The 284,645-nt window shown below is 50.5% G+C and overlaps 14 protein-coding genes and 5 pseudogenes across 19 annotated transcripts; 7 read left to right on the plus strand and 12 right to left on the minus strand.

The window, feature by feature from the left end:
- Nucleotides 1-6,761: 6,761 nt before the first annotated feature.
- LOC311216398 (olfactory receptor 14C36-like) lies at nucleotides 6,762-7,697 on the plus strand (annotated as a pseudogene). Its single transcript has one exon. The product of its transcript is annotated as an olfactory receptor 14C36-like (transcript).
- A 5,488-nt stretch (nucleotides 7,698-13,185) lies between these two features.
- On the minus strand, nucleotides 13,186-14,133 carry LOC311216573 (olfactory receptor 6E1-like; the record flags this gene model as incomplete). The annotated part of the gene is made up of 1 exon (XM_084298106.1): nucleotides 13,186-14,133. The coding sequence occupies one exon, from the start codon at nucleotides 14,131-14,133 to the stop codon at nucleotides 13,186-13,188; it is 948 nt and encodes a 315-aa protein (XP_084154232.1).
- A 10,140-nt stretch (nucleotides 14,134-24,273) lies between these two features.
- Nucleotides 24,274-25,230, minus strand: LOC311216400 (olfactory receptor 14A16-like; the record flags this gene model as incomplete). The annotated part of the gene is made up of 1 exon (XM_084297941.1): nucleotides 24,274-25,230. One exon carries the CDS (start codon nucleotides 25,228-25,230, stop codon nucleotides 24,274-24,276), a length of 957 nt encoding a protein of 318 aa, XP_084154067.1.
- A 28,759-nt stretch (nucleotides 25,231-53,989) lies between these two features.
- LOC311216401 (antigen WC1.1-like) lies at nucleotides 53,990-61,412 on the minus strand (the record flags this gene model as incomplete). The annotated part of the gene is made up of 12 exons (XM_084297942.1): nucleotides 53,990-54,177; nucleotides 54,840-54,935; nucleotides 55,596-55,736; nucleotides 56,405-56,760; nucleotides 57,283-57,640; nucleotides 57,766-58,080; nucleotides 58,161-58,487; nucleotides 58,596-58,910; nucleotides 59,312-59,449; nucleotides 60,153-60,399; nucleotides 60,900-61,089; nucleotides 61,405-61,412. 12 exons carry the CDS (start codon nucleotides 61,410-61,412, stop codon nucleotides 53,990-53,992), a joined length of 2,679 nt encoding a protein of 892 aa, XP_084154068.1.
- A 6,720-nt stretch (nucleotides 61,413-68,132) lies between these two features.
- Nucleotides 68,133-69,089, plus strand: LOC311216402 (olfactory receptor 14C36-like; the record flags this gene model as incomplete). Its single annotated transcript, XM_084297943.1, has 1 exon — nucleotides 68,133-69,089. One exon carries the CDS (start codon nucleotides 68,133-68,135, stop codon nucleotides 69,087-69,089), a length of 957 nt encoding a protein of 318 aa, XP_084154069.1.
- A 12,290-nt stretch (nucleotides 69,090-81,379) lies between these two features.
- On the minus strand, nucleotides 81,380-82,174 carry LOC311216403 (olfactory receptor 14J1-like; the record flags this gene model as incomplete). Its single annotated transcript, XM_084297944.1, has 1 exon — nucleotides 81,380-82,174. Exon 1 carries the CDS (start codon nucleotides 82,157-82,159, stop codon nucleotides 81,380-81,382), a length of 780 nt encoding a protein of 259 aa, XP_084154070.1. The 5' UTR covers nucleotides 82,160-82,174.
- An 11,986-nt stretch (nucleotides 82,175-94,160) lies between these two features.
- Nucleotides 94,161-95,105, minus strand: LOC311216404 (olfactory receptor 14C36-like; annotated as a pseudogene). The gene has a single exon. The product of its transcript is annotated as an olfactory receptor 14C36-like (transcript).
- A 6,912-nt stretch (nucleotides 95,106-102,017) lies between these two features.
- LOC311216405 (olfactory receptor 14A16-like) lies at nucleotides 102,018-187,589 on the plus strand (the record flags this gene model as incomplete). Its single annotated transcript, XM_084297945.1, has 2 exons — nucleotides 102,018-102,311; nucleotides 186,906-187,589. The coding sequence occupies 2 exons, from the start codon at nucleotides 102,018-102,020 to the stop codon at nucleotides 187,587-187,589; spliced, it is 978 nt and encodes a 325-aa protein (XP_084154071.1).
- On the plus strand, nucleotides 109,181-118,013 carry LOC311216617 (antigen WC1.1-like; the record flags this gene model as incomplete). The annotated part of the gene is made up of 10 exons (XM_084298149.1): nucleotides 109,181-109,574; nucleotides 110,991-111,296; nucleotides 111,405-111,731; nucleotides 111,812-112,126; nucleotides 112,252-112,566; nucleotides 113,849-113,884; nucleotides 114,153-114,293; nucleotides 114,956-115,051; nucleotides 115,755-115,907; nucleotides 117,835-118,013. The coding sequence occupies 10 exons, from the start codon at nucleotides 109,181-109,183 to the stop codon at nucleotides 118,011-118,013; spliced, it is 2,262 nt and encodes a 753-aa protein (XP_084154275.1).
- Nucleotides 118,544-119,502, minus strand: LOC311216619 (olfactory receptor 14A16-like; annotated as a pseudogene). Its single transcript has one exon. The product of its transcript is annotated as an olfactory receptor 14A16-like (transcript).
- Nucleotides 137,723-138,637, minus strand: LOC311216620 (olfactory receptor 14C36-like; the record flags this gene model as incomplete). The annotated part of the gene is made up of 1 exon (XM_084298154.1): nucleotides 137,723-138,637. One exon carries the CDS (start codon nucleotides 138,635-138,637, stop codon nucleotides 137,723-137,725), a length of 915 nt encoding a protein of 304 aa, XP_084154280.1.
- LOC311216621 (olfactory receptor 14A16-like) lies at nucleotides 151,730-152,695 on the minus strand (the record flags this gene model as incomplete). Its single annotated transcript, XM_084298155.1, has 1 exon — nucleotides 151,730-152,695. The coding sequence occupies one exon, from the start codon at nucleotides 152,693-152,695 to the stop codon at nucleotides 151,730-151,732; it is 966 nt and encodes a 321-aa protein (XP_084154281.1).
- LOC311216622 (olfactory receptor 14C36-like) lies at nucleotides 167,636-168,581 on the minus strand (annotated as a pseudogene). Its single transcript has one exon. The product of its transcript is annotated as an olfactory receptor 14C36-like (transcript).
- A 15,192-nt stretch (nucleotides 187,590-202,781) lies between the features above and the next one.
- LOC311216406 (olfactory receptor 6E1-like) lies at nucleotides 202,782-203,729 on the plus strand (the record flags this gene model as incomplete). The annotated part of the gene is made up of 1 exon (XM_084297946.1): nucleotides 202,782-203,729. The coding sequence occupies one exon, from the start codon at nucleotides 202,782-202,784 to the stop codon at nucleotides 203,727-203,729; it is 948 nt and encodes a 315-aa protein (XP_084154072.1).
- Nucleotides 203,730-224,640: 20,911 nt separating this feature from the next.
- On the plus strand, nucleotides 224,641-225,591 carry LOC311216407 (olfactory receptor 14A16-like; the record flags this gene model as incomplete). The annotated part of the gene is made up of 1 exon (XM_084297947.1): nucleotides 224,641-225,591. The coding sequence occupies one exon, from the start codon at nucleotides 224,641-224,643 to the stop codon at nucleotides 225,589-225,591; it is 951 nt and encodes a 316-aa protein (XP_084154073.1).
- Nucleotides 225,592-233,201: 7,610 nt separating this feature from the next.
- On the plus strand, nucleotides 233,202-246,942 carry LOC311216408 (scavenger receptor cysteine-rich type 1 protein M130-like; the record flags this gene model as incomplete). Its single annotated transcript, XM_084297948.1, has 16 exons — nucleotides 233,202-233,595; nucleotides 234,465-234,602; nucleotides 234,994-235,308; nucleotides 235,417-235,743; nucleotides 235,824-236,138; nucleotides 236,264-236,578; nucleotides 238,483-238,620; nucleotides 239,022-239,336; nucleotides 239,451-239,771; nucleotides 239,852-240,166; nucleotides 240,293-240,650; nucleotides 241,170-241,525; nucleotides 242,194-242,334; nucleotides 242,989-243,084; nucleotides 243,745-243,938; nucleotides 246,829-246,942. 16 exons carry the CDS (start codon nucleotides 233,202-233,204, stop codon nucleotides 246,940-246,942), a joined length of 4,152 nt encoding a protein of 1,383 aa, XP_084154074.1.
- Nucleotides 246,943-254,746: 7,804 nt separating this feature from the next.
- LOC311216409 (olfactory receptor 14C36-like) lies at nucleotides 254,747-255,675 on the minus strand (annotated as a pseudogene). The gene has a single exon. The product of its transcript is annotated as an olfactory receptor 14C36-like (transcript).
- Nucleotides 255,676-270,875: 15,200 nt separating this feature from the next.
- On the minus strand, nucleotides 270,876-271,790 carry LOC311216411 (olfactory receptor 14C36-like; the record flags this gene model as incomplete). The annotated part of the gene is made up of 1 exon (XM_084297950.1): nucleotides 270,876-271,790. The coding sequence occupies one exon, from the start codon at nucleotides 271,788-271,790 to the stop codon at nucleotides 270,876-270,878; it is 915 nt and encodes a 304-aa protein (XP_084154076.1).
- Nucleotides 271,791-281,107: 9,317 nt separating this feature from the next.
- On the minus strand, nucleotides 281,108-282,073 carry LOC311216412 (olfactory receptor 14A16-like; the record flags this gene model as incomplete). Its single annotated transcript, XM_084297951.1, has 1 exon — nucleotides 281,108-282,073. The coding sequence occupies one exon, from the start codon at nucleotides 282,071-282,073 to the stop codon at nucleotides 281,108-281,110; it is 966 nt and encodes a 321-aa protein (XP_084154077.1).
- Between the last annotated feature and the right edge of the window lie 2,572 nt (nucleotides 282,074-284,645).

A 284,645-nucleotide genomic window follows, 5' to 3' on the forward strand; every position in this document is an offset into this window, starting at 1 on the left:
CCATTCCCACATGTGATCCATAGGTGATGTCCTTTAGGAGGGGAATCTGGAGCTGCCTGCAGAGCCCAGGATACCTCCAGGGACACGGGAGCCTGGTGTGGGCAGTGACTGCAGCCCCTCTGAAAGTGAGAGATCTCCCACTGTGAGCTCAGCCACAGTGAAAGAACTAAAGCCAGGTATTTCAGGGAACCTGTGACTCCGCAATCTCAGGGAAGAGAGTGGGCATCCAGCAGGCAGAGGAGAGGGAAGCTGTGGAGTGATTCATTTCCCCCTTCATAAAGTACCTCTGTCTGGTACAGAACCACAGCCTGGTTGTTGTGCGCAGCAGCAGCAGCAGCTTGGGGACCACATGTGGGGAGTGTGGGGATGGCCATTCCCCACTACCCAAGGGGAGCTGATCTTTGAATTTTGACCAGCTCCATCTTCCTGCTGGCATCAGCGTCTGTAATGGTGGAACAGCTACTGTGGATCAGCACTGGGTCATGGGCTCAGACATTTCAATACCCAGCTGCAGAAAGCACTGACTAACCTGATCTACCGTAAAGCTATAACTGCTCAGAGAAGATTATGGTAGTGAACACCTCCAGAGGTTCCTTCTGACTCAGGGAAGAAAGGGCTAGACTGTGGAGTTAGAGTGCATGACAATGCTGTGTTTTGAGGCCTCGCCACTGTTTGTAATCCCTGCTCCTCAAGGTTACACAGTGAGTGGTATCATTCTCAGAATGAGTCTCTGCCCTTGGGAACCTGGAGTACAGCTGGTGCAATGATACTACAGAAAAGTTCTCAGAGACATTGCAAGACATTCCAGAATGACTGAATCACAAATTGGTTGGAGTTGGAAAAAGTCGCTCCCCATGTTACTTGTAAATTCCCTTTAAGTACTGGAAGGCAAGAAGAAGGTTCCCCCCAGAGTCTTCTCTTCTCTAGTCTCAACGAACCCAGCTGACTCAGCCTGTCTTCACAGGAGAGGTGTTCCACTCCACTGATTATTCCTGTGGCTCTGCTCTGGTCCCACTCTCTAAGTCCTATGTCCAAAATCTTATGTGTCTGTTGTGCTGGGGCCCCGGAGCTGGATGCAGAACTCCAGGTGGGGTCTCACAAGAGCAGAGAAGAGAGGAAGAATCACCTCCCTCAACCTGCTGGTCACTCTGCTTTAGATGCAGCCCAGGATACTGTAGGCTTTTGGGGCTGCAAGTGGACATTCCTGACTCATGTTGAGCTTCTCTTCAACCAGCACCCTCAGGTCCTTCTCATCAGGGCTACTCTCAATCCATTCTTTCTGGCCTGTGTTTGTGCTTGGGATTGCCCTAACCATTATGTGGGGAACAGACTGGTGTGTCTAACCCAGCTCCAACCCCCTGCCACAGGTCTTTCCTTTTCCATCAATAGAGAGGTGACGTTTTCTGTAAGGGCACCTCAGGCTTTGGGGGAAGACTCTTCTTCCCTTGTCGTTGCCACGTTCCATCCTCTGGCGATATTGGCCCCCCTCCCTTCTGTGAGTGCAGCGAGGGAGTTTTGGGTTATTTGGCTGTGGGCTGTGGGTGCCCTGCAGACTGCAGGATCCAGCCTTCCAACTCTTCATCAGCCTCCTTGCTGCTATGCAGCCTTCTCCCTGCCTCCTGCAGCTCGGCCCCCTGCTGCAGGAGGTCCTCCAACTGGGTGCACCTTTGGCAGGCAGTTCTGCTGCCTGCCCCTGCCCCAGGGGAAAGGCCTGGGCACTTCCAGCAGCCTGAGGTCTGCACGGCAGCCTCACTCCTCGGCAGCTCTGTCTGGGTGGAGGCATCAGCCACCGCTGGGGCAGGTGGTGCTGGTGGCCCAGCTGGAGCTGCAGCCTCTGCCCAGAGATGAGTGGCTACTGTTCTGCCTTGAGGATCATGCCCTCAGGCTGTGCAGGCCTGGGTGTGGGGTGCAGGTGTATCTGGTGCCTCCCACCCTTTGCTGGATGGCCCTCCCTCACTGGGTGCCCTCCGTGCACCTCCTGGGCCAATGGCTGCACCAACAACAGCACCAACCAGACCCACTCCGTTTCCCCACATTGTTGGCCATGCTCCTGGTCATTGGCACTCATGAGGGTGGGGGGTGGTCGCCATCAATGCCCATGCTTTGTCAGCCACTCTGGTGAGAGCTGCAAGCTCTAGGCAGGTCTCTGCACTCCCCTGGAACTGTCCTTGCTCAGGAAACCCTTGTAGGCTGTGATCTGCCACTGCTCTGGAGAAAGTGACTGCCTGGAGCTGATCACCTCAGATGATTACAGAGTAATGCTGGACACAGGTCCAGCACAGACTGGGAGACAAGTGGCTAGAGAGCAGCTCAGCAGAAAGGGCTCTCAAGCTGCTGCTTGACAGCAGGCTCAACATCAGCCAGCAGGGTGCCCTGGCAGACAAGAGGGCAAAAACCATCTTGGGATGCATTAAGCACAGCACAGACAGATGGTCAAAAGAGGTGAGTTTTCAGCTATATTGAGCATTGGTGCAGCCTCCCCTTAAATCATGTATGCAATTCTGGTGTTCACAATAGAAGAAAGATGTGGAGCTGAAAGCATCCAGAGGAGGACAGCAAAGGTGGGCTGGAAGGCATGTCCTGTGAGGAGAGCCTGAGGACACTTGGGTTGTCTAGTCTGGAGAAAAGAAGGCTGAGGGGTGACCTCATTACTCTTGACAACTTCCAGAGAAGGAGAAGTGGAGAGGGAGGTGACAATCTTTTCTCCCTGGTAACTGACAGGATGTGTGGGAATGACAACAAAGCTACACAAGGAGAGGTTCACACTGGAGATAAGAAACCTTTCACTTCTGTGAGAGTGGTCAAACACAGGAACAGGCTTCCTAGAGACCTGGTTGATGCCTCAGGCCTGTCAGTGTCAGAGAGGCATTTAGACAATGCTCTCATATACAGTCTCTGACTTCCGGGTTAGCCCTCAAGAGATTGGTCACTTGTACCAGATACCCTTTGAAGGTCTCTTCAAACTGAACTATTCTGTTCCATTTGGTTCAATTTGTTTTGATCCACTTAAATTCTATTCTATAAATCTAGACAGCCCCTAGCCTGTGTCACAGTAGGGCAGTTGTCCACCTCAGAAGCAGAAATGGGGTTTTGTCCTTGTTGGACATCATGGCGTTTCAATTGGCCTATCCCTCCAACACTGTTATTATTGGAAAAGGGAATACTGTGGGGGATTGTATTGAATCCAGGTAAATGAGACCCACTCCTCTCCTTTCACTCAGAGATGTGGTCATTTCATCCTAGGAAATATTGCAGGTGGTCAGGTATGGTCTACCCTCACTTTCAGTCACTTTCTTATCAATACTCCAAGCAATGAGATCCAAGAGGACATGCTCTGGAAAAGACTCCTCAACCAAAGTAATACTAAGCAAGCTTTAGCTCCCCAGCTCATCTCGTGGACCTTCTTGAAATCTGCATGCAACTTTTGCAGAGGAATGTTTTATGGCAATGAGCTTTTCTGCCTTTCAGGGCTACTGACAATGAGATCTCCACTAACAGCCTCCTGAACAGGCCCAGAAATGCTGCTTTGAGATCTGGCACCTAAGTCCTCTATCTCCTTCCTTATGTCCCTCAGCTCTGACATCAGGCCAAGATGTTTCTTTTCCTTTGGGAAGCCTGGTAGCAAATTTCCAAAACTCCACGTGTGCAAAGACTTTAAAGCCAGAGACATGCTGGAGTGGACAGCAGTTGGGAACGTACAGTTGAAATGGGACGTCAACAGAGAGAGAAAACCCTGCTGTCCCCAAGGACAGAGAGAATCAGAGCTGGGATGCCCTGGACAGGCCTGGCAGGAAACAGATTTGCTGCCAGGTGTGTCTCTGCAGCCCCTGAAGGCCTCTGGCAGAGGTGAAGCTGATCTCCAGGAACAACCAGGTGCTGCTGACAGGCACTCTGTGAAAACTGTTGGCTTGTTCAATGACATCAAGAGGCTGAGTAAAAGTGGAGGGAGGGAGCAAACTATCTGCAATTGCTGCCTTGGTTTTCTGCCATGCGTTTGCTCTGGATGGTGATGGCTTTCCTTCCCAGGACCAGTGCTGGCCCTTCCAGCCACAGGTAGTTTTGTGTGAGAGTCTTGACACTCATGTGTCAAGACTCATGTGTAGCGCTACACATGTAGCGCTACAGGCCCGGTATTTGGCCATAACAAAATAAAGAACTTTCCCTGAATTGGCTTAGGCAATGTGGAGATGTCCATGAGGCCACTGCCATTATGGTCAGTAATGGAGATATTGTAAATATGGTTGATGGAGAAGACAGAAAGTTAGCTCTCCCTGTGCTACATGACTCCATATCGTCAAGTGAAAGCAGTGCAGGTTGCTCAGAGAATACTAATGGACACTAAAAAGATTCAGTGGTGCTAAATGTAGGCATCTGCTCTCATTTCTGTTAGCCCAAGAAAATCTCCCTGCACTTAAAAATGATGCTTCTGGATGCTCCCTGGCTCCCACAATTAATCCATCAGAGCATGCAGTTACCTGCATCTGTCTCTGGCCACCTCTGGAAAATCAGCTCCCTCCTGGCCTCTGTCTCCATTCAATGTGCTGGGAGCTGAGGCAAGCAGATTACATGCAGATGCCTGGTTTGTGCCCAGGCAAGAGGAATCCTGTGGACTTGTGTAAGGCACGGGAGGGAGCTGAACCCCCTTCTAGCTTCTGGACTGCAAAGAATGAGATGTCTTGGTTGACTAAGCTGAAACCCTTTCCTCACCAGGGGGAAGAAAAATCTCTCCAGGTCCTTGCATGGATGACCTGCCTGAAACCAGGACATAGAAAGGTGATTCTGTGTCATTCCCCATATTGTTCATCTGACAATGCACAATGACAGTGCTGGAAATGAGTTTCCTTGCCCAGTGGGGGGAAGGAACATCAGGGATTGCTTCACTTTCAAAGTCAATTCCCTTGGAGGTCCAGGGACACCTCCAGGGAGGCTGAAGGGGTAGAGACAGGGAGGCCTTGGGATGGAGCTGTGCTGCTGAGCTGGGCCAGGCTCGGGGGCCAAAGGGGATCTGCTGGCAATTAGGCAGCGCTGCAGAGAGACAGCTCTGCCCAGGAGCAGCTCCTCTGCATAGCACAGCAGGGCTGGGGGCACTGCCTGCAGGGGGCAAGGGCGTCTGAGAGAAGGGAGGGAGATATTAATGGCAGTGTGGAGGCACTGTAAAAAAAAAAAAAAAAAAAAAAAAAAAAAGCAGTGTAAAGGCAGTGCTGAGAGCTCACTGTGGGAGAAATCTTCACAGCTCTAACATGGTAAGTTTCTGTGTGAGGGCAGGTAATGCAATATCCTACAGGGTTCTTCTATAGCTGCCACTTCCCATGCAGGCTTCTCTAGCACTGCTGGCTTCTCTAGTACAGAGGGCAGGGATATTCCCTCAAATACTGATTACCTGACAAAGCTGTCAGAAGGACAGGACATGAGGCTTCCTAATCACCAGGCAGGCTACAGGCTGTGCAGCCAGGCTGCAGGCAGGGGTGGCCAGGGCTGTGGTGCAGAGCAGTGTCCCTGCTGTGCCCCAGGGGCTGTGTGCCAGGGCAGGGCCTCTGCCGCCTGCCAGGCTCAGCACTCAGCCTGCCCAGGGAGCTGCCCAGGGTGTTGCAGGGAGAAGCTGTGGGTGGAAGGAGCCCCCACAGCAGGGCAGGGCAGAGCAGGGACAGGATGCTCACAGCACCACAGCACCCCCAGACCATATCAGAGGGGACTCTTCAGACAGAAGATCAAGTCTGTGGCTGCCTGATGTGGTCTGGGCTTTCCTAATGCTGTGCTTTCAGGTTTCTTTGGTTCATCAGGATAGGAATGGAAACAGAGCTGTACAGAGTACAGAAGATTTGGAGTTTCTGTCACCTCAATTTTTATGAGAAACCTCAAAAAGTGCCTTCAGCACCCTCAGACCTTCATAATGCAGCAGCATCACCTTCCCAGTTTCATCAGGGCTTGTGTGACCTGCTCTTCAGCACCTGCACACACTGAGAGGGTTCGGGACAGAGCTGAGCAGACAGCAGATGGGATGGGGTGTGTGAGCACTGGCAGGGCACAGACATGGGGACAGAAAAGGAGCTCCTGGAAGGGACTCCTGCAGGCAGCAGAAATGGGCAGGGAGAAAGGGAATTGAAAAAGGAAACCCTGCTGCAGTGAATACAAGGGCACCTCCCTGCTATCCCCTGCAGTGCAGGTTCTGTCCCTGAGCAACCCCCCTCAGCTCTCCTCTCCCACTGAGCAGAGCCTCTGCCCTCTGGGCTGGGGGATTCTGGGCAGGAGCTGCCTGTTGGATAAACAGAGCCCCAGAATAAAGAAGGTCTGCCTCTCCTGTCATGTGCCCTATCCCACTGCCTGGCAAAGGGCTGAGAGCCACTGTTCTGCCCTGGTGCTGCCTGGCAGGCAGCAGGCACGGCTGGGCAGAGTGACCCCTTCCTGCTTGCTCATCTCTCCCTCCCCTCTCTCGGTCATGCTTCTTTTCCGTCCACCTCTCTGTATTGTTTGTTCTCTTGCACTGGAGGTCGTGCATATGTAAGTAATTTGGGACAGCAGGCTGGGGGTCAGCAGAGGAGCAGATGCTGGCACTCAGGCAGAGAATTGTGTTCCTTACAGTGCACTCACCCAGCACAGGGCAGAGTGCCAGCTGGGGAGAGGGAAATATGCTATCCTGAGAAGGGAAGAATGGAAGTTAGTGCGCAGGAGCTCCATGAGAAACAGACTGGATTTTGCTCAGATACCCTGTCCTGATTGTGCGTTTTCCTCCATGGACAGGCAACCATGCCCTGAGGCATTTGATGTCCAACAGCACCTTCCCCACTGAGTTCCTTCTCCTGGCATTCGCAGACACACGCGAGCTGCAGCTCCTGCACTTCGCGCTCTTCCTGGGCATCTACCTGGCTGCCCTCCTGGGCAACGGCCTCATCCTCACAGCCGTAGCCTGCGACCACCACCTCCACACACCCATGTACTTCTTCCTCCTCAACCTCGCCCTCCTTAACCTGGGCTCCATTTCTACCACTGTTCCCAAAGCCATGGCCAATTCCCTGTGGGACACCAGGAACATCTCCTACTCAGGATGTATTGCCCGGGTCTTTTTCTTTCTGTTCATGATTGGAGGAGAGTATTGTCTTCTCACCCTCATGGCCTATGACCGCTACATTGCCATCTGCAAACCCCTGCACTACGGGACAATAATGGACGGCAGAACTTGTGTCAACATGGCAGCAGCTGCCTGGGGCAGTGGCTTTCTCAATGCCATGCTGCACACTGCCAGTACGTTTTCCCTCCCCCTCTGCCAAGGCAATGCCCTGGACTAGTTCTTCTGTGAAATCCCCCAGATCCTCAAGCTCTCCTGCTCAGATATCTACCTCAGGGAAGTTGGGCTTGTTCTGATTAGTCTCTCTTTAGCTTCAGGGTGTTTTATTTTTATTCTTTTCTCCTACGTGCAGATCATCAGATCAGTGCTGAGGATACCATCCAAGCAGGGACAGCACAAAGCTTTTTCCACGTGCTTCCCTCACCTGGATGTGGTCTCCATCTTTTCCAGCACTGCCTTATTTGCCTACCTGAAGCCCCCTTCCATCTCCTCCCCATCCCTGAACCTGGGTGTGACAGTGCTGTACTCAGTGGTGCCTCCAGCAGTGAACCCCACCATCTACAGCATGAGGAACCAGGAGCTCAAGGATGCACTGAAGAAGCTGAGTCAATCAGTAGTCCTTCAGCAGCAGTAAGCTGCACATGTCTCTTCACAAGGGATTTCCAATTCATCTCAGGAAACTGCTGGTCTTTGTGCTTTTTTTCTGTGATAATCTTTTTGTGTGATAATTGTCTGCCTTCACTCCACTTCTGCAGAGTGGCCTAAACCCACTCTTTTTGACCCAGAGGCCCTTGTATCTGTATTTATTGTTAAGGTATAGCTGGCTACCCCTGTCAAGTCTCTTTAATAAAAGGGTGTTTCCTCAGTGCTGGTGCCTGGACGTTGGGTTCTTCTTCCAATGTTGTGGTCAGGAACAGGTTGAAGAAATTGTTTTATTATCAGGTGGAGGTCATTGCTCTATGAAATTGCTATTCATGGCTCTATGTCCAGGTGGAGGCCAGTGAGGAGTAGTGTCCTTCAGGGTCTGTCTTGGGACCAGCACTGTTTAATATTTTTATCAGAAGACGTAGACAGTGGGATCAAGTGCACCCTCAGCAACTTTGCCAATGACACCAATCTGAGTGGTGCTGTTGATACAAGAAAAGGAAGGGATGATATCTGTTTGGACCTGAGCAAGTTTGAGAAGTGGGCCCATGTGAATCTAAACAGGTACAACAAGTCCAAGTGCAAGGCACTGCACCTGGGCCAGGGCAATCCCAGACATGAGGACAGACTGGGAGAAGAACTCCTTGAGAGCAGCCCTGCTGAGAAGGACTTGGGGGTTCTGGTGGAGAAAAAGTTTGACATGAGCCAGCAGTGCGTACTTGCAGCCCAGAAGCCAACTGCACCCCAGGCTCCATCAACAGAGGAGTGTCCAGCAGGATGAGGGAGGTGATTGTGTCCCTCTGCTCTGCCCTTGTGAGGCCTCATTTGGAGTGTAGGGTCCCCAACACGAAAAGGAAGTTGATCTGTTAGAGTGGGTCCAGAGGAGGTTCACATAGCTGATTAGAGGACTGGAGCACATCTCCAGTGAAGAAAGGCTGAGAGAGCTGGGGCTGTTCAGCCTGAAGAAAAGAAGGGTCCTGGGAGACCTCAATGCAGCTTTTCAGTGCTTAAAAGAGTCTTATTGTGGTGGTTTTATCGTGCTGGGCAGCTAAACCCCACAACCGCTCTCTCACTCCCCCTCCTTTAGATGAGGAGGGGGAGAAGTAAAGCAAAGAACAACTCACGGGTTGAGATAAGGATAATTTAATTAAAGGGAAATAACAATAACAATTAAATAAAGACTACCATGAACTAAACAATTTAACTAAAGAGAAATAAAAAGGGAAAGGGGAAAAGGGAGGGGAAAAGGAAAAATAAAAAGAAGGGAGGAAAACAAACAAACAAAATAAATGAAGGCTATTTGGAAGTGCAGAGGAAAGAAATTACTCTCTACTTCCCACAAAAGAGCGATGCTTGACCAAGTCCTTGAAGCAAGGCCTCAACACACGCAGACGGTGTTCGAGAGGAGGACCGACGTTTTCCCAACGACTGCCCACCCCCTCCCCTCTTCTCCCTTTTTCCACCTTTTATTGCTGAGTGTGACATCACATGGTATGGAATATCCCTTTGGTTGGTTTAGGTCAGCTGCCCTAGTGATGTTTCTCTCCTCACTTTTTGCCCACCCCCTAGGAGGGTTAGAGAAAGGCCCAATGCTGTGCCACTGCTGCTCAGCAGTAGACACAACACTGGTGTGATAACACTGCTGTTCCAGCTACAAGTGCAGAGTACGGCACTGTATGGGCTGCTGCAGGGAAAGTTAACATTCCAGCCAGACCCAGTACACTTATAAATAAGATAAAGAGTAACTTTTTGTTGGGCCAATAATGACAGGACAAGAGAGAATGGCTTTAAACCAGGCCCATTACTCTCCAGAGCATCACCACCAGCTCTGGGCACTTCATGGAGCACAGGGAGGGAACAGGAGTGGCAGTTCCTGTCCTGCCAAAGGAAAACTCAGATATTGTCTGAGTTGTGTGGCCATGCTGGGTGAGGACTCACGGCAGGGCATTTGTGGTGCAGAGCCAGAGCTCGTGGACAGGAGTAACATGCAAGTGCAGGAGGCAGGTGGCCACTCTGGGCCAGTGGTGGAATGATTAGCATGGGAAGGTGGCCCAGGACATTCGTCATCCCCAGCCTCTAGCAATGGCTGTTCCTAGTACTGGCTGCTCACTCAGATTTATGGCTGGGGTTTGCTGCCAGGCCACCCCCATCCTCACCTTCAGCTCCCTGCCTGTGTGGGGGAATGGCCAACCCTGTCCAATGTCTTCCCTGGACCAGACACCTTCAGACCCCAGAGCAGGGATGTCTGTGAAACCTCCCGTGGGACATGGTCAGGGCAAGACAGGCATCAGGTGCAGGGGGAAGGGGAGAGCTATAGAGAAAGGGAAGCAAGGGCTGCCATGGGGTTCATGCTTGGGGACCATTACCCACCCTGACCACACCCTTCCCTGTGCTGTGCCTGAACAGTGGGGCCATGGAACCATGTGTGGGACAGAAGGGACAGGCTCGTGCAGGGATAGAGCCCAAGTTAGGGAGAAGTGTCTATCTGCCAGAGGGTATGAAGGCCCCTGAGAGTGACCTGGACAGGATGGATCAAAGGGCAGAGGCCAATGGGATGAGGTTCAACTTGGCTAAGTGCATCCTCATGCAACGCTAGAGGCTTGTGGCAGAGTGTCTGGAAAGCTGTGCAGAGGAAAAAGATCTGGGGGTGTTTGTTGATGCTCACTTGACCATGAGCCAGCAGTCTTCCCAGGTGGCCAAGAAGGCCAATGGCATCCTGCCTTGTGTCAGGAATAGTGCAGCCAGCAGGACCAGGGAGGTGATCATCCCCCTGTACTCTGCTCTACTGAGGCTGCACCTTGAGTACTGTGTTCAGTTTGGGGCGCCTTACTACAAGAAGGACATTGAGGCCCTGCAACATATCCAGAGAAGAGCTACAAAGCTGGTGAAGGGCCTGGAACATAAGTGCCTTGAGGAGCAGCTGAGGGAACTGGGGTTGTTTAGTCTGCAGAAGAGGAGGTTCAGGGGAGACCTAATTGCTCTCTCTAGCTACCAAAAGGAAGTTGTGGGGAGCTGGGGGTCAGCCTCTTCTTGCAGATAGCTACTGATAGGATTAGAGGGAATGGCCTCAGGTTGCTCCAGGGAGGTTTAGTTTGGAAATTAGAAGAAATTAGAATTTTCTTCTCAGAAAGAGTAGTCAGGCATTGGAATGGGTTGCCTAGGGAAGCGGTGGTGTCACCGTCCCTGGGGGGGGTTTTAAGGAGAGGTTGGACCTGGCACTTAGTGACATGATTTAGTGGGTGACATTGGTAGTATTGGCATCTTTGGACCAGATGACCTTGGAGGTCTATCCAACCTTAATTATTCTATGATTCTATTCTGCCCAGTTGCTGTACATGTATGAGCTTCAGGGAGTTAAAAAACTGCCCCATCTCCCAGAACTCTCATGAACTCCTTTACAGTATTTTTCTTTCTATGGTCTGTTTTTCTAAGACTTTTCCTGTGCAGATAGCCCTTAGATGCAGCATGGTCATGGCAGGCATTTCTTCTGCACTATGGGCCTGTGTCTTGGTTGTAAAGAAACTTTCCCAAGAGGTCCACCAACTCAAAGAGCATATACTTTCCTCGCTCTACATGTATGAACCAGTACCTCAGCTGTTAGGAGTAAGCATGCCTCTGCTCAAGAAAGGGGTATGGTGGGTCCACACAACATACCACTCTGTGGTTTTACCCACGTGACAATGGAGGGGACATGAGAAAATGGGCTGGGAAATCTACCTCAACCCTAGAGGCATGGGTATATAAGTTACAAGGAAAAACAATTGCAAAAGGGGGTGGAGGGGGGGGGGGGGGGGGGACGGGGGACGGGGAATGGCCCTTCCAGGAAAATTGCTGCTCCAATTTCCATGAATACTCTGACCAGAACTAGAGGTGCTCTGCCTCCAATCGGGTGGAGGGACAACTGAGGTTATTGGACTGTGTGGCTTCGATGGCCTGACACATCAGACCAACAGAAGTTTAAGGCTCTTGTGGACACCAGCGCACAGTGTACTGTAATGCCATCCAGCTCTAAAGGGGCAGAACTCATTTTTATTTCTGGATTGACAGGGAAATCCTGACAGTTAACTGTATTGGAGGCTGAAGCAGAGTTACATTAAGATGATGACATTAAACAGCTGTTTGCCTTGCCCGGCCTCTTGGAGAACCCTTCTGTTGTGGGGTTGCTGAGGGTCAAAGAGCAGCAGATGCTGATCACTACCCCAGTGATGCACAGGGAGCAATATTGCACTGAGACTCCCTGATTCACATTCGTGAGTTGGTTTATTGACTGGAGAGACAAGAAGTGATTAGCAAGACTTGCTCACCCTTTAATAGTCCCATATGGCTAGTGTGAATTCTTGACAAAAAGTGGAGACTAACAGTGGACTATCGTGGCCTGAATGAAATCATGCCACTACTGAGTGCTGCAGTGCTGGATGTGGTAGAACTCCAATATGAACTAGAATCAAAGCCAGACAAGAGTTATGCCATGACTGATATCACTAATGTGTTTTTCTCAATCCCTTTAGCAGCAGAGTGCAGTCCACAATGACACAGGACACGGGTGAATGCAGGCAGGCACACTCAGCATTCACACAACCACAAACAGCACCAGCAGCATTATCCTGATTACCTCTCTGGCTGAGCAAGATGGAGGCCCATTAGTGGGAAATGCAAAGTGCTTGTGTGCGCAAATGCATGTGCATGTGCATGTGTGCAAGGTAGATCCCTCCAGCAGCTGGGATCAGATACTCAGCCTGCCTGTGACAAGTTCCTGTCTCCCAGTCTGCCCAGCTGAAGACAGTTGGACATATGAGCCCCCGTAGGTGCGGCCCCACTGTAGCTGCTGGCACACACCACCCCAATCTAACACACACTCACAAGGACACAGGCACACACACATTAAGTCCACACACTCCCATCTCTCCTGTTGCTGACTACAATGACACATGGGCCCTCTGATGCCCTGGTTCTAGTCCAGCTGCTGCACTTACTCCTATATACAACCATCAGGTGACCTACAGCCCTTGGCAGCAATCCCATTACTCCAAATGGTGATGTGGAGAGCTGCTGCCAGTGATACATCTGGATGGGTTTCTGCCTGGACACTGGGGTGACAGCCTTCCCAAGGCAGTCCTGGAAGGAGCTGGGACAAGATGTTGGTTCCACAGGAGCCAGTGACTTGGATTCCCACCTGCCATTGTGCTTTGTGCTCCTCTGGGCTCATGGAGATGGGCTTTTGTTGAGCTGAGGACTCTTCTGTGACGGGCCTGGAAGCAGCCAGGGCAGGGCATGAACTGAATTATTCATCCTGACATCATTTCCTTGGGCCTTTATTTTGTTTTCAGATGTGCTTCTTATCACACAGCCTAACATAATCCAGCAAGAACATAATCCTCTGGAGGCATCTGCATGTGGAGGTCATATATGTATGATTGTGGTATTACATAAGATATGACAGCAGAGAACTCAAACTGCTCTTCAGAAATGCATCACGGTTAGGGGAAAAGCTGTGCTGTTGCATGGGCCATGGCTTCCTTCAGGGCCAGCATCACGGCCTTGTTTCTAAGACTGTAGATGAATGGGTTTAAGAATGGGTACAGGACAGTGTTCAGCAAAGCTACAATGCTGTTGGTCTCCAAAGAAACATGTCCTGATGAGGGTGCGTAGAGAGCAATGCAGCTTCCATAGACAATGGCCAAGGTGGTGAGGTGGGAAGAGCATGTAGCAAAAGCTTTTCTCCTCACAGATGCTGCTGGCATTTGTAGAATACAGAAAAAGATACACGTGTAAGATGCCACAGTTAAACACAAGGAAGACAGCACAATAAACAATATGAAAACCGCATCTGTTTTCCAAAGCAGGGTGACATCAGAGCAGGACAGTTGGAATAAGGGGGTGTTGTCACAAAAAAAATGCTGGATCTTGTTCAAACCACAGAAAGTGAGCTGGGAGAGCAGCACCAGGCGGTAAATCAAGAATATGAAGCCCGTGACCCAAACAGCAGCAACCAGGTGGATACAGAGCTGATGCTTCATGATGGCAACATAGCGCAAAGGCTGGCAGATGGCAACATAACGGTCAAAGGACATGACAACAAGGAGAACAAACTCTGCAGCACCCAGGGCAAAATAGAAGGAGGACTGGGCAAAGCAGCTGCCTACTGAGGTTGTTTTCCTGCCAAAGCTCAGAATCACCAACAGTTTGGTGCTTGTGGAGGACGTAAACCAGATTTCCAGGAATGCCAGATTGCCAATGAAATAGTACATGGGGGTTTGCAGGCGGCTATCCACACACACCAGGAAAACGATGGCTGCATTCCCCATCACTGTTGTCAGGTACATGAGTAGAAGGACCAGGCAGAGAAATAACTGTAGCCTTTGATCAAGCCCTGAGAAACCTGTGAGGATGAATTCAGAAACAACAGTTCCATTGCCTGTTCCCATGCCCAATTTCCATTCATCCTGCTGAGGCAGGAACATGGCAAAAGTACAGGTACAATAATTTCATGGTCTGGACAGGAGGCTATCTCCTTCCTTCTCTCTTTCCTTGCTTGCAGGCTTCCAATACAACAGAGAGAGGGACTTTTGTGTTTCACATATAAAGAAGAGCCCTCAGGGAATTTCTTGTTTTCTTTCCACCTTTGTCCATCAGCCACAAATGATTCTTTCTCAAGAAAAATGGACCAATAAGGGGTTGTTAGCGATTGCACCCTGTTCCTGGGAAAGTCCACATTCACTCAGAACAATTGCAAACATCCATCATAACAATATTTTAAAAGGAAATCTCATGTCCTGAACTAATACATAGGTGCTAAACCATCAGTTCAAATACGTACATTGAAAGTTATTCTCTCTCCTCTTCAGTACTTGCCTTTTTGGACTAGCAGCAGCTGAGGATCCCTTGATTTCAAACTGAGAAAACTTCAAGTACCTCTTTTGTAATGCCCTGCTTTCTTCTACATCATCTTCCTTTGCTTCTTTAGGAAAGAGGGAATACCAGTAGTTAGCGTAGTTTGCCTTTTTCAGAACTGTAAATTAAGGCCAGAATTCATTATGGTCCCACCAGATCAGTGGAAACGGATCTGTCACACAATCTCATCTGACCTCATTCTGTGTGGAAATGCAGTTGTTTCCAAACAGTTGCTCTTCTCTCTTACTATCAAACGTAAACCTAAATGCCTTATGTTTCCAAGAGGTGTAAAAATCTTGTCATCTTTAAAAGTTTAAGGACAGTCTTGTTGTACGAGGAGGAAGCGCCTAAAAACAAATAAATAAAAAAATAATTAAAAAAAAAAGCAAAGTGCCAAGTACTACTGTGTAGGTTTATATTTCAGTTGTCTAAAAGTCACATCCTTCAGGTTGAACAATTTAACTTACCCCCGTCCTGTTAATGCTGAGAGAGAGAAGAGCATCTGAAAGAGATTCCTCACCTTTATTTGTCATGACAGTTCTAGGCTGGGACGACCCAGCCACGAGCACTTTCTCTTGTCTGCATTGACTGTTGGGGGAGCCTCGGGAGAACAAGTTATTACAGGCACCAGGAATGAAGTAGGTGAAACTCATTACTGAAGTCTCAAGTCTCTGATGATTTTAGTAAATTATTCTCTTCTGTAAATCAAAGTACTCCTCAAACAGGAAAAAACAAACAAACAAACAAAAACTTATTGAAGAAAGACAGACATTTTCTCCTTCACCTTTCCCTGTGTGTTTAGAAATAGAAAGGATCAGAGCAGATGACTACAAAAGGAGAACACCTCAAAATGCAAGGGTGTAGGAGGAGGAGATGATGGATTTGAGGCAGAAAAGTAGTTTCTCAGTGGGCTGTATTGTCCCCTCAGGACCTGTCCCAGGGCAGAATGGGTGCACTTAGACAGGAAAATGGAAAGCTCAGAAGTGGGGAGTACAACCATGTTTGCATGGACATTTCAGCCTGGGGTTTGGGCTGCTCTTAGACCCCAGATAACCTGCCTTGCTCTTTGCCTCTTGACTGGCAAAGGGGAATCTGTGCACTGGCTTCATCTGGAAAACTTCTTCAGATTAAACCATTGTCTGTAATTGTTTTAGCTGAAGATTGGCCCGGTCACCAACAGCAATATGTTGTGGTTTAGACCTGACAGGCAGCTAAGCACTGAGGGGATCTGGTCAAGGACCTTTTCCCGTACAAAAAGGGTAAATAAGCATGGGAGGTAGTGATGGGAAACAAGTCTGGTCAGCCACATTAATCATAAGATCACAAAAACATAGAAAGATTTGGTCTCAAAGGTACCTAAAACATCATACAGTTCCAACAGCCCTGCAGTAGGCAGGGGTACATTGCATCAGACCAGGTTGATCAAACCCCATTAAACCTGGCCTTGATGAATTCCAGGAATGGGGCACCCACAACTTCTCTGGTCAACCAGTTACAGTACCTCACTGCCCCCAGAGAAATCAATTTCTTCTGAATATCCAGTCTAAAACTACCCTCTTTTAGTTTAAAAGCTACCTCTGTCTTCAATGAAAATGCAGGACAGGAAGACCCACTTGGCACAGTTGTTTGTGCTGCTGCTACTAAGGACAAGAGATATGCATCCCAGTCTGTCTCAGGAGCCTCACACTGAAATGTAGGTGCACAGGGTTCATGTGCAAGCCTGATACATGAACTCCTCATTCTGGTGGAGATAGTCGAGGAAGAGGAACACTCTTTTGTAAGCACCCAGGAAAGAAGTGCACAGCATCTGTCCCAGTCCATGTCTTTTCTACCTCGTGCAGCTACTGAAACGGGGGACAGTCACCTTAAAGGTCCATGTCATGCTTTTCTGATCCATGCAGATTTATCAGATACCCAAAGGTATCAGAAATGACCCCAGAAACCAATGTTTGGGTTATCTCATCTATTTTTATTCACAGGCCCTCATCTGCATGGTACCTCTCCTCCAGCTGGATCCCTTCCTTCACATCTAATTCTTTTGCCCCCAGTGGGCTGCATCACTTCAGTACTTTGGCAACTTGGTTGGCCATGTTGCACCTGGGCTATTGCTCATGGTGGGGGTTAAGAGAATCTCCTTTCCTCTTCGTGTCTCACACCTGGCTTTCTCGTCTGGAAGAAATCTCAGCTGATGAGCTACAGACTTCAGAAAAATTACGTCTCTCTGTGAAACTCCAGAGAAATATCCTCATCAATCAAAGTGTTCATCAAGCAAAGATCAGTGTGGGTTGTGTTTGCTGAAAGTTGAGAAGCAGACAGTCCTGGAATTGTGATCACTGTTGGGCTAAAGCAGCCCTGTGTTTCAATTCTCTTCTGTGCTGAGGAAGGATGCTGCCAGCTGACACTGAGCAAACCAGAACCTTGGTAAGAAAGCCTCTGAGACATGGGTAGAGAAAGGAGTAAAAGTTTTATTTATTCACCCCTGAATTTTGATAGAGGGAACTTGATTTGATTAAGGTACTCATTAAAGGTGTTGTTTATATTTTTTGTGTGTGAAGGTATTGTGTGATGTTACAAGAAAGATGCATGATATTGTTCAATATACAAGAAAAACATGGTAATATATATATATGGTAATATACATAGGCTAAATGTAGTAATATATGTATCATGTATAGTTCTTTAAGTTATAGGATGTTCTAAGGAAAGTAGGAGGGATCTGGGACAAGGGAACTACAAGGGGCAACTGCAGACTTGAGTGGAGAAGTCTGATGTCAGGAGAAGTGATGCAAGTCCTAGGGGATCAATGAGAAAAATGGTGCAACCTGGGGAGGTAAGGAGCAAGGTTGTCTCTACAGGGTCAAACTTCTCCTACCTGTCCAGACCTCCTTAAGAGACCTCTAGACCTTTCTGTGTCTTAATAAGCCCCAAAGTGTAGTTGATGCTAAGTCTATCAACTTCAGCTCCTGAGAGCAGACTGATGAAATCTCTCAGAAATTCAAAGTCAGAAGCCAAACCCCAGAGTTCTTCAAAGCATTGATTGGTCGCAATGAGGGCCATTTCTGAAAAAGCCCCATGGACACCTTAGAGCACTGTGGTGGCAATTGGAGGCCATGATCAGAGGTAGGCCAAGGCCCTGTGCAGGTGGCTCTGAGGCTGAGAAAATGCTGGCATCCTTCACACAGGCATCCACACCCATCAGCTTTCATGGGGCCTGTCAGATGACCAGACACAAGGAACCTCACCATGATCTTCCAGGCTATGCGACCTTCCTGATGGACTTTCAGCTCCTCAGATAGACACAACCAAGCCACACGACTGTCTCTCTCCAGTCATGTATTCAGGCACAAGACATTTGACAACCCACTGCCAAGGCTGCTTCTGAATGGGTCTTTCAGGTACTTGGGCAGAGGACATCACAGAAGCACCAGGTGCCTTCTGCTGGCCTGTGAGAGACACTGGGAGATGTGAGCCTAAAAGTCCATCTGGCAGCCCAGAGGTGAGGGTTGACCTGGCAGCTACTTCAGAAAGACAGGACCTCCCAGTGCCTTGCCCAGCCATGCTCCTGATGCTGGCCTCTCAACTCCAGAGGCAGAAGTGAGCTCACAGTCCCCACCAAAACCAATTGCTTCCTGCTGGAGTCAGAGTTTCTAAGGCACAATTGACACCCTATAACATCCAAACCCGGCACCCTCCTTGACACCTGGCACCTAGCAAGATAAAGGCAAGGTCATTTTCATCTTCCAAGGCCATGCACCTCCTGATGGCCTTTCTGCTTCTCTGATGGACAGAAGACCCCTGTGTGCAAGCTCTGTTAGGTACTCGGTCAGGACTGACCTTGAAATAAATATTTACACTAGCTTCATGTCAGCGTCTCCTCAGTTACTTATGACAGCTAAAATGATAAAAGTATACACCAGCCATATTGCTGAAGGTGGCACATGATATCCTCAGTCAGAAGTGCCCTGACACCCACCTGCACGGCCATGGGCCTCCTGCTGCCTCTGGAGATCCCTAGGCACAGCTGACCTGAGCAGTTCATCCCCACCAGTCTCTGGTTAGGGTTTTATTATGTGCTTTGTTATGGCACAAGGGTAGGTGTTAAGGCTGGCAATTTAATGCTAGCGATTAAGGGCTAGGGATGAGTGCGATCAATTGGATAAGACTAACGGTAATGGGTTAAAAACTGGCTGGATAGCCAGGCCCAAGGAGTCATGGTGAATGGAGTTAAATCTAGTTGGAGGCCGGTCACTAGTGGAGTCCCCCAGGGCTCAGTACTAAGGCCAGTTCTCTTCAGTATCTTTATTGAAGATCTGGATGAGGGGATCGAGTGAACCCTCAGTAAGTTTGCAGATGACACCAAGTTAGGTGCGGGTGTCAATCTGCTCGAGGGTAGGAAGGCTCTGCAGGAGGATCTGGATAGGCTGCACCAATGGGCTGAGGCCAACTGCATGAAGTTCCATAAGGCCAAGTGCCGGGTCCTGCACCTGGGGCACAATAACCCCAAGCAGAGCTACAGGCTGGGAGATGAGTGGTTGGAAAGCTCATCCAGGAGAAGGACCTGGGAGTATTGCTGGATAGTCGGCTGAATACGAGCCAGCAGTGTGCTCAGGTGGCCAAGAAGGCCAACAGCATCCTGGCTGGAATAAGAAGCAGTGTGGCCAGCAGGGCTAGGGAAGTGATTGTCCACCTGTACTCGGCTCTGGTGAGGCCGCACCTTGAGTATTGTGTTCAGTTTTTGGCCCTTTGCTACAAGAAGGACATCGAGGTGTTCAAGTGACTCCAGAGAAGGGCAATGAAGCTGGTGACGTGTCAGGAGAACAAGTCCTATGAGGAGTGGCTGAGGGAGCTGGGATTGTTCAGTCTGGAGAAGAGGAGGCTCAGGGGCGACCATATCTCTCTCTATAGGTACCTGAAAGGAGGCTGTAGAAAGGTGGGCATTGGTCTATTCTCCCACGTGTCCTTTTATAGCACAAGGGGAAATAGGCTAAAGTTGCGCCAGAGGAGATTTAGGTTGGATATTGGCAAAAACTTCTTTACGGGGAAGGCAGGAGGAGCCTGGCCAGGAGAGATGTGAAATTTGGGGGAGGAAAGAGGAGCTTGGATAGCAGAAGCTAACTATTTTGAAGAGGTAAGAATATTCAGGAAATGTTGATCCTACCATAAAGCTGACTTAAAGCAGCCATGTAATAGGGCCTTACCCTATTTTAACCTCTTACATTAATACCTAAATCTAAATGCCACTCCACACCCTGATAGAAATCCACCACTCTAATTTTTTACCACAATATCCCTTGAAGCCAAAATTAGTCCATAACCTCTTTCCATTACCTTTCCTCTATTGCTTATCCTGATCCCTGCATTTCACTATAGCATTAAAATGCTCTATTTAACCCTGGTCTTCTTGCAGACCTAAACAAAACCCTCAAACAAACAGCTTGCCCATACCCTAACCACAGACCTGACACCACAAGCAGAACACCAAACCCTTCCACTAAACAGCTGCTTGATCTCTCACCCAGAAACGTTTACCACAGTCTCTAATGCCATACATGAACAACTAACTTCCAAAGCCTGTCTTCCTGTGCATTAAACTTCTCACCTTTAACCCTTTTCCTAACCCTTAACTTTAGGTTCTTGTTCCCTTGGGGCAGGGCAGGAACCGTGAGATTGCTATGCAGTCACATGGCATTCAAAATGAATGTGAGGGGCCATGGATTTGATCAGCTTGTAGGCCACAAGGAGGAGATGTGTGGGAATACTCTGATGAGCTCAGTTCTGCCTCAGGATCTCCTGAACCAGCAGGAGGAATTGGCCTATGAAAGGGACTGTGAAGTCACTTCTGTCTCTGCAGTTGATAGGACAGCAGCAGGAAGATGTCACAGTAAGGGACTGTGAGGTCATTTCCGTCTGAAGCAGCTGACAGGTCACACTTCTACCTGGGATCTGTACTTTTCAGCTGACATCTGCCAGTGGTCCTGGTAGACCAGCAGAAGACACTGGGTTGGCATGCTGACTGTGGGATCCCCTCTGCCTCCACACCCAGGAGGACCCAGACAGAAAGAAGGCCCACATATGGGTTGTCCTGTCCCTTCTGTTTGAGTCCATAACCGGACAGCAGGAGGCACAAGGCTTGGGTTTGTCTACACAAGAAGCTGCAAGGCCAGTAGCAGGCCTTTTGGTTTGGAAGATGCTGGTGAGGTGACTTGGGTCTGGTTGGCTGACAGGCTGAAGAAGGCCAATGGGTAGGGAAGCCTACTTCGGGACTGATTTCCACCCAGATGGAACTTTCTTTGGTAGTAGGAAAGAGTAGGAGAGAAAAACCTGCCAGACAATGCACCTTCGAAGGTTGGCACTGGCCATGAAGAGGAAGAAATGTCCCTCAAAGAGTTGTGCTGTGGTGCTAGAGGTCACCCAAAGAATGTCTTTGATCAGACACTTTGATCAGCTTTGTGTTTCAAGGAACAGCTTGTGAGGGTTGACAAGACTTTGGTGAAACCACGGAAATGCCAGCATGAGAGCAAGGTGAAGAACAGAGATGGGTGTCTGTAGGTTTCCAGGAAATAGGGCAAAGTGTGGGGCAGCATAGGAAAGTCTGGAGAGGACAAAGAGGTGGGTGCTGTCAAGAAGAGAAGGCCACAGCAGCCCTGACTTTTTTGTCCCCTTGGATAGAGCTTCTGAGGAGATGAAATACCATCATTGCAAGGGGGCTCATTGTTTTCTTGAGACCCTGTGCAGAGGCAGGAAGGTGTCATACCACTGTTCTTCTTATGGCATCACACTGCCCACCACGCCCCACAAACCCCCAGCAGGAGCCCAGAGCCAGACATGGGAAAGCAGGAAATTCCCTTCTAGTGGCTGGAGTCAGGACCTGGCCCTTTTACTTCAGCACAACAAACCCAGACTTTTCTCAGCACAGTGCTTTGCCTATCTGTAATCATGGCCTCCAATTATCTGCCCTAACAAGTCCCTGAGGAGAACCTCTTGGTAACGGCCCTCAGTGGGGCCCATTAATACTCCAAGTCACTTCAACTTTTCCTTCTGACTTTACTTGCTCAAGCAATTGCATCATTCTCCTCTCAGTACCTGATGTTCACATACTGAGCACCAGAATCCACCATGGAACTCATTACAATGCAGAAACTCCTAAGCAAACATATGTCTTCCATAGTGTTATTCAAGTCTTCAAGACTTGGACAAATAATTGGAGAGCTTTCATGGTGTAGTTAAGGAGGAAGATTTCAAAAAGCACCTAATAAATATCTCTTCTAATTTTAAAGGATGAATTTTGTTCCATTTCAGTTTTGAGCATCTTTCTTCAATTGATATTAATCCAGGGCTTCTCCTATGGAGACATCCATAGTGAGGAAAAGCAGACACTTGAGGTTTGACAGTGCATGGGCAACCTTGCTCCTCAGCACCCCAACCCTGACATTTCTCTCATTGGCCACCTGGCGCTTGCATCACTTTCCCTTACACCACACTTCTGCATTGAAGTCTGCAGCTGGATGTTACAGCCCCCTTGCACCACCTCCCACCTGCTTTCCTTAGTTGAAGCTTAGTTCAGCTTCATTGCCCTTCTCTGGACTCTCTTGAGCCCCTCGATGTCCTTCTTGTAGCGAGGGGCCCAAAACTGAACACAGTACTTGAGGTGCGGCCTCACCAGAGCCGAGTACAGGGGTTCAATCATTTCCCTAGCCCTGCTGGCCACATTGCTTCTTATATAAGCCAGGATGTTGATGGCTTTCTTGGCCACCTGAGCACACTGTTGGCTCATATTCAGCCGACTATCCACCAATACTCCCAGGTCCTTCTCCTGGATGAGCTTTCCAACCACTCATCTCCCAGCCTGTAGCTCTGCTTGGGGTTATTGTGCTCCAGGTGCAGGACCCAGCACTTGGCCTTGTTGAACTTCATACAGCTGGACTCAGCCCATTGGTGCAGCCTATCCAGATCCTCCTGCAGAGCCTTCCTACCCTCGAGCAGATTGACACCCGCACCTAACTTGGTGTCACCTTCAAACTTAATGAGGGTGCACTTGATCCCCTCATCCAGATCTTCAATAAAGATACTGAAGAGAACTGGCCTTAGTACTGAGCCCTGGAGGACTCCACTAGTGACCGGCCTCCAACTAGATTTAACTCCATTCACCATGACTCCTTGGGCCTGGCTATCCAGCCAGTTTTTAACCCAGAGAAGCATATGCCAGTCCAAGCCATGTGTAGCTTGTTCCTTCATAAGAATGCTGTAGGAAACAGTGTTGAAAGCCTTATTGAAATCAAGGTAGACCACATCCACAGCCCTTCCCTAATTTGCTAAGCAAGTCTCTTTGCCATAGAAAGTGACCTTTCTGTTAGTGACCTAAAGAACCTTGCCATTCTCAAACCTTTAAGTCACTGTTTCTATTGTTGCAGAATCTCTTGGAATCTTCTGTTACATCGGTTGATGATTAAAACACAGGATTGTCACCCATTCTGACAGTAGAGTCCAACACCTTCTTCCCTGAGTCAGAAGGGACCTCTGGAGATGTCCACTACCATCATTTTCTCTGAGTAGTGATAGCTCTACAGGTAGATTGTGTTAGTCAGTGCTTTCTGCAACTGGGTTTTGAAAATCTGTGTGCCCATGACCCAGTGATGATCTACTGTCTTGATGGCTGTTCCCCCAGTATAGACACTGATGTCAGCAGAACGATGGAGCTGGTCAAATTTCAAAGATCATCTCCCTTTGGGCAGTGGGGAATGGCCATTCCCGTGCTCCCCACAAGTGTTTGCCAAGCTGTTGGTGCTGCTGTGCAGAGCAAATGGGTTGTGGTGCTGTGGAATGAGTTTGCGTGGCCATGATGGTCAGGGTGGGAAGCAGACTCAGCCAGGTCCGGATCACTGGGCTGGACCAGACAGAGGTACTTCACGAAGGGGGAAATGAATCACTGACCAGCTTCCCTCCTCTCTGCCTGCTGAGACTCTCTTCTCTGAGACTGCAGAGTCACAGGTTCCCAGTGAATACCAGGCTTTAGTTCTTTCCCTGTGGCTGAGCCCGCAGTGGGAGATCTCTCACTTTCTGAAGGGCTGCAGTCACAGGCTCCGCTTTCCCTGGAGGTACCCTGGTCTCTGCAGGCAGCTCCAGATTCCCCTCCTGAAGTTCATCACCTACGGGTCACACATGGGAACAGCCCTGGCTATGTAATGCAGTAACCATTCGCTGCCTCTGCTGTCAGTAGAGACCCATGGATGAGTGTTAAATCTAGGCCTTGGTCTCTGACAGGTCACAATGCAAAAATGAGCCATTATCTCCAGAACTGAAACAGGAACAGATCCTTGTGGTGAACAATCATTTGGGCCTGTTCTTGGCAGTGGTTTGGGAAGGAAAGCCCAGACTTCAGGCATTGCACTGGGGTAATTCTGTTTTATTACAGAGATGTCATGAGAGAGTCTTCACTGACTCACAATGTTAGATGCACATTTATACAGCCTCCATATGAGACAGAATAGGTTCATTCATTTACAGTGGGGGGTGGAGTGGAAGGAGGGATGGGAGAAATGCAAACACATGTAGGAATGCAAGGCGCACAAGAACTCATAGTGATGATGATGATGATGACGGTGATGATAACAATAAGAAGAATAAGAATAAGAAAAACCAAAACACAGTCCTGGAAGGGGATGTACTGGTGCTCATTACTGAAGAGTGAAGGGGTCTTTATGAGTACTGAAAAAAATCCAGATCATCATTTTCCAAACTGCATCCTTCATTTCCTGGTTCCTCATGCTGTAGATGAGGGGGTTCACTGCTGGAGGCACTACTGAGTACAGAACTGCCAACAAAAGATTTTGGGATGAGGAAAAGATGGAGGGAGGCTTCAGGTAGGCAAATGTGACAGTAATAAGAAACAGGGAGACGACAGCCAGGTGAGGGAGACACATGGAAAAGGCTTTGTGCTGGCCCTGCTCAGATGGGATCCTCAGCACTGCTCTGAAGATCTGCACATAGGACAGCACAAGGAAAATAAAACACACAAAAAATAAACAGGCACATACCACAAGAAGCTGAACTTCTCTTAGGTAGGTGTCTGAGCAGGAGAACTTGAGGATCTGGGGAATTTCACAGAAGAACTGGTCCAGGGCATTGCCTTGGCAGAATGATAGGGAAAAGGTATTAGCAGTATGCAGGACAGCATTGAGAAAGCCACTGCCCCAGACAGCTGCTATCATGTTGACACAAGTTCTGCTGTCCATTATTGTCCTGTAGTGCAGGGGTTTGCAGATGGCAATGTAGCGGTCATAGGCCATGATGATGAGAAGAGAAAACTCTGCTGTGACAAAGACAACAAACATAAAGACCTGGGTGGAACAACCTGCATAGGAAATGATCCTGGTGTCCCAGAGGTAGTTGGCCATGGCTTTGGGAACAGTGGTGGAGATAGAGCCCAGGTCGAGGAGGGCAAGGTGGAGGAGGAAGAAGTACATGGGGGTGTGGAGGTGGTGGTTGCAGGCTATGGCTGTGAGGATGAGGCCGTTGCCCAGGAGGGCAGCCAGGTAGATGCCCAGGAAGAGCCCGAAGTGCAGGAGCTGCAGCTCACGTGTGTCTGCGAATGGCAGGAGGAGGAACTCTGTGGGGACGGTGCTGTTGGACATTTGCTGTCTCTGGGACAAAAAAAAAAAACACAAACAAACAAAACAAAACAAAATAAAAACCAAGCAAACAAAAACCAAACCAAACCAAAACAAAAACAAACAAACAAAAACAAGCAAACAAACAAAGAAAAACAGAGACGAGTTACCGAAACTTCTCTGAAAAAAATCCCCTGCTTCTTTCACAGAAATCACCATTCTCTGAGCTTGCATTTCAGCTATGGAAGTGACACTGCAGGGCAGGTACTCTTAGCCTCATCATGGTGTATCACCTTGCAAGACACAGGCTCCTCTCTTCTTCTGGAGGTCCAGTTGAAGAGGAGGTGGCTCATGCCCTAAAGCCCCTGAGGGCAGAGGCTGTGCTGGGTGGCAGAGGAGAGCAGGGGGTTGTGCAGAGAAGGTGCCTGCACTGCAGGCCTGGCAGGGAGTACCTGAATCCCCCCTCCCTTGGTGTTTCAGGCAGCAGCTCCCTCTCGCTCCCTGCCCAGGTCTCTGCTACCTGGAGCTGTCCCTGCTGGCATCTCCTTCCCTGTCCCCACATCTCCTCCCTGCCATTGCTAACAGACCCCGTCCCACCCACTGTGTGCTCAGCTCTGCCTGCAGACACCTGCAGGCAGATTTTCAGGGACAACTCCCTGTGTTTACTGGGAGTTTTTCTATTGTAAAAAGAGGTAACAAAAACTGGGGTCTCAGTGCCTTCATAGTAATGTAGAAATAAACTCCCATTTCCCAAGGCCACCCAGCAAAGCAAGAGGAGAAATATCAAAGCACACAATGCTTCTCTTCAAGAATACCTTGCTCTGATTTTTCTCTCATGGAGTCTACTCTGAAGTGCCCTGGAAGTGCTGTGGTGCCGTGAGCAGGCTGCCCCAGGCAGCAGCCTCCAGCCAGCAGCAGGATCCTGTCCTGCCAGGGGGCTCCTTCCACACACAGCTTCTCCCCACAGCACCCTGGGCAGGCTGAGTGCTGAGCCTGGCAGGCAGCAGAGGCCCTGCCTCAGTGCACAGCCCCTGGGGCACAGCAGGGACCCTGCTCTGCACCACAGCCCTGGACACCCCTGCCTGCATCCTTGCTGCACAGCCTGCAGCCAGCCCTTTAAGAACGAACCCTCATGTCCTGTCCCTCTGAGAGCTGTGGCAGGGAATCCCTGCTTTGGACCTTGTTATTCTCATCTATTTCAAAGAAGCTCTGAGAGTCGCCCTGAAAGCTCCACAGGCTGTGGGATTTGCCATGAAATCTGGAGATGGCACCAGGAACAACAGTTGTGCTGCCCTGCAGCCACAGACTTACCCTGTTCAGGGCTCTGAAGATTTCTCCCGCAGTGAGCTCTCAGCATCCCCCCTCCACACTGCCTTTAACATCTCCCTCCCTTCTCTCAGCTGCCCTTGTCCCCTGCAGGCAGTGCCCCCAGCCCTGCTGCGTTGTGCAGAGGAGCTGCTCCTGGGCAGAGCTGTCTCTCTGCAGTGCTTCCCGCTTGCCAGGAGCTTCCTTTGGGCCCAGGAGCCTGGCCCAGCTCAGCAGCACAGGAAGCTCTTGAGAAGTCCCTGGGCCTCCAGGGGAATCCAGCCTGAAACAGACTGAAACATTCACTAATATTTTTTCCCTCCACTGAGGAAGGAAACTCTTTTCCAGCACTATCGTACCTCATATCTGAAAAAGTATTAGTTCTGTGAGTGACCTTTCTCTGCAGAGCTGCTCTCAATGATTTCTTCTCCCAGTCTGTACTCATGGCTGAGATTGCCCTGGTCCAGGTGCAGAATCTTGCATTTGGACTTGTTGAACATCATTATGTTAACATTGGGCCCACTTCTCAAGCTTGTCCAGGTCCCTTTGAGTGGCTTCTCTTCCTTCTGTTCAATCAGCTGCACTCTCAGCTTGATGTCATCTGCAAACTTGCTGATGGTGCACTCAATTCCACTGTCCATTTCATTGATAAAGATTTTCAATAGTCCCAGTCCCTGGAGAGACCCCCGAGGTAAACCTCTCTTCACCTGCCTCCAACTTGGAGATGGAGTTAAATGACCACCACTCTCTTGGTGTGACCTTCAAGCCAATTCCTTACCCACTGAGCGGTCCAACGCTCAAGCAATTCAAGAAACTCCTAGAGCATGTTGAGGATAAGTTTCTGGTCCAGACATTTGGACCGATTTGGAGACCAGGATGTCATGTGGGACCATGTCAAATGCCTTACAGAAGTCCATGGCATCAGTCAGTCTTCTTTTGTCAACTGATGCAGTCAGTTCATTATAGAAAATCAGCAGATTGGTCAGGCACAATTTACCTTTAGTGAAGCCATTCTGGTTGTCTTGGATCACGCCTTTGTTTCTCTTTTTCTTGCACCTGCCTTGATATTGCTTCCAGGAGGATCTTTCCCAAGATCTTGTCAGGCACAGAGGTGGGGCTCATCAGTCTGTAGTTCCCAGTGTATTTTTTCTACCATTTTTAAAAATGGGAATGATGTTTCCCTTTTTCCAGTCACCTGACTGCCAGACCTTTTTAAATATGATGGAAAGAATCTTGGCAACTGCATCAGCCAGTTCCTTCAGGACCCTGGGGTGCAAGTCATCAGGCCCCATAGACTTGTATGTCTTTACTTTCATCAGGTGGTCTCAAACTTGCTCTTCACTTACAGCAGGTGAGACTTGACTCCCTCAGCCTCCATTTACAGGTTCAAGGAAACAAAAGTTCAGACTCGGGAAGCCTGACTGGCAGTGAAGACCAAGGCAAAGATATTGTTGAGTACCTTAACCTTCTCCATATCTGCTGTTACAAGTTCACCCTTCTCATCCGTCAGAAGGGACACACTCTCCTTCGCCTTTCTTTTCTGGCCAATGTACCTCTAGAATCCCTTCCTGTTATTCTTTGCATCCCTTGCCAAGCTCAGTTCTGTCTGTGTCTTGGCTTTCCTGATCCCATCCCTGTATATCCGGACTGCATCCCTGTACTCTTCCCTGGCCAGGTGTCTCCATTTCCACTGCCTGTGCATTTCCTTCTTGTGCCTCAGTTTGACCATCGGGTCCTTGCTCAGATGCCCCAGTTGTCTGCCCTCCCTGCCCACTTTCTTATGCAGGAGGATGGAGAGTTTCTATGCTCTAAGGAGAACATTCTTAAAGAGTTGCCAGCTCTGTTCAGCTTCTTTGTCCCTAAGGACAGTATTCCAGGGGATCTCGTCCACAAGGTCTTTAAGTAGCTTGAAGTTGGCTCTTCAGAAGTTCAAGGTCCTGACTTTGTTCTTCGCCAGGCCCACATTCCTTGAGATCACAAACTTAACTAGGACATTGTCACTGCAGCCCAGACTGCCTCCAATCTTAACCTCTTTCATGAGTTTGTCAGCACTAGTGAGCACCAGTGCCAGTAACACTTCTCTAGTTGCTCTGTATACCTGGACTGGGAACTTGTCCTCAACACTCTCTACGTGTCTCCTGAATTGCTTGCAGTATGTTTTGTAGCTTTTCCATCGGACACCCGAGTAGCTGAATTCTCCCATCAGGATGAGAGCATGTGAGCATGGCACTTCTTGTAGTTGAAGCATGAAGGCCTCATCCACAAGCTCTTCTTGATCAGGTAACCTGGAGAAGACCCCAATCACAAGGTGTCCTTTATTGGTGCGGTCTTTAACTTTTGCCTACAAGCTCTCGACCTGTCCATGGTTGTTTCTCAGAGGCATCTCTTTGCAATCAATCCTTTCCCTAACATACAGGGCAATACTCCCTCCCCTTCTTCGCTGTCTATCTCTTCTGAAGAGCTTGTAACCCTCAGTGCTTCCACTTGTGTGAACCGTCCCACCACGTTTCCATGAGAGCAGTTAGGTCATATTTGTCTAATTGCATCATGGTTTCCTTCAGCGACCATGAGATGGTGGAGCTGATTCAGAGGGGAGGGTAGTATAGCTCACAAATAGCAAGATCAAAATCTTGGCCGTCAGGAGAGCCGTCTTTGGCCTCTTCACCTATCTGCATGGAAGAATCCTGTGAGTTTAGGAAAGCTATAACCTACCTGTAATTGAACTTGGCCAAGGATTTCAAAGGCAGTAAGAAGGGCTTCTGAAAGTATATAGGTGGCAAAAGGAAGGCTCCAGAAAATGTGGACCCACTGCTGAATGAGGCCCAATACCAGTTGAAATGAGACAGGGAAAAAGTTGAGGTACTGAATTCCTTCTTCACCTCAGTCATTACTGGCAAGACTGACCTTCAGGAATCCCAGGTCACAGAGAACGTAGGAAGGTCTGGGGCATGGGCACTTGGAGGGAGTGGATCAGGTCAGGGCATACTTGACAAAATGGGATATATACAAGTCTATGGATTGCCTGACAAATCTGTGATATCTGACAAATCATCTGGACTTCTACAAAAGGGTTACAGAACTGGCGAATAGAGGAAGGACTAACATCATCTACCTGGAACTGTGGAAATCATTTGATGCTGTCCGCCATGATATCCTTGTCTCTAAATTGGACAATGATTTGACGAGTGGACCACTCAGTGGGTAAGGCATTAGCTGGATAGTTGCATTCAAAGAGTTGCAGTCAATGACTCAATGTCCAAGTGGAGATCAGTAACGAGTGGTGTTCCTCACAGGTCAGTATTGGACTGGCACTGTTTAACATCTTTGTTGGTGACATGGCCAGTGGGATCAAATGCACCTTCAGCAAGTTTGTTCATGACAGCAAGCTATGTGGAGAAGTCAACATGCTGGAGGGTAGGGAAGCCATCCAGAAGGACTTTGACAGACTTGAGAGGTGGACCTGTGTGAACCTCATGAAGTTCAGCCAGGCCAAGTGCAAGGTCCTGAATCTGGACTGGGGCAATCCCAAACATATTTACAGGCTGGGTAGAGAATGGATCAAAAGTAGCCCTGAGGAGAAGGACATGGGGGTGCTGGCGGATGAGAAGCTCAACATGAGCCAGCAATGTGTGCCTGCAGCACAGAAAAACAACATTATCCTGGGCTACATCAAAGAAAGTGTGAGGAATGTTTTAACAATTCGTGTCCATAAAGAACAATTCTGTTTGAATCCTGTCTGCCTCTGGGCCCTGCACTGGCAATTTAATTCTTGAACCACAGATGCAGTGTGTCCCAGTCTCCCCCTCATTCTAGTCAATTTATCACTTCTTAAATTTATGAACCTGTTTGCTTTTGTTATTCCGGACTTCTATTTCTAACACTGCTATAGATGTGTCTGTGAATGGCTGGGGAAGAATGTTTTAATTACTCGTGTGTCTGGGAGTTTCAGAACAACTGATAACAACTAGTGACTGTTATGGGATACTATGTGGATCTTTGGTATCTGGTTAGGGGGGGCCGAGAGATAAAGAGGAAGGAGAAAGAAGCTGAAGGACGGCTGGGAGACAAGACTTGAAGAGGATGTTCTATAAACTTGGTATGGTGCCCAGTAAGTACAAAGGGGGAGAGGAAGACTACGAGCCTTCAGCATGAAAGACCCCTAGAGACCCCCAGAAGAGACCCCAGAGGAGACTGCGCATGCTCCAGTAGGAGGGACTGCACCCCGGAAGCTAATTTTAATAATCTATTTTCTTTAGAAGTAGTAATGAATATGTATTAGTCTAGGAGCATAAAAATCATCTGCTTGATGTAACTGGTGTGCGTCCTGGTGGAGCGGAGACTGCCGGTGCACCCAGTGCTGTTTGCTTACCTCTATTCCTTTATATTCTTTCAATAAATCCTATTTTTTTATTTAATCCTAATTTGAATCCTGAGCCATTTATAACAAAAGCATGGCCAGCAGGTGAAGGAAGGTGATTCTCCCCCTCTGCTCTGCTTTTGTGAGAACTCACTTGGGGTCCTGCATTCATCTCTGGGGTCCCCAGCACAAGAAGAACATGGAAGTATTAGAATGAGTGCAGAGGAGGGACACAAAGATGATTAAGGGTCTCAAGAACCTCTCCTATTGGAGAGGAGAGCTGGGAGGGAGTTGGGGTTGTTCAGCCTGGAGGAGAGAGGGCTCCAGGGTGATTGTATAGCAGCCCTCCAATACCTAAAGGAAGCCTACAAAAAGCTGGGAAGGGACTCCTTGTCATGGAGTATAGTGATAGGAGAAGGACTAATGGTTTTAACCTAAAGAAAGGGAGTATTCAATTAGATTTAAGGAGGAAATGTTTTGCTCTGAGGAGGGTGAAGCAGTGGAACAGATTGCCCAGAGAAGTTGTGGATGCCTCATCCCTGGAATTGGTCAAGACCAGATTGGATGGGGCTTTGAGCAACCTGATCTAGTGGAAGGTGTCCCTACCCATGGCAGGGGGGTTGTAATTGGATGATGTATAAGGTCCCTTCCAAGCCAAACCATTCTAAGATTCTATGATTCTATTGGACCTGATGGGATTCACCCATGAGAGTGGAAGGAGCTGGCTGACGTCCTTGCAAGGCCACCCTTGGTCATCTTGGATCAATGCTGGTGACTAGCAGAAGTGCCCCAAAACTGGAGGAAAGCAAACGTCCATCTTTGCTGCAAGAATGGCAAGGAGGAGGGCTCAGGGAAGTGCAGGCTGCTTAGGCTCCACTCCATCCCAGGAAAGGTGATGGAGCAGCTCATCCTGGAACCCTATTCCAGGCACAGGAGCAACAATAATATCATCACGAGCAGTTGGGATATCTTCATGTAGGGGAAGTCACTCTTGACCAACTGGGACATGAAATGCCCCTGATGAAATGGCCTGGCAGAAGAGGGCAGAGCAGTGGATATCGATACACTTTGATTCAGTAAAGTTTTGTGGTGGATTAAACCTGGTAGGCAGCTAAGCACCACAGGGCTACGAGCTCATTCCTCCTACCTAGTGGGGTGTTTTGAAAAGAACTGAAGGTAAAAGTGAAAAAAAAAAAAAAAAAAAATGTGGGCTGGAATAAAGACAGTTTAACAGCTAGATGTGCACACAAGCAACGACAACAACAACAACAACAAAACAACCAACCAACAAACAAACAAAAAACAGAACTTATTATTTTATTATTCACCATTTGCCATTGACTTGCAGATGTTTAGCCATTTGCAATGTTCCTCACACCACCAATAAAAGACAAAAACAGATTTTGCTAGTGTTGCTTAAATAGTTATATAAATGCCTATCTTTTTATTCATGTCTCAGCTCACCTCAGTAGACACATGGACTTAGTAGAGCAGGACCAGAGGAGGACCACAAAAATGATCTAGAGCACATCTGCTAAGAGAGGAGACTGGGAGAACTATGATGAAGACGACAATGATGATGATGACTATCATTATCATTATCATTATCATTTACTGGAAAAGAGAAGGCTTTGGGGAGACCTTACAGCAACCTTCCTGTACATAAAGGGAGCCTACAGGAAAATTGGGGAAGGACTCATTACCAGGGAATGTAGTGATAGGACAAGGGGCAATGGCTTTCAAGTAAAAAAGGGTAGATTTAGATTAAATATTAGGTACTCACATATCGATGAACCATGTCTGCACAGCATCAAGGGTTTCCGTTTCTCATCCTGCCCCCAATGACATGTAGGTTGGGGGTGTGCAAAACATCATGAAGTTTGCATCCTGGGCTGCATCAAAAGAGGAATGGCCAGAAGACCAAGTAAGGTGATTGTCCCCTTCTACTCTGCCCTCGTGAGGTCCCGCCTGGAGTACTCCATTCAGGTTTGGGGACCCCAGCACAAGAAAGATGTGGACCTGTTAGAGCAAGTTCAGAGGAGGGCCACAAAGATGATCAGAGGGTTGGAGGTCCTCTCCTATGAAAAAAGGCTGAGAGAGCTGGGGATGTTCAGTCTGGAGAAGAGAAGGCTCTGAGGAGACCTCATTGTGTCCTTTCAGTTCTTAAAGGGCTCTTAAAAAAGGATGGAGATGGACTCTTTACTCAAGTTGATAATGATAGGACAAGGGGAAAGGTCTTCAAGTAACTGAGGATAGATTTAGACTAGACGTTAGGAGGAAATTCTTGACTGCATGGATAGTGAGTCACTGGAAGAGGTTGTGCAAAGAAACTATGGATCCCCCATCCCTGGAGGTGTTCAAGGCCAAACTGGAGAAGGCCCTGGGCAACCTGATCTAGTAGGTGGCATGCCTGCTTAAGGCACATACATCGGAAAAGAAGATCTTTTAGGTTCCATTCAACCTAAGCCATTTTATGATTCTTTGGCACTGCAAGGACAACTAACTGAAGGACTCCCTGCAGCCCACTACACCTCTAACAAAAGTATGCCATGCACAAGAAGGGCACCTCCAGTGAAGACAGCCTGAGAAAGTTGGGATTGCTTAGCCTTGAGAAGACTCCAGTAGACATTATTGTGGCCTTCCAATACACAAATGGGGCTTAGCCAAGTCTGTAGTGATTAGAACAGAATAGTTCAGTTGGAAGGGACCTTCAAAGGTCATCTAGTCCAACTTCCTGACCTCTTAAGGGTTAAACAAAAATTAGAGACTATGTATGAGGGTATTGTCCAAATGCCTCTTGAGCACTGACAGACACGGGGCATGAATCAGGTCTCTAGGAAGCCTGTTCCAGTGTTTGACCACCCTCACAGTACAGAAAATTTTCCTAATGCCCCATCTGAACGTCCCCTGGTGCATCTATGTGCCATTCCCACATGTTGTGTGATCAGTTACAAGAGAGAAGAGATCATCCCCTCCTTCAACACTTCCCCTCCTTCAGGAAGTTGTTGAGAGCAATGGGGTTACTCCTCAGCCTTCTTTTCTCCAGACTAGATGGCCAAAGGGTCCTCAGGCTGTCCTCCTAGGACATGTACTTTTACCAGCATTTCCCATTTTCCCTTGGTTTCCCAACTGACAAGGTCCCTGATCAGATAACCTGACCGCAAGAAGTGTTTTCTCTCTCTCCCATGTTCTCACCAGCCAGTGTGACTGACTATGCTTGGTTCCCTTCACTGCCTTCTTTATCACTTGTTGGTCATGTTTGTGTCTCTGGATGTGTTGTGCTTTATCCCCAGGAGGTAACCAAGCTCCCCACAGCCACTCTCGCCCTCACCCTCCTTAGCAGAACAGATGGAGAAAAATAGCAGAGAGCTGGAAAGACCCTTTTTCAGGGAGAGTAGTGCTAGGACAACAAGTTTTAAATTAAAAGAGAATAGATTTAGATCAGATCTAAGGAAGAAATTATTCACACAAAGGGTGGTAAGACACTGGAAAAGATTACACAAAGAGGTTGTAGATGCCCCCTCCCTGGTAGTGTTCAACATAAAGTTGGATGAGAGCTTGAAAAACCCGATCTCATGGGATTAGCCCCTGCCCATGGAAAGGGGGCTGGAACTAGATGGTCTTTAATGTCCTGTCTAATGCAAAGCATTCTATGATTCTTAGATCCTGGAAGCCTACAATTCATAGAATCATAGAACCATTAAGGTTGGAAAAGACCTCCAAATCAACCATCACCCAACCATCGATATTACGCTCTAAACAGTGTCCCAGGCATGAAGCTTTCCTTAAACATCCCCACAGAAGGTGACTTCACCACGTCCCTGAACAACCTGTTCCAAAGCCTAACCAAACTGGCCAAAGATCAGGGTGGATGGAACCTGGCCTAGGAGAAGTTGCCCTGCCCATGGCACGGGGGTTGAGACTAGGTGGTCTTTAAGGTCCATTCAGACCCAAAGGCTTCTAGGATACAATGATCCTGCAGGCCAGCAATTGGTTGTGTAGCTTATGTACACAGAGGGATTTCAGTTTCTGTCAAAAAGTTTCTCCCGCTTAATATCAACAAACATTTGGAAGAGATAGGATGCAGCCTCCCTGTCACTTTGTGGGTGTATGGTCTCATAATGGGACAAGAAAAGAGTACTCTCATGCCAAACCCTTCCTTTGACTTAGGGGAAAACACACTACTGGAAATAAGTGATCATCCCCAGCTGAGAGAAAAAAATCAGTGATTGCATCAGCCTGTTCCAAAGTTGATTCCTCTGGAGGTCCAAGGACTTGTCAAGAGCTCCCTGTGCTGCTGAGCTGGGCCAGGCTCCTGGGCCCAAGGGGAGCTCCTGGCAAGCGGGAAGCACTGCAGAGAGACAGCTCTGCCCAGGAGCAGCTCCTCTGCACAACGCAGCAGGGCTGGGGGCACTGCCTGCAGGGGACAAGGGCAGCTGAGAGAAGGGAGGGAGATGTTAAAGGCAGTGTGGAGGGGGGATGCTGAGAGCTCACTGCAGGAGAAATCTTCACAGTCCCTGAACAGGGTAAGTCTGTGGCTGCAGGGCAGCACAGCTGTTGTTCCTGATGCCATCTCCAGATTTCATGGCAAATCCCACAATCTATGGGATTTTTCAAGAGGACTCTTCTATCTCTACTGTATGAATGACATACTCCAGAGCAGGGTTAACCAGACACAGCTGTACAGGACATGGGGGTTCATTCATATGGGGCCAGCTGCAGGCGGTGCAGCTGGGATGCAGAGTGCTAGCTGGGGAGCTGGAAGTGTGCAATCCTGATCAGGAGAGAATGGAAGAGAGTGTGCAATGGGTCAGTGAGAAACATAGTGGATTCTGCTCAGAGACCCTGTCCTGACTGTCTCTGTCTTTTCCTCCATGGGCTGGCAACCATGCCTAGAGGCCGCAAATGTCCAACAGGAGCTTCCCCACTGAGTTCCTCCTCCTGCCATTCGCAGACACACGTGAGCTGCAGCTGCTGCACTTCGCGCTCTTCCTGGGCATCTATCTGGCTGCCCTCCTGGGCAACGGCCTCATCCTCACAGCCATAGCCTGCGACCACCACCTCCACACCCCCATGTACTTCTTCCTCCTCAATCTCTCCCTCCTTGACCTGGGCTGCATCTCCACCACTGTTCCCAAAGCCATGGCCAATTTCCTCTGGGACACCACGGCCATTTCCTTCTTTGGTTGTGCTATGCAGTTCTTTATGTTTGTTGTCCTTGTCACAGCAGAGTTCTATCTCCTAATCATCATGGCCTATGACCGCTACATTGCCATCTGCAAACCCCTGCACTATGGGACAATAATGGACAGCAGAACTTGTGTCAACATGATAGCAGCTGTCTGGGGCAGTGGCTTTCTCAATGCTGTCCTGCATACTGCTAATACCTTTTCCCTATCATTCTGCCAAGGCAATGCCCTGGACCAGTTCTTCTGTGAAATTCCCCACATCCTCAAGCTCTCCTGTTCAGATGCCTACCTCAGAGAGGTTGGACTTCTTGTGATTAGTGCCTGTTTAGCATCTGGTTGTTTTGTTTTCCTTGTGGTGTCTTATGTGCAGATTTTCAGGGCTGTGCTGAGGATCCCCTCGATGCAGGGCCAGCACAAAGCCTTTTCCACATGCCTCCCTCACCTGGCCGTGGTCTCCCTGTTCATTAGCACTGGTACATTTGCCTACTTGAGACCCCCCTCCATGTCCTCCTCCTCCCTCAATCTTTTGCTGGCAGTTCTGTACTCGCTGGTGCCTCCAGCACTGAACCCTCTCATCTACAGCATGAGGAACCAGCAGCTGAAGAATTCAGTGTGGAAAGTGATGATTGCATGCTTTTCAGAAGCAATAAACTGCCTATCTTTTGCATAACACACATAATATAACTCGTTACAGGCCCATTTGATACTTCTATATATGTTTCTTGTATATATATATGTGATTATTCTAGCTCTCTGTGTATTTAAATTAATGAAAGGAGCCTTCAGTGACTTGCTCTCCCTAGATCCTTCCACACGATGTTGTGGAGCTGCAGAGTCACTTGGCTGTGCACAGAAGTGGGGGAAAAATAGTCCTGGCACAGCAGCAGTGTCAGGGCAGGGACAGGCCAGGGGCACTTCTCTAACACTTTTCTAACATGTAGGAAAACATCCATGTCAAGCCCTCGCAATATTTCTAAGCAGTAACAGTAAGCCCTACCCTAACACCTAAATGCTATCCCTCTCTCTGCAAGGAATCCACTACTCTTACTCCTAACCCCAAATCTCATCTGGCGTGGGTTAGCCAAGTCACAAATCCATAAGGCCTTACCGTACACTCTTAGCTCATTTCTCACCCTATTCCTCAGCCTTTCATCCCTAGCATTGAATTCCAGCCTTAACATGATTCCTCAACAGAGCCCTGACAAAAATCCCAACAGATAGCATCGTCTCCACCCTAGACACAGACTAGAAGCCAACGCAGTAAACACAGGCCTCCCTCTAATACTCTGCCCAACCACTAACCCTGGAAGGCAAGATCTAATCCCTAAACCCTAGCCTGAACACCTAATCCCCAAATCCTGCATTCCTGTGGTCTAGTCACCTAGCTGAAGCAGTTTGGCCTCATGAAGCTGAGCAGGGCATGAGAGGTCCTACAGCAATCCCTTGGTCTTGGAGGAGGCAGGTGAGGTGACATGGTTGTGGTCATGTCACAGGACTCAAGGAGGAGATGGGTGGGGATGCTCTGCTGAGGTTAGCTGTGCCTCAGGCTCTCAGGAGGCAGCAGGAAGCCCATGGCTGTGCAGGTGGGTGTTGGGGCACATTCTCAAAGCTTGTTTGACTATTACTTGAACTCCACAGGCTGGAAATACTGCACTTTGGGGAGCTTTCCAGCTCAGAGTAGGGTTAGCACATGCCCTGAGCCAAGCTGGAATATCTGTGAGGAGTCCCCCTGGTTCTGGAATCACCAGCGTGTGTGTCACCCAATGTGTCCTGTCAGGAAATGCATGGGTGCAGAGCTGGGCCATGATAGTGTGGTCCCTGTTGCTCTGGGATGTGTGCGTGCGTTGGGTCTGGTGCAAACACCTGGGCTTGTTTCTAATCTCCCACCTAAGCACAAGTGTGGAATAGCTCACCCCCTGCCAAAACCCTCCTTGTTTTATCTCATCCATGGAGGGAAGAGCCAAAAAAAATGCTCTGAGCAATTTTCCCAGGGTATTCATCTGCTAGCAGCCCCAAAGCAGCAGCAGTGTCTTGCCATTGCTGGCTCATAGGTCTTCTGGTGCTCGTCTGGGCTCTGCTTTTACCTTGCAGGTGGGAGGTTGTATTGGGCTTACATGGAATTGGTAGGGCACAGTGATAAGTGTTTTCAGATTCTGAAGGGGGTTAGGCAAAATTCTCTGAAATTGTCTTTCTCACAGGGGAGATGCTGTCTGTTTCTCTAACTGGAAAGCTCTTCAAGACTTGAAGGAGGATGTACAGCTGCTGGGGTAGGTTTCAACCTCCCTCAATTTACTTATGTTTAGTTATAAACACCTAATCCCCACTCACTCCCAGGGAGCCACTCAGCCTGTCTATTTTCCAGGACAATCCCGCTATATTATTAAGCTGGAACAGAGCTTCCCTTTGCAGCTCTCTGTGGAGCCTCCATGTGCCTGACATTACTGGCATGGTGGCTCAGCTTGAGCTGGAGGACTGAAGCATGCTTTTTTCCCTTGTTCAAATTCAAGTGCTTGTGAGGAACGCTTTACATGTGGTTGATGCTTGAGTACAGCCTTGGGCTCCTGTCTCCTGGTAGGACGGTCACATGGAAGTGGGCAGGATCTTTAATTCTCTTACAGATGGATTTTTTTGTAGGCCTTGCAATGGGACATGGTTGGAATAGAGGTGTCTCTTTGCTTTTACTTAGCCAGCTTAGATAGATGAAAGAAAGGAACATTTTCACAGCCTACTTTGGGTATGAGAGCCTAGGAAACATTTAGATGAAGTAGGAAGTACTTCAAGTAGTGTAAGCAGGCCTAGAAAGTGACCTATTGACTGGACTAGCTATGTGCAGCTTATGAGTGTTGTAGCTGTTTACATGCCAGCTTCAATCAGGCTCATGAGGCTTCATCTATTTTAACATTTCTTTGTGCACACCAGAGCCTCATCTGAACTGGGAACCAAAATACCATCCTCCCTCCTCCTCTTTTCTAAACACTAGCCCATTTCGTAATGAGGATATATATTTTTTTCCTTTCTTTTTCCTCCTGTTCATGTATATTTATGAAACAAACAAACAAAACAAAGCTATCCCTTACCAAATCATTTAACAAAACAAAATATATTTTTATCCTTCAGTTCTGATCTGCTCAAGCTGGTACTATTATTATATTATATGCCCTCTCTTCCTTATGGGGAGGCAGCAGGCCCTCCAGGCAGTGTTCCATCATCCCTATTCCAACTGCCTGCTTTATTCTAACCTCATTCTCTGCAAGACAATTGGGCTGAAGTTCACAATGGCCTGATGTGCTCATGCAGCAATATGGAAGCTGCTCTGCAAGCTCTGTGCATTGACTTATGGTCAACTGAAGCCAAATGCCAATTTGTCCTTGTAAGTGTCCACCAAAGGTCACTGCTGTCTGTCGCTGGGGCTGGGGACCCACTGCATGGGGAACTGCACTGGCTTCAGAAGAGCACTCCTGCACGATGTCAGGCAGAATTCTGACCCAAAACTGGACTGATTTCAGTCACACCGAGACTAAAGGTCAGACTGATCTTAACGATGTCCTTCAGAGTTTTCTTTAGGAGTGTCTTTTCTGTTAAGGGCAGTGTCCCTGCAAATGATGTATAAAATGGACACCACTTTAGCTGTTTTTATTTTTAGTAGAGTTTTGGGCTTTCTTAGCTTTTCCTGAACTTTACTCTTTAGCTGAAAAAAAGTTCATTTCAATGAACTCATTTTGCCTTTGCTGAGTAGCTGCTCTTGCAATTGCTGCTACAGCTACTTGATTCCCCTCCCCAGAATCAGAACCCGTGGCTTTGGGATTTTCAGTGCTTATTATTTGTTTAGTTCTTCCTTTGTGCTTCCATGGTGGGCAGGAATAGGCTTGTCACCCTGTGCGGCGATGGGGGGCAGGCAGGGGTCTCCCCTCTGCTTGCCTGTCCTCTTTCAGCCGCATGCACAGGCAGTGACAGGACTGAACTGGGGCATGCTCCTGGCCTCTTCCCCTGAGCATGGAGCTCTCAGAGCTCTGCAGGGCAGGCAGCACAGCCCCACCAGCCCCCAGCATGCTCCCACAGCCTGCTGCCCTGCAATTAATGCCCTGCCCATTTCACAGCAGGCAGGGGGTGCCCCATGTCACAAAGCTTTGGGGACGGCCATGGCTGCGGAATGCTGCCCCAACGGCGGTTGGGCGGTTGGGCAGGTCTGTAATGGCTGCCCATGCTGACGGGGAGGCTGCTCAGCTGCCTGCTCCTCCCGCTCAAGTGTCCGCTCCAGACACAAACTCAACCACAGGAAGTCAGCTTCTTTTTCGTCTCTAACTGCAAGCAGGATGGTGACACGATTGGGTCAGGATGTGAGTGACCACTGCATGAGGATGAGGGGACAGGGACGGCCTCCGTGAGTCACTGGAGACCCTTGGGCACTCAGGCAATTACTGCCCATGGTTACAGAGGGGAAGCTGCTCTGTTTGGTGCTTTTCCTCTTTCAGACAGAAACACACCTAGTGATGAGACCGGACCATTGTTGGCCTCTCTCGCTTTGGGAACTCAGCCAGAAAAGATGCCAACGCTCTACAGGACGGTTAAGACAGCCCAAAACCATTCCCCACCACGGCTTCACCACGCTAAGTGGGAATGTGACACATTTAAGCTACAACGAACATCTCCTGGACATCAGGAAGATGGGAGATGGACAGCCTTGGTGTGAGGCTGGGAGAGCCTCGTGCAAGGAGGAAGGAATAGCTTCCAGTGCTGAGAGGGGGTGGCTGCTCGGTTTGTCGCCTCCTCTATTACAGCTGGAGACACTGACAGTGCTGGAATGAAGCCATGGCACACTCCTGGACTCTCTCGCATTGAGAAATCAGCTGGAAAAGGTGTCAACAATCTCCAGGACAGGTAATTTAGCCCCAAACCACACCCAACAATGGTCTCATTGCAAGCAGGACAGTGACACGCTTGGGCCAGGATGGGAGTGACCGCTCCATCAGAATGATGGGAGATGGATTGACATGGTGAGATGCTCGAGTCCATCGGGCACAGAGGCAGGGTCAGCCCCTGATCACACGGGGATGCTGCTCTGTTTTTTCTTTCTCTTATTAAATCCAGACTCACACAGCGATGGGGAGCAGACGACGGCACAATCCTGGCGACTATCCTTTTGAGAAGACATCTGGAAGGAACATCCAGCACTCTCCAGGACAAGTAACATCACCCCAAACCTCATCCACCACTGTCCACAGAAATCAGGAAGGTGAAACGATCAGACTAGGACAGCAGTGACTGCTCCATGGAGACGATGGAACACGGAAAGCCACGGTGAGTAGCTGGAGACCCTCAGGCAAAGAAGTAGGGGCAGCCTTGTGTCTCAGGGAGGTGCTGCTCTGTTTGGTGATTCTCCTTTTGCAGCCAGAATCACACAGCGATGAGACCAAACCACAGCACACTCCTGGCCACTCTCCCCTTGAGAAAGCAGCTGGAAGGAAGAGCTGCCAATGTTCTCCAGGACAGGTAAGATCGCCCCAACCTACACCCCCAGTGGTCCACAGCAAGCAGGAAGCTGACAGAATGGGGGCAGGACGGGAGTGATCGCTGCATCAGGATGACGGAACAATGACAGTATCGGCGAGTTGCTTGATACTCTTGAGCAGAGAAGCAGGGGCTGCCCATGGTCAGAGGGAGGTGCTGCTTTGTTTTGTGCTTTGTCTCTTTCAGTCAGATACACACAGCGATTAGACCAGACCACAGCAAACTCCTAGCCTCTCTGCCCTCGACCACTGAACTGGAAGGAAGAGCTGCCAACGCTTTCCAGGACAGGTAGGATCGCCCCAACCCACACCCGCAAGGCTCTAACTGCAAGCAGGACGGTTACATGATCAGGGTAGGACAGCAGTGACTGCTCCATCAGGACGATGGGACAGGGACAGCCTCGGTGAGTCCTGGTAGACCCTCGGGCACAGAGGCAGGGTCTGCCTGTGGTCACAGAGGGATGCTGCTCCGTGTGTTCTGTCTGTTATTAAAGCCAGACACACACAACAATTGGATGAGCCCACGGCACAATCCTGGCCTCTCTCCCATTGAGAAGTCAGGTGGAAGGAAGTTCCAGCGCTCTCCAGGACAGGTAAGATCTCCCCAACCCACACCCACCAGGCACTAACAGCAAGCAGGAAGGTGACACGCTTGGGCCAGGAGGGCAGTGACCGCTCCATGAGGACAATGGGACAGGGACAGCTTTGGTGAGTTGCTAGAGACCCTCGGGCACAGAGGCAGGGGCTGCCCATGTTAACAGAGGGATGCTGCTCTGTCTCGTGGTGCTTCTCTTTCAGCCAGAAACGCACAGCGATGGAATCAGACAACGGTATAATCCTGGCCGCTCTCCCCTTGAGAAGTCAGCTGTAAGGAAGAGCTCCCAACGCTCTCCATGACAGGTAAGAATGCCCCAACCCACACCCACCAGGTTCCATTAGCAAGCAGGACAGTGACATGATCGGGGTAGGACGGGAGTGACCGTTCCATCAGGATGACGGAAAATTGACAGCTTCAGTGAGTAGCTGGAGACCCTCGGGCAGAGAGGCAGGGGATGTCCATACTCACAGAGGGATGCTGCTCCATTTGGTGCTTCTATTTTACATACAGCCAGAATCACACAGCGATGACAACAAACCGCAGCACACTCCTGGCCACTCTCCCCTTGAGAAATCAGCTGGAATCAGAGCTGCCAACGCTCTCCATGACAGGTAAGATTGCCCCAACCCACACCCACCACTGTCCACAGGAAGCAGGAAGGTGACACAATCAGGCTAGGACGGGAGTGAGCGCTCCATGAGGACGACAGGACACGGACAGTCTCGATGAGTAGCTGGAGACCCTCAGGCACAGAGGCAGGGGCTGCCCATGTTCACAGACAGATGCTGCTCTGTCTCTTGGTGCTTCTGTTTCAGCCTGAAATGCACAGCAATGGAACCAGACCACAGCACAATTCTGGCCGCTCTCCCCTTGAGAAGTCAGCTGTAAGGAAGAGCTGCCAACACTCTCCAGGACAGGTAAGATTGCCCCAATCCACACCCACCAGATTCTAACAGCAAGGAGGAAGGTTACATGATCGGGGTAGGATGGGAGTGGTCGCTGCATGAGGATGACCGAACAATGACAGCCTTGGTGAGTCACTGGAGACCCTCAGGCACAGAAGTAGGGGCTGCCCGTGCTCACAGAGGGATGCTGTTCCGTTTGGTGCTTCTCCTTTTGCAGCCAGATTCACACAACGATGGGACCAAACCACAGCACACTCCTGACCACTCTCCCCTTGAAAACTCAGCTGGAAGGAAGAACTTCCAATGCTCTTTGGAGTGGTAAGATCACCCCAAACCACACTCACCAAGGCCACAGCAAACAGGAAGGTGATTCAATTGGTCCAGGATGGCAGTGAGCACTCCAACAGGATGATGGGAGGTGGTCAGACTTGGTGAGATGCTCAAGAAGCTCAGGCACAGAGGCAGGGTCATCCTGTGGTCACACAGGGGTGCTGCTCCGTTTGCTCTGTCTGTTATTAAAGCCAGACACACACAGCAATGGGATGAGACCACGGCACAATCCTGGCCTCTCTCCCCTTGAGAAGACTTCTGGGAGGAAGAGCTGCCAACGCTCTCCAGGACAGGCAAGATTACCCCAACCCACACCCACCAGGCTCTAACTGCAAGCAGGACGGTGACACGATTGGGTCAGGATGGGAGTGACCGCTGCATGAGGATGACGGGACAGGGACAGCCTCGGTGAGTCGCTGGAGACCCTTGGGCACTCAGGCAAGCGCTGCCCATGGTTACAGGGGGATGCTGCTCTGTTTGGTGCTTTTCCTTTTTCAGCCAGAAACGGCACAATCCTGGCCTCTCTGCCCTCAAGCACTCAGCTGCACGGAAGAGCTGCCAATGCTCTCCAGGACAGGTAAGATCTCCCCAACCCACACCCACCAGCCTCTATCAGCAAGCAGGACGGTGACACGCTCGGGCCAGGAGGGCAGTGAGTGCTCCATGAGGATGATGGGACAAGGACGGCCTTGGTGAGTTGCTGGAGACCCTCGGGCACAGTGACTGGGGCTGCCCGTGTTGACAGAGGGATGCTGCTCCATTTGGTGCTTCTTTCAGCCAGAATCAAACGGCGATTGGACCAGACCACAGCACAATCCTGGCTGCTCTCACCTTAAGAAGTCAGTTGGAATAAGAGCTGTCAATGCTCTCTAGGACAGGTAAGTTTGCCACAACCAATAGCCACCACTGTCCACAGTAAGCAGGAAGGTGACACGATCAGGCCAGGACGGGAGTGACCGCTCCATGAGGACGACGGGACATGGACAGCCTCAGTGATTTGCTAGATACACGTGAGCAGAAAGGCAGGGGGTGCCCATTGTAATACACCATAAATGCTTGTTCATTGTCTTTTAGATTATAAAAACAAGGAGTTCTGTTTGAGGAGCGTGAGTTGCAAAAGCTCCCTGCTGAAGTAAGAAGCTGTATAATGCTTGGCTAGACACTATGAAAATTCTTTTGCTCAATGTAACAAAAAAATAGAACCCCCTCCCCTTCTCTCTTTCTGCATCTCAGTTGCCTCTTTTGTTCAAAGACACTGTTGTAACCATCATGTAACCATCTCCTGATAAGTTGTTAAACTAGTGTCTCAACATCCTGCCTTCCTGTCTCATGCTGGGCCAACATGACCAAATAAAAAAAGAAGTTGAACCACAACGCTGAGGAAGACTACGGCCTTCATTTTCACGACCACCAGAGGGACAGAGATGACCCCCTAGCAACAGTGTGCGCAGTCGCAGAACATACCAGGATGTGCTGCGTAATCCCGGAATAACCAAGATATAAAAAGGGACCCTGGCGGGGGTGAGGTGCGCGCCGTTGTCAGAGCCGAGAATCCCTGGCCGCCCAAGGCTGTTTTGCTTGCTATGGCTTACTCAATAAATTCCTTTCTATGATTAATACAATGCTCTCTGACAATTAATTAAGGGGGCAACTTAACTGGGCAACTAAGAGCCCCAGCCCTGGGGTTGCTGGGGAGGCCCAGAGCCACCTTTGTCCCAGCAGCTGTGGTGCCTTGTGAGAGGCTGCAGCTGTGGTGGCCATGCCCAGAGCCCTGCAGCAGCCTGTGGTGGGCACTGCCCTGGGGCCAGCCCAGCCTGGGCTGTTGGGCTGGGATGGGCAGGACTGGGCTGCACTGGGCTGCGGAGAGGGCATCGAAATAGGGAGAGGTGGGCAGGTGCTGGGCTGGGCTGGGCAGTGCCTGGCACAGGGCAACAGCAGCATGAGGGAGTGGTGGCAGCATTTAGGGGAGCGCTCCCAGCAGGGCTTGGTGCTGCAGAGCCAGGGCTTGCATGAAGGGAGCCCAAAGCTGCAGGGGCAGGGGAGAGGAGGCCGTTCTGGGCCCTTGCTGGCCTGGGCAGAGCAGGAAGAGGGCCCAGGGCCCTCACTCGTCCCCTCACCGCAGCCTGCCAGGACCTGCAAGGCAGTCATGGAGAGTCCAGGGTCAGGCTCTGCAGTGTGGTCACACGCCCTGCGTGCCCTCCTCCTGCCATGCTCCATGCGGTAGCTGTAGCAGAGGGGACCCCCAGACAGCCCTTTCATGGGACAGTGACAACCACATCACCCCAGCCCTCTCCAGTGTCCTCTTTGTGGCTCTCTGATGCACAACAGGACCTCCCATTGTGTGCCGGCCAGCACATCTGCTGAGGGCCAGTGCGGCTGCTGCAGGGGCAGGGAACTCAGCATGGCCCCTGCAGCCCCCTGCCCTGGGCCTGCCTCTCCCCTTGGCCTCAGCCCCGGCCTTGTCTCTGCTGGCAGAAGCACTCTTGGCATGTGCTCCCTGGACTCCCCTCGCCTCCACAGAGCTGCTGTCCACTCAGGCTGCTGCCACAAACGTGTCCTCACAAGCAGCACCACCCCTTGGGCTGCTTCTCCTGGCCTCCCCCACCCCACTGCCTGGACTCCTTGTCTCTGCTGGGTCCCCTCTTTGTCACCCAAATATGTCCCTTGGCTGACAGCTCCCTCTACCTTGACCCACAGGATGGTAAAGATGGAGTGGGACATATTACCATGATGTGAGGAAGTATTTTTGTAATCTGCATTGGTGATGGCACAAAAAGACACTTCCTTCAGCAGTGATCTACATCCTTCTTCAGGTAAATTTTCAGGATCTCTATTCATCACAGGAGAAGAAATACTGAAGGTCACTTGTACTTGCATTGTCATCTCTTTGTCCATCATGGTGTACTGTCTCATCTTCCAGGCACTTCCACCCATCTTGAATAAACTATCTATATTGAATGTCCCCTTTCCAGATGCCTGTCATGACCTATGCACTTCCCATGGTTCTCCTGCTTCTTCCTCCCCTTACTCTTTGATCATTCAGATTTCTCTCACTGACCCAGTTTCTGCTTTGAGCTTCATTGAGTTCAAGCTTGCCCATCGATTAGCAGTCTGTCTAATTGTTTCTGTAGCAAGCTCCTCATCATTTATCATTGAATTAAAATCTTATGGAATAATAGTAATCTTAATACCCATACTTTCCTATTAATTAGTATAAAACACTAAATTTACTTAATTTTAAAACCAGTGAGGTAAGCCTGACTGGAGACATACAAGATGAGGAGCTTGCAATGCTGTTTGGAAAATTGCTGCATGTTTTCCTGTTGATTGTTTTAAAATAAGGAAAAACCCTTCTGTGCCTGTGTGCAGCGAGGTCTCTAAGGAAAGCAGGTGGGAGCTGGTGCAAGGGGGCTGTAACAGCCAGCTGCAGACTTCAGTGCAGATGTCTGGTGTAAGGGAAAGGGATGCAAGAGCCAGGTGGGCAGTGAGAGAAGTGTCAGGGTTGGGGTTGTGAGGAGCAAGGTTGTCTATGCACTGTCAAACCTCAAGTGTCTGCTTTTCCACCTTTTTTTCACAGGAGAAGCCCTGGATTAATATCAATTGAAGAAAGGTGCTCAAAACTGAAATGCAACAAAAATCATCCTTTAAAATTAGAAGAGATGTTTATTAGGTGTTTTTTGAAATCTTCCTCCTTAACTACACCATGAAATCTCTCCAATTAGTTCTCCAAGTCTTGAAGACTTGGATAACACTATGGAAGACATATGTCTGCTTAGGAGTTTCTGCACTGTAATGAGTTCCATGGTGGATTTTGGTGCTCAGTCTGTGAAACTCAAGTACTGAGAGGAGAATGATGCAATTGCTTGAGCAAGTAAAGTCAGAAGGAAAAGTTGAAGTGACTTGGAGTATTAATGGGTCCCACTGAGGGCCGTTACCAAAAGATTCTCCTCAGGGACTCATTAGGGCAGATAATTGGAGGCCATGATTACAGATAGGCAAAGCACTGTGCTGAGAAAAGTCTGGGTTTGTTGTGCTGAAGTAAAAGGGCCAGGTCCTGACTCCAGCCACTGGAAGGGAATGTCCTGCACTCCCGTGTCTGGCTCTGGTCTGTTTCTGGGGGTTTGTGGGGTGTGGTGGGCAGTGTGATGCCATAAGAAGAACAATGGTATGACACCTTCCTGCCTCTGCACAGGGTCTCAAGAAAACAATGAGCCCCCTTGCAATGATGGTATTTCATCTCCTCAGAAGCTCTATCCAAGGGGACAAAAAAGTCAGGGCTGCTGTGGCCTTCTCTTCTTGCCAGTGCCCACCTCTTTGTCCTCTCCAGACTTTCCTATGCTGCCCCACACTTTGCCCTATTTCCTTCAAATCTGCAGACACCCATCTCTGTTCTTCACCTTGTTCTCATGCTGGCATTTCCGTGGTTTCACCAATGTCTCGTCAACCCTCACCAGCCGTTCCTTCAAACACAAACCCATGGTCTGATCAAAGACACTCTTTGGGTGACCTCTAGCACCACAGCACAACTCTTTGAGGGACATTTTGTCTTCTTCATGGCCAGTGCCAACCTTCCAAGGTGCACTTTCTGGCAGGTTTTTCTCTCCTGCTCTTTCCTACTACCAAAGAAAGCTCCATCAGGGTGGAAACCAATCCTAAAGTAGGCATCCCAACCCAACGGCCTTCTTGTGGCCTGTCAACTAACCAGACAGAAGTCACCTCACCAGGATCTTCCAAGCCATGGTCTGGCTGCTGACCTTACAGACTTTTCTGCAGACACACCCAAGCCTTGTGCTCCCTGCTGTCCAGTCATGGACTCAAGAAGAAGAGACAGGACAACCCATATCTGAGACTTTTTCTGTCTGGGTCCTCCTGGGAATGTAGGCAGAGGGGATCCCACAGTCAGCATGCCAACCCAGTGTCTTCTGCTGGTCTACCAGGACCACTGGCAGATGTCAGCTGAAAAGTACAGATCCCAGGTAGAAGTGTGACCTGTCAGCTGCTTCAGACAGAAGTGACCTCACAGTCCCTTTCTGTGACACGTTCCTGCTGCTGCCCTATCAACTGCAGAGACAGAACTGACCTCACAGTCCCTTTCACAGGCCAATTCCTCCTGCTGGTTTGGGAGATCCTGAGATAGAGCTGAGCTCATCAGAGCATTCCCACACATCTCCTCCTTGTGGCCTACAAGCTGATCAAATCCATGGCCCCTCACATTCATCTTTGAATGCCATGTGACTGCACAGCAATCTCACGGTTCCTGCCCTGCCCCAAGGGAACAAGAACCTATGTTTAGGGTTAGGAAAAGGGTTAAAGGTGAGAAGGTTAATGCACAGGAAGATAGGCTTTGGATGATACTTATTCATTTATGGCATTAGGGACTATGGCAAACCTTTCTGGGTGAGAGATTAAGCAGATGTTTAGTGGGAGGGTTTGGTGTTCTGCTTGTGGTGTCAGGTCTGTGGTTAGGGTATGGGCAAGCTCTTTGAGGGTTTTGTTTAGATGGGCAAGAAGACTAGGGATAAATAGAGCATTTCAATGGTATTGTTAAGGGCAGGGATGAGGATGAGCAAGAGAGGAAAGGTAATGGAAAGGGGTTATGGACTAATTTTGGCTTCAAGGGATATCATGGTCAAAAATTAGAGTGGTGGATTACTGTCAGGGTGTGGAGTGGCATTTAGATTTAGGTATTAATGTAAGAGGTTAAAATAGGGTAATGGCCTCACATGACTGCTTCAAGTCAGCTTTATGGTGGGATCAACATTACCTGAATATTCTTACCTCTTCAAAATAGTTAGCTTCTGCTATCCAAGCTCCTCTTTCCTCCCCCAGATCTCACATCTCTCCTGGCCAGGCTCCTCTTCCCTTCGTTCTAAAGAAGTTTTTGCCAATATCCAACCTAAACCTCCTCTGGCACAACTTTAGCCTATTCTCCCTTGTCCTATAAAAGGGCATGTTGGAGAATAGACCAATGCCCACCTCGCTACAGGAGGATGAGGGGTGGGATGCCTCAGGTGGATCCCATCCAGCCCTACTGACTTGTGTACATCTAAGTGCTGTAGCAGGTCTCCAACCATGTCCTCATGGATTATGAGGGCCACATTCTGCTCCCCATCCCCTTCCACCAGATCAGGGGGATGGGTACCCCGAGAACTACTGGTCTTGCCGCTAAAGACTGAGGCAAAGAAGGCATTAAGCAACTCAGCCTTTTCCTCATCTCTTGTCACTAAGTTTCCCCCCACATCCAGTAAAGGATAGAGATTCTCCTTAGTCCTCCTTTTTGTGTTTCTGTATTTATAAAAACATTTTCTGTTATCTTTAACAGCAGCAGTGAGAGTGAGCTCCAGATGAGCTTTGGCCTTTCTAATTTTGTCCCTGGAGATCCTCACAAGGTCCTTATAGTCCTCCTGAGTGGCCTGCCCTCTTTTCCAAAGGTCCTAAACCCTCTTTTTCTTCCTAAGCTCTAGCCACAACTTTCTGTTCAGCCAAGCCAGTCTTCTTCCATGCTGGCTCATCTTTGGGTACATGGGTGTCCTGGTTTCAGTTAGAACAGAATTTTCTTCCTAGTAGCTGGTGGAATGCTGTGTTTTGGCTTAGGATGAGAAGAGTGCTGATAACACCCCGATGTTTTAATTGTTGCAGAGCAGTGCTTACACCAAGCCAAGGACATCTCAGCCTTTTGCTCTGTCTTGCCAACGGGCAGGCTGGGGGTGCAGTAAGAGCTGGGAGGGGACAGACCCAGGACAGGTGACACAAACTAGCCAAAGGGGTATTCAATACCATCTGACGTCATGCTAAACAATATATAGGGGTGGCTAGCTGGGTGGAGGGGGCAGGACTACTCGGGGTTAGGCTGGGCATCGGTCAGCGGGTGGTGAGCAATTGCATTGTGCATCACTTGTTTGTACATATTATTAGTAGTAGTGCTATTATCACCATTGTATTATTATTATTATTATTATTATTATTGTTGTTGTTATTATTATTATTATTATTATTATTATTATTATTATTATTATTATTATTATTATTGTCATTATTTTCCTGTCTTATTGAACTGTCTTTATCTCAACTCACGGGCTTCACTTTCCATTTCTCTCCCCCGTCCCAGAGAGGGAGGGGGAGGGTGAGCGAACGGCTGCGTGGTGTTTAGCTGCTGGCCGGGTTAAACCACGACAGTGGGGATGGACAGACTGCTCCTGAGCCTTGAAGATTTCCTTCTTGAAGAGTGCTCAACCTTTCTGGACTCCTCTGTCCTTCAGAACTGCCTCCCAAGGCACTCTGCCAACCAGTGTCCTGACCAGCTCAAAGTCTGCTTGTAGAATGCCTCATCTGTCTCCTCATCCTGGTTTGGCGGTCAACAAGATATCCCCACCAGGATGCCTGCCTTGTTGGCCTTCCCTCTGACCCTCACCTATAGGGACTCAATATTATCATTCCCAGATTCGAGTTCTGCAATGTCAAAACACTCCCTAATATAAAGAGCCACACCACCACCCCTTCTGTTCTGTCTGTCTCTTCTGAAGAGCCCATAACCAGTCATTGCAGCACTCCAGTCATGGGAGTGGTCCCACCACGTTCCAGTGATGGCAACTAGGTCACAGCATGCCTTTTATTTCTTTTATTTCTTTGCTATTGAGCAATGGCTACAGTTATATTATATTGTACATGCAATAATAAAATCTCTGTTTATGGCCCAGAGGAATTTGGCACTTCAAATGTCACTCAGATGTCACTCTGCCATCTCCAATATCACCTGGTGTCTGCCTCTGAACAGCTCCCTTTTGGCCTCTGTCTCCATTCAAAGTGCTGAAAGCTGAGACAAGCAGCTTACATAGAGCTGCCTGGTTTGTGCCCACCTGAACCAAGGAAGAGGAATCCCAACTCCAGTGGGATTCTGTGAGGCACGGGGAGGCAGCTAAGCCCCTTTCTAGGGGAATGACACAAAGGATGACACAAAGCCTTTTCCACATGCCTCCCTCACCTGGCTGTGGTCTCCCTGTTTCTCAGTACTGCCTTTTTTGCCTACCTGAAGCCCCCGTCTATGTCCTCTTCCTCCCTTAATCTTTTGCTGACAGTTCTGGACTCGGTGGTGCCTCCAGCAGTGAACCCCCTCATCTACAGCATGAGGAATCAGGAGCTCAAGGATGTAGTATGGAAAGTGATGACTGGAGATTTTTCAGAAGGAATAAACTGTCTGTGTTCTTAATGTTAACTGTATACATACCCAGAAATCTTTCTGTTTGTTTATTTTTTTTTTCCTTTTTTACTTTGCTTTACTTCTCATAGTGTTTCCCACAAAGAAATACCATTGTTCATACCTTCCTACACTGTATGTATCTGTCTCATGTGACTCCAAGTTTTTGTATAAATGGTGGGTCAGGCTTTCTGAGTATTTTAACAAAAGAAAGGACCATGCATTGAATTACTTGCCTGATACCCTTCCTTGTAGACCTGTGGTGGAGCTTCAGGGGCATGTGGCAGATTGCAGAGGTGGAGGGGAGAAGGGTCCTGCCACAGCAGCATTGCCAGGGTGCAGCATTGCCAGGCTGAACCTGTGATTGTTCCCCGTTCTTGGACAGCACCCACAGAGATGGTGAATTCACCTGCCTCTGTACACAGTGGATGAGAGGGATGATGGCAGACAGGCTTCTTTCAGGAGGAAAGAGGGAGCTGCCAGGAGAGCCCAAGCACTCGGCAGGGACAGTGTGTGCCAGGGAGTCAATAGCACGTGGAGCCCATAGAGCACGGGCACGTCCCAGGTGGAGCCACCCTGAGGTGCTAAATCTGGGTGGGAAAAGGAAAAGCAGAGCTCTGCAACAACAGGGAACACAGCAAGCATAGAGAAAGCTCTCTGTTGAATTGGTTGTTATACCTCTGGTGAAATTTCATAGATTGAATACAGTGAATCACCCCAAAACATCTAATGACATTGGAAATAAATTGGATGCAATGATCCTTGTGGGTCCCTTCCAGCTCGGACTATTCCATGAGTCTCTGACTCTGAAGAAGTCTGGCTATCTGTGCCGGCTATCCATGGCCAAGGAACCACTTGTGTGGGAGGCACTCAGTGGCAGTGCCCCACACCAGCTGGCTCTGCCTCCCCAGCCTGGCTAGCACGGCCCTGCAGAGTGTCCCCACGGCCCTGTGCACCACAGCCTCCTTGCTTTGCAGAGCAGCACCACCAGCTGGGGGGTTGTGGGCAGCATGGGCAGGGGCTGCAGGAATGGCTGCTCAGGCCATAGTCTGCAAACTTACTGAGGGTACACTCAATCCCATCATCTAGGTCATTAATAAAGGTATTAAACAAGATAGGCCCCAGTACCAACCCCTGGGTGATGCCACTTGTAAAGGGACACCAACTGGACTTAACTCCATTAACCACAACCCTCTGGGCATGGCCTTCCAGCCAGTTCTTCACCCAGAGAAGACTATACACAGCCATGAGAGATGACCCAAAGGGATTAAATAGATGCTCCAATAGGTGTTCCAGCCCACCATCCCACTACCAAAAACACCTCCCAGCCTGCAGCAGAGGAGCCTGCTGGGGAAGAGCTGGAAGGCTGTGGGGACCCACTAGCAGGAGCTGGTGCCAAGTCCTGCCCAAGGGTCCAAGACATCTCCCTGTTCAGCTCTTTTACCTGTTCTTTCCCTGCCTGTGGGTGCTGGGCAGGCATCCTTAGGCTCCATGGGGGCCCAAGGCAGCAGAGGGTGGGCACTGCTAGTGAGTGTCTTCTGGGGCTTCCCAAAGACCCACTTTGTCTGGAAACTGTCTGTGGCTGGCAGGACAGAAATGTCTCTGTCAGTAGGAATAGTGTCCAGAGACCAGGGGCTCTGTCAGCCCCAAAGCCAGACCCTGATCCTGCTGGCTCTAAGATGTGCCCCTTCCCAACCGCTGCATCTTTGAGCTCTTCTCCCCTCCATCAGCCTCAGGGAGACACCCTGACACCTGGGCAGGGAAGCACTGGACCTGGGGCAAAGCCCCCAGAGGGTTTTAATATGAGGAAATACCAACACACAGCATAAAAACAGGGGAATACCAAGAGGGCAAATACCCATGTGCGTCTGCTGACTGCTGGAAAAGGGACACCATTCCCTGATGCTCACGGCTCTCCTAGTGGCACTGAGCTCTCCTTCCTCCCGGCTGCACCCAGCTGCTCAGCAGGGCTGGGCTCTGCTGGCCTGGGGCTCTGGAACTCTTGTGCATGGGGCTCTGGTGTCACATCCTGGGTGTCCTCATGGGGACATGCCAGAGACACCGCTTCAACATCGTCATAGCCCGTGGTCCCCAGGAAAGGTGACAAGGTGTCTCCCTCAGCTCCAGGGTCCCCAGCACTTCTCCGGGAGCACAGGCTTCCCCCTGTAAACATCAAGGCAGGCTGTTGTGGTGGGGCCTGTGGGGTGCCCCTCGGGGCTGTTTATCACCTTCCTCGTCCTCACCAGCCTGAGACACTCGGCCCATTCTCCAAGCCCCCACAAAATATCCCAGGACAGGTTCTCCATGGATGGTCAGGCTTTCAATATGGCATGGATTCTCCTAGGCCTGGGGTTGGCACCTAGGAAGTGGCAGTGCTGCATTGCCCTCTCACCTGTGACTACATCCCTGTGCCCAGCTCCTTCCTCTGGTGTCCTGGGCACTTCCCAGTCCCCCTGCCCAGGCACAGGATCCTCTCCAGGGTCAGAAACCTCCCCAGAATCATCATAGCCATCTGCTGGGTCACCTCCGGGCAGGACAGGGACATCTGAAAGGAGAGGGAAGGTGGTGGCAATGAGAAGAGATGTCCTGCAGAGCAGAGGATGGGAGGGTGTGTGGGACACAGGGCTGACATGCTGCTGGTGTCAGGGTCACAGCAGAGCCTTCATGCTTCCAGCTCTGTTGATAATACTCGGTGGCACTGCTGTTCATCTGGTCTGTCTGCAGGGAGGAGAAATGGAGCCCTTCCTCCCCTCACCACCTCTTATACCTGGATCTGGCCACAGACCATCCTCCTCCTCATGTGGCTGGGGTAGGGCTGCAGCTGGGTCAGGGGCCCATCTGAAAAGGAGCCTGCAGAGAGCTGCAGTGGGTGCTGTGGGATGAGCCCTGCTGCCCTGACTGGTGGTCAGCACTGCTTGGGATGGGCAACCACAGAGCTGGGGGTGCATGAGGAGGAGACCAGTTCCTTGGAAAGAGACAATTCTCAGAGGGACTCCAACAGCTGCCCTGGGAAAGCCCTTCACTTAGTCCTTGGTTCAGGGCCAGGCAGAGAGGAGCTATCCCCTCTGGGATGGGCAGAGCTGGTGTGGAGGAAGCTCCTCTTTGGGGCTCAGCACCTGGATGCTCTCCCAAAATCCCCACAGCCCAGCGATTTTGGGGACCATGGGCAGGAGCTGCAGGACACAGCCCTGGTCTGGGGCAGGGAGAAAGGGCCCCGCAGATGTGCCACCACAGGGACCTGCACCCACCTGAGAGACTGAACCTCGGCTGCTTCTCCCACACCAGGCTGTAAGCGATCTCCTCGTACACGGCCTCAGGGAAGGGCTCCCCAGCTCTCCCGGAGCCTGGGGACAGAGGAAGGGCTGGTCTGGGAATGGGCAGAGAGGGACAGGACCCCACTGGGTTCCCTCAGCCCCATTCCCTAGGCCAGCACAGGGCTGTCCCCACAGCACAGCCCCACTGTGTTGTATTGGCACTGCAACCACATCCCCAGGGAGGGCAGCATCCCCATGGAGATGGTCTGGGGCAGCCTCACACCATCCCTTTGGAGACAGCCCTTGTGCCCCTTTGGTCCCTGGCTCACATCCCAGTGCAGACCCTGCACCAGTTCCCTCATTCCTCCTCCCCATGGAGCTGCTCCATCTCTGCCCCACACGTCAATAGCACAGCCCGTGTCCTGTTGGGGGGTGGCTGACACCACAGTGATGGACCCCGCTGCCCCATGCTCCTCCTGCCAGTGCTGCCCAGAGCACTGCCAGCAGTGCATCCTCCCTGTCTCACCCAGCCCAGCTCTCACATTTCTCTTCTCACCCCAGAACTGATGCCTCAGGCTCTGGACTCTCTCCACCCCTTGATGTTGGTACCCCATGGTCTGTCAGTCAGTGGGGCAGCACATGGGGCAGGAGGCAGCACACAGCTCTGCCTGTACCCATCTCCAACACCCTCAGCACGCCCAGCCCTGCCAGGAGGCATCTCACCTCCAGGACCACTGGGGAAGGACTCACCTCTGCGCCGAGCCCTGGCGCTTCGCACCTGCCCAGCCAGGAGGGCCAGGAGCAGGCAGAGGAGGGCCCCCAGGATGATGCAGATAACAACAGGCACCGAGAGTGTCTCGCTGATGGTGGTCGGACGACCCCGTGGGGGATCTGCATGAACAGGAACATGGCAGGGGCAGCATCAGACAAGGGAGAGGTTGGGGGCAGGACATGCCACTCCTGACCAAACAAGGCAACAGGGTCTTGGGGGGACAGGGCTGGGTGATGGGGCAGCTCCCACCCTGTTGGGTCCATCACAGACTTCTCCCAGCTCCTTCGACCTCCTGGGAGTCTCACAGCCCAGCAAGGATCCCCTTCCCTTGGCTGTGGGTCACAGCTTGTCCATGGACAGACCCAGCCCCAGGGGAAGGACAGCTTACCTGCTTGTGGGGGGGATGTTGTTGTCCTGGGTGCAGCTGCAGGAGAGGAGAAGGAGAGCTGGGCTGAGAGGCTGGGGCTGTGGCACCAGGCAGCCTCCCTGGCAAATGACCCCAGCATGTGCCCCCTGAATTGTCCCTCCTTTGGGGCTGGGCAGGTTGGCAAGTACAGGGCCCAGCACCTCTGCTCTGGGCTGCTCACAGGGCAGTGCAGGCAGCCCAGGGGATGTGCTGGCACATCCAGCCCCACAGAGGCTGCTCCCCACCCAACACCAGCCCCCCACCCTACAGAAACACCCTTGCTCAGGCCAGCAGTGGGGCCATGCCAGGATCCAGCAGGGCAGACGCCCAAGCCAGCTCCTTGCCAAGCCCCCAGCGATGTCTCCCAGCCCCACTGCTCACCTGAGCAATGCACAGCTGCATCTGCCTTATGCTGGCAGGCACTGCTGTCCCCTGGCTGGGCCCAGCAGTCCTGCAGAGACAGCTCCGTCCCCCTGCACTCCATCAGCCACATGGGGCCCATCCCCTCTCCAGCAGCAGCCTGGCCCAGGGCATAGACCGCGGGGCCACAGCCCAGCTGCCTGCATGCCACCTCGGCATCCCGCATGTCCCAGGCATTGTCACACAGCGTCCCCCAGGTGCCGCGGTGCCAGATCTCCACTCTGCCCGAGCAGCCATCCTTGCCTCCCACAGCACGGATCTTCTCCCTGTCTGGGGAGGCAGCGATGTCCCATGGCACCAGGACATCTGGGAGAGCCCTGCCAGGTGAGGAGGGCACGTGCAGGGGCAGCTCCCTACCTGTGCAGCTGGTGGAGTTGGGGCATGCAGCCACCTCTGGCCTTTCTGTCCATGTCCCAAAGGAAAGAGAAGTTGGGCTGAAAAGGGCTGCTCTGGGGGTCATGCAGAAGAAAGCAGGGCTGACCTCTGCTTGCACATCCCCATGCTGGGTCAGGGCAGCAGCAGAACCCTGTTCACTCAGGGGACACACACGGCACTGCAGGGGGGACCCAAGTGCTCGGCCCTACAGGGTCCCTGGTTCACAGAGCAGCAGGAGGCTGTCCCAGGAGGGGGGACTCCTGAAAGCCCTGCATGGTCTCCTCTCAGACCTTGCCTGCAGTTGCCTCTGCATCCCCCAGGGAGCTGCTGGCAGCCCGGCTGTTTGCTGCTGGTGGACATGGGTGGCTCCAAGAGCTGAAGTCACCTTTGTGCCACTCGCAGCAACAGGGTCTAATGCAGGAAGTCAAAGCCCCTCTGGGTTCCTTCTCTGCATTTCACCATACCCAGTGGGGAACAGGACCTGGTGCCTTGATGGCTCAGATTTACCATTGCAGGTGATGTGGGTCTCTTCTCGGAGGTCATCACACGACTGCGGATTCCAGGGATGAGAGGGACACTGCCAGAAGGAGCTGTTGCTCTTCCCACACTCCACGTGATCCAGCCATGCGGTGCCAGACAGCTTGGCATAATTTAAGAATATTTTCCGGTCCCCTTCATTCCCGCAACCCAGCTCCTTGCACACCAGTGACACCGTCTCAGTGGTCATGGAGTTGGAGCAAACGCTGCCCCATGTCCCGTTATAGAAAACCTGCAGGCGCCCGGAGCAGCCATCGCTGTTCTCCAGCCTCAGGGCCATGAACTCTGGAAGGAGGAAAGGCCCCAGGGATGGCCTTGGATGTCAGCCACTGAAGGCCTTGGCCCTACCTGGGTCTACCCTCGCGCCGGCCTCACTGGCCCCAGCTCCCAGCCCCGCTCCCAGCACAGACCTGAGCAGATGACTCCCGCGTCCTCCTTGTGCCTGCAGTCGTGCTGCCCCCAGGCTTCGGCAGGGCAGTCCCAGATAGCAGCTTCAGCCCCGGAGCAGTTGACGCCATCCAGCCAGATCTGCCCGGAGCCCTCCCCAAACCGAGCAGAGCCGGCTGCCTCCAGGGCCCCTCCGCAGCCCAGCTGGCGGCAAACGATGGCGGCGTCGGCCAGGTCCCAGGCGTCGTCACAGACGGTGCCCCAGCGCCCCTGGTAGTAGATCTCCACTCTCCCGGCACAGCGCCCGGCCCCGTCTGCCAGCCGCAACCGCTGGCTCCCTGCAGCGGTGAGGACCCCAGCCGTCAGGGGCTGGCTGCCCTCCCAGCCTGACACCTGGGGGATGTGCAGCACCACTCACCCCGGCACACGACCCCCACGTCCTCCATGATCCCTGCTGCTGGTGTGCTCTCAGGCAGGGAGGTGTTGCAGAGGCTCAGGTCAGCCTCGTGCCCTGCACACCGCACCCCACGCAGCCCCACGGGGCCCAGCCCTCGCTCGGCCCTCACGGGGGTGTAGGCTGCCTCTGCCTCTCCGCACTGCAGCTGCCGGCACACCACGCTGGCCTCCTGCATGTCCCACTGCTCATCCAGGACTCTGCCCCACGTCCCGTGCTGGAAGACCTCCATGCGCCCATTGCACCGGCTCCCTCCGCCCACCAACCGTACAGACATGTGGTGAATTGGGACTGGTGAGAGCAGAAATTGAGCTTGGTGCTGCAGTGGGGTCCCCAGCTGTGGGTGGCCATGTCACACACCAGGGGCAAATGGACTTTGCAGTACTGCCCAGCACTCACCTGAGCAAATGACAGCAGCAGCGTTCTCCTGGGAGCACGGCGAGGCCCCCAGGGCAGTCACCGGGCACTGCCCCAGGTGGGCTTCAGTCCCGTCACAGTGGAACGAGTCTCTCCAGACGGGGCCGGTTCCTCTCCCAAAATGCCCTCCTCCAGGAATGGACTCAGCAAAGCCACAGCCGAGGTGCCGACAGAGAACGTGGGCGTCCGAGAGGTCCCAGCGGGAGGCACAGAGGGTGCCCCATGTCCCCAGCACCTCCACCTCCACCCTGCCCTCACACGCTGTGCTGCCGTTCACCAGCCTGAACCCTGTGTACTCTGGGGACAAAGGAGGGTGAGAGAGGCCACATTTGTGCTCTTGGTCCCACAGGATCTGCAGGAGAGGCCAAAGGGACAGCGTGCCTTTCTCCTCCTGCAGCACTCTAATTTTAGGGCTGCAGACCACCACCTCACCCTACCTGTCCCCCACCCAGCACAGCCCAGTTCCCACCCTGCTCTCCTGCCCCCACCACAACCCCAGTGGCCATCATTCCACTCCAAGTCCTTACGTGTGCAGGTGACATGTGTGCCATTGCTGTGGGTGCAGGCCTTGTCCTTGGGGGCCCTCATGGGGCAGAAGGAGAGGATGGATTCATTCCCCACACACTGCAGCTCTCTGTCCCAGACAGGACCGGCCCCTTCTCCCAGCTGAGCTGCCCCATGGACAGACAGGGCTGTGCCACACTGCAGCTCCCTGCACACCACCTCGGCAGCTTTGTCATCAAAGTGGGAGTGACAGACAGCTTTCCACTGGTCCCTGTCGTAGATCTCCACACTTCCTGAGCAGCGGCTGTCCCCTCCGACCAGCCGCACAAATCCTGGAGCAACCAAGGAGACCTGTGAGTTCCCAGAGCCCTCTGGCACTTCCGTGCCCACCTCCCACCTCATCCCTAAGGCAGCCACATGCAGAGCCCCACAGCCAGCCCAGCAGCTCTCAGGGGGTGCTGATGGCACAAACACGTCAGGGCCCCCCTGCTGATCCTCAGAAACCAGCCCAGCACCCATGGGCTGCCCTCTTTCCCAGCCCCCAGCCACAGGCACCGCTCAGACAAACTGCTGCTGCCCGGAGCCCCTGGGCTGCCTGGCCCCAAACCAAGCACAGCAACACCCGCAGCACGTGGGCCCAGGGAAACAGGCTTAGGAACTCGGGGCTACTTCAGCCTGCTGTGCCCCACAAGGTTCAAGCCAGTTACAAGAAATTCTTGGATCTGCCAAAAAGCCCCCATTTCCTATGGAATGCTGGGGTTCTTGGGGAGCTCCTGTTAGATGGGGCACTTCAGGGGATCCTCCGCAAAGGGGGGTCCTCCAGCAGGGACAGTGTGGTGGTGGGCATGCACGTCCCCAGCCACCTACCATGCATGGGTCAGGAAAGCAGGCAGAGAGCAACCCTGGGTTGACACGAGCTCCCGGTGCAAATGCAGGCACCGAGGAGAGCCAGGAGGTGCTGACACAGCCCCTGGGCCACAGGGTAGGCAGGAGAGGCTGGGCAGCGGGTCAGCATGGCCTGGAGGGGCCATGTACCTTGTGGCTGGTTCTCATGGGGTGAGCCCAGGACATGAACAGGGTGCTGTTTGCCACCCTGCTCCTCTGCCCAAGCCCAGTGCTCCTGCCCTCTGAGCAGTCCCTCTGCTTTGGCCGAGGTTCTCTTGGCTGCTGGGGGTACAACCCAAAAGTCCTGGGCCATTGCACACCCTTCCCTGAGGCTGCTGGTGGCTGGGGGAGCTGCTCTGGATTCCCCTGGCATAGGGACCAGCCTGTCAGACAGGGCCTGGGCAAATGGGAGAAGAAAAATGGGAACCAGGCAACACAGTGGGGAAAGGTGGGGGCTTTCCTCTCTGAGCACCAGGAACCTCCCCAGGGCTGGCTGCTCCAACTGCAGGACCGAGCTGGTTCTGGTCAGCTGGGCTGGGCTCTCACTGGGCTTTCACCAGGGAGAGGGAACACCAGCAGTGACAGGGCCAGCTCTGCAATGCGAATGGCCATATTCTGGCATTCACTTGTTGCATGCTGAAGACATAGCCAGGTCCCTCCTCCTGCACAATACCCAAAAGGTGGGGAAGTAACTGAGCCCTTACCTGAACATATCACTCCAGCATCCACGTTGTGTGAACAGATGGATTCAGACTATCTTTCATGTGTGCATTCAGAAAGGGCATATTCATTGCCAGAACAGAAAACATCTATCATCGAAAGCGGGCCAGATCCTGGTCCAAAGTATGAATACTGAGGAGCTTCAAGGGCAACACCACAGCCCAGCTGCCTACAAACCACTGCAGCATCATTCTTGTCCCACGAATGACCACACACGATCCCCCACTCGTCATGGAGTTTCACCTCCACTCTCCCAGCACAGCGACTGCCGCCATCTGCCAGCCTCACCTCCGCAGCCCCTTCAAAGAGCAACACAGGAAGGGTCAGGAGAGCTTTGAGCCCCAGACTGGGGGTCTGTGAGTGCCTCCTGCCCAGGCATAATCACAGGCCCCAGGGTGGGAGCCCTGTCCCCATGGGCTCTCCCTGGGGTGGTGGTGGGGTCCTTCCTCTCCCCATGGGCTGTGCTGGGTTGGAGGTGCCCAGCTCCAGCACTCCAGGGCTATTTGCTGCCCCACAGTTTTTATAACCCCCTCCTGCTATCCTGGTGGCAATCTGCCCCTGCCTGTAACTTCTGCCTCTCATTTCAGTGGTGCCTGAAAACAACCCCACTCCCAGAGGGATCCCAATGACCCTGTTGCTGCCTACTGGTCCCAGGCTGTTGAAGAAAGCAGCTGCCACTTACCTCTGCATGGATGCACCCAGAGGAGCAGCCACAGCACCCAAGGGGACAGGAGTCCCTCTGTCCCCATCCTGAGGCTCCTGTCCTGACAGCACGGCCCTGCTGCTGGAGCTCCTGGGGACCCACGGGGCAATGGCAATGATGGGAGGGCAATATATCTGTGCAGATGCTGTCCCAGCTGCAGGAGGAGCCAATCGAAGCAGCAGGCACATTTTTAGAAGTTATCGGCACTTATCTCCCCTCCGACGCAGCCCAGCTCTCCAATGAACTTCTCCAGCGCTCTTCATGACCATATATGAGGGACGGCTCCGCTGCGGGTCTCACGTCACTGCGGTGGGAGATGATCGTGGGGTAGGGCTGGGTGTGGGGGCAGCTGGCTCTGACACCCCTTGCAGCCTGCTGTGGGAGCACGGAGCATCTCCTAAGCTGTAGCATCCAAGAGCCCAAGGTGCGATTGTCCAGCCATCCTTGCGCCATTGAATCCTCAGGTCTGTGCTTGCAGCAGGGCTGTGTGAGGCTGGGAAGGGACCAGCCCCTGCCCCTGCTACAGCCCCCACTGTGCTGGCAGCAGCAGCTGGGAAAGGCCCTTGGGCAGGGCCAGAGCCCCATTATGGGGGTGCTGCCTGTCCCGTCCCTCCCCAGGGAGCCTCCTGTGGGGTCCCGGCAGCAGCCAGAGCTGGTCCAGGGCCTGTCCTGGCATCCAAGCTGCAGCCCAGAGCCTCAGGCGTCTCCCTGGCTCTCAGCGTGTCACCCAGGGGCCGTTATTCCCCGCGGCGGGTCGGGAGCTGGAGCCTGCCTGCCACTGCAGGTGCACAAACCGCAGCCCACGTGACATGGCGCCCGGGCAGGAAGACGGTGGTTTCCTCCTGGCCCCATGCCCAGGCATGGCCCTGTGGTGCCTCCCAGCCTCCCCACAGATCCAAGCCTGGCAGGGTTCAAGAAGTGTTGGGACAATGCTCTCAGACATATGATTTATTTTATCTCTCTCTCTATATATATACACACACATATATATACATTTTATGTTGTAAATAAAATACAAATTTTTATAAACATATACAAAATATATATTTTGCTTATACATTATTATATTATTTTATTATATATTTCATTAGATTACATATTAATATTATATATTATATATTTTATATATTGCATATTATACATTATATTATGTATATTGCCAATATTATAGATTATATTATATTATATTATATTATATTATTATTATTTTATATATCTTTATTTTACATATAGTATTCTAGTATATTATATCATATTATGTTATACAGTATATTATATAATATTTATTTTATTTTATTTTATTTTATTACATTAATTTGATATATATTATATATATAGTTTATTATATATATTATATTTTCATATATTTTTAATATATATTTATATTTTTTATAGTTTTTTAGATAAATAAATAAGATATTTTTTTGTCCCGTGGCTGGAGTTGGACTCACTGATCTTTGATTCTTTCCAACGTGGGATCACAGAATCACAGAATCACAGAATTTCTAGGTTGGAAGAGACCTCAAGATCATCGAGTCCAACCTCTGACCTAACGCTAGCAGTCCCTACTAAACCATATCCCTAAGCTCTACATCTAAACGTCTTTTGAAGACTTCCAGGGATGGTGACTCCACCACTTCCCTGGGCAGCCTGTTCCAATGCCTAACAACCCTTTCAGTAAAGAAGTTCTTCCAAACATCTAACCTAAAACTCCCCTGGGGCAACTTAAGCCCATTTCCCCTCGTCCTGTCACCAGGCACATGGGAGAACAGGCCAACCCCCACCTCGCTACAGCCTCCCTTGAGGTACTGATAGAGAGCGATAAGGTCGCCCCTGAGCCTCCTCTTCTCCAGGCTGAACAAGCCCAGCTCCCTCAGCCGCTCCTCGTAGGACTTGTTCTCCAGACCCCTCACTAGCTTCGTTGCCCTTCTCTGCACCCGCTCAAGCACCTCGATGTCCTTCTTGTAGCGAGGGGCCCAAAACTGAACACAGTACTCAAGGTGCGGCCTCACCAGAGCTGAGTACAGGGGGACGATCACCTCCCTAGCCCTGCTGGTCACACTGTTCCTGATACAAGCCAGGATGCCGCTGGCCTTCTTGGCCACCTGAGCACACTGCTGGCTCATATTCAGCCGACTATCCACCATCACTCCCAGGTCCTTCTCTGCCTGGCAGCTCTCCAACCGCTCATCTCCCAGCCTGTAGCTCTGCTTGGGGTTATTGCGCCCCAGGTGCAGGACCCAGCACTTTGCCTTGTTAAACTTCATGCAGTTGACCTCAGCCCATCGGTGCAGCCTATTCAGATCCTCCTGCAGAGCTTTCCTACCCTCGAGCAGATCGACACATGCGCATAGCTTGGTGTCATCTGCAAACTTACTGAGGGTGCACTCGATGCCCTCGTCCAGATCATCGATGAAGATATTAAAGAGGACCGGCCCCAGCACCAAGCCCTGGGGGACGCCACTAGTGACTGGCCTCCAACTGGACTTGACTCCATTTACCACGACTCTTTGGGCCCGGCTATCCAGCCAGTTTCTAACCCAACGAAGCGTGTGACAGTCCAAGCCAAGAGCAGCCAGTTTCTTGAGGAGAATGCTGTGGGAGATGGTGTCAAAAGCCTTGCTGAAGTCAAGGTAGACCACATCCACAGCCTTTCCCTCATCCACCCAGCGCGTCACTTTGTCGTAGAAGGAGATCAGGTTTGTCAAGCAGGACCTGCCTTTCATAAAGCCATGCTGACTGGGCGTGATCGCCTGATTGCCCTGCAAGTGCTGCATGATGACTCTCAGGAAGATCTGCTCCATGAGCTTCCCTGGCACTGAGGTCAAACTGACAGGCCTGTAGTTTCCCGGGTCTGCCCTCCGGCCCTTCTTGTAGATGGGCGTCACGTTTGCTAGCCGCCAGTCAACTGGGACCTCCCCCGATCACCAGGACTGCTGATAAATGATGGTAAGCGGCTTGGCCAGCTCCTCTGCCAGTTCTCTCAGTGCCCTTGGGTGGATCCCATCCGGCCCCATCGACTTGTGCACATCCAAGTGCCGTACCAAGTCACCAACCAGTTCTTCATGGATAGTGAGGGCCACATCCTGCTCCCTATCCCCCTCCACCAGCTCAGGGTACTAGGTATCCAGAGAACAACCGGTATTGCCGCTAAATACTGAGGCTTAGAAGGCATAAAGCACCTCCGCCTTTTCCTCATCTCTTGTAACTAAGTTTCCCCCTGCATCCAGTAACAGATGAAGATTCTCCTTAGTCCTCCTTTTTGTGTTGATGTATTTATAAAAACGGTTGCAGCTCACAGATGTGGTGGCACAAGCAGTGATCCACTTCGAGAAGCACCAGGCCTCTGTGTAGGATCTGGGGTTTGGTTTTTGAAAAGCTATGGTGTTATGCTATTGGATACCCCATAAAATTTGTCTGTGTCATAAACAGGGATGATAGGAGGAAACTGCTAGCAGCTGTAGCCATTGCTTCAGAGCACAGAAGGAAAGGCAGGATCCATCCAAACTCCCAGGACTTTATTGCTCCCAGATCCATTTATATATGGAATGTAAGTGTGAAATATGCCAATACAAACATGTAATTGGAACAGTTTCTCCATTCAAAGTGTTGGGAGGAAATGCATTTTTCGAAATGTCAGGGTAAATTTATATTCGCATAAAGGGAAAGTGTCATCATTTGCTAATACGTCTCCACAGTCTATGAAAGAAGTCATGAGAATGGTTTTGTAGACAACCTTCAAAATTGTGAAGAGGAAGACTTCTTACACACTAATCACAACAATGTCCTTTCTTATTCCATATTATTCCATATGGTTCAACTTTTGCCTAACATCATGCAGGGGTTGATTCAGTTATCTAAACAGAGAGGGCCACGGCTTCCCAGATGTGCTGTTACTGAACAGCCAACTTTTTGGCATACATTTGGCATACTTGATTCAGTTGCCAAACTTGAATGAATTTGCCATACTTGATTCAGAGAGAGACTCTGCCCTCTTGGGGCAGCTGAAGCCCTCCAGTGGGGCTGGGGAATGTGATCTTGCACCTCCAGGAACCTTTCTGAAAGTTGAAGGTGGTGCAGAAGCAGGTTAGTCCAAGGCATCTGAGTTGGCACATCTGATTTCTCTCCTTTGACTAGAAAGAGAAGTCTGGGCAACGGAATGAAAGTTGTTTCATGTTAGAAAAGATCACGATCATCCCTTCTGGTATCAGGAGGTATTTTGAAGGTCTTGGGATCTGCTTTGAATGAGAAAGATAAACAAATATAATTTCCATAGGTTGAAAGCTTTCCACTTTGAAGTGGACATCAGTGAAGGCAGAATTACTGTCATGCTCTGCAGAGGAATGTCATGTCTTTTATATTGAATTATGCCTACCTTTGTTTTAGGTTGTTGGTGTGTGTGTTTTGGCTGGAATAGAGTTAATTTACTTCACAGAGGTTCTTAAGATTCTATGATTTGGATTTGTGATGGAAATAGACGTGATAACACACCAATGTTTAGGTTATTACTGAGCAGTGCTTACATTAATTATGGGGTTTTCTGCTTGTTGAGCTTCCTTGAGGTGTGTCTGGACCTGGCAGGCAGATAAGCACCACAGATGTTCATTTACCTCCCCACCTCATGTGAGGAGGATGGAGGAGAGAACTGTGTATATATATATATATATATATAAAACATATATATATAAGGACTAGTTAGTTGAGATAAGGAAAATAAAGAAAGGAAGTGGGAAAGAAAATAAATGATGCAGTTGGTATAGACAGGAGGATTTCACTTGTTGTGAAATGATTTCACTTGCTGTGAAAATGTTTCATTCCCCTTGCATATTGACCAATGCCTGGAAGAGGTGGGATGCACCTGCCTGGCAATTTGTGGGGGTTACCACGAATCAAAATCAAAAATATGATTCCCATAATAAACTCCTCCTTTGAACTAGGAGAAAAGATAAAACTGTAAGTAGGTGCCTCTCTAGCTGACAGAAGGACCATCAGTGATTGCATCAATCAGTTTCAGAGTCGCTTCCCCTGGAGGCCCAGGGGAAGATATCCCTGTGCTGCTGAACTGGGCCGGGCTCCTGGGCCCAACGGGAGCTCCTGGAAAGCGGGCAGCACTGCAGAGAGACAGCTCTGCCCAGGAGCAGCTCCTCTGCACAGCACAGCAGCAGGGCTGGGGGCACTGCCAGCAGGGGACAAGGGCAGCTGAGAGAAGGGAGGGAGATGTTAAAGGCAGTGTGGAGGGGGGATGCTGAGAGCTCACTGCGGGATAAATCTTCAGAGCCCTGAACAGGGTAAGTCTCTGGCTGCAGGGCAATACAGCTGTTGTTCCTGGTGCCATCTCCAGATTTGCTGACAAATCCCACAGCCTATGGGAGCTTTCAGGGGGACTCTCAGAGTTTCTTTGGATAAGAGGAGAATGACAAGCTCCAGGGCAGGGACTACCTGCCAAAGCTGTCAGAGGGACAGGACATGAGGGTTCCTCCTTCAGGGTTCAGCTGCTGGCTGCACAGGCAGGGTGCAGGCAGGGGTGGCCAGGGCTGTGGTGCAGAGCAGGGTCCCTGCTGTGTCCCAGGGGCTGTGTGCTGGGGCAGGGCCTCTGCTGCCTGCCAGGCTCAGCACTCAGCCTGCCTGGGGAACTGCCCAGGACACTGCGGAGAGAAGCTGTGGGTGGAAGGAGCTCCCACAGCAGGGAAGGGCAGGGCAGCATCCTGCTGGTGCTCAGAAGCTGCCTGGGCAGGCTGGGTACAGCTCCACAACATCCCCAGGGAATCTTTCAGGGAGATTCTTGAAATGGAAGAGAAATGCCTGCACTAGAAGTAGGGAAAACACTCTCCTGGGTCTCTACTTTCAATTTCCTGCCCTGAAGGACTTGCAGGACAGGTCAGAGCTGCTGTATATCTGCTGAACATGAAGAGATATCCCTGGACAGTTCTCTGGGACAGGAGGTGTCAGTTGGGATAGGGTCTGTGAGTAATGGCAGGGAGGAGATGTGGGAACAGGGAAGGAGCTGCCAGCAGGGACAGCTCCAGGCAGCAGAGACCTGGGCAGGGAGCGAGAGGGAGCTGCTGCCTGAAACACCAAGGGAGGGGGGATTCAGGTACTCCCTGCCAGGCCTGCAGTGCAGGCCCCTTCTCTGCAGCAACCCCCTGCTCTCCTCTGACACCCAGCACAGCCTCTGCCCTCAGGGGCTTTAGGAATGAGCCAGCTCCTCCTCAGGTAGACCTCCAGACCTCACACTGTGTCCTGCAGTGTGATAAACAATGTTGAGGCTAAGAATGCCTTCCCTGCAGTGTCACTTCCATAGGTGGCATGCAAGCTTGGTAAGGTGAAGGCTTCCCTGCATGCTCACCTTCCTTTCTCTGTGTCAGTGGGTTGGAGCATTTTGGTATTATTTCTTATTTCTCCACCTGTGTGTGGTCCTCCTACTCTCTTTGTCTGGGGTACAGGGGGGTGTAATCTTCTCTTCTGACAAGGACTGCTAGGCGCTGCCCTCAGGGTGTCTTCCTGGGAACAAGGTGCCCAAGCTTCATTTTAAACTGTCAGGCATGGTGTCATTGGGTTGACAGAGCTGGAGAATAAGCAGACTCATACAGCTCAGGGAAGGGTGATTTTTCTGAGATAAGGCATGAATTTTGAACTTTGACAGAAGTCTATCTAACATGTCTCTGTCTTTTCCTCCATGGACAGGCAACCATGCCCAGAGTCAGCAAATGTCCAACAGCACTTTACCCACCGAGTTCCTCCTCCTGCCATTTGCAGCCACACGTGAGCTGCAGCTCCTGCACTTCGGGCTCTTCCTGGGCATCTACCTGGCTGCCCTCCTGGGCAACGGCCTCATCCTCACCGCTGTAGCCTGCAACCACCACCTCCACACCCCCATGTACTTCTTCCTCCTCAACCTCACCCTCCTTGACCTGGGATCCATCTCCACCACTGTTCCCAAAGCCATGACCAACTCCCTGTGGGACACCAAGACCATTTCCTATGCAGGTTGTGCTGCTCAGTTTTTTTTCTTTGTCGTCTTTGTCGCAGCAGAGTTTTATCTTCTCAACATCATGGCTTATGACCGTTACATTGCCATCTGCAAACCCCTGCATTACGGGACAATAATGACCAGCAGAGCTTGTGTCAACATGGCAGCAGCTGCCTGGGGCAGTACTTTTCTCTATGCTGTGCTGCACACTGCCAATAACTTTTCCCTTCCTCTCTGCCAAGGCAATGCCCTGGACCAGTTCTTCTGCGAAATCCCCCAGATCCTCAAGCTCTTCTGCTCAGATGCCTACCTCAGAGAAGTTGGGCTTCTTGCGGGTAGTGCCTGGGTTTTTTTGGGGTGTTTTGTTTTCCTTGTGGTGTCCTATGTGCAGATCTTCAGGGCTGTGCTGAGGATCCCCTCACAGCAAGGACGACTCAAAGCCTTTTCCACATGCCTCCCTCACCTGGCTGTGGTCTCCCTGTTTCTTAGTACTGCCACATTTGCCTACCTGAAGACCCCGTCCATCTCTTCCTCATCCCTCAACCTTTTGCTGGCAGTTCTGTACTCGGTGGTACCTGCAGCAGTGAACCCCCTCATCTACAGCATGAGGAACCAGGAGCTCAAGGATGCAGTTAGGAAACTGATTTCATGGATGTTTTTCAATACTCATAAAGATTCCTTCACTTTCCCATAATGAATCCCAGTACAACCCCTTCTAGGCTTGTGTTTTGGTTGTTCTCATTATTTTTAATATTCCTTTTTGGTGGTGGTGATGGTGGTGTTTTTGTTTTTCTTGTTGTTCTTGTTTTTCTTGTCATTATGAATGCTTGTACTCCTTGCATTTCTACGTAAATGTTTGGATTCTCTTCCCCTCCTCCCCCCACTATGAACCTCTTCTGTCCCATATGGAGGCTATATAATTGTGCGTCTAGCACTGTGAAGACTCAGTGAAGACTCCCGCGTAACATCTCCATAATAAAACAGAATCACCAGAGTGTACTGACTGAAGGCTAGGATTTCCTTCTCAAACCAATGTCAATAATAGGTCCAAAAAATTGCTCCCCACAAGGATCTGTTCCTGTTTCAGTTCAGGAAGGAGTGGCTCATTGTCATATTTGCTACCTGTCAGAGGGCTAGATTTAAACTCTCCCATGGACCTCTGCTGACAGCAGAGGCAACAAATTATTATATTACATAGCCAGGGCTGTTCCCACATGTGATCCATAGGTGATGTCCTTCAGAAGGGGAATCTGGATCTGCCTGCAGAGCCCAGGATACCTCCATGGACAGCAGAGCCTGGGGTGGGCAGTGACTGCAGCCCCTCTGAAAGTGAGAGATCTCCCACCATGGGCTCAGCCACAGGGAAAGAACTAAAGCCAGGTATTCACAGGGAACCTGTGACTCTGCAGTCTCAGAAGGAGAGTGGCAGCCAGCGGGCAGAGGGAAGGGAAATTTAGGAGTGATTCATTTCCCCCTTCGTGAAGTACCTCTGTCTGGTACAGAACCACAGCTCGTTTGTTCTGCACAGCAGTAGCAACAGCTTGGGGAAAACATGTGGGAAGCATGGAGACAGCCATTCCCCACTGCCCAAGGGGAGCTGACCTTTGAAATTTGACCAGCTCCATCTTTCTGTTGGCATCAGTGTCTATACTGGCAGAACAGCAACCGAGACGATGGATCAGCACTGGGTCATGGGCCCTGAGATTTTCAATACACAGCTGTAGAAAGCACTGACTAACCTGATCTACCTGTGAAGCTATCACTGATCAGAAAAGATGATGGTAGTGGACACCTCCAGAGGTCTCTTCTGACACAGGGGACAAGAGGCTGAACTGTGGAATTAGTGTGCATGAGCATCCTGTGTTTTGAGGCCTTTCTGGTGTTTGTAATCCCTGCTGCTCAAGGTTACCTGGTGAGTGAGGTAATTCCCAAAATGAGGATCTGACCCATGGGAACCTAGAGTAAAATGGGTGCAAGAAAACTACAGAAAAGTTCTCAGAAATATTGCAGGAAGTCTGAAGTCAGGAAGTCTGTGAGTTTTTAATCATGAAATCATAGAATCATAGAACCATAGAATATCCCGAGTTGGAAGGGACCCATAAGGACCATCAAGTCCAACTCCTGATCCTAATCAACCTTGCTTTCTACCTACATGTATATGCTCACTACTTCATCATCTTGTTTATATGGGTGTTATGAAAGTGACAGAAACTTTCCTAAGGTTAGGACAGACAACATCCTCTACTCTCCCTTCATCTACAGCCTCTACCACCTGATGACAGTGGAAGGCTGCATTCAGTGCATTTTCCTCTTAGTAAATTTCTGCTGACTGCTCCCAATCACATTCTTGTCCACCCTTGTCGGGAAATAGTTCCAAGACTATGGACTCAATCACTTTTTCTGTGACATAGATTCTCCTTCTTGTCTTCCTTTAAGGTCAGAATAAGATTTGCCTTCTTTTAGGCCTTAGGACACTCATTCGAGGCGCATAATCTTCCAAAATCATAGAATCATGGAGTGCTTTGAGTTGGAAGGGACCTCAGAGATAACCCAGTTCCAACTACCCTGCCATGAGCAGGGACACCTCCCTCTAGATCAGGTTGCTCGCAGCCCCATCCAACCTGGCCTTGAACACTTCCAGGGATGGGACATCCACCACTTCTCTGGGCAACCTGTTCCAGTGCCTCACTACCCTCAGAGTAAAGAAATCCTTTCTTATTTCTAATTTAAACCTCCCCTCCTTCAAGTGAAAACTATTACACTTTCTTCTATCACTGCACAACCTGGTAAAGAGTCTCCCCATGTTTCTTATAAGTACCCTTATTGGAAGGCTCGAAGAAGGTGTCCCCCAGAGTCTTCTCTTCTCTAGGCTAAACAAGCCTGACCCTCTCAGCTTGTCTTCATGGGAGAGGTGTTCCAGTCCTCTGATCATTTCTGGGGCCGTTCTCTGGACTCACACCAGAAGTCCTGTCCTAGGTCTAACTCATCTGTTGTGCTTGAGCCACAGAACTGGATGCAGTACTCCAGATGGGGTCTCTTGAGAGCAGAGTAGAGGGAGAGAATCACCCCCTCAACCTGTTGGTCACATTGCTTTTGATGCATCCCAGGATTTGGTTGGCTTTCTGGGCTGTAAGTGCACACTGATGGCTCATGTCAAGCTTCTCATCCACCAGCACTCTCAAATCCTTCTCTGCAGGGCTGCTCTCAATCTGCTCATTGTCCACTCAGTACTGATATTTGGGATTGCCCTGAGCCAGGAGCAGGACTTTGCACTTGGCCTTGATGAACTTCATGACATTTGCACAGGCCCACCTCTCAAGCCTGTTAAGTTCCCCCTGGATGGCATCCCTTCCCTCCAGCGTGTCAACGGCACCACACAGCTCGGTGTTGTCAACAGACTTGCTACATTTTCATTGCTGGGGAAGCTGGCTTTGCAAATGACCAAGGCAGGAAGGGTTGTTTCCTGCTGTCTTGGGACCAGCTGCTAACCTGTTGGAAAGGGATGTGCAGAGCAGGAGAGGACTGCAAAGTCTCCTGAAAGCAAGTCTTTGGGTGACTTTCTCTGCTCGGGCAAACTCCCAGGGGATGGAGTGCTGCTTGCAGAAGGAGCACTCCAGGCCTGTGCCCGAGGGGCTTTCTCTAGCTCCTGGGGGGGTGTCACAAATCAGACTTTACACAACTTGAATGCAGCAGACATTTATGATTTATTTTATACTTTGAGGGTAAATAGCAAAGTTAGATGGTAAGGTTTGTAAGTGCATTGAATCAACATGTAATCATCAACCAATGTAACAGAATGGTTCCAACAGAATCTGCGACAACAGAAACAGTGACTTAGTTAAAGGTTTGAGAATGACAAGGTTCTTTGGTCACTAATAGAAAGATCACTTTCTATGACAATGCGACGTGCCTAGTGGATGAGGGAAAGGCTGTGGATGTGGTCTACCTTGACTTCAGTAAGGCTTTCTACACTGTTTCCTGCAGAATTCTCCTCAAGAAACTTGCTGCTTATGGCTTGGACTGGTGTACTCTTCATTGGGTTAAAAACTGTCTGGGTAGCCAGGCCCAAAGACTTGTGATGAATGGAGTTAAAGCCAGTTGGAGGCTGGTCACTAGTGCCATCCCCCAGGGCTCAGTATTAGGGCCAGTTCTCTTTAATATCTTTATCAAAGATCTGGATGAGGGGATCGAGTGCACCCTCAGTAAGTTTGCAGATGACACCAAATTAGGTGCATGTGTTGATGATGATTCTGTGATTCTATGGTTCTGTGATAATGTCAGTTATTACAGGAATGGTCAGTATTCTCTGTGTGTGTATGTTTATTACAACTTTTTCTTATTTTTAATTCAGCTAATTTTGCACATTAAAATTGTATTATTCATCCCATTTCCATTTCAGTATCTACTTGTTGAGCATAGTTCAAAAACCCTGCACACAACGAGCCAGGCTCTCTGTGAATATAAACAAAAGAAAGGAGCTTGCACTGCCTTCTTTGACATCCTTCCTCTGAGACCTAGTCTGGATCTGCAGGGGCAGTGCCTGTGTGCAGGGGTGCTGAGGAAAAGAGCCCCGTCCCAGCAGCACGGCCAGGGAGCACAAGTGGTTGGTACATGCAGAGCTGCTCTCTTGCCACTGCTGCCCTCTCCTGCTGAGCCCTGCTGGTGGGGTCAGGCCCGGCTGCTCCTGGAGCTTGGTGCCAGTGCTGCTGTGGGGCTGTGCTGGGACTGCAGGCAGGGACAGGCATTTCCCTGTTAGTTGCTAGTGGCCATGCACCTGATGAATATTTCTATTTCCTAGACACTCAGGCTCCACGGAACATGATGGTGCTGATGGTACATGAGGGTTTTTTTTTTTCCCTTTTTTTTTAATTATTATTATTATTTTTTTTTTTTCCTGGAGGGAGCCAGGAGCTTCCAGGAGAGCCCAGGTGATGTGCACGGACAATATGAGCCTGGGAGACAACCGCAGAGCGTCAGCCTGTCCAAGGTGGACTGACTAGGGCTCAAGTGCTCAATCTGGTGTGAGCAGGCAGAGGAGAGCTCTGCAGCCCCCGGGCACACAGCAGCCCCACCAAAGGAGTCTGGCGAGTGATTTGTTGCAGCCCTGGGGCAATGGCAGTGACCCCCTGAGCTGGGTCTGCCTCCCAGACTGCCCAGCACGACCTTGCATAGTGCCCCCATACTCTGGGCACTACAGGCCCCTTGCTCTACAGAGCAGCACCCCCAGCTGTGGCTGGAGCTGGGGCTGGGGTTGGGAGGGCACTTCCCCTGAGTGTCTTCTAGGCCAGCTTCAGGCACATGGCTTCTGAATAATAACGTGATCTTCACTCTGCACAAGGAGCTGAGAGAGCACCAACAGACAGGGGGCTGGAACATTGCCTGCAAGCTCCCTCCTGCCCTAGCACCACACAGGAGTGGCATGGAACTGGATCCTGTGCGTCAGAGAGGCTGGGAGTCCAGCAGCAATGCCATGGGCTTGAAGGATCACAACCAGCTCACTTCAGCTTGGGCAGATTCTTGTCCAAGAACAGGCTGTTTTGTACGTGTGGCATTACGAGGGCACTGGTACCTCAGAAGCTCTAAGTTCAGTAGGCAGTGAATGGCTGTTAAACAGCCTCAGAGTTGACTTCTTTCTGAAGCAGCTGACAGGTCATCCCTTGACTTCTGGCTGGGATCTTTGCTCCCATCTGCTGGTCTCCAAGATAGGCCAGCAGATGCACCTGCTTTACAAATAGTCTGTGAGATCCTCTCTTCCTAAGTACCTGATAGGCCCCATAGAGGAAGAGGTCTTGAAGAGGTGTTGTCGTGTCAGAGGTTTCAGCTTTTGCCTAATTCATCCTTCAGGGCTGCTTTCAGTTTTTGACATAGAGGAGGCCACTGCCTCTGAGATGTCTGGGGGATCACAAAGCCTTCATGAGTGAAGGGAAAAAGTTACCCTGGGTCCATAGAAATCATTCTGGAACCAAAACATGTAGGCAGGAAGTGCATTTTTGTGGTGTTGCAGAGCTGTTGAGCACATTGTGCAGGGTGCTCTGACAGCCTTTGTGTCCTTCTCCATGCTGCCTTAGGAGCTGCTTCTTTCTCGGGAACAGAGTGGCCAACAGAGGTGAGACAGATACTCTGAGTTCATGAAAGCCATCAGAAAGCTGCCCCTAAGAAGATGACTGATATGGGGAAGGCAGGGGGAACCTGGCCAGGAGAGATGTGAGATTTGGGGGCAGAAAGAGGAGCTTGGAAAACAGAAGGTAACGATTTTGGAGAAGTAAGAATATTCAGGTAATGCTGATCCCACCATAAAGCTGACTTAAAGCAGTCATGTGAGACCATTACCCTTTTTTAATCTGTTATATTAATATTCAAATCTCAGTGCCACTCTACACCCTTACAGGAATCCACTGCTCTAATTTTTCCAAAATTAGCCAATATTAGTCCATAACCCCTTTCCATTACCTTTCCTCTCTTGCTCACCCTGATCCCTGCACTTCACTATAGCATTAAAATGCTCTATTTAACCCTGGTATTCTTGTAGACCTAAACAAAACCCTCAAACAAACAGCTTGCCCATACCCTAACCACAGACCTGACACCACAAGCAGAACACCAAACCCTCCCACCAAATGTCTGCTTGATCTCTCACCCAGAAAGGTTTACCACAGTCCCTAATGCCATTCATGAACAACTATTATCCAAAGCCTGTCTTCCTGTGCATTAATCTTCTCACCTTTAACCCTTTTCCTAACCCTTAAGTTTAGGTTCTCGTTCCCTTGTGGCAGGGCAGGAACCATGAGATTGCTGTGCAGTCACATGGCATTCAAAATGAATGTGAGGGGCCATGGATTTGATCAGCTTGTAGGCCACAAGGAGGAGATGGGTGGGAATGCTCTGATGAGCTCAGTTCTGCCTCAGGATCTCCTGAACCAGCAAGAGGAATTGGCCTGTGGCAGTGGCTGTGAAGTCACTTCTGTCTCTGCAGTTGATAGGGCAGCAACAAGAACATGTCACAGAAAGGGGCTCTGAGGTCACTTCTGTCTGAAGTAGCTGACAGGTCACACTTCTACCTGGGATCTGTACTTTTCAGCTGACATCTGCCAATGGTCCTGGTAGGCCAGCAGAAGGTACCTGGTTGGCATATTACTGTGGGATCCACTCTGCCCACATACCCAGGAGGACCCAGACAGAAAGAAGGCCTGAATGTGGGTTGTCCTGTCCCTTCTGTTTGAGTACACAACTGGGCAGCAGGAGGCACAAGGCTTGGATGTGTCTAAACAAGAAGCTGCAAGGCCAGCATCAGGCCCATGGCTTGGAAGATGCTGGTGAGGTGACTTCTTTCTGGTTGGCTGACAGGCCACAAGAAGGCCAATGGGTTGGGAAGCCTACTTTAGGAGTGGTTTCCACCAAGGTGGAACTTTCTTTGATAGTAGGAAAGAGCAGGAGAGAAAAACCTGCCAGAAAATGCACCTTGGAAGGTTGGCATTGGCCATGAAGAAGACAAAATGTCCCTCAAAGAGTTGTGCTGTGGTGCTAGAGGTCACCCAAAGAGTGTCTTTGATCAGACACTTTGATCAGTTTTGTGTTTCAAGGAACAGCTGGTGAGGGTTAATGAGACACTGGTGAAACCACGGAAATGCTAGGATGAGAGCAAGGTGGTTAACAGAGATGGGTGTCTGCAGATTTGAAGGAAATAGGGCAAAGTGTGGGGCAGCATAGGAAAGTCTGGAGAGGACAAAGAGGTGGGCACTGGCAAGAAGAGAAGGCCACAGCAGCCCTGACTTTTTTGTCCCCTTGGATAGAGCTTCTGAGGAGATGAAATACCATCATTGCAAGGGGGCTCATTGTTTTCTTGAGACCCTGTGCAGAGGCAGGAAGGTGTCATACCATTGTTCTTCTTATGGCATCACACTGCCCACCACACCCCACAAACCCCCAGAAACAGACCAGAGCCAGACACGGGAGTGCAGGACATTCCCTTCCAGTGGCTGGAGTCAGGACCTGGCCCTTTTACTTCAGCACAACAAACCCAGACTTTTTTCAGTGCTTTGCCTATCTGTAATCATGGCCTCCAATTATCTGTCCTAACAAGTCTCTGAGGAGAATCTCCTGGTAACAGTCCTCAGTGGGGCCCATTAATACTCCAAGTCACTTCAACTTTTCATTCTGACTTTATGTTCTCAAGTAGTTGCATCATTCTCCTCTCAGTACCTGATGTTCACAGACTGAGCACCAAAATCCACCATGGAACTAGTTAAAAGGCAGAAACACCTAAGCAAACATATGTCTTCCATAGTTTTATTCAAGTCTTCAAGACTTGGAGAACTAATTGGGGAGCTTTCATAGTGTAGTTGAGGAGGAAGATTTCAAAAAGCACCTAATCCAAATCTTTTCTCATTTTAAAGGGTGAATTTTATGGCATTTCAGTTTTGAGCATCTTTCTTCAATTGATATTAATCCAGCGCTTAACCTATGGAGATATCCATAAGGAGGGAAAGCAGACTATTGAGGCCTGACAGTGCATGGACAACCTTGCTCCTCACCACCCCAACCCTGACATTTCTCTCATTGGCCACCTGGCATTTTCATCACTTTTCCTTACACCACACTTCTGCACTGAAGTCTGCAGCTGGATGTTACAGCCCCTTTGCACCAGCTCCCACCTCCTTTCCTTAGAGACCTGTCTACACACAGAAGGGTTTTTCCTTATTTTAAAACAAACAACAAGAAAACATGCAGCAATTTTCCAAACAGCAAAGCAAGCACCTCATCTAATATGTCTCCAGTCAGATTTATAGGTATTAAGATAAGTATGATTCCATATGATCTTATTTCAATGATAAATGATGAGGAGCTTGCTACAGAAACCATTACGCTGACTGCTAATCGATGGGCAAGCTTGAACTCAATGAAGCTCAAAGCAGCAACTGGGTCAGTGAGAGCGGTCTGAATGATCAAAGAGTAAGGGGAGGACAAAGCAGGAGAACCATGGGAAGTGCATAGGTCCAGACAGGCATCTGGAAAGGGGACATTCAACAGGGATTGTTTATTCAAGATGGGTGGAAGTACCTGGAAGATGAGGGTGTACACCATGATGGAGAAAGCGATGACAATGCAAGTACAGGTGAACATCAATATTTCTTCTCCTGTGATGAATATAGATCTTGAAAATTCACCTGAAGGATGTAGATCCTTTGGGGCCAGCCATGGCTCTGGAAATGGAGGTCCATGAAGCTGTAGGATTCCTGGTCTCTTGCCTGGGAGATCCCCAGCACGGAGTGCCTGTGTCCCACAGGTCCAGCCCCAGTCCCCAGGCCAGCACAAGAGACCTGGCCCAGGCACAGGGCAGCTCCAGATTCCCCTCCAGGATACCATTTGCCATCAGTCCCAGCACATCTGGGACACTCCCAGGCCAGTGAAAGGCCAGCTACTATTTGCTAGGCTGTGTGCAACCAAGAAGACATCTCACAGTCTTTCAGTGATCTCTAGGGGACTCTGATCCATGGTGAAGCCCAGAAAAGGAACAGGCCTGTCCAGGGAAGGTGTCCTGGGTTGTATTTCTGACACTATCTTTGGAAGACGAGTGCAGAGATGTGGCAGAGATGCCACTGTGGAGACATCAGGACTGTCACCAAAGTACACGAGATCTGAGGGCTAAGAGAAATGCAAAGGAACAAGAGAACAAAGTGGAGGCCAAAAGAGAGCAGCAGGAAAACAGCCATTTCCTGCTGCTGGCCATGGCCATGGCTCCAGGGAAGCAGCAGCCCCGACCTGCAGGCAGCAGAGAGGCAGAGCCCAGTGGGCAGTGAGGGACAGCCCCAAAGGCCACTGGGGCTGCTCCTCCATGTGGCAGCTGGGCTCTTGGTCTCAGCTCTTCGTGAATGTTGGGGCTGCTCCCCCACGTGCAGAAGAGATGGGAGGAGATGGGACATGAGACCAGTAAAATTCTGCTCTCTTCTTTATTGTCATTATCTGCACAAGAAGCCCAGTTCTATAAGTACATTAGAGCATTGGGTCAAAACTTAAAAAAAAAAAAAAAACATAGCAGACACTAAGAATAAAAGTAAGTCAAATTCACCAGCTTTAGACGGTATTAATAAATAAATAAAATTAAAGACAATTGTCGTAACAGTTTATTTCAGAAAACATCAGTGTCCTGAAACGATTGTAGGCACATGATTAATGTAGAAGAAGAATGTCTGCAAAGACTTGCTTGAAGCATGTATTCAAAGAGTTTCCTCACTGCATCCCTGAGCTCCTGGTTCCTTATGAAGTAGATGAGGGAGGTCACTGCTGGAGGCACCACTGATAACTGAACCACCAGCAAAAGATTCAGGGATGAGTATAGAACTGCCACCAGCAGGTCCGTGGATGGGGTGGAGAATGAAGGGAACTTCAGGTAGGCAAACGAGCCAGTGCTCACAAACAGGGGGACCAGAGCAAGGTGAAGGAGGCATGTGGAAATGGACAGTGGCAGTGTCCACCCTGTTGGTCCTCCCAGTGTCTCCTAGGAGGCCAGCACATCCCAGACCCTCCCCAGCTCTCCACACCTGCCTCTAGTCTCCCCAGCTAAGCCCAGCCCAGCCTGGCCCAGCAGAGCAGCCTAGGCTGGGATGGCAACAAAGCAGCAAATGGAGAAGTGGGGGGTCAGTGCAGTGTCCCTGCTGCTGCCGTCTGCAGGAGATACCCCAGGACACTACTCACCAGGGAAGCCTGCAACCACCCAGGCCAGCCTTATTCCCCAGAACAGCACCACACTGCTGGCCCTGGGGTTCCTCAGGCACCACCACTGCACACACACAGAGCCCTGCTCTGCTCCCAGGACACCCCATGTCCCACACAGTCTTGTCCCAGGCCAGCACGTCTGGGCTGGCCTGAGCAGCCATTCCTGCAGCCCCTGCCCATGCTGCCCACATTCCCTGAGCTGGCGGTGCTGCTCTGCAGAGCGAGGGGGCTGTGGTGCACGGGGCCGTGGGGGCACTCTTCAGGGCCGTGCTGGTCATGCTGGGAAGGCAGAGCCAGCTGGTGGGGGGGGGGGGGCACTGCCACTGACTGCCTCCCACACAAGTGGTTCTTTGGCCATGGAGGGTGCGTACAGATAGCTGGCCTCCTTCAGAGTCAGAGACTCACGGAATAGCCAAGATGGAAGAGACCCACAAGGATCATTGCATCCAACTTATTTCCAATGTCATTAGATGTTTTGGGGTGATTCACTATATTCAGCCTACAAAATGTCAACTGAGGTATGACAATGCAGCAGACTGCTTTCCCTGTACCTGCTGTGTTCCCTGCAGTTGCAGAGCTCTTCTTTGCCTGTTCCCACCCAGATTTAGCACTATATCTATACTTCAAAAAGTTATCCTTACTTTGCAATATCCATGGGAGTAGATTTGGGAGAAGAGCTGAGCCTTCAGGCACTGTCCTCAGCAGATCCTTCTATGCTGCAGATGCTGGTACGGAGCCAGCTGTATTAGAGAAGTGCCCCTGGCCTGTCCCTGCCTGTGGACACAGAACTGCCCCAGAGCAGCACGGTGAGCAAGAGACAAGAGCAATGAGTCCTCGCAGCAACACAAGGGCTCTGTAGGAGAGTACTAGGTGAAAGGGAGAGCAGCTTGGGAAAGAAGAAGCTCTGGGGCTCCTTGGCAGTGCTGCTGTACCAGGACACTTCTTCCCTCCACCCCTGCACACAGCCAAGTGCCCCTGCAGCTTCACTGCAGGTCTCTGAGGGAGGATCGCGGGCAAGCATATCACTGCAGGGTCGTTTTTTTTATTTAAATACACAGAGAGCCTGCCTCCTTGTTTACACCAAGTCCGGGAGTCACATGGGACATGTAGATACTTAAATGAAAGAAGATGAACAAAGACATTTCTTTGTGGACAATAATTTCACAAGCAATATAAAGAAAAATATATACTCAAACAAAATAAAAAACAAACAAACCTGCATCTGGGCCTTTAATGAGTTACATTATGAATGATATGCAGAAAAAGAACTAGACAGTGGGTTGGAGAGCATCCTCTGCAAGTTTGCAGGTGACACTAAACTCAGTGGTGCAGTTGATGCAATAGAAGGGAGGGATGCCATCCAAAGGGTTCTGAACGAGCTTGTGAAGTGGGTCCATGAGAAACTGAAGATGTTCAGCAAGTCCAAGTGCAAGGCATTACACCTGTCTCAGGGCAATCGGAAATGAGGACAGACTGGAAGAAGAACGCATTGAGAGCAGCCCTGCAGAGAAGATTCTTGTTCTCGTGGACATGAACTGTTTAACATGAGCCATCAGTGCGAGCTTGCATCCCAGAAGGCCAACTGCATCCTGGCATTCATCAAAGGATGAGTGGCTAGAAGGTCGAGGGAGGTGATTGTTCCCCTCTACTCTGCTATTGTGAGGCCCCACTTGGAGTACTGAATCCAGGTTTGGCGCCCCAGCACAAGAAGGATGTTGATCTGTTAAAACAGGTCCAGAGGAGGGCCACAAAGATGATCAAGGAGCTGGAGCACCCCTCCTATGAAGGAAGGCTGAGAGAGTTGGGTTGGTTTAGCCTGCAGAAGAGAAGGCTTTAGGGTGAATTCATTGCCTACAAACCACCTGTCTGAGCTGGAGCAAAAGCCCAGTGCAGGGAACGGTGATTACGAGGGGCTGTCTGTGATGATTGCATCTTCTCAGTAATTAAAGGGGGCATAAGAAAAGATGGAGAAAAACTCTTTGCTCAATCAAATAATGACAGGACAAGGGGGAATGGTTTTAAACTAAAAGAGCAGAGATTTTGATTAGAGGTTAGAAGGAAATTCTTCACTCAGAGGGCGGTGAGGCACTGTAAGAGGTTGCCCACAGAACTTCTGGATGCCCCATCCTTGGAGGTCTACAAGGCCTGGGTGGATGGGGCCCTGACAAACTTGATCTAGTGGGTGACATAATTGCCCATGGCAGGGGGGGGTTGGAACTAGATGATCTTTGAGGTCTCTTCTAAACCAGGCAGTTCTATGTTTCTATGATTCTAAGACAGGCAGTTTATTCCTTCTGAAAAACACTCATTCATCACTTTCCACACCGCATCTTTCAGCTCCTGGTTCCTCATGCTGTAGATGAGGGGGTTCACTGTTGGACTCACCACCGAATACAGAACTGCCAGCAAAAGATTCAGGGAGGAGGAGGACATGGAGGGGAGCTTCAGGTAGGCGAATATGGCAGTGCTGGTGAAAAGGGAGACAACGGCCAGGTGAGGGAGGCATGTGGAAAAAGCTTTATGTCGGCCCTGCTGTGAGGGGATCCTCAGCACAGCTCTGAAGATCTGCACATAGGACAGCACAAGGAAGACAAAACACACAAATAATAAAGAGGCACTAACCACAATAAGCCTAGCCTCTTTGATATAGGCATCAGTGCAGGAGAGCTTGAGGATCTGGGGAATTTCACAGAAGAACTGGTCCAGGGCATTGCCTTGGCAGAGGGGAAGGGAAAAGGTATTGGCAGTGTGCAGCACAGCATAGAGAAAAGTACTACCCCAGGTAGCTGCTGCCATGTTGACACAAGCTCTGCTGTCCATTATTGTCCCATAGTGCAGGGGTTTGCAGATGGCAATGTACCTGTCATAAGCCATGATGGTGAGAATAGAAAACTCTGCTGTGACAAATGTGACAAACATAAAGACCTGGGTAGCACAACCAAAGAAGGAAATGGCCCTGGTGTCCCACAGGGAATTGGCCATAGCTTTGGGAACAGTGGTGGAGATGGATCCCAGGTCGATGAGGGCGAGGTTGAGGAGGAAGAAGTACATGGGGGTGTGGAGGCGGTGGTCGCAGGCTATGGCTGTGAGGATGAGGCCGTTGCCCAGGAGGGCAGCCAGGTAGATGCCCAGGAAGAGCCCAAAGTGCAGGAGCTGCAGCTCATGTGTGTCTGCAAATGGCAGGAGGAGGAACTCTGTGGGGAAGCTGCTGTTGGACATTTGCTGCTTCTGGGCATAGCAGCCTATTTATGGAGGAATTTAAAGAGGCAAGTTAGATAGTGTTTTCTGAGCAAAACCTAAGCCATATCTCATTGAAACATCCTCAACAAGACACACTTCCTTTCCAGGGAAGAATACATGCTTCTGCCTGGAGCTTTTGATTTGGTTGCCTAAGAATGCCTAAGAGATCAGGTTAGTCAACTTCGCTCTCTGGAAGGGTCAGTACTGCCCTGTAGGTACATGATAAAGACCACCGGGGACTGGTGGTGGTCTCTGAGACAGGTACCTGCTCCACGTAGCAGGCTCTGGGAAGCAGAAAGACTCCCCCCTACTCTTCTGGGTGGCCTCCTTCCTCCCACAGCTTCTCCCCGCAGTGTCCTGGGCAGCTCCCCAGGCAGGCTGAGTGCTGAGCCTGGCAGGCAGCAGAGGCCCTGCCCCAGCACACAGCCCCTGGGGCACAGCAGGGACCCTGCTCTGCACCACAGCCCTGGACACCCCGTCTAAACGCCCGGCTGCACAACTTGCAGCTGGCCCCACAAGAAGGAAACCTCATGTTTTATCCCTCTGACAGCTTTGGAAGGTAATCCCTGCTCTGGAATTTGTCATTTTCCTCTTATCCAAAAAAACTCCTCCTGAGTTCTGAGTCCTCCTGAAAGCTCCCATATGCTGTGGGTTTTTCCAGCAAATTTGGAGATGGCACCAGGAACAACAGCTGCATTGCCCTGTAGCCAGAGACTTCCCCTGTTCAGGGCTCTGAAGATTTCTCCCGCAGTGAGCTCTCAGCATCCCCCCTCCACACTGCCTTTAACATCTCCCTCCCTTCTCTCAGCCACCCTTGTCCCCTGCAGGCAGTGCCCCCAGCCCTGCTGTGCTGTGCAGAGGAGCTGCTCCTGGGCAGAGCTGTCTCTCTGCAGTGCTACCTGCTTGCCAGGAGCTCCCCTTGATCCCAGGAGCCTGTCCCAGCTCATCAGCACAGGGAGCTCTTGACAAGTCCCTGGGCCTCCAGGGGAATCAACTTTGAATCACACTCAAGCAGTCTTTTGGGATACAATCACTTCTCTAAAGTTTTGATCGGGACTTATTTCCAGTGCTGTCTTTGCTCCTAATCCCATAGAAGATGTTGTCAGGAGAATCATCTATTCTTGTTCCATTATGGGACCAGACACCCTCAACATGAAAGGCAGGGTGAATACCACCTCTTCCAAGCACTTGGAGATATTGGTGGGATGCTGTGGAGTGTGTGTGGGGGAAGAGATGACACGACTTTTCCACAGAAACTCAAATCTCTCTGTCTACATATGCTACAAAACCACTTGTCAGCCCACAGAGTCATAGAAACATACAATGCTTTGGGTTAAAGGGACCCCAAAGACCATCAAGTTCCAGTCCCCCCTGCCATGGGCAGGAACAAATCCTACTAGTGTTGCTCAAGGTCCCATCCATCCTGGCCCTGGACACTATCAGGGAGGGGGCATCCAACACTTCTCTCGGCAACCTGTTCCGGTCCCTCACCAACCTCCCAGTGAAGATTTTCTTCTTTAGATTTAATGTAAATGTACTGTATTGTAGTTTAAAAGGATTGCCCCTTTCCTAGAGCTACAATCCCTGATAAAGATTCTATCCCTACCTTTCTCCTATTTTTCTCCCCCGGTTCTGTTAAGGAGAGTCAGGAAGACAGTGGCTGCGTTGTGCTTCGCTAACAGCTGGGGATAAACCACAAAACATCTGAGGACACAAACCTGACTGACAATTGATAAAGGAGGCAGTGAGGGAACCAGACATGGTCAATCACACTGACTGAAGATAGCACGGGAGAGAGAGAAAATATTTATTCCAGTGAGATTATCTGATCGGGGACTTGTTGGTCTGGAAACCAATAGAAAAGGGGGAATGCTGGTTAAAGGGTATGAGAAGAGGCTGAAGACACTTGGGTTGTCTAGTCTGGAGAAAAGAAGGCTGAGGGGTGACCTCATTGTCCTCAACATCTTCCTGAGTGGGGGAAGTGGTGAGAGAGGTGATGATCTTTTCTCCTTGGTAACTGACCACAGAAGGTATGGGAATGGCACAAAGCTGCACAAGAGGACATTCAGATGGGACATCAGGAAAAAATTTTGTACTGTGAGGGTGGTTAAATGTGGAACAGGCTCCCTAGAGACCTGGCTGATGCCCCATGCCTGTCAGTGTTCAAGAGGCATTTGGAAATTGCCAGAAATTGATCAGGGATTATTTTTTTTCCTATATATATGCCCATAGCTATGTATATTTATATTCATAACTCTGAATATTACTATAGAATCATAGACTATCCAAAGTTAAAAGGGACACATAATGATCATTGAGCCCAACTCCTAGCTCCACATGGGTCTACCCAAATGTTTTTATAAACAATGTGGATGTAGGACTAGAAGGTGCTTTGAGCTAATTTGCTGATGATACTAAACTTGGAGGAGTTGTTGACTCCATTGAAGGTGGAAAAGCCTTGCAGAGATAGATTGGAGAGCTGGGCAATCACCAACTGCATGAAGTTTTAAAAGAGCAAGTGCTGGGTCCTGTAGCTGGGATGGGGCAACCCTGGCTATGCTTACAGACTGGGGGATGAGACGCCGGAGAGCAGCCGCACAGAGAGATATCTGGGGGTTGTGGTTGACAGAAAGCTGAATATGAGCCAGTAGTGTGTCCTTGCAGGCAGGAGAACCAACTGTATCCTGGGGTGCATCAAGCATGGCTTTGCTAGTTGGTTGAGGGAAGTGACTGTCCTGCTCTACTCTGTGCTGGTGTGGCCTTGCCTCGAGTACTGTGTGCAGTTCTGGGCACCACAGTACAAAAAGGACATGAAACTATAGAAGAGTGTCCAGAGGAGGGCAACGAAGATGGTGAAGGGCCTAGAGGGGAAGATGTATGAGGAGTGGAAGAGGTCACTTGGACTGTTCAGCCTGGGAAAGAAGAGGCTGACGAAAGACCCCATCGTAGTCTACAGCTTCCTCACGAGGGGGAGTGGAGGGGCAGGTGCTGATCTATTCTTTTTATGGACCAGCAGGACCCGGCACTTGGTCTTCTTAAACTTCATGCAGTTGGTGATCACCCATCTCTGTAATCTGTCCAGATCTCTCTGCAAGGCATTTTCACCCTCAACAGAGTCAACAACTCCTCCCAGTTTAGTATCATAATCAAATTAGCTATAAACACCTTCTAGTCCTACATCCAAATTGTTTATACAAACATTTAATTGAACTGGCCCTAAAACGAAGCCTTGAGGGACCCTACTGGTGACTGGCTGCCAACCTAATGTGGAGCTATTTACCACAACCCTTTGAGTGCTACCCGTCAGCCAGTTATTCACCCAAGGTATGATATTTTTGTCCAGCTATATGCTGGACATTTTGTCCAGTAGGATCATATGTGAAACTGTGACAAAAACTTTACTGAAATCCAAAAAGATCACATCAGCTGGTTTCCCTTGATCAATTAGATGGGTGATCTTATCATAAAAGGAAATCAATTTTGTCAAACAGGACCTACCTCTCGTGAACCCATGTTGACTGGGGCCAATGACTGCATTGTCCCCCAAGCACACTTCATTAGCTACCAGAACAATCTTCTCCATACTTTTACCAGGCACTGACATGAGACTAACAGGCCTGTAGTTACCAGGGTCTTCTTTCTTGTCCTTCTTGAAACTGGCACGACATTTGCCAACTGGGACCTCTCCACATTCCCACGACTCTTATAATAATTGAGAGAGGCCCTGTGATAATGTCAGCCAGCTCTCTGAGCACTCTGTGATGAATCCCATCCGGACCCATTGTCGTGGTTTAACCCGGCCAGCAGCTAAACACCACACAGCCATTCACTCACCCTCCCCCTTCCCTCTCTGGGATGGCGGAGAGAAACGGAAAGTGAAGCCCGTGGTTTGAGATAAAGACAGTTTAATAAGACAAGAAAAATAATAATAACAATAATAATAATAATAACAATGATGATAATAGTACTACTAATAATAATGTGTACAAACAAGTGATGCACAATGCACCTGCTCACCACCTGCTGACCAATGCCCAGCCTAACCCTGAGCAGTCCGGCCCCCTCCCCCGGCTAGCCACCCCTATATGTTTAGCATGACGTCAGATAGTATGGCATACCCCTTTGGCTAGTTTGGGTCAGCTGTCCTGGGTCTGTCCCCTCCCAGCTCTTGCTGCACCCCCAGCCTGCCCGTTGGCAGGACAGAGCAAGAAGCTGAGACGTCCTTGGCTTAGTATAAGCACTGCTCTGCAACAATTAAAACACCGGGGTGTTATCAGCACTCTTCTCATCCTAAGCCAAAACATAGCATTCTACCAGCTACTAGGAGGAAAATTAACTCTGTCTTAAATGAAACCAGGACACCCATGGACTTGAATGTATCCAGGTGTAGCAGCAAATCATACACACTTCGAGGGTCAGTTGGGCGTTTATCATTCCCACTGTCACGGTTCTCCAGCTCAGGGCACCCAGGGTCCTGAAGCCCATCCTCGGCATTGAAGACGGAGGCAAAGAAGGCATTAAACATCTTTGCTTTTCCTATGTCCTTGTCTGTGAGGTGACCTTCCCCATCAAGTAGAGGATCTATATTTTCTCTGGTCCTCCTTTTTCTATTCATATATTTAAAAGAAAACTTTTTATTGTCACTCACAGATGTGGCCAGCTTCAACTCTAATTGGGCTTTGGCCACAGGAATCTTCTCCCTACAAACGCAAACAGCATCCCTGCAGTCCTTCCACTTTGCCTGACCTTGCTTCCAACAGCCATACACTTTCTTTTCATCCCTCTTCTCCAGAATAAGATCCCTGGTCAGCCAAGCTGGCCTTCTTCCCCACCTTCTTGACTACCTGTGTTTTTAGGATGCAGTGTTTAAAGACTGACCAGCACTGATGGATGCCGACACCTTCAAAAGCAGTTTCCCAGGGGACCTTACTAACTAGTCCTCTGAGCAGCCTGAAGTCTGCTCTCCCCATATCCAGGGCTGAAGTTTTGGTAGCAGTTTTTCTCCTGTCACAAAAATTTTAAGCTCAACCACTTCATGGTCACTATGACCAAGACAGCCACCAATTTCCACAGCCCCCACAACACTCTCTGTATACTCCAGCAACAGATCTAGGAGGGCACCTTTCCTAGTTGTCTCCCTTAACACTTGCACCAAGAAGTTATCATCGCGGTGCTTTAGGAACCTCCTGGACCTGCCTGTGTCAGCCTTGTGATATTCCCACTTGACATCTGACAAGGTTTTGCACTCCATCACTTAGCTTATCACCGGCGGGCCTTATTTTATCCCTTTCCCCCTCCAACTCTAGTTTAAAGCCCTGTCTATCAGCCTCACTAACTCCTGAGCAAAAATCCTTCTCCTCCTCTGAGAGGGGCGCATCCCATCTGGTGCCAGTAGGCCCAGTGTCGCATAGACCTTCCCATGATCAACAAACACAAAGTTCTGCCAGTTGCACTGGTCCTGAAGCCACAAACTAATATGGTGAGTGTGTTTGTCAACACTGATCCCTCCTATAAGAAGGACAGAGGCAAACACAACCTGTGCCCCTGATTCTTTAACCGGTCACCCCAAAGTCCTAAAGTCCCTTTTGATTGCTCTTGGACTTCTCCTTGCTACTTATTACCAACCTGAAAAAACAGTAAAGGCTGGTAGTCAGAAAGCTGTACCAGGCGAGTGACTTTCCTGGCAATGCCTTTTACCCAAGCCACAGGGAGGCAGCAGACTTCCCAGTGGGCTGGGTCCAGTCGGCGTATCAGACCCTCTGTCTCTTTCAGAAGGAAGTCATATAATCATAGAATCATAGAATATCCTGAGTTGGAAGGATCATCAAGTCCCACTCCTTGCACCACACAGGTCTGCCCAGAAGTGTAGACCATGTGACTAAGTGCACAGTCCAATCGCTTTTTAAATTCAGACAGGCTTGGTGCAGTGACTACGTCCCTGGGGAGCCTGTTCCAGTGTGCAACCACCCTCTTGGTGAAGAACCTCTTCCTGCTGTCCTTTCTGGCTCCTGGTGGCTCCCGAGTGGCCTCAGTGCAGGAAAGAGCCTTGCCTGCCTCAATGCCCTCTCCACTACAGAACACATCTGCCCTGGAACCGATCTCCTTATTTGTGATCACAAGTTTGTGATTTCTTTATTCTGGAATGCCTGGTAGAGTTTCTGGGAAGTTTTCAGTAGTATTCTTGTACCAGCTGTACTCCAGGTTCCCTTGGGGAAGAACATTGTTTTGAGAATTACCCCACTCACTGGGTAACCTTGAGAAGCAGGGATTACAAACACCATAAAGGCCTCAAAACACAGGATTGTCATACACTCTGACTGCACAGTCCAGCCCCTTCTCCCCTGAGTCAGAAGGGACCTCTAGAGGTGTCCACTACCATCATCTTCTCTGAGCAGTGATAGCTTTACAGGTAGACGACATTAGCTCTCAGCATCCCCCCCTCCACGCTGCCTTTAACATCTCCCTTCCTTCTCTCAGCCACTCTTGTCCCTTGTTCCCTGCAGGCAGTACCCCCAGCCCTGCTGTGCTGTGCAGAGGAGCTGCTCCTGGGCAGAGCTGTCTCTCTGCAGTGCTGCCTGCTTGCCAGGAGCTCCCGTTGGGCCCAGGAGCCCGGCCCAGCTTAGCAGCATAGGGAGCTCTTGACACGAGGGAACTCCAGGGAAATGATTTTGAATCAGGCTGAAGCAATCCCTGATGTTCCCTCTCTGAGCTGGGGAGAGACACTTACTTCCAGCAGTGTCATTTCTCCTACTGGGAAAAGATTCATCAAAGAATCACCTTGTCTTCTTCCACTTTTAGGCAGGACAAACAGAATGTGACTGGCAGGGATCACATTTTCCCAAGCTGAGGGAAGTGATCACAGAGAGTCAATTGATGCATCTCATTCTGAGTTTGATGTCCTAGGCGTGTAATGGGGCCCAGACCCTTCCTTAACTCCCCTTGTCCTTATGGGGGACTTCAACTTGCCGGACGTTAACTGGGAGTGCCACACGGCTGACACAAGCAAGTCCAGGAGGTTCATGAAGCACCTAGATGATAACTTCTTGGTGCAGGTGCTAACGGAGCCAACTAGGAAAGGAGCCCTCCTAGACCTGTTGCTAGAAAACAGAGAGGGTCTGGTGGGAGATGTGGTGATTGGTGGCCGCCTCGGTCATAGTGACCATGAAGTGGTTGAGTTCAAAATTTTTGGTGACAGAAGGAAAAGTGCCACCAAAACCTCATCCCTAGATATGGGGAAAGCAGACTTCAGGCTGCTCAGGGAACTAGTCAGCAAGGTCCCCTGGGAAACTGCTCTTGAAGGCCTCGATGTCCACCAGTGCTGGTCATTCTTTAAGCGATGTCTTCTAGAAGCACAAGATCAGGCAATTCCTAAATATCGCAAGTCAGGCAGGCGGGGCAGGAGGCCAGCGTGGCTGACCAGGAACATTCTAATGGAGATTAGGCGGAAACAGAGAGTGTTTCGCTACTGGAAGGAGGGCCAGGTGTCATGGAAAGAATACAGAGATGCTGTTCGTGTTTGTAGGGAGAAAATTTGTGTGGCCAAAGCACACCTAGAGTTGAAGCTGGCTGTGTCTGTGAGAGAAAATAAAAAGGGTTTTTTTAGATATGTGAATGGATAAAAAGGAGAACTAAAGAATACATAGGGCCGCTCCTTGATAGGGAAGGTCTCCTCACAGACAATGACATAGGCAAAGCAGAGACGCTTAACGCCTTCTTTGCCTCTGTCTTCAATGCCGATGATGGGCTTCGGGACCCAGGGTGCCCTGAGCTGGAGGACCGGGACGGTGGGGATGACAAACTCCCAACCGACCCTGAACGTGTGCGGGATTTGCTACTCCACCTGGATGCCTACAAGTCCATGGGTCCGGATGGGATTCATCCCCGGGTGCTGAAAGAGCTGGCGGACGTCATCGCAGAACCTCTCTCAATTATTTTTCAACGATCCTGGGAATTTGGAGAGGTCCCGGTAGACTGGAAGCTGGCAAATGTTGTGCCGATTTTCAAGAAGGGTCAGAAAGAAGACCCTAGCAATTACAGGCCTGTCAGTCTCACGTCAGTGCCTGGTAAAATCATGGAGAAGATGGTACTCGAATTTATTGAGGCGCACCTGGGGGACAAAGCAGTCATTGGTCCCAGCCAGCATGGGTTTGTGAAGGGTAGGTCCTGCCTATCTAACCTGATTTCCTTTTATGATAAGATCACCCGTATGGTGGACCAAGGGAAACCAGCTGATGTGATTTTTTTGGACTTCAGCAAGGCTTTTGACACGGTTTCCCATAGGATCCTACTGGACAAAATGTCCACCATACAGCTAAATAAAAACATCATACGATGGGTGAGCAATTGGCTAACGGGCAGGGCCCAAAGGGTTATGGTAAATGGGGCTGCGTCAGGCTGGCGGGCGGTCACCAGTGGGGTCCCTCAAGGCTCCATTTTAGGGCCGGTACTTTTCAATATTTTTATAAACGATCTGGATGTAGGAATAGAAGGTATTTTGAGCAAGTTTGCTGATGACACCAAACTTGGAGGAGTTGTGGACTCGAATGAGGGTGGAAAGGCCTTACAGAGGGATCTGGATAGGTTGGAGAGCTGGGTGATCACCAACCGCATGAAGTTCAATAAGACCAAGTGCCAGGTCCTGCACCTGGGATGGGGAAACCCTGGCTGCACGTACAGACTGGGTGATGAGACGCTGGAGAGCAGCCTAGAAGAGAGGGATCTGGGGGTCGTGGTAGACAGCAAGTTGAATATGAGCCAGCAGTGTGCCCTGGCAGCCAGGAGGGCCAATTGTGTCCTGGGGTGCATCAAGCACGGCATCGCTAGTAGGTCAAGGGAGGTGATTGTCCCGCTCTACTCTGCGCTGGTGCGGCCTCACCTCGAGTACTGTGTGCAGTTCTGGGCACCACAGTATAAAAAGGACATGAAACTGTTGGAAAGTGTCCAGAGGAGGGCTACGAAGATGGTGAAAGGCCTGAAGGGGAAGACGTACAAGGAACGGCTGAGGTCACTGGGCCTGTTCAGCCTGGAGAAGAGGAGGCTGAGGGGAGACCTCATCACAGTCTACAACTTCCTCGTAAGGGGGTGTCGAGAGGCAGGAGACCTTTTCTCCATTAACTCCAGCGACAGGACCCGCGGGAATGGGGTTAAGCTGAGGCAGGGGAAATTTAGGCTTGACGTCAGGAGGGGGTTCTTCACAGAGAGGGTGGTTGCACACTGGAACAGGCTCCCCAGGGAAGTGGTCACTGCACCGAGCCTGTCTGAATTTAAGAAGAGATTGGACTGTGCACTTAGTCACATGGTCTGAACTTTTGGGTAGACCTGTGTGGTGTCAAGAGTTGGACTTGATGATCCTTAAGGGTCCCTTCCAACTCAGGATATTCTATGATTCTATGATTCTATATGTCACTGGTGAAGGAACTGTGTTTTTGTGCCATCACCAACGCGGATTACAAAAACACTTCCACATGTAATGGTAATACATCCCACCCCATATATACCTTCATGTGGGGAAACAGAGAGGGAGATGACAGCCAAGGGACACATTTCGGTTGGGAAGGTGCAGCCCAGCAGAGACAAGGAGTCAAGGCAGTGGGGTGGGGGAGGCCAGGAGAGGCAGCCCAAGGAGTGGTGCTGCTTGTGAGGACAAATTTGTGCCAGCAGCCTGAGTGGGCAGCAGCTGTCTGGAGGCGAGGGGAGGCCAGGAAGCGCATGTTAAGAGGTCTCCTGCCAGTAGAGACAAGGTCAGGGCCGAGGCCAAGAGGCGAGGCAGGCCCAGGGCAGGGGGCTGCAAGGGCCATGCTGAGCTCCCTGCCGGGCTGGGGTCAGCCACGGCTCAGGAAATGGAGGACCCTGAGTAGTGCTGCTGTGCAGAGCCAGGGGGCTGTGGTTCCTGAGGACCCCCAGAGGATTCTGCCCTGCCTGTTTTTCTCTGGGTGGTCAGCAGACCCAACTCCATGCTGCTCTCTGCTGCTGAGCCCCTTTCCATCTGCCCTAGTGTTTCAGCAGCACAGGGCAGTACTTGCAGCATTATGGGTTGTCTCTAAGGTCACAAAGGGCAGGCAAGTGCTGCACCAGATCTTGCCCATGAGTCTCCAAAGAGGGTGTCCTCAATTAATCTGCATCTTATGGGCCTTTGCCTGCTGGCAGTTCACTTCTTCTCATGACATTGCAGAGCCTCCATAGCCCATGGACTCCTCAGATTCAACTCTACCAGACCCTTCTTTTGATGGTCACTCAGATGCGGTTCTAGTCACTACACATGGAACACACTGTCCCTGAGTTCCCCTGACATCTCCTGGCAGCTCCAGATTCCTCTCCAGGCAGACATCAGCCATCGGCCCTACTGCAGGGGGCACAGTGCTATGTAGATGAGTCCAAAAACGGTTGTTGTCTAGTTGGGCAAATGCCACCATAAATGGTGCAGGACTTGGTTGCTGTCAGACCACCCTGGGACTTTAAGCCGGTGTCCTTCATTCCATGAACTTGCCCAGAAAACAAGGAGCAGGGAGCAACCCCTAGGCTCTGCTCCTAACAGCAGCACTGGAAGAGGTGTCCAGGTTTCTGGGTTTGCCTTCTGAAGCCCCTTTTTTTACTGTCATGCTAGCAGGGAGGCCAGCTCTGTCACTGGCACATTCCCTTCTGCTGCCTACAGTCACAGGACTGCCACAGGCAAAGGACTGTCACCAAGGTACACAAGGTCCATCTGTGGGATAATAGAAAGTGGCAAGGAAAAGGTGGAGACTGTGGAAGTGAAATGGCAGCAGCAGTGAAAAGGCCTCATTCTGCTGCAGTCATGGCTCCAGGGAAGTAGCAGCCCTGACCCAAAGGCAGCAGAGAGGCAGAGCCCAGCAGGCAGTGAGGGGCAGCCCAAGGGCCACCAGGGCTCACTCCTTGTCCTCGTTTCAATTAGGACAGAGTTAATTTTCCTCCTAGTAGCTGGTAGGGTGCTATGTTTTGGCTTAGGATGAGAAGAGTGCTGATACCATGCTGATGTTTGAATTGTTGCAGAGCAGTGCTTACACCAAGCCAAGGACTTTTCAGCTTCTCACTCTGTCCTGCCAGTGGGCAGGCTGGGGGTGCAGCAGGAGCTGGGAGGGGACAGCCCCTGGACAGCTGACCCAAACTAGCCAAAGGGGTATTCCATCCCATCTGACGTCATGCTAAACAATATATAGGGGTGGCTAGCGGGGGTGGGGGGTGGGCTGCTCGGGGTTAGGCTGGGCATCAATCAGCAGGTGGTGAGCAATTGCATTATGCATCACTTGGTTCGTACACATTACTAGTACTATTATTACTAGTACTATTACTAGTAGTAGCACTATTGTTATTACTATTATAATTATTATTTTCCTGTCTTAATAATCTATCTTTATCTCAACCCACAGGCTCCACTTTCCCATTTCGCCCCTCCTTCACAGAGAGGGAGGGGGAAGGGTGAGCGAAAGGCTGTGTGGTGTTTAGCTGCCGACAGGGTTAAACCACAACACTCCTCCATGTGGCAGCTGGGCTCTGGGCCCTGAGCCCCTCCTGCATGCTGGGGCTGATCCCCAGCTCCAGAGCAGGTGGAAACAAACAGGAGCTGAGACCAATGAAGTTCTCGTGGCTTCTTTTTTATCTGTATCTATAGAAGAGGCCCAAACATAGCTCCAGATGATGATTGTCTCAAAGTAAAGAACAAAATAACAGGTAGGAGGCTAAGAATAAGCTTCTCTAGATCAAAGCAAGAAATGGAAGAAAAACACAATAAGAGAAAATAAAGGAGTAATAGAGAAAACAAAGGATTTTCCTCAGTTTCTGAAATAAAGTAGGAACTTTAAAGCACATTATTGATTTGAAGAAGCATGTATTCCAAGAATTTCCAGAATGCATCCTTGAGCACCTTATTCCTCATGCTGTAGATGAGGGGGTTCACTGCTGGAGGCACCACTGAGTACAGAAATGACACCACGAGATTTAGAGTTGGGGAGGAGAGTGAGAGGGGTTTCAGGTAGGCAAACATGACAGTGCTGAGCAACAGGGAGACCACAGCCAGGTGAGGGAGGCATGTGGAAAAGGCTTTGTGCCGGCCCTGCTCAGAGGGCATCCTCAGCACAGCCCTGAAGATCTACACATAGGACACCACAGTGAAAACAAAACAAACTAATGCTAAGGAAATACTAAACAGAAGTGTCTGGACTTCCCTGAGATAGGCATCTGAGCAGGAGAGCTTGAGGATCTGGGGAATTTCACAGAAGAACTGGTCCAGGGCATTACCATGGCAGAGGGGCAGTGAAAATGTATTGGCTGTGTGCAGGACAGCATTGAGAAAGCCACTGCCCCAGGCAGCTGCTGCCATCTGGGCACAAGCTCTGCTGCTCAGGAGGCTCCCGTAGTGCAGGGGTTTGCAGATGGCAATGTAGCGGTCATAGGCCATGACAGTAAGAATGGAATACTCTGCTGTGAGAAAGAAGGCAAACAGTAAGACCTGTGCAGCACATCCTTGAGAGGAAATGGTCCTGGTGTCCCAGAGGGAGTCGGCCATGGCTTTGGGGACACTAGTAGAGATGGAGCCCAGGTCGAGGAAGGCGAGGTTGAGGAGGAAGAAGTACATGGGGGTGTGGAGGTGGTGGTCGCAGGCTACAGCGGTGAGGATGAGGCCGTTGCCCAGGAGGGCAGCCAGGTACATGCCCAGGAAGAGCGCGAAGTACAGGAGCTGCAGCTCGCGTGTGTCTGCGAATGGCAGGAGGAGGAACTCGCTCACAGAGCTGCTGTTGGGCATTCTCTGACTTTGACAAGGCTGTCTGTTGAAGAGGAGAAGGCAAAACAAAGTTAGAACAGAATTCTCTGAGGAAAACCTAATGCAAGTCTTATAGCACCCCCAAACTGAGCCTCTCCCTTAGCACGAGAACTGTTCTGCAGCTCTCTTGCTTGAGCTGCAGCAGGTGTTGGCTGAGGGAGGCACTGGGAGCAGGGGCTGCTTTGGGCACTAGAGTGCTTCCTACTGTGCAGCACGAGGGAAAAAGGAACATAGGGGTAACAGGTTCGGTCCACCTCTCAGATAATTGAGCTCTGCAGTACTGTTGCAAACATCTCCAACCACAGTGCAGAGCAAAGTAGGATTTTATTTGCTTTATTTTCTAGTAGTTACCCTTGTAATGATTAGGACTACCATCATGCTCAGGCGTTTCCCTGAGAAGAAACTGGAGGCAGCTGAGAGCAGAGAAGTCCCAGTCCAAATGCAGCTTGGCAGAATCCTCACCTTGTCTCTGGGTGCTGGACCACAAACTCAACCCTTCCCTCCTAGCTAGGGGTGCAGAGGCCTCACTCCAGGTGCCCACATACAGCCATCCAGCAGCACAGACATGACCTTAGCACGGAGGTGTCTTCTCCTTGGGGCACTTTGGTACAGGGTCAGAAGGAGCTTGGGAGTTTCTCCTCATCTGGGCTCTGCCTGCTGTGCTGGCGATGCCTGACCCACAGCCCATGGGATGCAGGGGAGAGAGGAGGCCAGGGAGGGGCTGCTCCAGGGGAAGGCGTCTGCACTGAAGGGCATGGCCGCGTGGTGCCCGAATCCCCCCTGCCATGGCATTTCTGGCAACAGCTCCTTCTGGCCGAATCCCCCTCTCTCTGCTGCCTGCAGCTGTCCCTGCCGGGAGCTGCTGCTCTGCACCCACCTCTTCTTTCCACCTGCCCGTGCTCACAGACCCCATCCCACACGGCTGTGCTCAGTGCTGCCCTGCATCACCCTGCCACCAACAGGGCCCTGCCAAGGGGCACCTCCATGGCTGCAGGAGACACGGGGCAGCTGACAGAGAGCCCGGCATGGCCAGCCAGGGCAGGGTGTTCTGGGCTGACCGGGGGCACCTGGCTTAGGGCACTCCAAGGGGCTTCTGCCAGACTTCCTCACCTCGCAGTACAACCCAGCAGCAATCTCAAAGCCTGCTGCATTGCCCACTGCCCTCCCAGAAACAAGACCCAGCAGGAGACCCTTCCAGGACCTGCAGCGTCATGGCCCTGCAGCTAGAGATTTACCTTGTCAAGGGCTGTGCAGATTTTTCCTGCAGGCAGCTCTCAGCATCTTCCCACTCCCATCTGCCTTCATCCCCTCTCTCCTTCTGTCCTCTCAGTGCGTCAACTGCAGTGAGAGTCCCCAGCCCTGCTGCACTGTGCAGAGGAGCTGCTCCTGGGCAGAGCAGTCTTTCTGTCCTCTACCAGGAGCTCTCTCTGTCCCAGGAGCCCAACCCAGCTCAGCAGCAGAGGCCCAGACCAAGGCAGTGGAATCACCCCTCTGGTGTCTTTGATGATGAGCTCATGAACCTCAGACACTGAGTGAAAAGTGAAGAACTCTCTCAAGAAGTCCAAGTCAGATGCAAGTTTTCTGGAGTTTCCCCCCGAGGGCCAGGACTGACATAGCCTCCCTTGGAGCTCATTAGAACCAAACATTGGAGGCAATGAGGCCAAGGAGACAAAGGCAATGTGAAATTGACAGTGATCTTTGGAAAAAAACTGAATATGTTTCACCAAGCAAAAAGGCTGAGCCTTGATCCCTGGCCTCTGGGAAGGGAGATCCTTTCTCTTTACACATTGCTCAGGGCTCTTTCCGGGACAGTAGGAGATGGGGATGTGCGTTGCCAAGTGCAGGACAGTGGTACGACCTCTGCCTGGTTCATGGCTGGGTGTCAGGAGGCAATGAGGCCCTGGCACTTTAGCGATAAGCTGTCTCCTCATAGGCCTCAGTGACACTGACAACAGCCATAGGCATGGACACAAAGAACTTGGTCCTCTTTGGATTTTCAGCCTTTCCACAGCCCTTGTTCCATTCCACACCATGCAGTCCTTGGGACTCTCACACCTCCACCTCTTCCCTGCTGGCTGTAGACCCTCTTCCATGCGTTGTCTCACTGGATCTGAGATGAGTCTGGTAACTGAGATTTTCTTGGTGGCTGTGCTCCTCGTAAGGCAGCTCTGTAGGAATCTGGCCTGGTTCATGGTGAGCAGGCACCACTGCTCGTATGGCATCCATGGTGGTGCCCAGGCCCTCCTCTTCCTCCTGGGCACTGCTCACTCAGCAGGGTCATGGTCTGCCCTGATGTGTGGGGCTCCTCTTCCACTGGTGCAGGACTAGACTCTTCTCCTTGTAAACGTCAAGAGATTTCTGTAGGCATATTCATGCAGTTTCTCACGGCTCTCCCACACTGACGCTCCATTCTGTCAGCTGTTAATGTCTGCAGGCAGATGGTTCAACCTTCCTGTGATTGTGCTATCTCTGACAGGAGAGCAGCATCAGGAGTTGTTGGCAAGTTTGGATAATACAGAGGTAACCAGCTGAATGGAATTGCAACACAGTCTCAGAAGGGTAAGGGACCGAAGGCTGCCAGGTTCCACCTTTTCTGTGCTTCCTTGTCATGCGTGTTGTCATTTTGTCCAGAGCTGTGTCCAAAATGTTATGATACAGAGCAGGGACGAAAATTAGAAGTGTCAAAGCCCAGCTGGAGCTCAATCCATCTTTTACTGTCAAAGACAATCAAAACTGTTTATAGAAATACTTTAAAGGAGGATTAAGGAAAATCTTCATCCTTTATTGTAGGTGGGATAAACATAGTGACAAGAGATGAGGTAAAGGCTGGGCTATTTAATGCTTTCTTTCCCTCTGTCTTTAGCAGCAGCACCAGTTGTTCTCCTGATACTCAGCCCCCAGAACTGGTAGACTGGGACATGGAGAGGACAAGAGGGGGACGCTTTTCCCCACTTGTTAACTCTCCCTGTCTCCTTCATCTCCCCCTTCTCCTCCAGGATATTCCGAATAGCTCTGCAGAGCTTTGAGTTTCCTTGGGACGGTCAAACTAGCATGTTCCTCTTGTTATGTCTCGTTAATGTGTTTCAGCTTTTGTTTAATGTCAGACAATTATTTAAGAATGCCATCCAGAGATCTGTCCAGAGGCAGGAGAGTTTGGAGTGGCAGGGATTGAGGGAGGATATGGGCAGGTACCTATAGCAGTGAACACTTCCAATGCTTTGGAAATTCACCCCTGAACAAGTGCAGAATCCAAAAAATCTAGAGAAACCCTTGAAAAAGTAATGTGATTACCACGGCCATTCCAAAGAGACACAAATCAACATGCTGGGAGTTGACCTCTGCTTACTGAGCCTCAATTAATGCCACTTCAACCCCTGTGTTATGCCCTGCAACCACTCCAACACATGCCAAAGGTCCTGCAGCCAACTACTGTGACAGTCCCGGCAGCCACTACAACTCCTCTGAAAGGCACTTCAGCCACAGCAACTCCTGCGATGGGTTCTGCAGGCACTGCAACACCTGCAACAGGCCCTGTAGCCACAACAACTCTTGTGACAGGCCCATCAGCGTCTCCAACCCTGTAACAAACCCTGCAGCCACTCTGGCTCCTGTGACACTCCATCTGTGACAGGCCCTGCAGCTAATCCAACCAATGTGATGGCCTCATGTCTGGGCCAGAGAACCAGCCTATGCCAGTATCAGTTGCTCCTCTAAACAAGAGAAACAATGCTGAAAGTCAGGTGAAACCTACGGTGGATGAATTGGCTAGTCAACTCCAGCAGTATGAAGAAAATCTCTCTTCTTTTCTATGGGCTTCTGTCTTGTCTGTGGAGAAACTTTCTCAAGGGGCTCACCAACTCCAAGGGAAGGCAAGGGAGAAACTTTTCCAAGAGGTCCTACATCATAAAGAGAACATATCTCCTTTCCCTTGTAGTATGCCACAATGGATATCACTAATGTATTTTTATCCATCCCTTTGAGAGCACTGTGAAGGCCACAGTTTGCTTTCACTTCAGGGGTGTCCAATACACCTGGAATCAACTGCCCCACGGGTGGAAACACAGTCCTGCCATTTTCCATGGACTGATACAGACTGCATTGGTAAAGATATTAAAGAGAACTGGCCCGAATACTGAGCCTCCTCCTGAGTGGCCTGTCCTCTTTTCCAAATGTCATAAACCTTCTTTTTCTCCCTGAGCTCTAGCCACAACTCTCTGTTCAGCCAAGCCAGTCTTCTTCCACACCGGCTTGTCTTTGGGCACGTGCTGAGAGACTGCTCCTGAGCCTTTAAGATTTCCTTCTTCAAGAGTGCCCAGCTTTCCTGGACTCCTCTACCCTTCAGAACTGCCTCCCAAGAGACTCTGCCAACCAGTGTCCTGAAGAGCTCAAGGTCTGCCCTCTGGAAGTCTAAGACTGGTTTTACGATCCCTCTCCTGACTTCACCAAGAATGGAGAACTCTCACATTTCGCGGTCACTCTGCCCAAGCCAGCTTCCACCTACAACATCTCCCACCAGTCCTTCTCTTGTTTGTGAAGAGAAGGTCTAGCAGGGCACCTCCCCTGGTAGGCTCACTAACCAGCTGCATCAGGAAGCTATCTTCCACACTCTCCAGAAACCTCCTGGACTTCTTCCTCTGAGCTGCACTGCATTTCCAGGATATGTCTGTGAAGTTGAAGTCCCCCATGAGAACAAGTGCTGATGATTTTGCAACTTTTGCCAGCTGCCTGTAGAATTCCTCATCTGTCACCTCATCATGGTTTGACAGTCTATAAAATATCCCCACCAGGATGCCTGCCTTGTTGGCCTTCTCACTGACCCTATCCCACAGGGACTCAACATTATCATTCTCAGCCTCGAGTTTCACAACATCAAAACACTTTCTAATATAGAGCTATGCCACCACTCCTTCTGTGCTGCCTGTCCCTTCTGAATACCCTATAGCCAGACATCGCAGTACTCCAGTCATGGGAGTGGTCCCAGCACCTTTCAGTGATGGCAACCAAGTCTTAGCTTGCCTTTTGTTTCTTTGCTATTGAACAGGGGCTATAGCTGTATTATAATGGACATGCATCAATAAAATCTCTGTTTATGGCCCAGAGGAATTTGGCACTTGAAACATCACTCAAATGTCACCCTGACATCTCCAATGTCACCTGGTGTCTGCATCTGAATAGCTCCCTCCTGGCCTCTGTCTCCATTCAATATGCTGGGAGCTCAGACAGGCAGCTGACATGCAGCAGCCTGGTTTATGCCCACCTGAACCAGGTCAAGAGGAATCCCAAATTGTGTGGGTTGTGTGTGGAATGGGAGAGGAAGCTGAGCCCCATTCTAGCCTCTGGACAGCAAATAAAGAAGTAGATGCCTTGTTTTACTCAGCTGAAACTCTTTTCTCAGCAGGGGGAAGGCAGGTCCCTCCCTGCCCTTGCCTGGGTGTTCTGCCTAAAACCAGGACATGGAAAAGTGATTCTTGGACCTCATAGTTTTTGTGTATGAGGAATAACAGTGCTGGAAAAGTTTCTTTCTGAAGTAGCGGGAGGAAATATCAGTGATTACTTCACTCTGTTTCAAAGTTGATTCCCCTGGAGGCCCAGGGACTTGTCAAGAGCTCCCTGTGCTGATGAGCTGGGCTGGGCTCCTGGGCACAAGGGGAGCTCCTGGCAAACGGGTAGCACTGCAGAAAGACAGCTCTGCCCAGGAGCAGATCCTCTGCACAGCACAGCAGCAGGGCTGGGGGCACCGCCTGCAGGGGACAAGGGCATCTGAGAGAAGGGAGGGAGATGTTAAAGGCAGAGTGGAGGGGGGATGCTGAGAGCTCACTGCGGGACAAATCCTCACAGCCCTGAACAGGGTAAGTCTCTGGCTGCAGGGCAGCACAGCTGTTGTTCCTGGTGCCATCTCCAGATTTGCTGGCAAATCCCTCAACCTATGGGAGCTTTCAGGAGGACTCTGAGTGTTTGGAAAAGAGGAGAACAATAAGCTCCAGAACAGTGATTATTTGCCATAAATAACTGAAGGACAGGACATGATGGTTCTTTCTCACAGGGTTGGCTGCAGCCAGGTTGCAGGCAGGGGTGTCCAGGGCTGTGGTGCAGAGCAGGGTCCCTGCTGTGCCCCAGGGGCTGTGTGCTGGGGCAGGGCCTCTGCTGCCTGCCAGGCTAAGCACTCAGCCTGCCTGGGGAGCTGCCCAGGGTGCTGCAGGGAGAAGCTGTGGGTGGAAGGAGCACCCCCTCCCCTGGCAGGGCAAGGCAGGGTCCTGCTGTTGCCCAGAGGCTGCTTCCTGGGGTAGGCAGCTCTCAGCTCTACAGCACCCCCAGGGCATCTCTGGGGGTGATTCTTGACAAGATGGACCAACTCCTGCACTACCTGCATGGAAGGCACTCTCTAGAGTCTCTGCTCTCATTTTCCTGCCCTGAAGAGCAGTCAGGAGAATGCTATTGGAGTTGTCTGGTTGTGTCAGTCACTGAAGCTGTTAGATTATTCCACTGAAAGAGATCTGTAGGTCTGTGAGGAATCTCACAGTTTTCCTCCACACTCTATAACCTATATACTTCAATGTTTTGTGACAGATTTTTGGATGTTGTACTCAGCACCTAAAATACTGAGATGCCTATGGCCACTGGGCACCTGAGATCCAACCCCAGCGGTTTTCAGCTGACGCTGTAGGGCAGTACTGACTCTGGCTGAGCCCACACAGGATCTGTCTGGTCCTTCTACACACTTAGGAAGTAAAACTGAGTGCTAGAGGCAGGAGCACATCTTCCTCAAAGGGAAGTAGTAGTCTGTCTTGCTGAGGAGCTTTTGATGAAACATAATCTATAGCTATAGGTATTGCAGAGAGAAATTTCTCTAACTTGTTCTGTGTCTGCCCAGCCATCCATGCTCTGAGGCAGCAAATGTCCAACAGCAGCTTCCCCAATGAGTTCCTCCTCCTGCCATTTGCAGACACACGCCAGCTGCAGCTCCTGCACTTCGTGCTCTTCCTGGGCATCTACCTGGCTGCCCTCCTGGGCAACGGCCTCATCCTCACAGCCGTAGCGTGTGACCACCACCTCCACACCCCCATGTACTTCTTCCCACTCAACCTCGCCCTCCTTGACCTGGGCACTATTACCACCACTGTCCCCAAAGCCATGGCCAATTCCCTGTGGGACGCCACGGCCATTTCCTACACAGGTTGTGCTGCTCAGGTACTTTTTTTTTCTTTTTCCTTTCAGCAGAATTTTACCTACTCACCATCATGGCCTATGACCGCTACGTTGCCATCTGCAAACCCCTGCACTATGGGACAGTAATGGCCAGCAGAACTTGTGCCAACATGGCAGCAGCTGCCTGGGGCAGTGGCTTTCTCTATGCTGTGCTGCGCACTGCCAATACATTTTCCCTCCCCCTCTGCCAAGGCAATGCCCTGGACCAGTTCTTCTGTGAGATTCCCCAGATCCTCAAGCTCTCCTGCACTGATGCCTACCTCCAGGAAATTGAGCTTCTTGTGGTTAGTGGTTTTTTATCATTTGGGTGTTTTGTTTTCCTTGTGCTGTCCTATGTGCAAATCTTCAGGTCAGTGCTGAGGATCCCCTCGCAGCAGGGCCAACACAAAGCCTTTTCCACATGCCTCCCTCACCTGGCTGTGTTCTCTCTGTTCATCAGCAGTGGCACATTTGCCTACCTGAAGCCTCCCTCTATGTCCTCCTCATCTCTGAATCTTTTGCTGGCAGTTCTGTACTCGGTGGTGCTTCCAGCAGTGAACCCCCTCATCTACAGCATGAAGAACAAGGAGCTCAAGGTTGCAGTCAGGAAACAAATATGTGGGATATTTTTCAATACTCATAAAGATCCCTTCACTCTCTAATAATGAATCCTAGTACATCCCCTTCCAGGCTTATGTTTATCCCTTCCCTTCCCTTCCCTTCCCTTCCCTTCCCTTCCCTTCCCTTCCCTTCCCTTCCCTTCCCTTCCCTTCCCTTCCCTTCCCTTCCCTTCCCTTCCCTTCCCTTCCCTTCCCTTCCCTTCCCTTCCCTTCCCTTCCCTTCCCTTCCCTTCCCTTCCCTTCCCTTCCCTTCCCTTCCCTTCCCTTCCCTTCCCTTCCCTTCCCTTCCCTTCCCTTCCCTTCCCTTCCCTTCTTTCCTTTTCATTGTCATTATGACTGTTTGTGTTCATTACATTCCTACATAAATATTTTAATTCCCCCCACTACTATGAATGAATGAAACTGTTCTGTCTCATATGGAGGCTGTATAAATGTGCAACAACACTTTAAGTGAGTCAGTGAAGACTTTCTCATAGCATCTGTGTAATAAAATGCAATCACACAAGTTCAATGCAAGGCCTCACGCACCACAGTCCCCTCGCTTTGCAGAGCAGCACTGCCAGCTCAGCGGCTATGGGCATCATGGGCAGGGGCTGCAGGAATGGCTGCTAAGGCCAGCCCAGATGTGCTGGGCTGGGGCAAGGCTGTGTGGGACATGGGATGTCCTGGGAGCAGAGCAGGGCATTGAGTGTGTGCAGTGGTGCTGCCTGAGGAGCTCCAGGGCCAAGTTGGGGTGGGGGTGGGGGGGAGTGTCAGAGCATCTCCTGCAGCAAGGACACTGCCACTGACCTCATCTGCTTCATGGGCTGGACTGGGAAGAGGCCTCCTGAGCACAACAGCTCCTTGTAGCACTGTGGATGCTGGCGGTGAGGTCACTTCTGTCCCAGCACATGGCTGGCCAACAGCAGGGAGGCAGAGCCTCTGAGGTCACAAAGGCCCTCAGAAAGCTGCCCCCAACAGGGTGATGTATCTTGTGAGGACAGGGGAAAGCTGGGTGAATAAAGGTGGGAAATCTGGTGGAGACAAGAGGGGCTTGGCTAACAGAAAGGAAAGATCTGGAAGAGGTGAGAGGGGTTCAGGTAAGGCTGTGCTGCTGCAACACTTACTAGGAAAACATCCGGGTCAAGCCCTGGCAATATTTCTAAGCAGTAACTGTAAGCCTTACTGCTACATCTAAATGCTATCCCTCTCTCTACAAGGAATCCACTACTCTTACTCCTAACCCCAAATCTCACCTGGCGTGGGTTAGCCAAGTCCCAAATCCATAAGGCCTTACCGTACACTCTTAGCTCAATTCTCACCCTATTCCTCAGCCTTTCATCCCTAGCATTGAATTCCAGCCTTAACATGATTCCTCAACAGAGCCCTGAAGAAAATCTCAACAGATAACAGCATCTCCACCCTAGACACAGACTAGAAGCCAACGCAGTAAACACAGGCCTCCCTCTAATACTCTGCCCAACCACTAACCCTGGAAGGCAAAATCTAATCCCTAAACCCTAACCTGAACACCTACTCCCCAAATCCTGCATTCCTGTGGTCTAGTCACCTAACTGAAGCAGTTTGGCCTCATGAAGCTGAGCAGGGCATGAAAGGTCCTGCAGCAATCCCTTGGTCTTGGAGGAGGCAGGTGAGGTGACATGGATGTGGTCAGGTCACAGGACTCAAAGAGGAGATGGGTGGGGATGTTCTTCTAACCTCCCACCTAAGCACAAATGAGGAATAGCTCAACCTCTGCCAAAACCCTCCTTGTTTGATCTCATCCATGGAGGGCAGAGCCAAAAAAACTCAGAGCAGTTCTCCCAGGGTTTGCCTCTGCTAGAAGGCCTTGATGTGCCTTGCCATTGCCAGCTCATGGGTCTGCTGCTGCTTGTCCGGGCTCTGATTTTACTTTGAGGGTGGGAGGTTGTATTGGACTTCCATGGAAAGGGTTTTGTAGCAGGGGGCAGCTGCAGGGCTGCTGTCTGTGAGGAGAGTCCAGAAGCTGCCCCTTCTTAGTGAAGAGCCACTTCCAGCTGGCTCCAAAAGGGACATGCTGCTGGCCAAACTCAGCCAATGAGTAATGCTGTTTGTACATCTGTGAGAGCTTTTCAAAGAAAGGGGTTGAAAATGACATGAGGGAATAGCTGGGAGAGAAGATGGAGAAACTGTGAGAGAAAACAACCCTGCAGACACCAAGGCCAGTGAAGAAAGAGGGTGAGGTGATGCTCCAGGTGTTGGAGAAGTTCTCCATGAGACCTGTGGTGCACCATGTTGGAGCAGATCTCCCCACTGCAGCTGATGGAAGACCCCATGTGGGAGCAGGTGGATGTGGCCTGAAGGAGGCTGCAGCCCTTGGAGAGCCCCTGCAAGAGAAGACTCTGTGTCAGAACTGTGGAGAGGAGCCCAGCTCTAGACAGCCCCTCATGACAGGGACTTTCTTCTGAGGAGAATATTATATCAGCCATTTGACAGATGTTGCATAGGCAAGGACACAATTCAGGATGGCATCACCCTTCAAGAAGGAATTACCTTTGGGATTCCCCCGAAGGATAGAATTCCTGTCTGTGTCACAGTTGAGTCACTGCACTATGAATGCTGACCGAGGCCCCACCATGACAGAAGCAACCTCATGCTTCCCCGCAGCCACTCCTCCAGTATTCCTAACTACCATTGACAATGCAAACTCAAGCAAACAGAGACAAAAGGGAATGCAAGAATGCCAGTGCTGTACAAACTCAACAACAATGATACATGCTAGCAAGTAACTGGAACATGAGCTGAGAACCAGCTCATCACAAGCACCAAATTCATGCTTAGTTGGTTTGAAAGGACTGAGCACAGGGCATCACAAAAAGCATAATAGAAGGAGCTACATCTTCTCAGTGTGAACTCAACAGCAGCAACCCTGCAGAATGACAACCCATCCGTCTGCTCATGGCTTGGACAGGTGTACAGTTTGCTGGCTGAAGAACTGTCTGGATGGCCATGCTCAAAGAGTCTGAGTGAAGAGAGATCAATCCAGTTGGTGGATGGTCGTGGGTGGCATTCCCCAGGCCTCTGTACTGGGTCCAGCTTTGTTTAGTATTTTGATGGATGATCTGACTGAGAGGATCAAGTACACCCTTAGTACATTTGCAGATGATAACAAGTTAGTTGGGACAGTTGATCTTGAGGTAGGAAAGATTTGCAGAGGGATCTGGAAAGGCTAGATTGATGGACTGAGTCCAATCACATGACATTCAACAATGCTTCTGCACTTGGGTCATAACAACCCCATGCAGTAGCATAGGCTTGGGGAAGAGTGGCTGGAAAGCTGTCCAGAAGAAAAGCATCTGGGGATGTTGGTCAACAGCCAGCTGAGCATGAGCACCCACCACCCATCATGGACAGGGACACTGACATCTTTCAATAGATCATCTGTGCTTACGAGGTCACTGTCAGCTGAAGATCTGATAGGCCATGAGCAGGCCCGTGGCAGGTGATTGTTCCTGTGATGCCAGTGGTGCCTGAGTAGCTGACAGGCCGAGAGCAAACATGGCCTGTGCTAGATGCTGGGAGGACCCCGGTGCCTGAGAAGCCAGGAGGCCAGGAATAAGCACATGGCTTATGTGGGTCTGTGGGGAGGTCACTGGTGATCAAGTAGCTGATAGGTCAGGGCAAGGCCCACGGATTGTACCAGTGAGGCCACTGGTGCCCGAGGAGCTGGCAGACCAAGAATTGTGTAGGTGTTTGTGGGGTCATTGCTGATTGAATACAGGCCAGGAACAGGCCCATGGCAAGTGAAGATGCTATGGCATCACCTGGACCTGGGTTGAATCGAATTTTGAAATATCCTGCACTGGAAATAATTGAAGATCGGTGAGTCCAACTTCAGCCATCAGAATAAAAATAAATTTTGTGTATCTAAAAAATATAAAATATTTATATCAAAAATATTAATATATAATGGATGTATATATTTATAAATATAAATACATTAAACATTATATGTGTAAGTATAAAAACTCATAACATAATATTTAATACAATATAACATATATTATTTAAATAAAATAAAAATATATAATATATAATATATAATATATAATATATAATATATAATATATAATATATAATATATAATATATACAATATGTAGTATAATATATAATATGCAATAAATATATGTCATATATCATATATCATATATCATATATCATATAATGTATAATAACATAGCACAACATAACTATAAATATAATGTATTATAATACAATATGATATGATTTAATATGATATGATATGATATGATACAATATAATATATAAGTGAAATATATATTTTTATATGTATTTATAATATATATTTATTTATTTAAAATTATATATACATATATATAAAACTGTATGTCTGAGAGCATTGTCCAACACTTCTTGGACTCTGCCAGGCTTGGAGCTGTGAGGAGGCTGGGAGGCACCGCAGGGCCATGCCTGGGCATGGGGCCAGGAGGAAACCACCGTCTTCCTGCCCGGGCGCCATGTCACGTGGGCTGCGGTTTGTGCACCTGCAGTGGCAGGCAGGCTCCAGCTCCCGACCCGCCGCGGGGAATAACGGCCCCTGGGTGACACGCTGAGAGCCAGGGAGACGCCTGAGGCTCTGGGCTGCAGCTTGGATGCCAGGACAGGCCCTGGACCAGCTCTGGCTGCTGCCGGGACCCCACAGGAGGCTCCCTGGGGAGGGACGGGACAGCCAGCACCCCCATAATGGGGCTCTGGCCCTGCCCAAGGGCCTTTCCCAGCTGCTGCGCCAGCACAGCGGGGGCTGTAGCAGGGGCAGGGGCTGGTCCCTTCCCAGCCTCACACAGCCCTGCTGCAGGCACAGACCTGAGGATCCCATGGCGCAAGGATGGCCGGACAATCGCACCTTGGGCTCTTGGATGCTACAGCTTAGGAGATGCTCCGTGCTCCCACAGCAGGCTGCAAGGGGTGTCAGAGCCATCTGCCCCCACATCCAGCCCTACCCCACGATGATCTCCCACCGCAGTGACGTGAGAGCCGCAGCGGAGCCGTCCCTCATATATGGTCATGAAGAGCGCTGGAGAAGTTCATTGGAGAGCTGGGCTGCGTCGGAGGGGAGATAAGTGCCGATAACGTCTAAAAAGGTGCCTGCTGCTTCGATTGGCTCCTCCTGCAGCTGGGACAGCATCTGCACAGATATATTGCCCTCCCATCATTGCCATTGCCCCGTGGGTCCCCAGGAGCTCCAGCAGCAGGGCCGTGCTGTCAGGACAGGAGCCTCAGGATGGGGACAGAGGGACTCCTTTTCCCTTGTGTGCTGTGGCTGTTCCTCTGGGTGCAGCCTTGCAGAGGTAAGTGCCAGCTTCTCTGTTCCATAGCCTGGGGCCAGTGGGCAGCAGTGGGTTCATTGGGATCCCTCTGGGAGTGGGGTTGCTTTGCAGGTACCACTGAAATGAGGGGTAGAATGTTCTGAGTCCCTCAGCCTGTTCCTGTCTGGATGGGAGAGTGTAATCCATTTCCACAGCTCCCATGTTTTTGGCAGCCCATGTCCAGTTGCATTTCTAGACACCTTGTCCTCAGGTACCCTTTTGGGACCCCTTGTTCCCCAGGACTTTACCTGTGGAGCTGGAGGGGGCCCAGGTGGTGGCAGTGGCCCTTAGTGATCTCCAGGGCACATCTATTGTCTGGGGTGCCCCAGCGGGGTTGTGTGCCACTCCCTGCCCCTGGGATCTGAGGACACCCTGACCCCAAGAGGACAGGTTGTAACCCATAGAGAGAAGTGGACTGGGACATGTGCATCCAGAGGTGACAGAGAGGTGTCCTTCCTGGTGCCCTGGCCAAGTGCAGAGGCTGGGATGAAAGCAGGCATGAGGAGGGGATGCAGACTCGGAGGAACAGTGTGTTTGACTCAGTGCCCCCTGGACAGACAGGAAACCCCAGAGGTTTTGGTGTGTTTTGGAAGTTCCTAGGGCAGCTGGTAGACAGATAGAAGTATGGGTCTAGGGCCATGTAGCCTTTCAAAGGGTGCTGCGCTGGGGAGGAGTGGGAGCCCTGTGCGGGACCGGGGGTGGTGTGTGGGTGGGTATGGGCAGGGGCAGGGAGCCACTGGGATGGGAGGAGGTGCTGAAGGCAGTGGGGCAATGAATGTCCCAGGAGGGATAGAGCTGTGCACTGTCAGTCCAGTTCTGCCACAAGGGAGAGGAGGGACATGCACCACCATATGGGATAGCCTGTAAGGACAGGGCTCCCACCCTGGGGCCTGTGACTCTGCCTGATGCAGCAGAGGGAGCACTCGCAGACCCACCTTGTGGGGCTCAAAGCTCTCCTGACCCTTCCTGTGTTGGTGTTTGAAGGAACTGCAGAGGTGAGGCTGGCGGATGGTGACAGGCGCTGTGCTGGGAGAGTGGAGGTGAAACACCGGGATCAGTGGGGGACCGTGTGTGATGACTACTGGGACATCTTCGATGCTGCAGTGGTTTGTAGGCAGCTGGGCTGTGGGGTTGCTCTTGAAGCTCTTCAGACAGCACAATTTGGGCCAGGATCTGGTTCCATTTGGATGGCTGATGTTGAATGTAATGGCAATGAATCTGCCCTGTCTGACTGCACACACAACGGACGGGGTCAAACAGAGTGCGATCACACTGAGGACGCTGGAGTGAAATGTTCAGGTAAGGACTGAACTTGTTCCCTACCTCTGGGATGAGGACACTTCTAAGGGACCTGGATGTGACCTCAGGAAGCAGCAAGTGCACACCAGAACATAGCTCTGTGTGTCAAGTTGCATTCTGAGCTGGGTCTGTCACTGCTGGTGTCCCTTGTCCCTGGGGAAAGCCCAGTGGGAACACACTGAGCCTGGCCCTGAAGCTGGAGCAGCCAAGCCTGGGGAGGTGCCCGGGGCTGGGAGAAGAGAGCCCCCACCCTTCCCCATTGTGCTGCCTGGATCCCATTTTTCTCCTCCATTCATCCAGGCCCTGTCTGGCAGGCTGGTCCCTATGCCAGGAGAATCTAGAGCAGCTCCCCCAGCCACCAGCAGCCTCAGGGAAGGGCGTGCAATGGCCCAGGACTTTTGGGTTGTACCCCCAGCAGCCAAGAGAACGTCGGCCAAAGCAGAGGGGCTGCTCAGAGGGCAGGAGCACTGGGCTTGAGCAGAAGAGCAGGGTGGCAGGCAGCACCTTGTTCCTGTCCCGGGGTCACCCCATGAGAGGTAACCTCTAGGGACACGGCCCCTCCAGGCAATGCTGACCCGCTGCCCAGCCTCTCCTGCCTACCCTGTGTGCCAGGGGCTGTGCCAGCACCTCCTGGCTCTCCTCGGTGCCTGCCCTCATACTGGGAGCTCATGTCAGCCCAGGGCTGCTCTCTGCCTGCTTTCATGAGCCATGCGTCAGGGGCCCTGACCTCTTTGTGCCATCAGCACCCACTGAGAGCTTCTGGGCTGGCTGTGGAGCTCTGAATCTGGCCACTTTAGGGATGAGGTGGGAGGTGGGCATGGAAGTGCCAGAGGGCTCTGGGAACTCACAGGTCTCCTTGGTTGCTCCAGGATTTGTGCGGCTGGTCGGAGGGGACAGCCCCTGCTCAGGAAGTGTGGAGGTCCACGACGGGGACCAGTGGAAAGCTGTCTGTCACTCCCACTTTGGTGCCAAAGCTGCCGAGGTGGTGTGCAGGGAGCTGCAGTGTGGCACAGCCCTGTCTGTCCATGGGGCAGCTCAGCTGGGAGAAGGGGCCGGTCCTGTCTGGGACAGAGAGCTGCAATGTGTGGCGAATGAATCCATCATCCTTTACTGCCCCTGGGGGGCCCCCAAGGACAAGGCCTGTACCCACAGCAATGGCATTCATGTCACCTGCACACGTAAGGACTTGGGGTGGTATGGTGCCCACGGGGCCTGTGGTGGGGGCAGAAGAGCAGGGTGGGCACTGGGCTGTGCTGGGTGGGGGACAGGTGGGGTGAGGTGGTGGTCTGCAGCCCTAAAATTAGAGTGCTGCAGGAGGAGAAAGGCACGCTGTCCCTTCGGCCTCTCCTGCAGCTCCTGTGGGACCAAGAGCACAAATGTGGCCTCTCTCACCCTCCTTTGTCCTTGAGTACACAGGGTTCAGGCTGGTGAACGGCAGCACAGCGTGTGAGGGCAGGGTGGAGGTGGAGGTGCTGGGGACGTGGGGGACCATGTGTGCCTCCCGCTGGGACCTCTCGGATGCCCACGTTCTGTGTCGGCACCTCGGCTGTGGCTTTGCTGAGTCCATTCCTGGAGGAGGGCATTTTGGGAGAGGAACCGGCCCCGTCTGGAGAGACTCGTTCCACTGTGACGGGACTGAAGCCCACCTGGGGCAGTGCCCGGTGACTGCCCTGGGGGCCTCGCCGTGCTCCCAGGAGAACGCTGCTGCTGTCATTTGCTCAGGTGAGTGCTGGGCAGTACTGCAAAGTCCATTTGCCCCTGGTGTGTGACATGGCCACCCACAGCTGGGGACCCCACTGCAGCACCAAGCTCAATTTCTGCTCTCACCAGTCCCAATTCACCACATGTCTGTACGGTTGGTGGGCGGAGGGAGCCGGTGCAATGGGCGCATGGAGGTCTTCCAGCACGGGACGTGGGGCAGAGTCCTGGATGAGCAGTGGGACATGCAGGAGGCCAGCGTGGTGTGCCGGCAGCTGCAGTGCGGAGAGGCAGAGGCAGCCTACACCCCCGTGAGGGCCGAGCGAGGGCTGGGCCCCGTGGGGCTGCGTGGGGTGCGGTGTGCAGGGCACGAGGCTGACCTGAGCCTCTGCAACACCTCCCTGCCTGAGAGCACACCAGCAGCAGGGATCATGGAGGACGTGGGGGTCGTGTGCCGGGGTGAGTGGTGCTGCACATCCCCCAGGTGTCAGGCTGGGAGGGCAGCCAGCCCCTGACGGCTGGGGTCCTCACCGCTGCAGGGAGCCAGCGGTTGCGGCTGGCAGACGGGGCCGGGCGCTGTGCCGGGAGAGTGGAGATCTACTACCAGGGGCGCTGGGGCACCGTCTGTGACGACGCCTGGGACCTGGCCGACGCCGCCATCGTTTGCCGCCAGCTGGGCTGCGGAGGGGCCCTGGAGGCAGCCGGCTCTGCTCGGTTTGGGGAGGGCTCCGGGCAGATCTGGCTGGATGGCGTCAACTGCTCCGGGGCTGAAGCTGCTCTCTGGGACTGCCCTGCCGAAGCCTGGGGGCAGCACGACTGCAGGCACAAGGAGGACGCGGGAGTCATCTGCTCAGGTCTGTGCTGGGAGTGGGGAGGGGAGCTGGGGCCAGTGAGGCCGGGGTGAGGGTAGAGCCCGTTAGAGCCAAGGCCATCAGTGGCTGACACCCAAGGACGTCCCTGGGGCCTTTCCTCCTTCCAGAGTTCATGGCCCTGAAGCTGGAGAACAGTGATGGCTGCTCCGGGCGCCTGCAGGTTTTCTACAACGGGACGTGGGGCAGCGTTTGCTCCAACTCCATGACCACTGAGACGGTGTCACTGGTGTGCAAGGAGCTGGGCTGCGGGAATGAAGGGGAATTGGAAACAGATTCTAACTATGCCAAGCTGTCTGGCACTGCGTGGCTTGATCATGTGGAGTGTGGGAAGAGCAACAGCTCCTTCTGGCAGTGTCCCTCTCATCCCTGGCATCCCCAGTCGTGTGATGACCGCCGAGAAGAGGCCAATATCACCTGCAATGGTAAATCTGAGCCATCAAGGCACCAGGTCCTGTTCCCCACTGGGCATGGTGAAATGCAGAGAAGGAACCCAGAGGGGCTTTGACTTCCTGCATTAGACCCTGTTGCTGCGAGTGGCACAAAGGTGACTTCAGCTCTTGGAGCCACGTATGCATACCAGCAGCTCTCAACAGCTGGGCTGCCATCTGCCTCTGGGAGAGGCAGAGCCATCTCCAGGAGAGGTGTCAGAGGAGGCTATGTGGGCATGGGCAGGAGTTTCCCCTCTATGGACAGCCTCCTGCTGCTCTGTGAATCAGGGACCATGTGGGGATGCACACTCAGTTCTATCCGTGTGTGTTCCATGAATGAACGGGGTTCTGCTGCTACCCTGACCCAGGCAGCAGGGGCACATGCAAGCAGAGGTCAGCCCTGCTCTCTTCTGCACAACCCCTAGAGCAGCCCTTTTCAGCCCAACTTCTCTTTCCTTTGGGACATGGACAGAAAGGACACAGGTAGCTGCATGCCCCAACTCCACGAGGTGTACAGGTAGGGAGCTACCCCTGCACGTGCCCCCCTCACCTGGCAGGGCTGTCCCAGTTGTCCCGGTGCCATGGGAGGTCGCTGCTTCCTCAGACAGGGAGAAGATCTGTGCTGTGGGAGGCAAGGATGGCTGCTCGGGCAGAGTGGAGATCTGGCACCGCGGCACCTGGGGGATGCTGTGTGACAATGCCTGGGACATGCGGGACGCTGAGGTGGCATGCAGGCAGCTGGGCTGTGGCCCCGCGGTCTATGCCCTGGGCCGGGCTGCTGCTGGAGAGGGGACGGGCCCCATGTGGCTGATGGAGTGCAGGGGGACGGAGCTGTCTCTGCAGGACTGCTGGGCCCAGCCAGGGGACAGAGGTGCCTGCCAGCATAAGGCAGATGCGGCTGTGCATTGCTCAGGTGAGCAGTGGGGCTGGGAGACATGGCTGGGGGCTTGGCAAGGAGCTGGCTTGGGCGTCTGCCCTGCTGGATCCTGGCATGGCCCCAGTGCTGGCCTGAGCAAGGGTGTTCCTGCAGAGTGGGGGGCTGGTGTTGGGTGGGGAGCAGCCTCTGTGTGGCTGGATGTGCCAGCACATCCCCTGGGCTGCCTGCACTGCCCTGTGAGCAGCCCAGAGCAGTGGTGCTGGGCCCTGTCCCTGCCACCCTGCCTAGCCCCAAAGGAGGGACAATTCAGGTGGCACATGCTGGGGTCATTTGCCAGGGAGGCTGCCTGGTGCCACAGCCCCAGCCTCTCAGCCCAGCTCTCCTTCTGCTCCCCTGTAGCTGTACCCAGGACAGCAACATCCTCCCCACAAGCAGGTAAGCTGTCCTTCCCCAGGGCTGGGTCTGCCCACAGAGAAGCTGTGACCTACAGCCAGGGGAAGGGGCTCCTTGCTGGGCTGTGAGACTCCCAGGAAATTGAGGGAGATGGGAGAAGTCTGTGATGGACCCAGCAGGGTGGGAGCTGCCCCATCACCCAGCCCTGTCCCCCCCAGCCCCTGCTGCCTTGTGTGGTCAGCAGTGGCTTATCCTGTCCCCAGCCTCTCCCTTGTCTGATGCTGCCCCTGCCATGTTCCTGCCCATGCAGATCCCCCATGGAGCCGTCCGACCACCAGCAGCGAGAGACTCTCGGTGCCTGTCATCATCTGCATCATCCTGGGGGCCCTCCTCTGCCTGCTCCTGGCCCTCCTGGCTGGGCAGGTGCGAAGCGCCAGGGCTCGGCGCAGAGGTGGTTCCTTCCCCAGTGGTCCTGGGGGGGAGATGCCTCCTGGCAGGGATGAGGGTGTTGGTGTCCTGGGGCACAGAAACAGAGCTGTGTGCTGCCTCCTGCCCCATGTGCTGCCCCACTGACTGACAGACCATGGGGCACCAACATCAAGGGGTAGAGAGAGCCCAGACCCTGGGGCATCAGTTCTGGGGTGAGGAGAGAAATGTGAGAGCTGGGCTGGGTGAGAAGGGGAAGATGCACTGCTGGCAGTCCTCTGAGCAGCTCTGGCAGGAGGAGCATGGGGCAGCGGGGTCCATCACTGTGGTGTCAGCCACCCCCCAACAGGACACGGGCTGTGCTATTGATGTGTGGGGCAGAGATAGAGCAGCTCCATGGGGAAGGGAAATGAGGGAACTGGTGCAGGGTCTGCACTGGGATGTGAGCCAGGGACCAAAGGGGCACAAGGGCTGTTTCCAAAGGGATGGTGCGAGGCTGATGCTGCCCCAGACCATCTCCATGGGGATGCTGCCCTCCCTGGGGATGTGGCCTCAGTGCCAACACAACACAGAGGGGCTGTGCTGTGGGGACAGCCCTGTGCTAGCCTAGGGAATGGGGCTGAGGGAACCCAGTGGGGTCCTGTCCCTCTCTGCCCATTCCCAGACCTGCCCTTCCTCTGTCCCCAGGCTCTGGGAGAGCTGGGGAGCCCTTCCCTGAGGCCGTGTACGAGGAGATCGCTTACAGCCTGGCGTGGGAGAAGCAGCCGAGGTTCAGTCTCTCAGGTGGGTGTATGTTCATGAAGGGGATCTTTCTCCCTGCCCCAGACCAGGGCTGTCCCCTGCAACTCCTGCCAATGGTCCCTGAAATGGTTGGACCATGGGATCTGTGGGAGAGATCCAGGTGTTGGCCCCCACAGAGGAGCTTCCTCCACACCAGCTCTGCCCATCCCAGAGGGGACAGCCCCTCTCTGCCTGGCCCTGCACCCTGGGGACATCCAAGGGCTGAGCGAAGGGGCTGTCCCAGGGCAGCTCTGGGAGCCCCTACGGGATGGGCTTATCCCAGGGTAGCAGGGGTGGTCTCCCCCCCACTCTGACCCAGTGCTGTGGTTGCCCATCCCCAGCAGTGCTGACCACAAGATGGGGCAGCAGGGCTCATCCCACAGCACCCACTGCAGCTCTCTGCAGCCTCCTTTTCAGAGGGGTCCCTGACCCAGCTGAAGCCCTACCCCAGGCACAGAGAGGAGGAGGATGGTCTGGGGCCAGCCCCAGGGATTGGAGGGGGAGGGAGAGGAAGGGCTCTATCTCTCCTCCCAGAAGACAGACAGACAGCAGTGCCACTGAGTGCCACCATCAGAGCTGGAAGGACGAGGGCTCTGCTTTGGCCCTGACACCAGCAGCATGTCAGCCCTGTGTCCCTGCATGCCCTCCCACCCTCTGCTCTGCAGAACGTCTCTTCTCACTGCCACCACCTCTCCTCTCCTTTCAGATGTCCCTGTCCTGCCTGGAGGTGACCCAGTGGATGGCTACGATGATGCTGAGGAGGTTTCTGACCCTGGGGAGCATCCTTTCCCTGGGCAGGGGGACTGGGAAGTGCCCAGGACACCAGAGGAAGGAGATGGGCCCAGGAATACAGCCACAGGTGAGAGGGCAATGCAGCACTGCCACTTCCTAGGTGCCAATCCCAGGGCCAGGAGAATCCATGAAATATTTAGAGCCTGATCTCCTGACATGGAGAACCTGGCCTGAGATATTTTGGGGGGCTGGGAGAATGGGCCAAGTGTCTCAGGCTGGTGCGGAGGGGGAAGGTGTTGTACAGCCCTGAGGAGCACCCCACAGGCCCAACCACAGCAGCCTGCCTTGATGCTTACAGAGGGAAGCCTGCGCTCCTGGAGACGTGCTGAGGACCCTGGAGCTGAGGGAGACATCTTGTCCCCTTTTCTGGTACACATGTGCTATGACGATGCTGAAGCGCTGTCTCTGGCATGTCCCCATGAGGACACCCAGGATGTGACACCAGAGCCACCTGCACAAGTGTCCCAGAGCTCCAGGCCAGCAGAGCCCAGCCCTGCCGAGCAGCTGGTTGCAACCAGGAGGGAGGAGAGCTCAGTGCCACTGGGAGAGCCGTGAGTGCCAGGGAACGGTCTCCCTTTTCCAGCAGTCTGCAGACACACATGGGTATTTCCCCTCTTGGTATTCCCTGTTTTTGTGCTTTGTGTTGGCAAATGTTTATATTAAAACATTCTGGGGGCTTTGCCCCAGGTCCAGTGTTTCCCTGCCCAGGTGTCGGGGTCTCTCTCTGAGGCTAACCAATTGGAGTAGAGCTCAAAGATGCAATAGTGGGGAATGGTCATTTCTTGGGACCCAGAGGGTTGGGATCAGGCTGGGGGGCTGCCACAACACCCAGTGCCTAGACACTATTCCTACTGACAGAGGCATTTCCATCCTGCCAGCCACAGGCAGTTTCCAGCAAAAGTGGCTCTATGTGATGTCCCATGATGCACTCGCTGGTAGCACCCATCTTCTACAGCCTTGGGCCCCCGTGGAACCCAGGGATGCCTGTCCAGAACCCACAGACAGAGTAACCTCTCCTGCAGGATCAGAGTGGTGAGAAGTGTTGGACCCCTGGGCAGGACTTAGTACCCATACTGCCCTCCCTGATCCTGCTGGTAGGTCCTCCCCAGCTTTTCCCCAGCAGGCGCCTCTGTTGCAGGCTGAGAGATGTTTTTGGTAGTAGGGTGGTGGGCTGCAGGGGGTGCTGGATGGTCTGGAACATCTGTTTGATCCATTTGTGTCAGCTGTCCTAGCTGTGTCAGGGACACTTTCCTCAAAATCAGGTTGCTCAAAGCCCCATCCAGCCTGGCCTTGAATGCTTCTAGGGATGGGACACCATCCAACAACCTTTCTGGGCAACCTCCTGCAGTGCCTCACCACCCTCAGAGTAAATGATTTCTTCTGAATATCTGATCTCAATCTACCTTCTTTGAGTTTAAAGCTATTTCCCCTTGTCCTATTACTACATCCTCTAATAAATTCTCTCTCTCCAGCTTTCCTTTATGCCCTCTGGAGCTACTGGAAGGTTGCTCTATGTTCTGCCTACGAAGGCCCAGGGCCTTCTGTTCTTAATTCCTCTCTTCTCCCTCTTCATAGGAGAGATGCTCCAGCCCTCTTAGCATTTTTGTGGCCCTCCTCTGGACTTGCTCCAACGGGTCCATGTTTTTCTCATGTTGGGGATCCCAGAGGTGAACACACTATGTTAAGTGGAGTCTCACAAGATAGGAAGAGAAAGTGAGAATCACCTCCCCTGACCTGCTGGCTATGTTTATTCTGATGCAGCCCAGGATTTTGCTTTCAGGGCTACAAATGCATATTGCCTATACACATTGAGTTTTTCAAGCACCAGCACTCCCAGGACCCTCTCCACAAGGCTGCTCTCACTCCCTTCTCCACCCAGCTTGTATTTATGCATAGGACTGCTTCAACCCATGTGTGGGACTTTACACTCAGCCTTGTTGAAGTTCATGAGTTTCACACAGGCCCGCCTCTCAAGCCTGTCATGGCCCCACTAGATGACACACCTTCCCTCCAGCACATCAACCTCACCACACTGCTTGCTGTCATCAGCAAACTCACTGAGGATGCACTTGATCCCACTGCCCATGTCACCAACAAAGATGTGAAATTGTGCCGGTCCCAGTACCAAGCCCTGAAGAACACCATTCGTAACAGATCTCCACTTGGACATTGATCTGTTGACTACAACCCTGTGAGTGCGACCATACAGACAATTCCTTATATCCACTGAGTGGTCCATCTGTCAGATCCATGTCTCTCCAATTTAGAGACAGGAATGCCACATGGGATGTGTCAAATACTTTGCACAAATCAGGTAGATGATGTCAGTTACTTTTCTCTTACCCACAAACACTGTAACACCATTGCAGTAGGCCTACAGATATGTTAGGCACGCTCTCCCTTAGCGAAGACATGTTGGCTGTCCATGAAGACATGTGCCCCTGCAGCTCCACCACAGGTCTCTGAGGAAGGATCTCAGGCAAGCAAATCACAGCAGGGTTCTTTCTTTTATTGAAATACACAGAGAGCCTGGCTTCTCGTTTACTCCATGTCTCAGAATCACACGGAGAGGTAGATACTGAAATGGAAGAGGATGAATAATGATATTTTCTGTGTTCAACACTATCACAAATAAATCAAAGATAAGATAATGATACACAACCACACACAAATTTCCAGCTTCTGAGCCTGTAATGAGCTACATTATAAGTGATATGCAGAGGAAGACCAGCAGTTTATTGGTTCTGAAAATATCCAGTTACCAATTCGCACACTGCATCCTTGAGCTCCTTGTTCCTCATGCTGTAGATGAGGGGGTTCACTGCTGGAGGCACCACTGAATACACTACTGCCAGCAAAAGATTCAGGGAGGAGGAGGATACAGAGGGGGGCTTCAGATAGTCAAATAATCCAGTGCTGATGAACAGGGAGACCACAGCCAGGTGAGGGAGGCATGTGGAAAAGGCTTTGTGCCGTCCCTGCTGTGAGGGGATCCTCAGCACTGCCCTGAAGATCTGCACATAGGACAGCACAATAAAAATAAAACACCCAAATGCTAAGCAGGCACTAACCACAAGAAGCCCAACTTCTCAGAGGTAGGCATCTGAGCAGGAGAGCTTGAGGATCTGGGGAACATCACAGAAGAACTGGTCTAGGGCATTGCCTTGGCAGAGGGGGAGGGAAAAGGTATTGGCAGTGTGCAGCACAGCATAGAGAAAGCCACTGCCCCAGGCAGCTGCTGCCATGTTGACACAAGTTTTGCTGGCCATTATGGTCCCGTAGTGCAGGGGTTTGCAGATGGCAATGTAGCGGTCATAAGCCATGATGGTGAGAAGAGAAAACTCTGCTGAAATGAAAAAGAAAAAAATCTGAGCAGCACATCCATAGGAGGAAATGGCCCTGGTGTCCCACAGGGAGTTGGCCATGGCTTTGGGAACAGTGGTGGAGGTGCAGCCCAGGTCGATGATGGCGAGGTTGAGGAGGAAGAAGTACATGGGGGTGTGGAGGCAGTGGTCGCAGGCTATGGCTGTGATGATGAGGCCGTTGCCCAGGAGGGCAGCCAGGTAGATGCCCAGGAAGAGCCCAAAGTGCAGGAGCTGCAGCTTGCGTGTGTCTGCGAATGGCAGGAGAAGGAACTCTGTTGGGAAGGTGCTGTTGGACATTTGCTGCCTCAGGGCATGGTTGCCTGTCCATGGAGGAATAGACAGTGACATGTTAGAGAGACTTTTCTAAGCAAAAACTAAACCTTATTTCAAAGAAAACATCCTTAACAAGGCTGTATCCTCACTGCATCTTCATCTGAAGAAGACTTGCTCCTGCCTGGAGCTCTGCATCTCTCTGCCTAAGGATGCCACAGAGACCATGAAGATCCTCTGTAATCTCAGCAGTAATCAGTGCTGCTGGTAAAGAACACCAGGGGTGCATCTCAGGTATCCACTGGCCAGAGGCATCTCCCTATTTACAAGTGATGAAAGGGACATCCAACAATCCCACAAAGAAACAAAGAAGGTTGTGTTGGTGCTGCCTGTAGGTTAAATGGCGTGGAGTGAATATATGAGTTTCCTCAAAGACCTACAAATCTCTTTTAACTGTAATGCTCTATGAGTTTAGGTCCCTTCTACAATCCTAACAACACCATTATCATCTCCGTGACTGCCGTCCAAAGCAGGAAGTTGAAAAATGAGACCTCAGAGAGTGCCATCCCTTCAGTTATGGCAGGTGTTGTTCTTCCCTTTCAAGAATCTCCCCCAGAAATGCCCTGGGGGTGCTGGGGAGATATGAGGAGCCTGGCCCATGTAGCAGCCCCCTGCCGGCAGAAGGACCCTGTCCGGCCCTGGCCTTCTGGTCCTTACAGCCACAGCTTCTCCCTGCAGTGTCCTGGGCAGCTCCCCAGGCAGGCTGAGTGCAGAGCCTCGCAGGTGGGAGAGGCTCTGCCCTGGAACAAAGCCCCTGGGGCTCAGCAGGGACCCTGCTCTGCACCACAGCCCTGGGCACCCTTGCTTGCTCCCTGCTTGCACAGCCTGCAGCTGGTCCTGTGAGAAGGAACCCTCATGTCCTGTCCCACTGATAGCTTTGGTAGGTAATCCCTGCTCTGGAGCTTGTCATTCTTCTGTTATCCAAAGAGAATTCTCCAAAGATAAATATCCAAAGAGTTTTCCTGAAAGATCCCATAGGCTGTGGGATTTGCCAGCAAATCTGGAGATGGCACAGGAACAACAGCTGCGTTACCCTGCAGCCACAGACTTATCCTGTTCAGGGCTCTGAAGATTTCTCCTGCAGTGAGCTCTCAGCATCCCCCCTCCACACTGCCTTTAATATCACCCTCCCTTCTCTCAGCCGCCTTTGTCCCCTGCAGGCAGTGCCCCCAGCCCTGCTGCACTGTGCAGAGGAGCAGCTTCTGGGCAGAGCTGTCTCTCTGCAGTGCTGCCTGCTTGCCAGGAGCTCCCCTTGGGCTGAGAAGCCCGGCCCAGTTCAGCAGCACAGCTCCAGCCTAATGCCTCTCTGTCTCTCCCGTCTCTCATGTCCCTTGAGATGTCCCTGGGCCTCCAGGGGAATCAGCTTTGAAACACACTGAAGTAATCACTGATGTTCCTTCCATCAGCTGCTGAAGGAATCTCATTTCCAGCACTGTCCTTCCTTATTCAGAAAATGGATGAGGTCCAAGGATCACCCTTTAATGCCCTGGTTTTAGGCAGAATGCTCCTGCAAGGACAGGGATGGATCTTCCTTCTCCCTGCTGAGGGAAAGGTTTCAACTGAGCCAACCAAGGCACCTCCTTCTTTGTTTGCTGTCCAGAGGCTAGGAGGATACCTTAATGTAATCCAGATGTATTACCCTGCTCTCTCCCATGCCTCACATTTGGAAACTGCCCTGGCTATGTTACGCAGTGACCATTCACTGCCTCTACTGTGAACAGCACTGGGAGCTCTTGGCAAGTCCCTGGTCCTCCAGGGGAATCAGCTCGGAATTAAACCAATGCAATCACTGTTCTTCCTTCTGTCAGCTAGGGAGAGACACCTATTTCCAGTGCTATCTTTTCTCTTAAATCAAAATAAATGTTTGATATGGGAATCGTCTTTTCTTGTCCTTTTATTAGTTAGGACACCCACAAATTTTATTCCATTTCTTTCAAGCACCTGTTAATATTCCGGAGAATGAATCTTTTTCACTGCAAATGAAATCCCTCTGTCTACACAGACTACACAACCCAGCAAGCTCATAGAATCATAGAATATTTGGGGTTGGAAAAAATCTTAAGGTCTAGTTCCAGTCCCTGTGAAATGGGCAGAGTCTCGTCCCACTAGACCAGTTTGCCCAAGGTCCCATCCAACCTGACCTTAGACATTACCAGCGATGAGGCACGCACCACTTCTCTGGGCAACCTGTTCTAGAGCCTCACCACCCGCTGCGTGAAGAATTTCTTCTTTAGATCTGACCTAAATCTGCTCTCTTTTAGCTTAAAAGCACTGCCCCTTGTCCTATTATTACACTCCCTGATACAGTCTCTCCAGATATTTATCCTATGTGTCTCCCCCTGTTCTCTTAAGAGTAGGGAGGGAGAGAGTGTCTGTGTGGTGCTTGGCTACCTCCTGGGGATAAAGCACAACACATCTGGGGACACAAACCTGACAAACAAGTGATAAAGGAGGCAGTGAGGGAGCCAGACCTGGTCAGTCACACTGACTGGTGAGCGTATGAGAGGATGTTTCTTCCAGCGAGTTTATCTGACCAGGTTTCTTGTCAGTTGAGAAACCAAGGGAAAACAGGGAATACTGGTAAAAGGGGATGTCCTATAAGGAGAGGCTGAGGACACTTGGGTTGTCTAGTCTGGAGAAAAGAAAGCTGAGGAGCAACCTCATTTTTCTCAGCCACTGTCTTAGGAGGGCAAGTGGAGAGGGAGGTGATGACCTCTTCTCACTGGTAAATGATCAGAGAAAGTATGCAATGGCACACAGATGCACCAGGGAGCTCCAGACTGGAGAGTGGGAAAGTTGTCTGTACTGTGAGGGTGGTCAGACACTGGAATAGGCTTCCTTGAGACCTGTTTTTTTTTTTTTTTTCCCAGCCTGTCAGTGTTCAAGAAGCATTTGGACATTGCCCTCATCGATATGCCGTAACTTTTGTTTAGCCCTGGAGAGATCAGGTAGTTGGACCAGACAACCTTTGAAGGTCTCTTCCAACTGAACTATTCTGTTCTAGTCTAGTCTTGTCTAGTCTAGTCACTACACACGTGCGTAGGCCCATTTGTGTATTGGAAGACCACAATAATGCTTCCTGGAGTCTTCTTTTCTTCAGGCTAATCCCAACTCTCTCAGTTGCTCTTCACAGGACATGTATTTGGTGTGCATGGCATGCTTTTGGTAGTCAGGTGGTAGGTTGCAGGGGGTGCTGGATGATGAGGAACATCAATTTGATCACTCTGAGTTAGCTCTCCTGGCTGTGTCCCATCGCAATGTCCTGCACACTTCCAAACTACATGTCATGAGGGGCAGTATTAGAATCAGAAACCCTTGATGCTGTGTAGACACACTCCATGACTGTTTCTAAACCTTCTCAAAGCCAGTTACCCCCTGCACTAAAACACCTCATCCCTGGAGAACCCTGTGCAACAGCTGTCTTGAAGACTGTTTGTTTTGTTTTCATCTTTCCTTTAACATGTGACCAAGTCTTGGAAGACAGCAGATGTTACAGAAGTCTTTGTTTGGAAGACAAAGTTGAGGCTGAGCTGAGAACTAAGTAAAAAATATCTGTTTATTTAGTTAATTAAACAACACTGAAAAAAAAAATTTTTTTCTTTTATTGATGGTGTGCAGAATGTTAGGAAATACCTTGACTTCAGCAAGGCTTTTGACACCGCCTCCCACAGCATTCTCCTCAAGAAACTGGCTGCTCTTGGCTTGGACTGGCGCACGCTTCATTGGGTTAGAAACTGGCTGGATAGCCGGGCCCAAAGAGTCGTGGTAAATGGAGTCAAGTCCAGTTGGAGGCCAGTCACTAGTGGTGTTCCCCAGGGCTTGGTGCTGGGGCCTGTCCTCTTTAATATCTTCATCGATGATCTGGACGAGGGCATCGAGTGCACCCTCAGTAAGTTTGCAGATGACACCAAGCTAGCGCGTGTGTCGATCTGCTTGAGGGTAGGAAGGCTCTGCAGGAGGATCTGGATAGGCTGCACCGATGGGCTGAGGTCAACTGCATGAAGTTCAACAAGGCAAAGTGCCAGGTCCTCCACCTGGGATGCAATAACCCCAAGCAGAGCTACAGGCTGGGAGAGGAATGGTTGGAGAGCTGCCAGGCAGAGAAGGACCTGGGAGTGATGGTTGATAGTCGGCTGAATATGAGCCAGCAGTGCGCTCAGGTGGCCAAGAAGGCCAACAGCATCCTGGCTTGTATCAGGAACAGTGTGGCCAGCAGGTCTAGGGAAGTGATCATCCCCCTGTACTTGGCTCTGGTGAGGCCGCACCTTGAGTACTGTGTTCAGTTTTGGGCCCCTCGCTACAAGAAGGACATCGAGGTGCTTGAGCGGGTGCAGAGAAGGGCGACGAAGCTGGTGAGGGGCCTGGAGAACAAGTCCTACAAGGAGTGGCTGAGGGAGCTGGGCTTGTTCAGCCTGGAGAAGAGGAGGGTCAGGGGCGACCTTATCGCTCTCTACAGGTACCTCAAGGGAGGCTGTAGATAGGTGGAGGTTGGTCTATTCTCCCACGTGCCTGGTGACAGGATGAGGGGGAATGGGCTTAAGTTGCGCCAGGGGAGTTTTAGGCTGGATCTTAGGAAGAACTTCTTTACCGAAAGGGTTGTTAGACACTTGTGTTAGGTCTGTCTGAGCTGGAGTCACCTTTTCCCTGCAGCAGCCCACACAGTGCTGTACTCTGCACTCGTAGCTGGAACAGCACTGATATCACTCCAGTGTTGTGTCTATTGCTGCGTAGTGCTGGCACAGCATCAGGACTCCTTCCAAGCCCCCAAGAGCCAGCAGGCTGGGGGTGGGCAAGTGATGGGGAGGGGACATTGCCAGGGCAGCTGACCTAAACCAACCAAAGGGATATTCCGTAACACCTGATGTCACACTCAGCAATAAAAAGGGGGGCTCTCGTGGGGGAGGGGGCTGTTCCTCCTGAACGACCACTACGCATTTGAGGCCCTGCTTCCCAGGACGTGGCCAAACACCGCTCGCTGATGGGAAGTAGAGAATAATTTTTTTCTCTCTCTCTGTGCTTCCGCGCGGACTGATTATTTCTTTTGTTTCTGTTTTTCCTCCCCATTCCCTTTCCCTTTAATTAAATCTTTCTCATCTCAAACCTCGAGTTCTCTGTGTTGTATTTTCTCCCCCTTCTTCTTTGAGGAGAGGGGGAGTGAGAGAGCGGTTGTGGTGGAGCTCGGCTGCCCACCTGAGTAAAACCACCACAGTCCTTTTAGTAAGGAGGGACGTTGCACCCCCATGCTGCGTCTCGAACCCGTGACCTCAGATTTCTCTTCACGTCGCCAGGTGAGGGTTATGCGAGCACCTCGAGCCAGTGAGCCAGGCTGCCTAGGGAAGTGGTGGAGTCACCATCCCTGGAAGTCTTTAAAAGACGTTTAGATGTAGAGCTTAGGGATACAGTTTAGTGGGGACTATTAGTGTTAGGTCAGAGGTTGGACTCGATGATCTTGAGGTCTCTTCCAACCTAGAAATTCTGTGATTCTATGCTTCTTATTGACTTCTGATATCCTGTGTGCAGTTCTGGGTTCCGCGGTACAAAAAAAAAGACAGGGATCTCCTGGAAAGAATCCAGCGGAGGGCCACAAAGATGATATGGGGCCTGAAGCATCTTCCCTATGAAGAAAGGGAGAAAACAAAGCAAGTTGAAGTCCTTTATAAGGACAAGGGCAGTCAATCTCAATGTATTTCTTAGTTCCTCAAAGAATAATTAGTGTTGTCATCCTGGCTGGGTTATCTGTAATAGACTCCCACAATGACATCCTCTTTGTTTTTCCCTTAATCCTAACCCAGAGGATCTCAACATCGCCATCATCAACTGCAAGCTCCATGCAGTCCAGCCTTTTCTTTACATACAGCACCACCCCACCACCTTGCCTGTCCTGCCTGTCCCTACTGAGGAGCCTGTAACCATCTATTGCAACACACCATTCACAGGACTCATCCCACCAGGTTTCGCTTATGCTGATGATATCATTGCTCCAGAATTGGGCCAAGAATTCTAGATCATCCAGTTTATTCCTCATATTGTGTGCATTTGTGTAGAAGCACTTCAAATGCACCTCATAGCATGCAGAACCTGGTGGAGAAGCCCGAAGGACCTCACTAGCACACATTCCTTCTAATTCTGGCACTCCATCCCTTATTTTATCACTGACATGCTTGGTTTTATCCCTTTCCCCTTTTGACTCTAGTTTAAAGCCCTGTCTATCAGCCCTAATAATTCCTGGGCAAAAATCCTTTTCCCCCTCTGAGAGAGGTGCATCCCGTCTCATGCCAGGAGGCTTGGTGTTGCATAGACCTTCCCGTGATGAACAAACCCAAAGTTCTGCTGGTGGCACCAGTCTCGGAGCCACGTATTGGTGAGCCGAGTCTGCCTGTCAACATATTTTCCTCCTATTGGAAGGAAGAGGCAAATATGACCTGTGCCCCATATCCTTTAACCAGTCTCTCCAAAGCCCTAAAGTCCCTTTGGATTGATCTCATACTTCTCCTTGCTACATCGTCATTACCAGCCTGAAAAAAAAGCAGTAGTGGGTAGTAGTCAGACAGCCATACCAGGTGAGTGACTTTCCTGGCAATACCTTTTACCTAAGCCACAGGGAGGCAGCAGACTTCCCTGTGGGTTGGGTCTGGATGGCATATCAGGCCCTCTGTCCCTTTCAGAAGGGAGTCCCCATGATGATAACCCTTCTTTCTTTCTTGACAGAAGACGTAGTCCTGCAAGGGGTAGGTTGCCTTCCCTTAGGCACCTGTCCTGGTTTTAGTTAGAACAGAATTAATTTTCTTCCTAGTAGCTGGTGGAATGCTGTGTTTTGGCTTAGGATGAGAAGAGTGCTGATAACACCCCGATGTTTTAATTGTTGCAGAGCAGTGCTTATACCAAGCCAAGGACATCTCAGCCTTTTGCTCTGTCCTGCCAACAGGCAGGCTGGGGGTGCAGTAAGAGCTGGGAGGGGACAGACCCAGGACAGGTGACCCAAACTAGCCAAAGGGGTATTCCATACCATCTGACGTCATGCTAAACAATATATAGGGGTGGCTAGCCGGGGGGAGGGGGCCGGACTGCTCGGAGTTAGGCTGGGCATCGGTCAGCGGGTGGTGAGCAATTGCATTGTGCATCACTTGTTTGTACATATTATTATTACTTTCCTATTATCATAATTGTAACATTATTGTTATTATTGTTATTATTATTTTGTTATTATTATTTTCCTGTCTTATTAAACTGTCTTTATCTCAACTCACGGGCTTCACTTTCCATTTCTCTCCCCCGTCCCAGAGAGGGAGGGGGGAGGGTGAGCGAACGGCTGCGTGGTATTTAGCTGCCAGCCGGGTTAAACCACGACAGTCTTTTTGGCGCCCAACGTGGGGCTCGAAAGGTTGAGATAACGGCAGATCTGACCACAGTGTGTTAAACTAAAATTGGTGTATTAGACCTGCTTAATAGTCACTTGTCATAATGCTGATTGCTTTAATCTCAACTTTGCTGCGCCTGTTTTCCAAATTGAGTATTATAGTACATTATTTTCCGTATTTGCTCTCTGTCATGTTGTTTATCCTCTCCGGGCCCTGGTTTCAGATCATTATGGACTGGCCAGAAGGCAAATACTTTGGGATATCACCCGAGGAGGAGGTGGGTCGTGCTGAAGAAGCCCCACTGTACAACCAGTTACCAGAGAATGAAAAGAAATATGCCCTGTTCACTGATGGGTCCTGTCGTATTGTGGGGAAGCATCGGAGATGGAAGGCTGCTGTATGGAGCCCTACACGACGAGTTGCAGAAGCTGCTGAGGGAGAAGGTGAATCGAGTCAGTTTGCAGAAGTGAAGGCCATTCAGCTGGCTTTAGACATTGCTGAACGAGAAAAATGGCCAGTTCTCTATCTCTACACCGATTCATGGATGGTAGCAAATGCCCTGTGGGGATGGTTACAGCAATGGAAGCAAAACAACTGGCAGCGTAGAGGCAAACCCATCTGGGCTGCTGCTTTGTGGCAAGACATTGCTGCTCGGGTAGAGAACTTGGCTGTGAAAGTACGTCACGTAGATGCTCATGTGCCCAAGAATCGGGCTACTGAAGAACATCAAAACAACCAGCAGGTGGATCAGGCTGCTAAGATTGAAGTAGCTCAGGTGGACCTGGATTGGCAGCATAAAGGTGAATTATTTATAGCCCGATGGGCCCATGACACCTCAGGCCATCAAGGTAGAGATGCAACATACAGATGGGCTCGTGATCGAGGGGTGGACCTGACCATGGACGCTATAGCACATGTTATTCATGACTGTGAAACATGTGCTGCAATCAAGCAAGCCAAATGGTCAAAGCCTCTTTGGTATGGAGGACGATGGCTGAAATATAAATATGGAGAGGCCTGGCAGATTGATTACATCACACTCCCTCAAACTCGCAATGGCAAGCGCCACGTACTTACAATGGTGGAAGCAACCACCGGATGGCTGGAAACATATCCTGTGCCTCATGCCACCGCCCGGAACACTATCCTGGGCCTTGAAAAGCAAGTCCTATGGCGACATGGTACCCCAGAAAGAATAGAGTCAGACAATGGAACTCATTTCCGAAACAACCTTATAGACACTTGGGCCAAAGAACATGGTATTGAGTGGGTGTATCACATCCCCTATCATGCACCAGCCTCCGGGAAAGTTGAACGATACAATGGACTGTTAAAGACTACATTAAAAGCAATGGGCGCTGGGACATTCAAAAATTGGGATACGCATTTGGCAAAGGCCACCTGGTTAGTCAATACTAGGGGATCTGCCAACCGAGCTGGACCTGCCCAATCAAACCTGTTATGTACTGTAGATGGGGATAAAGTTCCTGTAGTGCATGTAAGAAATATGCTGGGTAAAACAGTCTGGGCTACTCCTGCCTCAGGAAAAGGCAAACCTATTAGTGGAATTGTTTTCGCTCAGGGACCTGGATACACTTGGTGGGTGATGCAAAAGAACGGAGAGGTCCGGTGTGTACCTCAAGGAGATTTAATACTGGGTGAGAATAGCCCATGAACTGAATTGTACCATGTTAATTACTATATAATACTGTATGTTATCACTACTATGACTACTGTAGGTGACTAATTAGAATGTATGGAAAAGAGTGTAACCTGAGCATGACATAAATGGTATGGAATAAGGGGTGGATAGATGTCCTGGTTTTAGTTAGAACAGAATTAATTTTCTTCCTAGTAGCTGGTGGAATGCTGTGTTTTGGCTTAGGATGAGAAGAGTGCTGATAACACCCCGATGTTTTAATTGTTGCAGAGCAGTGCTTATACCAAGCCAAGGACATCTCAGCCTTTTGCTCTGTCCTGCCAACAGGCAGGCTGGGGGTGCAGTAAGAGCTGGGAGGGGACAGACCCAGGACAGGTGACCCAAACTAGCCAAAGGGGTATTCCATACCATCTGACGTCATGCTAAACAATATATAGGGGTGGCTAGCCGGGGGGAGGGGGCCGGACTGCTCGGAGTTAGGCTGGGCATCGGTCAGCGGGTGGTGAGCAATTGCATTGTGCATCACTTGTTTGTACATATTATTATTACTTTCCTATTATCATAATTGTAACATTATTGTTATTATTGTTATTATTATTTTGTTATTATTATTTTCCTGTCTTATTAAACTGTCTTTATCTCAACTCACGGGCTTCACTTTCCATTTCTCTCCCCCGTCCCAGAGAGGGAGGGGGGAGGGTGAGCGAACGGCTGCGTGGTATTTAGCTGCCAGCCGGGTTAAACCACGACAGCACCCCTTCCAACTGGGATGGGCTTTTGTCTACATCGTTGTTTTGACTGCCATGTTCTAGAGCTTCATAGCTGTTACAGAGATGTAGTCAGGAAGGAAAGGTGGGCAGGGAGAGGGCTCGCCTACCACCCCGAGCAGGAACCTGCTTCCATTCCCCCCCTTGGCCTAGGTCCCCTCCTTGCCTGGCAAGACGGGGGAACTTTTGTCTTTTGTGTGGTGGCTGCCTGGTGGGATAGAGGAACCTTTGTTACTTGTGTTGTGGTTGGCTCATCAGTCTGTCTCAAGGAAGGTAGAGTATGCTTCCACCAGTCAACTTCCCTCTCTGCCTCCCTGATGCTCCTCAGCCTGTTCACCTCCTCCCAAAGCTTCTCCACCGGGCTGAGCAATTCTTCAGCCTGTGCACACCTCCCACAGGCATACCCACCGCTGCTGCTGTCAGACACCAACAGAAGTGTTGCAGGAAGGATGGCCGAAGACATGACATACACCAATGTGGTGAAATCATATGGTTAAATCACTCAGACATACAACTACAAGAAAACAACCCCACCTGCAAGAAAACAACCCCCTTTGTGATTAGCAGTCATGTAGATCTTGTCCTTGAAGAAGTGCCAGCTGCTTGCAACAATTTTTTTAATTCCTCAATCGGGCGATAGAAGAACATCGTTATGGCAACTTCTCGTAGTTGTCCTGGTACCTTGGTTTGCTCAGCTGCAGCAAGTCACGGCCTCCTTGCTGTTTCAAAAATCCCTCAACAATTCCCCCTTTTTCTTTTTGAGCAATCCAAGCCTGATGTAACATTTTTGCAAGTAACCTTTTAACCACATTTACTACAATACAACACACAATGATGATTAACACCACAATAAACAGAAGCCTTAATCCCTGTGATTAATCCCTGTAACTATCTAGGTATCATCCCAAACAAATCAGTGAGCCATTGTTCGAAAGGACTAATATCGTGTTGAATCTTTCCCATGTGCTCCTTCAGGAAAGTAATGGATTTGTGAATTGACTCACTATGATCAGAAAGGTTCAAACAGCACATTCCCTCAAAGTCCTCACACCCATGTCCTTGATTTCTTTTAATTTCACTAAATGTTCCTTTAAAACCTGATGTGATTGTTTGACAATTGCTTGGCCCATGGGAGAATATGGAATACATGTGATATGCTTTGCTCCCCGCATTTTCATAAATTTTCTAACTTCTTCACTAACATACGCTGGACCATTGTCCGTTTTGACCTGCTGTGGCACTCCCATAATGGCAAAACATACCGTCAGATGTGTACACACATGGAGTGCTCTTTCTTCCCCCTGCGCAGTTGCCCTGCATGAATCTTGAAAAAGTATCAATACTCACATGCACATACCTTTTAGTACCAAATTCTATTACATGTGTTACATCCATTTGCCATACATTAGTGCCTTAACACCCCATGGATTAATACCCAAACCTAACCCTGGTCCATGGTGACTACAAGAAGGGCACGCTCTTACTATGCCTTTCACCTCTGTCCAGGTAAGTCCAAACAACCTCCGAAGACCCTTTGCATTCTGATGGAACATTTCGTGCAACACTCATGCACGTGCAAAATCACTCTCTGGCCCCACTGTGACCAGACTCACCAACTTACCTGCTTGTGCATTACCTTCCGCTAACCCAATCGAGAACTGATGACTATGTATACGGATAACATAATAAGGTGAAGTTCTCCCCTGAATGGCATCTCACAGCTGCAGAAATAATGACAACAATACGTCCCTCTTAGTTTGCCATATCAAGACATCCTCTGTCCGGCTTACCATGTTGACAACATACAGAGAGTTTGAGACGATATTGATCGGCTCATGCATCCAGCACCGACAAGCCCAAACAACTACTGACAATTCCAGTGTTTGTAATGAATCCCCTGTATGCCCTGAATTAAGTATTTTTCCCAACTCCCATTCTTGTACCACACACACGCAGCCTTTCTACTTGTTGCACCTGTATCAGTGTATACAGCGCGGCCCACCACTGGTCGGGATGAGAGTCGTGGTACTACCTGCCATTTATATGATCTTATAACTTGCCAGAGAGGCCCCTTTGAAGTTCAGGAATGCACCAATCCCAGATAACCTAACACAGCTTCTTGTAGCGGTATGGACTACTGTAAACACCATTCCAAAAGATCCCGAGTCATTGGCAGACTAATGTCTCCTGATTCCTGCCTGCTGATCTCAATACTCCGAGAACGACCCTTACGTACTAACTCTGCAATAGCTTCTGCCCATGTTTGAGCACTCGTTTTTGGCTGAATCAGCCGGAAAATCCACTCCAGGACTCAAAAATCCTGTCCTATCATTCCGCTCTTGCTATCTCCTGTTTCACTTATGCTATTCCTATTACCAGTGCTGTTAGTGTCAGTGGCAACCTCCTGATACTGTTTCTGTCTGTGTCGCAACTTACTCTCCCCCTTTTCTTTTTGCCACTGACCAAGACACATGATTGCTATCTAGTAAGGAGAGTGCAACTTATGCTATACATCTGTAAGCAGCGCCAGCTGCAACCTTAGCAACTATTTGTGAAAGAGCCTGCCCTTGCTCATTTGTTAGTTTAACCTCCTGCTCTGCACTTCTTCCTCACAATAGATGTAATAATATAGCTGAGTCGTCATTAGTAATCCATACAATGTGGCAACCCCACTGAATGTTACCCAGGAACGTTTGTGCATCTGTCAAATTAAGTTACACTGTAGATATATCAACTTTCTGTGGACGAATGGTAAAGTCTGATATTTTCCATCCTAAGTATAGCCATGGCTGTTTCCATTGAACCTTCTCTGGGGCTAACTTCAACCGTTTTGCTTCTAGCGTATTCTGAATAAACTTTAGATCTGAATCCTGGAAGCATTCTGGCCTACAAAACAGAATGTCATCCATTCTGTTTTTATTCTGTGATATAATGGCAAATAATTACGTCACACCACTTGATACAGTCAGGTGAAACATTCCTAGAAATACTAATGAAATCCCAACATGGAATGAGACCCCTACAACACCACACTCTTTGAAAACTTTTTTTAGCTGCTGGGATTTATTGAGTTTCTTGTTTTCACTGCTGAGATCTGTGTCCGCCTTTTCAGGGGATCCACCCACATCTTTGGCCGAGCTGCTGGCAGTGGCCCGCAGCACCAGCAGAGGGGCCGGCGGGCTGAGGGGGGACCGCTCAGGGGTGGAGGTTGGCGGGGGGGAAAGCAGCGGTGGCAGTGGGTGAGTGGAGGCCCGTGGGGCAGTGGGCCCGGGCGCAGCAGCAGGCAGAACATGGCAGCACCCAATGCGTAACCGCTTGATCAAGTAAAGTCAGAAGGAGAAGTTGAAGTGACTTGGAGTGTTAATGGGCACCACTGAGGGCTGTTACCAAGAGATTCTCCTCAGGGACTTGTTAGGGCAGATAATTGGAGACCATGATTGCAGACAGGCAAAGCAATGTGCTGAGAAAAGTCTTGGTTGGTTTTGGTGAAGCAGAAGAGCCAAGGCCTGACCCCAGCCACTGGGAGGGGAGATCCTGCACCCCCACATCCGTCTCAAGGCTCTTCCTGGGGTCTGGGGGATGTGGTGGGCAGTGTGATGCCACAAGAACAGTGGTATGACAGCTCTGAGGTGCTGCACGGGGTTGAAAGGAATCAATGAAGCCTCATCACAGTGAATATAAAATATCTCCTCAAGTTCTAGCAAAGGGGACCCTTGTTGGGGTCTTTCATTTTTAAAAGCACCCTCTGCTTCTCCTCTGCAGGCTTTCCCATTCTGTCCAACACTTTGTCTTATTTCCTTGAAGTCTTCAGACACCTATCTCTGTTCAGCACCCTGCTCTCCTCCCAGCATTTCCATCATTTCACCGATGTCTCATCAACCCTCACCACTTGGTCCTTGAAACACAAAGCTAGGGTCTGATTAAACACACTCTTTGGGTGACCTCTGGCACCACAACATGACCATTTGAGGGACATTTCTTCCTCCTCATGGCCAGAGCCAACCTTCCAAGGTGCACTCTGTCGAAGTTTTTTCTCCTGCTCTTTCCAAAGAAAGCTCCATCTCGGCGGAAACCACTCCTAAAGTAGGCATCCCAACTCATCAGGCTCCTTGCAGCCTGTCAGCCAACCAGACACAAGTCACCTCACCAGCATCGTCCAAGCCATGGGCCTGCTGCTGGCCTTGCAGCTTCTTGGCTAGACATAGCCAAGCCTTGTGCCTCCTGCTGTCCAGTCATGGACTCAAGTAGAAGGGACAGGACAACCCATCTTGGGGTCTTCTTTCTGTCTGGGTCCTCCTGGGTCTGTAGGAAGAGGGTATCCCACAGTAAGCATGCCAAGCAGGTGCCTTCTGCTGGCCTACCAGGACCACTGGCAGATGTCAGCCAAAACGTACCAATCCCAGGGAGAAGTCAAGGGTGACCTGCCACCTACAGACAGAAGTGACCTCACAGTCCCTTCCACAGTCACATTCCTCCTGCTGGGGCAGGATATCCTGAGGCAGAGCTGACTTCTCTCTAGTCTCCTAGGGACTAGATTTTACCTTTCTGGGTTAGAGATTAAACAAAGTTTTAGATGGAGTGTTTGGTGTTCTGCTTGTGGTGTCAGGTCTCTGGTTAGGGTATGGGCATTCATTATGGTTAAGGGTTTTGTTTAGGTCTGTCAAGAAGTCTAGGGTTAAATAGAACATTTTAATGTTAGTGTTAAGGGCAGTGACACTGCAAGAGAGTAAAGGTAAGGGAAAGGGACTATGGGCTGAGTTTTGCTTCAAGTGATACTTTGAGGTCTGCCTTATAGTAGTGGATTCCTGTCAGGGTGTTGGGCTAATGTATAGGTTGAGGGATTATTGTTACTGTTGAAAATAGTGTGAGGGCCATATGTGACAAGTTTTAAGTCAGTGTTACAGCAGCATCAACATTACATGAACTGTCTTACCTCTACAAAGGTAAGCTTCCAAGCTCCTTTTCCTTTCCTCTTCCCTCCCCCAAATTTGTCCTGGTCAGGCTACTTCTGACCTTCCCATATCAGTCATCTAACTGTGATCAGCCTTCTGATGGCTTTCATAACATCAGAGCACCTGTCTCACCTCTGTTGACTACTCTATTCCGTAGTATTAGAGTACTCCATACTCTATACTCTGTTGGCTATTCAAGTCTGTTACTATGAAAGCCTCCCATGGGAACTGTTAAGGCAGATAATTGGAAGCCATGATTACAGATAGCCAAAGGCACTGTGCTGAGAAAAGTCTTGGTTTGTTTTGGTGAAGCAGAAGGCCAAAGCCTGACCCCAGCCACTGGGAGGGGAGATCCTGTACCCCCAGCACCAGCATGTCTCACTCAGGGCTCTTCCTGGAGTCTGTGGGGTAGGGTTTAATGCCCATAATATCATGTGAAGGACAATGTTATGATACCTTCCAGCATTCTCACGTGGCTGAAAGGAGAATACATGGTCCCAATGCCATAACATGTCTCCTCATAAGCCATGGCCAAAGGGACAAAGATGTCAGTGCTGCTGAAGCCTTCTGTTCTTGTCAGAGCCCTCTGCCTTCTCCTCCACAGGCTTTCCTATGCTGTCCCACTTCTCTCTGAAGGCTGCAGACAGCCACTTCTCTTCCCCACCTGGCTGTCACTCTGCTATTCCCATGATTTCACTGATGCCTCTCCATTCTTGCCAGCTGTTCCTTCAAACACAAGGGCATGACCTGATCCAAACTCTCTCTGGGTGACCTCTGGACCCACAGCACCAGTGCCAGAGCCTCACCTTCAAGTCAAGAATTTCATCTGAGTATCTACTCTAAATCTACCCTCTTTCAGTTTAAAACCATTCCCCTTGTCCTTTCACTGCACACCCTGAAAGAAAGTCTCTCCCCAGCTTTTCTGTAGCCCCATTTAAGTCTTGGATGGACGCAATAAGGCCTCCTCAGAGCTTTTTCTTCTCCAGGCTGAACAACCTCAGCTCCCTCAGCAAGTTTTAATAGGAATCATAGAATCATAGAATATCTCAAGTTGGAAGGGACACATAAGGATCATCGAGTCCAACTCCTGGCACCACACACGTTTACCCAAAATTTTAGACCATGTGACTAAGTGCACAGTCCAAACACTTCTTAAACTCCACCAGGCTTGGTGCAGTGACTATTTCCCTTGGGAGCCTGTTCCAGTGTGCGACCACCCTCTCAGAGAAGAACCTCTTCCTGATGTCTAGCCTAAACCCCCTCTTCTCAGCTTGACACCATTCCCTCAGGTCCTATTACTGGTGATTAAGGAGAATAGATCGGTGCCTGCCCCTCCACTCCCCCTTGCAAGGAATCTGTAGACCATGATGAGGTCTCCTCTCAGCCTCCTATTTTGCAGGCTTAACAGGCTCAGTGCCTTCTGCCATTCCTCATATGTCTTCCCCTCTAGACCCTTCACCATTTTCGTAACCCTCCTCTGGACACCCTCCAACAGTTTTACATCCTTTTTGTACTGTGGTGCCCAGAACTGCACACAGTACTCAGGGTGAGGCTGCACCAGCGCATAGTAGAGCAGGACAATCACTCCCTTCAACTGACTAGCGATGCCATGCATGAGAGGTGTTACAACCTCTTGATCTTCCTTGCATCCTTGTCTGGACTCACTCTAATAGCTTTATATCCTTCTCATACTGAGAACCCCAGAACTTAACACACTACTCTAGGTAGGGTCTCATGAGAGCAGAATAAAGGGGGAGAATCACCTCATCCATTCTCCACCCAGACTGTATTTGTGCTTGGAGTGCCCTGACCAGGTGCAGGACCTTCTACTTGGCCTTGTTGAGCTTTATGAGTTTGCCACAGTCGTGGTTTTACTCCGGTGGGCAGCCAAGTTCCACCATGACCACTCTCTTACTCCCCCTCCTCGAAGGGAAAGGAGGAGAAAATATGACACAAAAGGCTCAAGGGTTTAGATGAGGATGGGGAGATGACTCATCAATTATCATGACGGGCAAAATAGATTCAGAGTAGGGAGACAGTAAAATTTATTGCCTATTACTAACAAGCTAGAGAAGTGAGAAACAAAGGAAAGAAACCTAAAAGGCCTTACCCCCATCCACCCTCTTCCACCTCATCCCCCCAAGCGGTGCAGGGGAATGGGGGAATGGGGGCTGTGGTCAGTCTATAGCACTTTGTCTTCACCACTCCTTCTCGGTTGCTCTCTTCCCCTGTGCTGTGAGGTCCCTCCCATGGGATACTGTCCTTCCCAAACTGATCCTGCATGGGCTTCCCACAGGCAGAAGCTCTCCAAGAACTGCTCCAGACATGGGTCCATACCACAGAGTCCATCAGTCAGGAGCAAACTGCTCCAACCTGGCCCCCCCATGGGCAGCAGCTCCTGCCAGGTCAGCTTCTCCTGCGTGGGCTCCTCTCCATGGGCTACAGGTGGATTTCTTTTTATTTTTTTTATTATTTTATTATTCTTTTTTATTTATTTTTTTTATATTTATATTTTTATGTTTTATTTTTATTCTTTTGTTGTTGTTATTTGTTTTCTTATTAGATTGACTTTACCTCAAGTGAAGAGTTCTTGCACTTCTTCTGTTTTTGACTCATATGGTGGCAGTGAGCTAATGACTCTATGGTTTTTCCCTGCCTGCCAGGTGCAACCAACAGCAAATGAGTCCTTGCTGAGCCCTCAGTCCCTACACGACCATGCTGTGATCCTGACTTCAACACACTGAGCTAATGGAGAAACACGAAAGGCTGTCTATTCCTTGAAAATGTTCTTGACCACAGTTTTTTAAGAAGACATCAGCCTTCAAGCAGTGCCCTGAGAAGATCTTTTCTGAGTACTGAAACACTTCTCTGGAGACCAGCTGTGCCACTGTCGTGCCCACTTCCTGTCCCTACCTGCAGTCCCAGCACAGCCCCACAGCAGCACTGACACCAAGCTACAGGAGCAGCCGGGCCTGCCTCCACCAGGAGGGCTCAGTAGGAGAGAGTGGCAGTGGCAAGAGAGCAACTCTGCATGCACCAAGTGCTGGTGCTCCCTGGCCGTGTTGATGGGATGGGACTCTTTTCCTCTGCACACGGGCACTGCCCCTGCAGATCCAGACCAGGTCTCAGAGGAAGGATGTCAGACAAAGAAGGCACTGCAGGATCCTTTCTTTTGTTTAAATTCACAGGGAGATAGGCTCCTCATGTATAGAGTTTCAGTATATACATTCAACACATACATACTGAAATGGAAGTGGGACAAATAATGACAGTTTATTGGAAATCCATAGATGAATTGAAACTAAAAAATACCACCACTAAAAACACATGCTCGTATACACACAGACACACACAAAGAAAAAAGAAAGAGAAAATAGTCTGTTCTTTTAATAAGTGACATTTTAAATCATTTGCAGAAGTAGATTGAAAATTAATTTCTTCTGAAACACATCAAGTCATCAGTTTCCATAGAGCTTGCTTGAGTTCCTTGTTCCGCATGCTGTAGATGAAAGGGTTCCCTACTGGAGGCAGCACCGAGTAGATAACTGCCACCATCAGGTCCAGGGATGGGGAAGAGATGGAGAGGGGCTTCAGGTAGGCAAACATGGTGGTGCTGACAAACAGGGAGACCACAGCCAGGTGAGGGATGCACGTGGAAAAGACTTTGTGCTGACCCTGCTCAGAGGGAATCCTCAGCACAGCCTTGAAGATCTGCACATAGGACAACACAAGGAAGAAAAAACAGCCAAATGCTAAAGAAAAACTAAATACAAGTGCCCCAACTTCTGTGAGGTAGGCATTTGAGCAGGAGAGCTTGAGGATCTGGGAAATTTCACAGAAGAACTGGTCCACAGCATTGCCTTGGCAGAGGGGCAGTAAAAATGTAATGGCCGTGTGCAGGACAGCATTGAGACAGCCACTGCCCCAGGCAGCTGCTGCCATCTGGACACAAACTCTGCTGCCCAGAAGGCTCCCGTAGTGCAGGGGTTTGCAGATGGCAATGTAGCGGTCGTAGGCCATGATGGTGAGAAAACAATATTCTGCTCCAACCAAGAAGACAAAAAAGAAGACCTGTGCAGCACACGCTTGATAGGAGATGGCCCTGGTGTCCCACAGAGAATTGGCCATGGCTTTGGGAACAGTGGAGGAGATGGATCCAAGGTCAAGGAGGGCAAGGTTGAGGAGGAAGAAGTACATGGGGGTGTGGAGGTGGTGGTCACAGGCTACAGCTGTGAGGATGAGGCCGTTGCCCAGGAGGGCAGCCAGGTAGATGACAAGAAATAGCCCGAAATACAGGAGCTGCAGCTCGCGTGTGTCTGCGAATGGCAGCAGGAGAAACTCAGTTATGGAGCTTCTATTGGACATCTGCCTTTCCGGGGATGTGGTCCTGCACAAAGAAGAGAAAGAACAGTAATAACGTACAACCGACTTATCAGAAGAAAACTCATCCCATCTCTTATTTAAAATTGCCAAAAACATTATCCACTTCCAGGAAGTCATTTGGCAGGTCCTTTTCATAAGTTCTTCCTGATGCTGCCTGAGGGTATCCCTGTGAGCAGGGGACTCCTCTGTGGGAAATGGAAGAGTCAGTTATGCCCTGGCAGAAGTAAAGAGGAACACAGAGTAATCTCAGACTCACTTCACCCCCGATATCAAAGAACTTTGCCCCAGTGTTGCTCCCAGGTCACCTAACTTCAGATCAGATATATATATATATGGATTTTTTGTTTTAATTTTCCTTTTATGGGGTCAGATTGTTTGTTGTTGCTACCCCACCACACCTGATGAGTTTTTCTAAAACAGAAATCCTGGGCATCTGAGTCTCCTGCAAAATACTGAGAGTCCATTACCATGAAACCTGCCTCCCCTCCACTGCAGGAATCTGAAAGCACAGACTGCAGAAAAAGACTTACCCTTCAGATAAATCAAGCCTCAATCTTCCTCTTGAAATGCCCTCTCATAAATGCCATTCTCTAAAGCACTTCAGAAACAGAGAGAACAGTCTGGACAGATGCTGTATCAGGCATCGGATGTGCCAGCTGTAGAAGACCCCTCTGGCAACCCCACCTGCTTTGCCCTGCTGCCAGAGCCTCATGGTGTCAAGAGGCTGCAAATCTGTCCTGCCACACTCTACCCACTGTTGCTGCACTCCTCACTGCCTCCAAGCCCTCTCTCCTTCTCTCCTCTCCCCGTGCCACCTGTGGTGAGAGCCCCCAGCCCTGCTGCGCTGTGCAGAGGAGCTGCTCCTGGGCAGAGCTGTATCTCTGCAGCGCTGCCCTCTTGCCAGGAGCTCCCCTTGTGCCCAGGAGCCCAGCCCAGCTCAGCAGCACAGCACCCGACCATGGCATCGCTTGCTCTGTGCCATTGGGCTCCCTTGAAGTGTCCCCAAGGCCTCAGGGCTGACAGCTCCTGAAGGCAGCAGGGTCTCTGCTGGGGTGCGGTGCTTGAAGCAGACTGATGTCATCACTGACTGCTCCTCTCTGAACAAAAGGTAGACGGATTTTAAAAGTATGCTTTCTGCTATTAGGGTGAGGGTTTCTACCATTACGTTGTGGTTTAACCCAACCAGCAGCTAAGCACCACACAGCCATTTGTTCATACTCCCCACTCCCTCTCTGGGATGGAGGAGAGAATGCAGAAAAAATGAAAGCCTTTGAGTTGAGATAAAGACAGTTTATTAGCACAGAAAGCAAAGGAAAATAATAATAATGCTAATAGTACTACTCATAATCATGTGTACAAAACAAGTGATGCACAACGCAATTGCTCACCACCCACTGACCGATGCCCAACCTATCCCCAAGCAGCTGGTCTTCCCACCCCAGCCAGCCTCCCCATATTAATTGTTCAGCATATCATTCCTCTGCCTGTGGCAGGAATAGCCCAGACTGTCTTCCCCAGGATGTTTTTTATGTGTACTACAGGGACTTTATCTCCTTCTGCAGAACATAACATGTTTGATTGGGCATGTCCAGCTTTTTTACAGATCACCTCGTGTTGACTAACCAGGTGGCTTTTGGTAAATATATTTCCCAATGTTTGAATGTCCCAGCACCCATTGCCTTCAGTGTTGTCCTTAACAGTCCAATGTATAGCTCCATTTTCCCGGAGGCTGGTACATGATAAGGGATGTGTTACACCCACTCAATACCATGTTCTTTGGCCCAAGTGTCTATAAGGTTGTTTCGGAAATGTGTCTCATTGTCTGACGCAATTCTTTCTGAGGTGCCATGTTGCCATAGGACTTGCTTCTCAAGGCCTAGGATAGTGTTCTGGGTGGTGGCATGGGGCACAGGACATGTTTCCAGCCATCCGGTGGTTGCTTCCACCATTGTAGGTGCATGGTGCTTGCCTTTGTGTGTTTGAGGGAGTGTGATGTAATCAATCCACCAGGCCTCTCCATATTTGTATTTCAGCCATTGTCCTCCATACCAAAGAGGCTTTGACTGTTTGGCTTGCTTGATTGCAGCGCATGTTTCAAAGTCCTAAATAACCTGTGCTATATTGTCCGTATAGCTATATGGTCAGGTCCACCCCTCGATCACAAGCCCATCTGTATGTTGCATCTCTACCCTGATGGCCTGAGGTGTCATGGGCCCATCGGGCTATAAATAATTCACCTTTATGTTGCCAGTCCAGGTCCACCTGAACCACTTCAATCTTAGCAGCCTGATCCACCTGCTGGTTGTTTTGATGTTCGTCAGTAGCCCGATTCTTGGGCACACGAGCATCTACGTGGCATACCTTTACAACCTGGTTCTCTACACGGGCCGCAATATCTTGCTGCAGTGCAGCAGCCCACATGGGTTTGCCCCTACGCTGCCAGTTGTTTTGCTTCCATTGCTGTAACCACCTGCACAGGACATTTGCTACCATCCATGAATCAGTGTAGAGATAGAGAACTGGCCACTTTTCTCATTCAGCAATATCTAAAGCCAGCTGAATGGCTTTCAGTTCTGCAAACTGACTCGATTCACCTTCTCCCTTAGCAGCTTCTGCAACTCGTCGTGAAGGACTCCATACAGCAGCCTTCCATCTCCGATGCTTCCCCACAATACGACAGGACCCATCAGTGAACAGGGCATATTTCTTCTCATTCTCTGGTAACTGGTTGTACAGTGGGGCTTCTTAAGCACGACCCACCTCCTCCTCTGATGATATCCCAAAGTATTTGCCTTCTGGCCAGTCCATAATCACTTCCAAGATTCCTGGGCGACTGGGGTTTCCTATTTGAGCCCGCTGAGTAATTGGTGCAACCCACTTGCTCCATGTAGCATCAGTTGCATGATGTGTAGAGGAGACCCTTCCTTTGAACATCCAGCCTAGTACTGGCAATCGGGGTGCTAGGAGGAGCTGCGCTTCAGTACCGACCACCTCCGAAGCAGATCGAACTCCTTCATATGCTGCCAATATCTCCTTTTCAGTTGGAGTATAGCGGGCCTCAGACCCTCTGTATCCCCGGCTCCAAAACCCCAGGGGCCGACCTCGAGTTTCCCCAGGTTCTTTCTGCCAGAGGCTCCAGGTGGGGCCGTTCTCCCTGGCTGCAGTGTAGAGCACATTCTTTACATCTGGTCCTGTTCGAACTGGCCCAAGGGCTACTGCATGGACTATTTCCTGCTTGATTTGTTCAAACGCTTGTCGTTGTTCAGGGCCCCATTCAAACTCATTCTTCTTACGGGTTACTTGGTAGAGCGGGTTTACAATCAGACTGTAATTTGGGATGTGCATTCTCCAAAACCCCACAACACCTAGGAAAGTCTGTGTTTCTTTTTTGCTAGTTGGTGGAGACATAGCTGTTATTTTGTTGATCACATCCATTGGGATTTGACAGCATCCATCTTGTCATTTTATTCCTAAAAACTGGATCTCTCGTGCAGGTCCTTTGACTTTATTTTGTTTTATGGCAAAAACAGCCTTCAGAAGGATTTGGACTATTTTCTTCCTTTTCTCGAAAACTTCCTCTGCTGTTCCACCCCACACAATGATGTCACTGATGTACTGCGGATGTTTAGGAGCTTCCCCCTGCTCTAGCGTAGACTGGATCAGTCCATGGCAAATGGTAGGGCTGTGTTTCCACCCCTGGGGTAGCCGACTCCAGGTGTATTGGACACCCCTCCAAGTGAAAGGAAACTGGCCTGCACTCTGCTGCTAAAGGGATGGAATAAAATGCATTAGCAATATCAATTGTGGCATACCCCTTGGCTGCTTTTGATTCCAGTTTGTACTGGAGTTCCAGCATGTCTGGCACTGCAGCACTCAGTGGTGGCGTGAGTTTGTTCAGGCCACGATAGTCCACCGTTAGTCTCCACTCACCATTAGACTTTCGCACTGGCTATATGGGACTATTAAAAAGGTGAATGAGTCTTGCTGATCACTCCTTGGCTCTCCAATTGATGAATTAGCTTATGGATGGGAATCAGGGAGTCTTGGTTGGTGCGATATTGCTGCCAGTGCACAGTTGTGGTAGCAATTAGCACTTGCTGTTCTTCGACCCTCAGCAACCCCACAACAGAAGGGTCCTCTGAGAGACCAGGCAAGGTAGACAACTGTTTAATGTCCTCTGTCTCTAAGACAGCTATGCCAAAAGCCCTTTTGGGTCCTTGAAAAATCCTCTCCTGAGATAGTCTATGCCAAGGATGCACGGAGCATCTGAGCCAGTCACAATATGATGTTTTTGCCACTCATTCCCAGTCAGACTCACTTCAGCCTCCAATATAGTTAACTGCTGGGATCCCCCCATCACCCCATAAATGCAGATGGGTTCTGGCCCTTTATAGCTTGATGGTATTATAGTACGCTGTGCACTGTTATCTACTAAAGCCTTATACTTCTGTGCGTCTGACATGCCAGGCCACCAAATCCACACAGTCCAATAAACTCAGTTGTCCCTCTTCTCCCCCTGGCTGGAGGCAGTGCCCCTCTAATCCTAGTCAGAATCTCTGTTTCTGTGTCTAAAGGACTGCCTGCTGGAAATTGGAGCAGCAAATTTTTCAGAGAACCCCTTTTTCCTGATTGTTTTCTTTTGCAACTCCCATACCCGTGCCTCCAGGGTCAAGGAAGATTTTCCATCCCATTTTCTCATGTCCTCTCCATGGTCACGTAGGTAAAACCACAGTGTGGCACGGGGTGTGTACCCACCATATTGTCTTCCTTGTGTGGATGAATGCTTACTCCTGATAGCTAAGACACTGCTTTGTACAGGTGGGGAAGAAAATAAACTCTCTTCAAGTTGGTGGACCTTTTCAGAAAGTTTCTCCAATGTATTCTCTTTTAGTTGGTGGACACTGGTTCGTTTAGGTGGGGAGAAAGATAAATTCTCTTTAAGTTGGTGGAATTCTTCTGAAAGTTTCTCCACAGCTGAGACACAGGCCTGTAAGGAAGAGGAGAGACTTTTCGTACTGCCAGAGTTGTTTAGCCACTTTATCCACTGTAGGTTCCTCATCGTCTTTCCAGGCCATTATTGCCAATTGTAGTGGGTTTACGTGGCAAGGTTTTGGTAGCAGAGGGCCGTAGGGGTGGTTTCTGTGAGAAAGATCTAGAAGCTGCCCCATGTTTGGCAAGGGCCTCATTGTTTTCCAGAGCTGAGCCAATAAGCGATGTTGTTTTGTGCCTCTGTGAGAGCATATTTAAGACAGGGAAAAAAATGCTGCACCACACAGCAGCCGGGAGAGTCAAGGGAGTGAGGAATGGCCTTGCAGGTGCCAAGGTCAGTGAAGAAGGAGGGAGAGAGGTGCTCCAGGTGCCGGAGCAGAAGTCCCCTGTGGCCTGTGGTGAGGACCATGGTGAAGCAGGCTGTCCCCCTGCAGCCCATGGAGTACCACGGTGGAGCAGGGTTCCACGCTGCAGCCCGTGGAGGAGACCACGGTGGAGCAGGTGGCCCTGCACCGACGGAGGCTGCTGCCTGTGGAAGACCCCTGCCGGAGCAGATTCCAGGCCGGACCTGTAGCCCGTGGAGAGGAGACCACGCAGGAGCAGGTGACCTGGCAGGAGCTGCTGCCCGTGGGGGAGCCAGGTTGGAGCAGTTTTCTCCTGAGGGATGGACCCCGTGGTACGGACCCATATCTGGAGCAGTTCTTGAAGAGCTGCTGCCTATGGGAAGCCCACACTGGATCAGTTCATCAAGGACTGCATCCCATGGGTGGGACCCCACAGCACAGGGGACGAGAGTGACCGAGAAGGAGCAGCAGAGAAGAAGTGCTGTAGACTGACCATAACCCCCATTTGCCCGTTCCCCTGCGCCGCTCGGGGGGAGGAGGTGGAAGAGGGTGGATGGAGGGGAAGGTGCTTTTGGTTTCTTTCCTTTGTTTCTCACTTCTCTAGCTCGTTAGTAATGAGCAATAAATCTTACTATCTTCTTATGCTGAGTCTGTTTTGCCCGTTACAATAATTATTGTGTGATTTTCTCGTCCTAATCTCAACCCTTGAGCCCTTTTCACATATTTTCTCCCCATTCCTCTTTGAGGAGGGGGAGTGAGAGAGCGGCTGTGGTGGAGCTCAGCTGCCCACTCGAGCGGAACCACGACACCAATGAGCTGGCATATGATGATGGTGCACTCCGTACAAACTTCCGCCACATGGGTCGTGTACACCTGACTTCATCTGGATCTGTGGATGTTTTTCTGAGGTCTGGGTCCTCATAAATCACCTCCCGTACGGCTCATTTCCTCAGGTACTGGATTCCCTTCTCCATAGTGGTCCACTTGCCTGGTAAACATACAGGTTCTTCTTGGAAGGGATACCTTTCCCTCACAGCTGAGAGGAGATGCCTCCAGAGGTTGTGAGATTGTGCTCCATCTGCAATTGCTTTGTCAATGCCTGAGGTGAGACTCCTCAAATGGGGGCGGACCCCCTGCCCTGTCCCCATCGGGCAGAGGGAGGGGATCTGGGAGCTGAGGAGGAATGGAAACAAGTCCCTGCTCGACATCGCAGGCGATGCCCTCCCCTTCCGGCCCCACCCTCCCAGGTGCCCTTACGCAACAGGTTTGAGGCCCTAGAGATTGAGAGGCCGGTGTGTGAGGAAGAGGTAGCAAATGTTCCCAGGAGGATGCCTGGGGCGAGGAGGTCAACTCCGCGCCTCAGGACTGCCTCCACCAAGAAAGACAGGAGGGTTATTGTTGTTGGTGACTCGATTCTTAGGGGAACAGAGGGCCCTATTTGTCGGCCTGACCCTACCCGTAGGGAAGTCTGCTGTCTCCCTGGGGCCAGGGTCAGGGACGTTGCCAGGAAGCTTCCTAACCTGGTACGCCCCTCTGACTATTACCCCCTTATGATAGTCCAGGCGGGCAGTGATAACATCGAAGAGAGAAGCCTCAAGGCTATCAAAAGGGACTTTAGGGGACTGGGTCGGTTAGTGGATGGAGCGGGAGTGCAGGTGGTGTTTTCGTCCATCCCTATGGTGGCAGGGAGGGGTTCAGAGAGGACACGGAAAGCTCACCTGTTAAACACGTGGCTCCGGGACTGGTGCCAACGCAGAAATCTTGGGTTTTTTGATCATGGGGCACTTTACTCAGCACCTGGCCTGATGGCCGCAGACGGGTCCCTATCTTTTAGGGGAAAAAGGATCCTGGGCCAGGAACTGGCAGGGCTCATTGAGAGGGCTTTAAACTAGGTAGGAAGGGGGATGGGGCTGAGGCTAGGATTGTTGGGGCTGTGCCAGGGGGAACAATGGCAAGGCTGGAGGATAAGGCTATGGCCCAGCTGAAGTGCATCTACACCAATGCACGCAGCATGGGTAACAAACAGGAGGAGCTGGAAGCCATCGTGCGGCAGGCAGGCTACGACTTGGTTGCCATCACGGAGACGTGGTGGGACCAGTCTCATGACTGGAGTGCTGCAATGCCTGGCTATAAGCTCTATAGAAGGGACAGGCAGCATAGAAGGGGTGGTGGTGTGGCTCTCTATATTAGAGAGTCTTTCGAGGTTGTAGAACTCGAGGTTGGGAATGACAAGGTCGAGTCCCTTTGGGTTAGGATCGGCAGGGACAACAAGGCTAGTGTCCTGGTCGGGGTCTGCTATAGACCGCCGAACCAGGATGAGGAGACGGATGAGGAATTCTACAGGCAGCTGACAGAGGTTGCTAAATCATCAGCTCTTGTACTCGTGGGGGACTTCAACTTCCCTGACATATCCTGGAAGCACAACACAGCCCTGAGAAAGCAGTCTAGGAGGTTTCTGGAGAGCGTGGAAGATAGCTTCCTGACGCAGCTGGTTAGTGAACCTACAAGGGGTGGTGCCCCGCTAGACCTTCTCTTCACAAACAGAGAAGGACTGGTGGAGGACGTGATCGTCGGGAGCTGTCTTGGGCAGAGTGACCACGCAATGGTGGAGTTCACTATTCTTGGCGAGGCCAGGAAGGGGACCAGTAAAACCGCTGTATTGGACTTTCGAAGGGCTGACTTTGAGCTGCTCAGGACACTGGTTGGTGGAGTCCCTTGGGAGGTGGTTCTGAAGGGCAGAGGGGTCCAGGAAGGCTGGGCGCTCTTCAAGAGGGAAGTCTTAATGGCGCAGGAACGGTCTGTCCCCACGTGCCCAAAGACGAGCTGGCGGGGAAGAAGACCGGCCTGGCTCAACAGAGAATTGTGGCTTGATCTTAGGAGGAAAAAGAGGGTTTATAATCTTTGGAAAAGTGGGCAGGCCACTAAGGAGGACTTTAAAGAAGTAGCGAGGCTGTGCAGGGACAAAATTAGGAAGGCCAAAGCTCATCTGGAGCTCAATCTGGCTACTGCCGTTAAAGATAACAAAAAACGTTTCTATAAATACATCAACACAAAAAGGAGGACTAAGGAGAATCTCCATCCTTTACTGGATGCGGGGGGAAACTTAGTTACAAGAGATGAGGAAAAGGCGGAGGTGCTCAATGCCTTCTTTGCCTCAGTCTTTAGCGGCAATACCGGATGTTCTCTGGATACTCAGTACCCTGAGCTGGTGGAAGGCGATGGGGAGCAGGATGTGGCCCTCATTATCCATGAAGAACTGGTTGGTGACCTGCTACAGCACTTAGATGTGCACAAGTCGATGGGGCCGGATGGGATCCACCCAAGGGTACTGAGGGAACTGGCAGAGGAGCTGGCCAAGCCACTTTCCATCATTTATCAACAGTCCTGGCTATCAGGGGAGGTTCCAATCGACTGGCGGCTAGCAAACGTGACGCCCATCTACAAGAAGGGCCGGAGGACAGACCCGGGAAACTACAGGCCTGTCAGTTTGACCTCAGTGCCAGGAAAGCTCATGGAGCAGATCCTCCTGAGAGTCATCATGCAGCAATTGCAGGGGAAGCAGGCGATCAGGCCCAGTCAGCATGGGTTTATGAAAGGCAGGTCATGCCTGACGAACCTGATCTCCTTCTATGACAACGTGACGCGCTGGGTGGATGAGGGAAAGGCTGTGGATGTGGTCTACCTTGACTTCAGCAAGGCTTTTGACACCGTCTCCCACAGCATTCTCCTCAAGAAACTGGCTGCTCTTGGCTTGGACTGGCGCACGCTTCGCTGGGTTAGAAACTGGCTGGATAGCCGGGCCCAAAGAGTCGTGGTGAATGGAGCCAAGTCCAGTTGGAGGCCAGTCACTAGTGGCGTCCCCCAGGGCTCGGTGCTGGGGCCGGTCCTCTTTAATATCTTCATTGATGATCTGGACGAGGGCATCGAGTGCACCCTCAGTAAGTTCGCAGATGACACCAAGTTAGGTGCGTGTGTCGATCTGCTCGAGGGTAGGAAAGCTCTGCAGGAGGATCTGGATAGGCTGCACCGATGGGCTGAGGTCAACTGCATGAAGTTCAACAAGGCCAAGTGCCGGGTCCTGCACCTGGGGCGCAATAACCCCAAGCAGAGCTACAGGCTGGGAGAGGAATGGTTGGAGAGCTGCCAGGCAGAGAAGGACCTGGGAGTGATGGTGGATAGTCAGCTGAATATGAGCCAGCAGTGTGCTCAGGTGGCCAAGAAGGCCAACGGCATCCTGGCTTGTATCAGGAACAGCGTGACCAGCAGGGCGAGGGAGGTGATCGTCCCCCTGTACTCAGCTCTGGTGAGGCCGCACCTTGAGTACTGTGTTCAGTTTTGGGCCCCTCGCTACAAGAAGGACATCGAGGTGCTTGAGCGGGTGCAGAGAAGGGCGACGAAGCTGGTGAGGGGCCTGGAGAACAAGTCCTACGAGGAGCGGCTGAGGGAGCTGGGCTTGTTCAGCCTGGAGAATAGGAGGCTCAGGGGTGACCTTATCGCTCTTTTTAGGTACCTCAAGGGAGGCTGTAGCGAGGTGGGGGTTGGCCTGTTCTCCCATGTGCCTGGTGACAGGACGAGGGGGAATGGGCTTAAGTTGAGCCAGGGGAGTTTTAGGTTAGATGTTAGGAAGAATTTCTTCACTGAAAGGGTTGTTAGACATTGGAACAGGCTGCCCAGGGAAGTGGTGGAGTCACCATCCCTGGAAGTCTTCAAAAGACGTTTAGATGTAGAGCTTAGGGATATGGTTTAGTGGAGGGCTGTTAGCGTTAGGTTGGAGGTTGGACTCGATGACCTTGAGGTCTCTTCCAACCTAGAAATTCTGTGATTCTGTGATTCTCTGTCTCTAGCAAGGGATCCCAGCCGCCTGGCTTCCCTGCTGTCTAATTCCACACAATTGGCTCCAGTGTCCCAGCACTGGAGTAGCCAGGTGACAAGCTCCTCACCTCTGCAACAACCAAAATCTTATCGTACATCTCATAGCTCACGCTGGTATAGCTTTTGGGTAGTTACTGTTGATTTTTCAGCATCCTCATGTTCCTCCTCCTGAATCCCTGATGGCCCAGCATCATCGTATCTATACCTAGATTTGGCAGAAGACTCTCTGCATTCTGAATCCCTATACCATTTTTTCACCTCCTCTACAGGGGCAACTTGCACTGCTACAGCTCATTTCTCTGACCCAGCCACAGGAGCTGGAGCAGCTGCAGGAACTGGAACTGGAGTGGCTGCAGGAACTGGAGCGTTTGCAGGAACTGGAGCTAGAGTGGCTGCAGAGTCCATCGCAGGGGTCGCAGTGGCCATTGGATCTCTCACAGGACTTGGAGTGGCCATAGGGTCTGTCACTGAGTTGATAGTAATATCATTTGCAGCTCGATAGGCATGAGTCAGGCCCCAGCATGTTACAATGATTTGTGTCACTTTGGAACTGCCATAGTCATGACACCTTTTTTTTCAAGCATTCTACCAGTTTTTGAGGATTTTGCAGTTGTTCAGGGGTGAATTTCCAAAACACTGGAGGTGTCCACTGCTCTAAATGCCTGCCCATATCCTCCCATACTCACTGCCACCCACAACTATACTGCCTCCGGGCAGATCTCTGGATGAGATTCCTAAGTAGTTATTTAAATTTAAGCAAAACCTGAAGCACGTTCAGGAGGCATAACAACAAGACCATGCTGGTCTAAGTATCCCAAGGATATTCGATATCTTGGAGAGCTATTGTAACAAGCTCGGAGGATAAGAGGGTGGTGAAGGAGAAAAGGGAGAGTGATCAAGGAGGAAAAAGGGATGGTGAAGGAGAAAGGGAGAGTGAACGAGTGAGAAAAAATATCTTCCCCTTTCCCCTCCACAGATTGACTCCCTGCTGAAAAAAGGCAATAGGTATGATTGCTAATAGTTTCTGAGATATGATTTCCAAAGTATAGAGTCGACGACTTTGCTGAGTACAAATACCAAGTTAGAGTTATGACCAGATATTTCATCGTCTCATAAGCCACTGTTACAACGCACAGTACCATAATGATCTTAAACCAGGGCCCGGAGAGGATAAACAACATGACAGAGAGCAAATACGGAAAATAATGTACTATAATACTCAATTTGGAAAGCAGGTGCAGCAGAGTTGAGATTAAAGCAATCAGCATTATGACAAGTGACTATTAAGCAGGTCTAATACTTACACCAATTTTAGTTTAACACACTCTGGTCAGATCTGTCATTATCTCAACCCTTCGTGCCCCACATTGGGCGCCAAAAGGACTGTTGTGGTTTAAGCCGGCCAGCAGCTAAACACCACACAGCTGTTCACTCACCCTCCCCTCTCCCTCTCCGGGATGGGGGAGAGACACAGGAAAGTGAAGCCCATGAGTTGAGATAAAGACAGTTTAATAAGACAGGAAAATAATAATAACAATAATAACTATAATAACAATAACAATAATAGTAACAATAATGATGATAATACTACTACTAATAATAATGTGTACAAACAAGTGATGCATAATGCAATTGCTCACCACCTGCTGACCGATGCCCAGCCTAACCCTGAGCAGTCCAGCCCCCCTCCCCCGGCTAGCCACCCCTATATAGTGTTTAGCATGATGTCAGATGGTATGGAATACCCCTTTGGCTAGTTTGGGTCAGCTGTCCTGGGTCTGTCCCCTCCCAACTCTTGCTGCACCCCCAGCCTGCCCGTTGGCAGGACAGAGCAAGAAGCCGAGATGTCCTTGGCTTGGTGTAAGCACTGCTCTGCAACAATTAAAACATCAGGGTGTTATCAGCACTCTTCTCATCCTAAGCCAAAACATAGCATTCTACCAGCTACTAGGAAGAAAATTGACTCTGTCCTAACTGAAACCAGGACAAGGTCCCCAGGTTCTTCTTCCTCCCCTCCCCCTCCCCCCCTTATTTTTCCTCACTCTTACTCCTTTTTTTCCCTATCTCTAAATTATGCTCCTATCACCAACACTCTTTCATACCCTACTGTTATCTGTTACCATCACCCCCCCACCCTGCCATCCCCTCACCACCTGAGAAGTGACATTTAGCATGATTTGAGTGCAGAGTTGACTACTATAGTCACATACATTTATCATGTACTTCATTGAGCTCATTATCATATTCAGAGATCTTAACATCAATATTCATTTTACAAATAATCATGCAAAAGCTTTCACTCTAGACATTATAGCTGCCAATATTTTGTTCTGTCACCAAACAGGGTTGTCCTGCCACTAGAACACTCCCTCCTTCAGCTGTCTCTCACACCAAGATTGTGGATCACCATCTTTAAGTTTATACAAGAGAAAGCAGGAACAAGCTGTTCAACTCCCCTTTTGTCCTGTGTTGGTGCCTATCAGTGACACAAACAAGTCTAACTACTCTCCACACGTGGAATATCCTGAGTTGGAAGGGATTCACAAGAATCACAGAATCCACGGATCACATGGATCATAGAGTTCACACCATTTCCAGAGTCTTTTGAGGTGATTCACTAGATCCACTGATTTCAATAGAGGAATGGCAAATAATTCACCAGGCTCCTTTCTCTATGGCTGCCGTGTTACCTAGTGTAGCAGAGCTCTTCTTTGCCTGTAGAAGGGAATGAATAATGTCATATCTTTGTGTAAAACACTATGACAACTGAAGCAAAGAAATAACAAATAAAAACAAAATAAAAATAATAAAAACAAAATAAATAAAAATAAAATTAAAAGTAGAAAATCAGGGCTTGTAACAAGTTACGTTATGAGTGATATGTAGATGAAAACAGGAAGATTAATGCCTCTGAGAAAGATTCTGTCATCATTTTCCTAACTGCATCCTTGAGTTCCTGGTTTCTCATGCTATAGATGAGGGGGTTCACTGCAGGAGGCACCACTGCATACAGAACTGCCAGCATAAGATTCAAGGAGGAGGAGGACATGGAGGAGGGCTTCAGGTAGGCAAATGTGCCAGTGCTGATGAAGAGGGAGACCACGGCCAGGTGAGGGAGGCACGTGGAAAAGGCTTTGTGCCGTCCCTGCTGTGAGGGGATCCTCAGCACAGTCTTGAAGATATGCACATACGACAGCACAATGAAAACAAAACACAAAAAGAGTAAACATAAAGTAACCACAACAAGACCAAGTTCTCTGAGGTAGGCATGTGAGCAGGAGAGCTTGAGGATCTGAGGAATTTCACAGAAGAATTGGTCCAGGGCATTGCCTTGGCAGAGGGGAAGGGAAAAGGTATTGGCAGTGTGCAGCACAGCATAGAGAAAGCCATTGCCCCAGGCAGCTGCTGCCATGTTGACACAAGTTTTGCTGGCCATTATTCTCCCATAGTGTAGGGGTTTGCAGATGGCAATGTAGCGGTCATAGGCCATGATGATTAGAAGATAAAACTCTGCTGTGACAAATGCAACAAACATAAAGACCTGGGTAACACAGCCAAAGAAGGAAATGGCCCTGGTGTCCCACAGGGAATTAGCCATTGCTTTGGGGACAGTGGTGGAGATGGAGCCCAGGTCAAGGAGGGCAAGGTTGAGGAGGAAGAAGTACATGGGGGTGTGGAGGTGGTGGTCGCAGGCTACTGTGGTGAGGATGAGGCCATTTCCCAGGAGGGCAGCCAGGTAGATGCCCAGGAAGAGCCCAAAGTGCGGGAGCTGCAGCTCACGTGTGTCTGCAAATGGCAGGAGGAGGAACTCTGTTGGGAAGCTGCTGTTGGACATTTGCTGACATTGGACGCAGCTGTCTGTTGAAGAGAAGAAGGCAGGACAAAGTTAGAACAGAATTCTCCAAGGAACACCTATTGCAAGTCTTAGAATAGCTCCGCAGACCAGCCTTTCTCTTTGCAGGAGAACCTGTCTGCAGCTCTCTTGCTTGAGCTGTGGCTGGTGCTGGATGAGAGTGGCACTGAGAGCAGCGGCTGCTGTGGGCTCCAGAGGAGTTTTTCCTGTTATGAAGCAGAAGGGAAAAAGGAACATGGAGCAACCTCAAGTTCAGTCCACTTGTCAGATGAATGAGCCTTGTGAACAACTCATCTGACCACAGAGTTGTGGAAAGCATATTTTCGTTGCTTCATTTTTTTGCAGTTACCCCTGTAATGCTTAGGACAACCATCACATTCATGTACTTGAATGTGATTAATGTACAAGAAAAGGGAGACAGCTGAGAGCAAAGAAGACCCAGTCCATGTGCAGCTGGACAGAATCCTCACCTTGTCCCCGGGGGCCTGAGATGGATCTCAGCTCTTCCCTCCCAGGTGAGGGTGCAGAGGCCTCACTCCAGCTTCCCACAGACAGCCATCCAGCAGCACGGAGCGTCCTGGTCGTGGTCTGCTATAGACCGCCGAACCAGGATGAGGAGACGGATGAGGAGTTCTACAGGCAACTGACAAAAGTTGCGAAATCTTCAGCGCTTGTTCTCGTGGGGGACTTCAACTTCCCTGACATATCCTGGAAGCACAACACAGCCCTGAGAAAGCAGTCTAGGAGGTTTCTGGAGAGCGTGGAAGATAGCTTCCTGACGCAGCTGGTTAGTGAACCTACCAGGGGTGGTGCCCCACTAGACCTTCTCTTCACAAACAGAGAAGGACTGGTGGAGGACGTGATCGTCGGGAGCTGTCTTGGGCAGAGTGACCACGCAATGGTGGAGTTCACTATTCTTGGCGAGGCCAGGAAGGGGACCAGTAAAACCGCTGTATTGGACTTTCGGAGGGCTGACTTTGAGCTGCTCAGGACACTGGTTGGTGGAGTCCCTTGGGAGGCGGATCTGAAGGGCAGAGGGGTCCAGGAAGGCAGGGCGCTCTTCAAGAGGGAAATCTTAATGGCGCAGGAACGGTCTGTTCCCACGTGCCCAAAGACGAGCTGGAGGGGAAGAAGACCGGCCTGGCTCAACAGAGAATTGTGGCTTGAGCTTAGGAGAAAAAAGAGGGTTTATAAGCTTTGGAAAAGTGGGCAGGCCACTAGGGAGGACTATAAGGATGTAGCGAGGCTGTGCAGGGACAAAATTAGGAAGGCCAAAGCTCATCTGGAGCTCAATCTGGCTACTGTCATTAAAGATAACATAAACGTTTCTATAAATACATCAACACAAAAAGGAGGACTAAGGAGAATCTCCATCCTTTACTGGATGCGGGGGGAAACTTAGTTACAAGAGATGAGGAAAAGGCGGAGGTGCTCAATGCCTTCTTTGCCTCAGTCTTTAGCGGCAATACCGGTTGTTCTCTGGATACTCAGTACCCTGAGCTGGTGGAAGGCGATGGGGAGCAGGATGTGGCCCTCACTATCCATGAAGATCTGGTTGGTGACCTGATACGGCACTTGGATGTGCACAAGTCGATGGGGCCGGATGGGATCCACCCAAGGGTACTGAGAGAACTGGCAGAGGAGCTGGCCAAGCCACTGTCCATCATTTATCAGCAGTCCTGGCGATCGGGGGAGGTCCCAGTTGACTGGTGGCTAGCAAACGTGATGCCCATCTACAAGAAGGGCCGGAGGGCAGACCCGGGGAAAAACAGGCCTGACAGTTTGACCTCAGTGCCAGGGAAGCTCATGGAGCAGATCCTCCTGAGAGTCATCATATGGCACTTGCAGGGCAAGCAGGCAATCAGGCCCAGTCAGCATGGGTTTATGAAAGGCAGATCCTGCTTGACAAACCTGATCTCCTTCTATGACAACGTGACGCGCTGGGTGGATGAGGGAAAGGCTGTGGATGTGGTCTACCTTGATTTAAGCATAGGCTTTTGACACCGTCTCCCACAGCATTCTCCTCAAGAAACTGGCTGCTCTTGGCTTGGACTGGCGCACGCTTCGCTGGGTTAGAAACTGGCTGGATAGCCGGGTCCAAAGAGTCATGGTAAATGGAGTCAAGTCCAGTTGGAGGCCAGTCACTTGTGGCATCCCCCAGGACTCGGTGCTGGGGCCGGTCCTCTTTAATATCTTCATCGATGATCTGGACGAGGGCATCGAGTGCACCCTCAGTAAGTTTGCAGATGACACCAAGTTAGGTGCGTGTGTCGATCTGCTTGAGGGTAGGAAAGCGCTGCAGGAGGATTTGGATAGGCTGGACCGATGGGCTGAGGTCAACTGCATGAAGTTCAACACGGCCAAGTGCCGGGTCCTCCACCTGGGGCGCAATAACCCCAAGCAGAGCTACAGGCTGGGAGATGAGTGGTTGGAGAGCTGCCAGGCGGAGAAGGACCTTGGAGTGATGGTTGATAGTCGGCTGAATATGAGCCAGCAGTGTGCTCAGGTGGCCAAGAAGGCCAACAGCATCCTGGCTGGTGTCAGAAGCAGTGTGGCCAGCAGGGCTAGGGAAGTGATCGTCCCCCTGTACTTGGCTCTGGTGAGGTCGCACCTCGAGTACTGTGTTCAGTTTTGGGCCCCTCGCTACAAGAAGGACATCGAGGTGCTCGAGCGGGTGCAGAGAGGGGCGACGAAGCTGGTGAGGGGCCTGGAGAACAAGTCTTATGAGGAGCGGCTGAGGGAGCTGGGCTTGTTCAGCCTGGAGAAGAGGAGGCTCAGGGGTGACCTTATCTCTCTCTACAGTTACCTTAAAGGAGGCTGTAGGGAGGTGGGGGTTGGCCTGTTCTCCTATGTGCCTGGTGACAGGAAGAGGGGGAATGGGCTAAAGTTGAACCAGGGGAGTTTTATATTAGATGTTAGGAAGAATTTCTTTACTGAAAGGGTTGTTAGGCATTGGAACAGGCTGCCCAGGGAAGTGGTGGAGTCACCATCCCTGGAAGTCTTTAAAAGACGTTTAGATGTAGAGCTTAGGGATATGGTTTAGTGGGGACTGTTAGCGTTAGGTCAGAGGTTGGACTCGATGATCTTGAGGTCTCTTCCAACCTAGAAATACTTTGATTCTGTGATTCTGTGAGACCCTTCCAGGACCTGCAGCTGTATGGCCCTGCAGCCAGACGCTTACCTTGTCAAGGGCTGTGCAGATTTCTCCTGCAGTCAGCTCTCAGCATCCTCCCAATCCACTCCCAACTGCTTCCAAGCCCTCTCTCCCTCTCTCCTCTCCCCGTGCCACCTGCGGTCAGAGTCCCCAGCCCTGCTGTGTTGTGCAGAGGAGCTGGTTCTGGGTAGAGCTCTCTCTGCACCAGGGCCCTCTTGCCAGGAGCTCTCTCTGTCCCAGGAGCCTGGCCCAGCTCAGCAGCACAGGCCCAGACCAAGGCATTGTAATCACCCCTCCGGGGACTTTGGTGATGAGCCCATGAACCTCAGGCACTCAGAGACAATCGAAGAAATCTCTCAAGAAGTCCAAGTCAGTCCAAGTTTCCTGGAGTGTCCCCCGAGGGCCAGCACTGACACAGGCTTCCTTGGAGCTCGTTAGAGCAGAATATTGGAGGCAGTGAGGACAAGAAGACAGAGGGAAAGTGAAGGTGACACTCATGTGTAGGAAAACTGGATGTGGTTCACCAAGCAGAAGGGCCCATGTATTAATGAATGAATTTTGATGGAATCAAGTAAGGGGCAGTGTTGACAACATTGGACAAGCTCAGCAGTGATGAAACAAGAGCTGGCTTCAGCATAAAGCAATCCAACATCATACACCACGTGTGCTGCCCTGAAGTAATGTGATGACAGTTGGAGACCAAAGTCATGGACTGACTGAATCCAATAGATGTTTTATAGGGATGGCTTTCCCACAATATAACCAGACCCATCAGTGACCAGTGCATGCTGCTTCCCATTTTCTGGGAGTTTATTAGACAATGACATCTCTTCAATATGTGTCACCTCCTCCTGTAGCAATATTTCCAAGTCGCTGTTCTTTGGTCAGTCCTTGATAACTTCCAAAATTCCAAGACTGGGGTTTCCTATTGGAGCCTGCTGTGAAATCAGTGCGACCCACTTGCTCCATGGAGCATCAGGCACATGATGTGTAGAGGGGACCTTCCCTTGAAACATCCAGCCCAAAAGAGGCAAGTCAGGGTGCCAAGAGGATCTGTGTGTCAACACAAACCACTTCCAAAGCAGCTCAAACCCCTTTGTATGCTACCAATATCACTTTCCCGGTTGAAGTAGGTCTTAGGTACTTACTAACCCTGACTCCTCAATCCTAGGGGTCAACCTCCCACCTCCCTTGGTACTTTCTGCCAGAGGTTCCAGGTGGTGTGATTCTGGACCCCAGCCAGCCCTGCATTGGGCTCTGCCACCTGCCTCACCCCAGCCCTCTCCAGTGCCCTCCTTGCTGTTCTCTGATGCACACCAGGACCTCCCAGTGTGTGCCAGCCAGCACATCTGCTGAGGGCCAGGGAGGCTGCTGCAGGGGCAGGGAGCTCAGCATGGCCCTTGGAGCCCCCTGCCCTGGGCCTGCCTCTCCACTTGGCCTCAGCCCCGGCCTTGTCTCTGCTGGCAGGAGGGCTCCTGGCATGTGCTCCCTGGCCTCCCCTTACCTCCAGACAGCTGCTGCCCACTCAGGCTGCTGGCACAAACGGGTCCTCACAAGCAGCACCACCCCATGGGCTCTTCTCCTGGCCTCCCCCACTGCACTGCCTTGACTCCTTGTTAGTTAAGTTAGTTACAAGAGATGAGGAAAAGGCGGATGTGCTCAATGCCTTCTTTGTCTCAGTCTTTAGCGGAAATACCGGTTGTTCTCTGGATACCCAGTACCCTGAGCTGGTGGAAGGGGATGGGGAGCAGGGTGTGGCCTTCACTATCCACAAAGAACTGGTTGATGACCTGCTATGGCACTTGGATGTGCACAAGTCGATGGGGCCAGATGGGATCCACCCAAGGGTACTGAGAGAACTGGCAGAGGAGCTGGCCAAGCCACTGTCCATCATTTATCAGCAGTCCTGGCGATCGGGGGAGGTCCCAGTTGACTGGTGGCTAGCAAACGTGATGTCCATCTACAAGAAGGGCTGGAGGGCAGACCCGGGAAACTACAGACATGTCAGTTTGACCTCAGTGCCAGGGAAGCTCATGGAGCAGATCCTCCTGAGAGTCATCACATGGCACTTGCAGGGCAAGCAGGCGATCAGGCCCAGTCAGCATGGGTTTATGAAAGGCAGGTCCTGCTTGACGAACCTGATCTCCTTCTATGACGAAGTGACGCGCTGGGTGGATGAGGGAAAGGCTGTGGATGTGGTCTACCTTGACTTCAGCAAGGCTTTTGACACCTCTCAGTAAGTTTGCAGATGACACCAAGTTAGGTGCGTGTGTCGATCTGCTTGAGGGTAGGAAAGCGCTGCAGGAGGATCTGAATAGGCTGGACCGATGGGCTGAGGTCAACTGCATGAAGTTCAACAAGGCCAAGTGCCAGGTCCTCCACCTGGGGTGCAATAACCCCAAGCAGAGCTACAGGCTGGGAGAGGAATGGTTGGAGAGCTGCCAGGCAGAGAAGGACCTGGGAGTGATGGTTGATAGTCGGCTGAATATGAGCCAGCAGTGTGCTCAAGTGGCCAAGAAGGCCAACGGCATCATGGCTTGTATCAGAAACAGTGTGACCAGCAGGGCTAGGGAGGTGATCGTCCCCCTGTACTTGGCTCTGGTGAGGCCGCACCTTGAGTACTGTGTTCAGTTTTGGGCCCCTCGCTACAAAAGAACATTGAGGTGCTTGAGCGGGTGCAGAGAAGGGCGACGAAGCTGGTGAAGGGCCTGGAGAACAAGTCCTATGAGGAGCGGCTAAGGGAGCTGGGCTTGTACAGCCTGGAGAAGAGGAGGCTCAGGGGCGATCTTATCGATCTTTATAGGTACCTCAAGGGAGGCTGTAGAGAGGTGGGGGTTGGCCTGTTCTCCCACGTGCCTGGTGACAGGACGAGGGGGAATGGGCTTAAGTTGCGCCAGGGGAGTTTTATATTAGATGTTAGGAAGAACTTCTTTACTGAAAGGGTTGTGAGGCATTGGAACAGGCTGCCCAGGGAAGTGGTGGAGTCACCATCCCTGGAAGTCTTCAAAAGACCTTTAGATGTAGAGCTTAGGGATATGGTTTAGTGGGGACTGTTAGTGTTAGGTCAGAGGTTGGACTCGATGATCTTGAGGTCTCTTCCAACCTAGAAATTCTGTGATTCTGTGATTCTGTGATTCTCTGCTGGGCCCCATCTCCTGCACCGAATTGGGCACCATCTCCTGCATCCCTTGGCTGTCAGCTCCCTCTCCCCTGCCCTGTAGTATGACAGTGCCACGGTGAGATGTGTTTCTGGTGGGCCGTCTACCAGAAACAGTAATGAATACTATGAGCAGGACTAGAGGGGTCCTGCTTCCAGCCAGGGGGAGGCGGGGAGGAAAGGGACAATCAGGTTTACAGGACTGTGTATATTTAATGGCCTGGCACATCAGACCCACAAATATATCAGGCTCTACTGGACACCGGTGCACAGTGTACCTTAATGCCATCAAGCTATAAAGAGGTAGAACCCACCTGTATTTCTGAAGTGACAGGTGGGTCCCAAGAGTTAACTGTCTTGGAGGCTGAAGTGAGTCGAACTGGGAAGGAATGGCAAAAGCTCCCCATTGGGACTGGCCCGGAGGCTATGTGCATCCAAGACATAGTCTTCTTCAGGAATGGGTACTTCAAAGTTCCAAAAGAGCACGGGTGGGGCTTTGGCATAGCAGCCTTGGAGACAGAGGACATTAAAGAGTTGTCTACCTTGCTTGACCTTCCACAGAATCCTTCTGTTGTGGGTTTGCTGAGGGTTGAAGAACAGCAGGTGCCAATGGCTACCATGGTGGTGCACCTGAGGCAGCGTCACGCTAACTGAGACTCCCTGATTGCCATCCATGAGCTGGTTCATCGGCTGGAGAGCCAATGTGTAGATGTAGAACTTAGTAGCGTGGTTTAGGGATGGACTTGTCAGTACTAAGGTAAAGTTGCATGACCTGGGTTACACGTCCATTGAGGCACAATGCAGTTCTTTTGCCTTCTGCATCTATAGCAAAGGAAGCATGACTTTGCTCTACTCTATTGACTGGGCAGGTCTTTTCACATTACTCAATTTAGTTTTCTGTGGCTGGAAGGGGACAATTTCCCAAAAGCAGACAAACTCATGGGTACAGCTACAGCCACTTGAAGATATATTTTCTTTAGTTTTCATCCTGAGTTTTCCACAGAAGACCCAAGAGAGACCATGGATGTCCATGTATCTACAAAGATTCAGGCTGAATTTCTCAGATTCCAATGGTCATTTCAATTTTATTTATTTTATTTCATTTCATTTCATTTCATTTCATTTCATTTCATTTCATTTCATTTCATTTATTTATTTATTTTCCCAAGGAATCCCTGACTTGTCTTAGAAAGGTTTTCATGTGCTGGGCTGGGCTGCAGCTACAGGGACAAAGACCACTGCTGGCAGTGGAGGTATCAGACCTTCAGACTCTGCTTTTCCTCCCAATGCAGGTCTCTAAAGAAATCACCCTGGATGAATACCAATAGGAGAATGATGCTCAAAACTGAAATGCAGCAAAATTCAGCCTTTAAAGCAATAAAAGATTTGTATTAGGTGCTTTTTGGAATCTTCTTCCGTAATTACATCATGCAAGCTCTGCAATTAGCTGCACAAGGTGTGAAGGCTTGAAGAAAACTGTGGAAGAGCTGTTAGAAGTTTCTTTATTTTAATGAGTTCCATGGTGTATTATGGTGCTGAGTCTATGAAGCTCAGGTACTGAGAGAAGAGTGATGTAACCGCTTGAGCAAGTAAAGTCAGAAGGAAAAGTTGAAGTGACTTGGAGTATTAATGGGCCCCACTGAGGGCTGTTACCAAGAGATTCTCCTCAGGGACTTGTTAGGGCAGATAATTGGAGACCATGATTGCAGACAGGCAAAGCACTGTGCTGAGAAAAGTCTTGGTTGGTTTTGGTGAAGCAGAAGAGCCAAGGCCTGACTCCAGCCACTGGGAGGGGAGATCCTGCACCCCCATATCCATCTCAAGGCTCTTCCTGGGGTCTGTGGGATGTTCTAAACAGTGTGATGCCATGAGAAGAACAGTGGTATGACACCTCCCTGCCTCTGCAAGGGTTGCAAAGAAGCAAGGAGGCCTCACTGCAATGACTACATCTCATCACCTCATAAGCTCTAGATAAGGGACAAAAACGTCAGGGCTTTTGGGGCCTTCCATTCTTGCCAGCAACCTCCACCTTCTCCTCTGCAAGCTTTCCTATGCTGTCCCACACTTTGTCCTATTTCCTGGAAGCCTACAGACACACATCTCTGTTCTTCACCTTGCTCTCACCCTGGCATTTCCATCATTTCACCAATGTCTCATCAACCTTCACCAGCTGTTCCTTGAAACACAAAGCCAGGGTTTCATTACGGACACTCTTTGGGTGACCTCTGGCACCACAGCAGTATACTTTGAGAGACATTTTTTCCTCTTTGTGGACAGTGCCAACCTTCCAAGGTGCAATTTCTGGCAGTTTTCCTCTCCTGCTCTTTCCTACCACCAAAGAAAGTTCCACCTGGGTGGAAACTTGTCCTAAAGTAGGCATCCCAACCCATTGGCCTTCTTGTGGCCTGTCAGCCAACCAGATAGAAGTCACCTCACCAGCATCTTCCAAACCACGGTCCTTCTGCTGGCCTTGCAGCTTCTTGTTTAGACACACCCAAGCCTTGTGCCTCCTGCTGTCCACTCGTGGACTCAAACAGAAGGGACAGGACAACCCATATCTGCGCCTTCTTTCTGTCTGGGTCCTTCTCATTATGTAGGCAGAGGGGATCCCACAGTCAGCATGCCAACCAAGCCTTGTGCCTGCTGCTGTCCGGTCATGGACTCAAGTAGAAGGGACAGAATAACCCATATCTGGGCCTTCTTTCTGTCTGGGTCCTCCTGGATATGTAGTCAGAGGGGATCCCACAGTCAGCATGCCAACCAGGTGCCTTCTGCTGGCCTACCAGGACCACTGGCAGATGTCAGCTGAAAAGTACAGAACCTAGGTAGAAGTGTGGCCTGTCAACTACTTCAGACAGAAGTGACCTCACAGTCCATTTCTGTGACATGTTGCTGCTGCTGCCCTATCAACTGCAGAGACAGAAGTGACCTCACAGTCACTGCCACAGTCACATTCCTCCTGCTGGGGCAGGAGATCCTGAGGCAGAGCTGAGCTCATCAGAGCATTCCCACCCATCTCCTCCTTGTGGCCCACAAGCTGATAAGGTCCATGGTCCCTCGCATTCATCTTTGAATGCCATGTGACTGCATGTGGTGGATTTATGTGGCAAGGTTTTGGTAGTAGGGGGCCATTGGGGTGGCTTCTGTGAGAAGAATCCAGAAGCTGTCCCATGTTAGATAAGGGCCTTGCTGCTGGCCAGGTCTGGGCCGATAAGTGACATTGTTTGTGCCTCTGTGAGAGCATATTTAAGACAGGGAAAAAAAAAATATTGCAGAACAGCAGCTGGGAGAGAGAGAGGAATGAGAAACTGCCTTACAGGCACCAAGATCAGTGAAGAAGGAGGGGGAGAGGTGCTCCATGTCCTGGAGCAAAAGTCCCCTGTGGCCTGTGGTGAGGACTATCGTGAAGCAGGCTGTCCCCCTGCAGCCCATGGAGTACCACGGTGGAGCAGGTGGACTTGCACTGATGGAGGCTGTGGCCTGTGGAGGACCCTCTCCAGAGCAGATTCCGGGCCAGACCTGTAGGCCTTGAATAGGAGCCCACGCAGGAGCAGGTGACCTGGCAGGAGCTGCTCCCCATGGGGGACCCAAGCAGCCCCTGCACAGTTCCTGAGAGGCCCAGCCCCAGTTCCTGCCCCCCAGTTTTTGCTCCAGAAGGACTCCCCTAGGTCCTGTGTCACTTGTCCCACCTGGGTGCCTTGGCTACCCCAGGACATCCTGGAGGTAGTGGCCACCTCTGACTGGAAAACTGAAACCAGCCATGAAAGTAGATTGAGGCAACAGTTGAAACCTGTACAGAAAAGGACTCGATGTAACAGCTGAAAGAGCTTGCCAGCACCACCAGCTTTTTTTCTATGAATGTTCATTATTTATTTTCCCAGTTTTCTATTGACAGCACCATGGACAAATGCAATAAAAAAATCGTGCTTTCTTGATGAATAGTTTTATGCACACACTTACCAAAATACATTTCCCAACATTGCTAATGCTTCTTTTTCTTTTTCTTTTTTTTTTTTTTTTTTTTTTTTTTTCCCTCCCCTTATTCTGTCTTTGAAGAGCACTCCAAGGGAAAGAGTCACTGAATTAAAGAATTTAATTCAATTAAATTGAATTCATTTTCAAGTCCCCAGAAATCTTGCTGATCCAAATGCTTGACAGCCCAGTGCAGAAAGGCAGGGTAATGTGACATAGCAGAGAGTGGCATCTGCAATGAACCTGTAAAGGGGTGAGAAAAAAAACTCACAGGGACACTGGGGGTTGTTTCTGGAGGCACAAAGAGCAATTCCGGGGCTGTGTGAGGTGCTTATGTCTGAGCCGGTTCCTCATACACATGGGGCTGTTGAGAGACATGAGTCACAGAATCACAGAATCATCTAGGTTGGGAGAGACCTCCAAGACCACCTAGTCCAACCTCTGACCTAGCACTGACAAGTCCTGCACTAAACCATATCACTAAGCTCTACATTTAACCATCTTTCAAAGACCTCAAGGGATAGTGACTCAGCCACTTCCTTGGCAGCCCATTCCAATGCCTAACAAACCTTTCAGTAAAGTCGTTCTTCCTAATAGCCAAACTAAACCTCCCCTGGCACAACTTTAGCCCATTCCACCTCGTCCTGTCACCAGGCACATGGGAGAATACACTAACCCCCACCTCACTACAGTCTCCTTTAAGGTATCTGTAGAGAGTGAAAAGGTCACCCCTGAGCCTCCTTTTCTCCAGGCTAAACAACCCAAGCTCCCTCAGCCGCTCCTCATAAGACTTGTTCTCCAGACCCCTCACCAGCTTCATCGCCCTTCTCTAGACTCACTTGAGCACATCAATGTCCTTCTTATAGTGAGGGACCCAAAACTGAACACAATACTCGAGGTGCGGCCTCACCAGAGCTGAATACAGGGGGACAATCAGTTCCCTAGCCCTGCTGGCCACACTGCTTCTGATACAAGCCAGGATGCTGTTGGTCTTCCTGGCCACTTGAGCACACTGCTGGCTCATATTCAGCCAACTATCCATCAATACTCCCAGGTCCTTCTCAGCCTGGCATCTTTCCAACCACTCATCTCCCAGCCTGTAGCGTTGCTTGGGGTTGTTGTGCCTCAGGTGCAGGACACAGCACTTGGCCTTGTTGAACCTCATACAGCTGACCTCAGCCCATCGGTGCAGCCTATCCAGATCCTCCTGCAGAGCCCTCCTACCCTCGAGCAGATAGACATATGCACCTAACTTGGTGTGGTCTGCAAACTTACTGAGGGTTCACTCAATCCCCTCATTCAGATCATCGATAAAGATATTAAAGAGAATTGGCCCCAGTCCCTGGGGGACTCCTCTAGTGACTGGCCTCCAACTGGATTTAACTCAATTCACCACGACTCTTTGGGCCCGACTATCCAGCCAGTTTCTAACCCAAGAGATGAGGAAAAGGCGGAGGTGCTCAATGCCTTCTTTGCCTCAGTCTTTAGCAGCAATACCGGTTGTTCTCTGGATACTCAATACCCTGAGCTGGTGGAAGGGGATGGGGAGCAGGATGTGGCCCTCACTATCCATGAAGATCTGGTTGGTGACCTGATACGGCACTTGGATGTGCACAAGTCGATGGGGCCGGATGGGATCCACCCAAGGGTACTGAGAGAACTGGCAGAGGAGCTGGCCAAGCCACTGTCCATCATTTATCAGCAGTCCTGGCGATCGGGGGAGGTCCCAGTTGACTGGTGGCTAGCAAATGTGACGCCCATCTACAAGAAGGGCTGGAGGACAGACCCGGGAAACTACAGGCCTGTCAGTTTGACCTCAGTGCCAGGGAAGCTCATGGAGCAGATCCTCCTGAGAGTCATCACATGGCACTTGCAGGGCAAGCAGGCAATCAGGCCCAGTCAGCATGGGTTTATGAAAGGCAGGTCCTGCTTGACGAACCTGATCTCCTTCTATGACAAAGTGACGCGCTGGGTGGATGAGGGAAAGGCTGTGGATGTGGTCTACCTTGACTTCAGCAAGGCTTTTGACACCATCTCCCACAGCATTCTCCTCAAGAAACTGGCTGCTCTTGGCTTGGACTGTCACACGCTTCATTGGGTTAGAAACTGGCTGGATAGCCGGGCCCAAAGAGTCGTGGAGAATGGAGCCAAGTCCAGTTGGAGGCCAGTCACTAGTGGCGTCCCCCAGGGCTCGGTGCTGGGGCCGGTCCTCTTTAATATCTTCACCGATGATCTGGACGAGGGCATCGAGTGCACCCTCAGTAAGTTCGCAGATGACACCAAGTTAGGTGCGTGTGTCGATCTGCTCGAGGGTCGGAAAGCTCTGCAGGAGGATCTGGATAGGCTGCACCGATGGGCTGAGGTCAACTGGATGAAGTTCAACAAGGCCAAGTGCCGGGTCCTCCACCTGGGGCGCAATAACCCCAAGCAGAGCTACAGGCTGGGGGAGGAATGGTTGGACAGCTGCCAGGCAGAGAAGGACCTGGGAGTGATGGTTGATAGTCGGCTGAATATGAGCCAGCAGTGTGCTCAAGTGGCCAAGAAGGCCAATTGCATCCTGGCTTGTATCAGAAACAGTGTGACCAGCAGGGCTAGGGAGGTGATCGTCTCCCTGTACTCAGCTCTGGTGAGGCCGCACCTTGAGTACTGTGTTCAGTTTTGGGCCCCTCGCTACAAGAAGGACATTGAGGTGCTTGAGCGGGTTCAGAGAAGGGCGACGAAGCTGGTGAGGGGCCTGGAGAACAAGTCCTACGAGGAGCGGCTGAGGGAGCTGGGCTTGTTCAGCCTGGAGAATAGGAGGCTCAGGGGTGACCTTATCGCTCTTTTTAGGTACCTCAAGGGAGGCTGTAGCGAGGTGGGGGTTGGCCTGTTCTCCCACGTGCCTGGTGACAGGACGAGGGGGAATGGGCTTAAGTTGAGCCAGGGGAGTTTTAGGTTAGATGTTAGGAAGAACTTCTTTACTGAAAGGGTTGTGAGACATTGGAACAGGCTGCCCAGGGAAGTGGTGGAGTCACCATCCCTGGAAGTCTTCAAAAGACCTTTAGATGTAGAGCTTAGGGATATGGTTTAGTGGGGACTGCTAGCGTTAGGTCAGAGGTTGGACTCAACGATCTTGAGGTCTCTTCCAACCCAGAAATTCTGTGATTCTGTGATTCTGTGATTCTGTACATGAGATTAAGCCATGAGCAGTGAGTTTCTCGAGGAGAATGCTGTGGGAAACAGTGTCGAAAGCCTTACCGACGTCAAGATAGACCACAGCCACAGTCCACAGCCTCATCCACTAAGTGTGTCACTGTCATAGAATGAGAACAGGTGTGTTAAGCAGGACCTGCCTTTCATAAACCCATGCTGGCAGGGCATGATTGCCTGGATGCCCTGCAAGTGCTGTGTGATGGCACGAGCTTCCTTGAGCTTCCCCAGTACCGAGTTCAGACTGACAGGCTTGTCGTTCCAAGATCCTCCTTCCAGCCATTTTGTAGGTGGGCATCTCATTTGCTAGTCGCCAGTTGACTGGGACCTCCCCTCATAGCCAGGACTGCTGATAAATGATGGATAGTGGCTTGGCCAGCTCTTCTGCCAGTTCTCTCAGCACCCTTGGTTGGATCCCTTTCAGCCCCATCAATTTGCGTACATGTAAGTTCTGTAGCAGTTCACCAACCATTTCCTTGTGGATTATGAGGGCCACATTCTGCTCCCTATCCCCTCCCACCAGCTCAGGGTACTGGGTATCCAGAGAACAACTGGTCTTGCCACTAAATATTGAGGCAAAGAAGGCATTAAGCACCTCCGCCTTTTCCTAATCTTTTGTCACTAAGTTTCCCCCCACATCCAGCAAAGGATGGAGATTCTCCTTAGTCCTTCTTTTCATGTTTATGTATTTATAAAAATATTTTCTGTTATTCTTAACAGCAGTAGCCAGATTAAGCTCCAGGTGAGCTTTGGCCTTTCTAATTTTGTCCCTGCACAGCCTTACCACATCCTTATAGTCTTCCTGAGTGGCCCACCCTCTTTTCCAAATGTCATAGAGTCCCTGACTTGCACACCACATGCAGTGCACTGCAGCGCTTGCAATGTCCCTCTTGGTCCTGTAGCCACTGACAGAGGCTGGAAGGCACCTCAGCCCTGCGGTGCTTTCTCCTGCTCTACCCTCCTTTGAGATGCCCCAAGGCATGAGGAATGGGCACAGGGACCTCGGTTCAAGGAATCACATCCCAGGACTGCACTCAGGTGGCTTCCCAGGAGACGTTACTTGGCCTCGTGACACTATCGTGCCCCACTGGCCTTCATGAAATATATGGGAATAACTGATGGCCTTTTTGCTCCTTTGTGTTCATTTCTCCTGTGTGCATACAATGTGGCTACTGGCACCAGTAGCAAAGGGTTTCTCTCCCCATATCTCCACTGCACACAAACAGGGAGTTGCTCTTCTCCTGAGACATACAATCTCCCAGGGGACAATTTGCAGCTGAGTGCATCTGTGCTGGCCTGGACAGACAGAACTGCACCCCTTCACCATGCAACTCCCATTCCATACAGCCCCAAGACGGTGCTGTTCTGCAGATTATTAAAAATGTCCAAAAAGACACCAGAATTCATCTTGTGCCTGAAATGCTTTACATTATCACTCTTATGCAGAAGATTAAGGGAAATTTCTTGTTTCTGAAACACAACAATGCACCAGTTTCCTCAAGGCATCCTTGAGCTCCTGGTTCCTCATGCTGTAGATGAGGGGGTTCACTACTGGAGGCACCACCGAGTACAGAAATGACACCAACAAGTCCAGGTATGCGGAAGAGATCGAGGAGGGCTTCAGGTGGGCAAACATGACAGTACTGAGAAACAGGGAGACCACGGCCAGGTGAGGGAGGCATGTGGAAAAGGCTTTGTGCCGGCCCTGCTCAGAGGGCATCCTCAGCATGGCCCTGAAGATCTGCACATAGGACACCACAATGAAGACAAAACAAACAATGGTTAAACAGGCACTAAAGATGAGAAGATGACCTTGCCTGAGATAGGCGTGAGAGCAGGAGAGCTTGAGGATCTGGGGGATTTCACAGAAGAACTGGTCCACAGCATTGCCTTGGCAGAGGGGCAGGGAAAATGTAGTGGCCGTGTGCCAGATAGCATAGAGAAAGCCACTGCCCCAGGCAGCTGCTGCCATCTGGGCACAAGCTCTGCTGCCCAGGAGGTTCCCATAGTGCAGGGGTTTGCAGATGGCAATGTAGTGGTCATAGGCCATGATGGTGAGAAGATAAAACTCTGCTGAAAAAAAAAAAGAAAAATAAAAAAACCTGAGCAGCACAACCTGTGTAGGAAATGGCTGTGGTATCCCATAGGGAGTTGGCCTTGGCTTTGGGAATGGTGGTAGTAATAGTGCCCAGGTCAAGGAGGGCGAGGTTGAGGAGGAAGAAGTACATGGGGGTGTGGAGGCGGTGGTCACAGGCTACAGCAGTGAGGATGAGGCCATTGCCCAGGAGGGCAGCCAGGTAGATGCCCAGGAAGAGCGCGAAGTTCAGGAGCTGCAGCTCACGTTTGTCTGCGAATGGCAGGAGGAGGAACTCATTGGGGAAGCTGCTGTTGGACATTTGCTGCCTCAGGGCATGGTTGCCTGTCCATGGAGTAATAGGCAGTGACATGTTAGAGAGACTTTTCTGAGCAAAAACTAAACCTTATTTCATAGAAAACATCCTCACCAAGGCTGTATCCTCACTGCATCTTCATCTGAAGAAGACTTGCTCCTGCCTGGAGCTCTGCATCTCTCTGCCTAAAGATGCCACAGAGACCATGAAGATCCTCTGTAATCTCAGCAGTAATCAGTGCTGCTGGTAAAGAACACCAGGGGTGCATCTCAGGCATCCACTGGCCAGAGGTATCTCCCTATTTACAGGTGCTGAGAAGGACATCCACCAATCCCACAAGAAACAATGAAGGTTGTGCTGGTGCTGTCTGTAGGCTAAAGGGTGCGGAGTGAAGTTGTGAGGTTCCTCAAAGACCTACACATCTCTTTTAACTGTAATACTCTATGAGTTTAGGTCCCTTCTACAATCCTAACAACACCATTATCATCTCCGTGACTGTCATCCAAAGCAGGAAATTAAAAAATGAGACCTCAGAGAGTGCCATCCCTTCAGTTATGGCAGGTGTTGTTCTTCCATTTCAAGAGTCTCCCCCAGAAATGCCCTGGGGGTGCTGGGGAGATATGAGGAGCCTGGCCCATGTAGCAGCCCCCTGCCGGCAGCAGGACCCTGCTCTGCCCTGGCTTTCTGGTCCTTCCAGCCACAGCTTCTCCCTGCAGTGTCCTGGGCAGCTCCCTGGGCAGGCTGAGTGCTGAGCCTCTCAGGCAGCAGAGGCCCTGCCCCAGCACACAGCCGCTGAGGCACAGCAGGGACCCTGCTCTGCACCACAGCCCTGGGCACCCGTGCCTGCACCCTGCTTGCACAGCCTGAAGCCAGCCCCAAGAGAAGGAACCCTCATGTCCTGTCCCTCTGACAGCTTTGGTAGGTAATCCCTGCTCTGGAGCTTGACATTCTTCTGTTATCCAAAGAAACTCTGAGAGTTCTCCTGAAAGATCCCATAGGCTGTTGGATCTGCCATCAAATCTGGAGATGGCACCAGGAACAACAGCTGCATTGCCCTGCAGAGAGAGACTTACCCTGTTCAGGGCTCTGAAGATTTCTCCTGCAGTGAGCTCTCAGCATCCCCCACTCCACACTGCCTTTAATATCACCCTCCCTTCTCTCAGCCACCCTTGTCCCCTGCAGGCAGTGCCCCCAGCCCTGCTGCGCTGTGCAGAGGAGCTGCTCCTGGGCAGAGCTGTCTCTCTGCAGTGCTGCCCGCTTGCCAGGAGCTCCCCTTGTGCCCAGGAGCCCGGCCCAGCTCAGCAGCACAGCTGCAGCCCAACGCCTCTCTGTCTCTCCCCTCTCTTATGTCTTTTGAGATCTCCCTGGGCCTCCAGGGGAACCACCTTTGAAACACATTGAAGTAATTACTGATTTTCCTTCCTTCAGCTGCTGAAGGAATCTCATTTCCAGCTCCATCCTTCCTTATTCAGAAAATGGATGAGGTCCAAGGATCACCTTTCCATGCCCTGTTTTTAGGCAGGACACTCCTGCAAGGACAGGGATGGATCTTCCTTCTCCCTGCTGATGGAAAGGTTACAACTGAGCCAACCAAGGCACCTCCTTCTTTGTTTGCTGTCCAGAGGCTAGAAGGGGTCTCTGCTCTCTCCCATGCCTCACATTTGGAAACTGCCCTGGCTATGTTACACAGTGACCATTCACTGCCTCTACTGTGAACAGCACTGGGAGCTCTTGACAAGCCCCTGGGCCTCCAGGGGAATCAACTTGGAATCAAACCGATGCAATCACTGTTCCTCCTGCTGTCAGCTAGGGAGAGACACCTATTTCCAGTGCTACCTTTTCTCTTAAATCAAAATACGTGTTTGTTATGGGAATCATCTTTTCTTGTCCTTTTATTAGTTAGGACACCCACAAATTTTATTGCATTTCTTTCAAGCACCTGTTGATATTCCAGAGAACTAATCTTTTTCACTGCAAATGAAATCCCTCTGTCTACACAGACTACACAACCCAGCAAGCTCATAGAGTCATAGAATGTTTTTGGTTAGAAAAGATCTTAAGCTCTAGTTCCAGTTCCCGTGAAATTGGCAGAGTCACCTCCCACTAGACCAGAAGTGCTCAAGGTCCCATCCAGGATCCGAACAGGCTGAGACCCCAACAGGCCGGGAGCCCGGAGCGGCGCTGAGAGATCGAGTTGGTACGGGAGACCAGAGGCGTCAGTGGACACTGGCAGCCGACCCTCACCGTGTGGCGAGTCGGCACAGAGCATAGGGGCGGACATCAGGACCCTGCAGCCTGTCTGACATAACCATGGAGGCAGTGGCAGCTGTGCTGAGCTGTGCTGCTTCACTCTAGCATTCTTTTCATAAGAGGTTTATCTTGCAATGAAAAAAGACTATTCGTCCTCAGATCGGTGTTATAACTATTACTAACGACGAACCACATTACTAATGATTTTCACAAACCGCATTTAAGGTTGCAGCTGGCACTGCCTGCAGCCGTATAGCAGATGTTACACTCTCTTTCCTAACTAGTAATCATGTGTCTCATCCATTTGTGGTGAATGGTCAGTGGCAAAAAGAAAAGGGGGAGAGTAAGGGGCAACAAAGACAGAAACGGTACCAGGAGGATGCCACTGACACTAACAGCACGGGTAATAGGAGTAGTATAAGTGACACAGGTGACGGTGCGGGGCGCTCTGCCTGCTGCTCGCCTTCGCCTGCCTGTGCACTGCTGCCAACGGTGCTAGAGCAAAATGTGAAGACTGCTCAGACGGCAGTGATGAGAGTGCTTGTGTGAAGAAGACGTGTGCTGAATCTGACTTTGTGTGCAACAGTGGTCGGTGTGTGCCAAACAGATGGCAGTGTGATGGGGATCCAGACTGTGAAAATGGGTCTGATGAGAGTGCTGGGCTGTGTCATATGAGAACAGTGTCATGGAAATGTGATGGTGAAAAAGACTGTGACAGTGGAGAAGATGAAGAGAATTGTGGCAATGTGACTTGTAGTGCAGCAGAGTTCACATGCAGCAGTGGACAATGTATTTCCAAAAGCTTTGTCTGCAATGGTCAAGGTGACTGCTCCAACCACTCGGATGAATCTTTGGAGCAGTGTGGCCCCCAGCCTGCACCTCCGGTGAAGTGTTCTGTGAGTGAGGTGCAGTGCGGCTCAGGTGAATGTATCTACAAGAAGTGGTGGTGTGACAGAGATCCTTATTGCAAGTGTTATAAATTTTTTTATTTAAAATTTTTTTATTTCTTCAAATTTTTGATCATCTTCTGTGGACCACTTGAATCGATTATCAATTAGTTTTTCATATAAAAATTTAACTTTTTCACTGTAGCCTTCAAGCCACGGTCTACAATATCCTAATAATCCCAATACTTGCCGAATTTCCTTTTTAGTTTGTGGGGGTCTTAAGGAGAGGATCCCAGATACCCTGTCAGGATCCAATTTCTTTTCTCCCCTGCTTCACCAGTGTCCTAAGTATTTTACCTCCTGTTCCACAAATTGTAACTTTGATCGGGACACTTTTAATCCCTTTTCCCCCAGAAAATTTAACAAATTAATAGTGGTTTTTCGGGTTCCTTCTTCAGTCTCTCCAGCTATTAACAAATCATCCACATATTGCAATAACTTTACCTCCCCAGGTAATGTAAAATCTTGTAGAACTTTTTCCAAAGTTTGTCCAAATAGATTCGGTGACTCAGTAAACCCTTGTGGTAGCACAGTCCACCTTAATTGTTGTTTTCGTCCTGTCTCCGGGTCTTCCCACTCGAAAGCAAAGTAATCCCTGGAATTTTCATCTAAAGGACAGGTCCAAAAAGCATCTTTCAGATCTATTACACTATACCAAGTATATTTGGGAGAGACATGACTCAGCAGGGTGTAAGGATTTGCTACCACAGGGAATTTAGTGATTGTTCGCTGATTTACAGCTCTCAGATCCTGTACCAGTCTGTATGACCCATCCGATTTCTTCACAGGGAGGATGGGTGTATTATGAGGTGACATACATGGTTCTAAAGTCCCTTCCTCCAAAAGTCTATCAACTATAGGTTTTAATCCCCTTCGACCCTCCATTGGTATAGGATATTGTTTAATTCGAATAGGACGATGTGGATCCATTATCTGAACATTTATGGGGTCCATTTCCATTTTTCCAATTTCTCCCTCCTTATACCACACTAAAGGGTTAATTACTTCTTCATCTTTTTGGGTTAAAGTGTATAATTTGATTTGCAATTTATCCCCTTGACTCTGAATGCTTAAGTTCAATTTTAAAATCAAATCCCTTCCTAGTAAATTGTACCCCGCTTCAGGAAGCAAAAGTAAATCATTAAGACAAATCTTTTGATCAGTTTCTATTTCCACATCTTTTAAAACAGGAACCTTAAAGGGCTCCCCTCTTGCCCCTATTACAGACGTATAACTCTTCCCTTCTTTTATTCCCTCTGGGAGCTTTTGAATAGTCGATCTTTCAGCTCCTGTATCTACTAAAAATAGTACTTCTTCTTTATGGGGACCAATTAATAGTTTTATCAAGGGCTCTGTTGATGTTGAAGTCCCCAGAAGATATAGCCCCTGACACCCCTATTCTTCTTTAAACATTTTCTCGTCTTGTTCCCGCTTACGACAATTCTTCTGTAAATGTCCTCTTTTTTGACAATAGTAACAAGTGGGGATCGCTGAATTCCCTTGAGAAGGCTGACCTCTAGGGGTTTCTTCTATACTTCTTCTCTTCTCCCTCTCCCCTAACAAGGGCTTTTTCTGACTTTCTTTTACTGCTGCTACAAAGATCTTGGCTTTTGTTTTTTGTTTCTCCTCATCTCTCCTGACATATACTTTTTGCGCTTCTCTAAGCAACTCTTCTAATCCTCTCTCTTGCCAATTTTCTAACTTTTCCAATTTCTTTCTTATGTCCACCCAGGATTTGGCTACGAATTGTGTTCTAAGGAGTGCGGTTCCAATTGCTGTATTCGGATCAATCCCCGAATACATTTGTAAACTTTTCTTTAATCTCTCCAACCATTCTGTTGGAGATTCCTCTTTTCCTTGTTGTTCATTGAATGTTTTATTAATGTTTTTTCCTCGTGGAACCGCTTCTCTGATCCCTTGTATAATCATTGTTCTCAAATCTCTCATGTTTTGTCTTCCCTGGGGTTGCTGGTGATCCCAGTGGGGATCCACATTTGGCCATTTTTGATCTCCTGGGGGTCCAGCTTGATTTTGTCTTTCCCAAATCCTCATTCCAGCTTGCCTAATCATTCCCCTTTCCTCAACAGTAAATAAGATTGCTAAAATGGATTGTATTTCTTCCCAGGTATAAGTGTTAGGACCCAGGAATTGATCTAGTCTTTCGGCTACTCCGAGGGGGTCATTTAACAGAGTCCCCATTTCTTTCCTAAAAGATCTCACCTCTGTGGTGTTTAAAGGGACTGCCACGAACCCAAATCCTCCCTGATTGCCTCCAAGGGGTACTTCTCTTAATGGATATAGAGAGGTTTCTTCAGGTACGGCAGTCTTACTTCTTGTGCATGCAGCCGGAGGCAGGTCTAATGGTGCTGTTTGTGGTGGGGGCAGGGACCATGGCTGCACTGCCGGAGAGATTACCAGAGGGGGAGCCGGGAGAGCCGGGAGTGTGTTATTAGGACCCAGAGGTGGTGGTGGTGGTGGTGGTAAATTATCCAGCGGCTCCCATTCATCATTCTTTCTTTTTTCCTCCCCTCCAGAATCCTCATTTGTTTTTAGTGCTAATATTGAGGCTGGACGTGGAGTCCCAATCCACAATTCTGCATACTCACTTTCTTCCTGACAGAAAGGCTCTTTTGAATTAACGTATATATTCAAAGCCTGACAAATCCAATCATCAAACGATCCAAAAACAGGCCAGAAAACACACGGTCTTAAAGGTTTTTTTGGCCATTCTATCATACAGTAATGAACCAATTTTAATTTATTTTTTCCTTTTCTGGGGCCCCTATTGTTCCAATTTCCAATCATTATTCCTAATGGACTTTCTGGTGGTATATCTGGTATTTCGCTCCCTTTCTGGTCCTTGGTCTTTGATTTTATCTGACCCATCTGGGAATTTTACTAGTGGCAATTCCCACAGCCCTTGGTTGCCCCGAGTGAGAGTGTCTTGCAGGGGGCTTAGGACCTATCACCCACCCACGTATCACTCCATTCACCAGACCAGCCCCCCCCGACAGGAGATTAGAACCAGTGAGAAAACAAAAAGACTTCTACGCCTCAGACTTTAGAAGCCTCAGTTACACTCTCACACACAAACACGGGCAACCGTACCTTTACCCAACCAGACGGTATCTTACGAATCAGTCGTCTTCGTCCCGAGTCCAACCGGACGGTATCCACAAGCGTCTTCGTCTGGGATCGAACCAGATGGTATCCAAACGACTGTCGTCTTCGTCCGGTTCGATCCCGGACACCGGAACCCAACCAAACGGTATCCAAACGATCCTGTCGTCTTCGTCCGGATCTTCGCGCGCAGAATTACGGGCACAAAAACACAGCCGGCAAGGGAGCTCAAAAAAAATCAAAATTCTTTGCTTACCTTTATTCAGGTTCAGGATGGCATTAGTCCCGATCTGACTCAAACAGGAGCCACCAAATGGTGGGGCGCCCCTCCTAGAGTAAATCAGAATTCAGGAACTATAGCCATCCCAGACGAGCCCCCAAATTGTTATAAATGGCTCAGGATTCAAATTAGAATTAAATGAAAAATAGGATTTATTAAAGGATATAAAGGAATAGAGGTAAGCAAACAGCGCTGGGTGCACCGGGAGTCTCCGCTCCACCAGGACGCACCCCAATTACATCAAGCAACTGATTTTTATGCTCCTAGACTAATACATATTCATTACTACTTCTAAAAAAAATAGATTATTAAAATTAGCTTCCGGGGTGCAGTCCCTCCTACTGGAGCATGCGCAGTCTCCTCTGGGGTCTCTTCTGGGGGTCTCTAGGGGTCTTCCATGCTGAAGGCTCGCAGTCTTCCTCTTCCCCTTTGTACTTACTGGGCACTATCCCAAGTTTACGGAACACCTTCTTCAAAACACCTTCTTCAAATCTTGTCTCCCAGCCGCCTTTCAGCTTCTTTCTCAGCCCCCCCCCCTAACCAGATACCAAAGATCCACATAGTATCCCATAACAGTCACTAGTTGTTATCAGTTGTTCTGAAACTCCCAGACACACGGGTAATTAAAACATTCTTCCCCAGCCATTCACAGACACATCTATAGCAGTGTTAGAGATAAAAGTCTGGAACAAAAGAAAACAGGTTCATAAATTTAAGAAGTGATAAATTGGCTAGAATGAGGAATGAGGGGGAGACTGGGACACACTGCAGCTGTGGTTCAAGCATTGAATTGCCAGTGCAGGGCCCAGAGGCAGACAGGATTCAAACATTTCAAACAGAATTGTTCTTTATGGACACGAATTGTTAAAACATTCCTCACACAAGGATGGAAGTGATGAAATTAACTGCCCTTCTTGGACCTGTGGACCAGACCAGTTCAGATGTGAAGATGGGAACGGTGTCCATAGGAGTAGGCAGTGCAGTGGTGTGAGAGACTGTCTGGATAGCACTGATGAAGCAAACTGTAACAATGTTATTCAGTGCTCTGGACCTGGCAAATTCAAGTGCAGAAGTGGAGAATGCATAGATATCAATAAAGTGTGTAACCAGCAGAGAGACTGCAAGGACTGGGGTGATGAGCCCCTGAAGGAATACAACATAAATGAATGTGACTGTCCAGCTGGGAAACTGTGGAGATAGTGATGAATGCCAAAACCCTGGTATCTGTAGTCAAATCTGTATCAACCTGAAAGGTGGCTACAAATGTGAATGTAGCCGTGGCTATCAGATGAATCCTGCTACAGCAAAGCAAATTACATAACCGTCGCTTAACTTGTCAGAAGATAAAAAAGAAAGTGTTTCAACAAGCAGCCATGGGAGGGAAGAATCACTGAACCCCTGATGTGAGGGACTGTACCTTGTTTTACTGACTACTGAAACAGCTGTGAGAACTGCAGAAAGGGACCCACGGACCCACGCATCCAGAATAAAAGGACCAGTAACTACTGAAACTTGGAGGGTTGAGTCCGCTCCTGGGAAACTGAAACTCAAGCTAAGGAAGAACTAATATTCTGGCAACAAGGCTCTGCATGAATTAAGGATGCCAAATAAAGGGGACAAGCCTAAAGGGAGAAAAGGGAGAAGGCAAGACCGGGGCAGGACCCTCCACTGCGGTGTGTATGGTCTACCGAGGGAGGCAACCCCTATGGGTATTGACTGCCGAGTGAGAGGGCCTCGACCGGACTTCTCCCACACTAAGATCAGGTTGTCCCGAGAAAATAACATAAAAAAAAGCTCTTTTTTAAACGTAAATAAAATTGTGATTCATTTTCCAGGAGCTGGATCACCCTGACAGGCCAAACGGTTACACAAGCCTGAATTGACCCTGAAAGCAGGCCTAACTCCTTGACTGAAGGCGTTTGCCTATTATAATCCAGCTACGTGGGCAGAAGACAGATCCTGGGACTATAGGACCCCAGTATATATACTTAATAGAATAATTAGGTTATTAGCTGTAATAGAAATAGTTATAAATGATGAGAACTGATCTAAATGAGTTATAAAGATGAGAACTGCTTTGTATCAAAATTGCCTAGCTTTGGATTATTTACTAGCACAAGAAGGAGAATGTGGAAAATTTAGCTTTAGTAATTGCTGTTTAAAGATTGATAAAAAGGGTGTTTCTTCCTAGTAGCTGATAGAATGCTATGTTCTGGTTTAGGATGAGAAGAATGTTAATAATATGCTGATGTTTTAATTGTTTTTAATTGTTACAGAGCAGTGCTTACACCAAGCCAAGGACCAAGCCAAATTCAGCTTCTCACTGTCCTGCCAGCAGGCAGGCAGGCTGGGAGGAGGGCCGGACTGCTCGGGGTTAGGTTGGGCATCGGACAGCAGGTGATGAGCAATTGCATTGTGCATCACTTGTTTCGTACACATTATTACTAGTAGTACTATTATCATCATTATTGTTATTATTATTGTTATTATTTTCTTGTTTTTATCTCAACTCACAGGCTTCACTTTCCCATTTCTCTCTCCCATCCCAGAGAAGGAGGGGGGAGGTGAGCGAGCAAACACAAACCTGGAAGGATATGGAATGGGATTTATTTTCATGGCTGCCTGGTGGACCATGGGTTAAAAGAGTGTTATTTTTATTGTTATGTGGTGTAATGATGTTATTGTTTGTACCTTGTATGATACCTTGTCTTACATTATTAATACACCGGGTGATAAATAGTACATTGGTAATAACTTCATTAAAAAAGGAAGGGGATATGTCAATTATGATGCTTCAGAATTGGACCCTCCAAGAACAAACTGATGAAATCCAGTTATTAACAACAGAAGAGACACGAATTGGGGATATTAAAAAGAAGATAAGGGATTGTGAGGAATGTTTTAACAATTCGTGTCCATAAAGAACAATTTTGTTTGAATCCTATCTGCCTCTGGGCCCTGCACTGGCAATTTAATTCTTGAACCACAGACACAGTGTGTCCCAGTCTCCCCCTCATTCTAGTCAATTTATAAAGTCTTCAGAAAATACTCCTTAAGTTTATGAAACTGTTTGCTTTTGTTATTCCGGACTTCTATTTCTAACAGTTGCAGCCTTTTTTTCCTGTCTTCTTCGAGATTAACTTAACACTACTATGGATGTGACTGTCCCTGTGAATGGCTGGGGAAGAATGTTTTGATTGCTCTTGAAGCGTCAATAAGAAAGCCGTTTGTGTTTGATGTCTGTGAGTTTCAGAACAACTGATAACAACTAGTGACTGTTATGGGATACTATGCGGATCTTTGGTATCTGGTTAGGGGGGGCCAAGAGATTAAGAGGAAGGAAAAAGAAGCTGAAGGACGGCTGGGAGACAAGACCTGCAGAGAATGTTCTATAAACTTGGTATGGTGCCAAGTGAGTACAAAGGGGAGAGGAAGACTACGAGCCTTCAGCATGAAAGACCCCTAGAGACCCCCAGAGGAGACTGATGCGCATGCTCCAGTAGGAGGGACTGGACCCCGGAAGCTAATTATAATAACCTGGGTTTTTTTAGAAGTAGTAATGAATATGTATTAGTATAGGAGCATAAAAATCAGCTGCTTGATGTAACTGGTGTGTGCCCTGGTGGAGCGGAGACTCCCGGTGCACCCAGCGCTGTTTGCTTACCTCTATTCCTTTATATTCTTTTAATAAATCCTATTTTTTTATTTAATCCTAATTTGAATCCTGAGCCATTTATAACAATTTGGGGGCTCGTCCGGGATGGCAATAGTTCCTGAATTCTGATTTAATCTAGGAGAGGTGCCCCACAATTTGGTGGCTCCTGTTTGAGTCAGATCAGGACTAATGCCATCCTGAACCTGAATAAAGGTAAGCAAAGAATTTGTTTTTTTTTGAGCTCCCTTCTTCCCAGCTGTTTTTTGCCTGTAATTCTTCGCGCGAAGATCCGGACGAAGACGACAGGGTCGTTTGGATACCGTTCGGTTGGATTCCGGTGTCCGGGATCGAACCAGACAAAGACGACAGTGTCGATCTGCTCAAGGGTAGGAAAGCTCTGAAGGAGGATCTGGATAGGCTGGACCGATGGGCTGAGGTCAACTGGATGAAGTTCAACAAGGCCAAGTGCCGGGTCCTGCATGTGGGGCACAACAACCCCAAGCAGAGCTACAGGCTGGGAGATGAGTGGTTGGAGAGCTGCCAGGCAGACAAGGACCTGGGAGTGATGGTTGATAGTCGGCTGAATATGAGCCAGCAGTGTGCTCAGGTGGCCAAGAAGGCCAACAGCATCCTGGCTGGTGTCAGAAGCAGTGTGGCCAGCAGGGCTAGGGAAGTGATCGTCCCCCTGTACTCGGCTCTGGTGAGGCCGCACCTTGAGTACTGTGTTCAGTTTTGGGCCCCTCGCTACAGGAAGGACATCGAGGTGCTTGAGCGAGTCCAGAGAAGGGCGACGAAGCTGGTGAGGGGTCTGGAGAACAAGTCCTACGAGGAGTGGCTAAGGGAGCTGGGCTTATTCAGCCTCGAGTAAAGAAGGCTCAGGGGTGACCTTATCACTCTCTACAGGTACCTTAAAGGAGGCTGTAGAGAGGTGGGGGTTGGTCTGTTCTCCCACGTGGCTGGTGACAGCATGAGGAGGAATAGGCTAAAGTTGCGCCAGGGGAGTTTTAGGTTGGCTATTAGGAAAAACTTCTTTACCAAAAGGATTGTTAGACATTGGAATGGGCTGCCCAGGGAGGTGGTGGAGTCACCATCCCTGGAGGTCTTTAAAAGACATTTAGATGTAGAGCTTAGGGATATGGTTTAGTGCAGGACTTGTTAGAGTTAGGTCAGAGGTTGGACTCGACGATCTTGAGGTCTCTTCCAACCTAGAAATCCTGTGATTCTGTGAGTGAGAGAGTGGTTGTGGTGTTTAGCTGCCCAGCACGGTAAAACCACCACATCCCTGCTCTGGACCGTGTCATTCCCCTTTTATCCAAAGAAGCTCTGAGAGTCCTCATGAAAGATCCCATAGGCTGTGGGATTTGCCAGCAAATCTGGAGATGGCACCAGGAACAAGAGCTGTGTTGCCCTGCAGCCACAGACTTACCCTGTTCAGGGCTCTGAAGATTTCTCCCTCAGTGAGCTCTCAGCATCCCCACTCCACTCTGCCTTTAACAAGTCCCTCCCTTCTCTCAGCCACCCTTGTCCCCTTCAGGCAGTGCCCCCAGCCCTGCTGTGCTGTGCAGAGGAGGTGCTCCTGGGCAGAGCTGTCTCTGCAGCGCTGCCCACTTGCCAGGAGCTCCCCTTGGGCCCAGGAGCCCAGGAGCCCAGCTCAGCAGCACAGGGAGCTCTTGACAAGTCCCTGGGCCTCCAGGGGAATCAACTTTGAAACAAACTGAAGTGAGAGAGGGAGTTAGGAGAATACAATAACTTACTAACTTTTTAGAAAAGAATTTACTGGACTGGGCTGGGGAGAGGACAGGGAGGTGTGGAGAGCTGGGGAGGCTGAGCTGGGTTGGCCTCCTGCAAGTGTCAGGGAGGACCACCAGAGCAGGGGCTGGGCTGGGCCCTTGTCATCTAAAGGCTGCATGTGGAAACATAAGTCTGGATGTGTGGGAGGCCTTCTGAAGCATGAGCTGGTTGGCAGGCAGAGTACCTGAGGGATTGTGCAGGGCATCCCCTGCACCCACTGCTCCTGGGTGAAGAGGAAGAGGCCTCCTGAGCACAACAGCTCCTTGTAGCCCTGTGGATGCTGACTGTGAGGTCACTTGTGTCCCAACCCCTGGCTGGCCAACAGCAGGGAGGCAGAGCCTCTGAGGTCATAAAGGCCTTCAGAAAGCTGCCCCCAATGGGGCAAGTCCTTTGGGGAGGCCAGGGAAATGCTGGGAGAATAAAGGTGAGAGATTTGGGGGAGGTAAGAGGGACTTGGCTAAGAGAAAGGAAAGATTCTGAAGAAGAGAGAGGGGTTCAGGTAAGGCTACTGCTGCTGCAACACTTAGTGGGAATAAATTCATGTTAGATCCTAACAATATTTCTAACAAGTAACTGTAAACCCTAGGCCTACCCTTAAGCACTATCTCTCATCCTGAAATGAATCCTCTGTAGTAATCACCAATCTCGAACCTTACCCTGAAGACAAAGACCATAACCACTTAGACATTACCACTTACTGTTTTTTACCCCATTGCTCACTGTAATCCACAGCCCTTAATTCCTAGCATTAAATTGCCTTAACCCTAGCCCTCACCCAGGCAGAAATAAAACCATAACCAAAAATCCAGCCCATAACCTAAACACTGAATGGGTTGACAAAGCAGAACACCAAAGCCTCCCCCTAAGTCTCTGCCCAGTCCCTAACCTGGAAGGCAAGGTCTAATCCCTAGACCTTCACCTGAACACCTAATCCTCAAATCCCTCATTTCTGGACTTTAATAATGAAAACGAAGTGTCTGGCTGTGGAGGTGACTCTGAGGTCACTTTTGCCTCTGGAGCTGATAGGCCATCAGCAGGAGCATGGCTGGGCAAGGGACTGGGAGCAGGTATGTGGCTTGGTTGTGTCTATCTGAGAAGCTGAAAAGCCAGCATGAAGGCTATATTGCTTGGAATATCATGGAGAGGTTCCTTTTGTCTGGTCAGCTGACTGGCCACAGGAAAGCTGATAGGTTGGGATGCCTGTGTGAAGGATGGTTTCTGAGATGCTGGAACTTCCCTTCGTCACAGAAAACTTACCCTGATCACGGTGAGAGAAAACTTGCTAGAAACTGAAACTTGGATGACGGAGACAGGGCATGAGAGGGAAGATATATCGCTGAAAGGCTAATGCTTTAGTGTCAGAGGTCACCTGGAGGGAATCTGTTCTCCGTCCACAGCTTTGTTTTTCAGGGCACAGCTGGAGAGGGTACATGAATCATCACTGAAGGCACAGAAATGCTAAGCTGAGAGCAGAGTAGGAAAACAAGATGCATGTTTTCAGCCTGCATGGAAACTGGGATGGGTGTGGAACAGCATAGGACAGCCAGTGGTGGAGATGGACAAGGACACTGGCAAGAGTAGACTTAACCAGGAAAACCAAGGTCTTGTCCCCTTGCCTATTGCAGGTTTCTCTGCCACCAAGGCCTAGGAGGAGACATGTTGTCCTATTAGCAATGGGGGATCGTCACCTCTTCGCACCTCCTGACAGAGGCTAGGAGGTATCACACCATTGTCTTTCACTTGTCACTGCATACCCCACATCCCACTGTCTGAGGAAGAGCCTGGAACCTCACATGAGGGACAGGACCTCTCTGCCCAGAGCTGGCATCAGGGTTTGGTCTTTATGCTGGATGAACCAAAGCCAGCATTCTCTTAGCCTCAGAGCCACCTCCAAAGTGCCTTGGCCAACCCATAATCATGACCTCTAATTAACTCATCCGTCTCCTTTCAGGAGCTGAAGTTGTTGGACTTTGCAGAAGCTATACTTTGGGGTTTATTAAGACACAGCAAGCCCTGAGCGTCTCTTAAGGAGGTCTGGACAGGTAGGAGAAGTCTGACCCTTTATGGACAACTTTGCTCCTCACCTTCCAACCCCACTATTTCTGTCATTGCCCCACGAGGATTTGCATCACCTCTCCTGACATCAGACTTCTCCACAGAAGTCTGCAGTTGCACCTTGTAGATCCCTTGCACCAGCTCCCTCCTTAGAGAAATGGCCATGAAGGAGACCATGGTGGAGCAGGTGGACCTGCACCGAAGAAGGCTGCAGCCTGTGGAGGAACCCCACTAGAGTAGATTCTGGGCCAGAGCCGTAGCCCATGGAGAGGAGCCTACTCAGGAGCAGGTGACCTGGCAGGAACTGCTGCCCGTGGGAGAGCCAGGTTGGAGCAGTGTGCTCCTGAGGGATGGACCCCATGGTACGGACCCATATCTGAAGCAGTTCTTGAAGAGTTGCTGCCTGTAGGAAGCCCACACAGGATCAGTTTGGGAAAGATGTGATCCCATGGGAGGGACCCCACATTGGAGCAGGGGAAGAGAGTAACCAAGAAGATCAGAAACAAAGTGCTATAGATTGACCACAGGCCCCCTTCCCCTGTTCCCCTGTGCTGCTCAGGAGGAGGAGGTGGAAGATGGTAGATGGGGGAAAGTGTTCTGGGCTTTCTTTACTTTGTTTCTAACTTCTTTAGCTTGCTAGTAATAGGCAATAAATTTTACAGTCTATCTCCCTACTCTGAGTCTGTTTTGCCCATCACAATAGCTTTTGAGCAGTCTTCCTGTCCTTCTCTTAACCTTTGAGCCCTTTGCATTGTATTTTCTCCCCCTTTCCCTTTGAGGAAGGGGAAGTGATAGAGTGGTTGTGTTCAGCTCAGCTGCCCACCCAAGTAAAACCACCACAGCTTGGAAGAGGTGATCCATGAAGACCAAGCAGCTTTATCCTCTTTGGTTCCCTCTTTCCTGAAGGGCTTTGTCCCATGGGACTCTACAAAGGAGATGCCCAAAGAGGCCAAAGTCTTCTTTCCTGAAGTCCAGGGTAGTGAGCCTGCTGTGCTCCCTCCTTGCTGCACTTAGCATCCTAAACTGCACCATTTGACAGCCACTGCAGCCCAGGCTGCCCTTGAGCTTCACATTCCCCACCAGCCCCTCCTTCTTGCTGAAAACAAGGTCCACCATAGCACTTCTCTCCGCTATCAATGGAAGAAGGAAGGTATCATTAATGCATAACAGGACCTTCCAGGATTGACTATGCCCTGCTGTGCTGTCCCTCCAGCAGATACCAGGGTGGTTGGTCCCCCCTGAGGACCAGGGCTTTTGAATGTGAGGCTGCTTCTATGTGTTTACAGAGGGCCTCATCTACTGGTCTTCCTGATCAGGTAGCCTGCAACAGACTCCCACTATAACGTCCCCTGTCCCTACCCTCCCTTTCTCCTGACCCATCAGCTCACTGTCAGATCCTCACTCATCCCCAAGCAGGGCTCCATGCACTCCAGCTGCTCACTCACATAGAGGTCACACTGAACTGAACCAACTGAACAAGCTCCAATAGGTTGGTGGAGTGTGTGAGGGGAGCTTCATCACACAAGGATCACCACATGGATCAAGAGTGTCCACCTGGGGATGAGATGCTTCACATGGATCATTGCCCCGCACAAGGGTAGCTAGCACCTTCCCATCCCTGCCTGTGTGTCCTATCTGTTATTGGCCATAAACAGTTTTCCAGAGGGAACGTTTGCACCTCTCAGTGACAATAAAACTCTGTTAGGACTAACCATAGTTCTGTACTCAGCCTCTCTCTGCTGTTTCAAAGGGATATTTGGTAATTATTTCAGATGACTTCATTATTTCAGTTGACTTCAAAGTATGTTCTGCAAAAGTGATTGTTGCCTTGCAGGAGGTGTCAGCCCTGGAGCCATCTCAAGGGAGATCTCAAGGGAGACAAGAAGTAAAGAGGCAGCAAAGCCTAGGGCTGGAGCTCTTCTGCTGAACTGGGCCGGGCTCCTGGGCCCAAGGGGAGCTCCTGGCAAGTGGGCAGCACTGCAGAGAGACAGCTCTGCCCAGGAGCAGCTCCTCTGCACAGCACAGCAGCAGGGCTGGGGCACTGCCTGCAGGGGACAAGGGCAGCTGAGAGAAGGGAAGGAGATGTTAAAGGCAGTGTGGAGGGGAGATGCTGAGAGCTCAGTGCGGGAGAAATGTTCACAGCCCTGAACAGGGTAAGTGTCTGGCTGCAGGACAACACAGCTCTTGTTCCTGGTGCCATCTCCAGATTTGCTGGAAAAACCCACAGCCTATGGAATCTTTCAGGAGGACTCTCAGAGCTTCTTTGAATAAGAGGAGAAGAACAAGATCTAGAGCCGGGCTCACCTGTGAAAACTGTCAGAAGTACAAGACATGAGGGTTCATTCATATGGGGCCGTCTGCAGGCTGTGCAGACAGGGTGAAGTCAGGGGTGCCCAGGGCTGTGGTGCAGAGCAGGGTCCCTGCTGTGCCCCAGGGGCTGTGTGCTGGGGCAGTGCCTCTGCTGCCTGCCAGGCTCAGCACTCAGCCTGCCTGGGGAACTGCCCAGGGTGCTGCAGGAAGAAGCTGTGGGTGGAAGGGGTCCCCTGGCAGGACAGGACAGGGCAGTGTCCTGCTGGTGTCCAGATGGTTCTGCCTGGGGCAGGCTGCTCACAGCTCCACAGCACCCTCACTGCATATTTAGGGATATTCTTGACAGTGAAAACCAAGGCAGGGACTACCTGAAGGGAAGACACTCTCTGGAGTCTGTGCTTTAACTTTTCTTCCCTGAAAGGAAGTCAGGGGAATGATAATGAAGTTCTCAGGTTTGTATTAGTAAAACAAGCTCCAAGATCATTACACTGAAAGAGATCTGTACGTTTATGAGGAACTCCATAGCTCAGCAGGACTCTCCTCCTGTCCAGATGCTGCTCTATGAGTCAGGCTTCAGAGCACCCCGAGGGTATTTTGGAAGGGACTTTTCAGGAGGAAGATCAGAGCAAGGAATTCTTGAAGGGAAGGTGTTTGCATTTCGACTTCTCTCCTCTTGCTTTCCTGGGTGGCAGTGGGAGATGGGAATTTATTTCTACATTTTGATGAAGCCCCCGAGAGCCCAGTTCTTCTTAGCTCTTGATAGGTACACGCTACTCCTTAGCCACTGAACACATGGAGATATTCCTGAAAATTACACAGGAAGAGGTGGTGTCTGCAAGACAGAGTTGAGAACTCAGCAGGTGGGATAAGGTCTGTGAGCAATGGCAGGGAGGAAATGTGGGGACAGGGAAGCAGCTGCCAGCAGAGACAGCTCCAGGCAGCAGAGACTTGGGCAGGGATGGAGAGGGAGCTGCTGCCTGAAACACCAAGGGAGGGAGGATTCAGACACTCCCTGCCAGGCCTGCAGTGCAGGCCCCTTCTCTGCAGCAACCCCCTGCTCTCCTCTGCCACCCAGCACAGCCTCTGCCCTCAGGGGCCTTAGGGCATGAGCCACCTCCTCCTCAGCTGGACCTCCAGAACAGGAGAGGAACATGTGTCCTGCAAGGTGATACACAACGAGGAGGCTAAGAGTACCTGCTGTGCAGTGTCACTTCCATAGGTGGCATGCAACCTTGGTAAACTGAAGGCTTCCCTGCATGCCCATCAGCCTTTTTCTCTGTCAACTGTTTGGGGAATTTTAGTATTCTTTCTTATTTCTAAACCTGTTACTGGCTCTCCTACTCTCTTTGTCAGGGGTGCAGGTGGGTGTAAGGTTGTGTTCTGACATGGACTGCTGGGCCCTGCCCTGAGGGTGTCTTCTTGGGAACAAGTTGCCCAAGCTTCATTTTAAATTGTCAGGCACACTGTCATCCAGTTGGGAGAGTTGGAGAAGGAGCTGACACATTCCTCATTCAGCTCAGGGAAAAGTAATTTCTGTGAGAGGAGGACTGGGTTTTGCTCAGAGATGTCTACTTAACTTGTCACTTTTTTATTCTCCTAGAGCAGGTCTGCAAATCCTGAGGCATTAAATGTCGAACAGCACCTTCCCCACAGAGTTCCTCCTCCTGCCATTTGCAGACACACGTGAGCTGCAGCTCCTGCACTTCGGGCTCTTCCTGGGCATCTACCTGGCTGCCCTCCTGGGCAACAGCCTCATCCTCACTACCGTAGTCTGTGACCACTGCCTCCACATCCCCATGTACTTCTTCCTTCTCAACCTTGCCCTCCTCGACCTGGGCTCCACCTCCACCACTGTTCCCAAAGCCATGGACAATTTTGTGTGGGACACAACAACCATTACCTATGCAGGCTGTGCTATTCAGGTCTTTATGTTTGTTGCTTTTATCACAGGAGAGTTTTTTCTTCTCACCTTCATGGCCTATGACTGCTACATTGCCATCTGCAAACCCCTGCACTACGGGACAATAATGGACAGCAGAACTTGTGTCAACATGACAGCAGCTACCTGGGGCAGTGCTTTTCTTTATTCTCTGCTGCACACTGCCAATACATTTTCACTGCCCCTCTGCCAGGGAAATCTCCTGGACCAGTTCTTTTGTGAAATTCCCCAGATCCTCAAGCTCTCCTGTTCAGATGCTTACATCAAAGAGGCTAAACTTGTTGTGGTTAGTGCTTGTTTATTATTTGTTTGTTTCATTTCCATTGTGCTGTCTTATGTGCAGATCTTCAGAGCAGTGCTGAGTATCCCTTCACAGCAGGGCCGACACAAAGCCTTTTCCACATGCCTCCCTCACTTGGTTGTGGTTTCCCTGTTCATCAGCACTGCTATATTTTCCTACCTGAAACCACTCAGTATGTCTTCCTCATCCCTGAATCTTTTTCTGGCAGTTCTGTACTCAGTGGTGCCTTCAGCAGTGAACCTCTTCATCTACAGCATGAGGAACCAGGAGCTGAAGGATGCAGTGTGGAAACTGATGACTGAGTATTTTTTTGCTAAGACAAGCAATAGACTGCCTGTCTTCTTCTGTATCTCACTCATAATTTAGCACAATACAATATGAAGAAATTTGATTGTTCATCCCCTTCCATTTCATTATCTACCTTTCTCCTATGATTTCAGCCTCTGGTTAAATGAGGATCCAGGATCTCTGAGTCTTTAAATAAAAGAATAGATTCTGAAGTGTCTTGCTTGCCTGGGATCCTTTCTTGGAGACCCGTGTGAAAGCTGCACTGGCACTTGACTGTGTGCAGAGATGAAAGGAAAAAGAGTTCTGGCACAGCAGCACTGTCAGGTTGTTCCAGGGTTTGGTCTTTCCTGAGATACTCTCTTTAACCTTCAACATTCTCCTTCAGAGATCTCGTGTTGCTGTGAGGACTGATTGCTCTTGTCACTTTCTCACTGTGCTGCTGTGGGGCAGTCCTGTGTCCACAGGTAGGGCAGGCCAGGGGCACTTCTCTAACACAGCTTACTCTGTACCAGCATCTCCAGCATAAAAGGGGATCTGCTGAGGGCAGTGCCTGAAGGATCAGCACTTCTCCCAGACCTGCTCTCATGGATATTGCAAAGGGACGGACTCAAAGGAGGCTCCTTGCTTTGTTTATTTCTCTTCTATGAGTCTCTGACTCTGAAGAAGGCCAGCTATCTGTGTGCACCCTCCATGGTCAAAGAACCATTTGTGTGGCAGACAGTCAGTGGCAGTGCCTCCCACCAGCTGGCTCTGCCTTCCCAGCCTGACCAGCATGGCCCTGAAGAGTGCCCCTATGGCCCCGCACACCACAGTCCCCTCGCCCTGCAGAGCAGCACCGCCAGGTGGGGGGCTGTGGGCAGCATGGGCAGGAGCTGCAGGAATGGCTGCTCAGGCCAGCCCAGACGTGCTGGGCTGGGGCAAGGCTGTGTGGGACATGGGGTGTCCCGGGAGCAGAGCAGGGTGCTGTGTGTGCAGTGGTGCTGCCTGAGGAGCCCCAGGGCCAGCAGTGTGGTGCTGTGCTGGGGAGCGGAGCTGGGCTGGGGGTCTGCAGGATGCCTGTGGGAGGGGAATCTCCTGCAGATGGCAGCAGCAGGGACACTGTCACTGACCTCCACTCCTCCATTTGATGCACAGGGAGGTGTGGAGAGCTAGGGAGGGGCTGGGCTGGGTTGGCCTCCTACAAGAGTCAGGGAGGAGTAGCAGAGCAGGGGCTTGTCTGGGCCCTTCTTCTCTGGACACCCTGGGAGATCCTGCCCCAGGACAATTGTCCCAGAGCTGCCCCTCACAACCACCGCTCCCAGCACTGGGCTCTCCTCCCACCTCACAGAGTTTATTGTTCCTCCAGCTATTGACACTAAATGACTACATCTGAGGTCCATGTTTGCCTTGTCCATCTGAGACTGCCCATGGTGTGTGTGTGGTGAGATGAACCTGAGTGAGCCCAAGTGCCATCAGCTCTTTCCGAAGGGTTCCATCATGTGCAATGGGACAGACAGAGTCTCAAGGTCACTTCTCTTTAGAGCTGTGGTCCCCTAGGAAACCAGCTAACTAAAGCAATGGTAGTCATTATAACTTTCACACTAACTCCTTCTCTGAAGAGTTCTCAACATTTTCCTAAAATATATATTCAGTTCTTCATTCACTTTTCCACACAGAGATAGCCATTTCTTCATTCACTTTTCCACACAGAGATAGCCATTCCCTTCAGGATTCCCTGCGGGAACTAAAGGCAGCATGACTTTCAATGTGGGGAAGACCTTCTGAAGCATGAGCTGGTAGGCAGGCCTACCAGATCATGAACAAACTTGAGGGATTGTTCAGGGCATCCCCTGCACCCACTGCTCCTTTGGGGGGGGGGGCGGGGGGGAGGAGGAGAGGGGCTGGGAAGAGGCCTCCTGAGCACAACAGCTCCTTGCAGCCCTGTGGATGCTGGCTGTGATGTCAGTTCTGTCCCATACCTGTCTGGCCAACAGTAGGGAGGCAGAGACTCCTAGGTCATAAAGGCCATCAAAAAGCTGCCTCCAACAGGGTGACGCATTTGGGGAGGTCAGGGGAAATCTGGAAGAATAAAGGTGGGAGAGTTGGGGGAGAGAAAATTGGCTTGGCTAACAGAAAGGAAAGATTTTGAAGAAGTGACTATTGTTCAGGTAAGGCTGATGGTTCTGCTATACTCATTGGGAAAATATTCAGGTTATGCCTTGGTAATATTTCTAACCAGGAACATTAAAGCCTAGTGTTACCCTAATTACTATTCTTCACCATGGAAGGAATCCACTGCTCTAATCCCCAAATTCAAATCCTACCTTTATCAAAGAGCCCCAAGTACATCACCCATTACCATTAGTGTTAACCAATTGATTACCCTCATCCCTAGCCCTTAATCGCTAGCATTAAATTGCCATCCTTAACACCAACCCTTGTCCTGTAACAAAGCACATAATGTAACCCTAACCAGAGATCTAGCTCATACCCTAAACACTGACTGTCTACCCAAAGCACTACACCGAAGCCTCCCTCTAAGACACTGCTCAACCCCTAACCTAGAAGGTAAGATCTAATTCCTAAACCCTGACCTGAGCAACTAAAACCTCAAATCCCTCATTCCTGCACTCTTATCACAAAACTGAAGCGGTTTCACCCCATGAGGCTAAGAAGGGCTTGAGAGGTCCTACAGCAATTGCTTGGTCTTGGAGGAGGTGACATGGATCTGCTCGGATCATAGGGCTCAAAGAGGAGATGGATGGGGATTTTCTGCTGAGGTCAGCTGTGCCTCAGGATCTCAGGAGGCAGCAGGAGGCCCATGGCTCTGCAGGTGGGTGTTGTGATAAATTAGTAGGGGTTTGTTCATTGTCCTTGAGAATTTAAAGAATCTACTGAGGAGATAAGGTTTCACAACTCACGGCATTGTAACAAGGGGACAAAGCAAGACATCCTGTTTTGCCCCCACCTGAACACAAGCACAACGCATGATCACTGGAGGAAGAATAACGACCCCCAACAACAGACTGCGCAGTCTCAGGACAGGTCTCGACAAGTCGACAAGTCAACAGGTCTCGACAGGTCTCGACAAGTCTCGACAAGCCGGAACTTCAATGCTATAAAACAGCGACACTGGAAAGGGGAAGTTGCGTGCTGTTGCGGAGCGGAGACTCCCCAGCCGCCCAGCGCTGTTTTGCTTGTGTCTGCTTACTTGATTAATAAAATAATTTCAATAGACCAGTAAATTGTGTGGTCTAATTTATAACAATTTGGTGCCGTGACTCGGATGAAGGCAAATCTGATTGAAAGACCTTCGGAGGGGGCGCCCCGCTGATTTCAGCGGCCTTCGCTAGGACTACTTTCAATCAAACCCTTCACCGACGAACCCAAAATTAGACACAAGCAAATAAAACCGGTAAACCCCAGGCAACCTTTGTGCACGAAGCCCGAACGAAGACCCACGGGGTGGGTAAGTATAGGCCGGTGTTCCGTTCGGTTGGGGTTGGGTATCCCGGAGCACGACATTTGAGACGTCCAAGTGCGGACGAAGCGAGTGCGGACCCCTCGGTAGTGCGGTTCCCACCTCCCGCGAGGGACTGGGCCACGAAAAGGGGGAAGCGTTGTGTGTGTGTGTGTGAAGGTGCTCCGGAAGATGGGACAGAAGAAAAGTAAGCCTTCTGGCCCCATGAGGGAGGGATCCAATGCTGTAGGGATACCCTCTGTTCCTTCTGATAGTCCGTTAGGACAAATGATTAAGAATTGGGATGATTCCCCTTCTAGGCGGGGAAAGAGTAAAGTTAAAATGATTTATTATTGTATAGAAGTGTGGGGCAACAAGCCCATCAAAGGGGACAGCGTTTTCTGGCCCCCGTTCGGCTCCTTTGAGGATTGGGTATGCCAAGCCCTCAATATTTATGTTAACTCTAAGGGGCCCTTTAGTTTGGAAGAAAGTGAATATGCGCACCTCTGGATAAATTCAGATACGAGGATGCATCTATATCCTCTAAAAGAAAAAGGAGGGCGGGATAAAAAGAGAAAGGACTTAGAAGTCCCGACACCACCCCCGCCCTATATTCCACCGCCCGCACCAACGGCTCCCGTCCTTAATGGACTCCCCGAATTAGCTAATCCAGGAGAATCGGAATCGGATCATGAAACATAGGGGCCGGTAACCAGAAGCAGGGCAAGAAATCAGAAATCTGCTTTAAGGGAGGGATTATATCCCCTATGAGAAATAGCAATTGGGCGGACCCCAGCCAGGAATGGAATATGTGGCCATCCCCATTAACTCTGGGGATGTCCGAGATTTTAAGAAAAGAACAGGAGGACGGTAAGCAAGCTTTAATGGCAACTGGCATAGTGTTTGCAGCTGCTGAGGAATAATTCTAACTGGAATAATAACTGTACATTGTATATTGTATATATAAAAGCCCGGGCATTTTTGTTAAAGTATTCTTTTATTCATATGTTAATATGTAAATATGTAAATATAAGAACTGCCATTGAGGTGTATGTCTAAGGGAACAAAATTTGCCCAGGCATATTATCGGCTCATCAGGTTTAAATGTCCTCAGTGTAATTGTCAACAGGCAGTTAATTTACAGTGGTTTGATTTTATTTGTGTATCTATATATTGTGAGTTTTGGAGGGATTGGGATTGACTAGTAAAGAGCTTCTAGGAAAACAGTGGAATATTAACCACTGTAGATTACAATAGGAAAAGTTCAAAGCAAAGAAATCCCGAGGAAAAGCCCCCTAGGGTGTATACTAACACATTGGAGGGATATAGTGGGGTGAGAGGGTACAGAAAGTAAAAGAACTCTTATCAAATATTGTAATCAATGGTGGCCACTTTATAAACTAGAGGATGGAGCGGAGTGGCCCCTAAATGGAACTATTAATTATAACACCATATTACAGTTAATGTTGTTTTTGTGGAAAGAAGGAAAATGGGATGAAATATGGTATATTGATTGATATGTTGTTTCAGTATCTTGGAGGGAAAAGGTATGGAATTAAGTTGGACTCTGACTGAGCCTTTGGTGTTGGTATTAGAAAAGTACGGGCTGGAGAAAGATAAAGGAAGTGTTAAAAGGGTTGCTGAAGGTGTTAAAGGTGTGGCATGTAGTATTTAACAGAGCTGTTTGAAATTGAATGAGCAGGGAAAGGTGATGTAGGCATTATCTAAGTAACAGTCTAGAAGTTTTGGTATATTTGCATATTTGCTGTGATGTTTGTTCAGTTTCCCAAGCATCGGGGAGGGGGGGAACAGCCTGCTCCACCAGGGGCCTCTCCAGCAGCCGCAGGGGGGCTTCAGCTCCAGCGCCTGGAGCGCCTCCTCCCCCTCCTTCTGCACTGACTTTGGTGTCTGCGGGGGGGTTTCTCGCTCTCCCAACTGCTGTTGAGCCGCAGGGTTCTGTTCGTTTTTTTGTCTGTTTGTTTTCGTGGATGTGCTCTCACAGAGGCACGGACTGTGTTGCTCATGGCTTGGCTCTGGGCAGCAGTGGGCCTCTTTGGGGCCAGATGAAATTGTCCCTTATCTACCACGGGGAGGTTTCTGGGTTTTTCTCACGGGGGCTGCCACTGCAGTTTCCCACTCTCACACCCCTCACACCCCCCCCCAAACCTTGCCAGCAAACCCAATACACTGGGGCAGCTAAGGCATTACTGACTTGTAAAGCTTCAGGGATTAAATTAACTAATGAAACCCTAAATGTGATGGGGGTAGAAGGTACTGGGATAACAGTGCCACTTTTGGGGAATACTAAGCTGAGACCAGGGGATAAAATGATCACTGGGCAATTATTGTATGTATCCAAGGCGGAAACTAACTTGTTGGGAAGGGATTTGATGATGAAATTGGGCATTCAAATAGTAAATTGTTAGACTGGAATAACAGTGTTATTAATGGAGTGCTCTCAGGCCCTGAGAGCAAACGTATATTCACCTCTGACTGGAAAGACTCTGAAATGGGGGTGGAAGCAACAATATAGGTGGACAATTTTACCTCAGGGGTTTACAGGGGCCACCTATCTATTTGGGTAAATTCTAAAAAGGTTTTGGAGCAATTACAACCTCCCAAGGAGGTATTAATGTTACAAATATGTGGATCATTTTAAGGAAAATGGATACTCCCCAATGGGAGAGAAATGCTGAATAAAGTGATAATGAGGCAAGTATTAACTGTTTTACATCAGAAGAGTCGTTGGGAGGTGCAAGCAATGTGTGATGTTGTTCTAAGAAAGCATGTCTGTGTAGCAATATATACTTTAGGGAAGCACACATGCAGAGGATGTACTATATGTCAAAAGGTAAATAAAAAAGGTCTTCTGTAACCTATCTAGAGGGGGACGGGAGCCAGGGCTTTGACCTTTCCAAAGTATACAGGTAGACTTTACTGAGTTACTTGTTTGTCCTAATTGACCACGTGACTGAATGAGTGTAAAGCTTTACTGCAAGGATTAAAGCAGGCCTTAGAGATTGAGTGGGATTTTCACAGCCCCTGGCACCCCTCCTCTTCTGGAAAGGTAGAGCGAATGAATGGTGAAATTAAGAAACAACTAACAAAACTTATGCTGGAAATTAAGGCTTCTTGGGTAAAATGCTTACCCCTTGCACTGTTAAACATATGGATGCAGCCCAGAACTGATGTAGGAATTTCTCCTTTTGAAAAGCTATATGGTATGCCCTATGACTTGGAATTGCCACTTGATCACCCTCAATTCTAATTAAGACTTTGAAAGAGACTCTTTTTAACGCCACGATGGGGAAGACCCCTATGTTGTTTTGCTTACTACAGAAACAGCCATTTGGACTGCGGAGAAAGGATGGACACATGCCAGCCGTGTTAAAGGACCCACCTGTGACAAGATGTGGGAGATCGCTCCAGGAAACAAAGACCTGAAGCTCACATTGCGACGAACTCGATAGGTACCGTGGGTTAAGGTAGAGGCTCTCCCCTGAAGAACACTACTGCTGCCGAGAAGAACTAAAACCTCGTAGTTGGCTGCAACCCAACTGACGAGTGAGGCAGAGGAGTGAATAAGTGGGGAAAGACATGGGCCTCAGCCATTCCTATCGGTATTTGGGGGTTCTCGCAGTGATTTCATCCTGCATAGCGACTCAACACCACCCCCACCAACCTTTTTAAATGGACTTTAAGTCGATTCGAAGATCAACAGGTTATTGCAACCCAGATAACATCGGGGGGGGGGAAAGCTTTACTTCTACACTATGTCAGCTGATCTCGAGGCCCTGATGCTGGGAATATGTGGGATTTCATTTCTGCCCAAGTTCTAACCTGGGAAGGCGGTACTGTAAATGCCTGAACGTGTATTATTTTGCATACCGGGGGTGTGAAACCATTGCTACAGACTGGACACTCGGGGCTGGTCGGGATAAATTCTTACAAGTGGGATATGGGCTGCAAAGTTGTAACCGACAATTGGATCCCCGTTACAGGTGGTGAGGGCATGGTATAGGGTATACAGGAACCTTCCACGGAAATAAAGAAATTTGCAAGGTTCTATATATAAATATAACAAACTCGGACGATACTAGCTGGGTACTAGGAAAAATGTCAGATTTTACGAACACGGAACAGATAGGGGAGGACTCATCCTAATAAAGAAGGGAAAACCCGAGACTTCCAAGGTAGTCGGGCCTAATAAAGAGTTACTAGGGGAAGGTTTGGTTGTTCAGACTGTAAATATACCTGGGACTGCCCAACCTACTACAGTGTTTTCTAATAAGTTGACAGTTATCCTTTCCCACACTGCTTCCAAGCATTGTGAAAAAAGAAAGGGGTTGTACCCAAGGAGATAACTGAAGGGTACTGGCTATGTGTAAGTGTTAAGCCCCCATATTCAAATTCTTCCAAGTGCAATTGGGGTCAGGAAATCGGGATAACTTTGACCCAAGTTACGGGAAAAGGTAGATGTATCGGCACAGTTCCAAGAGATAAAATGATCCGTGCCATGCCACTGGAAAAAAAAAAAAAAAAATGTGTTCCAAACACACAAATGGTTAATTCCTGCAAATAACATTAGGTGGGTATGTTCGTTGTTGGGAGACACTCCTTGCCTATCTTTAAAATTGTTTAACACATCTCATGATTTTTGTGTACAGGTGGTCATTATACCAAGGATTCTATACCACACTGAAGAGTATATGTATACCCATCACACAGTGGCTGAATACCATCTGGTAAAGATCATACTGGGGTGGTAAGGGATACAATGACTAAATTGCGGGAAGGATTAGAAAAATGCAAAAGGGAAAATGAGGCTCGTCAGAATTGGTATGAATCCTGGTTTAATTACTCACCTTAGCTTACTACCCTGCTATCAGCCATAGCAGGGCCCCCTTGTTGTTACTTATATTAACACTGACTTTTGGACCATGTATATTCAACCAAGTAATCGCAATTGTGAAAAGTCGATTAGAAGCTGCTCATCTTATGCTTGTGCGTGCTAAGTATGAATCTCTTGAGCAGGAGGAGGACAACGCAGAAACTTTGATGCTCAGCAAGCAGATATTGCAAAAATTCAATGAACAAAATATGTTAGAAAAAGAAAAAGGAGGGATTGTGATAAATTAGTAGGGGTTTGTTCATTGTCCTTGAGAATTTAAAGAATCTACTGAGGAGATAAGGTTTCACAACTCACGGCATTGTAACAAGGGGACAAAGCAAGACATCCTGTTTTGCCCCCACCTGAACACAAGCACAACGCATGATCACTGGGGGAAGAATAACGACCCCCAGCAACAGACTGCGCAGTCTCAGGACAGGTCTCGACAAGTCGACAAGTCAACAGGTCTCGACAGGTCTCGACAAGTCTCGACAAGCCGGAACTTCAATGCTATAAAACAGCAACACTGGAAAGGGGAAGTTGCGTGCTGTTGCGGAGCGGAGACTCCCCAGCCGCCCAGCGCTGTTTTGCTTGTGTCTGCTTACTTGATTAATAAAATAATTTCAATAGACCAGTAAATTGTGTGGTCTAATTTATAACAGGTGTCAGGGCACTTCTGACTGAGGCCATGATGTGCCACCTTCAGAAACATGGCTGGTGTATACTTGTATCATTGTGGCTGTCATATGTAACAGAGGAGGCACTGACATGAAACTAGTGTAAATATTTATTTCAAGGTCAGTCCTACCCTAGTACTTAACAGAGCTTGCACACAGGTGTCTGCTGTCCATCAGAGAAGCTGAAAGCCCATCAGGAGGTGCATGGACTTGGAGGATGACGGCGACCTTGCTTCCATTTCTTAGCTGCTGGGCCTCAAGGAGGGTGCCGGGTTTGGATGTTCTTATAGGGTGTCGATTGTGCCTTAGAAACTCTGACTGCAGCAGGAAGCAATCGGTTTTGGTGGGTACTGTGAGGCCACTTCTGCCTCTGGAGCTGAGAGGCCAGCAGCAGGAGCACAGCTGGGCAAGGCACTTGGAGGTCCCATATTTCTGAAGTAGCTAGCAGGTCAACCCTTATCTCCTGGCTCCAAATGGGCTTTTAGGCTCACATCTCCCAGTGTCTCTCACAGGCCAGCAGAAGGCACCTGTCCGGCATGGTGCTTGTGTGATGCCCTCTGCCCAAGTACCTGAAAGGCCCATGCAGAAACTGCCTTGGCTGTGGGTTGTCAAATGTCTTGTGCCTAAGTACATGACTGGGGTGCAGCAGGCATGCAGCTTAGTTGTGTCTATCTGAGGAGCTGAAATACCGTGAGGAAGGCCACATGGCCTGGAAGATCATGGTGAGGTTTCTTGTGTCTGGTCAGCTGACAGGCCCCAGGAAGGCCGATGGGTGTGGATGCCTGTGTGAAGGATGGTTTCTGAGTTGTTGGAACTTTCCTTGGTCATGGGAAAAAGCATCTGAGAAAAAACCTGCCTCAAAGGGAAGCTTTGGGTAGTGGGGTGGGGAAGAGAGGGAAGATAAGGTAGTGGAAGGGATGTGCTATGTCAGAAGTTACCTGAAGGGAATCTGTTATGAGTCCAGGGATTTGTTTTTTAGGACACAATTGGAGCAGGTACAGACATCAATGAAGCCACGGAAATGTCAACATGGGAGCAACATGGGAAAGCCAGATGAATGTTTGCATTCAGAGAGGAGGAAGATGAGGATGCTGAAAAATCAACAGTAACTACCCAAAACCTATACAAGCGTGAGCTACAAGATGTGCGAAAAGATTTTGGTCGCTGTATAGGTGAGCAGCTTGTCACCTGGCTGCTCTGATGCTGGCACACTGGAGCCAATTGTGTGGAATTAGACAGCAGGGAAGCCAGACAACTGGGATCCCTTGCTAGAGACACAGGCATTAACAAAGCAATTGCAGATGGAGCACAATCTCACAGCCTCTGGAGGCGTCTCCTCTCAGCTGTGAGGGAAAGGTATCCCTTCAAGGAAGAACTTCTATGTCTACCAGGCAAGTGGACCACTGTGGAGAAGGGAATCCAGTACCTGAGGGAATTAGCCGTACGGGAAGTGATTTATGAGGATTCAGACCTCAGACAAACATCCAAAGATCCAGATGAAGTCAGGTGTACATGACCCATGTGGCGGAAGTTTGTACAGAGTGCACCATCATCATATGCCAGTTCATTGGCAATAATGGCCTGGAAAGATGATGAGGAACCCACAGCGGACGAAGTAGCTAAACAACTTCGGCAGTATGAAGGAAGTCTCTCCTCTTCCTTACAGGCCTGCATCTCAGCTGTGGAGAAACTTTCTGAAGAGTTCCACCAACTCAAAGAGAATCTGTTTCCCTGAAGGGAAACAGGGACAGGTGTGGGACAGCATAGGAAAGACAGTGGTGGAGATGGACAGTGGGCACAGGCAAGGCTAGACCTTGCAAATTCCATACTGCTCTGTGCTGGTGCAGCCTCACCTCAAGTACTGTGTGCAGTTTTTGCACCACAGTACAAAAAGGACATTAAACTGTTGGAGAGTGTCCAGAGGAGGACGACAAAGATGGTGAAGGGCCTAGAGGGAAGACATATGAGGAGCAGCTGAGGTCACTGGGCCTGTTCAGCCTGGAGAGGAGGAGGCTGAGGGGGGACCTCATTGCTGTCTACATCTTCCTCACGAGGGGGAGTGGAGAGGCAGGTGACCTATTATCTGTAAACACCAGTGATGGGACCCGCAGGAATGGTGTTAAGCTGAGGCAGGGGAAGTTTAGGCTAGACATCAGAAAGAGGTTCTTCACCGAGAGGGTGGTTGCACACTGGAACAGGCTCCACAGTGAAGTAGTCACTGCACCAAGCCTGTCTGAATTTAAGAAGAGATTGTACTGTGTACTTACTCACATGGTCTAAACTGTTGGTTAGACCTGTGCAGTGCCAGGAGTGGGACTTGATGATCCTTATGGGTCCCTTCCAACTCGGGATATTCTATGATTCTATGAAATAAAGCCAAGTTCTTGTCCCCTTGGCTACGGCAGGTTTCTCTGCCACCAAGGTCCTGGAGGAGATGCTGTACTGTGAGAAAACAATACAACTGGATCCTTATTTCCTCTTTGCACCTCCTGAAGGAGGCCAGGAGGCATCACACCAATGTGTGTTACTTGGCACTGCATACCCCGCAACCCACTGCCCAAGGAAGTGACCAGAGCAACACGTGAGGGACAGGACCTCTCTGCCCAGGGCTGGCAGGAGGCCTTGGCCTTTCTGCCTGATGAAACAAAGCCAGCATTTTCTCAGGCTCAGAGCCACCTGCACAGGGCCTTGGCCTACCTGTAATGATGGCCTCCATTTGCCTGCTCTAAGGTGTCCATGGGGCTTTTTCAGAAATGGCCCTTATTGGGACCAATCAGTGCTTTGAAGGACTTTGGGGTTTGGCTTCTGACTTTGGCTTTCTGAGAGATCTCATCAGTCTGCTCTAAGGGGCTGAAGCTGATAAACTTGTCAGCAACTATACCTTGGGCTTATTAAGACACAGAAAGGCCTAAGAGTCTCTTAAGGAGGTCTGGAGAGGTAGAAGTTTGACACTGTACAGACAATCTTGACCATCAACTCCCAATCTTCCACCATTTCTCTCATTGATCTCCTAGGACTTGCATTACTTCTCCTGACATCAGACTTCTCCACTGAAGTCTGTCATTGCATCTTGTAGTTCCCTTGTCCCAAATCCCTCTTACTTTCCTTAGAATGTCCTATAAGATCAAGGAATAAACATAATATATATATTACCATGTTTACCCTATATATATTAGCATATATATATTAACATGTTTTTCTTGTATATTGAACAATATCATGCATCTTTCTTGTAACATATCAAACAATACCCCAAAAACACACAAAAAATATAAACATCACCTTTAATGCGTACCTTAATCAAATCAAGTGCCTTCAATCAAATTCCAGGTGTGATTAAATAAAACTTTTACTCCTTTCTCTACCCCATGTCTCAGAGGCTTCCTTACCAAGGTTCTGGTTTGCTCAGTGTCAGATGGCAGCGTCCTTCCTCAGCACAGAGGAGAACTGAAACACAGGGCTGCTTTAGCCCACCAGTGATCACAATTCCAGGACTGTCTGCTTCTCAACTTTCAACAAACACAACCCACACAGATCCTTGCTCGATGAACACTTTGATTGATGAGGATATTTCTCTGGAGTTTCACAGAGAGACAAAATTCTTCTGAAGCCATCAGCTGAGATTTCTTCCAGATGAGAAAGCCAGGTGTGAGACAAGAAGAGGAAAGGAAATTCTCCCAATCCCCACCATGGGCAATAGTCCAGGTGCAACATGGACAACCAAGTTGCCAAAGTACTGAGCTGATGCAGCCCACTGGGGGCTCCTTGGAAAAGGAATTAGATGTGAAGAGAGGGGTCCAGCTGGAGGAGAGATACCATGCAGATGAGAGCTTGTGAATAAAAATAGATGGGATATCCCAGACATTAGTTTCTGGGGCCATTTCTGATGCCCTTGGTTATCTGAAAATTCTGCATGGATCAGAAAAGCACGATATAGGCCTCTAAGGTGACTGTCCCCCATTTCCGTAGCTGCAGAAAGTATAAAAGACAAGGACTGGGACAGATGCTGTGCACTTCTTTGCTGGGTGCTTACAAATGACTGCTCCTCTTCTTTGACCATCTCCACAAGGATGAGGAGGTCATATATCAGGATTGGATGTGAACCCCGTGCACCTACATTTCAGTGTGAGGCTCCCGAGACAGACTGAGATGCATAACTCTTGGTCTTAGCAGCAGAAGAAGCAGCACAAACAACTGTGCCCAGTGTGTCTTCCCTTTCTGCATTTCCATTCAGAACAGAGGTAGCTTTTAAACTAAGAGAGGGTAGTTTTAGACTGGATATTCAGAAGAAATTGATTTCTCTGAGGGTGGTGAGGCACTGTAACAGACTGATCAGAGAAATTGTGGGTGCCCCATCCCTGGAAGTGTTCAAGGCCAGGCTTAATGGGGTTTGAGCAACCTGGTCTGGTGGAAGGTGCCCCTGGCTACAGCAGGGCAGTTGGAACTAGGTGATGTTTAAGGTGCCTTTGAAACCAAATCTTTCTATGTTTTTGTGATCTTATGATTAATGTGACTGACCAGACTTGTTTCCCATCACTGCCTCCCATGATTATTTACCCTCGTTGCAGGGGAAATGGTCCTTGACCAGATCCCCTCAGTGCTTAGTTGCCTGTCAGGTCTAAACCACAACATATTGCTGTTGGTGACCAGGCCAATCTTCAGCTAAAACAATTACTGCCAATGGATAAATCTGAACAAGTTTTCCAGATGAAGCCAGTGCACAGATTCCTCTTTGCCAGTCTAGAGGCAAAGAGCAAGGCAGGGCATTTGGAGTCTAAGACCAGCCCAAACCCCAGACTGAAATGTCCATGCAAACATGGTTGTACTCCCCACTTCTGAGTTTACCATTTTACTGCCTAAGTGCACCCATTCTGCTCTGGGACAAGTCCTGAGGGGACAATACAGCCCACACAGAAACTACTTCACTGCCTTGAATCCATCATCTCCTTCCCCACCTTTGGATTTAGAGGAGTTGTTCTCTTTTTGCAGTCATCTGCTCTGATCCTTTCTATGTCTAAACACATAGGGAAAGGTGAAGGAGAAAATGTCTGTCTTTGCTGAACAAGTTTCTCTTGTGGTTTTTGTTTTAGTTTTGCTTATTTTCCTGTTAGAGGAGTAGTTTGATTTACAGAAGGGAGTAATTTACTAAAATCATCAGAGACTTGAGTAATGAGTTTAATCTACTTCACTCCTGGTGCCTGTGAGAACTTGTTCTCCCGAGGCTCCCCCAACAGTCAGTGGAGACAAGAGAAAGTGCTCATGGCTGGGTCGTCCCAGCCTAGAACTGTCATGACAAACAAAGGTGAGGAATCTCTTTCAGATGCTCTTCTCTCTCTCAGCATTGACGGGATGGGAGTAAGTTAAATTTCTCAACCTGAAGGATGTGACTTTTAGACAACTGAAATACAAACCTACACAGTAGTACTTGGCACTTTGCTTTTTTTAGACATTTATTCTTCATACAACAAGGACTGTCCTTAAACTTTTAAAGATGACAAGATTTTTACACCTCTCGGAAACATAAGGCATTTAGGTGAGGACGTTTGATAGTAAGAGAGAAGACCAACTGCAGAAACAACTGCATTTCCACACAGAATGAGGTCAGATGAGATTGTGTGACAGATCCATTTCCACTGATCTGGTGGGACCACAATGAATTTTGGCCTTAATTTACAGTACTAAAAAAGGCAAACTACACTTACTACTGGTATTCCCTCATTCCTAAAGAAGCAAAGGAAGATGATGTAGAAGAAAGCAGGACATTACAAAAGAGGTACTTGAAATTCTCTTAATTTGAAATCAAGGGATCCTCAGCTGCTGCTAGTCCAAAAAGGCAAGTACTGAAGAGGAGAGAGAATAACTTTCAATGTACATATTTGAACTGATGGTTTATCTCCTATGTAATAGAAAGTATTTGTTCAGGACATGAGATTTCCTTTTAAAACATTGTTATGATGGATGTTTGCGATTGTTCTGAGTGAACATGGACTTTCCCAGGAACAGGGTGCAATCGCTAACAACACCTTGTTAGTCTTGTGTTCTTGAGAATCATTTGTGGCTGATGGACAAAGTTGGAAAGAAGACAAGAAATTCTCAGAGGATTCTGCCTGATATGTAAAACAGAAAAGTCAGTCTCTATTGTATAGGAAGCCGTCAAGAAGAAAATAGAGAAGGAAGGAGATAGCCTTCTGTCTAGGCCATGAAATTATTGGACTTGTATATTTGTCATGTTCCTGCCTCAGCAGGATGAATGGAAATTGGGCATGAGAGTAGGCAATGGAACTGTCGTTACTGAATTCATCCTTAAAGGCTTCTCAGGGCTTGATCAGAAGCTACAGTTATTTCTTTGCCTGGTCCTTCTACTCATGTACCTGACAACAGTGATGGGGAATGCAGCCATTATTTTCCTGGTGTGTATGGATAACCGCCTGCAAACCCCCATGTACTATTTCATTGGCAATCTGGCATTCCTGGAAATCTGGTTTACATCCTGCACAAGCACCAAACTGTTGGTGATTCTGAGCTCTGGCAGGAGAACAATCTCAGTAGGTGGCTGCTTTGCCCAGTCCTCCTTTTATTTTGCCCTGGGTGCTGCAGAGTTTGTTCTCCTTGTTGTCATGTCCTTTCACCGTTATGTTGCCATCTGCCAGCCTTTGCGGTATGCTGCCATCATGAAGCATCAGCTCTGTATCCACCTGGTTGCTGCTGTTTGGGTCATGGGCTTCACATTCTTGATTTACCGCCTGGTGCTGCTCTCCAAGCTCACTTTCTGTGGTTTGAACAAGATCCAGCATTTTTTTTGTGACAACACCCCCTTATTCCAACTGTCCTGCTCTGATGTCACCCTGCTTTGGAAAACAGATGCGGTTTTCTTATTGTTTATTGTGCTGTCTTCCTTGTTTCTAACTCTGGCATCTTACACAAGTATCTTCTTCTGTATCCTACAAATGCCAGCAGCCTCTGCAAGGAGAAAAGCTTTTGCTACATGCTCTTCCCACCTCACCACCTTGGCCGTTGTCTATGGAAGCTGCATTGCTCTCTACGCACCCTCATCAGGACATGTTTCTTTGAAGACCAACAGCATTGTAGCTTTGCTGAACACTGTCCTGTACCCATTCTTAAACCCATTCATCTACAGTCTTAGAAACAAGGCTGTGATGCTGGCCCTGAAGGAAGCCATGGCCCGTGCAACAGCACAGCTTTTCGCCTAACCGTGATGCATTTCTGAAGAGCAATTTGAGTTCTCTGCTGTCATATCTTATATAATACCACAATCATACATATATGACCTCCATATGCAGATGCCTCCAGAGGATTATGTTCTTGCTGGATTGTGTTAGTCTGTGTGATAAGAAGCACATCTGCAAACAAAATAAAGGCCCAAGGAAATGATGTCAGGATGAACAATTCAGTTCATGCCCTGCTCTGACTGCTTCCAGGCCCATCACAGGAGAGTCCTCAGCTCAACAAAAGCCCATCTCCATGAACCCAGAGGAGCACAAAGCACAATGGCAGGTGGGAATCCAAGTTACTGGCTCCTGTGGAACCAAGATCTTGTCCCAGCTCCTTCCAGGACTGCCTTGGGAGGGCTATCACCCCACTGTCCAGGCAGAAACCCATCCAGATGTATCACTGGCAGCAGCTCTCCGCATCACCATTTGGACTAATGGGATTGCTGCCAAGGGCTGTAGGTCATCTGATGGTTGTACATAGAGGTAAGTGCAGCAGCTGGACTAGAACCAGGGCATCAGAGGGCCCATGTGTCATTGTAGTCAGCAACAGGAGAGATGGGAGTGTGTGGACTTAATGTGTGTGTGCCTGTTTCTTTGTGAGTTTGTGTGAGATTGGGGTGGTGTGTGCCAGCAGCTCGAGTGGGGCTGCACCTACAGGGGCTCATATGTCCAACTGTCTTCATCTGGGCAGACTGGGAGCCAGAACTTGTCCTGGGCAAGCTGAGTGTCTGATCCCAGCTGCTGGAGGGATCTACCTTGCACACATGCACATGCAAATGCATTTGCACACGCACATGCATTTGCACACACAAGCACTTTGCATTTCCCACTAATGGGCCTCCATCTTGCTCAGCCAGAGAGGCAATCAGGATAATGCTGCTGGTGTTGTTTGTGGTTGTGTGAATGCTGAGTGTGCCTGCGTGCATTCACCCGTGTCCTGTGTCATTGTGGACTGCACTCTGCTGCTAAAGGGATTGAGAAAAACACATTAGTGATATCAGTCGTGGCATAACTCTTGCCTGGCTTTGATTCTAGTTCATATTGGAGTTCTACCATGTCCAGCACTGCAGCACTCAGTAGTGGCATGATTTCATTCAGGCCACGATAGTCCACTGTTAGTCTCCACTTTTTGTCAAGAATTCACACTAGCCATATGTGACTAATAAAGTGTGAGCAAGTCTTGCTGATCACTTCTTGTCTCTCCAGTCAATAAACCAACTCATGAATGTGAATCAGGGAGTCTCAGTTAGTGCAATATTGCTCCCTGTGCACCACTGGGGTAGTGATCAGCATCTGCTGCTCTTTGACCCTCAGCAACCCCACAACAGAAGGGTTCTCCAAGAAACACGGCAAGGTAAACAGCTGTTTAATGTCATCATCTTAATGTAACTCTGCTTCAGCCTCCAATACAGTTAACTGTCAGGATTTCCCTGTCAATCCAGAAATAAAAATGAGTTCTGCCCCTTTAGAGCTGGATGGCATTACAGTACACTGTGCGCTGGTGTCCACAAGAGCCTTAAACTTCTGTTGGTCTGATGTGTCAGGCCATTGAACCCACACAGTCCAATAAACTCAGTTGTCCCTCCACCCGATTGGAGGCAGAGCACCTCTAGTTCTGGTCAGAGTATTCATGGAAATTGGAGCAGCAATTTTCCTGGAAGGGCCATTCCCCGTCCCCCGTCCCCCGTCCCCCCCCCTCTACCCCCTTTTGCAATTGTTTTTCCTTGTAACTTATATACCCATGCCTCTAGGGTTGAGGTAGATTTCCCAGCCCATTTTCTCATGTCCCCTCCATTGCCATGTGGGTAAAACCACAGAGTGGTATGTTGTGTGGACCCACCATACCCCTTTCTTGAGCAGAGGCATGCTTACTCCTAACAGCTGAGGTACTGGTTCATACATGTAGAGCGAGGAAAGTATATGCTCTTTGAGTTGGTGGACCTCTTGGGAAAGTTTCTTTACAACCAAGACACAGGCCCATAGTGCAGAAGAAATGCCTGCCATGACCATGCTGCATCTAAGGGCTATCTGCAAAGGAAAAGTCTTAGAAAAACAGACCATAGAAAGAAAAATACTGTAAAGGAGTTCATGAGAGTTCTGGGAGATGGGGCAGTTTTTTAACTCCCTGAAGCTCATACATGTACAGCAACTGGGCAGAATAGAATCATAGAATAATTAAGTTTGGATAGACCTCCAAGGTCATCTGGTCCAAAGATGCCAATACTACCAATGTCACTCACTAAATCATGTCACTAAGTGCCAGGTCCAACCTCTCCTTAAAACCCCCCCCAGGGACGGTGACACCACCACTTCCCTAGGCAACCCATTCCAATGCCTGACTACTCTTTCTGAGAAGAAAATTCTAATTTCTTCTAATTTCCAAACTAAACCTCCCTGGAGCAACCTGAGGCCATTCCCTCTAATCCTATCAGTAGTTATCTGCAAGAAGAGGCTGAACCCCAGCTCCCCACAACTTCCTTTTGGTAGCTAGAGAGAGCAATTAGGTCTCCCCTGAACCTCCTCTTCTGCAGACTAAACAACCCCAGTTCCCTCAGCTGCTCCTCAAGGCACTTATGTTCCAGGCCCTTCACCAGCTTTGTAGCTCTTCTCTGGATATGTTGCAGGGCCTCAATGTCCTTCTTGTAGTGAGGGGCCCAAAACTGAACACAGTACTCAAGGTGCAGCCTCAGCAGAGCAGAGTACAGGGGCATGATCATCTCCCTGGTCCTGCTGGCTGCACTATTCCTGAGACAAGGCAGGATACCATTGGCCTTCTTGGCCACCTGGGAAGACTGCTGGCTCATGGTCAAGTGAGCATCAACAAACACCCCCAGATCTTTCTCCTCTGCACAGCTTTCCAGACACTCTGCCACAAGCCTCTAGCGTTGCATGAGGATGCACTTAGCCAAGTTGAACCTCATCCCATTGGCCTCTGCCCTTTGATCCATCCTGTCCAGGTCACTCTGAGGGGCCTTCATACCCTCTGGCAGATAGACACTTCTCCCTAACTTGGGCTCTATCCCTGCACCGGCCTGTCCCTTCTGTCCCACACATGGTCCCATGGCCCCACTGTTCAGGCACAGCACAGGGAAGGGTGTGGTCAGGGTGGGTAATGGTCCCCAAGCATGAACCCCATGGCAGCCCTTGCTTCCCTTTCTCTATAGCTCTCCCCTTCCCCCTGCACCTGATGCCTGCCTTGCCCTGACCATGTCCCACGGGAGATTTCACAGACATCCCTGCTCTGGGGTCTGAAGGTGTCTGGTCCAGGGAAGAGGTTGGACAGGGTTGGCCATTCCCCCACACAGGCAGGGAGCTGAAGGTGAGGATGGGGGTGGCCTGGCAGCAAACCCCAGCCATAAATCCGAGTGAGCAGCCAGTACTAGGAACAGCCATTGCTAGAGGCTGGGGATGACGAATGTCCTGGGCCACCTTCCCATGCTAATCATTCCACCACTGGCCCAGAGTGGCCACCTGCCTCCTGCACTTGCATGTTATTCCTCTCCACGAGCTCTGGCTCTGCACCACAAATGCCCTGCTGTGAGTCCTCACCCAGCATGGTCACACAACTCAGACAATATCTGAGTTTTCCTCTGGAAGGACAGGAACTGCCACTCCTGTTCCCTCCCTGTGCTCCATGAAGTGCCCAGAGCTGGTGGTGATGCTCTGCAGAGTAATGGGCCTGGTTTAAAGCCATTCTCTCTTGTCCTGTCATTATTGGCCCAACAAAAAGTTACTCTTTATCTTATTTATAAGTGTACTGGGTCTGGCTGGAATGTTTACTTTCCCGGCAGCAGCCCATACAGTGCCGTACTCTGTACTTGTAGCTGGAACAGCAGTGTTATCACACCAGCGTTGTGTCTACTGCTGAGCAGCAGTGGCACAGCATTGGGCCTTTCTCTAACCCTCCTAGGGGGTGGGCAAAAAAGTGAGGAGAGAAACATCACTAGGGCAGCTGACCTAAACCAATCAAAGGGATATTCCATACCATGTGGTGTCACACTCAGCAATAAAAGGTGGAAACAGGAAGAAGAGGGGAGGGGTGGGCTCTCGTTGAGAAGACGTCGGTCCTCCTCTCGAACACCGGCTGCGTGCGTTGAGGCCTTGCTTCAAGGACGTGGTCAATCATCGCTCATTTGTGGGAAGTAGAGAGTAATTTCTTTCCTCTGCACTTCCATATAGCTTTCATTTATTTTGTTTGTTTGTTTTCCTCCCTTTTTCCCCTTTTCCCTTTTACTTCCCCTTAGTTAAATTGTTTAGTTCATGGTAGTCTTTATTTAATTATTATAATTATTTCCCTTTAATTAAATTATCCTTATCTCAACCCGTGAGTTGTTCTTTGCTTTACTTCTCCCCCTCCTCATCTAAAGGAGGGGGAGTGAGAGAGTGGTTGTGGGGTTTAACTGCCCAGCACGGTAAAACCACCACAGCAGTGCATCACTAGTTAGTTCAGAAGTGACTGATAGATAGGGTGGACCTTGCTAGCTCTTGTGTAATCTATTTGCTACTTGGAGAACTCCTTTCTGCAGTGAGATATATCTTCCTCAGAAGTAAATGGAATCTAATTATTTGTGGGCTGAAATAAGAACAAATGGAGATATAGAAAGAACTATGTCTAGATCAGCAGAGCAATGAAGAAAAAGTCCAACAGAGGAAAAAGTGTATGACAGCATAAGAGAGGAAAAAGGTAATTCAGAATGCAAGTGAATGCATGTAGGAGAAGAAACTAAACAAAATTACACAACACGATTGTAGAAATAGATTAAGAATATAGACGTAAAAGATAAGTAATAGAGAGTGAAAACATGATTACACCAAGAAAACTGTGTTTAAAAACATGCATTTACCTAACTTAGTACTTAAACTTGCAAAATACCATGGCATCAGTGCCAAAGATTATTTGAGTACTGTTAGCTTGTGCAGCACTAAAAGCATAATCATGTCAATTGCTTCTTTGCATGATTTTTCATATTTCTAAGAGTTGATGTGGAAATGATCCAGTATGTATCAGTACAATTTATGAACACTTGAAAAGAGATACTGTGGCTTCCCCTTCAGAAAAGAATCTCGAGAGCCGAGTACAGGGGGACAATCACTTCCCTATCCCTGCTGGACACACTGCTTCTTATACCAGCCAGGATGCCGTTGGCCTTCTTGGCCACCTGAGCACACTGCTGGCTCATATTCAGCCGACTATCCACCAATACTTCCGGGTCCTTCTCCACCTGGCAGCTTTCCAACCACTCATCTCCCAGCCTGTAGCCCTTCTTGGGGTTGTTGTGTCCCAGGTGCAGGACCTGGCACTTGGCCTTGTTGAACTTCATGCAGTTGGCCTCAGCCCATCGGTGCAGCCTATCCAGATCCTCCTGCAGAGCCTTCCTACCCTTGAGCAGATCGACACACACCCCTAACCTGGTGTCATCTGCAAACTTACTGAGGGTGCACTCGATCCCCTCGTTCAGATCATCGATAAAGATATTAGAGAGGACTGGCCATAGTCCTGAGCCCTGGGGGACTCCACTAGTGACCGGCCTCCAAGTGGCTTTAACTCCAGTTAAATGTAACTGGATTACAACAGCAGGCATGCTTCTAGCCACACATGCCTTTTTCCAGAGAGCAAGCTGAGGAACATGGCAACCCACAGGCTGCTGCACCCTGAGGGGCAAGGGCAGAGCAAAGCCCAGGCTGGCACAACACAAAGCGTTGGGGACGGCCATGGCTGCGGAATGCTGGCCCCAAGGGCGGTTGGGCGGTTGGGCAGGCCTGTACCGGCTGCCCGTGCTGACGGGGAGGCTGCTCGGCTGCCTGCTCCTCCCGCTCAAGTGTCCGCTCCATAGACAACCTCAACCAGAGGGAGTCAGCTTCTTTTTCCTCTCTCTTCAAGCAGGATGGTGATACAATCGGGTCAGGAAGGGAGTGATTGCTGCATGAGGATGAGGGGACACGGACAGCATCGGTGAGTCGCTGGAGACCCTTGGGCACTCAGGCAGGGGATGCCCATGGTTACAGGGGGATGCTGCTCCGTTTGGTGCTTTTCCTTTCAGACAGAAACATCCCTAGCGATGAGACCGGATCATGGCACACTGCTGGCCTCTCTAGCTTTGAGAACTCATCCAGAAAACATGCCAACGCTCTCCAGGACAGATAAGACAGCCCCCAGCCATTCCCCACCACAGTGTCACTACGCTAAGTGGGAATATGGCACATTTAAGCTACAAGGAACATCTCCTGGACATGAGGAAGATGGGAGATGGACAGCCTTGGTGTGAGGCTGGGAGAGCCTCATGCAAGGAGGAAGGAATGTCTTCCAGTGATGAGAGGGGTGGCTGCTCGGTTCGTCGCCTCCTCTATTAGAGCTGGAGACACTGACAGTGCTGGAATGAAGCCATGGCACACTCCTGGACTGTCTCGCATTGAGAAGTCAGCTGGAAAAGGTGTCAACAATCTCCAGGACAGGTAATTTAGCCCGAAACCACACCTAACAACGGTGTCATAGCAAGCAGGACAGTGACATGCTTGGGCCAGGATGGGAGGGACCGCTCGGTCAGGGTGACACGAGCCGGCTTGACGTGGTGAGACGCTCGAGGTTGTTGGGCACAGAGGCAGGATCAGCCCCTGGTCACACAGGGATGCTGCTCTGTTTTTTCTTTCTGTTATTAAAGCCAGACACACACAGCGATGGGAAGCAGACGACGGCACAATCGTGGCGACTCTCCCTTTGAGAAGACATCTGGAAGGAACATCCAGCGCTATCCAGGACAGGTAAGATCGCCCTAACCCACACCCATCACCCATAACAGTAAGCAGGAAGGTGACACGCTCGAGCCAGGAGTGCATCATGAGGATGATGGGACAGGGACAGCTTTGGTGAGTCGCTAGAAACCCTAGGGCACAGAGGAAGGGGCTGCCCTGTTCACAGAGGGATGCTGCTCTGTTTGGTGCTTCTTCTCTATCAGCCAGAATCACACGGCGATTGGACCAGACCATGGCACAATCCTGGCTGCTTTCCCCTTTAGAAGTCATCTGGGAGGAAGAGCTGCCAATGCTCTCCAGGAAAGGTAAGATTGTCCCAACCCACACCCACCATTTTCTAACAGCAAGGAGGACGGTGACATGATCGGGGTAGGATGGGAGTGGTCTCTGTATCAAGATGACGGAACAATGACAGCCTTGGTGACTCGCTTGAGACCCTTGGGCACAGAGGCAGGGGCTTCCCGTGCTTAGAGAGGGATGCTGCTCTGTTTGGGGCTTCTTCTCTTTCAGCCAGAATCACACAGCGATGGCACAAAACCACAGCACACTCCAGGCCACTCTCCCCTTGAGAAATCAGCTGGAATAAGAGCTGCCAACCCTCTCCAGGACAGGTATGATCGCCCCAACCTACGCCCAGCAGGCTGTAACAGCAAGCAGGATGGTGACACGCTTGGGCCAGGATGGCAATGACCTCTCCATGAGGACGATGGGTCATGGACAGTCTCGGTGAGTCGCTAGATAATCTTGAGCAGAGATGCAGGGGCTGCCATGGTCGCAGGGGGTTGCTGTTCCATTTGGTACTTTCCCACGTTCAGCCAGAAACAGCACAATCCTGGCCTCTCTGCCCTCGAGCACTAGCTGGAAGGAAGAGCTGCCAACGCTCTCCAGGAAAGGTAAGATCACCCCAGCCCACACCCACCAGCCTCGAATAGCAAGCAGGAAGGTGACATGATCACAGTAGGATGGGAGTGACCCCTGGATCAGTATGATGGAACACGGACAGCCTCGGTGAGTCGCGGTAGAGCCTCGGGCAGAGAGGCAGGGGCTGCCCATGTTCACAGAGGGATGCTGCTCTATTTGGAGCTTCTTCTCTTTCAGCCAGAATCACACGGCGAGTGGACCAAACCACGGCACAATCCTGGCTGCTCTACCCTTGAGATGTCAGCTGGAAGGAAGAGCTGCCAATGCTCTCCAGGACAGGTAAGATTGCCCAAACCCACAGCACCAGGTTCTATTAGCAAGCAGGACGGTGACATGATCGGGGAAGGACGGGAGTGGCCGCTGTATGAAGACACCGGTATAATGACAGCCTCGGTGAGTCACTGGAGACCCTCAGGCACAGAAGTAGGGGCTGCCTGTGCTCACAGAGGGATGCTGCTTAGTTTGGTGCTTCTGTTTTGCAGCCAGATTCACACAGCGATGGGATGGGAGCACAGTACAGTCCTGGCCTCTCTCCCCTTGAGAAGTCATCTGGAAGGAACTTCCAGCGCTCTCCAGGACAGGTAAGATCGCCCCAACCCACACCCACCAGCCTCGAACAGCAAGCAGGAAGGTGACATGATCAGGTCAGGATGGCAGTGACCTCTCCATGAGAAAGACAGGATACAGACCGCCTCGGTGAGTCGCTAGATACTCGAGCAGAGAGGCAGGGGCTGCCCATGGCCACAGAGGGTTGCTGCTCCGTTTGGTGCTTCTTCTCTTTCAGCCAGACACACACAGTGACGAGACGAGCACGGCAAACTTCTGGCCTCTCTGCCCTTGACCACTCATTTGGGAGGAAGAGCTGCCAACGCTCTCCAGGACAGGTAAGATTGCCCCAACCCACATCCACCAGCCTCTAATAGCAAGCAGGACGGTTACACGCTAGGGTCAGGAGGGCAGTGACCGCTGCACGAGGATAACGGGACACAGACAGCATCGGTGAGTAACTGGAGACCCGCAGGCACAGAGGCAGGGGCTGCCTGTGTTGACAGAGGGATGCTGCTCCGTTTGGTGCTTCTTCTCTTTCAGCCAGAATCACACGGTGATTGGACCAGACCAAGGCACAATCCTGGCTGCTCTCCCGTTAAGAAGTCTGCTGGAATAAGAGCTGCCAACCCTCTCCAGGACAGGTAAGATTGCCCCAACCTACACCCCAGCATGGTCTCATAGCAAGCAGGACAGTGACACGCTTGGGCCAGGACGAGAGTGACCGCTCCATCAGGATGACGTGAGACTGATTGACGTGGTGAGACGCTCGAGTCCGTTGGGCACAGAGGCAGGGTCAGCCCCTGGTCACACAGGGATGCTGCTACATTTTTTCTTTCACTTATTAAAGCCAGACACACACAGCGATGGGAGGCAGAAGACGGCACAATCGTGGCAACTCTCCCCTTGAGAAGTCATCTGGAAGGAACATTCAGCGCTATCCAGGACAAGTAAGATGACCCCAACCCACATCCACCAGCCTCGAATAGCAAGCAGGAAGGTGACATGATCGGGTGAGGATGGGAGTGACCGCTCCATGAGGATGATGGGACAGGGACGGCCTCAGTGGGTCACTTGAGACCCTCGGGCACAGAGGCAGGGGTGGCAGGGGTCACAGAGGGATGCTGCTCTGTTTGGAGCTTCTTCTCTTTCAGCCAGAATCCAACAGCGATTGGACCAGACCAAGGCACAATCCTGGCCGCTCCCCCGTTGAGCAGTCAGCTGGAATAAGAGCTGACAATGCTCTCCAGGACGGGTAAGATTGCCCCAACCCACACCCGCCGGGTTCTAACAGCAAGCAGGACAGTGACACAATCAGGCTAGTACGGGAGTGACATCTCCATCAGGACAACGAGAAACAGATGGCCTTGGTGACTCGCTGGAGACCCTCGGGCAGAGAGACAGGGGCTGACCATGCTCACAGGGGGATGCTGCTCCTTTTGTTGCTTCTCTTTTGCAGCCAGAATCACACTGCGATGGCACCAAACCACAGCACACTCCTGGCCACTCTCCCCTTGAGAAATCAGCTGGAATAAGAGCTGCCAACCCTCTCCAGGACAGGTAAGATCGCCCCAACCCACACCCCCGATGGTCCACAGCATGCAGGAAGCTGACAGAATGGGGGCAGGACGGCAGTGAATGCTGCATCAGGAAGACGGGCCACAGACAGCCTTGATGAGTCGCTAGATGCTCTTGAGCTGAGAGGCAGGGGCTGCCCATGGTCACAGGGAGGTGCTGCTTTGTTTTGTGTTTCTTCTCTTTCAGCCAGAATCACACAGCGACAAGACCAGACCACGGCAAACTTCTGGCCTCTCTGCCCTCGACCGCTCAACTGGAAGGAAAATCTGCCAACGCTCTCCAGGACAGGTAAGATTTCCCCAACCCACACCCACTAGGCTCTAACAGCAAGCAGGACAGTGAAACGATCGGGGTAGGATGGGAAGTGACCCCTGGATCAGGATGATGGAACACGGACAGCCTCGGTGAGTCGTGGTAGACTCGGGCAGAGAGGCAGGGGCTGCCCAAGATCACATGGGGGTGCTCCTCCGTTTGTTTTGTCTTTTATAAAAAGTCAGACACATACAGCGATGGGACGAGACCATGGCACAGTCCTGGCCTCTCTCCCCTTGAGAAGTCAGCTGGAAGGAACTTCCAGCACTCTCCAGGACAGGTAAGACCTCATCAACCTATGCCCAGCAGGCTGTAAAAGCAAGCAGTATGGTGACATGCTCAGGCCAGGAGGGCAGTGACCGCTCCATGAGGACAATGGGACACGGATAGCCTCGGTGAGTCTCTAGATACTCTTGAGCACAGAGGCAGGGGCTGCCATGGGTGCAGGGGGCTGCTGCTCCGTTTGGTGCTTTCCCACTTTCAGCCAGAAACAGCACAATCCTGGCCACTCTGTCCTCGAGCACTCAGCTGGACGGAGGAGATGCCAACTCTCTCCAGGAAAGGTAAGATCATCCCAGCCCACACCCGCCAGGCTCTAACTGCAAGCAGGATGGTAACAGGATCAGGTCAGGATGGCAGTGACCACTGCATGAGGATGACGGGACACGGACAGCCTCGGTGAGAAGACCCTTGGGCACTCAGGGAAGCGCTGCCCATGGTTACAGGGGGATGCTGCTCCGTTTGGTGCTTTTCGTCTTTCAGACAGAAACATCCCTAGCGATGAGACTGGACCATGGCACACTGCTGGCCTCTCTCGCTTTGGGAACTTAGCCAGAAAAGATGCCAATGCTCTACAGGACAGATAAGACAGCCCCAAGCCATTCCCCACCATGGTGTCACCACGCAAATTGGGAATATGACACATTTAAGCTACAAGGAACATCTCCTGGACATCAGGAAAATGCGAGATGGACAGCCTTGGTGTGAGGCTCAGAGAACCTCAGTGATTTGCTAGAGACCCTCAGGCACAGAAGTAGGGGCAGCCTGTGGTCTCAGGGGGATGTTGCTCTGTTTCGTGCTTTTCCGTTTGCAGCCAGATTTACACAGCGATGGGACCAAATTACAGCACACTCCTGGCCACTCTCCCCTTGAGAAATCATCTGGAAGGAAGAGCTCCCAACGCAGTCCAGGACAGGTAAGATCCCTCCAACCTACACCGCCGATGGTCCACAGCAAGCAGGAAGCTGACAGAATGGGGGCAGGAAGGCAGTGAATGCTGCATCAAGAAAACGGGACACGGACAGCCTCGGTGAGTCGCTAGATACTCTTGAGCAGAGAGGCAGGGGCTGCCCATGGTCACAGGGAGGTGCTGCTCCGTTTGTTGTTTTCCTCTTTTAGCCAGAAACAGCACAATCCTGGCCTCACTGCCCTCTTGCACTTAGCTCAACAGTAGAGCTGCCAATGCTCTCCAGGGCATATTCATGTAAGATCGCCCAAACCCACACCCACCAGCCTCTAACAGCAAGCAGGATGGTGACTAGATCGGGCCAGGAGGGCAGTGACCGCTCCACGAGGACAATGGGACAAGGACGGCCTTGGTGAGTCACTGGAGACCCTCGGGCATAGAGGCAGGGGCTGCCCGTGTTGACAGGGATGCTGCTCCGTTTGGTGCTTCTTCTCTTTCACCCAGAATCACACGGCGATTGGACCAGACCACGGCACAATCCTGGCCGATCTCCTGTTGAGAAGTCAGCTGGAATAAGAGCTGCCAATGCTCTATAGGACAGGTAAGATTGCCCCAACCCACCCCCACCACTGTCCACAGTAAGCAGGAAGGTGACAGGATCAGGCTAGGACAGGAGTGACCGTTCCATGAGGATGACAGGACACGGACAGCCTAAGTGAGTCACTAGATACACTTGAGCAGAGAGGAAAAGGGTTTATGAACAAGCCATAAATGTTTGTTCACTGTCTTTTGTATTATAAAAAACAAGGAGTTGTGTTTGAGGAGCGGGAGTTGCGAAAGCTCCCTGCTGAAGTAAGGAGCAGTATAATGCTTGGCTAGACACTATGAAAATTACTTTGCTTAATGTAACAAAAGAAGAGAACCCCCTTTCCTTCTCTGGTTCTGCATCTCAGTTGCCTCTTTTGTTCAAAGACACTGTTGCAAAGCTCATGTAACCATCTCCTGATAAGTTGTTAAACTAGCGTATCAACATCCTGCCTTTCTGTCTCATGCTGGGCCAACATGACCAAATAAAAAAAAAAAAACAAAAAAAAAAAAAAACAAGTTGAACCACAATGCTGAGGAAGACTACGGCCTTCATCTTCATGACCACCAGAGGGACAGAGACGACCCCCTAGCAACAGTGCATGCAGTCGCAGAACATACCAGGATGTGCTGTGTAATCCCAGAATTACCAAGATATAAAAAGGGACCCTGGCGGGGGTGATGTGCACACTGTTGGAGGAGCCGAGACTCCTCGGCCACCCAGCGCTGTTTTGCTTTCTGCTTGCTTACTCAATAAATTCCTTTCTAGGATTAATACAATGCTCTCTGAAAATTAATTAAGGGGGCAACTTATAACATTGGTGAAGAAGAATGCAGCCTAATGTCCGTCCATTTCCTGAGCCATGGCTGGCCCCAGTGTGGGGGCTGCTGAGGAAGCCCAGAGTTGCATTTGTCCCAGCAGCTGTGGTGCCAGCAAATAGTAGCTGGCCTTTTACTGGCCTGGGAGTGTCCCAAAGGTGCTGGGACTGATGGCAAATGTCATCCTGCAGGGGAATCTGGAGCTGCCCTGTGCCTGGGCCAGGCCTCTTGTGCTGGCCCTGGGACTGTGGCTGGCCCTGCGGGACACAGGCACTCGGTGCTGGGGATCTCCCAGGCAAGAGACCAGGACTCCTACAGCCTAATATCCGTCCATTTCCCGAGCCATGGCTGCCCCCAGCCCTGGGGTTGCTGGGGAGGCCCAGAGCCACCTTTGTCCCAGCAGCTGTGGTGCTTTGTGAGAGGCTGCAGCTGTGGTGGCCATGCCCAGAGCCCTGCAGCAGCCTGCAGTGGGCACTGCCCTGGGGCCAGCCCAGACTGGGCTGTTGGGCTGGGATGGGCTGGACTGGGCTGTGCTGGACTGGGGAGAGGGGATCGAAGTGGGGAGAGGTGTGCAGGGGCTGGGCAGTGCCCGGCAGAGGGCAACAGCAGCATCAGGGAGTGGTGGCAGCATTTAGGAGAGGGCTCCCAGCAGGGCTTGGTGCTGCAGAGCCAGGGCTGCACAAAGGGAGCCCAGAGCTGCAGGGGCAGGGGAGAGGAGGCCGCTCTGGGCCCTTGGCTGGCCTGGGCAGAGCAGGAAGAGGGCCCAGGGCATTCGTCCCCTCACCACAGCCTGCCAGGACTTGCAAGGTGGTCATGTAGTGTCCAGGGCCAGTGTCGTGGTTTAACCCGACCGGCAGCTAAACACCACGCAGCCGTTCGCTCACCCTCCCCCCTCCCTCTCTGGGACGGGGGAGAGAAATGGAAAGTGAAGCCCGTGAGTTGAGATAAAGACAGTTTAATAAGACAGGAAAAAAAAAAAAAAAAAAAAAAAAAACAAAAATAATAATAACAATAATAATAATGATGATACAATGGGGATAATACGAAAGTAATAATAGTATGTACAAACAAGTGATGCACAATGCAATTGCTCACCACCCGCTGACCGATGCCCAGCCTAACCCCGAGCAGTCCCGCCCCCTCCCCCCGGCTAGCCACCCCTATATATTGTTTAGCATGACGTCAGATGGTATGGAATACCCCTTTGGCTAGTTTGGGTCACCTGTCCTGGGTCTGTCCCCTCCCAGCTCTTACTGCACCCCCCAGCCTGCCCGTTGGCAGGACAGAGCAAAGGCTGAGATGTCCTTGGCTTAGTATAAGCACTGCTCTGCAACAATTAAAGCATCGGGGTGTTATCAGCACTCTTCTCATTCTAAGCCAAAACACAGCATTCCACCAGCTACTAGGAAGAAAATTAATTCTGTGCTAACTGAAACCAGGACAGCCAGGCTCTGCACTGTGGCCACAAGCCCTGCGTGCCCTCCTCCTGCCATGCTCCATGTGGTGGCTGCAGCAGAGGGGACCCCGAGACGGCCCCTGCATGGGACTCTGCCACCTGCCTCACCCCAGCCCTCTTCAGCACCTTCCTTGATGCTCTCTGATGCATGCCAGGACCTCCTTGTGCCTACCGGCCAGCACATCTGCTGAGGGCCAGTGCGGCTGCTGCAGGGGCAGGGAACTCAGCATGGCCCTTGCAGCCCCCTGCCCTGGGCCTGCCTCTCCACTTGACCTCAGCCCCGGCCTTGTCTCTGCTGGCAGGAGGGCTCTTGGCATGTGCTCCCTGGACTCCCCTTGCCTCCACAGAGCTGCTGCCCACTCAGGCTGCTGGCACAAACGTGTCCTCACAAGCAGCACCACCCCTTGGACTGCTCCTCCTGGCCTCCCCCACCCCACTGCCTTGACTCCTTGTCTCTGCTGGGCCCCTCTTTGTCACCCAAATGTGTCCCTTGGCTGTCAGCTCCCTCTGCCCTGCCCCACAGGATGACAAGAATTTGGTGGGACATATTGCCATGGCGTGTGGAAATATTCTGTAATCTGCATTGGTGATGGCACAAAAAGACACTTCCTTCAGCAGTGATCTACATCCTTCTTCAGGTGAATTTTCAGGATCTCTATTCATCACAGGAGAAGAAATACTGATGGTCACGAGCACTTGCATTTCATCGCTTTCTCCATCATGGTGTACACCCTCATCTTCCAGGCACTTCCACCCCTCTTGAATAAACTATCCATATTGAATGTCTCCTTTCTAGCTGTCTGTCTGGACCTATGCACTTCCCATGGTTCTCCTGCTTCGTCCTCCCCTTACTCTTTGATCATTCAGACCACTCTCACTGACCCAGTTGCTGCTTTGAGCTTCATTGAGTTCAAGCTTGCCCATCGATTAGCAGTCTGCCTAATTGTTTCTGTAGCAAGCTCCTCATCATTTATCATTGAATTAAGATCATACGGAATAATAGTAATCTTAAAACCTAGAATTTCCTATAAGTCAGTAGAAAATACTTAATTTACAGTCATGCTTTTGGGAAGGTAAACCTGACTGAAGACAAGATGAAGAACTTGTTTTGCTGTTTGGGAAATTGCTGCATGTTTATTCCTGCCTGTTTTATAATACGGAAAAACCCTTCTGTGTGCAGCCAGGTCTCTAAGGAAAGGAGGTGGGAGCTGGTGCAAAGGGGCTGTAACATCCAGCTGCAGACTTCAGTGCAGAAGTGTGGTGTAAGGAAAAGTGATGCAAGCGCCAGGTGGCCAATGAGAGAAAAGTCCAGGTTGGGGTGGTGAGGAGCAAGGTTGCCCATGCACTGTCAGACTTCAAGAGTCTGCTTTTCCTCCCTATGGACGTCTCCATAGGAGAAGCCTTGGATTAATATCAATTGAAGAAAGATGCTCAAAACTGAAATGCAACAAAAATCATCCTTTAAAATGAGAAAAGACTTGTATTAGGTGCTTTTTGAAATCTTTCTCCTTAACTACACTATGAAAGCTCTCCAATTAGTTGTCCTAATCTTGAAGACTTGAATAAAACTATGGAAGACATGGTTCTTTAGTTGTTTCTGCATTTTAATGAGTTCCATGGTGGATTTTGGTGCTTAGTCTATGAACCTGAGGTAATGAGAGGAGAATGATGCAATTGCTTGAGCAAGTAAAGTCAGAAGGAAAAGTTGAAGTGACTTGGAGTATTAATGGGCCCCACTGAGGGCCGTTACCAAGAGATTCTCCTCAGGGACTTGTTAGGGCAGATAATTGGAGGCCGTGATTACAGATAGGCAAAGCACTGTGCTGAGAAAAGTCTGGGTTTGTTGTGCTGAAGTAAAAGGGCCAGGCCCTGACTCCAGCCACTAGAAGGGAATGTCCTGCACTCCCATGTCTGGCTCTGGGCTCTTGCTTGGGGTCTGTGGGATATGGTGGGCAGTGTGATGCCTCCAGAAGAACAATGGTATGACACCTCCCTGCCTCTGCACAGGGTCTCAAGAAAGCAATGAGCCCCCTTGCAATGACTGTATCTCATCTCCTCAGAAGCTCTATCCAAGGGGACAAAAATGTCAGGGCTGCTGGGGCCTTCTCTTCTTGCCAGCACCCACCTCCTTGTCACCTCCAGACTTCCCTGTGCTGCCCCACACTTTGTCCTATTTCCCTGAAGGCTGCAGACCCATCTCTGTTCACCACCTTGCTCACATCCTGGCATTTCTCTGGTTTCACCAATGTCTCGTCAACCCTCACCAGCTGTTCCTTCAAACACAAAGCTATGGGCTGATCAAAGATACTCTTTGGGTGACCTCTAGCACCACAGCACAACTCTTTGAGGGACATTTCTTCCTCTTCATGGCCAGTGCTAACCTTCCTAGGTGCATTTTCTGGCAGGTTTTTCTCTCCTGCTCTTTCCTACTACCAAAGAAAGCTCCATCAGGGTGGAAACCAATCCTAAAGTAGGCATCCCAACCCAACGGCCTTCTTGTGGCCTGTCAACTAACCAGACAGCAGTCACCTCACCAGGATCTTCTAAGCCATGGTCCAGCTGCTGACCTTACAGCTTTTTCTGTAGACACAACCAAGACTTGTGCCTTCTGCTGTCCAGTCATGGACTCAAACAGAAGGTACAGGACAACCCATATGCGGGTCTTCTTTCTGTCTGGATCCTTCTGGGCATGTGGGCAGAGGGGATCCCACAGTCAGCATGCCAAACAGGTGCCTTCTGTTGGCCTTCCAGGACCACTGGCAGATGTCAGCTGAAAAGTACAGATCCCAGGTAGGAGTGTGGCCTGTCAACTACTTCAGACAGAAGTGACCTCACAGTCCCTTTCCGTGACATGTTCCTGCTGCTGCCCTATCAACTGCAGAGACAGAAGTGACCTCACAGTCACTTCCACAGTCACATTCCTCCAGCTGGACTCCTACAAAGACATCCCTTTATTTGTTCATCCCTTAATCCTTACTCAAAGGCTCTCAACTTTGCCATCACCAACTTGAAGTTCAACACAGTGCTAGTGTGGAACATGGTTTGTGTTAAGGGAAGGAATCAGGGTGAGCAAGAGAGGAAAGCTAATGGAAAGGGGTTATGGACTAGTTTTGGATTCAAGGGATATTGTGGTCAAAATTAGAGCAGTGGATTCCTGTCAGCGTGTAGAGTGGCTAGATTTAGGTATTAATGTAACAGGTAAAAAAGGGTAAGGGCCTCACATGGCTGCTTTAAGTCAGCTTTATGGTGGGATCAACATTATCTGAATATTCTTACCTCTCCAAAATCGTTACCTTCTGCTATCCAAGCTCTTCTTTCCTCCCCCAAATCTCACATCTCTCCTGGCCAGGCTCCTCCTGCCTTCCCCATATCAGTCATCTTCTTAGTGGCAGCTTTCTGATGGCTTTCATGAACTCTAGAGTATCTGTCTCACCTCCGTTGGCTACTCTGTTCCTGAGAAAGAAGCAGCTCCTAAGCCAGCATTGAGAAGGACACAAAGGCTGTCGGAGCACCCCGTGCAATGTGCCCAGCAGCTCTGCAACACCACAAAAGTCTGCTTCCTGCCTACATGTTTTGGTTCCAGAATGGTTCCTATGGACCCAGGGTAACTTTTTCCCTGCCCTCATGAAGGCTTTGTGTTCCCCCAGACATCTGAGAGGCAGTGGCCTCCTCTGTGTAGAAATTTGAAATCAGCCCTGAAGGATGAATGAGTCAAAAGCCAAAACCTCTGACATGACAACACCTCTTCAAGACCTCTTCCTCTATGGGGCCTATCAGGTACTTAGGAAGAGAGGATCTCACAGACTATTTGTAAAGCAGGTGCATCTGCTGGCCTATCATGGAGACCAGCAAATATGAGCCTAAAGGCACAGATCCCAGCCAGGAGTCAAGGGATGACCTGTCAGCTGCTTCAGAGAGAAGTCAACTCACAGGCTGTTTAACAGCCATTTGCTTCCTACTGGACACTGTGAACTTACTGAAGTTTCTGAGGCACCACTGCCCTTGTAATACCATACTTATAAAACACTCCCTTCTTGGGCCAGAATCTGCCCAGGTGGAAGTGAGTTCGTTGTGATCCTTCCAGCCCATGGCACTGCTGCTGGACTCCCAGCCTCTCTGACGCACAGCAGCTAGTTCCACCAGATCATCCCCCTTCCACCAGATCAGGGGGATGAGTACCCAGAGAACAACTGGTCTGCTTAAGACTGAGGCAAAGAAGGCATTAAGCACCTCAGTCTTTTCCTCATCTCTTGTCACTAAGTTTCCCCCCACATCCAGTAAAGCATGGAGATTCTCCTTAGTCCTCTTTTTTCTGTTTATGTATTTATAAAAACATTTTCTGTTATCTTTAACAGCAGTAGCCAGAGTGAGCTCCAGATGAGCTTTGGCCTTTCTAATTTTGTTTCTGCACATCCTCAAAAGATCCTTATAGTCCTCCTGAGTGGCCTGCCCTCTTTTCCAAAGGTCCTAAACCCTCTTTTGCTTCCTAAACTCTAGCCACAACTCTCTGTTCTGCTCTCTGTTTTTCCATACTGGCTGGACTTTGGGCACGTGGGGATGGACAGTCTGCTCCCGAGCCTTGAAGATTTCCTTCTTGAAGAGAGTCCAGCCTTTCTGGACTCCTCTGCCCTTCAGACCTGCCTCCCAAGGGACTCTGCCAACCAGTGTCCTGAATAGCTCGAAATCTGCTTGTAGAATGCCTCATCTGTCTCCTCATCCTGGTTTGGCGGTCAATAAGATATCCCCACCACGATGCCTGCCTTGTTGTCTTTCCCTCTGACCCTGACCCACAGGGATTCAACAATATCATTCCCAGATTGAATTACTGCAACATCAAAACACTCCCTAATATAGAGAGCCACACCACCACCCCTTCTGTTCTGTCTGTCTCTTCTGAAGAGCCCATAACCACTCATTGCAGCACTCCAGTTATGGGATTGGTCCCACCACGTTCCAGTGATGGCAACCAGGTCACAGCATGCCTTTTAATTCTTTTATTTCTTTTATTTCTTTGCTATTGAGCAATGGCTACAGTTATATTATATTGTACATGCAATAATAAAATCTCTGTTTATGGCCCAGAGGAATTAGGCACTTCAGATGTCACTCAGATGTCACTCTGCCATCTCCAATGTCACCTGGTGTCTGCCTCTGAACAGCTCCCTCTTGGTCTCTTTCTCTATTCAAAGTGCTGGGAGCTGAGACAAGCAGCTTACATGCTGCCTGGTTTGTGCCCACCTGAACCAAGGCAAGAGGAATCCCAACTACAGTGGGATTCTGTGAGGCATGGGAGAGGAAGATAAGCCGCCTTCTAGCCTCTGAACTGCTAAAAGAGATAAAAAAAAGTATGAGATGGTTGGTTTGACTCAGTTGAAACCCTTCCCTCAGCAGGGGGAGGGAGACCCTTGGGTGGGTGTTTTGCCCAAAACCAGGACATGGAAAGGTGATCCTTGGACATCATACCTATTCTGAAATGAAAAAGGACAGTACTCCCTCTATAATGGAAGGAAGGAACATAAATGATTACTTTAGTGTTTTTCAAAGTTGATTTCCCCGGAGGCCCAGGAACTTATCAAGCACTCCCTATGCTGATGAGCTGGGCCAGGCTCCTGGGCCCAAGGGGAGTTCCTGGAAAGTGGGCAGCGCTTCAGAGAGACAGCTCTGCCCAGGAGCAGCTCCTCTGCACAGCACAGCAGCAGGGCTGGGGGCACTGCCAGCAGGGGACAAGGGCAGCTGAGAGAAGGGAGGGAGATGTTAAAGGCAGTGTGGAGGGGGGATGCTGAGAGCTCACTACGGGATAAATCTTCAGAGCCCTGAACAGGGTAAGTGTGTGGCTACAGGGCCATGCAGCTCTTGTTCCTGATTCCATGTCCAGATTTGCTGGCAAATCCCACAGCCTATGGATTTTTTCAGGAGCACTCTCAGAGTTTCTATACTGCAGAGGAGTATGACAAGCTCTAGAGCAGGGATTGCCTACCCAAACTGTCAGAGGGACAGGACATGAGGGTTCCTTCTTTAAGGGCCAGCTGCAGGCTGTGCAGCCAGGGTGCAGGCAGGACTGGCCAGGGCTGTGGTGCAGAGCAGGGTCCCTGCTGTGCCCCAGGGGCTGTGTGCCAGGGCAGGGCCTCTGCCACCTGCCAGGCTCAGCACTCAGCCTGCTCAGGGAGCTGCCCAGGGTGTTATGGGGAGAAGCTGTGGGTGGAAGGAGCCCCCTTACAGGACAGGGTAGGGCAGGGTCCTGCTGGTGCCCAAAGGCTCTTGCCTAGGGAAGGCTCCTCAGAGCTCCACAGCACCCCCAGGGAATTTTGTGGGGAGATTCTTGTCAGGGAAGTCCAAGGCAGGAGCTACCTGCATAGAAGGCACTCTCTGGACTCTCTGCTTTCATGCCTGCCATGAGGGTGAATCATGGGGATGATAATGATGATAAGAGTTGTCAGGTTATTAGGAGGGGCAGAAGCTCAAAGAGCATGCCTCTGGACTGTGGGCATCTGAGATCCGTGTGCAATGCACGTTACCACATACCGTAGCACAGTACTGAATCATGCTGATCACACAGATGATCCACCTGATCCATTAGGCACCCTTAGACAGAAAGAAACAGAGCTCATAGGGAATAGACAGTACGTCTTGTGGAGAGGGTTTCTGTGAAACACAAATGAGGTTTTGTGCAGAGAAGTTTTTCTAAGCTGACACAGTCTTTTCCTCCATGGACAGCCAACCATGTTCTGAGGCAGCAAATGTCCAACAGCAGCTTCCCCACAGAGTTCCTCCTCCTGCCATTCGCAGACACACGCGAGCTGCAGCTTCTGCACTTCGGGCTCTTCCTGGGCATCTACCTGGCTGCCCTCCTGGGCAACGGCCTCATCCTCACAGCTGTAGCCTGCAACCACCGCCTCCACACCCCCATGTACTTCTTCCTCCTCAACCTCGCCCTCCTAGACCTGGGATCCATCTCCACCACTGTTCCCAAAGCCATGGCCAATTCCCTGTGGGACACCAGGACCATCTCCTACTCGGAACGTGCTATACAAGTTTTATTCTTTTTCTTTTTCATCTCAGCAGAGTTTTCTCTTCTCATCATCATGGCCTATGACCGCTACATTGCCATCTGCAACCCCCTGCACTACGGGACCATAATGGCCAGCAAAACTTGTGTCAACATGGCAGCAGCTGCCTGGGGCAGTGGCTTTCTCTATGCTGTGCTGCACACTGCCAATACCTTTTCCCTCCCCCTCTGCCAAGGCAATGCCCTGGACCAGTTCTTCTGTGAAGTTCCCCAGATCCTCAAGCTCTCCTGCTCAGATGCCTACCTCAGACAAGTTGGGCTTATTGTGCCTAGTGTGTGTTTAGCCTTTGGGTGTTTTGTTTTCCTTGTGCTTTCTTACATGCAGATCTTCAGGGCCGTGCTGAGGATCCCCTCACAGCAGGGCCGGCACAAAGCTTTTTCCACATGCCTCCCTCACCTGGCTGTTGTCTCCCTGTTTCTCAGCACTGCCTTTTTTGCCTACCTGAAACCCCCCTCTATGTCCTTCTCCTCCCTTAATCTTTTCCTGGCAGTTCTGTACTCGGTGGTGCCTCCAGCAGTGAACCCCCTCATCTACAGCATGAGGAATCAGGAGCTGAAGGAAGCCATGTGGAAAGTGATGAATGGAGGTTTTTCAGAAGGAATAAACTGCCTGTGTTCTTAATTTTAACTGTATACAGACCCAGAAATCTTTTTTTTCTATTTTTTTTTCTTTTTTACTTTGCTTTACTTCTCATAGTGTTCCCCACAAAGAAACATCGTTGGTCATACCTTCCTACACTGTATGTACCTGTCTCATGTGACTCCAAGTCTTTGTATAAATGGTGGGTCAGGCTTTCTGTGTATTTTAATAAAAGAAAGGACCATACATTGACTTACTTGCCTGATACCCTTCCTTGTAGACCTGTGGTGGAGCTTCAGTGACACGTGCCAGAGGTGGAGGGGAGAAGAATCCTGCCACAGCAGCACTGCCAGGGTGTACCTGTGATTGTTCCCTGTTCTTGGATAGCACCACAGAGACAGTGAATTCACCTGCCTCCGTACACAATTGGCGAGAGGGATGATGGCAGGCAGGCATCTTTCAGGAGGAAAGAGGGAGCTGTCAGGAGAGCCCAAACACTTGGCAGGGACAGTGTGTGCCCAGGAGTCAGTAGCACATGGAACCAATAAAGCACGGGCACGTCCCAGTTGGAGCCACCCTGAGGTGCTAAATCTGGGTGGGAAAAGGAAAAGCAGAGCTCTGCAACTCCAGGGAACACAGCAGGCATAGGGAAAGCTCTCCGTTGAATTGGTTGTTATACCTCTGGTGAAATTTCATGGACTGAATACAGTGAATCACCCCAAAACATATCCTGACATTGGAAGTGAGTTGGACTCGATGATCCTTGTGGGTCCCTTCCAGCTCAGGCTATTCCATGAGTCTCTGACTCTGAAGAAGTCCAGCTATCTGTGCCGGCTATCCATGGCCAAGGAACTACTTGTGTGGGAGGCAGTCAGTGGCAGTGCCCCCCACCAGCTGGCTCTGCCTTCCCAGCCTGACCAGCACGGCCCTGCAGAGTGCCCCCACAGCCCCACGCACAACAGTCCCTCACTCTGCAGAGCAGCACCACCAGCTGGGGGGCTGTGGGCAGCATGGGAAGGGGCTGCAGGAATGACTGCTCAGGCCAGCCCAGACTTGCTGGGCTGGGGCAAGGCTGTGTGGGACATGGGGTGTCCTGGGAGCAGAGCAGGGTGCTGTGGGTGTGCAGTGGTGCTGCCTGAGGAGCCCCAGGGCCAGCAGTGTGCTGTGCTGTGCTGTGCTGGGGATTGGGGCTAGCCTGGGGGGCTGCAGGATGCCTGTGGGAGGGGAATCTCCTGCAGATGGCAGCAGCAGGGACACTGCGACTGACCTCCACTTCTTCATTTGATGCTTTGGGGTCTGCCCAGCCTGGGCTGCTGGGCTGGGCTGGGCTGGGGAGAGGATAGGAGATGAAGGTGTGGAGAGCTTGGGAGGGTCTGGGCTGAGCTGGCCTCCTGGGTGAGACAGGGAGGACCAGCAGAGCAGGGGCTGGGATGGACCATTGTTCTCTGGACACTCTGGGAAATGCTGCCTCAGGGCAATGGTCCCAGAACAGCTCCTTGCAACCACCATTCCCAGACTGGGCTCTTGCCACAGCTTACACAAGTGGTTTATATTTCCTCCTCTGAGGGATACCGAATTAATGTATCAGGAGTCCATGTCTTTATTCTCCATATGAGAGTGCACAAGATGTGGGTGTGGAGAGATGACTACCAGTGAGCAGAAGTTCCATAAGATATTCCCTAGGAGTATACTGTAAGACAGACAGTGACTCAAGGTCACTTTCCTTTGATGGCAATGTGCCCTGGGAATGAACTTGAATGAAACAAATCTAGACATGAAGACTTTCTCACCTACCACAGAGAGTTTTGAACACTTCCCTAACATGTGCACTCAGTACTTGATAATTTTTTTGCATATTGAGGTGGTCATTTCCTTCAGGATGCCCTGAAGGAGCTGAAGAACTCCCAGGGAAATGTGAGTCCAGACAGGTGGGAGGTGTTCTGAAGCATGAGCTGCTCAGCCCACAGGGTACCTCAGGAATTGTGCAGGGCATCCCCTACACCGGGTATTCCTGGATGGGCTGGGAAGAGGCCTGCTGAGCACAACACCTCTTTGTAGCCCTGTGGATGCTGGCTGTGAGGTAACTTCAGTCCCAGCAGCTGGCTGGACAACAGCAGGGAGGCAGAGCCTCTGAGGTCACAAAGGCCTTCGGAAAGCTGCCCCCAACAGGGTGACACATTTGGGGAGACCAGGGGAAAGCTGAGAGAATAAAGGTGGGAAATTTGGGGGAGAGAAGAGGGACTTGGCTAACAGAAAGGAAAGATCTGGAAGAGGTGAGAGGGGTTCAGGCAAGGCTGTGCTGCTGCAACACTTCACTAGGAAAACATCCATGTCAAGCCCTGGCAATATTTTGAAGCAGTAACCATCAGCCCTACTTACCCCTACATCTAAATGCTATCCCTCTCTCTACAAGGAATTCACTACTCTTACTCCTAAACCCAAATCTCACCTGGCATGGGTTTGCCAAGTCCCAAATCCATAAGGCCTTACCATACACTCTTAGCTCAGTTCTCACCCTATTCCTCAGCCTTTCATCCCTAGCATTGAATTCCAGCCTTAACATGATTCCTCAACAGAGCCCTGAAGAAAATGCCAACATAACATAACATAGTCTCTACACCAGACACAGACTAGAAGCCAACGCAGTAAACACAGACCTCCCTCTAATACTCTGCCCAACTACTAACCCTGGAAGGCAAGATCTAATCCCTAAACCCTAACCTGAACACCTAATCCCCAAATGCTGCATTCCTGCAGTCTAGACACCTAACTGAAGCAGCCTGGCCTCATGAAGCTGAGAGAAACGTCCCTGCAGACACCAAGGTCAATGAAGAAATAGGGTGTGGACGTGCTCCAGGTGGCAGAGCAGAAGTTGCCCTGCAGCCCATGGTGCACCATGTTGGAGCAGATGTCCACATGGCAACTGATGGAAGACCCCATGTGGGAGCAGGTGGATGTGGCCTGAAGGAGGCTGCAGTCCAGGGAGAGGCCCTGCAGGAGAAGACTCCAGGTCAAAACTGTGGAGAGGAACCCAGCTCTAGGCAGCCCCTTGTGATGGGGCCTTTCTTCTGAGGACAAACTTGTATCGACACTTTGATAGATGTTGCACAGGCAAGGACAGGACTCAGGATGGCATCGCCCTTCAGGAAGGAACTACCTTTGCGATTCCCTTGAAGTGTGGAACTCCTGGCTGTGTCACAGCTTGAGCCACTGGACTGTGCAGGCAGACCAAAGTCCCACTGTGACAGAAGCAACCTCGTGCTTCCCCTGAAGCCACTCCCCTCCCAGTCTTCCTGAACTACCATTGACACCGCAGACTCAAGCAAACAGAGATAAAAGGGAGTGGGAGAATGCCAGTGCTGTACAAACTCAACAACAATGATACACGATATAGCAAGTAACTGGACACGACCTGAGCACCAGCTTCATGCTTAGTTGGTTTGAAAGGACTGAGAACAGGACATTAGAAAAAGCATAAATCTTAGTATGCACTCAGCCTCACCAGAAGTAGCCCTGCAGAATGACAACCCATCTGGCCGCTCATGGCTTGGACAAGTGTACAGTTTGCTGGTTGAAGAACTTTCTAAACGGCCATGCTCAAAGAGTGAGGGAGTGAAGGGAGTTCAGTCCAGTTGGTGTCAGTTGACCAGATGTTCAGCTTAGTCATCAGTGACATTCCCCAGGGATTCCCAGGGATTGGGTCCAGTTTTATTTAATATTTAGATCTATGATCCGAATGAGAGGATCAAGTACACCCTCAGTATATTTGCAGGTGACAAGAAGTTAGGTGGGACAGTTGATCTGCTTGGGGGTAGGAAAGCTTTGCAGAGGGATGTGGAAAGGCTAGATTGATGGACTGAGTCCAGTCACATGACATTCAACAGTGCTTCTGCACTTGGATCATAACAACCCCATGCAGTAGCATAGGCTTGGGGAAGAGTGGCTGGAAAGCTGTCCAGAAGAAAAGCACCTGGGGATGTTGGTCAACAGCCAGCTGAACATGAGCAGCCACCGCCCGTCTTGGACAGGGACACTGACATCTTCCAATAGATCATCTGTGTTTATGAGGTCACTGTCAGCTGAAGATCTGATAGGCCATGAGCAGGCCCATGGCAGGTGAATATTCCTGTGATAACAGTGGTGCCTGAGTCGCTGACAGGCTGAGAGCAAGGGTGGCCTGTGCTAGGCGCTGTGAGGACCGTGATGCCTGAGAAGCCAGTAGGCCAGGAATAAGCATATGGCTTGTGTGGGTCTTTGGGAGCTTATGATGTCATGTCAGCGATGGCACACCATACTTGATTTCTCCTGAAATCCAACAGAAACCCCAGGCACCTGTCTACTGGTGCATCACACTACTTCATTGGGAACAGAAACCAAATAGGTGTCTATGTGGTTCTCAGGTCAGTGACGCCTGTGGAGCTGACAGACCGCCAGCAGGCCCACAGCTCTCGTAAGAGCTTGTGAGGGCACTGTTGCCTGAGAAGATGACAGGCAGGAAGGAGACCCATGCCTGGGGAATGGACTTGTGATACCACTCTTGGCTGAGTAGCCAATAGGGCAGGAGCAGGTGCATGGCCAGATAAGTTCTTGGGTGGTCACTGGAGCCTGACTACTTCCATGGCGAGTATGCATCAGCTGCAAGGATATCAGAGAATCACAGAGTCATAGGATGGTTTGGGTTGTAAGAACCCTAGTGACCATCTAGTCCACATCCCTCTGCTACAGGCAGGGACACCTTCCATTAGGCAGCATGTGCCTATGAGGTCATGGTCAGCTGAGGAGTTGATAGGCCAGGAGCAGTCCCCTGGCCTGTGGATGTCATTTGGATGCCAGTGGTGCCTGTGTAACTAACTGGCTGAGAGCAAGGGTGGCCTGTGCTAGATGCTGGGAGGACCCTGGTGCCTGAGAAGCCAGGAGGCCAGGAATAAGCACATGGCTTGTGTGGGTCTGTGGGGAGGTCACTGGTGATCAATTAGCTGATAGGTCAGGGCAAGGCCCACGGATTGTACAGGTACCTGTGAGGTCACTGGTGCCTGAGGAGGTGGCAGGCCTGGAACAGGCCAAGAACTTGTGTAGGTGTTTGTGAGGTCATTGCTGCCTGACTACAGACCAGGAGCAGGCCCATGGCAGGTGAAGATGCTATGGCATCACCTGGAGCTGGATTGGGCAGAATCATGAAATAGCCCAAGTTGGAAAGAATCAAGGATCAGTGAGTCCAACTCCAGCCACCAGACAATAAAATAAATTATATATGTATCTAAAAAACTATACAATCTTTAAATACATATTAAATATTAAAATATATAATGTATATATTTATAAAAAAAAACCTTTTACATATGTATAATACATGTAAAATTAATGTAATGAAAAATAAAATAAAAAAGTAAAATAAAATAAAATAAAATAAAATAAAATAAAATAAATAATATAATTAATATAATATATTATACTGTATAATATAACATAATACTGTATAATATGTATAATATACTGGAATACTGTATGTAATATAAATATATATCAAATAAAAATATAATATAATCTATAATATAATATCGGTAATTATATATTATATAATATGAACTATATAATAATACATAAAATATATAAGAATAATATTTAATCTAATAAAATATATAAAATATAGTAATGTATAAGTAATATATATATTGTATATATTCATAAAAATGTGTGTTCTATTAAAAATATTAAATGTATATATATATATGTGTATTTATATTTATATATATATATAATAAACTATATGTCTGAGAGCATTGTCCAACACTTCTTGGACTGTGCCAGGCTTGGAGCTGTGAGGAAGCTGGGAGGCACCACAGGGCCATGCCTGGGCACGGGGCCAGGAGGAAACCACCGTCTTCCTGCCCGGGCGCCATGTCACGTGGGCTGCGGTTTGTGCACCTGCAGTGGCAGGCAGGCTCCAGCTCCCGACCCGCCGCGGGGAATAACGGCCCCTGGGTGACATGCTGAGAGCCAGGGAGACGCCTGAGGCTCTGGGCTGCAGCTCTGCTGCCAGGGCAGGCCCTGGACCAGCTCTGGCTGCTGCCGGGACCCCACAGGAGGCTCCCTGGGGAGGGACGGGACAGCCAGCACCCCCATAATGGGGCTCTGGCCCTGCCCAAGGGCCTTTCCCAGCTGCTGCTGCCAGCACAGCGGGGGCTGTAGCAGGGGCAGGGACTGGTCCCTTCCCAGCCTCACACAGCCCTGCTGCAGGCACAGACCTGAGGATCCCATGGCGCAAGGATGGCCGGACAATCGCACCTTGGGCTCTTGGATGCTACAGCTTAGGAGATGCTCCGTGCTCCCACAGCAGGCTGCAAGGGGTGTCAGAGCCAGCTGCCCCCACACCCAGCCCTACCCCACGATCATCTCCCACCGCAGTGACGTGAGAGCCGCAGCGGAGCCGTCCCTCATATATGGTCATGAAGAGCGCTGGAGAAGTTCATTGGAGAGCTGGGCTGCGTCGGAGGGCAGATAAGTGCCGATAACGTCTAAAAAGGTGCCTGCTGCTTCGATTGGCTCCTCCTGCAGCTGGGACAGCATCTGCACAGATATATTGCCCTCCCATCATTGCCATTGCCCCGTGGGTCCCCAGGAGCTCCAGCAGCAGGGCCGTGCTGTCAGGACAGGAGCCTCAGGATGGGGACAGAGGGACTCCTTTTCCCTTGTGTGCTGTGGCTGTTCCTCTGGGTGCAGCCTTGCAGAGGTAAGTGCCAGCTTCTCTGTTCCATAGCCTGGGGCCAGTGGGCAGCAGTGGGTTCATTGGGATCCCTCTGGGAGTGGGGTTGCTTTGCAGGTACCACTGAAATGAGGGGTAGAATGTTCTGAGTCCCTCAGCCTGTTCCTGTCTGGATGGGAGAGTGTAATCCATTTCCACAGCTCCCATGTTTTTGGCAGCCCATGTCCAGTTGCATTTCTAGACACCTTGTCCTCAGGTACCCTTTTGGGACCCCTTGTTCCCCAGGACTTTACCTGTGGAGCTGGAGGGGGCCCAGGTGGTGGCAGTGGCCCTTAGTGATCTCCAGGGCACATCTATTGTCTGGGGTGCCCCAGCGGGGTTGTGTGCCACTCCCTGCCCCTGGGATCTGAGGACACCCTGACCCCAAGAGGACAGGTTGTAACCCATAGAGAGAAGTGGACTGGGACATGTGCATCCAGAGGTGACAGAGAGGTGTCCTTCCTGGTGCCCTGGCCAAGTGCAGAGGCTGGGATGAAAGCAGGGATGAGGAGGGGATGCAGACTGGGGAGGAACAGTGTTTGACTCAGTGCCCCCTGGACAGACAGGAAGCCCCAGAGGTTTTGGTGTGTTTTGGAAGTTCCTAGGGCAGCTGGTAGACAGATAGAAGTATGGGTCTAGGGCCATGTAGCCTTTCAAAGGGTGCTGCGCTGGGGAGGAGTGGGAGCCCTGTGCGGGACCGGGGGTGGTGTGTGGGTGGGTATGGGCAGGGGCAGGGAGCCACTGGGATGGGAGGAGGTGCTGAAGGCAGTGGGGCAATGAATGTCCCAGGAGGGATAGAGCTGTGCACTGTCAGTCCAGTTCTGCCACAAGGGAGAGGAGGGACATGCACCACCATATGGGATAGCCTGTAGGGACAGGGCTCCCACCCTGGGGCCTGTGACTCTGCCTGATGCAGCAGAGGGAGCACTCGCAGACCCACCTTGTGGGGCTCAAAGCTCTCCTGACCCTTCCTGTGTTGGTGTTTGAAGGGGCTGCGGAGGTGAGGCTGGCGGATGGTGACAGGCGCTGTGCTGGGAGAGTGGAGGTGAAACACCGGGGTCAGTGGGGGACCGTGTGTGATGACTACTGGGACATCTTCGATGCTGCAGTGGTTTGTAGGCAGCTGGGCTGTGGGGTTGCTCTTGAAGCTCTTCAGACAGCGCAATTTGGGCCAGGATCTGGTTCCATTTGGATGGCTGATGTTGAATGTAATGGCAATGAATCTGCCCTGTCTGACTGCACACACAACGGACGGGGTCAAACAGAGTGCGATCACACTGAGGACGCTGGAGTGAAATGTTCAGGTAAGGACTGAACTTCTTCCCTACCTCTGGGATGAGGACACTCCTAAGGGACCTGGCTGTGACCTCAGGAAGCAACAAGTGGACACCAGAACATGGCTCTGTGTGTCAAGTTGCACACTGAGCTGGGTCTGTCACTGCTGGTGTCCCTTGTCCCTGGGGAAAGCCCAGTGGGAGCACACCCAGTCTGGTCATGAGGCTGGAGCAGCCAAGCCTGGGGAGGTGCCCGGGGCTGGGAGAGGAAAGCCCCCACCCTTCCCCACTGTGCTGCCTGGTTCCCATCTTTCTCCTCCATTCACCCAGGCCCTGTCTGGCAGGCTGGTCCCTATGCCAGGGGAATCTAGAGCAGCTCCCCCAGCCACCAGCAGCCTCAGGGAAGGGCGTGCAATGGCCCAGGACTTTTGGGTTGTACCCCTGGCAGACAAGAGAACTGCAGCCAAAGCAGAGGGGCTGTTCAGAGGGCAGGAGCACTGGGCTTGAACAGAGGAGCAGGGAGGCAGGCAGCACCTTGTTCCTGTCCCGGAGTCACCCCATGAGAGGTAACCTCTAGGGATACGGCCCCTCCAGGCCGTGCTGACCCGCTGCCCAGCCTCTCCTGCCTACCCTGTGTGCCAGGGGCTGTGCCAGCACCTCCTGGCTCTCCTCGGTGCCTGCCCTCATACCGGGAGCTCGTGTCAGCCCAGGGCTGCTCTCTGCCTGCTTTCATGAGCCATGCGTCAGGGGCCCCGACCTCTTTGTGCCATCAGCACCCACTGAGAGCTTCTGAGCTGGCCATGGAGCTCTGAATCTGGCCACTTTAGGGATGAGGTGGGAGGTGGGCACGGAAGTGCCAGAGGGCTCTGGGAACTCACAGGTCTCCTTGGTTGCTCCAGGATTTGTCCGGCTGGTCGGAGGGGACAGCCCCTGCTCAGGAAGTCTGCAGGTCCACGACGGGGACCAGTGGAAAGCTGTCTGTCACTCCCACTTTGGTGCCAAAGCTGCCGAGGTGGTGTGCAGGGAGCTGCAGTGTGGCACAGCCCTGTCTGTCCATGGGGCAGCTCAGCTGGGAGAAGGGGCCGGTCCTGTCTGGGACAGAGAACTGCAGTGTGTGGGGAATGAATCCACCATCCTCTTCTGCCCCTGGGGGGCCTCCAAGGACAAGGCCTGCACCCAAAGCAATGGCACTAATGTCATCTGCACACGTAAGGACTCGTGGTGGGATGATGGACACTGGGATTGTGGTGGGGGCAGGAGAGCAGGGTGGGCACTGGGCTGTGCTGGGTGGGGGACAGGTGGGGTGAGGTGGTGGTCTGCGGCCCTAAAATTAGAGTGCTGCAGGAGGAGAAAGGCACGCTGTCCCTTTGGCCTCTCCTGCAGATCCTGTGGGAGCAAGAGCACTCTCTCACCCTCCTTTGTCCCCAGCGTACACAGGGTTCAGGCTGGTGAACAGCAGCACAGCGTGTGAGGGCAGGGTGGAGGTGGAGGTGCTGGGGACATGGGGGACCCTCTGTGCCTCCCGCTGGGACCTGTCGGACGCCCACGTTCTCTGTCGGCACCTCGGCTGTGGCTTTGCTGAGTCCATTCCTGGAGGAGGGCATTTTGGGAGAGGAACCGGCCCCGTCTGGAGAGACTCGTTCCACTGTGACGGGACTGAAGCCCACCTGGGGCAGTGCCCGGTGACTGCCCTGGGGGCCTCACCGTGCTCCCAGGAGAACGCTGCTGCTGTCATTTGCTCAGGTGAGTGCTGGGCAGTGCTGCAAAGTCCATTTGACCCCAGACTGTGACACGGCCACACAAATTTGGGGACCCCACGGCAGCACCAGGCTGAATTTCTCCTCTCACCAGGCCCAGCTCGCCCCATGTCTGTACGGTTGGTGGGCGGAGGGAGCCGGTGCAATGGGCGCGTGGAGGTCTTCCAGCACGGGACGTGGGGCAGAGTCCTGGATGAGCAGTGGGACATGCAGGAGGCCAGCGTGGTGTGCTGGCAGCTGCAGTGCGGAGAGGCAGAGGCAGCCTACACCCCCATGAGGGCCGAGCGAGGACGAGGACCTGTGGGGCTGCGTGGGGTGCGGTGTGCAGGGCACGAGGCTGACCTGAGCCTCTGCAACACCTCCCTGCCTGAGAGCATGCCAACAGCAGGGATCATGGAGGACGTGGGGGTCGTGTGCCAGGGTGAGTGGTGCTGCACGTCCCCCAGGTTTGTGGCTGGGAGGGCAGCAAGCCACTGACAGCCGGGGTTCTCCCTGCTGCAGGGAGCCGGCGGGTGCGGCTGGCGGACGGGGCCGGGCGCTGTGCTGGGAGAGTGGAGATCTATTACCAGGGGCACTGGGGCACCGTCTGCGATGACGCCTGGGACCTGGCCGACGCCGCCGTCGTTTGCCGCCAGCTGGGCTGCGGAGGGGCCCTGGAGGCAGCCGGCTCTGCTCGGTTTGGGGAGGGCTCCGGGCAGATCTGGCTGGATGGCGTCAACTGCTCCGGGGCCGAAGCTGCTCTCTGGGACTGCCCTGCCAAGGCCTGGGGGCAGCACGACTGCAGGCACAAGGAGGACGCGGGAGTCATTTGTTCAGGTCTGTGCTGGGAGTGGGGTTGGGAGCTGGGGCCAGTGAGGCCAGGGTGAGGGTAGAGCCAGGTAAGGCTAAGGCTATCAGTGTCTGACATCCAAGGCCATCCCTGGGGCCTTTTCTCCTTCCAGAGTTCATGGCCCTGAGGCTGGAGAACAGCAACGGCTGCTCCGGGCGCCTGCAGGTTTTCTACAACGGGACATGGGGCAGCGTTTGCTCCAACTCCATGACCACCGAGACGGTGTCACTGGTGTGCAAGGAGCTGGGCTGCGGGAATGAAGGGGATTGGGAAATAATCTTAAAATCTGCCAAGCTGTCTGGCACCACGTGGCTGGATCACGTGGAGTGTGGGAAGAGCAACAGCTCCTTCTGGCAGTGTCCCTCTGCTGCCTGGAATCCGCAGTCATGTGATGACCTCCGAGAAGAGACCCACATCACCTGCAATGGTAAATCTGGTTTCTTAAGGCACCAGGTCCACTTCCCCACTGGGTATGGTGAAATGCAGAGAAGGAACCCAGAGGGGCTTTGACTTCCTGCATTAGACCCTGTTGCTGCTGGTGGCACAAAGGTGACTTCAGCTCTCAGAGCCACCCAGGTTCACCAGCGTCAGTCAACGGCCAGGCTGCCATCAGCTCCCGGGAATTTGGTGCATTTGAGAGGTGCCTGGTGCAGGTGATGGATAGGAAGAAGTATGGGGTTAGAGTCACAGTGCTTTGGAGAGGGTGCTGGTCAGGGGAGGAGTGGGAACCCTGTGCAGGACTGGGGGTGGTATGTGGGTAAGCATGGGCAGGGGCAGGGGGCCAATGGGGTGGAAGAGGGGGTTATGAGGGCTCTGGGCAGCAAATGGCCCAGAAGGGCTGTAGTTGGGCACCCGCAGAGCAGTCTTAGGGATATGGTTTAGTGGGGACTGTTAGCGTTAGGTCAGAGGTTGGATTCGATGACCTTGAGGTCTCTTCCAACCTAGAAATTCTGTGATTCTGTGATTCTGTGATTCAGTGCAGCCCATGGGCAGAGGAAGAATCCCCCCAACACTCCACTGACAATCAGTGGGGACAGGGCTCCCACCCTGGGGCCTGTGACTCTGCCTGGGCAGCAGAGGGAGCACTCGCAGACCCACCTTGTGGGGCTCAAAGGTCTCCTGACCCTTCCTGTGTTGGTGTTTGAAGGGGCTGCGGAGGTGAGGCTGGTGGATGGCGGCAGGCACTGTGCTGGGAGAGTGGAGGTGAAACACCGGGGTCAGTGGGGGACCGTGTGCAGCGACCGCTGGGACATGACCGATGCTGCAGTGGTTTGTATGCAGCTGGGCTGTGGGGTTGCTCTCGAAGCTCCTCGAAATGCACACTTTGGACCAGGATCTGGTTCCATTTGGATGGATGATGTTCACTGTAATGGCAAGGAGTCTGCCCTGTCTGACTGCACACACAATGGCTGGGGTCAAACAGACTGCAATCACGGCTGGGATGCTGGAGTGAAATGTTCAGGTAAGGACTGAACTTCTTCCCTACCTCTGGGATGAGGACACTCCTAAGGGACCTGGCTGTGACCTCAGGAAGCAACAAGTGGACACCAGAACATGGCTCTGTGTGTCAAGTTGCACACTGAGCTGGGTCTGTCACTGCTGGTGTCCCTTGTCCCTGGGGAAAGCCCAGTGGGAGCACACCCAGTCTGGTCATGAGGCTGGAGCAGCCAAGCCTGGGGAGGTGCCCGGGGCTGGGAGAGGAAAGCCCCCACCCTTCCCCACTGTGCTGCCTGGTTCCCATCTTTCTCCTCCATTCACCCAGGCCCTGTCTGGCAGGCTGGTCCCTATGCCAGGGGAATTTAGAGCAGCTCCCCCAGCCACCAGCAGCCTCAGGGAAGGGCGTGCAATGGCCCAGGACTTTTGGGTTGTACCCCTGGCAGACAAGAGAACTGCAGCCAAAGCAGAGGGGCTGTTCAGAGGGCAGGAGCACTGGGCTTGAACAGAGGAGCAGGGAGGCAGGCAGCACCTTATTCCTGTCCCGGAGTCACCCCATGAGAGGTAACCTCTAGGGATACGGCCCCTCCAGGCCGTGCTGACCCGCTGCCCAGCCTCTCCTGCCTACCCTGTGTGCCAGGGGCTGTGCCAGCACCTCCTGGCTCTCCTCGGTGCCTGCCCTCATACCGGGAGCTCGTGTCAGCCCAGGGCTGCTCTCTGCCTGCTTTCATGAGCCATGCGTCAGGGGCCCCGACCTCTTTGTGCCATCAGCACCCACTGAGAGCTTCTGGGCTGGCCATGGAGCTCTGAATCTGGCCACTTTAGGGATGAGGTGGGAGGTGGGCACGGAAGTGCCAGAGGGCTCTGGGAACTCACAGGTCTCCTTGGTTGCTCCAGGATTTGTCCGGCTGGTCGGAGGGGACAGCCCCTGCTCAGGAAGTCTGCAGGTCCACGACGGGGACCAGTGGAAAGCTGTCTGTCACTCCCACTTTGGTGCCAAAGCTGCCGAGGTGGTGTGCAGGGAGCTGCAGTGTGGCACAGCCCTGTCTGTCCATGGGGCAGCTCAGCTGGGAGAAGGGGCCGGTCCTGTCTGGGACAGAGAACTGCAGTGTGTGGGGAATGAATCCACCATCCTCTTCTGCCCCACGGGGGCCCCCAAGGACAAGGCCTGCACCCACAGCAATGGCACTCATGTCACCTGCACACGTAAGGACTCGTGGTGGGATGATGGACACTGGGGTTGTGGTGGGGGCAGGAGAGCAGGGTGGGCACTGGGCTGTGCTGGGTGGGGGACAGGTGGGGTGAGGTGGTGGTCTGCAGCCCTAAAATTAGAGTGCTGCAGGAGGAGAAAGGCACGCTGTCCCTTTGGCCTCTCCTGCAGCTCTTGTGGGGACAAGAGCACAAATGTGGCCTCTCTCACCCTCCATTGTCCCCAGAGTACACAGGGTTCAGGCTGGTGAACGGCAGCACAGCGTGTGAGGGCAGGGTGGAGGTGGAGGTGCTGGGGACATGGGGGACCCTCTGTGCCTCCCGCTGGGACCTGTCGGACACCCACGTTCTCTGTCGGCACCTCGGCTGTGGCTTTGCTGAGTCCATTCCTGGAGGAGGGCATTTTGGGAGAGGAACCGGCCCCGTCTGGAGAGACTCGTTCCACTGTGACGGGACTGAAGCCCACCTGGGGCAGTGCCCGGTGACTGCCCTGGGGGCCTCGCCGTGCTCCCAGGAGAACGCTGCTGCTGTCATTTGCTCAGGTGAGTGCTGGGCAGTGCTGCAAAGTCCATTTGCCCCTGGTGTGTGACACGGCCACCCACAGCTGGGGACCCCACGGCAGCACCAGGCTGAATTTCTCCTCTCACCAGGCCCAGCTCGCCCCATGTCTGTACGGTTGGTGGGCGGAGGGAGCCGGTGCAATGGGCGCGTGGAGGTCTTCCAGCACGGGACGTGGGGCAGAGTCCTGGATGAGCAGTGGGACATGCAGGAAGCCAGCGTGGTGTGCCGGCAGCTGCAGTGCGGAGAGGCAGAGGCAGCCTACACCCCCGTGAGGGCCGAGCGAGGACGAGGACCTGTGGGGCTGCGTGGGGTGCGGTGTGCAGGGCACGAGGCTGACCTGAGCCTCTGCAACACCTCCCTGCCTGAGAGCATGCCAACAGCAGGGATCATGGAGGACGTGGGGGTCGTGTGCCAGGGTGAGTGGTGCTGCACGTCCCCCAGGTTTGTGGCTGGGAGGGCAGCAAGCCACTGACAGCCGGGGTTCTTCCCGCTGCAGGGAGCCGGCGGGTGCGGCTGGCGGATGGGGCCGGGCGCTGTGCTGGGAGAGTGGAGATCTATTACCAGGGGCACTGGGGCACCGTCTGTGACGACGCCTGGGACCTGGCCGACGCCGCCGTCGTTTGCCGCCAGCTGGGCTGCGGAGGGGCCCTGGAGGCAGCCGGCTCTGCTCGGTTTGGGGAGGGCTCCGGGCAGATCTGGCTGGATGGCGTCAACTGCTCCGGGGCCGAAGCTGCTCTCTGGGACTGCCCTGCCGAGGCCTGGGGGCAGCACGACTGCAGGCACAAGGAGGACGCGGGAGTCATCTGCTCAGGTCTGTGCTGGGAGTGGGGCTGGGACCTGGGGCCAGTGAGGCTGGGGCGAGGGTAGAGCCAGGTAGGGCCAAGGCCATCATTAGCTGACATCCAAGGACATTCCTTGGGGGCTTTCCTCCTTCCAGAGTTCACGGCCCTGAGGCTGGAGAACAGCGATGGCTGCTCCGGGCGCCTGCAGGTTTTCTACAACGGGACGTGGGGCAGCGTTTGCTCCAACTCCATGACCACCGAGACGGTGTCACTGGTGTGCAAGGAGCTGGGCTGTGGGAATGAGGGGGAACTGGAAACAATCTCAAATTATGAGAAGCTGTCTGGCACCGCGTGGCTGGATCACGTGGAGTGTGGGAAGAGCAACAGCTCCTTCTGGCAGTGTCCCTCTGCTGCCTGGAATCCGCAGTCATGTGATGACAGCCGAGAAGAGACCCACATCACCTGCAATGGTAAATCTGGTTTCTTAAGGCACCAGGTCCACTTCCCCACTGGGTATGGTGAAATGCAGAGAAGGAACCCAGAGGGGCTTTGACTTCCTGCATTAGACCCTGTTGCTGCTGGTGGCACAAAGGTGACTTCAGCTCTCAGAGCCACCCATGCCCACCAGCAGCAGTCAACAGCCAGGCTGCCCTCAGCCCCTAGGGGATGCAGAGGCATCTCCACGCAAGGTCTGAAAGGAGACCATGCAGGGCTTTCAGGAGACCCCCTCGAGGGAAAGCCTCCTGCTGCTCTGTGAACCAGGGACCTTGTGGGGCCGAGCACTCGGGTCCCCCATGCAGTGACGTGTGGGAGGAATGAATGAGGACCTGCTGCTGCCCTGACTCAGCATGGGGACGTGCAAGCAGAGGTCAGCCCTGCTCTCTTCTGCACAACCTCTAGAGCAGCCCTTTTCAGCCCAACTTTTCTTTCCTTTGGGACATGGACAGTAAGGCCTCAGGTGGCTGAATGCCCCAACTCCACCAGCTGCACAGGTAGGGAGCTGCCCCTGCGCGTGCCCCCCTCACCTGGCAGGGCTGTCCCAGCTGTCCCGGTGCCATGGGAGGTCACTGCTTCCTCAGACAGGGAGAAGATCCGTGCTGTGGGAGGCAAGGACGGCTGCTCCGGCAGAGTGGAGATCTGGCACCGCGGCACCTGGGGGACGCTGTGTGACAATGCCTGGGACATGCGGTACGCCGAGGTGGTGTGCAGGCAGCTGGGCTGTGGCCCCGCGGTCTATGCCCTGGGCCAGGCTGTTGCTGGAGAGGGGACAGGCCCCATGTGGCTGATGGAGTGCAGGGGGACGGAGCTGTCTCTGCAGGACTGCTGGGCCCAGCCAGGGGACAGCGGTGCCTGCCAGCATAAGGCAGATGCGGCTGTGCATTGCTCAGGTGAGCAGTGGGGCTGGGAGACATGGCTGGGGACTTGGCAAGGAGCTGGCTTGGGCGTCTGCTCTGCTGGATCCTGGCATGGCCCCAGTGCTGGCCTGAGCAAGGGAGTCCCTGCAGAGTGGGAGGCTGGTGGTGGGTGGGGAGTAGCCTCAGTGGGGCTGGATGTGCCAGCACATCCCCTGGGCTGCCTGCACTGTCCTGTGAGCAGCCCAGAGCAGTGGTGCTGGGCCCTGTCCCTGCCACCCTGCCCAGCCCCACAGAAGGGACAATTCAGGTGGCACATGTAGGGGCCATCTGCTAGGGAGGCTGCCTGGTGCCACAGTCCCAGCCTCTCAGCCCAGCTCTCCTTCTGCTCCCCTGCAGCTGCACCCAGGACAGCAACATCCCCCCCACAAGCAGGTAAGCTGTCCTTCCCCTGGGGCTGGGGCTGTCCATATTCACACTGTGACCCACAGCCAGGGGAAGGGGCTCCTTGCTGGGCTGTGAGACTCCCAGGAAATCAAGGGAGCTGGGAGAAGTCTGTGATGGACCCAGCAGGGTGGGAGCTGCCCCATCACCCAGCCCTGTCCCCTCCAAACCCTGCTGCCTTGTGTGGTCAGGAGTGGCATGTCCTGCCCCCAGCCTCTCCCTTGTCTGATGCTGCCCCTGCCATGTTCCTGCCCATGCAGATCCCCCACGGGGCCGTCCGACCACCAGCAGTGATAGACTCTCGGTGCCTGTCGTCATCTGCATCATCCTGGGGGCCCTCCTCTGCCTGCTCCTGGCCCTCCTGGCTGGGCAGGTGCGAAGCGCCAGGGCTCGGCGCAGAGGTGGGTCCTTCCCCAGTGGTCCTGGGGGGGAAATGCCTCCTGGCAGGGCTGGGGGTGTTGGTGTCCTGGGGCACAGAAACAGAGCCGTGTGCTGCCTCCTGCCCCATGTGCTGCCCCACTGACCGACAGACCATGGGGCACCAACATCAAGGGATGGAGAGAGCCCAGAGCCTGAGGCATCAGTTCTGGGGTGAGGAGAGAAATGTGAGATCTGGCCTGGGTGAGATGGGGAGGATGCACTGCTGGCAGTGCTCTGGGCAGCACTGGCAGGAGGAGCATGGGGCAGTGGAGTCCATCACCGTGGTGTCAGCCACCCCCCAGCAGGGCATGGGCTGTGCTATTGCTGTGTGGGGCAGAGATGGAGCAGCTCCATGGGGAAGAGAAATGTGGGAATTGGTGCAGGGTCTGCACTGGGATATGACCTGGGGACCAAAGGGGCATAAAGGCTGTCTCCAAATGTGAGACTGACTCTGCCCCAGACCATCTCCATGGGGATGCTGCCCTCCCTGGGGATGTGGTTGCAGTGCCAAAGAACACGGTGGGGCTGTGCTGTGGGGACAGCCCTGTGCTGGCCTAGGGAATTTGGCTGAGGGAGCCCAGTGGGGTCCTGTCACTCTTGGCCCATCCCCAGACCAGCTCTGCCTCTGTCCTCAGGCTCCGGGAGAGCTGGGGAGCCCTTCCATGAGGCCGTGTACGAGGAGATCGCTTACAGCCTGGCATGGGAGAAGAGGCCGAGGTTCAGTCTTTCAGGTGGGTGTATGTTCCTGAAGGGGCACTTTCTCTCTGCCTCAGACCAGGGCTGTGTCCTGCAGCTCCTGCCCATGGTCCCTGAAATGGTTGGGCCATGGCGTCTGTGGGAGAGCATCCAGGTGTTGGCCCCCACAGAGGAGCTTCCTCTGCACTAGCTTTGCCCTTCCCAGTTGGGACACCCCTCTCTGCCTGGCCCTGCACCCTGGGGACAACGAAGGGCTGAGTGAAGTGGCTGTCCCAGGGCAACTCTGGGAGCCCCTATGAGATGGGCTCATCCTAGGGTAGCAGGGGTGGTCTCCTTCCCACTCTATCCCAGCTCTGTGGCTGCCCATCCCCAGCAGTGCTGACCACAAGATGGGTCAGCAGGGCTCATCACACAGCACCCACTGCAGCTCTCTGCAGGCTCCTTTTCAGAGGGGTCCCTGACCCAACTGCAGCCCTACCCCAGGCACATGAGGAGGAGGATGGTCTGGGGCCAGATCCAGGGATAGAAGGGGAGGGAGAGGAAGGGCTTCATCTCTCCTCCCTGCAGACAGGCAGACAGCAGTGCCACTGAGTGCCACTTTCAGAGCTGGAGGGACGAGGGCTCTGCTTTGGCCCTGACACCAGCAGCATGTCAGCCCTGTGTCCCCACACACCCTCCCATCCTCTGCTCTGCAGAACATCTCTTCTCATTGCCACCACCTTCCCTCTCCTTTCAGATGTCCCTGTCCTGCCTAGAGGTGACCCAGCAGATGGCTATGATGATGCTGGAGAGGTTTCTGACCCTGGGGAGGATCCTGTCCCTGGGCAGGGGGATTGGGAAGTGCCCAGGACACCAGAGGAAGGAGCTGGGCCCACGGATACAGCCACAGGTGAGAGGGCAATGCATCACTGCCACTTCCTAGGTGCCAACCCCAGGGCCAGGAGAATCCATGAAGTATTTAGAGCCTGATCTCCTGACATGGGGAACCTGGCCTGAGATATTTCCAGGAGGCTGGTGGATGTGCCAAATGTCTCAGGCTTGTGAGGAGGGGGAAGGTGTTGTACAGCCCTGAGAAGAACCCCATAGGATCAACCACAGCAGCCTGTCTTGATGCTTACAGAGGGAAGCCTGCGCTCCCGGAGACGTGCTGAGGACCCTGGAGCTGAGGGAGACATCTTGTCCCCTTTTCTGGTACACATGGGCTATGATGATGCTGAAGAGATGTCTCTGGCATGTCCCCATGAGGACACCCAGGATGTGACACCAGAGCCACCTGCACAAGTGTCCCAGAGCCCCATGCCAGCAGAGCCCAGCCCTGCTGATCAGCTGGGTGCAGCCGGGAGGGAGGAAAGCTCAGTGCCACTGGGAGAGCCGTGAGTGCCAGGGAACGGTCTCCCTTTTCCAGCAGTCAGCAGACACACATTGGTATTTCCTGTCTTGGTATTCCCGTTTTTGTGCTTTGTGTTGGCAAATGTTTATATTAAAACATTCGGGGGGGGGGGGGGGGGGGCTTTGTCACAGATCCATTGCTTTCCTGCCCAGGTGTCAGGGTGTCTCTCTTAGGCTAACCAATTGGAGTAGAGCTCAAAGATGCAATAGTGGGGAATGGTCATTTCTTGGGACCAACAGGGTTGGGATCAGGCTGTTATAAATGCCTCAGGATTCAAATTAGGATTAAATAAAAAATAGGATTTATTGAAAGAATATAAAGGAATAGAGGTAAGCAAACAGCGCTGGGTGCACCGGGAGTCTCCGCTCCACCAGGACGCACACCAGTTACATCAAGTAGCTGATTTTTATGCTCCTAGACTAATAAATATTCATTACTACTTCTAAAAAAACCTGGGTTATTATAATTAGCTTCCAGGATCCAGTCCCTCCTACTGGAGCATGCGCATCAGTCTCCTCTGGGGGTCTCTAGTGGTCTTTCATGCTGAAGGCTCGTAGTCTTCCTCTCCCCTTTGTACTCACTTGGCACCATACCAAGTTTATAGAACATTTTCTGCAGGTCTTGTCTCCCAGCCGTCCTTCAGATTCTTATTTCTTCCTCTTAATCTCTTGGCCCCCTGGCCAGATACCAAAGATCCGCATAGTATCCCATAACAGTCACTAGTTGTTATCAGTTGTTCTGAAACTCCCAGACATCAAACACAAACAGCTTTCTTATTGACGCTTCACGAGTAATTAAAACATTCCTCACCAGCCATTCACAGGGACAGACACATCTTTAGCAGTGTTAAGTTAATCTCGAAGAAGACAGGAAAAAAGGCTGTAACTGTTAGAAATAGAAGTCCGGAATAACAAAAGCAAACAGGTTCATAAATTTAAGGAGTATTTTCTGAAGACTTGATAAATTGACTAGAATGAGGGGGAGACTGGGACACACTGCATCTGTGGTTCAAGAATTAAATTGCCAGTGCAGGGCCCAGAGGCAGACAGGATTCAAACAGAATTGTTCTTTATGGACACGAATTGTTAAAACATTCCTCACAAGGCTGCACGGCTGCCAGAACTCCCAGTCCCTAGACACTATTCCTACTGACAGAGGCATTTCCATCCTGCCAGCCACAGGCAGTTTCCAGCAAAAGTGGCTCTGTGTGACGCCTCATGATGCACTCGCTGGTAGTGCCCATCTTCTACAGCCTTGGGCCCTCAAGAAACCCAAGGATTCCTGCCCAGCACCCACAGACAGAGGAACCTCTCCTGCAGGATTAGAGTGGTGAGAAGTGTTGGACCCCTGGGCAGGACTTGGTACCCAAACTGCCCTCTCTAATCCTGCTGGTAGGTCCTCCCCAGCTCTTCCCCAGCAGGCGCCTCCGCTGCAGGCTTAGAGATGCTTTTGGTAGTAGGGTGGTGGGCTGCAGGGAGTGCTGGATGGTCTGGAATGTCTGTTTGATCCATTTGGGTCAGCTGTCCTGGCTGTGTCAGGGACACTTTCCTCAAAATCAGGTTGCTCAAAGCCCCATCCAGCCTGGCCTTGAATGCTTCTAGGGATGGGACACCATCCAACAACCTTTCTGGGCAACCTCCTGCAGTGCCTCACCACCCTCAGAGTAAATGATTTCTTCTGAATATCTGATCTCAATCTACCTTCTTTGAGTTTAAAGCTTTTTCCCCTTGTCCTATTACTACATCCTCTAATAAATTCTTTCTCTCCAGCTTTCCTTTATGCCCTCTGGAGCTACTGGAAGGTTGCTCTACGTTCTTCCCAGGGCCTTCTGTTCTTAATTCCTCCTCTTCTCCCTCTTCATAGGAGAGATGCTCCAACCCTCTTAGCATTTTTGTGGCCCTCCTCTGGACTTGCTCCAATGGGTCCATGTCTTTCTCACGTTGGGGATCCCAGAGGTGAACACACTATGTTAAGTGGGGTCTCACAAGTTAGGAAGAGAAAGTGAGAATCATCTCCCCTGACCTGCTGGCGATGTTCATTCTGATGCAGCCCAGGATTTTGCTTTCAGGGCTACAAGTGCATATTGCCTACACACGCTGAGTTTTTGAAGCACCATACTCCCAGGACCCTCTCCTCAAGGCTGCTCTCACTCCCTTCTCCACCCAGCTTGTATTTATGCATAGGACTGCTTCAACCCATGTGTGGGACTTTACACTCAGCCTTGTTGAAGTTCATGAGTTTCACACAGGCCCACCTGTCAAGCCTGTCATGGCCCCACTAGATGACACCCCTTCCCTCCAGCACACTGATTGCTGTCATCAGCAAACTCGCTGAGGGTGCACTCAATCCCACTGCCCATGTCACCAACAAAGATGTGAAATTGTGCCAGTCCCAGTACCAAGCCCTGAAGAACACCATTCGTAACAGATCTCCACTTGGACATAGATCTGTTGACCACAACCCTGTGAGTGCGACCATCCAGACAATTCCTTATATCCACTGAGTGGTCCATCTGTCAGATCCATGTCTCTCCAATTTAGAGACAGGAATGCCACAGGGATATGTCAAACACTTTGCACGAATCAGGTAGATGATGTCAGTTACTTTTCTCTTACCCACAAACACCGTAACACCATTGCAGTAGGCCTACAGATATGTCAGGCACGCTCTGCCCTTAGTGAAGACATGTTGGCTGTCACCAATCACCTCTTTATTTGTCATATGCCTTAGCCGAGTTTCCAGGAGGATCTGTTCCATGATCTTGTTGGGCTCAGAGGTGGGTCTGACTGGGCTAGACTTCCCTGGGCCTACTTTTATTCCCTTTTAAAAAGTGGAGGTTATGTTCTCTGTGTTACAATCAGTAGAAACTTCACTGCACAGCCACCACTTTTCAAATATGATGAGTAGTGACTTTGCAACTTCATCTGCCAGTTCCCTCAAGACTCTGGGATTCATCTCACCTAGTCCCGTGGACTTGTGCACCTTCTGTTTCCTCAGATACTCCCAAAACTGATCTTCTACAGTAGGTGGTTCTCTCTCCCAGTCCCTGCCTTTGCCTTCTGGGACTTGGATGGTGTAGCTGGAGCTATTCCAGTGAAGAATGAGGCAAAGAACTCATTGAGTACCTCAGCCTTCTCCACATCCCGGGTAACCAGGTCTCCTGTTTCCTTCTGGAGAGGGTCCATGTTTTCCCTAGTCTTCCTTTTATCACTGACGTACTTATAGAAGCCCTTCTTGTTGCTCTTGAACTTCCTATCTAGATTCAATTTTACCATAGCCTTAGCTTTCCAGACTTGATCCCTGGCTGCTCAGGTGATGTCTCTGCATTCCTCTCAGGTTAGCTGCCCTTGCTTCCACTTTCTGCAACCTTCTATGGTGGTTTTATACAGGTGGGCATCTGAGCTTCATCACAGCTGCTCTATCACTCCCCCTCCTCTAAGGGAAAGGAGGAGAAAATATGATGAAACCAGTTCAAATGTTGAGATAAGGACATGGAGATCGCTTAATAATTATCATCATGGGCAAAACAGACTCAGATTAGGAAGATATTAAAATTTACTGTCTACTACTAACAAGCTAGAAAAGTGAGGAACAAAGGAAAGAAACCCCAAACACCTTTCCCCCATCCACCCTCTTTTATCTCCTCCACTTAGGTGGCACAGAGGAATGGGGGAATGGGGCTTATGGGCGATCTATAGCACTTTGTCTCCACCGCTCCTTCTGAGTCACTCTCTGCCCATGCTCTAAGGTTGGGTCCCTTCCATGGGATGCCGTCCTTCCTGAACTGATCCTGAGTGGGCTTCCCACAGGCAGCAGCTCTTCAAGAACTGCTCCAGTTATGGCTCCGAACCACGGGTTCCATTCATCATGAGCAAACTGCTCCAACCTTGTCCCCCGTGGGCAGCAGCTCCTGCCAGGTCGCCTGCTCCCATGTGGGCTCCTCTCCATGGGCTACAGCTCCATCCTGGAATCTACTCTGGTGGGGGTTCTCCACAGACCGCAGCTTCCATCAGTGCAGGTCCACCTGCTCCACTGTGGTCTCCTCCATGGACTGCAGCATGGAGATCTGCTCCACCGTGGTACTCCATGGGCTGCAGGGGGTCTACCTGCTCCACCACGGTCCTCACCACAGCCAGCAAGAGAGCTTCTGCTCTGGCACCTGGAGCACCTCCTCCCCCTCCTTCACTTGGCCACTGCCTGGCTATTTATCAGTCCCCTCTCTCCCAGCTGCTATGTAGCATTTATTTATTTATTTATTTATTTATTTATTTTCTTTCCCTTTCCTTAAATATTCTCTCAGAGAAGCACAGACAACATTGCTTATTGGCTCAGCTCTGACCAGCGGCAGGCCCCTTATATAAGATGGGATAACTTCTGGATTCTTCTCACAGAAAGAAAGAAACCACCTGTGTGAGCTGGGGTTGGAGCCCAGTGCTGTGAACGGTGGCTGAACGGGGCTGATCTAGGGCTGATGCTGACCTCCTGCAGCAGCATCTGCCAGGGTGTCCAGAGAAGAAGAGCCCAGCCCAGCCCCTGCTCTGCTGGTCCTCCCTGTCTCTCCCAGGAGGCCAGCCCAGCTCAGCCCATCCCCAGCTCTCCACACCTACTTCTCCTTTCCCCAGCCCAGCCCAGCCCAGCAGCCCAGGCTGGGAAGGCCCCAAAGCAGCAAATGGAGGAGTGGAGGTCAGTGGCAGTGTCCCTGCTGCAGCCATCTGCAGGAGATTCTCCTCCCATAGGCATCCTGCAACTGTGTAGGCTAGCCCCACTCCCCAGCACAGCACAGCATGACACTGATGGCCCTGGGGCTCCTCAGGCAGCACCACTGCACACACACAGCACCCTGCTCTGCTCCCGGGACACTCCATGTCCCACATAGCCTTGCCCCAGCCCAGCACGTCTGGGCTGACCTGAGCAGCCATTCCTGCAGCCCCTGCCCATGCTGCCCACAGCCCCCCAGCTGGTGGTGCTGCTCTGCAGAGTGAGGGACTGTTGTGCGTGGGGCTGTGGGGGCACTCTGCAGGGCCGTGTTGGTCAGGCTGGGAAGGCAGAGCCAGCTGGTGGGGGGCACTGCCACTGACTGCCTCCCACACAAGTGATTCCTTGGCCATGGAGGCTGCGCACAGATAGCCGGCCTTCTTCAGAGTCAGAGACTCATAGAAGAGAAATAAGCTAAGCAGGGAGCCTCCTTCAAGTCTACTCCTTTGCAATATCCATGACAACAGCTCTAGGAGAAGATCTGAGCCTTAAGGCACTGCCCTCAGCAGATCCCCTTTTATGCTGGAGATGCTGGTATGGAGCCGTCTGTGTTAGAGAAGTGCCACTGGCCTGTCCCTGTCTGTGGACACAGGACTGCCACACAGCAGAACAGTGAGCAAGCGACAAGAACAATCAGTCCTCACAGCAACACAAGGGCTCTGTAGGAGAACGTGGGTGGTGAAGGAAAGCACTTCTGGGCAGACCAAGCTGTTTGGCTCCCAGGCATTGCTGCTGTGCCAAGATTCTCTTTCCGTGCACATCTGCACACAGACAAGTGCCCCTGCAACTCCATCACAGGTCTCTGAGGGAGGATCTCAGGCAACGATTCCTTGCTACATCCTTTCTATAATGCAAATGCACAGAGAGCCTGGCTCCTTCACACCAAGTTTCTATGTCACAAGAGACAAGTAGATACTGAAATGGAAGGGGATGAAAAAATACATTTCTTATTCTATCGTGAATAAAGGAAATGAATTTTAAAACATAAAATTATATATATATATATATATATATATATATATATTGGGTCTCTGCAGCTGTAAGAACTTACCTTAGCTATATGTAAAACATGGGCAGTTTATTGCTACAGAAAAATGTCCAGTCATCACTTTCCACACGGAAACCTTCAGTTCCATGTTCCTCATGCTGTAGATGAGGGGGTTCACTGGTGGAGGTACAACTAAGTACTGAACTGCCAGCCAAAGATTCAGGGAGGAGGAGAACATGGAGGGGGGTTTTAGGTAGGCAAATAATCCAGTACAGATGAACAGGGAAACCACAGCCAGGTGAGGGAGGTACGTGGAAAAGGCTTTGTGTCGACCCTGCTCAGAGGGCATCCTCAGTACAGCTCTGAAGATCTGCATATAGGAGTAAAGAATGAAAAAGAAACACCCAAAAAGTGAACAAGGAGTAAAAACAACAAGCTCAGTTTCCCAGATCAAGACATCTGAGCAAGAGAATTGAGGATCTGGGGAATTTCACAGAAGATCTGGCCATGGGCATTGCCTTGGCAGAGGGGAAGGGAAAAGGTATTGGCAGTGTGCAGCACAGCACAGAGAATAGTACTGCCCCAGGCAGCTGCTGCCATGTTGACACAAGCTTTGCTGTCCATTATTGTCCTATAGTGCAGGGGTTTGCAGATGGCAATGTAGCAGTCATAGGCCATGATGGTGAGAAGAGAAAACTGCTGCTACAAACATAACAAAGAAAAAGACCTGGGTAGCACAGCCTGCATAGGAAATGATCCTGGTGTCCCACAGGGAATTAGCCACGGCTTTGGGGACAGTGGTGGAGATGCAGCCCAGGTCGAGGAGTGAGAGGTTGAGGAGGAAGAAGTACATGGGGGTGTGGGGGCGGTGGTTGCAGGCTACGGCTGTGAGGATGAGGCTGTTGCCCAGGAGGGCAGCCAGGTGGATGCCTAGGAAGAGCCCAAAGTGCAGGAGCTGCAGCTCGCGTGTGTCTGTGAATGGCAGTGTTATAAATGAGGTCTCAACTCAATCTGAATTTTGTAATATTTATAAAACAAATATTTCTAAAAGGTATAAAAGGCAAGTAAGCAGCACTGGGTGTGTGGGGAGTCTACGCTCCACCAACATTCACACACGAACATCAAACATTCTAAATATACAGAACATTGCTTTACATACTAAACCTGAGTATGCCTATACATACGTACACTCAGGAAAGGTAACAAACAATGCTTTAAGTTCCATGACTTAACAGTCTCCATTTTCCATTCCTTTACTTGATTACTAGCAAGTCTCCATTTTCCATTGCTTCTGAACAATATGTCTCGCGTTAAGTTGTCAAGCAACTCGGTCTTCAGGCCTTTTGTATCCCGTTCTTCCCGGATCGAAGAAAAACATATCCATCTCCTTTGCAAGGCCAATGAGGCCTGGGTCAAAAGGCACGTCCAGGTCAGCAGGGGGCGTAATAGCAAAGGCCTTCAATGGCTGCAGCAGCAGAGTGGCCTGTGGCATAGCAGTCAGATCAGTAAAGGAGCCTACAGCTCCCTCACTATCTGGCAAGCCACACGTTTGTGATTGTGGCTCCACATGGCTCTTTAAGGCCTCAGAGATTGCTCGCCAGGTGCCAAGCAATCCCACCGCAACGTTGTCATTTTTAGTTGCAGAGTCCCACACCTTGACCGCAGTTTGGTCCCATATTTCAGGCTCATAAACTGTCCAATTGTTAATAAGGAGAATAAGCTGTAAGTTTACCAGGACAGTCTTTGTTCCTAAGGACGTATGATTCCCCATAATGCGCAACGGCTTACCAGCGAGAGGCAGTTGTGTGCACAGGTCCACTTCTCTCAGCTCGAGCTTCTCTCCAGCTCCAGTGCGCCTATGTCCAGCGACGAGCTTCTCTGAGCGGTTTGCTGAGTCTGGCCAAACCTATCTTCATGAGGCAATCAAAATGCCTGTTCCCATCCTGGTCTCCATTCTGCCAGCCTGTTCCTCTTCACTTCTTTTTCTGCTTCTTTATTGATGATGTAACTTCATTGTGTTGCCTTTTTTTTTTTTTTTTTTTATCTTGAGGGCAGGCTCCCCTCTTATACCCTTCTCTCCACAGCAGTTCTTTTCAAAACAACTTTTCATTGGTCAAACAACTTTGAATGTAACAACAACAGCAAACACCCAGAAACATCCATGCCTTAAGGGCTGGAGAACAAGAGAACCATCTGGAGAACAAGAAACCGGAGACTGCATGGAGTCTCCTGAACCACCCTCCTTTGTTCCCTCTATACTCTTTTATATTCTTGATGGCCTCGTCATTAAGAGTCTAATGTTATCTCAACCATGGGGCTTTCCAACCCCCATGGCCACATTCCCAAATCTCCCCCTTCTTTATTAATATCAACCATTTTCTCAACACGAATTACCACTCCATATATAACAACAGGAGGAGGAACTCATTGGGGAAGCTGCTATTGGACATTTGCTGTCCTCTCAGGAGGCCACCCCAGCCCAAACCCTCCCCAGCTCTCCACACCTCCCTGTCCTCTCCCCAGCCCATCCCAGACCAGACCAGCAGAACAGCCCATGCTGGGATGGCACACAAACAGGAAATGGAGAAGAGGACGTCAGTAGCAGTGTCCCTGCTGCTGCCATCTGCAGGATGTAAACCCCACTGCACCACCTTCTCAGACAGCCTGCAGCCCCCTAGGCCAGCCCCGCTCCCCAGCACAGCACAGCACCACACTGCTGCCCTTGGGGCTCCTCAGGCAGAACCACTGTAAACACACAGCACCCTGCTCTGCTCCCGGGACACCCCATGTCCCGCACAGCCTTGTCCCAGTCCAGTACGTCTGGGCTGGCCTGAGCAGCCATTCCTGCAGCCTCTGCCCATGCTGCCCACAGCCCCCCCAGCTGGCGGTGTTGCTCTGCAGGGCGAGGGGGCTGTGGTGTGTGGGGCCATGGGGGCACTCTGCAGGGCTGTGCTGATCAGGCAGGGAAGGCAGAGCCAGCTGATGGGGGGCACTGCCACTGACTGCCTCCCACACAAGTGGATTTTGGCCATGGAGGGTGCACACAGACAGATCACCTTCTTCAGAGTCAGAGACTAATGGAATAGCCTGACAAGGAGGAACCCACAAGGATCATCAAGTCCAACTCATTTCCAATGTCATTAGATGTTTTGGGGTTGTTATATATGGAGTGGTAATTCATGTCAGAAAAATGATTGATATTAATAAAGAAGGGGGAGATTTGGGAATGTAGCAATGGGGGTTGGAAAGCCTAGTGGTTGGTGATAACATCAGACTCTTAATGATGAGGTCATCAGGAATGTAAAGAGTTTAGAGGAAACAAAGAAGGGTGATTGAGGTGACACCCTGCCATCTGGGATTGCTTGTTTTCCCCTCTGTTAAGGCATGGAAGTTGCTGGGGGGGTTGCTGGTTAGAACTGTTAACATTTATTGTTTAATGTTATACGATAATAATATTATTAGTGTGATTTCAAGGGTTAACGAAACGCGGGAAAAGCAATCACGTTTTGTTGCTTTCGGGAACCTTGTGGTGGGCAGAGCATGTGCAGAAGAAAAGGGAGACAGTCGAAGCCACTCCTGCATTCTGGAACAAAAGGTTGCTAATGGTGATGGGGAAACTGTGAGCCTTTCACCCACAAAGACCACCACAAAGAGAATTATAACATGAAGCGGGGATAGGATATCCATATGTATAGGTGTACTCGGGTTTCTTGTAAATATGTAACAGCAATGTCCTATATATATTTGGAAAGTTCGACGGGTGCGTGTGTGTGTTGGTAGAGCATAGACTCCCTGCGCACCCAGCGCTATTTACTTGCCTTTTATAAATATTCTTTTATGTTACTAAATTCAGAGTTGAGACTTCATTTATAACAGGGTGGTTCACTGTATTCAGTCTATGAAATTTTACCAGAGGTATAACAACTAATCCAACAGATTGTTTTCCCTATGCCTGCTGTGTTTCCTGGAGTTGCAGACCTCTCCTTTCCCTGATTTAGCATCTTGAATGCTTTAGCACCCGGGTGCCTCCACATTGGACAGACTCGTTCTGTATGTTCCATGCTCTGCTTACTCTCTTCAGCAACAAGAAGAATCAGTCCTCACAGTAACACAAGGACTCCGAAAAAAATGTGGGAGGTGAAAGAGAGTAGTTTGGAAAAAAAAATGAATAAAATAAAATAAAATAAAATAAATAACTCCTGGGGCTCCCTGGCAGTGATGCTGTGCCAGGGCTCATTTTCCCTCCACCTATGCACACATCCATGTGCCCCTGCAGCTCCACCACAGGTCTCTGAGGAAGGATCTCAGGCAAGCAAATCACAGCAGGGTCCTTTCTTTTATTGAAATACACAGAGAGCCTGGCTTCTCGTTTACTCCATGTCTCAGAATCACATGGACAGGTAGATACAGAAATGGAAGGGGATGAATAATGACATTTTCTGTGTTCAACACTATCACAAATAAATCAAATATAAGTTAATGCAACACAACCACACACAAATTTCCAACTTCTAGGCCTGTAATGAGCTACATTATAAGTGATATGCAGAGGAAGAACAGCAGTTTATTGGTTCTGAAAATATCCAGTTACCACTTCACACACTGCATCCTTGAGCTCCTTGTTCCTCATGCTGTAGATGAGGGGGTTCACTGCTGGAGGCACCACTGAATATAAAACTGCCAGCAAAAGATTCAGGGAGGAGGAGGATACAGAGGGGGGCTTCAGATAGGCAAATGTGGCAGTGCTGAGAAACAGGGAGACAACAGCCAGGTGAGGGAGGCATGTGGAAAAGGCTTTGTGTCGTCCTTGCTGTGAGGGGATCCTCAGCACTGCCCTGAAGATCTGCACATAAGAAAGCACAACATAAATAAAATATCCAAATGCTAAGCAGGCACTAACCACAAGAAGCCCAACTTCTCTGAGGTAGGCATCTGAGCAGCAGAGCTTGAGGATCTGGGGAAGTTCACAGAAGAACTGTTCCAGGGCATTGCCTTGGCAGAGGGGGAGGGAAAAGGTATTGGCAGTGTGCAACAGAGCGTAGAGAAAAGTACTACCCCAGGCAGCTTCTGCCATGTTGACACAAGTTCTGCTGTCCATTATGGTCCCGTAGTGCAGGGGGTTGCAGATGGCAATGTAGCGGTCATAGGCCATGATGATGAGAAGAGAAAACTCTGCTGAAATGAAAAAGAAAAAGAAATCTGAGCAGCACATCCATAGGAGGAAATGGTCCTGGTGTCCCACAGGGAATTGACCGTGGCTTTGGGAACAGTGATGGAGATGCAGCCCAGATCAAGGAGGGCAAGGTTGAGGAGGAAGAAGTACATGGGGGTGTGGGGGCGGTGGTCGCAGGCTATGGCTGTGAGGATGAGGCCATTGCCCAGGAGGGCAGCCAGGTAGATGCCCAGGAAGAGCCCGAAGTGCAGGAGCTGCAGCTCGCGTGTGTCTGCGAATGCCAGGAGAAGGAACTCTGTGGGGAAGGTGCTGTTGGACATTTGCTGCCTCAGGGCATGGTTGCCTGTCCATGGAGGAATAGACAGTGACATGTTAGAGAGACTTTTCTGAGCAAAAACTAAACCTTATTTCATAGAAAACATCCTCACCAAGGCTGTATCCTCACTGCATCTTCATCTCAAGAAGACTTGCTCCTGCCTGGATTTCTGCATCTCTCTGCCTAAGGATGCCACAGAGACCATGAAGATCCTCTGTAATCTCAGCAGTAATCAGTGCTGCTGGTAAAGAACACCAGGGGTCCATCTCAGGTATCCACTGGCCAGAGGCATCTCCCTATTTACAAGTGATGAAAGGGACATCCACCAATCCCACAAGAAACAAAGAAGGTTGTGCTGGTGCTGCCTGTAGGTTAAATGGTGTGGAGTGAATATATGAGTTTCCTCAAAGACCTACAAATCTGTTTTAACCATAATGTTCTATGAGTTTAGGTCCCTTCTACAATCCTAACAACACAATTATCATCTCCCTGACTGCCGTCCCAAGCAGGAAGTTGAAAAATGAGACCTCAGAGAGTGCCATCCCTTCAGTTATGGCAGGTGTTGTTCTTCCCTTTAAAGAATCTCCTCCAGAAATGCCCTGGTGGTGCTGGGGAGATATGAGGAGCCTGGCCCATGTAGCAGCCCCATGCCAGCAGCAGGAACCTGTCCGGCCCTGGCCTTCTGGTCCTTCCAGCCACAGCTTCTCCCCACAGTGTCCTGGGTAGCTCCCCAGGCAGGCTGAGTGCAGAGCCTCGCAGGTGGGAGAGGCTCTGCCCCGGAACACAGCCCCTGGGGCACAGCAGGGACCCTGCTCTGCACCACAGCCCTGGCCACCCTTGCTTGCACCCTGTTTGCACAGCCTGCAGCCAGTCCTGTGAGAAGGAACCCTCATGTCCTGTCCCACTGATAGCTTTGGTAGGTAATCCCTGCTCTGGAGCTTGTCATTCTTCTGTTATCCAAAGAAACTCTGAGAGTTATCCAAAGAGAATTCTCCAAAGATAAATATCCAAAGAGTTTTCCTGAAAGATCCCATAGGCTGTGGGATTTGCCAGCAAATCTGGAGATGGCACAGGAACAACTGCTATGTTGCCCTGCAGCCACAGACTTACCCTGTTCAGGGCTCTGAAGATTTCTCCTGCAGTGAGCTCTCAGCATCCCCCCTCCACACTGCTTTTAACATCTCCCTCCCTTCTCTCAGCCGCCCTTGTCCCCTGTAGGCAGTGCCCCCAGCCCTGCTGCGCTGTGCAGAGGAGCAGCTCCTGGGCAGAGCTGTCTCTCTGCAGTGCTGCCCGCTTGCCAGGAGCTGCCCTTGGGCCCAGGAGCCCGGCCCAGCTCAGCAGCACAGCTCCAGTCTAATGCCTCTCTGTCTCTCCCCTCTCTCATGTCCCTTGAGCTGTCCCTGGGCCTCCAGGGGAATCAGCTTTGAAACACACTGAAGTAATCCCTGATGTTCCTTCCATCAGCTGCTGAAGGAATCTCATTTTCAGCACTGTCCTTCTTTATTCAGAAAATGGATGAGGTCTAAGGATCACCTTTCCATGCCCTGTTTTTAGGCAGGACACTCCTGCAAGGACAGGGATGGATTTTCCTTCTCCCTGCTGAGGGAAAGGTTTCAACTGAGCCAACCAAGGCACCTCCTTCTTTGCTGTCCAGAGGCTAGAAGGATACCCTAATGTAATCCAGATGTATTACCCTGCTCTCTCCCGTGCCTCACATTTGGAAACTGCCCTGGCTATGTTACACAGTGACCATTCACTGCCTCTACTGTGAACAGCACAGGGAGCTCTTGGCAAGCCCCTGGTCCTCCAGGGGAATCAACTTGGAATCAAACCAATGCAATCACTGTTCTTCCTGCTGTCAGCTAGGGAGAGACACCTATTTCCAGTGCTATCTTTTCTCTTAAATCAAAATACGTGTTTGATATGGGAATCATCTTTTCTTGTCCTTTTGTTAGTTAGGACACCCACAAATTTTATTCCATTTCTTTCAAGCACCTGTTAATATTCCGGAGAATGAATCTTTTTCACTGCAAATGAAATCCCTCTGTCTACACAGACTACACAACCCAGCAAGCTCATAGAATCATAGAATATTTGGGGTTGTAAGGAACCTTAAGGTCTAGTTCCAGTCCCCGTGAAATGGGCAGAGTCTCATCCCACTAGACCAGTTTGCCCAAGGTCCCATCCAACCTGACCTTAGACATTACCAGCGATGAGGCACGCACCACTTCTCTGGGCAACCTGTTCTAGAGCCTCACCACCCGCTGTGTGAAGAATCTCTTCTTTAGATCTAGTCTAAATCTGCTCTCTTTTAGCTTAAAAGTACTGCCCCTTGTCCTATCACTACACTCCCTGATACAGCCTCTCCAGATATTTATCCTATGTGTCTCCCCCTGTTCTCTTAAGAGTAGGGAGGGAGAGAGTGTCTGTGTGGTGCTTGGCTACCTCCTGGGGATAAAGCACAACACATCTGGGGACACAAACCTGACAAACAAGTGATAAAGGAGGCAGTGAGGGAGCCAGACCTGGTCAGTCACACTGACTGGTGAGAGTATGAGAGGATGTTTCTTACAATGAGTTTTTCTGACCAGGTTTCTTGTCAGTTGAGAAACCAAGGGAAAACAGGGAATACTGGTAAAAGGGGATGTCCTATAAGGAGAGGCTGAGGACACTTGGGTTGTCTAGCCTGGAGAAAAGAAAGCTGAGGAGCAACCTCATTTTTCTCAGCCACTGTCTTAGGAGGGCAAGTGGAGAGGGAGGTGATGACCTCTTCTCACTAGTAAATGATCAGAGAAAGTGTGCAATGGCACACAGACGCACCAGGGAGGTCCAGACTGGAGAGTGGGAAAGTTGTCTGTACTGTGAGGGTGGTCAGACACTAGAATAGGCTTCCTTGAGACCTGTTTTTTTTTTTTTTTCCCAGCCTGTCAGTGTTCAAGAAGCATTTGGACATTGTCCTCATTGATATGCTGTAACTTTTGTTTAGCCCTGGAGAGATCAGGTAGTTGGACCAGACAACCTTTGAAGGTCTCTTCCAACTGAACTATTCTGTTCTAGTCTAGTCTTGTCTAGTCTAGTCACTACACACGTGTGTAGGCCCATTTGTGTATTGGAAGACCACAATAATGCTTCCTGGAGTCTTCTTTTCTTCAGGCTAATCCCTACTCTCTCAGCTGCTCTTCACAGGACATGTATTTGGTGTGCATGGCATGCTTTTGGTAGTCAGGTGGTAGGTTGCAGGGGGCGCTGGATGATGAGGAACATCAATTTGATCACTCTGAGTTAGCTCTCCTGGCTGTGTCCCATCGCAATGTCCTGCACACTTCCAAACTACATGTCATGAGGGGCAGTATTAGAATCAGAAACCCTTGATGCTGTGTAGACACACTCCATGACTGTTTCTAAACCTTCTCAAAGCCAGTTACCCCCTGCACTAAAACACCTCATCCCTGGAGAACCCTGTGCAACAGCTGTCTTGAAGAGTGTTTGTTTTGTTTTCATCTTTCCTTTAACATGTGACCAAGTCTTGGAAGACAGCAGATGTTACAGAAGTCTTTGTTTGGAAGACAAAGTTGAGGCTGAGCTGAGAACTAAGTAAAACATATGTGTTTATTGAGTTAATTAAGCAACACTGAAAAAAAAAAAAAAGTTTTTTCTTTTATTGATGGTGTGCAGAATGTTAGGAAATACCTTGACTTCAGCAAGGCTTTTGACACCGTCTCCCACAGCATTCTCCTCAAGAAACTGGCTGCTCTTGGCTTGGACTGGCGCACGCTTCGTTGGGTTAGAAACTGGCTGGATAGCCGGGCCCAAAGAGTCGTGGTGAATGAAGTCAAGTCCAGTTGGAGGCCAGTCACTAGTGGTGTTCCCCAGGGCTCGGTGCTGGGGCCGGTCCTCTTTAATATCTTTATCGATGATCTGGACGAGGGCATCAAGTGCACCCTCAGTAAGTTTGCAGATGACACCAAGCTAGGCACGTGTGTCGATCTGCTTGAGGGTAGGAAGGCTCTGCAGGAGGATCTGGATAGGCTGCACCGATGAGCTGAGGTCAACTGCATGAAGTTCAACAAGGCCAAGTGCCAGGTCCTCCACCTGGAATGCAACAACCCCAAGCAGAGCTACAGACTGGGAGAGCTGGTTGGAGAGCTGCCAGGCAGAGAAGGACCTGGGAGTGATGGTTGATAGTCAGCTGAATATGAGCCAGCAGTGTGCTCAGGTGGCCAAGAAGGCCAACGGCATCCTGGCTTGTATCAGAAACAGTGTGACCAGCAGGGCTAGGGAGGTGATTGTCCCCCTGTACTTGGCTCTGGTAAGGCCGCACCTTGAGTACTGTGTTCAGTTTTGGGCCCCTCGCTACAAGAAGGACATGGAGGTGCTTGAGCGGGTGCAGAGAAGGGCGACGAAGCTGGTGAGGGGCCTGGAGAACAAGTCCTACGAGGAGCGGCTGAGGGAGCTGGGCTTGTTCAGCCTGGAGAAGAGGAGGCTCAGGGGTGACCTTATCGCTCTCTACAGGTACCTCAAGGGAGGCTGTAGATAGGTGGAGGTTGGTCTGTTCTCCCACGTGCCTGGTGACAGGATGAGGGGGAATGGGCTTAAGTTGCGCCAGGGGAGTTTTAGGCTGGATCTTAGGAAGAACTTCTTTACCGAAAGGGTTGTTAGACACTTGTGTTGGGTCTGTCTGAGCTGGAGTCACCTTTTCCCTGCAGCAGCCCGCACAGTGCTGTACTCTGCACTCGTAGCTGGAACAGCACTGATATCACTCCAGTGTTGTGTCTATTGCTGCATAGTGCTGGCACAGCATCAGGACTCCTTCCAAGCCCCCAAGAGCCAGCAATCTGGGGGTGGGCAAGTGATGGGGAGGGGACATTGCCGGGGCAGCTGACCTAAACCAACCAAAGGGATATTCCATAACACCTGATGTCACACTCAGCAATAAAAAGGGAGGCTCTCGTGGGGGAGGGGGCTGTTCCTCCTGAACAACCACTACGCGTTTGAGGCCCTGCTTCCCAGGATGTGGCCGAACACCGCTCGCTGATGGGAAGTAGAGAATAATTTTTTTCTCTCTCTCTGTGCTTCCGCGCGGACTGATTATTTCTTTTGTTTCTGTTTTTCCTCCCCATTCCCTTTCCCTTTAATTAAACCTTTCTCATCTCAAACCTCGAGTTCTCTGTGTTGTATTTTCTCCCCCTTCCTCTTTGAGGAGAGGGGGAGTGAGAGAGCGGTTGTGGTGGAGCTCGGCTGCCCACCTGAGTAAAACCACCACAGTCCTTTTAGTAAGGAGGGACATTGCACCCCCATGCTGCGTCTCGAACCCGTGACCTCAGATTTCTCTTCACGTCGCCAGGTGAGGGTTATGCGAGCACCTCGAGCCAGTGAGCCAGGCTGCCTAGGGAAGTGGTGGAGTCACCATCCCTGGAAGTCTTTAAAAGACGTTTAGATGTAGAGTTTAGGGATATGGTTTAGTGGGGACTGTTAGTGTTAGGTCAGAGGTTGGACTCGATGATCTTGAGGTCTCTTCCAACCTAGAAATTCTGTGATTCTATGCTTCTTATTGACTTCTGATATCCTGTGTGCAGTTCTGGGTTCCGCGGTACAAAAAAAAAGACAGGGATCTCCTGGAAAGAATCCAGCGGAGGGCCACAAAGATGATATGGGGCCTGAAGCATCTTCCCTATGAAGAAAGGGAGAAAACAAAGCAAGTTGAAGTCCTTTATAAGGACAAGGGCAGTCAATCTCAATGTATTTCTTAGTTCCTCAAAGAATAATTAGTGTTGTCATCCTGGCTGGGTTATCTGTAATAGACTCCCACAATGACATCCTCTTTGTTTTTCCCTTAATCCTAACCCAGAGGATCTCAACATTGCCATCATCAACTGCAAGCTCCATGCAGTCCAGCCTTTCCTTTACATACAGCACCACCCCACCGCCTTGCCTGCCCTGCCTGTCCCTACTGAGGAGCCTGTAACCATATATTGCAACACACCATTCACAGGACTCATCCCACCAGGTTTCGCTTATGCTGATGATATCATTGCTCCAGAATTGGGCCAAGAATTCTAGATCATCCAGTTTATTCCTCATATTGTGTGAATTTGTGTAGAAACACTTCAAATGCACCTCATAGCATGCAGAACCTGGTGGAGAAGCCCGAAGGACCTCACTAGCACACATTCCTTCTAATTCTGGCACTCCATCCCTTATTTTATCACTGACATGCCTGGTTTTATCCCTTTCCCCTTTTGACTCTAGTTTAAAGCCCTGTCTATCAGCCCTAATAATTCCTGGGCAAAAATCCTTTTCCCCCTCTGAGAAAGGTGCATCCCATCTCATGCCAGGAGGCTTGGTGTTGCCTAGACCTTCCCGTGATGAACAAACCCAAAGTTCTGCTGGTGGCACCAGTCTCGGAGCCACGTATTGATGAGCCGAGTCTGCCTGTCAACATATTTTCCTCCTATTGGAAGGAAGAGGCAAATATGACCTGTGCCCCATATCCTTTAACCAGTCTCTCCTAAGCCCTAAAGGCCCTTTGGATTGATCTCATACTTCTCCTTGCTACATCGTTATTACCAGCCTGAAAAAAAAGCAGTAGTGGGTAGTAGTCAGACAGCTGTACCAGGTGAGTGACTTTCCTGGCAATACCTTTTACCTAAGCCACAGGGAGGCAGCAGACTTCCCTGTGGGTTGGGTCTGGATGGCATATCAGGCCCTCTGTCCCTTTCAGAAGTGAGTCCCCATGATGATAACCCTTCTTTCTTTCTTGACAGAAGATGTAGTCCTGCAAGGGGTAGGTTGCCTTCCCTTAGGCACCCCTTCCAACTGGGATGGGCTTTTGTCTACATCGTTGTTTTGACTGCCATGTTCTAGAGCTTCATAGCTGTTACAAAGGGGTAGTCAGGAAGGAAAGGTGGGCAGGGAGAAGGCTCGCCTACCACCCCAAGCAGGAACCTGCTTCCATTCCCCCCCTTGGCCTAGGTCCCCTCCTTGCCTGGCAAGATGGGGGAACTTTTGTCTTTTGTGTGGTGGCTGCCTGGTGGGATAGAGGAACCTTTGTTACTTGTGTTGTGGTTGGCTCATCAGTCTGTCTCAAGGAAGGTAGAGTATGCTTCCACCAGTCAACTTCCCTCTCTGCCTCCCTGATGCTCCTCAGCCTGTTCACCTCCTCCCAAAGCTTCGCCACTGGGCTGAGCAATTCTTCAGCCTGTGCACACCTCCCACAGGCATACCCACCGCTGCTGCTGTCAGACTCCAACAGAAGTGTTGCAGGAAGGATGGCCGAAGACATGACATACACCAATGTGGTGAAATCATATGGTTAAATCACTCAAACATACAACTACAAGAAAACAACCCCACCTGCAAGAAAACAACCCCCTTTGTGATTAGCAGTCACGTAGATCTTGTCCTTGAAGCAGTGCCAGCTGCTTGCAACAATTTTTTTAATTCCTCAATCGGGCGATAGAAGAACATCGTTATGGCAACTTCTCGTAGTTGTCCTGGTACCTTGGTTTGCTCAGCTGCAGCAAGTCACGGCCTCCTTGCTGTTTCAAAAATCCCTCAACAATTCCCCCTTTTTCTTTTTGAGCAATCCAAGCCTGATGTAACATTTTTGCAAGTAACCTTTTAACCACATTTACTACAATACAACACGCAATGATGATTAACACCACAATAAACAGAAGCCTTAATCCCTGTGATTAATCCCTGTAACTATCTAGGTATCATCCCAAACAAATCAGTGAGCCATTGATCGAAAGGACTAATATCGTGTTGAATCTTTCCCATGTGCTCCTTCAGGAAAGTAATGGATTTGTGAATTGACTCACTATGATCAGAAAGGTTCAAACAGCACATTCCCTCAAAGTCCTCACACCCATGTCCTTGATTTCTTTTAATTTCACTAATTGTTCCTTTAAAACCTGATGTGATTGTTTGATAATTGCTTGGCCCATGGGAGAATATGGAATACATGTGATATGCTTTGCTCCCCGCATTTTCATAAATTTTCTAACTTCTTCACTAACATACACTGGACCATTGTCCGTTTTGACCTGCTGTGGCACTCCCATACTGGCAAAACGTACCGTCAGATGTGTACACACATGGAGTGCTCTTTCTCCCCCCTGCACAGTTGCCCTGCATGAATCTTGAAAAAGTATCAATACTCACATGCACATACCTTTTAGTACCAAATTCCATTACATGTGTTACATCCATTTGCCATACATTGGTGCCTTAACACCCCATGGATTAATACCCAAACCTAACCCTGGTCCATGGTGACTACAAGAAGGGCACGCTCTTACTATGCCTTTCACCTCTGTCCAGGTAAGTCCAAACAACCTCCGAAGACCCTTTGCATTCTGATGGAACATTTCGTGCAACACTCATGCACGTGCAAAATCACTCTCTGGCCCCACTGTGACCAGACTCACCAACTTACCTGCTTGTGCATTACCTTCCGCTAACCCAATTGAGAACTGATGACTATGTATACGGATAACATAATAAGGTGAAGTTCTCCCCTGAATGGCATCTCACAGCTGCAGAAATAATGACAACAATATGTCCCTCTTAGTTTGCCATATCAAGACATCCTCTGTCCGGCTTACCATGTTGACAACATACAGAGAGTTTGAGACGATATTGATTCACAAGCCCAAACAACTACTGACAATTCCAGTGTTTGTAATGAATCCCCTGTCTGCCCTGAATTAAGTATTTTTCCCAACTCCCATTCTTGTACCACACACACGCAGCCTTCCTACTTTCTGCACCTGTATCGGTGTATACAGTGCGGCCCACCACTGGTCGGGATGAGAGTCGTGGTACTACCTGCCATTTATATGATCTTATAACTTGCCAGAGAGGCCCCTTTGAAGTTCAGGAATGCACCAATCCCAGATAACCTAACACAGCTTCTTGTAGCAGTATGGACTACTGTAAACACCATTCCAAAAGATCCCGAGTCATTGGCAGACTAATGTCTCCTGATTCCTGCCTGCTGATCTCAATACTCCGAGAACGACCCTTACGTACTAACTCTGCGATAGCTTCTGCCCATGTTTGAGCACTCATTTTTGGCTGAATCAGCCAGAAAATCCACTCCAGGACTCAAAAATCCTGTCCTATCATTCTGCTCTTGCTATCTCCTGTTTCACTTATGCTATTCCTATTACCAGTGCTGTTAGTGTCAGTGGCAACCTCCTGATACTGTTTCTGTCTGTGTCGCAACTTACTCTCCCCCTTTTCTTTTTGCCACTGACCAAGACACATGATTGCTAACTAGTAAGGAGAGTGCAACTTATGCTATACATCTGCAAGCAGCGCCAGCTGCAACCTTAGCAACTATCTGTGAAAGATCCTGCCCTTGCTCATTTGTTAGTTTAACCTCCTGCTCTGCAGTGCTTCCTCACAATAGACATAATAATATAGCTAAGTCGTCATTAGTAATCCATACAATGTGGCAACCCCACTGAATGTTACCCAGGACCGTTTGTGCATGTGTCAAATTAAGTAACACTGTAGATATATCAACTTTCTGTGGACGAATGGTAGAGTCTGAAATTTTCCATCCTAAGTATAGCCATGGCTGTTTCCGTTGAACCTTCTCTGGGGCTAACTTCAACCGCTTTGCTTCTAGCGTATTCTGAATAAACTTTAGATCTGAATCCTGGAAGCATTCTGGCCTACAAAACAGAATGTCATCCATTTTGTTTTTATTCTGTGATATAATGGCAAGTAATTACGTCACACCACTTGATACAGTCAGGTAAAAGATTCCTAGAAATACTAATGAAATTCCAACATGGAATGAGACCCCTACAACACCACACTCTTTGAAAACTTTTTTCAGCTGCTGGGATTTATTGAGTTTCTTGTTTTCACTGCTGAGATCTTTGTCCGCCTTTTCAGGGGATCCACCCACATCCTTGGCCGAGCTGCTGGCAGTGGCCCGCAGCACCAGCAGAGGGGCCGGCGGGCTGAGGGGGGACCACTCAGGGGTGGAGGTTGGCGGGGGGGAAAGCAGCGGCGGCGGTGGGTGAGCGGAGGCCCGCGGGACAGCGGGCCCGGGCGCAGCAGCAGGCAGAACATGGCAGCACCCAATGCGTAACCGCTTGAGCAAGTAAAGTCAGAAGGAAAAGTTGAAGTGACTTGGAGTGTTAATGGGCACCACTGAGGGCTGTTACCAAGAGATTCTCCTCAGGGACTTGTTAGGGCAGACAATTGGAGGCCATGATTGCAGACAGGCAAAGCAGTGTGCTGAGAAAAGTCTTGGTTGGTTTTGGTGAAGCAGAAGAGCCAAGGCCTGACCCCAGCCACTGGGAGGGGAGATCCTGCACCCCCACATCCGTCTCAAGGCTCTTCCTGGGGTCTGGGGGATGTGGTGGGCAGTGTGATGCCACAAGAACAGTGGTATGACAGCTCTGAGGTGCTGCACGGGGTTGAAAGGAATCAATGAAGCCTCATCACAGTGAATATAAAATATCTCCTCATAAGTTCTAGCAAAGGGGACCCTTGTTGGGGTCTTTCATTTTTAAAAGCACCCTCTGCTTCTCCTCTGCAGGCTTTCCCATTCTGTCCAACACTTTGTCTTATTTCCTTGAAGTCTTCAGACACCTATCTCTGTTCAGCACCCTGCTCTCCTCCCAGCATTTCCATCATTTCACCGATGTCTCATCAACCCTCACCACTTGGTCCTTGAAACACAAAGCTAGGGTCTGATCAAATACACTCTTTGGGTGACCTCTGGCACCACAACATGACCATTTGAGGGACATTTCTTCCTCTTCATGGCCAGAGCCAACCTTCCAAGGTGCACTCTGTCGAAGTTTTTTCTCCTGCTCTTTCCAAAGAAAGCTCCATCTCGGCGGAAACCACTCCTAAAGTAGGCATCCCAACTCATCAGGCTCCTTGCAGCCTGTCAGCCAACCAGACACAAGTCACCTCACCAGCATCTTCCAAGCCATGGGCCTGCTGCTGGCCTTGCAGCTTCTTGGCTAGACACAGCCAAGCCTTGTGCCTCCTGCTGTCCAGTCATGGACTCAAGTAGAAGGGACAGGACAACCCATCTTGGGGCCTTCTTTCTGTCTGGGTCCTCCTGGGTCTGTAGGCAGAGGGTATCCCACAGTAAGCATGCCAAGCAGGTGCCTTCTGCTGGCCTACCAGGACCACTGGCAGATGTCAGCCAAAACGTACCAATCCCAGGGAGAAGTCAAGGGTGACCTGCCACCTACAGACAGAAGTGACCTCACAGTCCCTTCCACAGTCACATTCCTCCTGCTGGGGCAGGATATCCTGAGGCAGAGCTGACTTCTCTCTAGTCTCCTAGGGACTAGATTTTACCTTTCTGGGTTAGAGATTAAACAAAGTTTTAGATGGAGTGTTTGGTGTTCTGCTTGTGGTGTCAGGTCTCTGGTTAGGGTATGGGCATTCATTATGGTTAAGGGTTTTGTTTAGGTCTGTCAAGAAGTCTAGGGTTAAACAGAACATTTTAATGTTAGTGTTAAGGGCAGTGACACTGCAAGAGAGTAAAGGTAAGGGAAAGGGACTGTGGGCTGAGTTTTGCTTCAAGTGATACTTTGAGGTCTGCCTTATAGTAGTGGATTCCTGTCAGGGTGTTGGGCTGATGTATAGGTTGAGGGATTATTGTTACTGTTGAAAATAGTGTAAGGGCCATATGTGACAAGTTTTAAGTCAGTGTTACAGCAGCATCAACATTACATGAACTGTCTTACCTCTACAAAGGTAAGCTTCCAAGCTCCTTTTCCTTTCCTCTTCCCTCCCCCAAATTTGTCCTGGTCAGGCTACTTCTGACCTTCCCATATCAGTCATCTAACTGTGATCAGCCTTCTGATGGCTTTCATAACATCAGAGCACCTGTCTCACCTCTGTTGACTACTCTATTCCGTAGTATTAGAGTACTCTATACTCTGTTGGCTATTCAAGTCTGTTACTATGAAAGCCTCCCATGGGAACTGTTAAGGCAGATAATTGGAAGCCATGATTACAGATAGCCAAAGGCACTGTGCTGAGAAAAGTCTTGGTTTGTTTTGGTGAAGCAGAAGGCCAAAGCCTGACCCCAGCCACTGGGAGGGGAGATCCTGTACCCCCAGCACCAGCATGTCTCACTCAGGGCTCTTCCTGGAGTCTGTGGGGTAGGGTTTAATGCCCATAATATCATGTGAAGGACAATGTTATGATACCTTCCAGCATTCTCACGTGGCTGAAAGGAGAATACATGGTCCCAATGCCATAACATGTCTCCTCATAAGCCATGGCCAAAGGGACAAAGATGTCAGTGCTGCTGAAGCCTTCTGTTCTTGTCAGAGCCCTCTGCCTTCTCCTCCACAGGCTTTCCTATGTTGTCCCACTTCTCTCTGAAGGCTGCAGACAGCCACTTCTCTTCCCCACCTGGCTGTCACTCTGCTATTCCCATGATTTCACTGATGCCTCTCCATTCTTGCCAGCTGTTCCTTCAAACACAAGGGCATGACCTGATCCAAACTCTCTTTGGGTGACCTCTGGACCCACAGCACCAGTGCCAGAGCCTCACCTTCAAGTCAAGAATTTCATCTGAGTATCTACTCTAAATCTACCCTCTTTCAGTTTAAAACCATTCCCCTTGTCCTTTCACTGAACACCCTGAAAGAAAGTCTCTCCCCAGCTTTTCTGTAGCCCCATTTAAATATTGGATGGATGCAATAAGGCCTCCTCAGAGCTTTTTCTTCTCCAGGCTGAACAACCTCAGCTCCCTCAGCAAGTTTTAATAGGAATCATAGAATCATAGAATATCTCAAGTTGGAAGGGACACATAAGGATCATCGAGTCCAACTCCTGGCACCACACACGTTTACCCAAAATTTTAGACCATGTGACTAAGTGCACAGTCCAAACACTTCTTAAACTCCACCAGGCTTGGTGCAGTGACTATTTCCCTTGGGAGCCTGTTCCAGTGTGCAACCACCCTCTCAGAGAAGAACCTCTTCCTGATGTCTAGCCTAAACCCCCTCTTCTCAGCTTGACACCATTCCCTCAGGTCCTATCACTGGTGATTAAGGAGAATAGATCGGTGCTTGCACCTCCACTCCCCCTTGCAAGGAATCTGTAGACCGTGATGAGGTCTCCTCTCAGCCTCCTATTTTGCAGGCTTAACAGGCTCAGTGCCTTCTGCCATTCCTCATACGTCTTCCCCTCTAGACCCTTCACCATTTTTGTAACCCTCCTCTGGACACCCTCCAACAGTTTTACATCCTTTTTGTACTGTGGTGCCCAGAACTGCATACAGTACTCAGGGTGAGGCTGCACCAGCGCATAGTAGAGCAGGACAATCACTCCCTTCAATTGACTAGCGATGCCATGCATGAGAGGTGTTACAACCTCTTGATCTTCCTTGCATCCTTGTCTGGACTCACTCTAATAGCTTTATATCCTTCTCATACTGAGAACCCCAGAACTTAACACACTCCTCTAGGTAGGGTCTCATGAGAGCAGAATAAAGGGGGAGAATCACCTCATCCATTCTCCACCCAGACTGTATTTGTGCTTGGAGTGCCCTGACCAGGTGCAGGACCTTCTACTTGGCCTTGTTGAGCTTTATGAGTTTGCCACAGTCGTGGTTTTACTCTGGTGGGCAGCCAAGTTCCACCATGACCACTCTCTTACTCCCCCTCCTCGAAGGGAAAGGAGGAGAAAATATGACACAAAAGGCTCAAGGGTTTAGATGAGGATGGGGAGATGACTCATCAATTATCATGACGGGCAAAATAGATTCAGAGTAGGGAGACAGTAAAATTTATTGCCTATTACTAACAAGCTAGAGAAGTGAGAAACAAAGGAAAGAAACCAAAAACGCCTTACCCCCATCCACCCTCTTCCACCTTGTCCCCCCAAGCGGTGCAGGGGAATGGGGGAATGGGGGCTGTGGTCAGTCTATAGCACTTTGTCTTCACCACTCCTTCTCGGTTGCTCTCTTCCCCTGTGCTGTGAGGTCCCTCCCATGGGATACTGTCCTTCCCAAACTGATCCTGCATGGGCTTCCCACAGGCAGCAGCTCTTCAAGAACTGCTCCAGACATGGGTCCATACCACAGGGTCCATCAGTCAGGAGCAAACTGCTCCAACCTGGGGCCCCCATGGGCAGCAGCTCCTGCCAGGTCAGCTTCTCCTGCGTGGGCTTCTCTCCATGGGCTACAGGTGGATTTCTTTTTATTTTTCATTATTTTATTATTCTTTTTAATTTATTTTTTTATATTTATATTTTTATGTTTTATTTTTATTCTTTTGTTGTTGTTATTTGTTTTCTTATTAGATTGACTTTACCTCAAGTGAAGAGTTCTTGCACTTTTTCTGTTTTTGATTCATATGGTGGCAGTGAGCTAATGGCTCTACGGTTTTTCCCTGCCTGCCAGGTGCAACCAACAGCAAATGAGTCCTTGCTGAGCCCTCAGTCACTACACGACCATGCTGTGATCCTGACTTCAACACACTGAGCTAATGGAGAAACACGAAAGGCAATGATCTTTGCTGTCTATTCCTTGAAAATGTTCTTGACCACAGTTTTTTAAGAAGACCAGCCTTCAAGCAGTGCCCTGAGAAGATCTTTTCTGAGTACTGAAACACTTCTCTGGAGACCAGCTGTGCCACTGTCGTGCCCACTTCCTGTCCCTACCTGCAGTCCCAGCACAGCCCCACAGCAGCACTGGCACCAAGCTCCAGGAGCAGCCGGGCCTGCCTCCACCAGGAGGGCTCAGTAGGAGAGAGTGGCAGTGGCAAGAGAGCAACTCTGCATGCACCAAGTGCTGGTGCTCCCTGGCCGTGTTGATGGGATGGGACTCTTTTCCTCTGCACACGGGCACAGGCCCTGCAGATCCAGACCAGGTCTCAGAGGAAGGACGTCAGACAAAGAAGGCACTGCAGGATCCTTTCTTTTGTTTAAGTTCACAGGGAGATAGGCTCCTCATGTATAGAGTTTCAGTATATACATTCAACACATACATACTGAAATGGAAGTGGGACAAATAATGACAGTTTATTGGAAATCCATAGATGAATTGAAACTAAAAAATACCACCACTAAAAACACATGCTCGTATACACACAGACACACACAAAGAAAAAAGAAAGAGAAAATAGTCTGTTCTTTTAATAAGTGACATTTTAAATCATTTGCAGAAGTAGATTGAAAATTAATTTCTTCTGAAACACATCAAGTCATCAGTTTCCATAGAGCTTGCTTGAGTTCCTTGTTCCGCATGCTGTAGATTAAAGGGTTCCCTACTGGAGGCAGCACCGAGTAGAGAACTGCCACCATCAGGTCCAGGGATGGAGAAGAGATGGAGAGGGGCTTCAGGTAGGCAAACATGATGGTGCTGACAAACAGGGAGACCACGGCCAGGTGAGGGATGCACATGGAAAAGACTTTGTGCTGACCCTGCTCAGAGGGAATCCTCAGCACAGCCTTGAAGATCTGCACATAGGACAACACAAGGAAGAAAAAACAGCCAAATGCTAAAGAAAAACTAAATACAAGTGCCCCAACTTCTGTGAGGTAGGCATGAGAGCAGGAGAGCTTGAGGATCTGGGAAATTTCACAGAAGAACTGGTCCACAGCATTGCCTTGGCAGAGGGGCAGTAAAAATGTAATGGCCGTGTGCAGGACAGCATTGAGACAGCCACTGCCCCAGGCAGCTGCTGCCATCTGGACACAAACTCTGCTGCCCAGAAGGCTTCCGTAGTGCAGGGGTTTGCAGATGGCAATGTAGCGGTCGTAGGCCATGATGGTGAGAAAACAATATTCTGCTCCAACCAAGAAGACGAAAAAGAAGACCTGTGCAGCACATGCTTGATAGGAGATGGCCCTGGTGTCCCAGAGGGAATTGGCCATGGCTTTGGGAACAGTGGTGGAGATGGATCCAAGGTCAAGGAGGGCAAGGTTGAGGAGGAAGAAGTACATGGGGGTGTGGAGGTGGTGGTCACAGGCTACAGCTGTGAGGATGAGGCCGTTGCCCAGGAGGGCAGCCAGGTAGATGCCCAGGAAGATCCCGAAATACAGGAGCTGCAGCTCACGTGTGTCTGCGAAAGGCAGCAGGAGAAACTCAGTTATGGAGCTTCTATTGGACATCTGCTTTTCTGGGGATGTGGTCCTGCACAAAGAAGAGAAAGAACAGTAGTAACGTACATCCGACTTATCAGAAGAAAACTCATCCCATCTCTTATTTAAAATTGCCAAAAACATTATCCACTTCCAGGAAGTCATTTGGCAGGTCCTTTTCATAAGTTCTTCCTGATGCTGCCTGAGGGTATCCCTGTGAGCAGGGGACTCCTCTGTGGGAAATGGAAGAGTCAGTTATGCCCTGGCAGAAGTAAAGAGGAACACAGAGTAATCTCAGACTCACTTCACCCCCGATATCAAAGAACTTTGCCCCAGTGTTGCTCCCAGGTCACCTAACTTCAGATCAGATATATATATATATGGATTTTTTGTTTTAATTTTCCTTTTATGGGGTCAGATTGTTTGTTGTTGCTACCCCACCACACCTGATGAGTTTTTCTAAAACAGAAATCCTGGGCATCTGAGTCTCCTGCAAAATACTGAGAGTCCATTACCATGAAACCTGCCTCCCCTCCACTGCAGGAATCTGAAAGCACAGACTGCAGAAAAAGACTTACCCTTCAGATAAATCAAGCCTCAATCTTCCTCTTGAAATGCCCTCTCATAAATGCCATTCTCTAAAGCACTTCAGAAACAGAGAGAACAGTCTGGACAGATGCTGTATCAGGCATCGGATGTGCCAGCTGTAGAAGACCCCTCTGGCAACCCCACCTGCTTTGCCCTGCTGCCAGAGCCTCATGGTGTCAAGAGGCTGCAAATCTGTCCTGCCACACGCTGCCCACTGTTGCTGCACTCCTCACTGCCTCCAAGCCCTCTCTCCTTCTCTCCTCTCCCCGTGCCACCTGTGGTGAGAGCCCCCAGCCCTGCTGCGCTGTGCAGAGGAGCTGCTTCTGGGCAGAGCTGTATCTCTGCAGCGCTGCCCTCTTGCCAGGAGCTCCCCTTGTGCCCAGGAGCCCAGCCCAGCTCAGCAGCACAGAACCCGACCATGGCATCGCTTGCTCTGTGCCATTGGGCTTCCTTGAAGTGTCCCCAAGGCCTCAGCGCTGACAGCTCCTGGAGGCAGCAGGGTCTCTGCTGGGGTGCGGTGCTTGAAGCAGACTGATGTCATCACTGACTGCTCCTCTCTGAACAAAGGGTAGATGGATTTTGAAAGTATGCTTTCTGCTATTAGGGTGAGGGTTTCTACCATGATGTTGTGGTTTAACCCAACCAGCAGCTAAGCACCACACAGCCATTTGTTCATACTCCCCACTCCCTCTCTGGGATGGAGGAGAGAATGCAGAAAAAATGAAAGCCTTTGAGTTGAGATAAAGACAGTTTATTAGCACAGAAAGCAAAGGAAAATAATAATAATGCTAATAGTACTACTCATAATCATGTGTACAAAACAAGTGATGCACAACGCAATTGCTCACCACCCACTGACCGATGCCCAACCTATCCCCAAGCAGCTGGTCTTCCCACCCCATCCAGCCTCCCCATATTAATTGTTCAGCATATCATTCCTCTGCCTGTGGCAGGAATAGCTCAGACTGTCTTCCCCAGGACGTTTTTTATGTGTACTACAGGGACTTTATCTCCTTCTGCAGAACATAACATGTTTGATTGGGCATGTCCAGCTTTTTTACAGATCACCTAGTGTTGACTAACCAGGTGGCTTTTGGTAAATATATTTCCCAATGTTTGAATGTCCCAGCACCCATTGCCTTCAGTGTTGTCCTTAACACTCCATTGTATAGCTCCATTTTCCCGGAGGCTGGTACATGATAAGGGATGTGTTACACCCACTCGATACCATGTTCTTTGGCCCAAGTGTCTATAAGGTTGTTTTGGAAATGTGTCTCATTGTCTGGCTCAATTCTTTCTGAGGTGCCATGTTGCCATAGGACTTGCTTCTCAAGGCCTAGGATAGTGTTCTGGGTGGTGGCATGGGGCACAGGACATGTTTCCAGCCATCTGGTGGTTGCTTCCACCATTGTAGGTGCATGGTGCTTGCCCTTGTGTGTTTGAGGGAGTGTGATGTAATCAATCTGCCAGGCCTCTCCATATTTGTATTTCAGCCATTGTCCTCCATACCAAAGAGGCTTTGACCATTTGGCTTGCTTGATTGAAGCGCATGTTTCAAAGTCCTAAATAACCTGTGCTATATTGTCCGTATAGCTATATGGTCAGGTCCACCCCTCGATCACAAGCCCACATGTATGTTGCATCTCTACCCTGATGGCCTGAGGTGTCATGGGCCCATCGGGCTATAAATAATTCACCTTTATGTTGCCAGTCCAGGTCCACCTGAACCACTTCAATCTTAGCAGCCTGATCCACCTGCTGGTTGTTTTGATGTTCTTCAGTAGCCTGATTCTTGGGCACATGAGCATCTACATGGCATACCTTTACAACCTGGTTCTCTACACGGGCCGCAATATCTTGCCGCAGTGCAGCAGCCCACATGGGTTTACCCCTGCGCTGCCAGTTGTTTTGCTTCCATTGCTGTAACCACCTGCACAGGACATTTGCTACCATCCATGAATCAGTGTAGAGATAGAGAACTGGCCACTTTTCTCATTCAGCAATATCTAAAGCCAGCTGAATGGCCTTCACTTCTGCAAACTGACTCGATTCACCTTCTCCCTCAGCAGCTTCTGCAACTCGTCTTGAAGGACTCCATACAGCAGCCTTCCATCTCCGATGCTTCCCCACAATACGACAGGACATATCAGTGAACAGGGCATATTTCTTTTCATTCTCTGGTAACTGGTTGTACAGTGGGGCTTCTTCAGCACGACCCACCTCCTCCTCTGATGATATCCCAAAGTATTTGCCTTCTGGCCAGTCCATAATCACTTCCAATATTCCTGGGTGACTGGGGTTTCCTATTCGAGCCCGCTGAGTAATCAGTGCAACCCACTTGCTCCATGTAGCATCAGTTGCATGATGTGTAGAGGAGACCCTTCCTTTGAACATCCAGCCTAGTACCAGCAGTCGGGGTGCCAGAAGGAGCTGTGCTGTACCGACCACCTCCAAAGCAGATCGAACTCCTTCATATGCTGCCAACATCTCCTTTTTTATTGGAGTGTAGCGGGCCTCACATCTTCTGTATCCCCGACTCCAAAACCCTAGGGGTTGACATCGAGTTTCCCCAGGTTCTTTCTGCCAGAGGCTCCAGGTGGGGCCGTTCTCCCCGGCTGCAGTGTAGAGCACATTCTTTACATCTGGTCCTGTTTGAACTGGCCCAAGGGCTACTGCATGAACTATTTCCTGCTTGATTTGTTCAAAGGCTTGTCGTTGTTCAGGGCCCCATTCAAACTCATTCTTCTTACGGGTTACTTGGCAGAGCGGGTTTACAATCAGACTGTAATTTGGGATGTGCATTCTCCAAAACCCCACAACACCTAGGAAAGTCTGTGTTTCTTTTTTGCTAGTTGGTGGAGACATAGCTGTTATTTTGTTGATCACATCCATTGGGATTTGACAGCATCCATCTTGCCATTTTATTCCTAAAATCTGGATCTCTCGTGCAGGTCCTTTGACTTTATTTTGTTTTATGGCAAAACCAGCCTTCAGAAGGATTTGGACTGTTTTCTTCCTTTTCTCGAAAACTTCCTCTGCTGTTCCACCCCACACAATGATGTCACTGATGTACTGCGGATGTTTAGGAGCTTCCCCCTGCTCTAGCGTAGACTGGATCAGTCCATGGCAAATGGTAGGGCTGTGTTTCCACCCCTGGGGTAGCCAGCTCCAGGTGTATTGGACACCCCTCCAAGTGAAAGGAAACTGGCCTGCACTCTGCTGCTAAAGGGATGGAATAAAATGCATTAGCGATATCAATTGTGGCATACCCCTTGGCTGCTTTTGATTCTAGTTTGTACTGGAGTTCCAGCATGTCTGGCACTGCAGCACTCAGTGGTGGCGTGAGTTTGTTCAGGCCACGATAGTCCACCGTTAGTCTCCACTCACTATTAGACTTTCGCACTGGCTATATGGGACTATTAAAAGGTGAATGAGTCTTGCTGATCACTCCTTGGCTCTCCAATTGATGAATTAGCTTATGGATGGGAATCAGGGAGTCTTGGTTGGTACGATATTGCTGCCAGTGCACAGTTGTGGTAGCAATTAGCACTTGCTGTTCTTCGACCCTCAACATCCCCACAACAGAAGGGTCCTTTGAGAGACCAGGCAAGGTAGACAACTGTTTAATGTCCTCTGTCTCTAAGACAGCTATGCCAAAAGCCCTTTTGGGTCCTTGAAAAATCCTCTCCTGAGATAGTCTATGCCAAGGATGCACGGAGCATCTGAGCCAGTCACAATATGATGTTTTTGCCACTCATTCCCAGTCAGACTCACTTCAGCCTCCAATATAGTTAACTGCTGGGATCCCCCCATCACCCCATAAATGCAGATGGGTTCTGGCCCTTTATAGCTTGATGGTATTATAGTACGCTGTGCACTGTTATCTACTAAAGCCTTATACTTCTGTGCGTCTGACATGCCAGGCCACCAAATCCACACAGTCCAATAAACTCAGTTGTCCCTCTTCTCCCCCTGGCTGGAGGCAGTGCCCCTCTAATCCTAGTCAGAATCTCTGTTTCTGTGTCTAAAGGACTGCCTGCTGGAAATTGGAGCAGCAAATTTTTCAGAGAACCCCTTTTTCCTGATTGTTTTCTTTTGCAACTCCCATACCCGTGCCTCCAGGGTCAAGGAAGATTTTCCATCCCATTTTCTCATGTCCTCTCCATGGTCATGTAGGTAAAACCACAGTGTGGCACGGGGTGTGTACCCACCATATTGTCTTCCTTGTGTGGATGAATGCTTACTCCTGATAGCTGAGACACTGCTTTGTACAGGTGGGGAAGAAAATAAACTCTCTTCAAGTTGGTGGACCTTTTCAGAAAGTTTCTCCAACGTATTCTCTTTTAGTTGGTGGACACTGGTTCGTTGAGGTGGGGAGAAAGATAAATTCTCTTTAAGTTGGTGGAATTCTTCTGAAAGTTTCTCCACAGCTGAGACACAGGCCTGTAAGGAAGAGGAGAGACTTTCTTCGTACTGCCAGAATTGTTTAGCCACTTTATCCACTGTAGGTTCCTCATCGTCTTTCCAGGCCATTATTGCCAATTGTAGTGGGTTTACGTGGCAAGGTTTTGGTAGCAGGGGACCATAGGGGTGGTTTCTGTGAGAAAGATCTAGAAGCTGCCCCATGTTTGGGAAGGGCCCCATTGTTTTCCAGATCTGAGCCAATAAGCGATGTTGTTTTGTGCCTCTGTGAGAGCATATTTAAGACAGGGAAAAAAACGCTGCGCCACACAGCAGCCAGGAGAGTGAAGGGATTGAGGAACAGCCTTGCAGGTGCCAAGGTCAGTGAAGAAGGAGGGAGAGAGGTGCTCCAGGCACCGGAGCAGAGGTCCCCTGTGGCCTGTGGTGAGGACCATGGTGAAGCAGGCTGTCCCCCTGCAGCCCATGGAGTACCACGGTGGAGCAGGATTCCACGCTGCAGCCCGTGGAGGAGACCACGGTGGAGCAGGTGGCCCTGCACCGACGGAGGCTGCTGCCTGTGGAAGACTCCTGCCGGAGCAGATTCCGGGCCGGACCTGTAGCCCGTGGAGAGGAGACCACGCAGGAGCAGGTGACCTGGCAGGAGCTGCTGCCTGTAGGGGGGCCAGGTTGGAGCAGTTTTCTCCTGAGGGATGGACCCCATGGTACGGACCCATATCTGGAGCAGTTCTGGAAGAGCTGCTGCCTATGGGAAGCCCACACTGGATCAGTTCATCAAGGACTGCATCCCGTGGGTGGGACCCCACAGCACAGGGGATGAGAGTGACCGAGAAGGAGCGGCAGAGAAGAAGTGCTGTAGACTGACCATAACCCCCATTCCCCCGTTCCCCTGCGCCGCTCGGGGGGAGGAGGTGGAAGAGGGTGGATGGGGGGGGAAGGTGCTTTTGGTTTCTTTCCTTTGTTTCTCACTTCTCTAGCTCGTTCGTAATGAGCAATAAATCTTACTATCTTCTTATGCTGAGTCTGTTTTGCCCGTTACAATAATTATTGTGTGATTTTCTCGTCCTAATCTCAACCCTTGAGCCCTTTTCACATATTTTCTCCCCATTCCTCTTTGAGGAGGGGGAGTGAGAGAGCGGCTGTGGTGGAGCTCAGCTGCCCACTCGAGCGGAACCACGACACCAATGAGCTGGCATATGATGATGGTGCACTCCATACAAACTTCCGCCATATGGGTTGTGTACACCTGACTTCATCTGGATCTGTGGATGTTTTTCTGAGGTCTGGGTCCTCATAAATCACCTCCCGTACGGCTCATTCCCTCAGGTACTGGATTCCCTTCTCCATAGTGGTCCACTTGCCTGGTAAACGTACAGGTTCTTCTTGGAAGGGATACCTTTCCCTCACAGCTGAGAGGAGATGCCTCCAGAGGTTGTGAGATTGTGCTCCATCTGCAATTGCTTTGTCAATGCCTGCATCTCTAGCAAGGGATCCCAGCCGCCTGGCTTCCCTGCCTTCTGATTCCACAAAATTGGCTCCAGTGTCCCAGCACCGGAGCAGCCAGGTGACAAGATGCTCATCTATGCAACAACCAAAATCTTTTCGTACATCTCATAGCTCACGCTGGTGTAGCTTTTGGGTAGTTACTGTTGATTTTTCGTCATCCTCATCTTCCTCCTCCTGAATCCCTGATGGCCCAGAATCGTCGTCTCTATACCTAGATTTGGCAGAAGACTCTCTGCGTTCTAAACGACCTGAATTCCTATACCATTTTTTCACCTCCTCTACAGGGGCAACTTGCACTGCTACAGCTCGTTTCTCTGACCCAGCCACAGGAGCTGGAGCAGCTGCAGGAACTGGAACTGGAATAGCTGCAGGAACTGGAGCGGCTGCAGGAACTGGAGCTGGAGTGGCTGCAGAGTCCACCGTAGGGGTCGCAGTGGCCATTGGATCTTTCACAGGACTTGGAGTGGCGACAGGGTCTGTCACTGAGTTGATAGTAATATCATTTGCAGCTCAATAGGCATGAGTCAGGCCCCAGCACTTTACAATGATTTATGTCACTTTGGAACTGCCATAGTCATGACACCTTTTTTTCAAGCATTCTACCAGTTTTTTAGGATTTTGCAGTTGTTCAGGGGTGAATTTCCAAAACACTGGAGGTGCCCACTGCTCTAAATGCCTGCCCATATCCTCCCATACTCCCTGCCACCCACAACTATACTGCCTCCAGGCAGATCTCTGGATGAGATTCCTAAGTAGTTATTTAAATTTAAGCAAAACCTGAAGCACATTCAGGAGGCAGAACAACAAGACCATGCTGGTCTAAGTATCCCAAGGATATTCAATATCTTGGAGAGCTATTGTAACAAGCTCGGAGGATAAGAGGGTGGTGAAGGAGAAAGGGAGAGTGAACGAGTGAGAAAAAATATCTTCCCCTTTCCCCTCCACAGACTGACTCCCTGCTGAAAAAAGGCAATAGGTATGATTGCTAATAGTTTCTGAGATATGATTTCCAAAGTATAGAGTCGACGACTTTGCTGAGTACAAATACCAAGTTAGAGTCATGACCAGATATTTCATCGTCTCATAAGCCACTGTTACAACGCACAGTACCATAATGATCTTAAACCAGGGCCCGGAGAGGATAAACAACATGACAGAGAGCACATACGGAAAATAACGTGCTATAATACTCAATTTGGAAAGCAAGTGCAGCAGAGTTGAGATTAAAGCATTCAGCATTATGACAAGTGACTATTAAACAGGTCTAATACTTATACCAATTTTAGTTTAACACACTCTGGTCAGATCTGTCGTTACCTCAACCCTTCGTGCCCCACGTTGGGCGCCAAAAGGACTGTTGTGGTTTAACCCGGCCAGCAGCTAAACACCACACAGCTGTTCGCTCACCCTCCCCCTCCCTCTCTGGGATGGGTGAGAGACACAGGAAAGTGAAGCCCATGAGTTGAGATAAAGACAGTTTATTAAGACAGGAAAATAATAATAACAATAATAATAATAACTATAATAACAATAATAAAGCAATAATGATGATAATAGTACTACTAATAATAATGTGTACAAACAAGTGATGCACAATGCAAGTGCTCACCACCCGCTGACCGATGCCCAGCCTAACCCCAAGCAGTCTGGCCACCCTCTCCCGGCTAGCCACCCCTATATATTGTTTAGCATGATGTCAGATGGTACAGAATACCCCTTTGGCTAGTTTGGTTCACCTGTCCTGGGTCTGTCCCCTCCCAACTCTTGCTGCACCCCCAGCTTGCCCGATGGCAGGACAAAGCAAGAAGCTGAGATGTCCTTGGCTTGGTGTAAGCACTGCTCTGCAACAATTAAAACATCCGGGTGTTATCAGCACTCTTCTCATCCTAAGCCAAAACATAGCATTCTACCAGCTACTAGGAAGAAAATTGACTCTGTCCTAACTGAAACCAGGACAAGGTCCCCAGGTTCTTCTTCCTCCCCCCCCCCCCCCTTCTTTTTCCTCACTCTTACTCCTTTTTTTCCCTATCTCTAAATTATGCTCCTATCACCAACACTCTTTCATACCCTACTGTTATCTGTTACCATCACCCCCCCACCCTGCCATCCCCTCACCACCTGAGAAGTGACATTTAGCATGATTTGGGTGCAGAGTTGACTACTATAGTCACATATGTTTATCATGTACTTCATTGAGCTCATTATCATATTCAGAGATCTTAACATCAATATTCATTTTACAAATAATCATGCAAAAGCTTTCACTCTAGACATTATAGCTGCCAATATTTTGTTCTGTCACCAAACAGGGTTGTCCTGCCACTAGAACACTCCCTCCTTCAGCTGTCTCTCACACCAAGATTGTGGATCACCATCTTTAAGTTTATACAAGAGAAAGCACGAACAAGCTGTTCAACTCCCCTTTTGTCCTGTGTTGGTGCCTATCAGTGACACAAACAAGTCTAACTACTCTCCACACGTGGAATATCCTGAGTTGGAAGGGATTCACAAGAATCACAGAATCCACAGATCACATGGATCATAGAGTTCACACCATTTCCAGAGTCTTTTGGGGTGATTCACTAGATCCACTGATTTCAATAGAGGAATGGCAAATAATTCACCAGGCTCCTTTCTCTATGGCTGCTGTGTTACCTAGTGTAGCAGAGCTCTTCTTTGCCTGTAGAAGGGAATGAATAATGTCATATCTTTGTGTAAAACACTATGACAACTGAAGCAAAGAAATAACAAATAAAAACAAAATAAAAATAATAAAAACAAAATAAATAAAAATAAAATTAAAAGTAGAAAATCAGGGCTTGTTACAAGTTATGTTATGAGTGATATGTAGACGAAAACAGGAAGATTAATGCCTCTGAGAAACATTCTGTCATCATTTTCCTAACTGCATCCTTGAGTTCCTGGTTTCTCATGCTGTAGATGAGGGGGTTCACTGCTGGAGGCACCACTGCATACAGAACCGCCAGCATCAGATTCAAGGAGGAGGAGGACATGGAGGAGGGCTTCAGGTAGGCAAATGTGCCAATGCTGATGAAGAGGGAGACCACGGCCAGGTGAGGGAGGCATGTGGAAAAGGCTTTGTGCCGTCCCTGCTGTGAGGGGATCCTCAGCACAGTCTTGAAGATCTGCACATACGACAGCACAATGAAAACAAAACACAAAAAGAGTAAACATAAAGTAACCACAACAAGACCAAGTTCTCTGAGGTAGGCATGTGAGCAGGAGAGCTTGAGGATCTGGGGAATTTCACAGAAGAATTGGTCCAGGGCATTGCCTTGGCAGAAGGGAAGGGAAAAGGTATTGGCCGTGTGCAGCACAGCATAGAGAAAAGTACTTCCCCAGGCAGCTTCTGCCATGTTGGCACAAGTTCTACTGTCCATTATTGTCTCATAGTGCAGAGGTTTGCAGATGGCAACATAGCGGTCATAGGACATGATGGTGAGGAAAGAAAACTCTGCTGCGACGAAGAGAGCAAACATAAAAATCTGGGTAGCACAACCCAAGTACGAAATGGCCCTGGTGTCCCACAGGGAATTAGCCATGGCTTTGGGGACAGTGGTGGTAATAGTGCCCAGGTCAAGGAGGGCAAGGTTGAAGAGGAAGAAGTACATGGGGGTGTGGAGGCGGTGGTTGCAGGCTACAGCAGTGAGGATGAGGCCATTGCCCAGGAGGGCAGCCAGGTAGATGCCCAGGAAGAGCCCGAAGTGCAGGAGCTGCAGCTCACGTGTGTCTGCAAATGGCAGGAGGAGAAACTCATTGGGGAAGCTCCTGTTGGACATTTGCAGTCTCAGGGCATGGCTGGCTGTCCATGGTGGAAAAGACAGACACAAGTTAGGTAGACTTCTGTGACCAAAACCTCTAACATATTTCACAGAACCCTCCACAGCAACACACACTGCTTCTTCCCTGTGAGCCATGTTTTTTTCTGTCTAAGGGTGTCAGGGATCAGGCAGATCCTCTGTGAGATCAGAAGTCAGTACTACTTTACAGCATCTGGTAAAGAGCACCAGGTATGGATCTCAGGTGCACACTGGCCAGAGGTATTTCCCTATTTGCAGATCCTGAGCAGGATATCCAACAATCTTTCAAGAAACAGTGACAGTGGTTTTGGTGCTCTCTAGGTGAAAGGGTGTGGAACAAAATTGTGAGTTTCCTCAAAGACCTACAGACCTTCCAGTGTAATTTTCTCTTATCTTCAGTCATTCATTCAAACCTGACAACTCTATTACCATCCCCCTAGCTGCCCTTCAAAACAGAAAAGTGAAAGCAGAAACTTCACAGAGTGCCTTCCCTTCAGATACAGCAGACATTGGTCTTCCCTGTGAAGAATCTCCCCCAGACATGCAGTGGGGGTGCTGTGGAAATGTGAGCAGCCTGATCTAGGGAGCAGCCTCTGGGCAGCAGCAGGACCCTGCCCTGCCCTGTCACAGCTCCTTCCTTCCCTTCTACCCACAGCTTCTCCCCACAGCACCCTGGGCAGCACCCCAGGCAGGCTGAGTGCTGAGCCTGGCAGGCAGCAGAGGCCCTGCCCCAGCACACAGCCCCTGGGGCACAGCAGGGACCCAGCGCCGCTCGTGGTCGGGAGCGGAGCGCGGCCGGATGCGGCGCCGCCTCTTCCCCCGCCGCGTACCGCACGTTCGTGGGGCACCCGGTGCTAAATCATTCGTAGACGACCTGATTCTCTTTATTTATTTTCCCTGTCGGGCAGAGGGAGGGGATCTGGGAGCTGAGGAGGAATGGAAACAAGTCCCTGCTCGACATCGCAGGCGATCCCCTCCCCTTCCGGCCCCACCTTCCCAGGTGCCCTTACACAACAGGTTTGAGGCCCTAGAGATTGAGAGGCCGGTGTGTGAGGAAGAGGTAGCAAATGTTCCCAGGAGGATGCCTGGGGCGAGGAGGTCGACTCCGCGCCTCAGGACTGCCTCCACCAAGAAAGACAGGAGGGTTATTGTTGTTGGTGATTCGACTCTTAGGGGAACAGAGGGCCCTATTTGTCGGCCTGACCCTACCCGTAGGGAAGTCTGCTGTCTCCCTGGGGCCAGGGTCAGGGACGTTGCCAGGAAGCTTCCTAACCTGGTACGCCCCTCTGACTATTACCCCCTTTTGATAGTCCAGGCGGGCAGTGATAACATCGAAGAGAGAAGCCTCAGGGCTATCAAAAGGGACTTTAGGGGACTGGGTCGGTTAGTGGATGGAGCGGGAGTGCAGGTGGTGTTTTCATCCATCCCTATGGTGGCAGGGAGGAGTTCAGAGAGGACACGGAAAGCTCACCTGTTAAACACGTGGCTCCGGGACTGGTGCCAACGCAGAAATCTTGGGTTTTTCGATCATGGGGCACTTTACTCAGCACCTGGCCTGATGGCCGCAGACGGGTCCCTATCTTTTAGGGGAAAAAGGATCCTGGGCCAGGAACTGGCAGGGCTCATTGAGAGGGCTTTAAACTAGGTAGGAAGGGGGATGGGGCTGAGGCTAGGATTGTTGGGGCTGTGCCAGGGGGAACAATAGCTAGGCTGGAGGATAAGGCTATGGCCCAGCTGAAGTGCATCTACACCAATGCACGCAGCATGGGTAACAAACAGGAGGAGCTGGAAGCCATCGTGCGGCAGGCAGGCTACGACTTGGTTGCCATCACGGAGACGTGGTGGGACCAGTCTCATGACTGGAGTGCTGCAATGCCTGGCTATAAGCTCTATAGAAGGGACAGGCAGCATAGAAGGGGTGGTGGTGTGGCTCTCTATATTAGAGAGTCTTTCGAGGTTGTAGAACTCGAGGTTGGGAATGACAAGGTCGAGTCCCTTTGGGTTAGGATCGGCAGGGACAACAAGGCTAGTGTCCTGGTCGGGGTCTGCTATAGACCGCCGAACCAGGATGAGGAGACGGATGAGGAATTCTACAGGCAGCTGACAGAGGTTGCTAAATCATCAGCTCTTGTACTTGTGGGGGACTTCAACTTCCCTGACATATCCTGGAAGCACAACACAGCCCTGAGAAAGCAGTCTAGGAGGTTTCTGGAGAGCGTGGAAGATAGCTTCCTGACGCAGCTGGTTAGTGAACCTACCAGGGGTGGTGCCCCACTAGACCTTCTCTTCACAAACAGAGAAGGACTGGTGGAGGACGTGATCGTCGGGAGCTGTCTTGGGCAGAGTGACCACGAAATGGTGAAGTTCACTATTCTTGGCGAGGCCAGGAAGGGGACCAGTAAAACCGCTGTATTGGACTTTCGAAGGGCTGACTTTGAGCTGCTCAGGACACTGGTTGGTGGAGTCCCTTGGGAGGTGGTTCTGAAGGGCAGAGGGGTCCAGGAAGGCTGGGCGCTCTTCAAGAGGGAAGTCTTAATGGCGCAGGAACGGT

This window comes from Netta rufina (genome assembly GCF_964035555.1).
Source record: "Netta rufina genome assembly, chromosome: 18".
NCBI lineage: Eukaryota > Metazoa > Chordata > Aves > Anseriformes > Anatidae > Netta > Netta rufina.